The sequence below is a fragment of the Giraffa tippelskirchi genome, chromosome 10, assembly GCF_054371585.1.
Source record: "Giraffa tippelskirchi isolate mGirTip1 chromosome 10, T2T-mGirTip1v1.2.pri, whole genome shotgun sequence".
In the NCBI taxonomy this organism is placed as follows: Eukaryota; Metazoa; Chordata; class Mammalia; order Artiodactyla; family Giraffidae; genus Giraffa; species Giraffa tippelskirchi.
The window spans coordinates 1,022,604-1,292,766 of record NC_137284.1 but is presented as its reverse complement, the minus strand read 5'-3'; the positions used below and the strand labels follow the sequence as shown (position 1 = coordinate 1,292,766).

The window sequence follows — 270,163 nt, the reverse complement described above, 5'->3', positions numbered from 1 at the left end:
CCGGCCACTCCGTCCTCCCCCAGGGGTCCCCGAGGAGGGCCCTGCCCCAGACCCCGCTCCCAGCAGACCCCTCACAGTGAGATAAGCGCCCCGCTCAGCCCAAGGTGGGAGGAAAAGCAGAGCTGCCTCCCTAATTGGCATTTTCCAGTCGAAGGAACATTCTGTGCTTTTTTTCACTTGTATCACTTAATTAGCAAATGTTTTCCTTTTTGAGAAGACCTAAAATTGCAGAGATCTTGGGGATTTAGGGGAGGAATGCAAGACCAATTTCGCCTAATTACGGAACGTCTCGGCGGTCACTCTGACGCGTCCCAGAGTAGGGCTGCAGAGCCTGGGCCCCCGGGGGGCGAGCTCCGCCACGGACGCTTACCTGGTGTCCTGGGCCCGAGTCTGGTTTACATTGAGAAGTCAGACTGTTTACAGCCCAGCACATCTGTCTCCCCTCTGCTTCTCGTCCGCTTGGCTGTAACGCTCCGCAGGTCTCTCCGGGGTCCCCGTGGGACTATCGGTGACCTCGCTGCAGTCACGCCATCTCCGGACCGCCCCGAGCGGGGGCCGCAGCGGCCCCGGCCCACCACCTGGGCGGTCAGCGGGGTCTGGGCTGGCGGTGCGGTTGGGGCGGGTCCCGGGACCCCCGGGTGGGAGCGGAGAGGGCCTCGGCCTGGGGCACGGCCTCGGGGGTGGGGCAGGGGCTTGTCCATCCCCCGGGTCCTCGCAGGCCCAGGCCAGGATGCCGGACCCTCCGGGCTGTTCTGCAAGCAGAGGCAGAGGGTGGACACTGGGTCATGATCATCCCTGACTCTGACTCTGGGAGGCCCCACTTCCCAGGGACCCAGCGACCAGACCCCAGCCCCAGGGCCCTGGTCGGAGGCAGCGAGAGCACTAGAGGCAGGGGGGGTCCCAGACAGGGTCCGGGGACGGCAAAGCCGCGGGGGTCAGCGGTCCTGGTCTCGCCCCCCGCTCCGCCTGACCTGCCCCACCCTCCACCTCCAGAAGGCGGCTGGGCTGCTCTGGGGGCTGCGGCCCCGTGGACACCTCCAGCCACGCCCCCCCGGCCGGCCCCCCGCAGATATCACCCCACCCCTGGGACCCCCGTGGTGTCCATCTTCCGATTCTGTGGGCCCTGCCCGAGGGACCCAGGCGCACGGGGCGCCCCCATCCCCCAGCCGACCTCGGCTCCTCTGCTGGACACGCCAGGCTGCCCCGTCCCACCGCTCCCACCGGGGGAGCCCCGCACGGCCGCCGCCCGTGTCCTGGCCTCACTCACACCAGCTGTGGTCGCAGGCCCGGGTCCCGCCGCCCAGGAAGAATGGGGACACCTTGGCAAACACCCTGGCAGGCAGGAGCCCTCTTTTTCCTTTGTTTCCCCCCTTTTTTTCTCTCTGTTTTTAAAATTGTGATAAAACGTGCACACCGTCAACGTCGGCATTTCAGCCGTTTCCAGGTATGCAGCTCAGGGACACGAAGCACACTCACACGGGCGTGTTGCCTTCACACCATTGTCTCCAGAAGGTTCCATCTTCCCAGCTGACACTCTGACCCCGTGAAACACTCAGTCCCTTCCCCTCCCTCTCCCCCAGCCCCTGACCCCACCATCTACTTCCTGTCTCTATGAACCTGACCCCTCCAGGGACTTCCTGTGAGTGGAGTCAGACAGCATTCGTCCTTCTGAGTCTGACTAATTTCACTGAGCATCATGTCCTTGACTTCCCTGTAGCTCAACCGGTAAAGAATCTGCCTGTGATGCAGGAGACCAGGGTTCGACCCCTGGGTTGGGAAGTTCTTCTGGAGAAGGGAATGGCAACCCACTCCAGTATTGTTGCCTGGAGAATTCCATGGACAGAGAAGCTTGGCGGGCTACAGTTCGTGGGGTCGCAAAGAGTTGGACGCGACTAACACACACACACACACACACGCACACACACACACACACACACCTGTCCTCAAGCTTCATCCACGTTTGTAGCCAGTGTCAGGGTTTCCTTCCTTCTTAAATTAAGGCTGAGTACTAGTCCACTGTATAGATGGACCACATTTTGTGTCTTTGTGTTGATAGAATTGGCTTGCTTCCACATTTAGACCGCTGTGGACATAAGTGTGCAGATATCTCTCCGAATCTCCACTTTCACTTCTTTGGGTCTACACCGAGGAGTGGGGCTGCCGGGTCATGGGGAAATCCTATGCTCAGCTCTCTTTCTCAAAAGGAGCACGCTCTGCTGGCTGGTACACTCTTTGTTCATTTCCTTGATGGTCCTCTCAGCTTTTTAGAAGGCTGGTGCAATGGCAGGTGCTCCAGCAGCCATCTTAAAACGTGAGGGATGGATTCCTCCTGCTAAGAGGATGGAACAGCAAGATGGAAGGAGCTTGAACACCTGATTATCTGTTGGTGCCTCTGAATAACCAGCCTTAGTAGACTCGACATCTAGACTTGAAAAAATGGGATTGAGGATTAAAATCCTATCTTGTTTAAGCCAATGTTATTGTGGGTTTCCTGTAATGCACTGTCTCTTTAAAAATAATCCTAGATTTGGGACAAATTGGAATCATTCTTTTTATTCCAGAGAAGGATGAAAGAAATTAAAGTGGGTCATAATCTCACCACCCAGATGGATGCAGACTCTGCAGTTTTTAATTTGGTCTCCGTTTTTTGCTATGTCTGCCCTGACTTTTCCTTGCAGATTTGTGTGACTATTTGCATAGAGCAGTCTACTTGTGTAATTCTCAGCACATGAATCGTTTTTACATCCAGGACTTTAATATTCCAAGCGAGGATGGAGCCTTCTGTTATAACATTAGATGCTTTTAACCAGTACCCTCTTATGCATCAGGCTGTTAGCGGTCCTGCAGATAAAACTGCATCAGGGAAATTGCTGTTTCCAAGCACAGGGGGAGTGTGAGGTTCTGGAACATTTTGTCAGCTGCTTCCAGAAATGCAGGTCAGCAATCAGCCTGCCTCCGCGCAAACGCTGATGCCATCTTCCCAGCTGCCCTCGGACCTGAAAGGGCACCTCAGCTCTTCTCTCCGTGGCGTTCCCTTTCTTTTTCTTTTTTGAACAAAATGGTGAGCATCACACATGCAGGCAACGTCTTAGCTCGCCCATTTTATGTGGGTTTTGGCATTGCCTTCAGTTTTTAAGTCCTCCAGATATTAACGGTAGCAAGTTTGTCATTATAGTTAACAAGTGTTTGAGCACATTCTGAATTTGTTTGGCTATTAACTTCATCTGGTTATTGAAAACTACCATTATTTGGGGTTTTTTAATGACAAATGGCCGCACGGCCAGGGTGACCAATATCAACAATGTTTCCGTGCACGTTGAGTGTTTCCGTGCACGTTGAGTAAGACGAGCGAGTTCCGCGAAGTTTCTCGCGTGAAGTTGGACGGGGCGACACTCACTAGTCCCTGGGGCTGATGGAAAGCTTGGCTTCTCTGTGTCCGGTGGCAACTTAACTCTGTCATCACCTCCCCGCTCTCCCACTCCTCGTTCTGGCTGAGACTGAAACCCCTCCATCTTCATGAGAAGGGATCACTCGGGGAGCCCTTCTTTCAGGTTAACAGAAGGGCTGGTCATGGATTCAGACCGCAGGGGATGAAGGGCTCTTACTAGGGCTACTGGGCCGCGACAGACGGTTCTACCCAGGGAACATTCAGGAAAAGAGTGAGTGTTCAGGACGGAGGCCGTGAGGCCCTGGGTTCCGCCACCGTCTGAGGGAGCCCCCTGCCTCCCCCTGCAGCCCGCCAGCCCCGTCTGGGGCCGAGACGGCCCTCCAGGCCCCAGTCCACACCTGCTCCTGCCCCCTGCGGGCCGGCTGGTCCCGGCCTACCGGGGCCCAGCGAAGGCCCCGGGGATGTTCCTGCTCGGCCTGAGTCTGTTTTGGCCTCGCAGCCTCAGCTGTTGTGGGAGAGGCCCCAGGCAGGCCCGAGCACCCCCGCCCTGGCTCACCGTGGGCTCCAGAGCCACAGCCCACAGCCCGGACGCTGAGCCTCCGCACCGCAGGTCACACGGGCCTGGACGTGGGGACGCCGCCCGCAGGGTGAGCCCGGCAGGGCCCGGGAGGAGGTGCTGAGCGGGATTACTGCCCGGCAGGGTTTCCTGCGGCCACAGAGTTGGTGCTGGTGGCCACGCTCGCTGCTTGCTGCAGGTCTGCTACCTGCTACGGCGTCGCTGGGCAAGCGGGGTCGTCTGGGCCTGTGGGTATCTCGGGCCCCCATCTCTGCTGGACACTTGGGGCTGATGGGAGCCAAGGGAAACATGCTGATGTCCACACTGCCTGCCGTGCTGGGAGCCACAAGGCCTTTGTGTGTCCTGGGGTGGATAGAACTTGAGGGGCAGAGTCCTCACGTGGGAGAAGCAGCGGTGACCCCTACAGTCAGAGGGGAGGGTTGTGCTAAGTGTGGTCATTTGTATCTGGACACAGAAGCTGGCCGAGACGTCAGCTCTCAGTAAGGCACGGAGTCTCACCCTGCATCACGCTCAGTCACCAGCGTCTTCACAACAAGATCACAGACCCACATCAGCACTGTCTTCCCGGGCGTCCACTGCAGGCTCACAGCTCCCCATCCTCCTGCAAAGGGCTCCCATCCGGCCTCTAAGCTCTGCCCCAGCCCCCCTCCCAGACTCGCTTGGTCCTCCTGCAGCGGCTTCTGCTTGTCTGTGCAGCGTGGGGTCCCCGCAGTCTGCCTTCCTCCTGCAGGTCCTCCCTCCTCTCTGCTTCCCCCTGACTCCCCCTCTATCTCCTTCTGTCCCCCCGTTTCTCTGTCTCTCCATCCCCTCCTTATATGTCGCCTGTATGCAAGAGACGCTCGCCGTGACGCTCCCCCAGAGCCGTGCTCCCACACACACTTCTGTGACCACTACCTACTGAACGCTGCCCGGCTGGTAGCGCACATGCCCACCCACACACGGCCGCCCTACAGCCCCGGCCTCCCCCCTGCAGGAGAGCCGCCCCCTCGGGGAGAAACCTGGCCGTCGCGCGGGGGCCTGGCTCTCCTTTCCACCGCACACCCCGTCCACCAGCGGGGCTGTGATTTCCCGCCTGGGATGTGGGTGCTTCACGCTCACCCACATCCCAGCAGCCTGGCTGATGGTCCCCTCCGGCCCGTCTCAGCCCCACCATTTGTGATGAGCCCAAAGCTGTCTTCTCAGAAGCTGGCCGGTCCCTCCGTCCTGCCCTCCACCCGGCAGCCTGCCGTCCCAGAGCCGCGATGGAGGCTCTAGACAGCGTGGACCGTCCCCTCTCACGCGCCTCTTCGAAGCCCCTGGCCCCTCGCTGTCCCTAGAGAAAGGCTGAAACCCTCAGGAGGCCAGCGGGCCCCCCGTGGGGCTGGGTGAACGTGCAGACGGGCTGGGCTGGCCAGCCACCACGCCAGCGTCGCTCAGGACGGACGGACGGTGTCTCCTCACTGCCCCGCGTTTATTGTTAGGTAACGTTAGTTAATTCAGTTTCACAGTTCACGGCCTATGGATCTAAATCTTTTCTGGTGAACTTATTTCTGGTTATTTCACACTGTAGCCCCCGGGGTCACTGGTGGAGTCAGGGGAAGCGCGGGTTTGGGGGTTTGTGTGTTGACCGCGTTCTCGCCGACACTTCACGTGCAAACACCGTCCTCCCGGGGGGAGCAGGCTGTGCCCTGGTGCGTCCACCCCGCCAGCCCCGCCACCTCACGCTCTGGGTCTGATGTGCCAAGGGCTTGTCAAAGACCAAACACCAGGTTTCAGGCGTTCTGAATTTTCTGGGTTGTTTTCCTTCTTATTTTCTGTTTCTTGATCTTGCCCTTTAATCTTTACCAATTTACCTCCTTCTCAAAAAAAAATTATTAAGTCAAAACCGCTGCCTCTAGTTCCCTTAATAGTTGTTTTTATGTAAACAAAAGGATGACAACATGCATGTCATTCGGCATCCTGACAAGTTTTCTTTAATTTGCCCGTTCCTTTAAAGATAAAAAAAGAAAAAATCTGATCTTTGTTACTAGGCAAACAACACAGGAACAAATAAAGTAAAAGTTAAAACTACAGCCCCAACTCCCTCTAATTCCAATCTGGCGTTATCAACATGAGTGTATTTTAGGGAAAATTGTTGAGTTCTGTGCTAATGGGGACATGGGGAGCTCTTTTTTTTCCTCTAAAACAGGAACATCTTAAGGTCACATCTGCAGATGGAGCCCCTTCGTTTCAGCAGTTGCGTAATATCCCCTAGTTGAGTTGTGTCACCACGTATGAAACAGTCACTTTGCTGGTGGAAAATCATATTATTTCCAGATTGTTTGCTGCGTCCTGTTTTCCAGTTTCCATGGCACAGAGCGCCACAGTGGACATCCTTGTTTATCAATCTCTGTGCTGACATGTTTCCACTAAGACTAAGGTCCAGAGGGGGCTGCAGGAGCCAGAAGATATTTGCAATTCAAATGAAACAGATGAGAACAAAAAGACTAGCAGAAATATGGAAAAGCAATGAGAAACTCACACAGCAAAGGAAGCCAACGGCCAGCACGCACATGACAGGACCAGGAACGGTGGTACCAACGCGATGGAAACTGACAGACGAGACCGACCCATCACCCCAGGTCGGGGAGGAGGCCGAGGGGGTCATCACGGCCGGGAACCGAACCAGCTCTGCCCAGGCCTCTCCCTGTCCCCCACGGAAAGCCCCACACCACGAGAGACCCCTCAGACCTGGGCACCCCCGGGAACGGGGCGCGCGCTCAACCTCTCTCCCCCGCCTGCCCGCGATCATCAGCAGCAGACGCGGGTCTGCGGGCACCTGCCTCCCACCCGGCCCTCTGACTGCGTTTCTCTCCTGAGGCTTTTCCTATCTTCCTCCCCATCGCCCAGCACCACCCCATCAGCAATACCCAAGTAACGGAGGTGACGTGGGTAGTCTCTGAGGCTTCCTTTCAGTGGCAGTGGTTTGGGAACCACAGTCCACATTTCTCTGTTTTTTATTGGTGTATAATGGCTTTATCATGCCTTCCCGGTGTCTGCTGTACAACCAAGTGGGTCAGCTACATACTTACATATAGCCTCCCTCCCAGCCCCGGCCTCTAGGTCACCACAGGGCGCAAGCTGAGCTCCTGGGCTGTAGAGTGGGTGCCCAGCAGCTGTCTGTCTCACAGGCGGTGGGGGATGTATGGCAGTGGTACTTTCTCAGCCCTCCCCCCCCCCAGGGTGCACACATCCACTCCCTACGTCTGCGTCTCTGTTCCTGCCCAGCAGGTAGGTCCATCAGTACCGTTTCCCAGATTCCACACGTATGCGTTAACACACGGTGTTTTGTTTTATTTTTCTGACTTACTTCACTCTGTACGACAGACTCAGGTCCATCCACAGCACTACATGGTCCATATTTTCAAGTCCTGCTCCCCACTGGCTTTTGGAGAACGATGTTTCCCCCAGGTAAGCAGCTTCTTTCCACCCTTGTTTCACCCTGGGTTTTGCAGGGAATGGTTTTATCAAATGCTTTGTGGGCGTTCTTTCATCAAGTTTTCCAACAAGCAGCCATCTCTCGTGTTCCTTTGTTGGGGGGACCCTGGTGGGCACAGTGTGGGGAACACAGCTGTTTCCCTCTCCAGAGCGAGGAGCCCCAGCCTTCCTGTTTCTGGGTGGATGAAGACGGCCGTTCCCTCCATCAGCCCCAGCCCTGCTCAGCATCTTGACCCCAGAGGCCCGCTTCCTGCGTGAGGACCAGCCCACATCCCCTTGAAGGAGGCGCTGTCCCCCGTGGCCGTGGACTTCTCCCAGCACGGCTGGGCTCCAGACCCTCAGGATGTGCTGACATTGGATTTTGGGAAAACGGAAGGTTGTGGTCACACGCCAGTCAGAGCTGGGAAATGTGGGAAATAGGTGAACAACAGGATTTCAACCCAAATCCGGTGCAGGACAGGCCCGGTTCTGGCTGTATCCTGCAGTGACCCCATGGTCCCTGGACCCCGGTGACGGGGGCACAGATGGGTCCCCGGGGCTCTGTGTCCCCGCTGGGCTCAGAGGTCACCACCTCGCAGGGCCTGGCCCACCCCTGGGGACCGGAAGGCCCTGAGGTCGCCCTGCAGACACACGGGGCCCTCCAGTCCTGACGGCGCAGGGTCCCACTAGGATTCAGAGCAGGACAACAAGCTCGGGGGGATCCAGATGCCGACAAGCCACTTCCGGGGCCACCTCCCTTCCTGACCGGGTCCCTGCGGCCTCTGGCTTCCTCACGGAGTTGAGAACTGGCCAGTGTCCTTCTCCAGCCATACAGACCGACCCCAGTCTTTCCGCGGACACCGCCGGCGCTGGCGCCCTGGCTCTGCGGGGTCTGGGACCCTGCCGGCCCCAAGCGGCCCACACACAGGAGCGGCCCGCACACAGGATCGCCCGCTGACTGGGCCTCCTGCGACGCTTGCCCTCCAGGCAGTGGGAGGGGAATTCAGTGAATCCCAAGAGGGCCGCCCCCAGCCCCAGGCCTGCTCAGGCTTCCCCACAGTGCAGGGAGGTGGCTGTCCCTGACACCCACCGCCATCAAGAAGGGCTCACCGTGACTCGGAGGCCTGCTTGACTGTCGGGGGGAGACCCCGGCAGCATTCCCTGGTCCTCATCTACCAGGACACCAGAGGGGCTCAGCCCTGAGGGAGACCGAGGTGGGTGGGGGGGCCCGCGGCCCAGCCCGGGGTCCAGCAGCTCTGCCCTGGGGCTCACGTGGTCCTGGGTGCTGCTGATCGAGGTCTCACACGGGGGCTCCAGAAGCCCAGGGGAGCAAGGAACTCTTCTCTTTTTGATTTAGAAAAATCCTTTCTTTCTCTTGTATTTTGACAGGAAAATAAACCTTTGGTCATGTGACACCCTCCCACAGGAGCCTGCTCCAGCTGGGGGGGACCCAGGGCCTGGGGCCGTGTCAGCCCCGAGCTGGCCCCGCGGGCTCCCCAGGACTCTGCTTCCTGCGAGTCAGACTCTGAGGCAGGGACCCACGAGACGTTGGCAGGAAGCACACGGCGGGGTGGGGGAGCAAACCCTGTCCACGAGGCTGCGGGAGCCCCTCGGGAGTGTCCCCGGGCTGCCTCCCCGCCCTTCATCTGTCCTTCACCAGCTCGGCCCAGCCCTGGAAGTGCTTAGCCCCAGACCCTGCAGCCCCCATGCTGGAGAGATGCTTAGGTGGGGACACACAGCACCTGCCACAGGCGGCTTGTCTGGGGCACAGATGGGGGTCAGTCATGGAGCTCCTCCCAGCAGAGGCTCCGGGACCCCTCCAGGCTCCTTCCCCAGGTGTCCTGGCCCTGGGGAGTCTCTGACTTCCAACCACGAAGGAGAAAGAGGCAGAGAGAGGGGCTTTCAGCCAGCAGGGGCCGGCTGGAGGGGGCGTCCCTCCTGCCCACTGCCCGTCCCTGAGCCCCAGGCCCCACCAGACCTCGGGGGAGGCTGGGGTTGGGAACAGGGCCCACGAGCCCTGCTGGGGCTCACAGCGCGGGAGTCTGGGGAGGACGAGAACGCGCCAGGAGGGCAGGGGGCCCTGCACCGGACGCCGGGCAGGGAGGCTGGGCTGGTGGGTCCCGACATGGGGCTGCCCGTCCTGCACATGGAACACCAGGGATGAGCCCGCGGGAAGAGCTGCAACCTCCCCTGGAGCCCTGGGCTAAAGGCACGCAGGACCAAGCAAAGCTTTGCTCCCGGGAAGGCCAAGGGTAGCGCCTGCCTCGCGGTTTGTTGGGCAACAGTGCCACCTGGTGGCCGTCTCTGCACACTCCTTCCACTCCCTTCCTGGAGGAAAGGAGCATTTCCCAGCACGAAGCCCTCCAGCCTCACACCCCACCCGGCAGAAGGTGACTTTTTCTTTAATTACGCAGCTGAATTCAGGCGGTTACTGAGTTCACCAGGAAAGAGATAAAAGTTCCTAAAAGCACTCTTGGAAAAGCAGCCAGGGGTGCCTATCGTGGCATCAGCTTCCCCCGGAGTGTCTGCCGTGGATGAACTTGACCTTGCGCATCTGTCCAGGGTGGGGGGGCGGGGAGGGGGGTGACCACAAAGATCTGCTCCGTGTCTTCCGAACGCTCCCCATTTTTGAAACCACGGGAGCAGTTACAGTGAGAGGTTCTAGCAACCACCAGGCCCCCGCGACGCCCGTCGTCACAGACGACGTGGCAGGATGTGAACGTCCTGGTGCTCTGACGGCAGCTCTCCAGGGCTCAGGGGAAGACAGCAGGCAATGTCCAGAGGCTCTCATCTCCCCAGTGTGATGGCTCACTCTGTCCCCGCGGCCCAGCCTTGGTCAAGCACCAGTCCAGATGTTGCCCCGAAGGTGCTTTCCGATGAGATTAACGGTTAAATCGGGGAGGACTTGGAAGAAAGCAGACCACCCACCCTCCAAGGGGTGGGCCTCACCCAGTCAGTCGAAGGCCTGACGTGCCAAGACTGAGGTTTCCCAGAAAAGAAAGGTTTCAACCTCCAGGTGGCAACACAGGGAGGCAGAATGCGTCCCTGCCCGCCGCCCTGCCCAGGCAGATGCGCCCCCTCCTCCAGCTGCATGAACCAGCTCCTTAGAATAAACCTCACGGAGAGAGAAGACCAACGGGATACGCACCCACCGCCTGGCTGTTGCTCAGGGTACCGGGAGGTGTGTGCCCGCTTCCTAGGAAACAGTGACGCGCCCACTGCTGGCTGGAGCTGGGCGTGGCCGGAGCCCCGGGCGGGTGTGGGGAGGCAAGGCTGTCGGGGTCCACCTCGTGCCCCTGATGTGGGAAAGCTGGGAGGCCCCCCGGGAATGCTCCGTAACCCAGGGGCGCATCCAAACCTTCCACCTTCAGTCTCAGCAGCACTGCACAGCCCCACCTGACCCCACGCAGGCAAGCCCAGGGCCCCAGTGACTAGAGTTCTTTTACCTCTGGGAGACTTTTCTGAATGATGCGCTCTTCAAAGAGTCGCTTTGCCTGATCTGGTGTCACCTGCGTGGCTGTAAGTGAACCAGACTCTGACCTGCATCCTCAGAAAATGAGTGACGTGTGAACGGACGGCATCGTGAAACCGGTGGGTCTTATCAGACAAGTGCTTCTCCCCGGTTGCGCGTCCTGTCTGTCTGTCGCCGCCCGAGGTTCTGCCGACCGTTTCAATGCGAAGACTGGCTTGAGGTTTTGTACCTGTTGTGGAATCCTGCCCCAAGGCCGCAGGTGCGAGGCCTTGCCTCAAGGCCTCGGCCACAGCAGTGAAGCCCAGAACCAAGGTCACCTCTGGGACTGACTGACCCCTCTGTGATTATTGCCAAAAGCCCCCCCGACCGTCACCAGCCGGCTTCCTGATCCCAGTTAGGCAGAGTGCTCATCCCCGCCGTCACCCCATAGCACCCTAACCAATCACCTAACGCCAACCTCCCAGCAGGAATTTTCTTTGTCTCGAGGCTATGAGTTGGCTGCTAACCCACGGCCGCTCTCCCTGGCCGTCGGGAGGTCGGCCCGCGGTGCCCGCGGTGCCCGCAGAGCCACGTTGTCTCTGCTCTGTTCTCGATAACCTCACTCCTTTCTGAAACGCTCTGTGTCCGGACATCCTTTTCCAGCCCACACTCGGACTGCAGACGACACCTATCACTCCTGACAGGCCTCGTGGGCAAGGCCTTCTTCTCGGCTCTTTGACGTCACAGCCCCCCACGGTCCCCGGGAACCCGAAGGCAGAGTGACCTCAGCCCCAGGTCTGAGGCCCCTCGTGGCCGGACACGCCTCGAGCAGCCAAGGAGAGGGGCACCTCCGCCCTTTCCCTGCCTGGGTCCGCCGGTGCCGGGAGGTGGGCCAGGGCGCTGCTGACAAAAGACAACCTGTGCGATGCAGTTTCCCCCCGGGGGGGAGGGAGGCAGCTCAGGGCTGGGCCCACACATTTCTGGGGACCGTGAACATGGCTCTGATGGGTTCGGTCACAACTGTGAACCATGGGCAGCGTCGTAGGCAGGAGGACACCCCCCCCGGCCCAGGCCCTCTGGCTGCAGCTCTAAACACAGACGGCTGCTGTTTCCCTCCAAAGGGGCTTTCTTCCAGACGGTTCCTGGTCCGTGAGGAGCCGCCACCCGGGACATCCCGGCCCCCAGACAGCGCAGCGGGAGCCTGAGCGGCTGGTCCCTGCAGAGGCAGAGCTGGGAGGCTGCAGAGGGCGGTCAGCCTGCCCACAGCTGCACAGTTGAGGCAGGACTCAGGGCCTGGTCACCACCAGAGCTCTGAGTTATCGAATAAAGTGTGACTGGACCCTCCTTCTCCATGTTTCTGCCTTAAACGGTGCTGACAAACTCAACTAACGTGTGTTTTTGTCATTTTAAAGGTAGCCAGAATCTCAAGAATTCAAAAATTAGAATTCCCCAGATGTCACCCACTCCTGGCAGGACTGAGCTTCCCACCGAGGACGCGAAGGCCTCTGAGGCCGAGGCCCGCCATCCAGCCAGGCCGCGCCCGCCGCCCCCGCAGCGTTCCCAGGCCGAGCCTTGCTCCAGGCTGCAGACAGAGCCTCTCTGCACAGCCGGCCTTATCTCACAGCAGCAGCTGTGGGAGAGATTAGCTCTTAAGATGAGCTTGGATTTGAAATATTTTCACCAAAGACAGAAATGTTTGAAGATACCAAGTTCCCAACGTCAGTTTATCGAAAGGTATTTGGGCCTTTGCAGCCCAGTGCTGATGGCCGCTGAAATCCGCCTGCTGGGAACATTCCGCGGGGCTTTACAGCTTCGCCGCAGACCCTGGCCACTGTGGGGGCCGCTGGGGGCGGGGGCGCAGAGCAGGACGGGCTGGCTGCCTTTCTGAATCCCTGCTCCGGTCTCACGGTGGGAAACGGGTGGGAGGAAAGCATTAAGGGAAACACAGCTTGAAACCCATTCCCTGCCTTAAAGAAAACTCCATGAAATGGTGATTCTTTTGTACTAGGGAGATGTTGCCATGAACATACTCACTGAACTTTCATTCGTCAGACACACACACACTCCACTGTTTCAGGCTTCCATTAGCCAATAATGAAATATTGCTTCAAAATCAATAGTCTTTGTGAGTAAGGACAAACAGCCACCGCCTTGTACTCTGGCTTGAGTCCACTTTCCTAGCGTCAAATCAACTAGGTTTTACCATTTTCGTGTCAGCCCTAAGGGGGCTTCCCTGGAGGCTCAGACGGTAAGGGATCCTCCTGCAACCCAGGAGACCCAGGTTCGATCCCTGGGTCACAAGGATTCCAGCCGAGCAACTAACACTAACATCAGCTCCCAGTTCAGTTCAGTCGCCCAGTTCTGTCCGACTCTTCGAGACCCCATGGCCTGCAGCACGCCAGGCCTCCCTGTCCATCACCAACTCCCGGAGCCTACTCAAACTCTGAGGGTTTACAAAACATCATTTTGACATGATGCGTAGATTTGTAACATTTAAAACTGCCCATAGATTCTGTGAAATGCAAACTTTTGAGGGGACTGGAAGCAGAGAAGGGCAGAAATACCACACTGGAGCCGCCCTGCGCACTCCTCGGCCCCTGGGGTCCGGCACAGTCGCCCCCGCACGTCAAGAGTTAAGCAGCAGAGACACGTTGTTTGTTCCCAAATAGTCCCTTAATCCCCTGAATAAAGTTCCCATCCCACGGCCCGGGTTACTTATGGCTGTTACTTGCTGTAGATAAGTTTGCTTTCAGCCTAGGAACCTTGCAAGTAAGCAGAGATAAGAGAGGCAAAGTAAAAATAACTGCTAACAACTTGAGGCTTTGCAGGAGCCTTGAGATCCAGCCTACGTGAGCTGCAGGACAAACAAACGTTCTGCTCCCTTGAAGGCCAGGTGGCTCCAGGAAGTCGCCAGTCTGCCTGCACCCCTTCATCTCCGATCCCCTGCTCGCCCTTTCCATTAGGGCAAAAGAAGCTGAATCCTACCCCAAAGAACATGGTTCTTTAGGGCATTAGTCCACCATCTTCTGGACCTGCCAGCTTCTGAATAAAGGCACTATTCCTTCCCCAAGACCTCACCTCTGGACTCTCTGGCCTGTTGTGCAGCCAGCTGTACAGTCCTGGACTCGGCAACAGAAGGACACTGGGAGAAGGAGTGAACACTTACAGTTTCATGTAAAAAAAGCTCACTTGTGGGCGTCCCGGGCGGCTCAGTGGTGAAGAAGCCTCCTGCCAATGCAGGACACAGGTTCGATCCCTGATCTGGGAGGACCCCACACGCAGGGGAGCAGATGAGCTCGTCTGCCACCACTATTGAGCCCGCTCTCTAGAGCCCGGGAGCTGCATCTGCTGAGCTCACGTGCCCCGAATGCCGACGTCCTCACGCCCCGGAGCCCACGCCACGCATCGAGAGAAGGTGCGACAGGGAGAAGCCTGAGGAGCACAGCCGGAGACAAGCCCGCACAGCAGCAGTGACCCGGCCAGAAATACACAGCCGTCTGTGAAAAAGCACGCTTCTCACGCCAGAAAGAGAAAGACAGACCCTGCATGTTAACACAAGTATATGGAATCTATAAAAACGGTACTAACGAAGCTGTTTCCAGGGCATAGAGGACAGCCCTGCGGACGCAGAAGACACAGCAGAGGGTGGGACGGATCTCGCGGTCGCTCTGAAACATATGCGCCGCCATGTGTGAAACAGACGGCCAACAGGAAGCTGCTTTAACACAGGCTTGTCAACCTGGTGCTAAACCTGGTGACCACCTAGAGGGGTGGGATGGGGTGGGGGGCAGGCGGGAGGCTCAGGAAGGAGAGGACACGGGTATACCTCTGGTCGGTCCATGCTGATGTAAGGCAGAAACCAGCACACTGGAAAGCGATTATCCTCCAACTAAAAGTAAATGAATTTAAAAAAAGAGTAAATTTTTAAAAACACTTCTAACACCTGAGTTCACGGCAGATGTTGCCGTGGCGGTCAGCACCCCTCACCCACGAGCGCTGCAGCTCATCAGGACCATCGCTCTTCTCAGCACTTGGTGATCCAGTGAGCAACGAACACTAAGGGAAACACATCTGCCTCCGTTTCCATCTCCAACACTTTCCCTTTGTCACACAGCTTTTGGAGTCTCTGCTAATACTTTTCCACCGTTTTCTCTTTGACTTTCAGTCTGTGTGGTTCGCTGGCCCTGTCTTTAGCTCAGATTCTTGCCTCAGCTGGGTAGAGACTCCTGACGGCCCCTCTCAGGAGGCATTTTCACTTCTGTTACTGCGTTTTCTTTGCTTTTCTCCTTTGCCTTTCACTTCTCTTCTTTTCTCAGATATTTATCAGGCCGTCTCAGACAACCATCTTGCCTTTTTACATTTCTTTTTCTTGGGGATGGACACTGCCTCCTGTACAACGGCACGAACCTCCATCTATAGTTCTTCGGGCACTCGGTCTATCAGGTCTAATCCCTTGAACCTGTTTCTCACTTCCACTGTATAAATAAAAAGGATTTGATTTAGGTCATACCCGAATGGTCTAGTGGCTTTCCCTACTTTCTTCAATTTAAGTCTGAATTTGGCAATAAGGAGTTCATGATCTGAACCACAGTCCGCTCCTGGTCTTGGTTTTGCTGACTGTATAGAGCTTCCCCATCTTCAGCTGCAAAGAATATAATCAACCTGATTTTGGTATTGACCATCTGGTGATGTCCATGTATGGGCATCTCATCTCTTGTATTGTTGGAAGAGGGTATTTGCTATGACCAGTGCATTCTCTTGGCAAAGTTCTGTTAGTTTTTGCCCTGCTTCATTTTGTACTCCAAGGACAAACTTGCCTGTTACTCCAGGTATCTCTTGACTTCCTACTTTTGCATTCCAGTCCCCTATGATGAAATGGACATCTTTTTCGGGTGCTAGTTCTAGAAGGTCTTGTAGGTCTTCATAGAATGATTCAACTTCAGCTTCTTTGGACTTAGTGGTCGGGGCCTAGACTTGGATTGCCGTGATATTGAATGGTTTGCCTTGGAAACGAACAGAGATCATTCTGTCATTTTTGAGATTGCATCCAAGTACTGCATTTCAGACTCTTTTGTTGACTATGAGGGCTACTCCATTTCTTCTAAGGGATTCTTGACCACAGTAGACAGACTGGTTCCAAATTGGGAAAGGAGTACATCAAATCTGTATATTGTCACTCTGCTTATTTAACTTCTATGCAGAGTACATCATGAGAAATGCTGGGCTGGATGAAGCACAAACTGGAATCAAGATTGCCGGGAGAAATATCAATAACCTCAGATATGCAGAGGACACAGCTGTCATGACAGAAAGCAAAGAGGAATTAAAGAGCCTCTTGATGAAAGTGAAAGAGGAGAGGGAAAAACCAGACTTAAAACTCAACATTCAAAAACTGAAGATCATGGCATCTGGTCCGATCACTTCGTGGCGAATAGATGGGGAAACAGTGGAAACAGTGAGAGACTTTATTTTCTTGGGCTCCAAAATCACTGCAGATGGTGAATGCAGCCTTGAAATTGAAAGACTCTTGCTCTTTGGAAGAAAAGCTATGTCCAACCTAGACAGCATATTAAAAAGCAGAGACATTACTTTGCCAACAGAGTAGTCAAAGCTATGGTTTTTCCAGTAGTCATGTATGCATGTGAGAGTTGGACCATAAAGAAAGCTGAGCACCAATGAACTGATGCTTTTGAACTGTGGTGTTGGAGAAGACTCTTAAGAGTCCCTTGGACTGCAAGGAGATCCAACCATCCTAAAGGAAATCAGTCCTAAATATTGATTGGGAGGACTGATGCTGAAGCTGAAGCTCCAATACTTTGGCCACCTGATGCGAAGAACTGACTCATTGGAAAAGCCCCTGACATTGGGAAAGATTGAAGGCAGGAGGAGAAGGGGATGACAGAGGATGAGATGGTTGGATGGCATCACCGACTCTATGGACATGAGTTTGAGCAGGCTCCGGGAGACGGTGAAGAGCAGGGAAGCCTGGCGTGCTGCAGTCCTTGGGGTCACAAAGTCAGACACGACTGAGCAACTAAACAGCTACTGCATTTCCTATTTCTAGCATCTATATTTTTTCATTTATTTTTTAAATTTATTTTTAATTGGAGGATAATTGCTTTGAAAGTAAAGAAAGTGTTAGTCATTCCTCTGTGTCCAAGACCCCATGGGCTGTAGCCCACCGCGCTCCTCTGTCCATGAAATTCTTCAGGCAAGAATACTGGAGTGGGTAGCCATTCCCTTCTCCAGGGGATCTCTGAACCAGCAATCAAATTATGGTCTCCTGCATTGCAGGTGGATTCTTTACCATCTGAGCCACTAGGGAAGCCCAATGTAACTTATTGTTAATTGGAGGATAATTGCTTTACAGTACTGTATTTGTTTCCGCTAGACAACAAAGTGAATCAGCTCTGTGTAGACATACATCCCCTCTTCCTTGAGCCTCCCTCCCGCCCCTCTGGGTCACCACGAGCGCCAGGCTGAGCTCCCAGTGATACACAGCAGCCTCCCACGAGCTGTATATTCCACACACGGTGTATGTACACGTGGATGCTACTCGCTCCGTTTGCCCTCCCTCCCTTCCCCTGCCGTGTCCACAAGTCCGTTCTCTGCATCTGTGTCTCCACTGCTGCCTTGCAAATAGGTTCATCAGCACCATTTTATTCTCTCTTATAATTCTGATCTTCTTGCTGAAATTACCAGTGTGATCAAAAGACCCCCACATGCCTCCTCCCATAGAAAGCCTTCAGCCCTAACCACCATCGGGGCTGTATCATGAGAGTGAGGGGCTCCTTTCTTGGGACGATCGTAAGTACAGAGGGACTCCTAAGCGAGTGCTCTGAGGCCGGCCCACTCAGCATTTAGGTATGTGTTGTCATATGTGACCGTTCATCCTCTCCCTGTCACCAAGTGTCCCACTGGACAGACACACAACTGCTTATCTGCTCTGCAGTTTATGGACATTTGAAATGTTTCCAGTTCTGGGTTCTTTGGGATAAAGTGCCTTTGAACGTTTTTGCATCTGTCTTTTTGGTTAACATCACCATTCACGTCTGTTGGGTGTGTAATAATCAGGGGGGATTTGCTGGGAAACTGTTTTTGAAAGTAACTGAGCCAAGTTTTGCCCCTTCAACAGTGTGTGAAAGTCCCAGCTGACCTCACAGCCTGGCCACTGCTGTGAGATCTGTTCAAATATTTTGCACATTTTTCCATTGGATTATATGTCCTTTTAAAATTATTTACAGAACTTTAATAACTTAATTATACTTAAATTAGTCATAGCATCCTGATCATAGTTCTTTGTCAGATATATGCCTTTCCAACGTCTACTCCAGCCCTTCTGGTTGCCTTTCATTTTCTTAATAGTTTCTTCTTAATGATGTATTTCTTAAATTTTAGGTATACTGAGCCACCATATTTCACCCTTTAAGACAACACAGGTCATTGTAAAGTTGTCCTCCTAGGTTCCCTATCTGTGCTCAGAACACTGGAGTGGGCTGCCATTTCCTTCTCCAGGGGACCTTCCCAACCCAGAGATCGAACCCAAGCCTCCTGTGCCTCCTGCATTCTTTACTGCTGAGGTGCCAGGGAAGCCCGGAGGTTTCCTATAACAGTGTTATCATTTTTAACCTTTCGCATTTAGAAATGCAATATCTGAAACTGCCTTTCGTGTGTGGTATGCGGTAAGGGGTAAGCTCCTTATTTTTTCCAATATGGATAGTCTATTTATCACAAACCATTCATCCACAAAACAAAACAATGACCCTTTCCAAGTTGGACTGAAGCACCACGTTGGTTATAAATGAGGCTGTTGTTTAAGACGAGGGGACCCTCACAAATATGTTGTGCAATGCGGTAGCTATGAGTCCCATCTGGCCGTTCAAAATTAGCTATGTGCTGTGCATGCTGAGTAGCTTCAGCCGTGTCCAACTCTCTTCGATTCCATGGACTGTAGCCCCCAGGCTTCTCTGTCCATGGGATTCTCCAGACAAGAATGCTGGAGTGGGGTGCCATTCCCAGCCCAGGGATCGAACCCACATCTCTTATGTCTCCTGCATTGGCAGGTGAGTCCTTTACCACTAACGCCACCTGGGGAGCAAAATTAACTATAAATAAAATTTAAAATTCAGTTGTCCAGTCTCTTGGGTTACTTTTCAATGGCTCAATAGCCCAAGAGCGGGTTAGGGTCCAGCAAATAGCACAGTAAGGCTGAGAGGACAGGCAGACCATGGACAGCTTGGGCCGCTCCATCAGTCACCCACCTGCCCTTCTTACTCCCTTCCCTTAAACACTCTACCTTCTTACTGACTCTTGATGTCAGGTAAGTGAATCCTCCAGCTTTGTTCCTCAAGAGCACCTTAGCTCCTAGGGGTCCTTTGAGTCTCCATATACATTTTAGAAGCTGCTTATCACTGTAAACAAAGTGTACCTTCTGGGGTCTTGATATAGAGGACACTGATTCTATATATGTCTTAGAAGAATCGTCATCTTTGTAATATTGGCTTTGCAAATCCATACACATAATATTTAGCTTTTATTTACCTACACATCAACTTCCCTCAAAAATATGTCACAATTCTCATTAATTCTTTCATTTCACACCTAGATCATTATTTTCTTAAATTCCCTTCTTAAGGATACATTTCAATGTTAATGAGATGGTTAGATAGCATCACCAACTCAGAGAACATGAATTTGCGCAAACTCCGGGAGAAAGTGGAATCTGGCTGCAGTCCCTGGGGTCGCAGAGTCAGACACTACTGAGCGACTGAACGACAGCAACAAAATGATGCATTTTAACTTTCATTTCTAGGTTATGTTTATTGTAGCTTGTTCCGTTCCGTTCCGTTCCGTTCCTTTCAGTTGCTTAGTTGTGTCTGACTCTTTGGGACCCCATGGACTGCAATATGCCAGGCCTCCCTGTTCATCACCAACTCCCAGAGTTTACTCAAACTCATGTCCATTGAGTCAGTGATGCCATCCAACCATCTCATCCTCTGTCGTCCCCTTCTCCTCCCGCCCTCAATCTTTCCCATCATCAGGGTCTTTTCCAATGAGTCAGTTCTTCGCATCAGGTGGCCAAAGTATTGGATCTCCAGCTTCAGCATCAGTCCTCCCAATCAATATTCAGGACTGATTTCCTTTAAGATGGGCTGGTTGGATCTCCTTGCAGTCCAAGGGACTCTCAAAAGTCTTCTCCAACACCACAGTTCAAAAGCATCTATTCTTCGGTGCTCAGCTTTCCTTATAGTCCAACTCTCACATCCACACATGACTACTGGAAAAACCATAGCTTTGACTAGACAAGCCTTTGTTGGCAAAGTAATGTCTCTGCTTTTTAATATACTGTCTAGGTTGGTCATAGCTTTACTTCCAAGGAGCAAGAGTCTTTTAATTTCATGGCTACAGTCACCATCTGCAGTGATTTTGGAGCCTAAGAAAATAAGTCTTTCACTGTTTCCACTGTTTCCCCATCTATCTGCCATGAAGTGATGAGACCAGATGCCATGATCTTAGTTTTCTAAATGTTGAGCTTTAAACCAGCTTTTTCCCTCTCCTCTTTAACTTTCATCAAGAGGCTCCTTAGTTCTTCTTCACTTTCTGCCATAAGGGTGGTGTCATCTGCATGTCTGAGGTTATTGATATTTCTCCTGACAATCTTGATTCCAGCCTGTGCTTCATCCGGTAGCAAAATATGATTGCTTTTTATATTGATCTTATATCCATCTATCTTGCTATATTAACTTAATGATTATAATAGATTTCTTTGACCTCATACATTTAAAATATCTTATCCATGAACTTCCTTGATGATCCAGTGGCTAAGAATCCACCTGCCAATGCAGGGGACTCAGGTTCAGTCCCTGGTCCAGAAAGATCCCGCATGCCAAGGGCAACCAAGCCAGTACACCATGACTACTGAGGCCCACACGCTTGCTCCAAAACAAGAAAGTTGCTGTAAGTTTTATAGATTAAAGAAATCAGACCTGAATGCTTACTTCTAGTCACAGTTTGCTGAAAGTTCTGCTAGACTGTGGTTCTCAACTGGGAGCAGTTTTGTCCCCCAGGACATGGGGCAGAATCTGGAGACATTGGCAGTTGAGATGCCACAGTGCCCAGTGCCTGCCACAAAGAGCTCTCTGCCCCAGATGCCAGTTCACATTCCCACACATTCCCAGGGAATCTGCATCTCGCGCTTTTCAAATCGAGGGAACAGAAAGTCCTGCTTTCACAAGGCAGAGACAGACACGACCTATGAGACAGCTGTTTACATTCCTTCTTGCTTCCCAGGACTAACTGATGTCTCTCGGTCCAAGAAGGAGACTTGGGAAGGGGCAGCTGTGGATCTGTTTGATTCCAGAAGCTCCCCCCGCCGAGGCCTGAGGGGGCTCGAGAGCAGAGGCCGGGCTCCGAGGGTCAGGAGAAGCCCTGGGTCCGGCAGAATTCACCGGCTGGGGCCAGACACCCCCATCGCCAGCTCAGCCCTACCCGGTCCCCAGGCTCTGACCGCAGAGACACGGCCTCCGTGGCAGAAGCTGGGCTTGTCCAGAACGGCCTCCCTCCATCCCAGGGACGACGCTGGCAGATAGCAGATTACAGACATGGATGTGTCTTCACAGAAACACATGATCGCACGGGCACATGTGTTCACATCGGGTGAAGAAATATCCCATTTCTGTCTCATTGTTACATATCAGGGATTGGCAGCTGTGATCAATACCTTTCCAGGAACGTGGAGGTAGTTGATGGGTTTTTCCCCTTTTACCCATGAAGGGTAGTGTTTTCATAAATGTATCAGTATCAAACACACGCAGATTCTTGATGTTAGGCACTCAATTGTGTCCGACTCTTTGCAACCCCATGGACTGTAGCCCACCAGGCTCCTCTGTCCATGGGATTCTTCAGGCAATAATACTGGAGTGGGTAGCTGTTCCCTTCTCCAGGAGATCTTTCCGACCCAGGGATCAAACCCAGGTCTCCTGCATTGCAGGCGGGTTCTTCCCCGTCTGAGCCTCCATTCTTGACAGGCATCGTTATTTCCAGCATGTGCCACTGTGTTAATGGCATTGGGTTTGGTTTGGCCACTTGCATTCAGCAAACTGGCCCCGTTTCTGTCACGTGGAGAGGTGGCAATCCCATTCCAGCCCTGCAGTTGCCAGGTCCTCACGTCTAAGTGGCCGTGGGCCCAGAACAAGGTCTCCACACCCAGAGGCCCTGGGGCGTCCTGAGAAGGGGTAGCTCTCAGGGTCTGAGAGGTCAAGGTGGTTCCGAGGGTCTCTGGGGCCTGTCTGGGTCATAGAGCAGGGGAAGGTCTGGGGGAGGGGTGGGCGATGAGCCGGAGGCGGCCGGTCAGTGAGGAGGCCGTCCAGTCCTCTCCACCCTGATGCTTCAGAAGCTCGAGCTCAGACACAATGGAGTCAGTGAGTGAAGCCACAGCGGCTGGGGGAGACACAGCCCAGAGCAGCGGTGGGCATCAGCACAGGCCACCTGAGGTCCTCCAGCCAGACCCTCAGGTCTTGCCCTGGCAGCAAATGGGGACACAGCAGCTGGATGGGGAGCAGACACCAGAGCCACACACCCCCTGGAGCCCCCCCACCCAAGATGACTGTTTGCAGGATTCTCTGGGATGTGTTTATTAGCTTACTGGACTTTGCGTTTTCATCAACCCAACCCAGCATTTGTTTTCTCAGTTTTCTAAATTTTGCCATGTGCCTGTTGCATCTGAGCCTTTTAACCATCCTGACCGCCTACTCCCCGCATGACAGGGGAGAGGGCCAGCCCCGACCAAGACAGTGTCCCTTGATGGGGCATAGCAGCTCATCAGATTAGTGACACAGTTTTATACGACCCCTGACTCTTAAAACACCGGATGATTGTGCAAAAAGAACCTCAGGAGATACAAGGAAAGAGGTTAACAGCACCAATAGTCCTAGCACTCAGTGGCAATATTTTGATCAATTTCTCCCCAGCTATTTTCCCAACAACACTGAATATTCATTGGAAGGATTGAAGCTGAAGCTCCAATACTTTGGCCACCTGATGCAAAGAACTGAAAAGACGCTGACGCTGGGAAAGAGTGAGGGCAGGAGAAGGGGATGACTGACGATGAGATGGTTGGATGGCATCACCAACTCAATGGACGTGAGTTTCAGCAAACTCTGGGAGACAGTGATGCACAGGGAAGCCTGGCGTGCTGTGGTCCATGGGGTCACAAAGAGTCGGACACGACTGAGCGACTGAACAACAACAGCAATATCTCTTCATGTCTACAGCTACGTTTCCTTTTCATGATGCTCTCCATGTAAACACAGTTCTTGTGCCCTGACTTTTAATCCATGTCATTAAAGAAGCTTAACTGAAAAGGAGATTTTATAGCCTTACCCCACCTTGATGCACCCATGAATGAGCACGGTGAATTCTGCCCCATGGCCTCTCCAAGACGTCAGCTTGCTCACAACTCTCGGCTGTCATATGCACCACTTCGAGACGGTGTTACCGTTTATTTTTCAGATCTCTGTGAATGTCGCAGATGGACTGGGGCATCTCATATTTTGCTTTAATTTCTTTTTAGTAAGGGTGATTTTCTTCCTTTACAACATATTGTCTTTGAATTCTCTTCCTTGCTTAGAACGTTATTTCTCCATCTGAGAAGTAAATTCTTTGTGTTCAAATAACGTGGTTTGTTTTCCACAGATGCTTATGTGGTCATTTAGTTCTTGATGTTTTTAAAGCCATTTTCACTTTTTCTTAACGGCCAAGCTTCTCTTGCTTGGCCGCACCCTTAAACAGCGTGAGGACGACGGTCTGAGAAGTGAGGGCTGGAGAATGAGATGGGGCATCGTTGCTGATGGGGGTGGAGAGGGGGATGGTGGACACAGACGCAGAGGACCCCAGAGCTCTCCCTGGATCTGAGGCCTGGACTGCCCCCCCCCAGGACAGCAGTTCACATGCGCCCCCCAACCCCCACCCAGGTGGGGCTGTGTCTTAAGAGCAGGAGGTGGAAGCCGAACTGGGCACCACACAGAGCTTCCTTCCCAGGGCTCCCCTGCTGGTCCAGGGGTTATGAGTCCACTCCCAGTGCCAGGGACACGGGTTCCATCCCTGGTCCAGGAACTAAGACTCCATATGCTGCCAGGCAACGGCACCTGGGCACCAACCACTGAGCCTGCCCACCCTAGCGCCCGAGCGCTGCAGCTGGGGGCCACCCCCGCTCCCCAGCTAGAGAAAGCCTGCGGGCCGCGGCGAGGACCCAGTGCAGCCAGGAATAAATAAACACATAAACATTTCAAGGGTCTCCCCTCTCCTAGCCATGCCCCCCCAGCCTCCCCAGGGCGACCCAGACTTGCCTGGACACTGGGCACCTAACTCTTCATGGGACTCGCAGACCTGCCGTTGGACACTGGGCGGAAGAAACCAGAAACTTCCTATATTCTTCAGCTTAAGCAGAGAGTGTAGACAGGACTGCCAGAACCTGAGAAAGGTAAAAAGACGTCCTGACGACTATGCAAGCAAAGCAAAGGGAAAAGGAAGGGGGGGAGGGAGGGAAGGGAAAGACATGTGTCATTAAACACGATCCAGAAAACCCTTCAGAAAACACAGCAAATTAAAATATGGCAGGATCATTGATCAAGGCTGCATATTGTCACCCTGCTTATTTAACTTCTATGCAGAGTACATCATGAGGAACGCTGGGCTGGAGCAAGCACAAGCTGGAATCAAGATTGCCGGGAGAAAGATCAATAATCTCACATATGCAGATGACACCACCCTTATGGCAGAAAGCGAAGAAGAACTAAAGAGCCTCTTGCTGAAGTGAAAGAGGAGAGTGAAAAAGTTGGCTTAAAACTCAGCATTCAGAAAACTAAGATCATGGCATCTGGTCCCATCACTTCATGGGAAACAGATGGGGAAACAATAGAAACAGTGTTAGACTTTATTTTTGGGCTCCAGAATCACTGCTGATGGTGATTGTAGCCATGAAATTAAGAGACGCTTACTCCTTGGAAGAAAAGCTATGACCAACCTAGACAGCATATTAAAAAGCAAAGACATTACTTTGCCTACAAAGGCCATCTAGTCAAAGCTATGGTCTTTCCAGTAGTCATGTATGGATGTGAGAGTTGGATTATAAAGAAAGCTGAGCGCCGAAGAATTGATGCTTTTGAACTGTGGTGTTGAGGAAGACTCTTGAGAGTCCCTTGGACTGCAAGGAGATCCAACCAGTCCATCCTAAAGGAAATCAGTCCTGAATATTGATTGGGAGGACTGATGCTGAAGCTGGAGCTCCAATACTTTGGCCACCTGAGGTGAAGAGCTGACTCATGGGAAAAGACCCCGATGCTGGGAAAGATCGAAGGTGGGAGGAGAAGGGGATGACAGAGGGTGAGATGGTTGGCTGGCGTCACCAATGCGATGGACATGAGTTGAGTAGGCTCCAGGAGTTGGTGATGGACAGGGAGGCCTGGCGTGCTGCAATCGGACACGCCTGGGAGACTGAACTGAGGATCATCTGAATACGACTCCCAGAAGAAAGAGATAAAAATAAGCTTTAAAAGGAAGTCATAGAGGCCTGTGGACAAATGATGACCACTGGAGACCAGTACAGACAAAATCAATGAAACAGGAGAGCTCGGAGCAGGACACGGACGACTGGAAATGGACCAGCACTAAACACAAAGGAGACTGGAGAGACCCACACGGGCAGCGCCGTCTCTAGCCACCACAGAGGGGCGAGCGCATGTGGGAAGCGCCCACCCGGCCTCAGTGCAGGCAGTAAAGGCTCTCAGTAAGCGGGGCTGAAGTGTACTTTTTTAAATATATGAAATTCTCCGTGACCTGGAGGAAATTCTGCTAGTTTACCTCCAAAGAAGATAACAAGTTTCCCATGGGAAACTGGGCACAGAGTGCTCAAGACTAAGACACATGGTTGATTACACTGTAGAATTCCAAGGGTTTTAAAAAATGTGGCAAAAATAGCAATTCCCTAGTCCCCATTCCATGGGGTGGGGACGGGGTGGCTAACTGGCCAACTCCAGACCTGTCCCTCAGAAACATCCTAAGCCAGACATACAGGAGAAATATCCTCAGGACACTGGTGAAAACAAGTCTGATCGAAAACAATTCAGGAGGACACAGCATCATTCAAGCAACAGAAAACAGGCAAACAGTCCCAACAGGGCAGGAGGCCAGAACAGGACCCCCGGCTCCTTGACAAAAGCATAACAGGACCCACCCCTTGGGACGGACTCACGTCAAAGGAGACCGTGGGAGAGGCCCTGGTGGGAGCCCGTAACATGGGGATTAATCCTGAGTGATTACAGTGACCATCAGAGCAGGGACCAGTGACAGATGCCTTGAGTGTAACCCTGTCAACTGCGGGATCTCTGCTTTATCCCCACGCTAATTCTCCTGGTATCTTCTAAAGGGGCCAGGATATTACCATCAAAGCTAGTATCACAAATGTCCTTTGAAAACTTTCTCATCTTTTCTTGGTTTAGGTTTTCCCATCCTGTCACCCTTTGAAAAGGGGCAGGGCCCCTCCTGACTTTCCCTTCGTCTCCAAACAAAGAACCCACATAAACACACTTCAAGATATACACGCATGTGTCTATATCCTGGAAGATACAGTGTGGTTTTGATGTTTTTATTTGAAATTGACAAACATGTTGTCTCACAGCTACTCCTATTTCATTCCTCTCACTTGCTAAATGCCATACTTCTGAAAATTAAGCCATGTTTCTTGGTAGAAACCTGATTCTTCTTCTTCCAGGAGCAAGTTCTCCAGCATAAGCCCCCACCCCACCTCCAGGCTATCTCAGCTGTGGACCCCAGAGGTGCCCCCACCTTCTGCCCCAGGAGCCAGGCCCCAGCCAGCCTCCTCCAATCTGGTCCAAGCTCTGAGAGCCTGCCTAGTGAGGCCATGGTCCCATCACAGGTAAAGGGCTTAGAGCTACTCCCATCTCCAGGATCCGATGTGAGCATCGGTGAGGCACATCAGAAGGACACTCAGAGCGTCTCATGACACATAAGGAAGGCCCCGGGTACCACCTGCCACCATCACTGGGCCCGATCTCAGAGGCTCAGGCGCCAGGGACCCACGGCCTCTGCCTCCTGTCCTGACGCCGCCCTGCCTCTCAAGGCCCAGGCCCCACCTGGAGGGTGACTGACCTTCTCTGGCGATCCCTGAACCCTCCTGCTTCCACCTCACTGCAGAATTGTTTGTTCAGTTCCTCACAAAACCTCTGGGAGTTGGTAGAATTGGCAGTGTGATGAGTTTGGAGGCAGTGGCATCTGTCTGTCCATCACTACCAGTCAGTGCGGGTTTAGACATCATCCAGTTCAGGGAAGGACCCGCCTGGTGGGGCCATGCTGGTAGCTGACCCGCATTCCTGTCCCTGTTCTGTTCCAAGCAAGCGATTCTCTGCTACGAACACTCTCACTGTAGCCCTCTCTACAGGCCTGGAGCTTTCCAGGCTCAGGTCAGTCAGCCTCTCGTCACCTTACATGTCGCCGCCGCTGCCCCTCGGGCCTCAGCGTGATCCGCCTTCAGGTGACACAGGAGTGAAAACCCGCGTGGCCCACCCACCGAGGCCCTGGGACGCCCACAGCAACGGGAAGGGGCAATGCCGCTCTCTCCCTCTTCCCTGCGGCCTCCGCTTGTAGGAAGTTCTTAACGTGGAGCCGGCAGTCCATGCATCGATGTCAGGTCTGATGTGGAGTCTTTAAATTCGATGCAAAGTTGTGTGTTGACGTGCAGATACGAGGACTTGTCTGAGGAGAAGCCCAGAAGGATTTCAAAGAGAGGCATATGCACCAGAAGCCCTTAAGAACAGGTCTACCGGCCTGGTCCCCGATGCGGCAGGAAAGAGTATTGAAACATACCTGGATCTCACCGTCAAAGGGAGAGACTGAACTAACAGGCGGCCTCTTATGCCACAGGAGCATCTGTGCATCACGGGAGGACCCTCTTCCTGGGGGCAGCCCAGACTGTTCATCGCTGGGTGGGCATTGGGGTGGGGCGAGGCCCCTGCTGTGCTGATGGCTCAGCGGGAAGGTTTCAGGAGCCCCCGCCTCACAGCTCAGGCCTGAGACCACTTTGCAGGACTCGGTGACCCTAGAGGTAATCAAAACATCAAAGGGGATGAAGGCTTACTCTAAAGGCCCCCAAGTGAAAAAATATGTCATCTGATACCTGGGGAGGGAGCCCATCCACAGGCGGTTCCTGGGAAGGTGCTGACACGGTAACGCGGTAACACGCTGTCTGCACCTGGATACAAACCCTTCTCTCTGTGACTTCAGGGGCATGAGCTGCCTCCGCCTGGGGTGAGCCGCCTGCAGGCCTGAGGGCCGGCTCCCGGGAGGTCCTGCAGCGACACCGTGTGGCAGCAGGAGGGACAGCACGGCGCGGTCCCCTCTGAGCTCAGAAGTGTTTGCACCCACCCGACCCTGGGCCGTCCTTCCTTCAGAAGCATCTGTCTGTGAGAAACCAGGCTCCAGGTATCCGGAATGTTACCTGTCAACCCTGCCACCCAGGTGATGCGCTGAGGAGAGAGGTCTCAGAAGACCAAACCCAACCTCCTCGTTATCACAGGAGCACCTTCCTAGATGGAGCGCGAGGCAAAAGCCTGGGATGAGCACCTTAATCCATTATTTCAGGCAATACTGAGACTCTCCAGTAGAGTCCTGAATGGAGGAGACCCCTGAAGGCCAGAAATACCCCTGGACAGGAGCCCCCTGCACACAAGGAAGGTGAGGGTCCAGGGCCCTCCAAACCCAGAGAAGTGGTTTCAAGGTGACATCACACAGCACCGGTCCAGGCCACGGGCTCAACATCGGCTCCCAAGACCAAGCTCTGAGTGGGTCTCCGCCTTCTCCGCGCTTCCCCGCCCGTGGCCATCAAATGCGGATCACATGCTGGGTTGGTCGCCTTCACTGGGAACTCTGTTCCACAAAGGAACCTGACAGCAAGGTGGAGAAAGGACCGTGTAAACAGAGAGGAGTGAGATCCTGCCAGACGGAGAGGTGCCCTGGGGAAGCGGCACCGGAACCAGGAAGGGACCGCGTGTGGGCATCTCACCTCGCCCCGGACGGGCAGATGGACGTGCGGGCCCAGGAGGCCCTGCGCCGGGCACCTGCCCTCTCTCCCCACCCGCCCCTCTGACCGGCTCCACCCTCAACCCGTCAACCACGGGCGGCTGTGGCCGCGGCCCCAGCGCTGGGGGCTGTGGCTGTGCTGGGCTGTGGCGCTGTGCGCGAGTCAGAAACAGCAGCAGGAAATGTGGATGTGTCTGGTCTCAAACACGCCATTCGGTTCCACGGAAGATTTAGGAAAACGACGAGGCCAGTCGCTATGAGCTCTCCAGCACTAACACTGCTGTGCTGAAATTCATTCCTCATATTTTCATCAGGCCTGGGTTTCCTAGAGAAATTGGCCTGGGAATGAATAATATGAATCGGAAACATCTTGGGATCCCAGAAAGCAGGAAGATAACAAGGAAAGACTACTCAGTCACGCCATTAGGATGAGGCAGAAACCTGAGCAGACTCCCAGAAAACAAACTAGAGACGATGTGAACACCAGTTTCTCCAATGGATCGCTACAGGTCAAACATTTTTAAATCGATGAGTCCACAGTCCCACACCAGTAATAGTACAATAACATGCCAAAGGCGTGACTCGGTGTAACTGTAAGATGCTTCTCCTAAGTTTTATACTTGCCACTGTTGTTCAGTTGCTACGTCGTGTCTGACTGTTTGCAACCCCTTGGACGGCAGCACGCCAGGGTTCTCCGGCCTTCACTGTCGCCGGAGTTTCCTCACACTCATGTCCATTGACTGGGTGATGCCATCCAACCTTCTCATCCTCTGTGATGCCCTTCCCCTCCTGCCCTCAGTCTTTCCTAGCATCAGGGTCTTTTCCAATGAGTCGCCTCTTTGCATCAGGTGGCCAAAGTACTAAAGCTTCAACATCAGTCCTTCCAGTGAATATCCAGACTTGATTGCCTTCAGGATTGACGGTTTGATCTCTTTGCAGTCCAAGGGACTTTCAAGAGTCTTTTCCAGCACCACATTCAAAGCATCAATTCATTGCTTCTCGGCTCTCTTTATGGTCCAACTCTCACATCTGTACATGACTCCTGGAAAAACAACAGCTTTGACGATATGGACCTTTGCTGGCAAGTGATGTCTCTGCTCTTTAACACGCTCTCCAGATTTGTTATAGCTTTTCTTTCAAGCTGGAATCAAGATTGCCAGGAGACATATGAACAACCTCAGATAGGCAGATGGCACCACCCTAATGGCAGAAAGTGAAGAGGAACTAAAGAGCCTCGTGATGAAGATGAAAGAGGAGAGTGAAAAAGCTGCCTTAAAACTCAACATTTGAAAACTGAGATCATGGCATCTGGTCCCATCACTTCATGGCAAATAGGTGGGGAAAGAATGAAAACAGTGGCAGATTATATGTTCTTGGCTCCAGAATCACTGCAGCTTCATGGTAATCAGAAGTAAAATTCTACCATGGATATAAAAATGAGAAAGACACAGGAGTCAAGGTATTCCACTACGGAGAATCATCAAGTCACAGAGGAAGACAGAGAGGGAGGGGGCAAAAATAAACTACACAACAGCAAGAAACAATCAACACGATGACTGAGCAAGGCCCTGACCAAGAGCAACCGATGCAAAGGGGTTAAATTCTCCAAAGAAAGACGTAAATTAAAACATAATCCAGTAGGAAGAGTGCAATTCCTACAAATGCTTTGATTAATGGCGAATTAAAATATATGACAGAATCATTTCAACAAGAATCATAGATGCTGTGATAAAACCATAGAAGCAGTGGAAAGGAACACGTATCTGCTGCTGCTAAGTCGCTTCAGTCGTGTCCGACTCTGTGAAACCCCATAGACGGCAGCCCACCAGGCTCCGCCGTCCCTGGGATTCTCCAGGCACGAACACTGGAGTGGGTTGCCATTTCCTTCTCCAGTGCATGAAAGTGAAAAGTGAAAGTGAAGTCTCTCAGTTGTGTCAAACTCTTATCGACCCCATGGACTGCAGCCCACCAGGCCCCTCCGTCCATGGGATTTTCCAGGCAAGAGTACTGGAGTGGGGTGCCATTGCCTTCTCCAGGAACATGTAGAGACGTATAGAAAAAGCTGACTGTCAGCGATCGTTACCCAGAAAACATGAAAGGGAAGAGCGTGGAAACCAGAGATGGACGGAAATTGAACAGCTGAACCTCAAAAAAAAAAGACCTGAGAGGCTCACCATGCAGGTGAAGACGCAGCGCTGCTGTCCCATCACCAGAGAGGTGAGCAGACGTGCGGACAGTGAACCCCCAGCCTCACTGTCGTCGGTAAGCACCTCGGTAAACAGAGTTGAAATCTATTTTTTAAATATAAGTAACTCTCCGTGACTTGAAGGAAAATCTGCACGTTTATCTGAAAAGAGGATAACGTGTTCCAGGAGAAAACAGATACAAAATGCTCAGGACTAAGATATAAGACGATTACAAGTAGAATTCCACAGGTTTTAAGAAATGTTGCGAAAACACCAATTCCCCAGTCCCTGGGCCTTGGGGTGGGGATGCTGTGACTATCTGGTCAATTTGAGCCCTGTCTCTTGGAAACATCCTAAACCCAGGGATGCAGGAGCAATATCTGCAAACACCTGATGAGAACAGTCACCCCTGAAACAGTACCTGTGGACACAACATCATGCAAGAACTAGAAAACAGGCAGGAGGTCCCAACAGGGCAGGAGGCCAGAACTACAGGACCCCTGGCTCCTTGACAAAAGCATAACAGGACCCACCCCTTGGGACTGACTCACGTCAAAGGAGACCGTGGGAGAGGCCCTGGTGGGAGCCCATAACGTGGGGATTAATCCTGAGTGATTACAGTGACCATCAGAGCAGGGACCAGCGACAGATGCCTTGAGTGTAACCCTGTCAACTGTGGGATCTCTGCTTTATCCCCACGCTAATTCTCCTGGTATCTTCTAAGGGGCCAGGATATTACCATCAAAGCTGCGTCACAAATTTCCTTTGAAAACTGTTTTTCCCTGACTTGGTTTGTGTTATTCCCATCCTGCCACCCTGATAAGGAGGGGCTGGACTCCACTGATCTCCCCAATTTCCCACAAGAAAGATCTGGGAAACACAATATGGCTTTGCTGTTTTTATGTGAAATTGACATATATGATGTACTACAGATTTTATTTCTTTCCTTTTCCTTGCTGATTATTACATTTTTGAAAATTCAGTCGCCTTTCTGTGTATGAACCCAGTCCATCTTCACTCTGGGACCTAGTTCTCCAGCATAAGCCCCCACCCCACCTCCAGGCTGTCTCAGCTGTGGACCCCAGAGATGAGCCCACCTTCCTCCCCAGGAACCAGGCCCTGCCAGCCTCCTCCTATGTGGTCCAGGCTCTGACAGCCTGCCTGGTTGGGCCATGGTCCCATCACAGGTAAAGGGGCTTAGAGCTATTCCCATCTCCAGGATCTGATGTGAGCATCAGTGAGGCACGTCTCAAGGACACTCAGAGCGTCTCCCGACACATAAGGAAGGCCCCGTGTACCACCTGCCACCATCGCTGGGCCTGATCTCAGAGGCTCAGGTGCCAGGTACCCCCGGCCTCTGCCTCCTGTCCTGACCCCGCCCTACCTCTCAGGGCCCAGGCCCCACACCTGGAGGGTGACTCCCTTCCTCTTGATCCCTGAAGCTTTCTGCTTCCACATCTTTGCAGAATTGTTTGTTATTTCCTCAAATGCCACCTGGGAGTTAGTACAGTTGCCTGTGTGGTTAGTTCAGAGACAAAGGCAGCCTTCTGCCCATCACTACATTGCCTCCACACAGGTTTAGACAATGTTCAGTAGTTCATTGGAGGACCAGCCTGGTGTGGACCAGCCTGGTAGCTGACGCTGATTTTGTGCCTGCACTATCCCCTGAAAATGAATCACTGCTGTGAATATTCTCACTTGTAACCCTCTCTACAAGCCTGAAGGTTACCAAGCTCAGCTACAATAGTGTTTTATCATCTTACATATTGTTGCCCTGCACCTCGGCTTTCAGTGTGTTTTGGTTTCAGGAGACAGGACTGAAAGCCCCCCTGATCCACCCACCAAGGCCCATCAGAGGCCCACAGAAAACGGAAGGGGAGGTGTCCCTCTACCTTCCTCTCTGACACTGGTGCTTGTATCGGTTCTTAGCTTCGAGTCTGAAGGCCATGGGTGGATGTAAGGAGCAGTACCGAGTCTTAAATTCCGTGCAAAGTTCGGTGTTGGCATGCAGATGTGCCAACTTGTCTGAAGGGAAGCTCATTAGGATTTCAAAGAGGAGCATATTCTAGGAAAGCATTTAAAAATGGGTCTACTGGACTCCGGGAGTTGGTGATGGACAGGGAGGCCTGGTGTGTTGCAGTCCATGGGGTCGCAAAGAGTTGGACACGACTGAGCGACTGAACTGAACTGAACTGAACTACTGGTCTGGTCCCCAGTGTAGAGCAGGAAAGAGTGTTGAAACATACCTGGGTCTCACCGTCAAAGGGAGAGAATGAACTAACAGGCGGCCTCCGACGGCACAGGAGCATCTGTGCATCACGGGAAGACCCTCTTCCTGGGGGCAGCTCAGGCTGTTCATCGCTGGGTGGGCATCAGGGAGGGGCGAGGCCCCTGCTGTGCTGACGGCTCAGCGGGAAGGTTTCAGGGGCCCCCGCCTCACAGCTCAGGCCTGAGACCACTTTGCAGGACTCGGTGACCCTAGAGGTAATCAAAACATCAAAGGGGATGAAGGCTTACTCTAAAGGCCCCCAAGTGAAAAAATATGTCATCTGATACCTGGGGAGGGAGCCTACCCACAGGCGGTTCCTGGGAAGGTGCTGACACGGTAACGCGGTAACACGCTGTCTGCACCCGGATACAAACCCTTCTCTCTGTGACTTCAGGGGCATGAGCTGCCTCCGCCTGGGGTGAGCTGCCTGCAGGCCTGAGGGCCGGCTCCCGGGAGGTCCTGCAGCGACACCGTGTGGCAGCAGGAGGGACAGCATGGCGCGGTCCCCTCTGAGCTCAGAAGTGTTTGCACCTATGATCAACCTAGACAGCAAGTTAAAGAGCAGAGACATTACTTTGCCGACAACAGTGCGTCTAGTCAAAGCTATAGTTTTTCCAGGAGTCATGTATGGATGTAGAGTTGGACTATAAAGAAAGCTGAGTGCCGCAGAATTGATGCTTTTGAACTGTGGTGCTGGAGAAGACTCTTGAGAGTCCCTTGGACTGCAAGGAGATCCAACCAGTCCATCCTAAAGGAGATCAGTCCTGGGTGTTTATTGGAAGGACTGATGTTGAAGCTGAAACTCCAATACTTTGGCCACCTGATGCGAACAGCTGACTCATTGGAAAAGACCTTGATGCTGGGAAGGATTGGGGGCAGGAGGAGAAGGGGACGACAGAGGATGAGATGGTTGGATGGCATCACCGACTCAGTGGAGATGGGTTTGACAGACTCCGGGAGTTGGTGATGGACAGGGAAGCCTGGCGTGCTGCAATTCATGGGGTCGCAAAGAGTCAGACACGACTGAGTGACTGAACTGAACCGAACTGACATTTGGGATGGGTGTGCCAGATGGCTCAGTTCTAAAGAATCTGCCTGCCAATGTAGGGATACAGGTTCAATCCCTGAGTCAGAAAGATCCCCTGGAGCAGGAAATGGCAACCCACTCCAGTATTCCTGCCTGGAAAATCCCATGGACAGGGGAGCCTGGTGGGCTGCAGCCCATGGGGTGGCACAGAGTCGGACACAACTGAGCGCACACACAGTGTGAGGGACATCCTCTTCCTTATAAAGCCTCCGTCGGTCCAAAGCCCAGGCTCTGCCAGAATCCTGGATTTTACCCAGCAACCAAGCCACTCAGCTGATGGGCTGGTGAGAGAAAAGACTGTGTGTGTGCTTAGCCATTCAGTCATATCTGACTCTTTGTGACCCCATGGACTGCTGCCCGCCAGGCTCCTCCGTCCATGGGATTCTTCAGGCAGGAATACTGGAGCGGGTTGCCATGCCCTCATCCAGGGGATCTTCCCAACCCAGGGATCGAACCCAGGTTTCCTGCATTACAGGTGGATCCTTTACCATCTGAGCCACCAGGGAACTGTGTCATCATGGAGCAGCTTTACGACATGGGCACGAGGCAAATGCTGGCGTAAGCACCTTACTCCATTGTTTCAGCCAATGCCGAGCATCTCCAACAGAGTCCTGCATGGATGAGACCCCTGAAGGCCAGAAATACCCCTGGACAGGAGCCCCCTGCACACAAGGAAGGTGAGGGTCCAGGACCCTCCAAACCCGGAGAAGTGGTTTCAAAGGTGACATCACAGGACTGATCCAGACGCAGGCCCAACATCGGCTCCCAAGACCGAGCTCTGAGTGAGTCCCCACCTTCTCTGCGCTTCCACGCCCCCCGCCCATGAGAGGCGGACAGTATGCTGAAGCAGCCATCTTCCCTGAAGACAACCGTTCCACAAATGTAACTGACAGCAAGGTAGGGGAAGACAGTCCGACCGGAGGGGAGCAGGAGATCGGAGACAGAGTGACCCCCTGGGAAACTGGCATAGACAGGAACCAGGAAGTGACCCTGCGCCGGGACCACCCCTGACCCTGGCAGGCATACAGAGGCTCCTGGCCCAGGAGGCTCCATGCCTGAGCACCTGCCTTCTCTCTCCATCTCTGACCTACTCCACCCTCAACCTACCAGAACCACGGGCAACTATAGCTGTCGCAGAGGCTCTGGCTCCAGCTGTGGGCGCCGTGGCTACATTTGGTTGTTGTGCTCCATCTGAGTTAGAAACAACAACAAGAAATCACGCTGAGTGTTTTCTCTTTTTTCTATTCCACTGAAAGACTTAGAAAAATGACCAACCCAGAGACATGGGCGCCCCAGCACCAAGACGGTTACAGTGAATCTGTACCTTAATGGGGCTTGAGGTTTCTGGAAATGAACAAGATGAATCTAGATCATCTTGCTATCAGAAAGCAAAAAAAATAACAAAGATTACTCAGGCATCCCACTGGAGCAAGATGTCAAAATCCAAGAGCCTCCCAGGACACAAACTAGGACAAACAAACGCGGACAATAGGTTTCAAATGGGTCGATACACATCAATATGTTGAAATCTATGAGTCCATAATCATTCACAGAAAATAATACAAATAATATTCAAAATGCATAAGCTGTTATGACCATAAGAATTTCATCTAAGCTTCATAGTAATCAAAAATCAAAAACAGCAGTAGATAAGAGAAAAGCGAGAGGCAGGAATCAAGGCACATTGTTGCAGAAAATCATCCTATGACAAAGGAAGACAGCAAGGGAGAGAGAAAATATAAAATGACAAAACAGCCAGAAAACAATTGAAAAGAGGACCAGAGTAATCCCTATCTATTAATAATTATTTTCAATGTAAATGGATAAAGTCTCCATTCAAAAGACACAGACAGGCTGAAGGAAATGAAAAACAAATCAGTTTCAATGAAAACACAATCCAGAGCAAACATTTCCTACACGTGGTGGAGATCTTTGTTGTTGCTGCTCAGTCACTAAGTCGTGTCCCACTCTGTGACCCCACAGACCGCAGCACACCAGGCTCCCCTGTCCATCACCATCTCCCTGAGCCTGCTCACACTCATGCCCATTGAATCGGTGATGCCATCCAACCATCTCATCCTCTGTCGTCCCCTTCTCCTCCCGCCTTCAATCTTTCCCAGCATCAGTCTTTTCCAATGAGTCAGCTCTTTGCATCATGTGGCCAAAGTATTGGAGCTTCAGCCTCAGCGTCAGTCCTTCCAATGAGTATTCATTGGGTTGATTTGAAAGGGTTGGTTTTCTTTAGGATTGACTGGTTTGCTCCCCATGCTGTACAAGGGACTCTCGAGAGTCTTCTCCAGCAGCACAATTTGAAAGCATCAATTCTTTGGCACTCAGCCTTCTTTATGGTCCAGGTCTCACATCCATACATGACTACTGGGAAAACCACAGCTCTGAGTAAACAGATGTTTGTCGACGAAGTGATCTCTCTGCTCTTTAATACCCCATCTAGGTTTGTCATAGCTTTTCTTCCAAGGAGCAATTGTCTTTTAATTTCATGACTGCAGTCACCTACCACAGTGATTTTGGAGCAAAAGAAAATAAAATCTGTCACTACTTCCAATTATTTCCTTTTTATTTGCCATTAAGGGATGGGACTGGATTCTATGATCTTAGTTTAGTGAATGTTGAGTTTCAGGCCAGCTTTTTCATTCTCCTCTTTCGCCATCATCAAGAGGCTCTTGAATTCCTCTTCACTTTCTGCCATTAGCATGATATCATCTGCATATCTGAGGTTGATGATATTTCTCCAGGAAGTCTTGATTCCAGCTTGCGATTCAACCAGCCCAGCGTTTCGCATGATGTACTACAGCCTTGTCATACTCGTTTCCTAATTTTGAACCAGTGAATTAAAATATGGCAGAAGCATTTGAATAAGACTCATTGTTGAAATGATACAGCTATAGAAGTTTGAAAAGAGATGCCGAGCCCTATAGACAAACATGGACAATCAGAGATCGTTATAGTCTCCATATATGAAAGAGAAAAGCAGGGACAGGGCAGAGATGGCTACAAACTCAATAGCTGTATTTAAAAAAAATCCCTGGAAGGTTCACTGTGCAGGTGAGAACGCAGCGCTGTTTCATCCCCAGAGAGGTGAGCAGACGTGCGGACAGTGAGCCCATCACCAAAGAGGTGAGCAGACGTGCGGACAGTGAACCCCCAGCCTCACTGTCGTCGGCAAGCACCTCGGTAAACAGAGTTGAAATCTATTTTTTAAATATAAGAAACTCTCCGTGACTTGAAGGAAAATCTGCACGTTTATCTGAAAAGAGGAGATAACATGTTCCAGGGGAAAACAGATACAAAATGCTCAGGACTAAGACATAAGATGATTACAAGTAGAATTCCACAGGTTTTAAGAAATGTTGCGAAAACACCAATTCCCCAATCCTGGGCCATGGGGTGGGGACGCTGTGACTATCTGGTCAATTTGAGCCGTGTCTCTTGGAAACATCCTAAACCCAGGGATGCAGGAGCAATATCTGCAAACACCTGATAAGAACAAAGTCGCCCCTGAAACAGTACCTGTGGACACAACATCATGCAAGAACTAGGAAATAGGCAGGCAGTCCAAACAGGACAGGAGGCCAGAACAGGACCCCTGGCTCCTTGACAAAAGCATAACAGGACCCACCCCGTGGGATGGACTCACATCAAAGGAGAGCCATGGGAGAGGCCCTGTTGGGAGCCCATAACGTGGGGATTAATCCTGAGTGATTACAGTGACCATCAGAGCAGGGGCCAGCGATGGATGCCTTGAGTGTAACACTGTCAACTGCGGAATCGCTGCTTCATCCCCACGCTAATTCTTCTTGTATCTTCCAAGTAAGCCAAGAGATTATCACCAAAGCTTGTATTACAAATCTCCTTTGACAATTGTACTTTACTTGGTTTGAGTTACTCCCTGTTCGAAGGGACAGAGCCCCTCCTGATTTTTCCACATGCCTCTAAGAAAGAACAAACACTAATGCACTTTAAAGATAACCAGGCACGTATCTATGTCTCGACAAGCACAGTGTGGCTTTTGATGTTTCTACCGGAAACTGACAAACATGTTGTGCTACAGACCTTGTTTCTTTCCTTTTAATTTTAACTGCTGAATATTCTATTTGTGCATAATAATCCAAAAACTTCTACAAAGTCTCTTTGTAGAAACCCAGTCCGTCTTCTCTCTGATTTCCCAATAAAAACCTGTAGCCCACCTCCAGGTTGTCCTGAACACCAGCAGTGCCTCCACCTTCCTCCGCAGGAGCCAGGCTCCTGCCAGCATCCCCCTGTGTGATCCGGACTCTGAGTGCCTGCTTAGGAAGGCTGTGGTCCCATCGCATGTAAAGGAGCTTAGAGCTCCTCTTACATCTCCAGGATCTGAGGTAAGCATCAGTGCTGCTGCTGCTGCTGCTGCTAAGTCGCTTCAGTCGTGTCCGACTCTGTGCGACCCCATAGACGGAAGCCCACCAGGCTCCCCGTCCCTGGGGTTCTCCAGGCAAGAACACTGGAGTAGGTTGCCATTTCCTTCTCCAATGCATGAAAGTGAAAAGGGAAAGTGAAGTCGCTCAGTCATGTCCGACTCTTAGCGACCCCATGGACGGAAAATCCTCCATCCATGGGATTTTCCAGGCAAGAATACTGGAGTGGGGTGCCATTGCCTTCTCCAGAGCATCAGCGAGGCACGTCTAAAGGACACTCATAGCATCTCCTGACCCATAAGAAACGCCCCGTGTACCACCCGCCACCATCACCTGCCTCTCCCTGATTTGTGAGGCTCAGGTGCCGGGTCCCCCCATCTCTGCCTCCTGTCCTGACCCAGCCCTGCCTCTCAGGACTCAGGATCCACACCTGGAGGGTGACTCCTCCTCCCTGAGGATCCCGGAACCTTTCTGCTTCGACATCATTTCAGAAGAGTTTATTCAGTTTCTCACAGACTCTCTGGGAGTTGGTAGAACTGGCTGTGCGATTAGCTTGGAGACAGTGGCATCTATCTATCCACCACTACCTTGTGTCAAGATTGCCGGGAGAAATATCAATAACCTCAGATATGCAGATGACACTACCCTTATGGCAGAAAGTGAAGAAGAACTAAAGAGCCTCTTGATGAAAGTGAAAGAGGAGAGTGAAAAGTTGGCTTAAAACTCAACATTCTGAAAACTAATATCATGGCATCTGGTCCTGTCACTTCATGGCAAATAGATAGAGAATCAATGGAAACAGTGAGAGACTTTATTTTCTTGGGTTCCAAAATCACTGCAGATGGTGACTGCAGCCATGAAATTGAAAGATGCTTGCTCCTTGGAAGAAAACCTATGATCAACCTAGACAGCATATTAAAAAGCAGAGACATACCAAAGGTCCATGCAGTCAAAGCTATGGTTTTTCCAGTAGTCATGTATGAATGTGAGAGTTGGACTATAAAGAAAGCTGAGTGCTGAAGAATTGATGCTTTTGAACTGTGGTGTTGGAGAAGACTCTTGAGAGTCCCTTGGACTGCAAGGAGATCCAACCAGTCCATCCTAAAGGAAATCAGTCCTGAATATTCATTGGAAGGACTGATGCTGAAGCTGAAACTCCAGTACTTTGGCCACCTGATGTGAAGAACTGACTCATTGGAAAAGACCCTGATGCTGGGAAAGATTGAAGGCAGAAAGAGAAGGGGACGACAGAGGATGAGATGGGTGGATGGCATCACCAACTTGATGGACATGAGTTTGAGCAAGCTCCAGGAGTTGATGATGGACAGGGAGGCCTCGTGTGCTGCAGTCCGTGGGGTCTCAAAGAGTCAGACACAACTGAGTGACTGAACTGAACAGAACCTGTGTCAATGTAGCTTTAGACAACATCCAGTTCAGGGAAGGACCCGCCTGGTGGGGCCATGCTGGTAGCTGACCTGCGTTCCTGTCCCTGTTCTATTCCCTGCAAGCGAATCTCTGTTACGAACACTCTCACTGTAGCCCTCTCTACAGGCCTGGAGCTTTCCAGGCTCAGGTCAGTCAGCCTCTCGTCACCTTACATGTCGCCACCGCTGCCCCTCGGGCCTCAGCGTGATCCGCCTTCAGGTGACACAGGAGTGAAAACCCGCGTGACCCACCCACTGCGTCCCCGGGACGCCCACAGCAACGGGAAGGGGCAATGCCGCTCTCTCCCTCTTCCCTGCGGCCTCCGCTTGTAGGAAGTTCTTAACGTGGAGCCGGCAGTCCATGGATGGACATCAGGTCTGATGTGGAGTCTTTAAATTTGATGCAAAGTTGTATGTTGACGTGCAGATATGTGGACTTGTCTGAGGAGAAGCCCAGAAGGATTTCAAAGAGAGGCATATGCACCAGAAGCCCTTAAGAACAGGTCTACCAGCCTGGTCCCCGGTGCGGCAGGAAAGAGTATTGAAACATACCTGGGTCTCACCGTCAAAGGGAGAGAATGAACTAACAGGCGGCCTCTGATGCCACAGGAGCATCTGTGCATCACGGGAGGACCCTCTTCCTGGGGGCAACCCAGACTGTTCATCGCTGGGTGGGCATCAGGGAGGGGAGAGGCCCCTGCTGTGCTGACGGCTCAGCGGGAAGGTTTCAGGAGCCCCCGCCTCACAGCTCAGGCCTGAGACCACTTTGCAGGACTCGGTGACCCTAGAGGTAATCAAAACATCAAAGGGGATGAAGGCTTACTCTAAAGACTTCCCAGGTGAAAATAAGCCCTCTCATACCTGGGGAAGGAGCCCACCCAGAGGCGGTTACTCGGGGTCCACCAGACACATTGATACGCTGTTCCATGCTCTGGGAGCTGTGACTCCAGCTACAGGGTCTGTGGGTATATTTGAGTTAGAAATAGCAAAATGAAATCACGATATGTATTAATATTATCTTAAAAAAACAGAACAGGATTGTGTTCCATTGAAAGATCTGGAAAAATGACCAACCCAGGAGCTAAGAGCACTCCTGCGTCAAGACCGCTTTGGTGCAATAGCACTTTATGTATGTTAAGGGGCCGGAGTATTCTGGAGAAATGGAAGCAGCAAAATGAATCTGGAACACCTTGTTATCCAGAAAGGAACGTAACAAAGAAAGGCCGCTCAGTCATGCCATTGGAATACGGCACCAAACTCTAAAAGACTCCCAGGAGACAAACTGGAGAAATGTAAACATTAATTTTTCAATTGGGCTGAAATCTGTGAGTACATAATCATACACAAATATAAATACAAATGATATGCCAAATGTATAAGTCGTCATGACCATAAGAATTTCATCTAAGTCTCATAGTAGTCAGAAATCAATACCAGCAGAAGATACAAAAAAGACAGATAGGAATCAAGGCACACCACTACAGAAAATCGTCACATCATAAAAGAAGAGAAAGAGAGAGAAGAAAAAATCTGCAAAACAGCTTAAAATAGACAAGAGGACCGAAGTATGCCCCTATATACTAATAAGTACTTTAAATGTAAATGGGTTAAATTCTCCATTCAAAAGAAATAGAGAAGCTGAAGAAGGGAAGACATCAGTCTCAATTAAAACAGTCCAGGAAACAAAGGTGCATTTCCTGCACATGGGTAAGCTATACAACAAATTCAAAGATGGCAGAATCATTTGAGTACGGCTCACAGATGAAATGATTCAACTCCAGAAGTGTGAAAAGGCAGAAGTGGAGCCCTGTAGACAAACTGACCGTCAGAGACCACTGCAGATAGAATACGTGAAACTGGAGAGCTCGGAGCCGGACACAGAGAGATACAAACTCAGAAGCCGAATCAGGAAGAAAAAAGACCTGGGAGGTTCACCATGCAGGTGGAAATGCACAGCTATGGCCTCACCAGAGAGGCGAACATCTGTCTGCTGGGGGCAATGAACACCCAGCCTCAGTACAAGCGGCAAAGACTCAGTAAGTGGAACGGAAATGTATTCTTCAAATACAAGAAACTCTCCATGACCTGAAGGAAAATTTGCAAGTTTATCTGAAAAGAGGATAACATGTTCCAGGAGAAAACAGATACAAAATGCTCAGGACTAAGATATAATACGATTACAAGTAGAATTCCACAGGCTTTAAGAAATGTTGCGAAAACAGCAATCCCCAGTCCCTGGGCCTTGGGGTGGGGACGCTATGACTATCTGGTCAATTTGAGCCCTGTCTCTTGGAAACATCCTAAACCCAGGGATGCAGGAGCAATATCTGCAAACACCTGATGAGAACAGTCACCCCTGAAACAGTACCTGTGGACACAACATCATGCAAGAACTAGAAAACAGTCAGGAGGTCCCAACAGGGCAGGAGGCCAGAACAGGACCCCTGGCTCCTTGACAAAAGCATAACAGGACCCACCCCTTGGGACTGACTCACGTCAAAGGAGACCGTGGGAGAGGCCCTGGTGGGAGCCCATAACGTGGGGATTAATCCTAAGTGATTACAGTGACCATCAGAGCAGGGACCAGTGACGGATGCCTTGAGTGTAACCCTGTCAACTGCGGGATCTCTGCTTTATCCCCACGCTAATTCTCCTGGTATCTTCTAAAGGGGCCAGGATATTACCATCAAAGCTGCGTCACAAATTTCCTTTGAAAACTGTTTTTCTCTGACTTGGTTTGTGTCATTCCCATCCTGCCACCCTGATAAGGAGGGGCTGGACTCCACTGATCTCCCCAATTTCCCACAAGAAAGAAGATCTGGGAAACACAGTGTATCTTTTGATGTTTTTATTTGAAATTGACACATATGCTGTATTACAGATTTTTTTTCCTTTTCCTTGCTGAATATTACATTTTTGAAAATTCAGTCACCTTTCTTTGTATGAACCCAGTCCATCTTCACTCTGGGACCTAGTTCTCCAGCATAAGCCCCCACCCCACCTCCAGGCTATCTCAGCTGTGGACCCCAGAGGTGCCCCCACCTCCCGCCCCAGGAGCCAGGCCCCGCCAGCCTCCTCCTATGTGGTCCAAGCTCTGAGTGCCTGCCTAGCGGGGCCATGGTCCCATCACAGGTAAAGGGGCTTAGAGCTACTCCCATCTCCAGGATCCGATGCGAGCATCGGTGAGGCACGTCTCAAGGACACTCAGAGCGTCTCCTGACACATAAGGAAGGCCCCATGTACCACCCGCCACCGTCGCTGGGCCTGATCTCAGAGGCTCAGGCGCCAGGACCCCCCACTCTCTGCCTCCTGTCCTGACCCAGCCCTGCCTCTCAGGGCCCAGGCCCCACACCTGGAGGGTGACTCCCCCTCTCTGGTGATCCCTGAACCCTCCTGCTTCCACATCTTTGCAGAATTGTTTATTCAGTTCCTATATAGCCCTCTGAGAGATGGTAGAATCGGCTGTGTGATTAGTTTGGAGACAATGGCATCCATTGGTCCATCACTACCTTGTGTCGATGCACGTTTAGACAACGTCCAGCAGTTTGGTGGAGGACCAACCTCGTGGGACCGTCCTGGTCACTGACGCTTGTTCTTCTGCAGGTTCTGTTCGCTGCAAGCGAATCATTGTTGTGATTATTCTCACTTGCACTGCTCTCTACAAGTCCGTAATTTACCTTCCTCATATAAATCAGTATTCTACCTTCTTAAAAAAAAATGTTTACCCTGTACCTTTGCTCTGAATGTATTTTGGATCCAGGTGATATAGGGCTGAAATGTGATCTGCCCTCCAAGTCGCACGGAATGCCCCCCGGAGAGCGACGGGGAAGTGCTGCTCTCCCCTCGTTCGCTGGCATCTCTGCTAGCGGTACATCCTTAGCAGGGAGATCGAGGACCACAGTGGGCTGACAGGGAGTCTTTACAATTCTATGCAGAGATGTCTGTTGACATGCAGATGTGTAAATTTGTCTACTGAGAGAAGCATTAGGACTTCAGAGAGGGGTATACGCATGGCTCAACATTCAGAAAACTAAGATCATGGCATCCAGTCCCATCACTTCATGGCAAACAGATGGGGAAACAGTGGAAACAGTGGCTGACTTTATTTTGCTGGGCTCCAAAAACACTGCAGATGGTGGTTGCAGCCGTGAAATTAAAAGACGCTTACTCCTTGGAAGGAAAGTTATGACAACCTAGATAGCATATTAAAAAGCAGAGACATTACTTTGCCAACAAAGGTCTGTCTAGTCAAGGTTATGGTTTTTCCAGTGGTCATGTATGGATGTGAGAGCTGGACTATAAAGAAAGCTGAGCGCCGAAGAATTGATGCTTTTGAACTGTGGTGTTGGAGAAGACTCTTGAGAGTCCCTTGGACTGCAAGGAGATCCAAACAGTCCATCCTAAAGGAGATCAGTCCTGGGTGTCCATTGGAAGGACTGATGCTGAAGCTGAAACTTCAATACTTTGGCCACCTGACGCGAAGAGCTGACTCATTGGAAAGGACCCTGATGCTTGGAAAGATTGAAGGCAGGAGGAGAAAGGGACGACAGAGGATGAGATGGTTGGATGGCATCATCGACTCAATGGACATGGGTTTGGGCGGACTCCGGGAGTTGGTGATGGATAGAGAGGCCTGGCGTGCTGCGGTTCATGGGGTCGCAAAGAGTCGGACACGACTGAGCGACTGAACTGAACTGAACTGATACACACGGAAAGTACTGAGAGAGGGAGGGGTACACACATGAGAAGTACTCAGAGAGGTGTGTATGCAAGGAAAGTACTTAGAATGGGTCTACAGGTGAGGTCCCTGACATTGAGCAGGGAAAGGGTTTTAAAACGCATGTGTTTCACATTCAAGAAGTTAAAATTGTCTAACATGCTGTGTGTAACACTGTAGGAGCATCTGTGCATCACAGGAAGACCCTCTTCCTGGGGGCAGCCCAGACTGTTCATCGCTGGGTGGGCATCAGGGAGGGGCGAGGCCCCTGCTGTGCTGACGGCTCAGCGGGAAGGTTTCAGGGGCCCCCGCCTCACAGCTCAGGCCTGAGACCACTTTGCAGGACTCGGTGACCCTAGAGGTAATCAAAACATCAAAGGGGATGAAGGCTTATTCTAAAGACCCCCAGGTAAACCCAAATCCTCTCCTACCCTGGGGAAGGAGCCCATCCAGAGGCAGTTACTAGTTCAGTGGACACATTAACACACTGTCTGCACCTGGGTACAAACCCTTCTCTCTGTAACGTCAAGGGGACCCGCTGCCTCCGCCTGGGGTGAGCTGCCTGCAGGCCTGAGGGCCGGCTCCCGGGAGGTCCTGCAGCGACACCGTGTGGCAGCAGGAGGGACAGCATGGCGCGGTCCCCTCTGAGCTCAGAAGTGTTTGCACCCACGCAACCCTGGGCCGTCCTTATTCTTAAAAATAATTTGTCTATGTGAAAACCAGGCTCCACTGGCCTCCTTAAATTTACCTGCCTAGCCTGCCTCCAACCCTAGACACAGAGTGGCTGAGTGGCATTTTTTTTTAAGACTCAACTATATGATGCTTTCTACAGAGACTCATTTGAACTTCAAGGACATACACAGGCTAAAAATGAAGGGAAGGAAAAAGATATTCCATGAAAACGAATAGGGAAAGATATACTTACATCAGAGAAAATAGATTTGTATGTCAAAAACTGTAACTAGAGGCAAAATGTCATTATATAACGGCAAAAGAGTGAATTCATCAAGAGGATTACAACCATAAATATAGATGCACCCAACATCGGAGCAATTAAATATATTATACAAGCATTAACAGGCCTTAAAGCAGAACTGGACGTAGATGCAATAATGGCAGGGACTCCAGTACCCCACATTCAGCAACGGATAGATCGCCCAGACAGAAAATCAACAGGGAAATACTGGGCTTGAATTACACATTTTATCAGAAGGACTTAATAGATATGTGTGTAATGTTCCATCCAATAGAAACACATGGAACATTCTCCACTCTTCATTCTTATATGTTAGGTCACCAAAAAAGTCTCAATATATTTAAGACTGAAATAATATCAAGTATTCTTTCTGATCACAATGGCATGAAACTAGAAATCATTAACAGGAAAATAGAAAAGTTCACAAAAATGTGGAAATAAATAAGACACTCCTTAACAACCAATGTGTCAAAGAAAAAGATCAAAAGGAAACTAAAGCAATATCTTGAAACAAACAAAAACGGAGACACAGCATACCAACACTTATGGGACGCAGCAAAAGCGGCTCTAAGACAGACATTCACGCCGCTTGGACAGCTGGGTCCGCCCCCGCCCCCCAGGATCCTGTGCTGAAACCCTAGCATCCAGTGTAACGGTATTTGGACGTGGAGCCTCTGGAAGGTGCTCAGGTCGTGAGAGTGGGCCCCTCATGAATGGGATTAGTGTTCTTACAAAAGAGACCCCACCGAACTCCCTCGCCCCTCCCACCACGCGAGGACGCAGCAACAAGATGCCGCCTATGAGCCAGGAAGTGGGCCCTCACCAGCAGCGCGCCGAACCCTCCAGCACCGGCATCGTGGAGCTACCCGGCTCCATCACTGCGAGAAATAAACTTTCTGTTGTTTATAAGCCACCCCACTGGTGGTATTTTATCCTAGCGGCCCAAATGGCCTGAGATAAAGTTTACAGCAGTAAACACATAAAGAAAAAGGAAAGGTCTCAAGAAAGCAACCTTTACATCTCAAGGAACGAGAAGAAGAAAAACAAGCTAAGTTCCAAGTTAGCAACAGGGAGAAAATCACAAAGGTCAGAGCAGAAATCAGTGAAGCTGAGGCCAGAGCAATAGAAAAGATCCATGAGACCAAGAGCTGGGCTTTGCAAAGAAACAAAACTGATGAACCTTTAGCCAGATTAACTGGAAAAAAGAGAGGCAGAGAGACAGAAAGAGAAGACTTGACCACAACATTGTTAATCGGCTATCCTCCGATGTAAAATTAAAAAACGTTTTAAAAAGAAAAAAGGAAAGTAAGTTATAATAAAATAATGTGTATTTCAATAAAAAAGGGAGAAGATTCAAATAAAATCAGAAATGAAAGCGGGGACATTATAACGGATACCACAGAAATGCACAGATCATGCAAGTCTATTAGGAACAATTATACACCAACGTCAACTGAAAAAAAAGAGAGCAAAATGCACAAGATGAGGGTTGTGAGTTAAGTTTTACTTAAGCTATTTCAGTGGCTCCAAGGAACTGCTCTGCAAAGGCAAGGCGAGAGCTCAGTTATGTGATTTTGCCGAAGGAGGAGAACATGCAACCAAGCCTTGGTTGGTTGGCAGAAGGTTGCTGCTGGTCCCGGGGATCAGATGTCTCAGTTAATGAGTTTAGTGCTTTTCTAGACAGGAGAAGATGCAAGAAACCCAGCTCATCAGTCCTTCTCCCGATAAACATCTCTCTGAAGGCCTGTTCTGCTAGGTTTTTTTCCCAGAGCACAGAGTGCTTCATTCTGACCTCCTTTCAGAGGGTGTTGTAGGTCAGTGACTGCAGTGGCTCATGACCTCATTCTTACAGAACCAGATGGGGAGGGACAGTTTTTAGTTGGCGCCAACAAGTTGGAAAACTCCAATGTGTATTTTTTCAATGCCACTAGACAATGTTTTAGTTCTCTGTGGTCACTGACCAGGTACCCCACAAATTTAACTCAGTTCTGCTCTGACACTGTCTCCCTGGAGTTAGTGTCTGACCCCAGGGGCTACTGCTCAGTCCTTCAACTGCCACTTTCAGCTTCAGACACCAACATCAAGTCCAGGTTGGCACCGGTGCTTCTGAACTGATTGGACACAGAGCAGAGGTTCAGCAACGCTCTCCCTGGGGCTGCCCGATTTGCTAGAGCGGCTCATAGAGTTCAGGGAAACGCGTTACTGCTAGATTACGGATCTAGCACAAAAGGACGTCATTCAGGAGCAGCCGGATGGGAGAGACGCACAGGCCAAGGCGTGTGCAGGGAGCATGGCCCCCACGTCCTCTCCAGCCGCCCGCTCTCCCTGAATCTCCGCGTGTCCGTCAGCCTGGACACTCACTAACCCTCACTGTTGAAGCGCTTTTACAGAGCTTAGTGTGTAGTCCCCCTTCCCAGACGTCAGCGGGTCAGCCTGAGAGTTCTCTCTGGTCATTAGTATTTCTGATGACCAGACCCATCCCGAGACTCTCCAAGGGTCCCAGCCGCGGCCACTACCCGGGGCAGCACAGCCAGAAGGGAGGTTTGAAGTGTCCGCTTAAGAACTAGTCACAACCTCAAAGTTGAGGGTTGTGCTTTATTTACTAGGTGGAAATTTTTAGGACTTAAGCCTGGGAGGCAGCGTCTCAAGCCACCCCGAGAGAACCGCTCCTTGGAGGCGGGGGAGGAGTCAGGTTCTGTAGAAGTTTGCAACAGGGGCCGGTCATCTGACCATCAAAAGTATTTTTGTGAATTAAACCCAGACATCTCAAGCCAAGGGATTCAGTGCTTTTCTAGGCGCGGGAAGACGCGAGCGTCTGGGCTCCCTGAAGCCCTTCCGCTCCTGTGCCTCTCGGCCGTCTGGGGCCAGCATCCTGAGCTCCTCGGGGCTCACCGAAGGCAGTGGCCGCAGCCTGGCTGGTTACCAGGTGGCAAGTGTTGCTCTCCTTCCTGGGTGCCCTCAGGGCTCAGAAATTCACATTTGGGGGCTGGAATTTTTGATGACTGTGACATCCTTGTTTACTGAAATGGCAGGAATACTCCACTTCTTTATGGAGAAAGTCCATAAAGCTGGGGAGACAGAATTCTCAAGCCTCACCGGTCAGTGAAAACACGTAGAAGGTGGAAGAGCAGCCAAGGACGACGAGATTCCAGCTAAAACGTCCCTGCTCTAAGCGGCGCAACCTCTCCAGGGCCTTGCAGGGGGCCATGCCTGCAGGCAGGGAATCTGCAGTCACCCCCAGCTAAGGGCACGGCTCTCACAGGGGTTTTGATTAGCGGCGTGGATGTTCACAAAGTGACTGGAAGGGTAGCCGGTGTGTAGAAAGTGCTGTGCCTGTCGGGTGGTGGCGGCGAAGGTGGTGAAAGATGTGAAGTCGTTTAGTCGTGTTCGACTCTTTGCGATCCCATAGGCTGTAGCCTACCAGGCACCTCCGACCAAGGAATTTTCCAGGCAACAGTACTGGAGTGGGTTGCCATCTCCTTCTCCAGGGGATCTTCCCGACCCAGGGATCGAACCCAGGTCTCCTGCACTGCAGGCAGACCCTTCACCATCTGAACCACCAGGGAAGCCAGCCAGATCCCTGATATGTTTCAACAGCAGAACCGAGAGGTGCTGGTGGGACAGAAGGAAACCACGCCGCCTGCGGAGTTCTGGCTCCGTCCCCATCACCCCACCCCCCCACCCCAGACTTAAGGAGTGGCTCCCTAACCTCTGAACCTCCTTCAAGGACTGAGATTCATGCCCAGGAGCCCCCTCGGCCCCACCTCTCTACCCAGCCCGCATGGCCCAGGTTCGGGTCCTCGGGTCTGGTTACCCCAGGGGTGGGGAAGGGCCTTCAAGTCTTGAAAGCATCCACTGCCCAGCCGGCCATTTCTAAAATGCTTCTGCACCCGTCGCCCCTCTGCTGCGACGCAGTTTATCCCCCAGGCCTGTCTTTGCAGCCTCAGATGCTGAGGCAGTCGGGTGAGTGTAAGCGAAATGAACTCCTGCCCGACCCTCACTCACACAAATCGAGTTTGTGATCCATCACAGAACTAAACGTAAAAACAAAAATGAATGCTCCTAGAAGGAAAGCTAGCAGATTTTTCAGAGGGCTCAGAAGAAGGCACTAACCATCAAAGATAAAAAGTGTTCAATTAGACCATGAAAGTAAAAAAAGAAAAAATTCTGTTCAAGGATGCTATTAAGATATCAAGACATGGACTTCCCAGGTGGTCCAGTGGTTAAGACTTCGCCTTCCAATGCAGGAGGTGTGGGTTTGATCTCTCGTCGGGGGTCTAAGACTCCGCATGCTTCACAGCCAAAAAACCAAAACAAGAAACAGCAGCAATATTGCAATGAATTCAACAAAGACTTTAAAAGTGGTCTGCATCAAGATAATCTTTAGATTGAAAAAAGACATCAAGACAATAATGAGGCAAAGCAAATAATAGGAGAGATATATATACATAATATACATACACACAGTTTATTTATATATAGTTTGTGAGAATTCCAATAAATCAATCATGAGAAAACAAAAACAAATAAAAATGCACAATAAAATGGGCTCCAAAATAGAACAAACATTTTTTTCCAGGAAAGTATACAAATGGCCAATAAGCATGTGGGAAGGTGCGCGACAACCTTAGTCACCAGAGAGATGCAAATCGAGGTGAACATGAGACATCACTGCCCACCCGTGAGAACACTGCAGATTTTTAAGATCTGCAAATACAAGGGGAGACAGGGAGTCGCTGGTACGCTCAAACCCACCAACAAGGTTGAAAATGGCATGAGTGTCATGGAAACTGTCAGGCTCTTACGAAGTTAAACCCGTGCTGCGGTCCCCGACCCACAGGCCACAAGCCCACGTCTACACGGGCACACTCACAGAAAGTCACGTGCAGATACGTATGTAACCGAGTCACGTTGCTGTACACCTGAACCTAACATTGTACATCCGTCTACACCAATAAAACAGTAGCAGTGCGAGAATGTTCATGTATGAATGTTTTATCATCACAGCCCAGGGCTGGGAACAATGCAGGTATCTGTGAACAAGGGGGTGAAAGGGGTCCCCCGGGGCACACTCTCATCTGGAACACTACTTGGCCATTAAAAGTTTAGGCGCGTCTCTGAAACACAGGATTAGACGCTGAGTGAAAGAAGTCAGGATATACGTTTACAAGATCGTTTATGTGCCTCCAACAACAGGCAAAACCAGTCAAAAGGAAGGGGGCTGTTGGCCTGGGGACTGGGGCTGGAAGGGCCAGAGACCCCGCTGGGTGGAGACCACCCACCAGGACCAGGAGGGCAGTTACCTCACAGGCTGCTGAGAGAAACCTGTGGGGTCACGGATTCAAAATACTTGAATAGCATCCCTGGATGTAACTGTCACCTCAATAGGAAAACTAAAATCAATTTCCCAGCAAATGAAGTTCCATCGGAGAAGATGTCTAACCAAATGGTGGCCAATCCACCCAAACTATCTTCACAGCCCTCAAAGATAGTCAATGTGCATCGTGTCAGTTGATGGGATTTTTATAAAAATGGACTGAAGAAAACTAAAAAGCATAGGGGGAGTGATAGCGATTTGTGAAGCCAGGTCCTGGGAAGAAAAGAACACTGGGTCTCATTCGTGTTTGGGGGGTGAACTGGGCAGAGGGAAGGCAGGAGACAAGGAAACAGGAAGGTCAGAAAGGCAAAGGACGTCAAATCCTGCTTCTCAAATTCAACAAGATATTGAGACTGGCAGTGCTGGGATTTGGGAACTATAAGTAGTCTTTTATTTTTCTGCTCAATACTTTTATTTACAGAAATGACACCAATTGATTTTTAAGGAGAGAAATAGAACCTCACAGAGAATCTTTATCAATGAGCAGAAATAGGAAAACCAAGGACAGTGACTCACCGCCTGGGGTGATCGGACCTCAGGGCTCCCTGAGCTGGGAGCACCAGCTCTGTTTACAAACAGAAACACCTCGAGGAGGAAACCGCATTTAGAAACCAAGGAAGCAGACCTCGGCGTGAGCTTCTGGGGGCTCATGGGCTGTGAAGAGTTTCAGAATCACGTGTGCATGTGAAATAGGTAAACACGCAGGGGGAAGTCATGTGTTGAGTATAAACACCTGGCAGGTATATAAAGGCTCCCGGCCCCGGAGGCCCCACACCTGAGCACCTTCTCTCTCTCCACCTGCTCCTCTGACCTACTCCACCCTCAACCCACCAGAACCATGGGCTGCTCTGGCTGTTCCGGAGGCTGTGGCTCCAGCTGTGGGGGCTGCGGCTCCAGCTGTGGGGGCTGTGGCTCCAGCTGTGGGGGCTGTGGCTCCAGCTGCTGTGTGCCTGTCTGCTGCTGCAAGCCCGTCTGCTGCTGCAAGCCCGTCTGCTGCTGTGTGCCAGCCTGCTCCTGCTCCAGCTGTGGCAAAGGGGGCTGTGGCTCGTGTGGGGGCTCCAAGGGGAGCTGTGGCTCCTGTGGGGGTTCCAAGGGGGGCTGTGGCTCATGTGGGGGCTCCAAGGGGGGCTGTGGCTCATGTGGAGGCTCTAAAGGGGGCTGTGGCTCCAGCTGCTGTGTGCCCGTCTGCTGCTGCTCCAGCTGTGGCAAAGGGAGCTGTGGCTTGTGTGGAGGCTCTAAAGGGGGCTGTGGCTCCAGCTGTGGGGGTTGTGGCTCCAGCTGCTGTGTGCCCGTGTGCCGCTGTGTGCCAGCCTGCTCCTGCTCCAGCTGTGGCAAAGGGGGCTGTGGTTCCTGTGGGGGCTCCAAGGGGGGCTGTGGCTCCAGCTGTGGGGGTTGTGGCTCCAGCTGCTGTGTGCCCGTGTGCCGCTGTGTGCCAGCCTGCTCCTGCTCCAGCTGTGGCAAAGGGGGCTGTGGTTCCTGTGGGGGCTCCAAGGGGGGCTGTGGCTCCAGCTGTGGGGGTTGTGGCTCTAGCTGCTGTGTGCCCGTGTGCCGCTGTGTGCCAGCCTGCTCCTGCTCCAGCTATGGCAAAGGGGGCTGTGGCTCGTGTGGCTGCTCCCAGTCCAGCTGCTGCAAACCCTGCTGCTCCCACTCCAGCTGCTGTGTCCCCGAGTGCTGCCAGCGCAAGATCTGAGACTCTAACCACAGACCCATGTAATTCTTTCAGCTTCAGGCATCTCAGGATGTGTCCTGGGCTGCATGTCATAGCCCTGAAGTTGTAATGTCATCAAATTCTCCAGAATTTCTGTCCTCAGTCTCCAGAGCTGGGCATACAGCAGCCCGGCTGCAGATGAAGGCAGACGAGGAGGGCGTTAAGCTCATGTCTATCACCCCCTAACGGAAAGCTGCCCCCACTTCCAGCATCACCTGCAGGGGCTCCCGTGGTCCTTGCTCCCAGCACCTCATGGTCTTTAGAGCCTGGGCCCCTGGGTTCCACTGGGCTCCTCTCCAGGGCCTCGCCAGCCACCCCTAAGTCCTGAATACCTCCCACGCTCTTCCTTGGCATATTTGGGTCCACAATGGCCATTGTTAAATCCTTCAATAAATGCTTTTTCTCTGCACAAGACACATTCTCACGATGAAATTTTTTCCAGCTCCTACCTTGTGAGTAAAATCCACACATCTGCTTCCACCTTGATCACTGTCCTCTCCCAGCGTCCTGCCTGACCAGTCCACTCTCTCTTTTGCTCACACACTGACAGAGACCTACTGCGTGTGGCACGCATTGGTGTCTGTTACAGAATGAGTGAGACACACTGCTGCCTGGGGGGCGTGTGGCGGGGACTCAGCAGAGGGGCTCAGCCCGTTCGTGGGGGGAGAGAAGGAGTTGGGGAGCACACGGGGGGGCCCAGTGAAGGTGGGAAGGCTCAGGAAGCTTGTCCGGGGCAGGGACACACGCTCCGCGGTGTGTGGGCTGCTGGGGAAGCACCCGGCTCCGGAGTCAGTATCAGACACTGTGTGACCTTTGCCAGGTAACATAGGCTCTTGCCTCTGTTTTCTCACCTGGAAAATGGGGGTCAGTGAGTGTCCAGCTCACAGTGTTGTGGTGAAGCTGGAGAGTCTGGCCCACGCCAAGTACTCAGGATGCCATGGACACACGGCATCTTCACACCACGGCTCACGGAAGGGGTACATTGGGCACGGGCGGAGCTGCGGAGGATCCTCCCGGCTCTTACCGAAAGGAGTTTGATCTTTTATTGAAAACTGGAGAACCGCAGGATGAGGTTGGAAGCAGGCTGGCCGGAAGTCCATTTGGTCGGGGGATCATCGAGAGCCTCACTCACACAGGTGGGCAGGAGGAGGACGGAGGGGTGAAGAGGCCCCGGCCGGGGGGGCGGGCTCAGCGAGATGTTTGGGGATGTGGAGAGTGACGTGGCTCCAGGCAGTCGAGTGGGGGGCTGGTCCTGGACCGCAAGAGGCTAAGAGGAGGTGTATTCTTTTTCTGTTGCTGGGCCACCAGTGATCGCAACTCAGGGGCTGGTCAATATAGCACACACACGTTTATTATCTCACAGTTTCCACAGGTCTGAAGCCCAGGCATGGGTCAGCGGGCAGCCCCCTTGGGGTCTCACGAGGCTTCAGTCAAGGGCCGACTGCACGCACCTCTCATCTGAGGCTCCGGGCCCTCCCCTCCTCACGCGGGGTGTTTGAAGAATGCGTCTCCCAGTTTCTTGAGCGTTCTCAGCCGCAGGAGACCGCCCACCGCTCCTGGGCCCGTGCTCCCGCTGACTCTGCACAACACGTGGTGTTCCTCCCAGGCCCGCAGGACTGCTTCTCTCTAACTCACAGGCTCCAATATCTAGACGCCTATTTAAGAGCTCCCCGGGTTCGGGCTTCCGTGGTGGAATCTGAAACGGTAAAGAATCTGCCTGCAATGCTGGAGACGTGGGTTCAATCTTTGGGTTGGGAAGATCCGCTTGAGAAGGAAATGGCAACCCACTTCAGTATTCTTGCCTGGAGAACTCCATGGACAGAGGAGCCTGGTGGGCCCCAGTCCATGGGGTTGCAAAAAGTCAGGCAAGACTATACAACTAACACACAGATTCAGGCAGGCCCACCCAGGCAATCTCTCTTTTGAGGAACTCAACTGATCAGGGACCTTAACTATATAACAAAACATAATCCCACGAGTGATACCCCGTAGTAATCACAGGCTCTGTACACACTCAGAAGGAGCTTCTATAAGGAGGAGGGTCACCTGGGGTCATTTTACAGTTCTGTGTGTCCCAAGAGGAGAGACAAGTGTGCACATGAGGACAAGTCCCGTTCACAGCATCCACAGGACATTAAAAATGGAGACGTCCCGGAGGCAGTCAGGTGTGGAGGCCTGGAGGGTGGGTCTTCACAGATCTAGGGGTTGTCAGAGCGCGTGATGGCAACAAAGCTGACCCTGAAGGACTTCCTTGGTGTTCGAAAGACTCTGAGCTCCCAAAGCAGGGCGCCCAGTTTGGATCCCTGCTTGGGGAGCTCGATCCCACATGAACAGCTAAGAGTTCACACGCCACAAGTAAAGGTCCTGCCGCGTAAGGAAGACTGAACATCCCAAGTGCCGTAACCAGGACCTGGCCCAGCCAAATAAACACGAAAAAAAGCTGGGCATGAACAAGGCCAGCGGGTGTCAGCCTTGAGGTAAATTTTAGGATCTAGAAAGAGTAGCCAAGGCCAGGGCCCGGGGGACACGGACACTGGAGAACAGTGACTCCAAACAGGAGGAGAGGCAGGGGCCATCCTCGGGCCACGGAGGTGATGGGGCTCCAGGGAGAGCCACTGACCCGGGAGTCCATGGGGAGCTGGGCTTTCCTAGACTCTGCACATGGAAAGACGCGACTGTGTAGAAAGGCCTAAAAAACATACAAAACAAACAAGAAAACAAACTCTTGGAGCTTACAAATGCGTTTTGAGTTTACCAAAGTCAAAAGATACAAGGTTAACACAGCAAAAATCAATCATTATGTCTACACGGTAGGAACAAACAGCTAGAAACCAAAACTTGGAAACCAAAACACAATATAGTTACAAATTCTCCAAAAAAAGAAAACACGTACGTCTAACAGCAGCAACAACAAAATGTACGGGTCTCTATGCTGAAAACTACAAGATGCTAATGAGCAAAATTGAAGTCAATCATATAGACACAGAGACATACCAGGTTCATGGACTGGGAAACTCAACATAGTTAAGATGTCAATTCTCCCAAATTCTAAAGAAATTCTTACCAAAATCCTAGCAGGATTCTTCTTCTCAGCTGCTTCTAAAAGGTATATAGAAAGATAAAGGAACTAGAATAGTCGAAGCAATTTAAAAAAAAACAATATAATTAGAAGAATAACATATGATTTTAAGACTTGCTATAAGTCTAAAGCTTGTAGAAAGAGGAGAGTGAAAAAGTTGGCTTAAAACTCAGCTAAGATCATGCCGTCTTGTCCCATCACTTCATGGCAAATAGATGGGGAAACAATTGAAACAATGAGAGACTTTATTTGTAGGGCTCCAAAATCACTGCAGGTGGTGACTGCAGCCATGAGATCAAAACATGCTTACTCCTTGGAAGGAAAGTTATGACCAACCTAGACAGCATATTAAAAAGCAGAGACATTACTTTGCCAACAAAGGTCCATCTGGTCAAAGCTATGGTTTTTCCAGTAGTCATGTATGGATGTGAGAGTTGGACTATAGAGAAAGCTGAGTGCCAAAGAATTGATGCTTTTGAACTGCGGTGTTGGAGAAGACTCTTGAGACTCCCTTGGGCTGCAAAGAGATCAAACGAGTCAATCCTAAAGGAAATCAGTCCTGAATATTCATTGGAAGGACTGATGCTGAAACTGAAGCTCCAATACTTTGGCCACCTGATGCGAAGAACTGACTCACTAGAAAAGACCCTGATGCTGGGAAAGATTGAAGGCAGGAGAAGAGGACGACAGAGGATGAGATGGTTGGATGGCATCACCGACATGATGGACATGAGTTTGAGTAAACTCCGGGAGTTGGTGATGGACAGGGAGGCCTGGTGTGCTGCAGTCCATGGGGTCGCAAAGAGTCAGACATGACTGAGCAACTGAACTGAACTGAACAAGCAAGTTAGGGGCTTTCTAGGTGGCGCTAGTGGTAAAGAACCCGCCTGCCAAGGCAGGAGACTTAAGAGACCTGGGTGCAATCCCTGGGTCGGGAAGATCCCCTGGAGAAGAGCGCGGCACCCCACTGCAGTATTCCTGCCTGGAGAATCCCACGGACAGAGGAGCCTGGAGGGCTGCAGTCCATGGGGTCGCAGAGTCCGACACCACCGAGTGACAGCTCAGCAGGATATGCCACGTGGGGTGGGGGAGGGGCCAACGTCAAAGCACCCTGTCAATGTTCCCGTTTATGTAACGTTCTCCACGTGGCAGAACTGCAGCGAGATTGCTCAGTGGTCGCCAGGGGTCAGGACCGTGGGAAAGGTGCCATCATTTGCAGATAAAACGAGGGAGTTTCCTTCGGGGGATGGTTGTGGCACTAGCTCTTTGAATCCTCACATGTGATGAAACTTCATTGAAATACACATTAAAAATGCCTATAGAAACTGGCCAAATCCAAACAAGGTCTGTGCCTGAGTAAACTGAATTGTGCCAATGTCGATACCCTATTTTTGACAACGTGTTGTGGTTAAGGGAGAGATTATAACTGAGCAGGGAGAGTGGTGGTCAGTGTTTCATGGGGGCAGAGCTTCTGTTCGGGAAGATGAAGTTTTGGAGGGGGAGGTGGTGTGCTTCCACAACAGTGTAAACGTACTCAATGCCCTTGAACTGCACACTTAAAATGGCTGAAGTGGCAAAGCTATGAATTTTTATTGTTTTAGTCGCTGTCATGTCTGACTCTTTGCAACCCCATGGACTGGGCCCCACCAGTCTCCTCTGCCCATGGTATTTCTCAGGCAAGAATACTGGAGTGGGCTGCCATTTCCTTCTCCAGGGGATCTTCTTGACCCCTGGATCAAACTCAAGTCTCTCGCTCCACGGGTGGGTTCTTTACCACTGAGCCACCAGGAAAGCCTCAAATGTATGTATATTTTACTACAAGAATGTTTTTAAATAGATTATTGTTGGGAGAGCTGGGTGAGGGAGACAGAGGAACTCTGAACTATCTTTACTACCTCTTGTGAATCCTGAACAATCACAAAATTAAGGCTCTTTTGTCTCCTGGTTTGGATGCTGGGTTACTTGGCCACCCTGCCTCTGACTGTCCGTCACTCCCAGGACTAACCAAAGCCACAGCCTCTGCTCAGCTGGACGCCCACTCCCATCATTCAGTCCCTTCATGTCCATCGCTCTCAGCCTATCCAAGTTGCAGAAGATGCCAATATTAGATTTGCTATTAGGAAAGTACACTCTGGAGATCAGACCAAGAGTACAGCTACACAAACTTTTGCTGAAGGAATCAGATGTGTGACTGATGGATCCACTCAACCATCTGAGCAAAATCCAGGAACAGAAATGGATTATCAGGGGATGGTTTGTGGAGGGCCTCCCTGACAAAGGAGCTTCGCTGGAGGCTCAGACTGTAAAGAACCTGCCTGCAGTGCAGGAGACCCAGGTTCAGTCCCTGGGTCGGGAAGATCCCCTGGAGAAAGGAATGGAAACCCACTCCAGTATTCTTGCCTGGAGAATCCCATGGACAGAGGAGCCTGGCGGGCTACAGTCCATGGGGTCACAAAGAGTCGGACATGACTGAGCAACTGACACCAGTGCCTGTGAGGCTCACTGACATACCTGGAAGACCGCAAGTGTTTTGTGAACGCTGTATCAGCCGAATTTTGTTATAGCAGCATGAATTTTGAGCCAACTGAGAGACAGCAGAGGACAGAGGGGTCTGGCGTCGGCAGTTCACGAGGTGGCCAAGAGTCAGACACTGAAAGTCAGGCACGTGCTCTCGTCCTGATTTCTATTTATGTTTCTTTCCTCAGGAACATTGTGATTTAAAAACAACAAAAGTGTCGCCTTTCACCTGGGAGCCATTTCTTCCCTGCACCCTGTTTTCCTCTGTAAACCATCAAGGCCCAGCTCCTCTGGGCTCTGGGGACCCCTGGGAACAGGGCAAGCTTCGTGTCCGTCTGCTCAGCACCCTTCCCATCCCAGGCTTCTACACCACCTGAAAGAACACTCACCTCACATCGATTTTCAACGGTCTCTTAGTTTTATGGAGATACTGATAAAGCCCAGGCCCTCCGCAGGTGTGGGAACGGAACGCCCCGCACCCCCAGGCTTCCGGCCACCAGGCGGCCACCTTGAGACCCCGAGCGAGCGCCCGCCTCGTCTCCTCCGGGGGTCCTGTCTCTCCATGTCCTCTGCCAGGGCCCTGTCCGTGGCCCCTCTGCGAGGCTTCGGGGTCGCCGGGTCGCCGTGTTCTCCTCTCTGCCGCCCCTGCTCCGCCCACACAGCAGGTCATGAACCCTGCGCCCTAAAGCCCGAGCGCTGCGGGGACTTCTCTCAGCTCTCCTCTTTTGTTTTAGGCTTTTTTTCTTTTTCGCCATTTTTTTTAATTGTAGGAAAATACACGTAACGTAAACCAGGCCATCTGAGCCATGTTAAGGGCAGAGTTCAGCGGCACTAAGCAGTCACACGGCTCTTCGACCATCAGCACCATCTCACCAAACCGAAGCTCTGTCTCCACTAAGCACTGACTCCGCAGCCTCTCCCCCCAGCCCCCAGCGTCCGGCCGTCTGCATCTATGAACTACAACTCTAGGGGCCTTGTATGAGAGGACTCAGAGAGGCTTTGCCCTTTTGTGACTGGACTATTCCACTAGCATGATGCCCTCAAGGCTCATCCACATCACAGCCTGTGTCGGAATCACCTTCCTTTTCAAGGCTGAGTAACACTCCACTGTGCGCACGGACCACATTGTGCGGCCCTTCATCCCTTCATCCGCTGGTGGACCTCTGGGCTGCTTCCGCATTTCAGCTGCCGTAAGGGATGCTGCTCTGAACGTGGCTGTGCAAATACCTGTTTGAGTTCCTGCTTTCGATTGTTTTGAGGTCACACCCAGAAGTTGAATACCTAGGTCATGTTTTCGTTCTATTTGAGGAACCTCAGATAGAGGGTCTTTCTACTCTTTCTAACACTTTCTAATTCATTCTATCCTGATGCCTTCTTTCTCAGGGGCCTCCGCGCTGTCTCCCTCAGCGTTTTACACCCCCACCCGGAGAGCTCGAGTTTCTGATTTCTCCACATCGCGGCCGGCGCCTGTCACTCCCTGCTTCTCTGCCAGTGGCACCCTATCAGGTGTGAGGGGTGCAGGCTTTTAGTTAAGGGCTGTGGACACTTGGGGGGCTCCCTCCTGACCCCCAGCCGTTTCTGGGGTACCTGGGGAGCCATCACACACGTCCCGAGGGATCTTCCTCAGATTCCCTTCCCCACCACACGGGAGGGTTGCTGCTCCCACGCACTGAGAGATCCCTGGGAAGAGCTGGCAGGTGGTTGCAGACCACAGGTCTGGGGCATCTCGGGATTCTAGTCTGCTGGACTCCTCTCGTCCATATTCAAGGCGTCCACCGTTGTGTCAACACAAGAGGTGGGAAAGAAAAAGGCCCAGAGCCAAGGGACATTGTGTGAAATTCCAGAATAATGGGGTCCAGGAAAAGATCCTGAAAGCTTCCAGCGAGAGAAATTGACAGACACAAAGGTGTCTAAATCCTCCGTGGCCGCAGAAAAAGCACCGTCATCTCTGTTTCGAAGGACACTGTTTGCCTGGAATCAGAGGTCTAGCCAAGCCACCGATCAGACTTGAAGTGAGAATTAGAATCTTTCTTCAGAAATGCAGATTTCCAAAAGGTGTAACCTCACTGCTTGCTTTCTCAAGAAATTACTGGTGAATGTGCTCCACCAAAACAAGGAGGCAAACCGAGAAAGAAAGGCAGGGTTCACTAACGGAACCAGACGGCAGGTGGCAGCAAAGGAAAGTCCAGGAGGACCAAGAGGGTCCCGGGATGGCAGGGAGCCTGGAGCAGGGATGGCGGACCCTGGGGGGTCAACTTCAAGGTGAAAACAGCTGCAATTAGAGAACGCGCATAAAGCCAGAAGGGATGCCAGGAGATTTACACTTTAGGTGCAGAAGGCGGGGATGAATTAGTGCACTGAGATTGCTGGGGAAAAGGCCCAGAAGTTTATGGGCTCAGCAGAGGGGCTTAGAGAAAGCAAAACCCTCATCTTTCATTGCTGAAATCCCACAGGACACCCAGTCAGAGGAAAAACAAACAAAAATGTTTGTTTGTTTAAGACTGAGGTTAATAGAAGAAACCAGCTGAAACAATCGACAGCGCTGCGGCAGCGATGCTGTTCTGGGTGACGTTGTGACTATGGGTGTGTGACTGAGACAAAGATAAACCTGTAAGGATGGAAGGGAGAGAGGGAGGGTGGCTGCACTGGGTCCACTAGACGTGAGGACGCTGTACAAGCCACAGCAGCAAGTGCGGGGATGGCTCACGGCTGGACAGACATTCAGGTACAACAGAAGGAAACTTCAGGGTTTTGAATAAAATAAACACAGAGGTTCCGGATGGGAGAACAGACCCAGACTCTGAACAAGCAGCTCCAGTCACCGCCGCTGACACAGGGATTCCTGTAAAGGGATCAGTGAACAACAGCAAAAGTGTGACACACTTATAAACCTTTTAATATCTATTATTAGTATAAGGCAAACAGATACTCCTGAGAATGTAGCATAATCAACACAAGGAAGTGAGCACGTGCCCAGCATCACACCTGACCCTGCACAGGTACATAAGGCTCCTGGCCCAGGAGGCCCTATACCTGAGCACCTGCCCTCTCTCTCCACCTGCTCCTCTGACTTACTCCACTCTCAACCCACCAGAACCATGGGCTGCTCTGGCTGTTCCGGAGGCTGTGGCTCCAGCTGTGGGGGCTGTGGCTCCAGCTGCTGTGTGCCCGTCTGCTGCTGCAAGCCCGTCTGCTGCTGCTCCAGCTGTGGCAAAGGGGGCTGTGGCTCCTGTGGGGGCTCCAAGGGAGGCTGTGGCTCTTGTGGGGGCTCCAAGGGGGGCTGTGGCTCCTGTGGGGGCTCCAAGGGGGGCTGTGGCTCTTGTGGCTGCTCCCAGTCCAGCTGCTGCAAACCCTGCTGCTCCCAGTCCAGCTGCTGCAAACCCTGTTGCTCCCAGTCCAGCTGCTGTGTCCCTGTTTGCTGCTCCCAGTCCAGCTGCTGCAAACCCTGTTGCTCCCAGTCCAGCTGCTGTGTCCCTGTTTGCTGCTCCCAGTCCAGCTGCTGCAAACCCTGCTGCTCCCAGTCCAGCTGCTGCAAACCCTGCTGCTCCCAGTCCAGCTGCTGCAAACCCTGCTGCTCCCAGTCCAGCTGCTGCAAACCCTGCTGCTCCCAGTCCAGCTGCTGCAAACCCTGCTGCTCCCAGTCCAGCTGCTGCAAACCCTGTTGCTCCCAGTCCAGCTGCTGTGTCCCTGTTTGCTGCTCCCAGTCCAGCTGCTGCAAACCCTGTTGCTCCCAGTCCAGCTGCTGTGTCCCTGTTTGCTGCTCCCAGTCCAGCTGCTGCAAACCCTGCTGTTCTCAGTCCAGCTGCTGTGTCCCCATTTGCTGCCAGTGCAAGATCTGAGGCTCTGACTGAAGACTTCAGGTGGCTCCTTTAAGGATGTGGGCTTCCCATTGAGTGCCTGTAGACATGTCCTGGAGCATCCCCCAAGAAGTTCCTGTCCAGGTGATAAACAGCTAGAGTCTCCTGGCTCCAGACTCCTCCCCTGCACCTGAGGGAAAGGCATGGAGCTTGCCCACACACATTCCCTGAAAGGGGATCCTGTGCCCCAGACACTTTTGTGCCTTCTACCCACACACCCTAATGCCTGAGCCAGACTCGCCCTGAAAATGGTTCACAGGTCAGGGAGGTGGCCAAAATTTCCATTTCTAATGATTCCATGGGAGGCACCAAACCTTTGTCTTCCTCTGTCTGCCAGGAGCTTTATGGCAGTCCCATAAACGTGTCTCCTATAACCCACCTGATTAAAACAAGAGCTGTAAGACCCACCATGGGTCTGAGTGCACCAATAAATAAATCCTCCGCCCACAGACCTTGGTCTCACTGTGGTTTTCCTTCCAGCCTGTCTTGCTAGCAAAATCGATCATGTTTCCCTCTCCTGATGCTTAATCGATCATGGCTCCCCAGGTCCTTCACTGCTGTCACCCCGGCGCCAGGCTCAGCAGTCATTCCAGAGACGTTAGGTAAATTAATGAATGGAAGAATCACTGAGCGCATGTGTGAGTGGGTTAAGAATTGATGGAGAACGAATAGAAGACTCTTATTAGTAGAGGCGGGATACCTGCTGAGTGAATGGGATTCAGGATTCAGGTTGTCCTTGCTGGCATCAGGGATGCGGCTCCTTCCCCAGAGAGGATGTGCTTGGAGGAGGAGGAGACATTTGCCCTCAATGCCCAGGAAAAGGTCTATTGGGTGGGCTGTGCGTCCACCCAGGCCCCAGAGCAGGGGTCAAGCCTGGAGAGAAGGAGGTGACTAAAACGAGCTGTGCTCCTGAGAAGTTGCAAAGATATAGATTGTCCTGTTTCGGAGACCAGTGTCGGCCTGGCTCGGCATGGAGCGAGGAGCTCTCTCCCCCCGCTGGGCTCGGAGTCAGTGAGAACCAACCACTCTCAGATCTCAGCAGGGGTGGGGCTGGAGGAGGAACGGAAGGGGACCCAGTGAAGGTCACCTGCCGAAAACCCCCAGCTGACACCACACCTGCTGTTGAGAGCCCGGACGCCTCCTGTCAGATCAGGAGCAAGCGAAGGGCATCCACGTGCCCCACATCTGCTCAGCATCACTCTGACGTCCTAGCCAGGGTAAGAAGCCAGAACAGGAGGCAACAGCTGTGGGCTTCCCTGGTGGCTCAGTGGCAGAGAATCCACCTGTCAATGCAGAGGACACGGGTTCGATCCCTGGTCTGGCAAGATCCCACATGCCTCGGAGCGACTCAGCCCGTGCACCAGGACTACAGGAGCCCAAGCACCCTAGGGCCTGTGCTCTACAACAAGAGAGGCCATTGCGATGAGAAGCCCATGCACCGCAACTCGAGAGAGCCCAATACAGCCAAAAATAGAATAAATAAACAGTAAAATTTTAAGAATAAATAATGAAAGAAACAATAGTCATCCACACTGGGAAGGAAAAAGTAAAACTGCCTCTATTCATAGAAGACAATATCTTGTGTATGGAAAATCCTAAGGACTACACACACACACACACACACACACACACACAATAATTAGAGCTAAGAAATGAATCCAGCAGGCTGCAGGATACATCAAATATACAGAATCGACTGTATGTATTTCTATATACCAGCAATGAGCTGTCAAAATTTAAATTAAGAAGACAGTATCATGGAAAATAACAAAATAACTGAATAAACTTAACAACTGAAGTGCAAAACTGCAAAACACCACTGCAAGAAGTTACAGAAGGCCAAAATAAATGGAAAGACACCCAGTGGTCATGTATCGGGAGACATAGTATTGTTAGAATGACAGTAATTCCAAAACTCTGCGCATTTAACACAATCCCTTTCAAAATCCCAAGTTGCTTTTTGCAGAAAGTGACAAGCTGACCCTAAAATTCATATGGAAATTCAAGGATCTGCAGATATTCAAAGCAATCTTGAAAAAGAAAATGTAACTTGGAGGACTCACGTTTCCCAATTTCCAATGTACTAGAAAGCGAAGGTAGGACTTCTCTGGTGGTACAGTGGGTAAGAATCCACCCGCCAATGCAGGAAACACGGCTCTGATCCTTGCTGCAGGAAGACCCCACAGCCTCGGAGCAACTCAGCCCCTGCCCCACAGCTCCTCAGCCCACCTGCTGCGACCACTGAAGCCCACGCACCTAGAGTCTGTGCTGCGACAAGAGAAGCCACCACAAAGAGACACCCAAGCACCACAAGGAAGCTGCTGCAGCCAGAGAGAGATCCAGTGCTGGACAAAGACACAACCCAGTGAAAAGATAGTAAAATAAATAAACTATGCATAAAAAGCTACAATAACAAAGCTGTGTGAAACTGCATAAGGGTAGACATAGATCCATGGAACAGAACTGAGTCTAGAGACAAATTCTCTAAATTGTGGGCAACTGATTCTCAACAAAGGTGCCAAAACCATTCAATGCAAAGTCTTTCCAATGAATAGTGCTGAGACAGGTAGTGACCACACGCAAAAGAATATAGTTGAACCTTTATCTTACATCAAATGCACAAAAAAGCAGCCTTGAAATGGATCAATGACCTAATCACAAAAGCCAAAGCTAGAAACTATAAAACTCTTAGAAGAAAAGATAAAGTCATTGTGATCTTAGATTAGATAATGAACATTAGATATGACAGCAAAAACATAAGCAAAAAAATAAAAATTACATAAATCAGACTGCATCAAAATAAAAAGATTTTGTGCCTCAAAGGACACTAGTCAAAAGGTGAAAAGACAATGTACAGAATGGGAGAAAATCAGATATTTGACAATTGGCTTATATCCAGAATATAGAAAGAACTCTTAGTACCCAAAAATGAAGATAAACAACCCAATGAAAAACGTAGCAAAAGTTGATGCCTCTAGCTCCATTCTTCTTTCTCAAGATTGCTTTGGCTATTCAGGGTCTTTTGGGTTTCCATATGAATTGTGAAATTTTTTGTTCTAGTTCTGTGAAAAATGCCATTGGTAATTTGGTAGGGATCGCATTGAATCTGTAGATTGCATTTGGTAGTATAGTTATTTTCACAATATTGATTCTTCCTACCCAGCAACATGGAATATCTCTCCATCTGTTTATATCATCTTTGATTTCTTTCTTTAGTGTCTTATAATTTTCTGTGTACAGTTCTTTTGTCTCCTTAGGTAAGTTTATTCCTAGATATTTAATTATTTTTGTTGCAATGGTGAATGGGATTGATTCCTTAAATTCTCTTTCTGACTTTTCATTGTTAGTATATAGAAATGCAAGTGATTTCTGTGTACTGATTTTGTATTCTGCAACTTTGCTAAATTCACTGATTAGCTCTAGTAATTTTCTGATACTATCTTTAGGGTTTTCTATGTACAGTATGATCCAGCAGTTCCACTCCTAGGCATATATCCCGAGGAAACCAAAATTGAAAAAGACACACGTATCCCATTGTTCACTGCAGCACTATTTACAACAGCTAGAACATGGAAGCAACCTAGATGTCCATGGACTGCTGCTGCTGCTGCTAAGTCGCTTCAGTTGTGTCCGACTCTGTGTGACCCCAGAGATGGCAGCCCACCAGGCTCCGCCGTCCCTGGGATTCTCCAGGCAAGAACACTGGAGTGGGTTGCCATTTCCTTCTCCAAGGCGTGAAAGTGAAAAGTGAAAGTGAAGTCGCTCAGTCGTATCTGACTCCCATGGGCTGCAGCCCACCAGGCTCCTCCATCCGTGGGATTTACCAGGCAAGAGTACTGGAGTGGGGTGCCATTGCCTTCTCCAGATGTCCATGGACAGATGAATGGATAAAGAAGCTGTGATATACACAATGGACTATTACTCATCCATAAAAAGGAATGCATTTGAGTCAGTTCTGAGGAGGTGGATGAACGTAGAATCTATTATACAGAGTGAAGTGAGTCAGAAAGAAAAAGATAAATATTGGATTCTAACGCATATACATGGAATCTAGAAAAATAGTACTGAAGAATTTATTTACGGAGCAGCAATGGAGAAACAGACTTAGAGAACAGACTTACGGACATGGGCAGAGGGGAGGAGAGGGTGAGATATATGGAGAGAGTAACATGGAAGCTTACATTACCGTGTGTAAAATAGAGAGCCAAGAGGAATTTGCTGATTGGCTCAGGAAACTCAAACAGGGGCTCTGTATCAACCTAGAGGGGTGGGGTGGGGTTGGGAGGGAGGTGGGAGGGAGGTTCAAAAGGGAGGGGATAGATGTACACCTATGGCTGATTCATGTTGAGGTTTGACAGAAAGCAACAAAATTCTGTAAAGCAGTTATCCTTCAATAAAAAAAATAAGTTAAAAATAAAAAAGAAATATAATGGGAGCCAAATTTGGAATTTAAAATTTTCTAGTAGTACCAATAAAAAAGTGAAACAAAACAGAGAAATCTACTTTAAATTGTAGTTTCTTTATATCAATATATCTAGAATATTATAATTTCAACATACATTCATAATAAAATAATTAATAAAAAAAAACTTAGCAAAGGATCTGAATGGATGTTTCTCCAAAGAAGACACACAAATGACAAAGAAGTATATGAAAAGATGCTCAACGTCAATAGTCATCAGGAAAACACAAATCAAAACCGCACTGAGATATCACCCCATATCCTCTAGGGTGTATATAATCAGAAAGACAAACAGTAATAATGTTGGTGAGCACTGGAGACACTGAACTCCTGTGCATTGCTGACTGAAATAGTAAATGGTGCAATTACTCCGAAAAACAGCTTGGCAGCTCACCAAATGTTAAATATAGAATTGCCACATGCTCTAGAAATTCCACTGCTAGGTATATGCCCAAGAGAGTGGAGAACACGTCACACAAACATCTGTGCAATGATGCTCATAGCAGCATTATTCATAACAGCCAAAACATGGAAATACACAAATGTCCGTCAGCTGATGAACGGGTAAACAAAACGCGGTCCACGAACTCCACGCACTAAAGGAGGGTTACGTCTTAGTGTGCTTGCTCAGTGTTTCACGGATGTGAACCATTCCCGACTAGCGTGTAGGGAGCTTGGACAGGGCCATTCCCCGGCACACAACAAGGAAAAACGCTGAACAAACTGAAAATCCACACTTCTTCTTAGATCCATCAAAGACCCGAGGTCACAGGGCAAGGTGCAGCCCCGAAAAATTGGAGGGAGACGGGCAGAGAAGCAGAAACATCCACGGGAGCCCAGCTGGAGGCTCAGTGCAGACCAGTCCGTGAGTTAAAACTCCAGGGGGACCGAGTCAGAGGGGGTCCCCACGCTCTGATGAGTTCTACCTCCAGAAAACCCACTAGTTCTCACAGCGGAGACTGGAGAAAAACCCCTTCGTGCTTTTGGCAGGGGCAGGGGCAAGGGGGCATTCTGAAATCCGCAGAGCACTCTTGACAAGATCCGCTCTCTTTCGAAGCTGAGTCATAGCTCTCTCTTGGTAAATGTCACATTGCACTTGAAAATATGTGGGTTATTTTCAAAAATCTTTTGATACTGATCTCTAATGTAATTCCACAGTAACAAGAGAACAGACTCTGTGTGATCTCAGTGCCTTTAGGTCATGAAGTTTCTGCACCTTGTTTTATGTCCCTGGATATGCTCCAGTGTCTCCTAGTTTATAGTCTGTGGGAACTTGAATAGAATTTGTATCCTACGGTTATGTGAAAATTGTTTAAATATTAATTACGTCAAATTGGTACATAACACTTTCTGGGTCTACTATATACTTCTACTTCTCTGTACATCCGTTCCATTAATTTCTGAGAGTTTGATATTGAAACTCCAACTAAAAACCTTAGTTGAAACAAATAATTGTTATGTATAGTGGAAGTATATGTACTTTGTTCTGTATTTTCCAAATCACTTGTAAATGTGTTATCGCATTGTCATAATTTAAAAAATAAAAAAGAAAGATAAAAAAAAGATCTGCCGTCACGATAAATTACTTTACCAAGCCCAATCTGCAGGGGTTTCATCAGAGCTCCTGACCTGGGGGGAAGGAAGCCCCCAACTCCAGCCCCTCCAGCACTCCTGACCCAGCAAGGGGAGAGGAGGGGCTGAGAACACCGGACAGGTCACCAAGCCCAGGAAACAGACACTGTCCCCCACACACCTAACCTGCACGTCCCTGAAGGCCTGCTTGCCGCAGTTCCCGTCACCCGTGGATACATCGCGTCCAGCTTTGAACAAGAAATCACAGGGCGTCCTCAGAAGTGAGAGCGCTGCTGGAAGACACAGCCAGCATCAGAGCCCGACTCAGACACGGCCGGGGGGCTGGGATTCTCAGGCTAGGAGACCACTGTGCGTTACAGGCTCTAAGAGGACACTCGGGGCCAGCGGGGTACAGGGGGTTATATGTGATTAGAATGCATATATAATTATATATGCAAATGATATATTATATATATATTATACACATAATAGATATTATATATAATAAATATATATAACTATATATGCAAATGATATATTATATATATTATACATATAATAGATATTATATATAAAAATATATAACTATATTTTTATATATAATTATAATTATATCATTTTAATATATAGTATACATATTATATAATATATTATAAATATTATATATTATAATATATTTTTATATATTTATATGTATTATAATATAAATATATTATATACTATCTATTATATATATTATATTATATATAATACATGATATATATTTAATATATAATATAAAAATAAAATATATAAAAATATTAATATATATTATAAATTTTATATTTATATTTATATTTATAATACAACATATAAAATATATTTATATATAATAAATATTATTTTTATTATTTTTATTTATGTATTATATATTATATTAATATATATACTTTTAATATAATATATATAATAATTATACATAATATATAATAATATAATCAAGAATATATAATAAATATATGCCAAAGCCTTTGACTGTGTGGATCACAATAAACTGTGGAAAATTCTGAAAGAGATGGGAATACCAGACCATCTGACCTGTCTCTTGAGAAACCTGTATGCAGGTCAGGAAGCAACAGTTAGAACTGGACATGGAACAACAGACTGGTTCCAAATAGGAAAAGGAGTACGTCAAGGCTGTATATTGTCACCCTGCTTATTTAACTTATATGCAGAGTACATCATGAGTAAAGCTGCGCTGGAAGAAACACAAGCTGGAATCAAGATTGCCGGGAGAAATATCAATAACCTCAGATATGCGGATGACACCACCCTTATGGCAGAAAGTGAAGAAGAACTAAAGAGCCTCTTGATGAAAGTGAAAGAGGAGAGTGAAAAAGTTGGCTTGAAGCTCAACATTCAGAAAACTAAGATCATGGCATCTGGTCCCATCACTTCATGGGAAATAGATGGGGAAACAGTGGAAACAGTGTCAGACTTTATTTTTTGGGGCTCCAAAATCACTGCTGATGGTGATTGCAGCCATGAAATTAAAAGATGCTTACTCCTTGGAAGGAAGGTTATGGCCAACGTAGATAGCATATTTAAAAGCAGAGACATTACTTTGCCAACAAAAGTCCGTCTAGTCAAGGCTATGGTTTTTCCAGTGGTCATGTATGGATGTGAGAGTTGGATGGTGAAGAAAGCTGAGCGCTGAAGAATTGATGCTTTTGAACTGTGGTGTTGGAGAAGACTCTTGAGAGTCCCTTGGACTGCAAGGAGATCCAGTCAGTCCATCCTAAAGGAGATCAATCCTGGGTGTTCATTGGAAGGACTGATGTTGAAGCTGAAACTCCAATACTTTGGCCATCTCATGCGAAGGGTTGACTCATTGGAAAAGACCCTGATGCTGGGTAGGATTGGGGGCGGGAGGAGAAGGGGACGACAGAGGATGAGATGGTGGGATGGCATCACTGACTCGATGGACATGGGTTTGGGTAGACCCCGGGAGTTGGTGATGGACAGAGAGGCCTGGCGTGCTGCAGTTCATGGGGTCGCAAAGAGTCGGACACGACTGAGGGACTGAACTGAACTGATATATATTATATAGATATAATACTATATATTATATAATATAATAGATATTAATGTTAATAAATATAATGATTTATTATTAATATTCATATTTAATATAATATAGTATATATTATAATAAGTATAACACAAATAAATATCAATATCAAAATGTAAATAGCAATAGCGCCTTGCACACCAGCAACAAAGAGCCAGCGCAGCCAGAAATAAATAGACAAGTGTAATAAACACAAACCTTGAAGCAACCGAAAGCCTGCAGGCAGCAGACGCGGCCCCCCCACGGTCCCGGCGCGCCGAGCGGGGCTGCCGTGCAGGAAAGGCCGCGGCGGACCACGCGGGGGCGCCTCCCTGCGAGGGCCCCGAGGCCGTGGGGACGCAGGGCCGCCCGCCCGCCGAGCACCCCGAGGCCGAGGGGACGCAGAGCCGCCCGCCCGCCGAGCGCCCCGAGGCCGTGGGGACGCAGGGCCGCAAGCCCGCCGAGCGCCCCGAGGCCGTGGGGACGCAGAGCCGCCCGCCGCAGCCTCCTTCCCCGCCTCCGCGCTGGACGACCGGCTGCGCCTGCCTCCAGCGCCCACGGCCTCACGCTCCGCGGGGCTCCAGGCCTTCGCTCCAGGGGACCAGCCGGCAGCCACGGAGCTGGTGCGGAGGCAGCCGCTGGCCAGTCCCGGCCCCTCAGGCCCAGAATCGGCACCGAGGGCTTGTACTGACTGCAGTGACTCATCCTGATTACCCACGAGAAACCGAACCGCCGGTGCACAAGAGAAGTAAGGAAGACGACAGTCATCCCTCACGGCGGCAGATAACTGGCTCCTGGACCCCACGGGCGCCAGAATCCAAGGGTGCGCAAGTCTCTCGTGGGAAACAGCGTTGTTGCGGTGCTGTTGTTTAGTCACTAAGTCGTGTCCGACTCTTTGCAGCCCTGTGGACTGTAGCCCACCAGGTTCCTCTTTCCATGGGATTTCCCCGCGAAGAATACTGAAGCGGGCTGCAATTTCTTCCTCCAGGGATGCAACCCACATCTCCCGCATTGGCAGGGGGAGTCTTCTCTGCTGAGCCAGCAGGGAAGCCCATAAAGCAGCATAGTATTTTCATTTGACTATGCACACATCCTCCACTGCACTTGAATTCATCTCTAGACAACTTGTGATACCTAATACAAAGTAAATGCTACATAAATAGTTGTACACACAGTGTAAATCCTATGTACACTGTTGCCAGCAGGGCAAATTCACGTTTGGCTTTTTGGAGACTTCTGGACTTTTTCCGGAATATTTGCAATCCCCAGTTGGTTGACCCGTGGCGGGCTGTCTGTCTGGATATAGGAGATCCCTTGAGGCATGGTCAGCATGACCAGGCCTGGGACTCAAGTCCCTGGAAAACTGCAACAACTCAACTCAGGCAGAACCACGACCAGGGTTGCAGGTGACACATGCTCTGAATCCCTGAGATTAACAGGAAGGACGTTCCCCACTGCCGCCTGCAGTGGCCTCCTGCCTGGCGCCCTCTCCATGCCCTGAGGCCGCCTCTTGGGAGCCCGATTGGCACCGTCAAGACTTCACAGCCCAGATGTGGTCAGGCGCCGTGCCAGGGTGATGACCAGTGGGGCCCTGAGGCTCGACTTCTGTCTCCACAAACAAGGAACACAAGCCCATCAGGTGACGAAGCCATGTGCTGGGAACACGTCGGACACAGCAGGAGGGTTTCTTACAAACACCACAATGTGTGCACAACTAGAGCTGTTTTAAACACTCAGAATTTTTCTGCTGGAAAGTGGTGCAAACAGGAACCAGGAAGTGACCATGTGCTCAGCATCTCACCTGACCCCTGCAGATATATAGAGGCTCCTGGCCCAGGAGACTCCACACCTGAGCACCTTCTCTCTCTCCACCTGCTCCTCTGACCTACTCCACCCTCAACCCACCAGAACCATGGGCTGCTCTGGCTGTTCCGGAGGCTGTGGCTCCAGCTGTGGGGGCTGCGGCTCCAGCTGTGGAGGCTGTGGCTCCAGCTGTGGGGGCTGCGGCTCCAGCTGTGGGGGCTGCGGCTCCAGCTGTGGAGGCTGTGGCTCCAGCTGTGGGGGCTGTGGCTCCAGCTGTGGGGGCTGTGGCTCCAGCTGCTGTGTGCCCGTCTGCTGCTGCAAGCCCGTCTGCTGCTGTGTGCCCGTCTGCTCCTGCTCCAGCTGTGGCAAAGGGGGCTGTGGCTCCTGTGGGGGCTCTAAGGGGGGCTGTGGCTCCTGTGGCTGTTCCCAGTCCAGCTGCTGTGTCCCTGTTTGCTGTTCCCAGTCGAGCTGCTGCAAACCCTGCTGTTCCCAGTCGAGCTGCTGCAAACCCTGCTGCTCCCAGTCCAGCTGCTGCAAACCCTGTTGCTCCCAGTCCAGCTGCTGCAAACCCTGCTGCTCCCAGTCCAGCTGCTGTGTCCCCGTTTGCTGCCAGTGCAAGATCTGAGATGTTGACCTCAGACCTCAAGTGGTTCCAGGCAGTCCCAGCTCCCTGACTGTGAGCAGTGACACATCCAGACCCCCAGGGTACACTCCTCAGCCCATCCTCTCCAGGGTAGTGAAGTCTGAACCTTCAGGACCAGAGATCCTGTTCCACACTTCCTGATGGAGAAGGGAGTCCCCTTGTACTGCTTGAGCCATCTGAGGATTCGCTGCCACTTTCAACCCAGGAGACTCTCCCTCCTTGGCAGCTGAACCCCTCCATCTGCAGGCTGCTCAGGGGCTAAGCCACAGGAAACCTGCCCCTCATCCTCTGACAGGCACAGGGCTGTTCTAACCATCTCTTTCCTGGCTTCTTGCTGCTCTGCCCCGGTTCTCACATCACCTCAGGGCTGGTGCTGACCTCCCAGGGCCTGGGGCCCAGATCCACCAAATAACCCTCTCCTCTTCCGTAACTCCACCTCCTTCTGATCTCGGTGTAGCAAATTCTACTCTGGGCTTGTGAAGCCTCTAAATAAACAGACTGTTCTCAACAAGCCTTGTCTCACCATGATTCTTTTCTTCCAGCCTTTCTCAGAAGAAACATCTCTAAATGTCTAGTATACCATCAGCGGTAGTGGAAACCAGAATGTGTTGGCAATATTTGCTGACATTTACAGTATTACATGCAGACCTTGTCTCCCTTTTTTTTAATTTTTTAGATTTTTTTTTATGTGGACCATTTTTTTTAGTAAGTCTTTATTGCACCTGTTACAATACTGCTCCTGTTTTATGTTTTGGGGTTTTCGGCCACAAGGCATGTGGGATATCTCCCCAGCCAGGCATCGAACCTGTGCGCCCTCCATTGGAAGGCGAAGTCTTAACCACTGGACCACTGAGGACATCGCACAGGCAGACCTTTCCATCCTGTGCACTGAGTTCTCAGCATTTATCGGGAGGAAAGGATACTGTAAATTCACAGATTTTGCTGACAAAGCTGGCAAAGCTGGCTAACACAAAGTTATTTATCAGAGGATGGAATGCTGTTGCTGCTGCTGCTAAGTCGCTTCAGTCGTGTCCGACTCTGTGCGACCCCACAGACGGCAGCCCACCAGGCTCCGCCGTCCCTGGGATTCTCCAGGCAAGAAGACTGGAGTGGGTTGCCATTTCCTTCTCCAGAGGATGGAATTAGCCACCATCTAAAACTGAATGGCTGACACTTGTTTACATGACTTACGATACATTCTCTGGGTGGGTGGTAAGGGGACTGCAGACACACAGTACCAATGCCTGTGGGATCACCGTAATGGGGCTGTGGCTTTGTTATTATGTAATGACAAAAAGTCAGGACACTAAATATTATAAGCATGTGACCAAAACCAAGTGTGGCCGAAAGATGGATGAGCTGATGTTTCCTTAATATTTTATTTTTAATTTTAAAAATTAGTAAACTTTTTAGCAATTAGCAGACTCGGGACCCCGTGAGCACTCCTTCATCTCACGTGTGGTGGTTACACGGGAACCACAGTTCAAGGAGCCGTGACCGTTCGAGGCAGGTGCGCTTTCCCACCTGAGATCAACAGCAAAACCCGGAAATGAAAACACAGCATCCGGATGCTCCTAAGTCACAGGAAGAAACAGATCACATCGGGATTTCCCTGGGGGTCCAGTGCCTAAGACTCCGTGCTCCCAATGCAGAGGGCCCAGGTTTGATCCCTGGTCAAGAAACTAGATCCCACACGCTGCGGCTTGAGACCTGGTGCAGCCAAATAAATACACATTAAAAAATAGGTCACATCGAACCCCTTTGCACAGTGGGTGGGAATGTAAATTGATGTGGCCCCTATGGAGAAGTGTACGGAGATTTCTCAAAAAACTATGACTAAAGCTATCATACAACCCAGCAATCCCACTACTGGGCATACACCCCGAGAAAACCATAATCTGAAAAAGACACATGTGCCGCAATGTTCACAACAGCCGGGACCTGGAAGTAACCTGGATGCCCATTGACGGATGAATGAATGAATAAAGAAGCGGTGGTACATATATACAGTGGAACATTACTGAGCTATAAAAAGGAATGCATTTGAGCCAGTTCTAGTGAGGTGGATGAACCTAGAGCCTGTTGTACAGAGTGAAGTGAGTCAGAGAGAGGAAAACAAATACTGTATACTGACACATATACATGGAATCCAGAAAAATGGTACTGATGAATGAAGCTACTGGTGGGGCAGGAACAGAGACGCAGACGTAAAGACAGATGTGTGGGTATAGCGGGGGAAGGGGAGGGTGGGTGAGTTGAGAGAGTAGCACGGAAACATACACACTACGACGTAAGATAGGCAGCGAGTGGGGAGCTGCTGCACAGCGCAGGGGGCTCGGCGCGGCGCTCCGTAACGCCCGAGAGGGGCAGGGGGGTTAGGTGGGAGGGAAGGCCGAGAGGGAGGGGACAGAGCACAGTTGGGGCTGAGTCACATTATACGGCAGAAACCAACACACCACGGTAGAGCAATTATCCTCCAATTAGAAACAAGATCAGTGTTGGATGTCAGGGGAAAATCACTTGCCTCGTTTTGCCAGATATAGAACCACGGGCCTCAGGAAAGAGCTTGCCCCTACGTTTAGTTTTCCGACCACGCTGCCCCTCCAGGACTGCTGGCGTTGTCAACACCAAGGAAGTGCTGGGGCACAGCCTGAAACCTTTTGTGAGAGTCAATCTTGTCCCCCACAAGCTCAAAGTTAGGAAAATCCTTGCGAGGCACCAGAGAGGCCCAGGCCAAGAACCCTGGCAGGAAACACAAAGACTGCACAGCCCACCACCAAAAGGGCAGTGGGTACTGGGGGGCTCTGCAGACAGGACTGGTGTGGCTCTGCAGACAGGACTGGCAGTGGGTACGGGGGGGCTCTGCAGACAGGACTGGCAGTGGGTATTGGGGGGCTCTGCAGACAGGACTGGTGTGCCCAGGGCAAGGCTGACGAGCACCACTCGGTACCATTCACCGCTGATCACCAGCCAAACACTCCCCCCTTGTGGAGAGGCATCTGTCTAACGGGGGAAAAGAGTCTTTCAGCCAACGGCACTGGGACAGCTGGAGACCCACATGGCCTTATTTCACACCATACACAAAAATTAACCAGAAATAGACCCAAGAGGGACTTCCCCGGTCGTCCAGTGGTTGAGAATCCACCTTGCAGTGGAAGGGGCAGAGGCTCCACCCTGCAGACCACAATCCCACATGCCGTGGGCACCAAGCCCACCGGCCGCAGCAGGGGAGCAGCTCCCGGGCCGCAGCCGAGACCCACAGCAGCAACCACCAAACAAGTCAGTCTCAAACACAGACCCCAGGCCCAAATTCAAGTGCTAAGACTATGGAACTCTTAAAAGAAAACACAAGTGTGAGTCTTTACGACCTTGGGTTTGGCAAAGGATTCTTAGATATGACACAAAAAGCAAAGGAACAGAAAAAAAATGGATAAATTGGACTTCATCAAAATTAAAAACATTTGTGCTTCAAAGAATATCATAGGAAAGTGAAAAGACAACACAGATTCGAAAAAAATGTTTGCAAATTATGTATCTAAAATGGGCCTTTGTGTGATCTATAAGAAAAGAAAGCTGAGTAGGGAAGAACTGATGCTTTTGAACTGTGGAGAAGACTCTTGAGAGTCCCTTGGACTGCAAGGAGATCCAACCAGTCCATCCTAAAGGAGATCAGTCCTGGGTGTTCCTTGGAAAGACTGATGCTGAAGCTCTAATACTTTGGTCACCTGATGCTGAGAACTGACTCACTGGGAAAGACCCTGATGCTGGGAAAGACTGAAGGCGGGAGGAGAAGGGGACGACAGAGGATGAGATGGTTGGATGGCATCACTGACTCAACGGACATGAGTTTGAGTAAACTCTGGGAGTTGGTGACAGACAGGGAGGCCTGGCGTGCTGCGGTTCATGGGGTTGCAAAGAGTCGGACACGACTGAGCAACTGAACTGAACTGATATGATCTATACAAACTTCAGTCTGTCTGCCGGTGACTGCCAATAATTTCCTCTCAGGAAATTAGAAATAGAAAGAAACTTCCTCAAATTGATAAAGAACACATACAAAAAACCTACGGGTAACATCATACCTAATGGTAAGAAACTCAAAGCTTTCCCACTAAGACCAGAAACAAGGCAAAAATGCACTACTCTCTCAACACTGCTTTCCACCACCACACTGGAAGCCCTAGCTAACGCACTAAGACGTGAAAAAGAAATAAAAGGCATACAGATTGGGAAGGAGGAAATAAAACTCTCCTTGCTCACAGGTGACACGATCATATGTGTAGAAAATCCAGAATAATCAATAACAACAACTCCCAGGGACAGACCTCCCAAGTCTTGTTTGCAGAAAAGTTCTAGCCTCCGAGGCCTTCCCTGAGTTCCAAAGGGCAAATCAGAGAAGGGAAAAAAGCAGAAACAAAGGAAAAGAGTCAAGCAAGACAGAGTAATAACAGTTTAGCCATAAACTACTTCCTCCTTAACAGCTATAGATGATGTCGTGAGCCCCATCCTGGAGCTGGTTTTCGGACCCTGAAACCCCCACCAGGTGGAAGATGTTCGGTGCAGGCTGCCCACAAGCACAGCTGGGACCATAGGGTGATGACCGAGAGCCTTGAAACCTCGTCGCCCTAGTGCCTCCCTGAGAACTGTGCATGAGCTAGTCACCCACCCTGTGACCCTCTCCCTCACACTGTCTTCAAAGACCTTTCCCCCTGGAAATTCCGACAATCCATTGGTGAGGACTCCGTGCTTTCACTGCAGAGGGTGTGGGTTCAATCTCTGGCTGGAGAACTAAGATCCCGAAAACCATAGCCATAAATAAATAAATAAATGTAATTTGAAAAAAAAAAAAACAACCCTTCTCTGAAAGCCACGGGGGAGTTCAGGTCTTTTGAACTTGAGCTGCCAGTCCTCCTTGGTTGGTGCCTACAACAGACACTGCACTTCTTTCTGGCAGACTGTGGCAGCAGACCGGCTTTGCTGGGTGTTGGGCAAGCGGACTCAAGTTTGGTTTTGTAACAAACACCTTCTGGGGACAGCAGGAGCACAAAGGCACCTGCAGGTGAGTGGGGGCCGGGGCTTTGGGGCCCCGTAGAGAGAGCAGCACACACCTACGAATGGCAGATATTGCATTCTAGAAAATTCCAGAAAAGCTGTGAATTCTGGAAAGTTCTTTCCATTAATAACTGCAAAACAAAATGGCAAGAGATCAAATTTAGAAACATGAGAAAGGAGATGGTGGACAGAGCCAATGAGAGGCCGGGACAAGGAGTGTGCACACACACAGAGCCAATGAGAGGCCAGGACAAGGAGTGTGCGCGCGTGCACACACACACACACACACACACACACTCACTCATGTGCCCTGGAGAAATGGCACAAACAGGAAGTATTAATAGGAAGTCAGTACATCATCCACCTGTCCTGGCAGGTATATAAAGGCTCCTGACCCAGGAGGCCCCACACCTGAGCACCTGCCCTCTCTCTCCACCTGCTCCTCTGACCTACTCCACCCTCAACCCACCAGAACCATGGGCTGCTCTGGCTGTTCCGGAGGCTGTGGCTCCAGCTGTGGGGGCTGTGGCTCCAGCTGTGGGGGCTGTGGCTCCAGCTGTGGAGGCTGCGGCTCCAGCTGCTGTGTACCCGTCTGCTGCTGCAAGCCCGTCTGCTGCTGTGTGCCAGCCTGCTCCTGCTCCAGCTGTGGCAAAGGGGGCTGTGGCTCGTGTGGGGGCTCCAAGGGGGGCTGTGGCTCGTGCGGAGGCTCTAAAGGGGGCTGTGGCTCCAGCTGCTGTGTTCCCGTGTGCCACTGTGTGCCAGCCTGCTCCTGTTCCAGCTGTGGCAAAGGGGGCTGTGGTTCCTGTGGGGGCTCCAAGGGGGGCTGTGGTTCCTGCGGCTGCTCCCAGTCCAGTTGCTGTGTCCCTGTTTGCTGCTCCCAGTCCAGCTGCTGTGTCCCTGTTTGCTGCTCCCAGTCCAGCTGCTGCAAACCCTGCTGTTCCCAGTCCAGCTGCTGTGTCCCTGTTTGCTGCTCCCAGTCCAGCTGCTGCAAGCCCTGTTGCTCCCAGTCCAGCTGCTGCAAACCCTGCTGTTCCCAGTCCAGCTGCTGTGTCCCCGTCTGCTGCCAGCGCAAGATCTGAAGCTGTAACCTCGAACCTGCCCACAAATGACTCCAATCTGAGCTCCCAGGGCCGTGACCAGTGAGACACCTGGTGTCCTCGGAACGAAGAGCCTCGGGCATCTTCATCAGGAAAGGCACCACCTGAGACTCTGGACCCTGATGGCACCGCAGGACCACCTCGTGCTCCTCCCCCACTCGTCGTCCTCACCTCTTCGCTTGTATCTGCCACTTATCCGGGTCTGAGCCAGAAACACCCCCCACTTTGCTCACTGGCTCCAAGGACCAATTAGCGCTGCTACTGCCAGAGGCCGGCCCACCTCCCCATCAGCTCTCTTCACCCCCTGTAACACCTGAGCTGTGTGGGTTCAGGACCCCCAGGAGGTCGCTAACGCTCCCCCGTCCTGGGATCGCCCAGGACCCCCAGCCCATCTCCCCTCCTCCCTGGACCTTGCTCTCCAGCACCTGCCCTCTCTGTCCTCTGCTCACCTCTGCTCCAGACCCAGAAGAACCGCTAATAAACCCGTTCTCCAACACACCCTGGGGCTCCTGTGGTGCTTGTTTTACTTGCTCTATAGACCAAACGCCTTAGAAACACCCAGTGGGAGGGAAAACTGGGGAAGTCTCCTGACATTTACAAATGTTTGACTCAAATTTCCTTTTTGAGAGATGCATTTCCTCAGAATGTGTCCCAAGGGAAATTTCCTGGTTATTCCCCAGAAACACATGATAAGGCTGTGAGTCAGATTATTATTTACAGAAGCGAGAACTCGGGTGGTGCCTACAAGTACAGCCAGTGTGACCCAGTGATGTATGTTTTCCATCCCCAGGTGGGCACCAGGCAGAGGGCACAGATACCTGTGCGTCCTTGCCCCGTGAAAGGATGGTTCTGGTGTCAGGAAGGACGCGCCAGGACGTGGCTTCCTCTCCGCCTCTGCGCCCTCGGGACTTTAATGACGCTTCTGTTTCATTGCTCAGCGGGTGCTCTGTCCTCTGCTCTGACACAGGTGGGACCAGCCTCTTATGAGACTCTGAGCTTATCTCGTGAGCCTTTTTTAACCACACATTTATTTTGTTGTTGCTCAGCCACTAAGTCGTGTCCGAGTCTTTGTGACCCCATGAACTGCAGCCCGCCAGGGTTCCCTGTCCTTCACTATCTCCCAGAGATTGCTCAAATTCACATCCATTGAGTCGGTGATGCCATCCAGCCATCTCATCCTCTGTCGCCCCCTTCTCCTCCTGCCCTCAATCTCTCCCAGCATCAGGGTTTTTTCCAATGAGTTGGCTCTTCACATCAGGTGGCCAAAGTATTGGAGCTTCAACTTCAGCATCAGTTCTTCCAATGAATATTCAAGGTCGATTTCCTTTAGGATTGACTGGTTGGATCTCCTTGCAGTCCAAGGGACTCTCAGGAGTCTCCTCCAGCACCACAGTTTGAAAGAATCAATTCTTCGGTGCTCAGCTTTCTTTATGATCCAACTCTCACACCCATACATGACTGCTGGAAACACCATAGCTTTGACTATACGGACGTTTGTCAGCAAAGTCATGTCTCTGCTTTTTAACACGCTGTCTAGGTTTGTCATAGCTTTCCTTCCAAGGAGCAACTGTCTTTTAATTTCACATCTTGTTGATTCAAAGATATGGTTTAAAATAACACATAAATGATAAAAGAAATGATCCAGATCTTCTAAATAATTCCTAAAGGAAGGCATTCCAGACATCGGAACTCATGGCCTCTCCGAAGAGAAACCTCTCTGGTCTCAGGGGCCACCAGCCCTCACTGGCTCCACGGGCACTTATTCAGCACCTGCTGGGCACCAGGCCCGGCTCTGACTCAGGAAACAGCAGCAAACAGTGTAAAGGACTTGCTCTCGAGATCTTGACCGTCCAGTCGAGAGAAGCAGACAGGAAGAGCATGGACAGCCCGCAGGCTATGCTGGGTGCTTAGACGGCACCGTGGAAATGGGAGGGAAGGCTGGCAGGGTGAGCTTCACGGCGTGGAGCCCAGAAGCCACATGGAGGACCTACGGGCGCCTGGGACACAGACGGGGGCGGCAGCCTCCCCCCGCAGACTAGAGCAGTGACGCTTCCCAAGGCCGACAGGAGACAGGAAGGTTCTGGTTTACGACAAGACTCTCCCCACCCACACACACAAAAAAAAGGTGAAAAATCTGTTTTTCATGAAATTGAAGTGGTGCAATGCAGTGACTTCCCTGGCGGTCCACTGGCTAAGACAACACTTCCAATAGTAGGGACAGGGATTCTGGCAAAAGCTGAAAGCCAGATTAGTGTAAGCGTTGTGTATTTGGGGGCCAGTGGGAAACAACATCCCAGTGTATCCCCTGTCCTCTGTCCTAAAGGCCCATGGCTGACTTTACCACTTAAGGAATTTGGAGCCATGGACAGACAGCCACCAGAACAGCCTGGGCTTTATGGGCCCGTTTTCTTTTCTTTTTAATAAATATTTTAAATTAATTTAAAACAGCGGGGTGGGGGGTGGGGGGCGTGGATTCAATCCCTGATAAGGAAACTAAGATCCCACATGCTGAGGGGTCAAAAAGAAGAAGAGAACTCAATGCAAAGAGCTACCCTTCCCACTGAGATTCTATCTTTGCTCACGATCAGGGCGATACCTGACATGGGTTGCAGCGATGGGCACTTTTCCACGTCCTCGATGGCAGGAATACAAGCTGTCAACAATAAGTCATTCCCTAGGACTGTTTTGTTAAATTTCATAGACCCATGAAATTCAGAACCCTTAGAGCCACTCTCTTGGTCCTAATAAGACATGATCCCCTGATGAGAAAGCCTCTCCAATAATGTGATTTGTTGGGGGATCCACTTTGAAATAGGAAAATACCCTGTGGACAGTCACAGAAAAGCAGACACAGGCTCTCAAATCAAATGCTGTTGATGCTACATCTTAACTTACGGGCTACCCAGCTGGCTCAGTGGTAAAGAATCTGCCTGCCACTGCAGGAGATGCAAGAGACTAGGGGATCAATCCCTGGATCAGGAAGATCCCCTGGAAGAGCAAATGGCAACCAGTATTCTTGCCTGGAAAATCCCACCAACAGAGGAGCCTGGAGGGTACAGTCCATGGGGTCACAAAGAATCAGACACGACTTACTGACTGAGCAACAACAACGCGTTTATCACTAACCGATGCCTCAGGGAAATTCCTCCCATCCAACTGTTGTGCCTCATCTAACCTTCTTAAAGGGCGTTACTATTGGTTTCTAAATTGGGTGGTATTTTTTGGCCAATGCTAATCTAAATATAAAGTATCTATGTGTGTGTTTATGTTTGCTTTTATTTTTAGCAATTTCAAGTCAAATTGTATTGATATTACCTAATTGTTTTAGTTGTTGTTTTCGAGAAAAGGAAACTGTAACAATTTATATTCCCAGAAAAAGCCTTCTTCAAATTCACCAGAAATAGGTGTTATTATTCTTGTTAATTTTTTCCCAACTGGTAGACATAAACTATCTCATCCTTACTTTGATTTGCTTTTATCTGACTACCAAGGAATTTGACCTACTTGTCATAGGGGGCAGCGGAGGATAAAACGGTCAGATAGCATCACCGATTCAATGGACATGAATTTGAGCAAACTCTGGGAGATGGTAAAGGACAGGGACCCCTGGTGGGCTCCAGTCCATGGGGTGGCAAAGAGCTGGACACAATGCAGCAACTGAACACAATTTGCTCTTCAGATAACTGCCTATTTTCTACTGGATTGTTTGTATTCTACCTGTGAGCTTGTAAGAGCTGTTAATGACTGTAGATCTTAGAACTGATCAATGACCCCGGCAGGTTTTCAGGCTACAAGGTCAACATGCAAACCTTGACTGTGTGTCTATTCACTTGTAATGAACAAACAAATTAAGAATGCAATTCCGTAGTTCCACAAAGAATAAAATACTTCAGAGTAAATTTAACAAAGGAAGTGTGAAACTGATGTTTTGCAGATGATAAAACATTATGGAAAGAAACTAAAGAAGATCCAAGTAAATCAACAAACATCACGTGTTTGTTGTGTTTATGTGCCTCTAAAAGTCTACACTGAAGCCCTAACCCCAAGTTTGGCTGTATTTGGAGGTGGGGCCTCTAAGGAGCTCATTAAGGCTAAGTGAGGTCACGAGGGTGGGCCCTCATCCTGTGTGGATAGTGCCCTTTTTGTTTTCGGTCATATCTCTTGGTTGTCCCAGTGAAAGTGCCAAATCCTAACCACTGCACAGGGAACTCCTAGGATGAGGGTCCTTATGAGAAGAGAGAGCAAAGAACCCTCTCTTCCTCCTTCTCTCTCTGTCTCTCCTTCTCTCTCTCTGTCTCTCCTTCTCTCTCTGTCTCTCCATCTCTCTCTGTCTCTCTATCTCTCTCTCTGTCTCTCCTCTCTCTCTGTCTCTCCATCTCTCTCCCTGTCTCTCCATCTCTCTCTCTCTCCATCTCTCTCTATCTCTCTCTGTCTCTCCATCTCTCTCTCTCTCTCCATCTCTCTCTGTCTCTCTATCTCTCTATCTATCTCTCTCTGTCTCTCCTTCTCTCTCTGTCTCTCCATCTCTCTCTGTCTCTCCATCTCTCTCTCTCTCCATCTCTCTCTGTCTCTCTATCTCTCTCTATCTATTTCTCTCTGTCTCTCCTTCTCTCTCTGTCTCTCCATCTCTCTCTGTCTCTCCATCTCTCTCTCTCTCTCCATCTCTCTCTGTCTCTCCTTCTCTCTCTGTCTCTCCATCTCTCCCTGTCTCTCCATCTCTCTCTCTGTCTCTCCATCTCTCTCTCTCTCCATCTCTCTATCTCTCTCCATCTCTCTCTATCTCTCTCTGTCTCTCCTTCTCTCTCTGTCTCTCCATCTCTCTCTCCATCTCTCCATCTCTATCTCTCTCTGTCTCTCTCTGTCTCTCTATCTCTCTCTGTCTCTCCTTCTCTCTCTGTCTCTCCATCTCTCTCTCTGTCTCTCCATCTCTCTCTGTCTCCATCTCTCTATCTCTCTCTGTCTCTCCTTCTCTCTCTCTCTCTACATCTCTCTGTCTCTCCTTCTCTCTCTCTGTCTCTCCTTCTCTCTCTGTCTCTCCATCTCTCCCTGTCTCTCAATCTCTCTCTCTGTCTCTCCATCTCTCTCTCTGTCTCTCCTTCTCTCTCTCTCTCCATCTCTCTCCATCTCTCTCTGTCTCTCCTTCTCTCTCTGTCTCTCCATCTCTCTCTCTCTCTCCATCTCTCTATCTCTCTCCTTCTCTCTCTATCTCTCTCTGTCTCTCCTTCTCTGTCTCTCCATCTCTCTCTCTGTCTCTCCATCTCTCTCTCTGTCTCTCTATCTCTCTCTGTCTCTCCTTCTCTCTCTGTCTCTCCATCTCTCTCTCTGTCTCTCCATCTCTCTCTGTCTCTCCATCTCTCTCTCTGTCTCTCCATCTCTCTCTCTCTCCATCTCTCTATCTCTCTCCATCTCTCTCTATCTCTCTCTGTCTCTCCTTCTCTCTCTCTCTCTACATCTCTCTCTCTCTGTCTCTCCATCTCTCTCTCTGTCTCTCTATCTCTCTCTGTCTCTCCATCTCTCTCTCTCCATCTCTCCATCTCTCTCTCTCTCTGTCTCTCCATCTCTCTGTCTCTCCGTCTCTCTCTCTCTGTCTCTCCATCTCTCTGTCTCTCTATCTCTCTCTGTCTCTCCATCTCTCTCTCTGTCTCTCCATCTCTCTCTCTCTGTCTCTCTATCTCTCTCTCTGTCTCTCTATCTCTCTCTGTCTCTCCATCTCTCTCTCTCTGTCTCTCCATCTCTCTCTCTGTCTCTCCATCTCTCTCTCTGTCTCTCCATCTCTCTCTCTCTGTCTCTCTATCTCTCTCTCTGTCTCTCCATCTCTCTGTCTCTGTCTCTCTATCTCTCCATCTCTATCTCTCTCTGTCTCTCCATCTCTCTCTGTCTCTCCATCTCTCTCTGTTCATCTCTCTCTGTCTCTCCCTGTCTTCCTCTCTTGTCTCTGTCTCCTCTTTCTCTTTCTCTTTCTGTCTCTCTCTGTCCCTCCCCCCACACCTATGCACAAACATCCTAAGGAAAGACTGTGTGGAAAACATATTGAGAAGGCAGCCGTTATCAACCCAAAGGGAAAGCCATCACTAGAAATTGAATTGGCCGGCATGTTGATTTGGACTCCAGCCTCCAGAACTGTGAGAAAACAAATTTCTTTTGTTTAAGCCATGAGTCTATGGTACTCTGTTGTGGAAGCTCAGGCTGACAAATACAACGTTCATGTATCAGAAGATTTAACAACGTTGAGATGGCAACATTTCCCAAATTGATCTACAGATTCAATGAAACCTGCATCAGAATCCCAGCTGGCCTCTTTGTAGAAACTGACAAGTTGATCTTAACATGCATATGGGAACTCAAGGGACCCAAAACAGGCAAAACAGTCCTTAAAAAGAGAAACATAGTTTAAAAACATAACTAAAAAACACAGTTAAAAAGGAGAATCACATTTCCTGATTCCTAAACTTACTACAAAGCTCTCGCAGTCAAGACAGTGTGGTACCAGCATGAGGACAGGCACACAGACCAGTGGAATGGACTTGAGAGCCTGGAAACAAACCTTCATCTGCGACCAGTGACTGTTAACGAGGGTGCCCAGACCAACAAGGGAAGGATAGTCCTTTAACAAATGGTGCTGAGGGGCTTCCCTGGAGGTCCAGGGGTTGGGGCTCCCTCCGTGCTTTCACTGCCAAGGACCCAGGTTCCATCCCTGGTTGGGGAACTAAGATCCAACAAGCTGAGCAGCACAGCCAAAAAGGGAAAAAAAAATGATGTGGAGACTGAACCACCACACTCAGAAGACATGGGGGTAAATTTCCATCCCCTTGAATTTAACAATGGGTCCCTGGTATGACAGTAAAACACAAGCAACAAAAGAAAAGAATAGATCGCACTTCACTGAAGTTTTGACATTTTGTGCATCAAAGGACATGACCAAAAAAGTGAAAAGATAACCAGCAGAATGGGAAAAATATTTACAGATCATGTATCTGTTAAGGGCCTAGTGACCAGAATATATTAAGAATTCTTACAGCTCAAAAATAAACAGACAGATAACCCAGTGAAAAAGTGGGCAAATGATCCCAACAGATATTTATCTGAAGAAGCTCTAGAAATGGCCAGCAAGCACATGAAAAGGTTTGCAGCATCATTAGTTATCAGAGAAATTTAAACCAAAACCACAGTGAGATGCCAAGAGAAGCCACCGCAATGAGAAACCCAGGCACCGCAATGAGAGAGTACCTGCTGCAACTAAAGAAGGCCCACACAGAGCAACAAAGACCCACGCAGTCAAAAATAAATACACACATACATTTTTTTAAAAGATAACGGGAAAATATCTGGTGACCTTGGGTTCAGTGAGGACTTCTTAGACACATCAAAAATGTGATCCATAAAAAATGATAAGCTGCACTTCATTAAAATTAAAAATATCTGCTCTGCAAAAGTACTGTCAAGAGAATGAAAAGATGAGCCACAGCCTGGGGTAGAAGTTATCAATCTTCCCAAAGCACGTCTCAGATACAGGACTGGCATCCAAAATACACAAAGAATTCTTAAACTCGACAAAAGAAAGCAAACAACTCAATTTAAAAGTGTGCAAAAGATCTGAAAGGACACATTCCCAAAGAGACGTCAGATGACAAATAAGCACCTAAGAACAAGCCTGGGTCGCAGGTCACTCAGGATTGGCAAATTCAAGTGGCAACGAGACACCACCACGGACACTCTGGTGGGGATGCAAAGCGACGCAGCTGCTTTGGCAGTTTCTCAAAAAATTAAACATGCTCTTACCCTACTATTCAACAATCACATTCCTTGGTATTTACCCAAAGGAGTGGGAAAATTGTGTCCACACAAGAAGCTGCACATGGATGTTCACAGCAGTATTACTAACAATGACCAAAAACTGGAAGTCACCAAGATGCCCTTGAGTAGGTGAGTTATTAACTGCGGTCCATCCAGATAATGGAATATTATTCAGCACTAAAAAAGAAATGATCTATCAAGGCAGGAAAAGACAGAGAGGAACCTTAAAAGCATGCTACTGAGTGAAAGAAGCCAATCTGAAAGGTTTATACACCGTATGACCCCAACCACACAACATTCTGGGAAAGGCAAAGCTGTGGAGACAGCACACAGATCAGGGTTTGTGGGGATGGGTGATGGTAAGGAGACGAGATGAATAAACGGAGGGCAGAGAACGTTTAGGGCAGTGAAACCATTATCGTGTATAACACAACAATGATGGATACGTGTCCTTACACTTTCTCAAAACCCGCAGAAGGTACGACACAAAGAGTGAGCTCTAAAGTGGACTATGGGAGCCTCCCTGGTGGTCTGGCGGTTAAGAGTCCAAGCTTCCAATGCAGGGGACGTGGGTTCAGTATCTGCTAAGGGGGGACTCAGCCCATGTGCCACAGCTAGAGAGCCCTTGAACCCGCAGCTACTGAGCCCACACGCTGCGACTCAGACCTGACACAGCCACAAATAAATAAATAAAATAAAATATGTACTTTGGTTAAATAATGATAGATCAGTATCGGCTGATCAACTGCAACCAATGTACCACATTAATGGAGAATGTTAAAATATATATATATATATATGGGAAATCGTATGGGTGGAAATAGAGTGTGTTTGGGAAGCCTCTGTACATTTTACTCCATTTGTTCTGTTAACCTAAAACTGTTCCAGAAAAATAAAGCCTATTAAACGTTTTTAAACCCTTGGGTGTGCATCTGACGCCCCTTAACTACTCCTCACTTTTGTTGCCGCCTACTTGTCACGCCTCCACACCAGAAGCTCCATTTTATTGGGAGCTGGTGCCCAGTCCTCCAATTCCGTCACCCCTTAAGTGTGGTCTCAGACCTCTTGCTGCCTCGTGGTGTCCGCTCCATCTGCTAGGACATCCGTGCTGGCTGCATTCTCACAGGACGTGGAAGGCACTCTGGGCTCTGGCCCTGGGGACCACAGGCAGCACGAGGCAAAGGTCAGATCCCCCCCAGGGCGTCAGGTGGAATCCACTCTGCCCCCAGTGTTCCCACTGTTCTTCCAGAAGCAGAGAGGACTCACGCTTCCTTTTTTCTTACCTCCTTGGGGACAGAGAGTGAGGACACTTGACCTGACTCCCACTCTGCTCTGGGGTCCTCTGTTCCACATAAAGACAGACACACAGACCAATGGAACAGAACTGAGAGCCTAGAAACAAACTCTCATCTATATGACCAGTGACTGTTGACAAGGATCCAAGTCTCCCTCCAGACCCACTGCATCCCAATATTTCCCCAGGCCAGGGTCCTGACTCTTTGCAAGTTCTCTTCAAGTCCAGAGCTTCAAGGAAAGCCTGAAACTTCATCCATAACCCACTCACGACCTCCCTGCCCGCTGCCCTTGAAAGACACATGGGTTGGAACCAAATTTGACAACAGAGGAGATGTGCTACATACTTAAGCTGCCATCTTCCTAGAATCCCCTCCAAATTTTGTTTCTGAATAGAGAGGCAAATTTTCTAAATATTAACCAATAGGATCCAACACTGTATCAAACTAAACCTACACTATGACCAAGGCGGGTTTATTCCGGGCAAGGATGGTTCAACACCAGGAAATCCAGTCAAACCCACAGATGTAGAGCTCACCATCTGACTATTTACTAAGAAGCCCTGAGATAAGGGCACCGCCAAACTCAAGTGCAGCAGATTGGTGAGTGAACTTCACCGTGTAATCAAGACCAACTTCACGAGGAGGAAGGTGCACCCTTACCGATAACACCGTGTAATTTGCAGGGTTCCTTCTCAGGACCAGAATCAGAGGTAGAGACTGAATGAAAAGCAGGGAAAAAGCAGGGAATTCTCACGCAAAGGGAGGATGCCCAGCCAAAGGCAGCTGGGTTGAGGGCGCGAGGAGGAGCTGGTGCCCACGTGGATTCGGGAGCACTGACAGCGGAGACACGGGCTTACGTCTCCCTTGTCGGTAGAGTGACCCTCTCACGCCCTCTTCAGGGCTTCACACCGTCCCTTCAACCAGTGTCCTTGAATCAGCGATGGCGTGGTGATGAGAGGGGAACCTCTCTTCCTCCCATGGAGCAAGGTGGGGAGGGAGGACCAGCAGCCAAAAGAAGCAGCCTCAGGAGGGGATGGTTTGAACGAAGAGGGGAAGAACAGGACCAGAGACCCTTGGGAAGGGCAAAAGCACTCAGGGAGGGAAAGGGGCGGCCGTATAATACCAGGATAGGGGGTTATTGTTCAGTCACTCAGTCGTGTCCAACTCTTTGCAAGCCCATGAACTAGGCTTCCCTGTCTCCCGAGTTCCCTGTCTCCCGAGTTCCCCGTCTCCCGAGTTCCCTGTCTCCTGAGTTTGCTCAAACTCACATCCATTGAGTCAGTGATGCCATCCACCCATCTCTCCTCTGTCACCCCCTTCTCCTCCTGCCCTCAGTCTTTCCCGGCATCAGTCCATTTACCAATGAGTCAGATGAGGGGATTGAGGCTATATCCTTCTTATTTGGATATTAAAGGAAAGGGCATCCCCAGAGAACTGACAGAGGCTCTGGGAAAAAGAGACAAAACTACCGACGTACTTATTCATGCCTAGAAACCGAACAAAAAGCCATCTTCAGGTGACAGGATTACAGGCAATCTGCTTTCTTCTCTAGTGATTTTTTTTTTAACTGTTTCCAGTAAAGACCAAGAATGACCTTTAAACTCTACTCATGTAAGATTGACCCTGTCAGGGAGAAGCCAACACAGCAAAGGCAGCAGCACCTGAGTGGACTCTGCCATCTGTAGGTCAGCAGAGGTCAGCAGAGAGGACAGGCGACTAGTGCCCTGGAGCCCCCGGGGACGCGCTGAAGCCTGAGGTCCTAAATACAGGGGCCAAGAAAAAGGGGAAGAAGATAAAAAGGAAACAAAGAAAGTGGGTGCTTCCTCCTGAGCCACGAGGAAGGCAGCAGCGAAAGGGAAAACAGGGCTAGAAAAATCATAAAAACAGTCACAAGGAAGTGAGCATGTGCCCAGCATCGCACCTGACCCCTGCAGATATATAGAGGCTCCTGGCCCAGGAGACTCCACACCTGAGCACCTTCTCTCTCTCCACCTGCTCCTCTGACCTACTCCACCCTCAACCCACCAGAACCATGGGCTGCTCTGGCTGTTCTGGAGGCTGTGGCTCCAGCTGTGGAGGCTGTGGCTCCAGCTGTGGGGGCTGCGGCTCCAGCTGTGGAGGCTGTGGCTCCAGCTGTGGGGGCTGTGGCTCCAGCTGTGGAGGCTGCGGCTCCAGCTGCTGTGTGCCCGTCTGCTGCTGCAAGCCCGTCTGCTGCTGTGTGCCAGCCTGCTCCTGCTCCAGCTGTGGCAAAGGGGGCTGTGGCTCGTGTGGGGGCTCCAAGGGGGGCTGTGGCTCGTGTGGGGGCTCCAAGGGGGGCTGTGGCTCATGTGGGGGCTCCAAGGGGGGCTGTGGCTCGTGTGAAGGCTCTAAAGGGGGCTGTGGCTCCAGCTGCTGTGTGCCCGTCTGTTCCTGCTCCAGCTGTGGCAAAGGGGGCTGTGGTTCCTGTGGGGGCTCCAAGGGGGGCTGTGGCTCCTGTGGCTGCTCCCAGTCCAGCTGCTGCAAGCCCTGTTGCTCCCAGTCCAGCTGCTGTGTCCCTGTTTGCTGTTCCCAGTCCAGCTGCTGCAAACCCTGCTGTTCCCATTCCAGCTGCTGTGTCCCCATTTGCTGTCAGTGCAAGATCTGAGGCTCTGCCCCCAGACCTTGGGTTTCTCATGTTTGGAATCTTATATTCTATGGTTTTCCTGCATCAGCTCCCTTCCACACATCCTCCCTGATTTACCCACAGCCTCCTCTCCTCCTTGCTCAGGTACACATCTCCCTCCAGGCTCAACACTGGGCTTACCTTTACCCTCCCCTCTAGGGAGATGTGTATTTCTGGTCACAGGAGACGCATCTCCTTAGCATCAGGTGGCCCTTCTGAGTCATGTGTGGGTCACCTTCTGCTCTTCCTGGGCCAGCTGGGACCCTGCAAGGCCAGGTCCACGTTCTGAGTGGTGGCTAAGGACCCTCCTTCCCTGTGCCCTCTGCTCCCTACGAGAGCTTCCTTCCTTCCTTCCTGCTGCCCCCAGCTCTCTCTGTTTATAAAAATAACAGCTGAATTCCCTCTAATAAACATCTCCTATCTCTGACGCCAACTGGGATTGTCTTCCTTTCACCCTCTTTCTCGGGTAGTGACGATTAGCGGCTTCTTTGTAAATGTGCTCTGGGATCCGAGAATCGTGCTGGGAGGTCCAGGCTGGAACGCCCACGTGTTCACAAACCATCTACTAGTTTCCGTCTTCCCAGCAGCCCCCAAATAGCCTCACCCTCTCTGCTTCCGACAAGGGGGCTCAGGCCTGGGGGAGTGGCAGTGGAGGGGTATACCCAGGAGGTCCTGATGGGCAGCCGGTCGGAGTAGGGATGCGGTACGTGTACCCACTTGGGTAAAAGACGCCCACCCTCCCACCTTCTTCTCCTCCCAGGTCCCAGGACAGGAAATGCTGGTCTTCAGAAAGACCACAGAGCCAGCCACAGTTGGGGAGAGGAGGTGTAAAACACCAGGATCCCCTGACCATCAAGCCACATTCCACCTTTTATAAATTATTGAATGAAAATTCCTTCAAATTCTGTAGTGCTTTACAATTTTCAAAAGTCTGACACACGGACCAATGAAACAGGACAGAAATAAACCCATGCTGCTGCTTCTCAGTCGCTCAGTCGTGTCCGACTCTTTGCGACCCCATGGACTGTAGCCTGCCAGGCTCCTCTCTCCATGAAATTCTCTAGGCAAGAGTACTGCAGTGGACTGCCATGCCCTCCTCCAGCAGATCTTCCAACCCAGGGATCGAACCCAGCTCTCCCACATTGCAGGCAGATTCTTCACCAGTGAGCCACCAGGGAAGCGACATAAACCCATGCACATATAGTCAATTAATCTATGACAAAGGGGGCAAGAATATACAGTGGAGGAAAGACAGTCTCTTCAATAAGTGCTGCTGGAAAAACTGGACAGCTACCAGTATAAATTAGAACGTTCTTTAACTTCACATACAAAAATAAACTCAAAGTGGATTAAAGACCTAAATGTAAGAGCAGATACTATAAAAGCCTTCAAGGAAAGCACAAGCAGGACACTCTGACATTCATCACAGCAATATTTTTTGGATCTGTCTCTTAGAGTAAAGGCAATAAGAGCAAAAATAAACAGATGGGACCTAATTCAACTTAACGCTCTTGCACATCAAAGGAAACCATCAACAAAATGAAAAGACAACCTACTGAATGCGAGAAAATGCTTGCAAATGATATGACAGAGAAGGAGTTAATATCTAACACATATAATCAGGGCACACAACTCAACATCAAAAAGAAAAATAACCCGATTTTTAAAAGGGGCAGAAGAACTGAATAGATAGTTTTGCAAAGAGGAAATGCAGACGGCCAACCAGCGCGTGGAAAGACGCTCACCATCAGTAATGATCAGGGAGATACAAGTCAAAACCACAGTGAGATATCACCTCACACAGGTCAGAACGGCCAACACCAAAGAGGGAACAGGTAACCAAAGTTGTTGAGGAAGCGGAGAGAAAGGAACCCGGGCACTCCGTTGGTGGGAATGCAAACTGGTGCAGCCACTGTGGAGAACAGTACAGAGTTCTCTCAAAAAACCAAAGCTAGGGAGCCCAGCCGAGCCTGCGACCCACAAAGCCGCCGCCGCCGCCGCGATGGGGCTGTGAGGCGTCCGCCTGCGCTCGGTCCTCCGCCGGCCCGCGACTATGCCCGGCCGCGCCCGCCCTCCGCGCCCTCCCGCCGCAGGACCATGAGGCCGCGCTCGGGCGGGCGCCCAGGGGCCCCGGGCCGCCGCCGCTGCCGCCCCCGCCGCCGCCCCCGCCGCCGCCCCCGCGGCCCCCGCGGCCGCCGCCTGCCGCCGCCGCTGCCGCTCGGGCTGTTGCTCGCGGCCGCGGGGCCCGGCACGGCGCGGGCCAAGGAGACGGCGTTCGTGGAGGTGGTGCTGTTCGAGTCGAGCCCGAGCGGCGACTACACCACCTACACCACCGGCCTCACGGGCCGCTTCTCGCGGGCTGGGGCCACGCTCAGCGCGGAGGGCGAAATCGTGCAGATGCACCCCCTGGGCCTGGGTGTAATAACAATGATGAAGAGGACCTGTACGAGTACGGCTGGGTAGGAGTGGTGAAACTGGAACAGCCGGAGCTGGACCCGAAACCATGCCTCACTGTCCTCGGCAAGGAGTTGATTGTGTCTGCAAGGTCTTCAGCCTCAGCCAGCACCTCACGTGTCCAGCTCCCGGCCAGCCTTGCCTTCCTCTTCATTTGGGCAGCTTGGCTGCCAAAGCCCTTCCCAACCACTCGAGCCCGCAGCACACACCACCCCCCATGCCAGCTCCTCTGTCCCACACCTGTTTGGAGCATCCCTCAAGGTGGTGGTCCCACATGGTTGGGCTCTCCATCCACTTGTTTCCCCTGTTGGTCCAGCTCCCTCTGTAGTCAGGACACTGCCAGCTCTGCACAGGCGGGTGATCACCCCCGACTGCAGCCCAGGCAGCGGGCAGGACAGGACTGTGGACCCAGGAAGTAACCGCTGCCGCCACCCTGATGCCAGCGTGCCCCACAATCTCAGCTGCTCTCGCCAGCATCCCTCTCCACACCCCCAGTCCCCGACCCCAGAAGTGCTCCCAACGGCACAGCTGTCCTGACTTCCCGCAGAGAAGTGGATGTGAGGTGGGCAGGTGGGATCCCAGTTCTGTGACTCGGCTAAACTCGGCTCAGGGTGTGCTTGAAGACTTTGTTCAAGAAAGCGTGGGTCTTGTGAAGAAAAACGGGACTTTGGAAACGGAATCGTTGAGATTCTCGTCGTCTTGAATTTTCATCATCCTATTATCACAGAAGACTCTTCTGGAACTCGCATTCTGTTGCTCTGTCCAGTCAGGGTGTGCAGGCCCCTGGGCCCCGGGAGATCCTCTGCAGCGAACCCCAAAGCTTGCCCCTTACGGGGTAGGGAGTTGCTCTGTGCCCACAGCCCCTCCCCTCTGCATGAGGGCCTTGCCACATTTGCTGCCTGCAGGGTCCCAGGTACCCTGCCGGAGGATGCCTGGGATAGTGACTGCCCCCCAGACCTTTGACCTCTGACTCTGAGCCTCCTGCTCGGTGGGGGAGTGGGGTACATATCATTTCCTCAGCCAGACATTGAAAGAAGCACAATTAAAAAAAAAAAAAAAAAAAAAACCACCAAAGCTAGAACTACCATACGACCCAGCACTTCCACTCTTGAGCATATATCTGAAAGAAACAAAAAACACTAATTTGAAAAGATACATGCATCCCAATGTTCATAGCAGCACTATTTACAACAGCCGTAAGTTGTGTGGAGACAACGTAAGTGTCCATAAGTGTCCAACACTTAAAAATTAGGGTTTCCAAGGCGTAGTCTTTTCTGGGCTCCTCTTCTGCACCTTCGTCTATTTATCTGTTTCAGTGCTGGCGGCAAACTTAGCATCTGAGAGTTTAAGAACACCTTAATATCTGCCAGAGGGCTCCCTCTTGCCCGTTATTCATAACTGCCTCAGTTACTTATCAACTTTGCACAGAAGTTTTAGATCTATGCAGAAATTTCAAAATTAAATCCTTCTGGGACTTCTATTGGAACTGAACTGGATATGGAGCATAATGTGGGGAAATTAACATTTTATAATGTTAACTCTTTCCACCCCAAAACATAGTATCAGTTCAGTTCAGTTGCTCAGTCATGTCCGACTCTCTGCCACCCCGTGGACTGCAGCACGCCGGGTTTCCCTGTCCATCACCAACTCCCAGAGCTTGCTCAAACTCATGTACATCCAGTCGGGATGCCATGCAAACACAGCATACTCCTCCATTTATTCAGTTCCTCTAAGTTCTTTTAAAAAAAAATAATAAAAGAGGGATTGCCATGGTGGTCCAATGGCTAAGATTCCGAGCAGATTTTTACACTTTGCCCTTAGGGGTCTCAGGCATTCTTTACAGATCGATCCTTAGATGCGTAAGATTTTGTTGGTATTTTGAACAATGGCTTGCTCCCCATTGGACTCGCTGATTATTTAGGATGGGAAGGAGTGCTCTCTTATTGTTGGTTGATCTGGAAACCTTTAAAACATGAGCTTGGCTTTGCTACCTGCTGGTTCTTTGAGGCTGTGATTTAAATCATCACGTTCTTTAAAAGAGAGTAAGGACTTCCCTCCTCCCATCCTCTGCTGATGGCAGGGCTGGGCTCACTGCCAGGCTTCCGCAGAGGGTCTGCAGTTGCCCCCGAGGGTTACGTTTACTGCAAGCTTTCAGTGGACGGGAATGCAGCCATCCCATGCATTCGCCTCTGATCTTTCCAGCCCCCACGGGGACCAGAACCGCCTTGAGGACCCGGACTCTGGTCACCAAGCCCTGGTCCAGGCCCTGCAGGTATATCCTCATCTCTGAAGACCCCACCCCTGGACCCCAGTCTCCAACAGCTGGATTTGTGCGGCTGCTCTGAGCGACAGCACCTTCAAAATCTCCTCTGGCAACCAGGCAACCGGCCTCCTGTTGGGGCCGGAGGGTCCCCCGGCCACTGCAGGGGACCGACGTGGACACCCCAAATCTCCTGCTCCGGCTCAGCCCTCCACGGCCCCCTGGGGAGACCCTGCCCCCTACAATGAGGGGGGCGGGCAGGGCAAGTAGGAAAGGACTAGAGGACAGGTGCCCGCCCCGACGTGGGCACGTCCTTCTCCTCCCGGCCGCCAGAGGGAGCAGTTTGAGGGGGAGCCATTCTCCAAGGTCAGAGTCAAGGCGGAAGTGAAGGCAGACAGGTGAGGAGGCGGCTTCTACTGAGAGAAGGCGGGTAGGGGCCTCGGCTAAGACACTCACCCCAGACGGGGCTGAGCGGGACTGGGGACTGCCCCCCGCACTAACCCCCGACCTTTACTGAAGGGTGTTAAAAATAAGGCAACAGGCTTAAATCGAGGTGCTTCTGCGACCCTATGTCACCAAACCGAGACAAGACTAATCACGGTTTCAGCTTCTCCCAGGAATGGAATGTTGACCCAGTCCATCAGGAACGGCCTCGTCGGCTCTGGCGACGTCACCTGCCTGACCGACTTCCGCCGCCCCAAAGGAGACCGACCTGGACACACCCAGCGCACTCTTGGCTACCGCCACTGCCTCCCGCCTAGAGGAGCCTTCGTTCGCACGGCTCCTTGGAGTTCCTTTCTGTGCGCTGGAGGGGGTGCTGCCTGAGTCACAGCGTGCTGAGTAAAGGAAATAAGATCTTCAAAATGCAGCTGAGTTTTGTTTTTAACATAGGGAAAAAGTAGGCCAGAAAAAACCCAAACACCAGCAAGGCAGTGGACAAACCCAGCTCTGGCTTCACTGGACGACTCCCACAGGTTAAGCACAGATGAACGGTGAGCTCCCAGTCCAACATGAAACACCACAGGACACACCAAACCACCCAGGATGGATGTTGTCTCAGCCCAAACAACAAGCAGCTGACTTAGAACCCCAGAACCTCGGGTTGCAAAGAATTAGACATGACTTAGTGAATGAACAAGAACCAAGAATTCCAATATTGCTTCGTGGATAATACAAGTTTGTAGTGCTCATTAATGTTATTAATCAGCTTGTCTTTTTGTCAAATTAGCATGAGACTGCCCCGGCTTTGAAAGGAGACCCTAGACAGAGCTGGCTTTATGTGTGTGAACATGTCCTGCTGGATAGCAAGCTTTCAATATCCATTTATTACTATTGTTCTTACCTTTCAAATGGCTGTATTGCCAGAGACAATTGTGTTTGCAAAAGGTGGGAAAGTCAGTTTATGGAATGCAATTTTTTAAATACAGAAACTAATGGTACTGGAAACTTAACAATCCCACGAAGTGCCCTATCCTTCAATATACACAGCACTCAACTGTGCAGTGTCCTTAGTTTTTTTTCCCCCTCTTTTCAGAACTCAAAGTGCTTACATTCTAGAGTGAGTGAGTGAGTGAAGGCGCTCAGTCGTGTCCGACTCTTTGCGACCCCGTGGACTGTAGCCACCAGGCTCCTCCGTCCATGGGATTCTCCAGGCAAGAATACTGGAGTGGGTTGCCATTTCCTTCTCCAGGGGATCTTCCCGACCCAGGGATCGAACCCGGGTCTCCTGCATTGGAGGCAGACGCTTTAACCTCTGAGCCACCAGGGAAGTCCTACATTCTAGAAGGGAAGTCAACTCTATACTAGCATCCCTCTTAAGGACAAGTTTGGCAAAGCAGAGGTCATGGGTTGCCACTTTCTGGTGTCCCCTGAGAGTGGGTTGATGCTGTCTGATGCCATTCCCTCTTTTGGTAACAGTAGAACGCATGCTAAGTACAAGAATCCTATGTTCGGTAGAAATGTTTTAAAACCTAGAAAGGGATAAATAAGCCTCGACAACAATCCTTTTTTCCTGCAAAACTCTATGACAGGGACTCCTGCTCTTTGGCAAGACGAAAGGACAAGGGCAGGATTTATGCTCGTGTATGAAACAAACAAAAGATAAAATTGAATATATAAAACAATGGTTTTCTAGACCTCATGCAGTGCAGGAGAGAGATCCTTTTGAGACAAAAATGGATAGGGTGAGAACTATGATTGCCTCTGTCACTGATACATGTAACAATATGTATAAACCTTCAAAAAATCATGCTTAGGGGAAGAAGCCTGGCAAAAAAATGTCCATTCTGTTTGATTTCATTCATTCAGAAGTCTAGAAAATGTGATGAATCTCTAGTGACAGAAAGCAGATCTATTGAGGGAATTTGGTGGGTAGATGACAAAGATAAATGAAGAAACTTGTGATGACGAAGATGCTCATGGTTCTGCCTGTAGTGATGGGTTCGTGAGGATATTTTGATGTTAAAACTTATAAAGCTGAAAATTTAAATGTGTGCTGCTTATTATGTGAATGTACACCTCAATAAAAAACTGTTAAAGAACAACAACAACAAAAAGAACCCCAGAACCTCAAAGACAGATGTTCTCAGTGGATGAATAGAACACACTTCAAATATTTGACCATTAAAAATTAGAAAGGTATCAAGCAGGTGCAAACAGAGTGGGCAGGGAACTTCCTTGGTGGCCCAGTGGTTAAGAGTCTGTGCTTCCAACTTGGGGGTGTGGGTTCAAACCCTGGTCAGGTAACTAAGACCTACATGTCATGTGACCCCAAAAAATAAAAGAGCAAAGTCATCTTTGGAAAAAGACAAAGTAGACCTTCTGACAATTAACACTCAAAGTAGCCTCCAATCAGCTATGGCTGAAGAGAAACCTGAATCCAGAGAAAACACCCAGAATGCCCCCCAGGAGATGAAACACAGAAGCTGAGAAAGTCACCTCGGATACATGGGGACAGGTCAGCAGTTCCTCAGAGATCCAACCACACAACCAGCAATTCTACTCCCGGCGTCCACTCAGGAGACGTGAAAACACACGCTAGCACCAAAGCTTGAATGCAAATGTGTAGTGGCATCACCCAGGATGGCCCCAAACCGGAAACAGTGCAGATAGTCATCACCAGGTAGATGGGTAAATGCAAGGTGGACCATCCACACGATGGAATAACGTGGTGATAAGGAGTGAAGTAGTGATGAAGTATTGATGCGTTGACAATACGTGAAAAAAATGAAAGTGAGAGTGTTAGTCGCTCAGTCGTGTCCAGCTCTTTGCAAACCCATGGACTGTAGCCCACCAGGCTCCTCTGTCCATGGGATTTCCCAGGCAAGAATGCTGGAGTGGGCTGCAGGTCCCTTCTCCCAGGGATTTTCCCAGTGCAGGGATCGAACAGGCAGATTCTTTTGACAACATGGATGAGCCCTAAATTCAACATGCTGAGGGAAAGAAGCCAGTCACAAAAGATCTCACGTAGTATCATTTATGTGAAATGTCCAGAACATGCCAATCTAGAGACAGAAAGTAACCTAGGATGGGGGAGCGGCAGGGGTGTAGGGCTGGGGAGGAAAGGGGAGTGACAATAATGGGTGTGGGGTCTCTTTGGGGGTGATGAAATGTTCTAAACTGGATCACGGTGATGCTTGTACACCATCATCATGGAACGGGAGAAAAAGCACTGGCTTCCCCAATGGCTCCGTGGATAAAGAATGCCTCTGGAAAGCAGGAGACACTGGTTTGATTCCTGGATCGGGAAGGTCCCCTGGAGGAGGAAATAGCAGCCCACTCCAGCATTCTTGCCTGGAGAATCCCACGGACAGAGGAGCCGGCGGGCTACAGTCCATGGGGTCACACAGAGTCACACACTGAGCACACATTAAGCACCCTCGGGGTCCCGAGGCACCCTGCACAGAAAGCAGGTTAAACAAACCCTCAGCAAACGCTTAAAGTGAACAGAGAAGACAGATGCTCAGAGAGGACGCGCAAACAGACAGACCTCAGCAAGGACGGCAGCGGGACGCCCAGAGAGCCCTGAGAAAACAGCTACCGACCTGGAATTCCGTCCCCAGTGCAAGCAGCGTCCACAAGTGTGCGGGGAAGCCAAGCACGTTCATGGAAAACAGAGTCTGCCAAGACGTGCTCGGTGAGGGGGCTGCAGAGGACAGGTTTGAGAAGCAGGAAAGGGAGACCAGGAAGGACTCAGGCGTGAGAAGAGGGTAAACAGAGCTGTCGGCGAACATGGGGGTGAGTTTAAGCAAACACTGACTGTAATAAACAAGAACACACCACAGAGGCCACAGGAAAACAGGTGGCGCTGGAAACACAGCCACACAGGATGGAGCTCCTCCCACTGTTCTCCAGAAGCAGACAATGTTTCACTTAAAATACCTACAAAATAGGGGCTTCCCTGGTGGCTCAGCGGTAAAGAACCTGCTTGCCAATGCGGGATACCCAAGTTCGATCCCTGGGTTGGGAAGATCCCTTGGAAAAGGAAATGGCTACCCACTCCAGGATTCTTGCCTGGAGAACTCTATGGACAGAGGAGCCCAGGGGGCTACAGTCCATGGGGTCACAAAGAGTCAGATACAACTGAGTGACTAACACTTTCTTTTCCTGGCCCTCTCAATGCAGGGAGCCCAGGTTCAATCCTTGGTCAGAGGACGAGATCCCACCTGCTGCAACTAAAAATCCCACATGCTGCGGCTAAGACTCAGAGCAGCCAAGTAAATAAATAAAAATAAATATCTAAAAAATAAATGAATAAAACAAAATATGTCTGAAATTGAGAGGGTTGTCAGTAACACAGGGAATACAGTAATAACTCCTAAGTCAATCAAGGTAAAAAAAAAAAATTTTAAAACCCCATATTTGCTAGGAGGAATAGAAAGAAAGCATTAAAACAGGACAATTAAATGCAAAGAAAGGAAGGCACAGAAGTAAATATATCAGAAATCACACTGAGTCACATGGATTCCGCTCATGGGTTAATGGACAGAAGCCCCAAATATGGGAGTTTTTCAGGTAGTTCTACACTAGTCACAAGAGAGAACCCCAAAACATAAGCACACAGCAAGGCTGAAAGGCCCTGGCCTGGAAAAGGCAGGCCAGCCAGTATCAGGACAATGCCTAATCAAGTAGGAGATTTTTTTTTTAATTAATTCTTTTTATTTCTTTGGCTGTACCAGGTCTTAGCTGTGGCATATGGGATCTCAGTTCCCTGACCAGGAATCCAACCCAGGCCCCCCGCATTGGGAGCACGGAGTCTCACCAGTGGACCACCAGGAGAGTCCCAAGCAGGAGGTTTTGAACACAGTCCTCTTAGTCACTGATAATCAAGCAGACAAAGGGTTCATAAGGCCGCAGAGTGTCTCCAGCACCATAGGTTGTCAATGAGCCTGGAGAACAGAGGGCCCTGAAACACATCGGGGCCACTTGGGAACTGTCCCCACGCGCCACAAAGACCAACACCAGGACCCTGTGCTCAGGCCTCCTCACACCTCGGGCAGAAATCAGGCTGTGAGATCGGCTGCAAAACCCTGGTCATTAGGAACACTTCCACCATTTCTAGACAACGCAGGGGCCAAAGAGAAAATCAAAAGAGCAATTATAAAAATAGTTACAACTGACTAGTAATGAAAATAGTACATGTCAAAACTTGGGGTTATGGAACTAAAACTTTATTTTAAAATAATGTTTAACCCAAAATGCTTGTTTCAGAAAAAAAAAAAGACTAGAGATTAATGAGCAGAGTATCTATAACAGAAAGTAGGACGAGAAACAGCAGAGAAAAAATAATAGAGTAGAAGGAAATCAAGGTGAGAGCAAAAATAGTTAATTTTTTTTCAAATTTACAAACGCTTAATTATTATAAAGCAATATAAAATAGCATTAGGTTTTTTTAAGAAAAGAAAAAAGCAATTATGTCAATTTTTAAACATCTCCCCGTGTCTACGCCTGAGTATGTGTCTGTCTGTGTCTGTGTGTGTGTGTGTCTGTGTGTGTGTGTGTCTGTGTGTGTGTGTCTGTGTGTGTGTGTGTGTACTGGCATCACAGCTACATATAGTTTAGAATCTTGCTTTGGTCACTTAACTGGACACTTCTCACCATATCCTAGGACTTTCAGGATTACACATACTTTCAGGATCTAGTTTTTCTCTATTAGTGAAGCATGGCTGATTTACAATGTTGTGATACCTTCAGGTGTAGACCAGACTGATTCAGTTATATGTGTATATAATCTATGCTTTTTCAGACTCCTTTCCTTTATAGGTTATTACAAAATATTGAATATAGTTCCCTGTGCTATACATACAGTAGGTCCTTGTTGATTATCTATTTGAATAAAAAAACATTTTTAAATACACAATAAAGATCAACAATACCAGAAACTGGTCTTTGCAAAGACTAAGAAATTCACTAACTCCTGGCAAAATTGACCAGGGAAACAAAAGGGAAGGAGCAGGAATATAAACTAAGTGTAGCAGGGTGTAACCCTGGGGGAGGAAATGGCAACCCACTCCAGCATTCTTGCCTGGGAAACCCCACGGACAGGGGAGGCTGGCGGGCTACAGTCCATGGGGTCGCAAAGAACTGGACAGGACCGAGTGACTAAAGAAAACAGCAGTGTATATCACGTAGGAGCCAGAACAGCACATCGACAGACCCAGCAGTTATCAAACAGGAGACATCGATGAAAAAGTGCCTGCCCCAAATGAGAAAAACTTGGATTTGTGACCATCTTGTCTTAAGGAGACACAGAAATAGGCCAAGGATATCTCAGCCACATAAATTGGTAAGTGAAACTTCACCCTCCGGACATTCACATGAGACGCACATCACTTCACAAACAGGTTCTACCACATGACCGAGCGGTGAGTGACTCCTCACGCAACAGACCGCTCCAGCCGGCAGACGCGTGGGACACACCCACCCCCCACCCCCGGCCGGGGTGAGCCTGACACCAAAAGTGGGGCAGGGGTGGCTGGGAAAAGGAAAACCACTCGGAGGGCTTGTTCATGAACTAGGCATAAAAACTCCATGAGCAGAACCAGTCCAGTAATAACAAAATGTGAAAGCTGTAACCATGCTCAGGAACGCAAGGCCTATTTTCATTTTAAATCAATCCTAAAATTCACTGTACTGATGAAAGGAGAAAATTTCTAGCCACTTAAACAGCTGCAGAAATATTCAATAAACTTTGACATCCACTGAAGACAAAGGGAAAATCGCTGGACTAAAAGGAACATCCCTTAATCTGACAAAAATCTGCACCAGGAGTTCACAACCAGTATTTCATATAATGGTGAAATGTTAGAAGCGTTACCTTGAATTGATGTGAACGAGGTGACATTGCAGCCTATGGGGAAGACCTTGATATTGGAAAAAATAAGAAAATGAAACCCTGACTTCAAAAAACGTCCAAAATTTAATTCCAGGTAGATTCCTAAAACTCCAATCTTGGGTTTCCCTGGTGGTTCAGATGGTAAAGAAGTCGCCTGCAATGCAGGAGACCTGTGTTCAACCCCTAGGTGGGGAATATCCCCTGGAGAGGGAATGACAGCCCATTCCAGTATTCTTGCTGAGAAAATTTTATGGACAGAGGGGCCTGGTGGGCTACAGATCCTCCAAGTCAGACAGGACTGAAAGACTAACACTTTCACTTTCTCTGTTTTCAATCCAACATGCACTGAACTTTGGACAAGATAAGTGCAGTATTGTTTGAAATATCGACAAAAAGAGACAAAATGTCCAACAACTGGTAAAAGGGGATAAGTCAGTGGAGGAGCCTGGTGGGCCACAGTCCATGAGGTCGCAATGAGTCGGACACAACTGAGCGAATAACACTTCCACTTCCTTGTAACTTTAGCAATGGATAAACAGAGCCATGTGTGTACATCACCTATGTTGTTATCGATACCCTTTGTAGGGCTAAAAGACATCATTTTTAATCAATGAGTTGCAGGACTGGGCTGGACCCTCAGGGGTCTCCCTCAAGTCTGGACACAGATTCAACAAGGGGAACTTGATTCAGTGAGTGACCAGGAACAGCTAATGACACGTGGACCTTACTTCAGGGGCTGATATCCAGAGGAAGACAAGAAGAAAGTCCCAAACTCAGCACAAACAGGAACCAGGAAGGGAGCACGTGCCCAGCTCTCACCTGGCCTGCACAGGTATATAAAGGCTCCCGGCCCAGGAGGCCCCACACCTGAGCACCTGCCTTCTCTCTCCACCTGCTCCTCTGACCTACTCCACCCTCAACCCACCAGAACCATGGGCTGCTCTGGCTGTTCCGGAGGCTGTGGCTCCAGCTGTGGGGGCTGCGGCTCCAGCTGTGGGGGCTGCGGCTCCAGCTGTGGGGGCTGCGGCTCCAGCTGTGGGGGCTGCGGCTCCAGCTGTGGGGGCTGCGGCTCCAGCTGTGGAGGCTGTGGCTCCAGCTGTGGGGGCTGTGGCTCCAGCTGCTGTGTGCCCGTCTGCTGCTGCAAGCCCGTCTGCTGCTGTGTGCCCGACTGCTGCTGCTCCAGCTGTGGCAAAGGGGGCTGTGGCTCGTGTGGGGGCTCCAAGGGGGGCTGTGGCTCTTGTGGGGGCTCCAAGGGGGGCTGTGGCTCCTGTGGGGGCTCCAAGGGAGGCTGTGGCTCCTGTGGCTGCTCCCAGTCCAGCTGCTGCAAACCCTGCTGCTCCCAGTCCAGCTGCTGCAAACCCTGCTGCTCCCAGTCCAGCTGCTGCAAACCCTGTTGCTCCCAGTCCAGCTGCTGTGTCCCCGTTTGCTGCCAGTGCAAGATCTAATTTTCGGTTTTGCGGGGATTCTTACCAGACCCAGCACCATCCCTGGTCAGGAGTCCTGGGCTCCAGGGCAGCCACCCCATCCTCCTCCCTTTCCGAGAGTGAACATTTTTTTGACCTCTTGTCAAATGTGACGGGGGTGTATGTCCAACGATGACTTCCAAAGCCTCATTCCCAGCATCTGGAGACCCTCCCCAGCCACCTGCAGCAGTGAATGGCCAGTCTCAAGCCCTGCCCAGCTGTACCTGTTCCCTCGAGGACATCTGAGCAGACGACACAGGCTTTTCTCAGTTCTGCCCATTCTGCGTCACAGCCACTCAGATCTCTCTGTCCCTTAACCTAATAAAGCCACTCATCCCAGAACCCATTGCTGTTTGCTCTATTTGTCTGTCTACAGCCCTCTGCTGGGGTGGGCAGGGTGTGTGTCGGAATTACACCTGTGGCCACGCTCATTCCTGGACCTGCTAACAGCCCACCTGCCCGAGATGCCTATAGCATCCTCAGCCGATGTGGATCTCCGTCTCCCAAATGGCCGTGTGTGTTTTCTATAGCCAGCTAGCTGAGCAGCCTTGAGCAGGCCACCTTTCCTCCCCAGACTTCAGTGTCCACACCTGTAACACGGGCTGCTGACAGCACCTTCCTCGCAGGAAATGCTCCGTGCACGGTAAAGCAGCTGCATGAGGTGGGACCACGCTGTGCTGGCAGCGCCAAGCTCCGCACGCACCCCAGGCTCAATGCTAAGTTGAGCAGTGTGTTGACTGAAGCAGCCAGACCAAAGCAAAGCCACTCTTGTGTGGGCCTGGTGCTGTACACCTCCTGAAAGCCCACAGCAGCCCCAGTGCGCTGGTGTGAAATGGCCCGATCCCTGATCACGGTGAAAACCAAAGCCACACCCTCCCTCCACTCAAGCCATCCCAGACCCGCTCACCCAGAGTCTCACGATGTGAGTGATAAACACTGTGCTGCCCTCTCGGTGTCATCAGTGTGATATCCGAGCCAGTTTAGGGGCAGACGGTTCATCCCACCTCCTACAGGGCAGCCACGAACCAGTGACACCTTCTCTGTGTCCCCACTTCCAGAGCTGTGCAGCCAGGACTGAAAACCACAAAGGCTGGTGCTGAGCCCACACGCCTACCGTCTGGAGTGTGAAGGTTTGTGATGGTGTGTAAAAACCAAGAGAGCAAATCTTCTGCTTCCAGAGGGGATGTAACATTTATGGAAGGCCCACAATCCCATTTTGGCAACTGGAAAAGGCCAAATTAATTGCAAAACCCATAAGTCAAAAGACATCAGTAAATTTTATACAACCATCATGGAGAGCAGAATGGAAGTTCCTTCAAAAACTACAAATAGAACTACCACATGACCCAGCAATCCCACTACTGAGGATGATTTGAAAAAAACCACAACTCAAAGGGATACACGCACCCCAGGGTTCACAGTAGCAATATTCACAATAGCCATGACACAGAAGCAACCGAAATGTCCATCAACAGAGGATGGGTAAAGAAGATGTGGTACATATACGCTATGCTAAGTCGCTTCAGTCTTGTCCGTCTCTGTGGGACGCTATGGACTGTAGCCCGCTGGGCTCCTCTGTCCACGGGATTCTCCAGGCAACAATACTGGAGTGGACTTCCATGCTCTTCTCAGGGGATCCTCCCGACCCAGGGATAAAACCCACATCTCTTATGTGTCCTGCATTGGCAGGTGGATTCTTTACCACTAGCGCCACTTGGGAAGCCCATGGTACATACATAGAACATTCCATTGCAGTACATATATATACAATGGAATATTATTCAGCCATAAAAGAAGAATGGAATCGTGCCATCCATAGCAACATGGTTGGACCTAGAGATTATCATACTAAGTGAAGTAAGTCAGACAGAGAAAGACAAATATATGTTATCACTTATATGTAGGAGCCCCCAAAAACGATACAAATGAATTTATTTACAAAACAGAAACAGACTCACAGACTTTGAAAGCAAATGTATGGTTACCAAAGGGAAAAGACTGGGGAAGGGATAAATTAGGAGTTGGGATTAACATATATACACTAGTATATATTAAACAGATGATTAACAAGGACTTGCTACAAAGCACAGGGAACTCTACTCAATACTCTGTAATGATCTATATGGGAAAAGAATTTGAAAAAGAATGGATACACGTATATGTATAACTGAATCACTCTGCTGTACACCTAAAATTAACACAACACTGTAAATCAACTATGGAGAAGGAAATGGAAATCCACTCCAGTATTTTTGCCTGGAGAATTCCATGGACAGAGGAGCCTGGTGGGCTACAGTCTAAGGGGTCACAAAGAGTCGGACACAACTGAGCAACCGACACAAACACAAATCAACTATATACTCTAATATAAAATAAAAATTACATTTAAAATACTTAAAAAGACATTAGTAAATCTTATGTGTTTTACCACAATTTATTCATTTATATTTTAAGTGGGACATATACATTAATATATATATGACATCAGAGAATTGTGGAAGCAATGAGATCCAGATGAAATAAATTCCAGAGAGGGAGAGCTCTTCTCAGACAAACTGAGCATCCATCACTGTGTTTTCTTACTTCAGGTGATTAGCCAGTTGTGGGTGAGGGCTGGTCATCAGGTATAACCCAGAAGGACGAACTATACCAGGAAAGAAAAACCAGCAGAGCTGGTGGCAACTAAGACCTGGTACAGCCAAATAAATAAAAATAAATATTTTTAAAAAAAAACAGAGAAAATTGTAAAAGCAACAGGAGAAGAAGGACACAATATCTTCGAAGGAACAATCATAAAAATGATAGTTAACTTTTAAACAGAAATGATGGGATCCAGAAGATAATGGGATAACATTTTACAGAGCTGAGAGGAAAAAAACCTCCCAGCTTGGAGTTTTATACCTAATGAAAATATCCTCCAAAATGTAAGTGGAGTAGAGTTGTTTTCAGCTGAAAGATGATATCGCTGAAAGACCTACAACACAAGAAATACTAAAGTTCTTCGGGCTAAAGAACAATAACTCCATATGGGAGTATGGAGGATCAGGAATTGAGTAAAGGGTAGTGGCAAGTGTAAAAATGTTGGCAAGCACAAAAAAATTAACTGTCTTAAACAATACACTAACATCCTGTAAGATTTTTAACATTTGCAGAAATAAAATGTGGAAGGATAAATGGAATTAAAGAGTTGTGAAGTTCTTTCCATGTTCAGGAAGTCATGAGACTTCAAGAATGTAAAATTGAATCTCTAGAATAACCATTAAAGAATAATACATGAACATATAATTCAAAAGCTAATGGAAGAGATAAACTGAATTTTTAAAATTCGGTGAATCCAAAGGAAGACAAGAAAAAGGAATAAAGAAACAAAGAAGAGATGAAAGAAATAGAAAATAAAAACAGCAATTAAACCCAATAATATCAGCAATTACAGTCAATGCAAATAATCTAAATACTCCAATAAAAGCCAAATGTCAGATTGGAAAATTAAAAGAATTTTCAACTGCATACTATTTGCAGAAGACACACTTTTAGTAATGGGACCCAGAAAGATAGAAAGAGAAAAATGGGAAAAGGATATATCAAACACTAAGCATATATTAAAGGATATAGCAAACACTAATTTTATAGAAAGTTAGTGTAGCTGTATTAATATCAGACAAGGTAGACTTTAAGACAAAACTCTTACCAGAGAGAACAAAGAACATTGCATGACGCTAAAGGAGTCAACAAGACCAAAAAAGCAAACAATCCTAAATTTCTATGAACCAAATAACAGAGCTTCAAAATACATAAAGCAAATGTTGACAAAACTAAAAGAAGGAAAATACAAATCCACAAATAGAATTGAGAAATTTCACTTTTATTGCAATATATCTCAGTAACTGATAGAACAAGGAGATAAATCAGTAAGGAGTTAGGAGATCTGAATGTGATTAGCCAACTTGACCTCATTGACATATAATGAAATAATACAGAGTATATGCTTTGACAGAGAGACAGAGTATGTGCTTTGACACATACTCAGTAAGAGAAAGGTATCTGTTTTCAAATCCCCAAATGTTTGAAAATTAAGGCATAGATTTCAAAATAACCCATAAGCCTAAGAAATCACAGTGGAAACTGGAAGATATTTTGGACTGCTTTATAATGTAAATATGACATCAAACCCTGCTGGATACAGCTAAAGCAGTGCCTAAAGGAAATCAACCCTGAATATTCACTGGAAGGACTGATGCTGAAGCCCCAATACTTTGGCCACCTGATGTGAACAGCCAACTCATTGGAAAAGACCCTGATGCTGGGAAAGATTGAGGACAGGAGCAGAAGGCAGCGACAGAGGATGAGATGGTTGGATGGCATCACCAACTCAATGGACATGGCTTTGACCAACTCTGGGAGATGGTGATGGACAGGGGACCCTGGTGTGCTGCAGTCCATGGGGTTGCAAAGAGTTGGACATGACTTAGCTACTGAACAACAAAGAAAAATCTATAGGTCAAAACACATGTATTAGAAAAGGTGAGTAAGTAAAAATCAACTATCTAAACTGTCAAGAAACTGGAAAAAGGAAAGTAGATTGAATCTGAAATAAAGTAGAAGAAAGAAAATAATAAAAGTAATAAAATAAAAATAAACATTAAAAGGGAGCACAAATCAATGAAATTGAAATCAGACGCAAAACAGAGAAAATTAACATAGTCAAGTGTTTGCTCTTCGTAAAGATTAACAAAATTTACAAACCACCAGCAATACTGATCCAAAAACAGAAGAAAAGATACATTACAAATAAAAGAAATGAAAAGGTGACATCACTACATACCCTGCACACAATAAAAATATAACTAGGTAGAAGAATAAATTACATGAACAATTTCAAATTTTAGATGAAATAAGCAAAGTCCTGAAAAACACAACGATATCACAAATGAGACAAGAAGAAATAAAGTGTGAATGGTTCTATATCTGTTAAAGAAATTGAATCTGTAACTGAAAACCTTTCCAGGAAGAAAGCAGAAGGCCAGTATCTTCAAGAGTGAATATCTTCAGGGATTTCCCTGGTGGTCCAGTGCCTAAGACTCTGCAGTTCCAATGCAGGGGGCCTGGGTTTGACCCCTGGTCAGGGAGCTAGATCCCACATGCCACAACTACAATCCGACACAGCCAAATAAATAAAACATTTTTTTAAAAAAAGAGTGAATACCTCCAGATACTTAAGGAAGATATGCCAACTGTGGTGGACAGAATAATGGACACCCAGACATATGCACATTCTAACCCTGAGAACCTACACGGCAAAAGAGTCTGCGCTTCTAACAGACTTGCCAGCGATGCTGACACAGCTGGTCTGGATGACCATGTTACCTGGTGCTAGGAGATACCTGCTAAAATATTCCTGGCAGCACTGCTACATGTAGGAGAGCAAGCAGCAGAGGAAACGTGTCCGTCAATGGAAACCTGTGCAACAGCTACAATGGATGGACCAGGCTCGCCTGCACCAACAAAGATGAAGAGACGGCAATGGGGGAAGACAGGAAACTGCAGGGGGGCAGGTACAAGGATTCTATACATAAATATTTTACAGCACACAAGACAATGCTATGTGGTGTACATGGGCCTTAAACATGCAGCAAAGTGACACAAACAGGGCCAGGAAGACACTGGCCGTCTGGAGTGGCAGCTGCCTCTGGACAGAGGGTTGGGAGAGGTTCAGAGAGCCCGCTGGGGTCTGCACTGTGGTGTTACAATCCGAAGCAAAATGGGAGAAAAGGTTGACAGGTTTGGGTCTCGGAGCTAGATGTCTGTTATACCATTTTCTGTATTTATTTGTACATTACAAAAATGTCATAACACACCAGGAAAGAAGATAACCTGAAATGCGAATAATCTGAGATTAAAAGCATATAGAAGGGACTTCTCTGGTGGTCCAGGGGTTAGGAATCTCCTGCCAATGCAGGGGACACAGGTTCAATCCCTGGTCCGCGAAGATTTCACATGCCCAGGAGAAACTGAGCCCCTGCCTGCACCACAACTACTGAGCCTTCGAGAGGCAACTACTGATGCCGGAGCACCTGAGGTCGGTGCTCTGCAACGAGAGAAGCCGCCGCAGTAAGAAGCCCACACGCTGCAACTAGAGAAAAACCCAAGCAGCCATCGAAGAACCAGCACAGCCAAGTAGAAACAGCACACAGACTGAGGCTACTTTACTGCAAGGCTCTTAATAGCCAAGATACGGAAAGAATCTAGTGCCTAGAAACGGAGAGTTGGTTGAAGCATCCGCGCACACCCACAACATACAACTGCACACAGTTACAACCAGGCGGTGGGAAGCGGGGATGCGACGAGCCTCAAAAGTACTTTGTTGCGTGAAAAAAAGTCAGACGCAAAAGAATGCACACCGCTTGCTCCCGTGTGTACGAAATTCAAGAAAAGCAGCACTAACTGACCGGATGGGTCAGAAAGTGAGGGGAGACTGCGAAGGGTCGCCGCGGGGTTTTTAGGACTAGCTCCGGGCGGTCGGCGCAGCTGCCAAAAGCCGCTGTTGGAACACCTGAGATGGGCGTCGTATTAACTACACCTTGACTTAAAAAGGTTGTGGGACACGTAACGCCATGGGTACAGGTTGACTGTGTGTCATCAGTTGAAACCCTGACGGGTCAGCAGGAACTAGTGAGCTCCGTTTCCTTCGGCGCCGAAGGCGGCTTTCAGGGCGGCCGGCAGGGGGAGCGCACGGGCCGCACGGGCCGCACGGGCCGCGCTCGCACCTGTCCGCCGCGGCCGCGGGTCCCTCCGGGGCGGCGGGCTGTGAGCGCGCCGGGCCGGACCGGCTCGACCCGCCCCCTAGGGGCCACGGCGCCTTCCGGGGCCCTCGCAGGACTCTGCTCCACCCTGGGGACCCCGAGGCGGCACCTGCACGTGCGGGCTGGCACGGCCGCGATCACCTGCCCGACTTGGACATTGACCGCCTGGCACTGCTGCCCCATCCCGAGAGCCAGCTGGGGAGCTGTAACCCACGCGAGGCGTCCCTTCAGCCCGCAGCCAGCTTCCCAAGCCGCCCCTCCCCCTCCAAAGCCGCGCGCCCGCCGAGGTGCTGGCCGGCCCTCCCTGAGCCTGCGGGGTCTGGGGGCGTGAGCGGCAAGGGCCACCCACCAGGCAACGCACCTAGACCGCTGGCCCTCCGCGGGTGGTGCCTGGGGGAAAGGTGGTCTCGCCCCCAGCTGCAGAGAACCCAAGAATGCTGCTAGGCATCCTGGTGACCTCGGAAGTCGCTGTCCTCCCCAGAGTGGGTGCCGCCCTACCCAACCGCCCCATCCTTGCAGAACCCCAGGTTTTACACGAGAAATAACTCCTAGGATGATAAAATAATCCTGTACTGGAAATTCCCCCGCGGTCCAGCGATGAAGACTGTTGCCCTCACTGCCCAGGCCGCGGGTTCAATCCCTAGTGGTGGCAACTAAAATCCCGCAAGCAACGAGGTGAGCCAGAAAATAAAATAACCCTGGCCCAAACATGGCACAGCCAGGGTAGCTGCACACCGCCGCCTCCCTCCCAGCGGGGGCCCAAGGACCCCGCCCCTCTCCTCAGCTTACTGCCGCCTGCTCAGGGACAGGGCCGGGAGCTGCCCTTGGCCACAGGCAGGCGCTGACCACGCCTGGGCTGGGCAGAAGAGGAGCCACTTGTACGGTCCTCCCTCGCCCTCTCCACGGGGCTCAACCTGGGTCTGGCCCAGGGCGCAAGCCGAGTCCTCCCAGCCCAGCTGACAGCTCCCCTGTCCCCCACTCCTGAGGGTCCCAGGCCCTTTGTGTTCTGTCCATGCTTCCCCAAAGGCCTCAGATATGGGCTCAGGCCACCCAGCCAGCTGGGGGGCTCAGCCTGAATCCTCCTACCCTCTCCCAGGAGCAAGCCTCTCCCACTTTTCAGACATGGAATGAGCCCAAATGCAACAAGCTCCCGCCACACCCTACACTCCATCGGGACCTGACCTGGCCATGCAACTGGGCTGGGCATCTCGCTGAGTTCAGGGTCCAGCTCCAGCCAGGGCTTCTCTCCTCAGCAACACCTTCCTCCTTCGGGTCCACCTCCGACAGGGAAAGAGGAAGGACCTGAACCCAGCCCCAGCCCCAAATAGCCCTGGAGTTAGCCCTGCTTCCTTCCCGGATGGCCCCACCCCACCCCCACCCCACGACGTTTGTTATCCTAAGTGCTGGCTGGGAGCCAAGAACACACTCTCCTCCACACACACACCCCCAAATACTCACACCTGACTGCTCAGTCTAGCAAGGGAGGGGCCCCAAGCACTTTCTAAGCACCTACTGTGGGCAAAGCTCTGAGGCCAGAGGTCAGGAGAATTGAGAGTGGGAAAGCCGAGGGCCCAGCGGAGGCCTGGCCATCACGACCCTCCCCAGCTGCACTCAGAGCTCTGGGGTCCCGAGTGCCCACCTGTCCCAGGAGAGTACAGAAAGCAGTCTCCTGCAAGGATTCGTGTGACCCTTCATTCAAACAGCTGTGGCTGGGGTCGGCTCTCAGATCCTGAAGGGGCGGCGCTCTCTGGGGGCCGAAGCCTCTTAGAGCCCTGAGATGCCCCCACGGGCTAGAGGAGGCCTGGCTCTCACTCTCCACTGGGCAGCCCTGTGGACGGGGGTTAAGGAATGTTTGGCTCGTCTGGTCACACACACCCCCCAAATTATCACCTTCAAAAGCTCCCAGGGCTCCTTGGCCCCCCAGGGAGAAGTCTTTCTCCCCTTCCTCAGAAGTCTTTCTCCCCTTCCTTCTTTCTCCCCAGGGCCTGGCACAGCTGCTCAAGGGACACACCTGGAGCAACGCAGACGCACGATACATGCCCCACCCCCCACCCCCGGCTGCCCCGCGCCGGCGGAAGGACGAGGTCTTCGCAGCCTGCGGGGGTCCCTGCGCCTCCGTGGCCTCCAGTCGCTGTCTGTCCATCCTGGGGTGGCCTCCCGGACGCTCCCCTCCCCGCTCCGGGGTGTTTCCGCCAGACACCGCCCGAGGTGTAATTACCTATGTTTGCTCCCGCTCTGGACTACCAGCGTCCAAGCGGCCGAGGGCTTGGGTTCCAACAGCGGTCGGCTGGGGCGGACCCTCAACTGCCTTTTCCGGGCTGGGGGCACCCTGCGAGGGCGGGTCCCGAGAGCGCCGCTTAGGGTGGACTTCTAACTGGAAGCAACAAAGGCTGGAGGTCATCGGTGGGGCTGGGGATACAGTGCCGCCCAGGGGGCCGCCACCTCCCACCCGAGTTCAGATGTGTGACCAGAGGCACACCTTCTCGCTTCTGAGCTTCCCACTCCACCCCCCACCCCGTAAAATGCAGACCCAGGCTCCCACCTCCAGGGCTCGTGGAGAGGGGACGCGCGGATGCCTAAGGTAAAGCGCCGCCTGGGCCGGGCTCGCGGGGTGCGCTCGTGCCCAACCCGGTCTAGAGAAGCCGCTGCCCGCGGCAAGCCCCGCACGAACAAAGACTGCCGGGGTGGGGTGGGGGGCAGCTCCTGCCAGGCCGGCGGAGAGAGGACGCTCGCGCTCGGGGCCCGGACGACTGGACCCTCCGCGGGTGTAAGATGAGACTGGGGGGCCTCCGGGTGGGGCAGAGCACTGGGGCCCGGAGGGCTTCCTGGAGGTGGGGTTCCAGGCTCGGGATCGGAGGCCGCGCGGCCCCTTTAAGAGCCGGGGCCGGGGCGAGAGGGGAGGGCAGAGGGCGCCCGGCGACAGCGCGGAGCCCGGCCCCCGCCCCCCAAGGCCGCCGCCTCTAATCTGCACTCGGAGCCGGGGCGCTGGCTGACGTCACCTGCCCCCGAGCCGCGTGCGCTGATTGGCTGCAGGTGACGTCATGGGCTTTTTTCGCTCGGCATGACCTCATCCCCGCCGGCGGCCCCGCCCTCCGCCCCGGGCCTGTCACTCGCGGCCGAGCGCGGCGGCCAAGCCGGCTCCGCGGCCCCCGCCCCCCGCCCGCCGGACGCCGGACCCCGAGCCCGAGCCCGAGCCGGAGCAGCCCCGGTCGCGCCCGCCGAGCCGCGGGGTGGGATGCGCGCGTGCCCGCCCGCAGTGCGCGCGCTCGGGCCCGTGCGAGCGCTCCCCGCGGCGGCGGCGACGGCGGCGACCCGCGCGCTACCCCGGCCCCGGCTGCGCGGGCCCCCGCCGGGCCCATGGGCTGCGCGGCGGAGCGGGCGCGCTGAGCGCAGCGCGGGTCCCGGGTGCCGCCCTGAGGCGAGCGAGAGCGAGGTGAGCGGGGCGCCGGTGGGGCTGAGGGGCGCGCGGGGCGCCGGGGGGCTGAGGGGCGCGCGGGGCGCCGGCGGGGCCAGGGGGAGGGGTGGCGCGCGGGGCGCCGGGGGCCTGAGGGGACCCGCGGGGCTCCGGGGTCCTGAGGGGACGCGCGGGGCGCCGGGGAGCTGGGGGCTCACCGTCGCGCGGGCCGGGTGGGCGCTGCATCGGGAGCGCTCGGGGGACTGCGCGCGGCGGGCACGGGGAAGAGGAGACGGCCTGGAGGTGAGCGGCCCCCACCGGCTCTCAGGGGCGCCGCGGACCCGACCGAGAAGTCCTTCCCCCGCCTCCCGCGGCGCCCCGCGAACCCCGGCCCGGCACACACCCGGCCACCGCTTCGCCGCCTTTCTCCGCGCGATTCTTTCTTATTTTGGTGGGGGAGGGGCATGAATTAAGGACGAGGACGAGCGTGGAGACTGAGAGGGGACCTCGCCGAGCCCCGTGTGCCCCCCGAAAAGCCCCCCGACAGGGACCAGGATTGGAGAGGATCGTCCTTTCCAGGGCCGGTCGTGGAGATGCGGCGGCCTGGGCCGTAGGAGCTGAGGGCGTTCGGCGGGTGGCAGCCTCAGGAGAGGCTCGCTCCGTGTCCGGCCTTCTCCCCTGTCTTGCCAGGCTGCCGTGGGCACCCCCACCTCGGGGAGCTCAGCCGGCCTCTGCGGAATAAAGGCCGGCCGCCAGCCTGCTGCAGAAACGGCGGGTGCTGGGGGAGGGGCTGGCACTGCCAGGCTGAGTGCAACCGGCCTCCTTCAGCCTGTGCGCCCACCTTGGGGTGAGGGGTATGTAATAGTCTGGCCTGGAAGGGACATGGCAGAAATGGGCCCAGCCCGCACGAGGTCATCCCTTCTGGGAGAATTTACCTTCTGATTTCCTGCTGCAAAAAATGTACTGGCTTTGCCACGGGGAGCACTGGGGCCTGGGCACTGCACTGATGGGTCGGGGGGCGGGCGGCCTCCCAGGATGAAGGAGAAAGGTGGAGGATGGAGTGTGCAGTCTGCGGTTTTCTTGTGCCACTTGGTGAAGGGGAGGGCGGTTCTTCCTGTCTTGTGCCCTCTGCTCCTGGGGGTCTGTGGAGGTCTGAGGGACTGTCCGTTCCCAGCGTCTCCCCGAGTCCTTGCTCCCACGGCAGCCCAGGGAACACGGGTAGCATCCAGCACCCCTGTCCTGCCCCAGGAGAGTAGGTGTCCCTGGCATTTGCTCCTCAGATCGTTGATAAGCATCCGCCAAAGATGGCCAGGTCACGTGACCAGGGACTGGGAGTTCGTCCTGAGGTCTAACTGAAATACCTCCTGCTGTAGCCAGCTTAGGGCCCTGGGAGAGTTGCTAGGCAGGTTCTAGTCCCCTGCTGCTCTCGGGAAGCTTCCTGGGTCCCAGAGGCTGCCTCTGGAAAGGGCAGGTTCCAGGCACAGAGATGCAGAAAGATGTTTGAAGCCCCTTTCTGCACCAGGACCCTTCCCAGCATCACCTCTCCTCTAGGCTGAGGCTGACCTTGAGGCCCAGAAGCTGTAACCAGACAGAGAGCTCTGGGGACCGGGGGCCGGGGGTGGAGGAAGTGGAGGTTGTCTGCCTGTCTCCTAGATGTGCAGCTCCTAGGGAGAGGAGAGGAAGGGGCGAGCCCACAGCAAGAGTGATGAGGCTTGGGCTCTGAGCGTCAGACTACACAGGCGGAGGCCCCCTCTGCCTGAACCCTCAGACAGAGACTGGTAGGTGCTGGCCCAGGCAGGTAGCATGGCGGAGGGGTGCCCAGTAGAAGTCCTGCAGATCAGCCAGGCTAAAACCAGCCAGACAGGAGCAGAGGAAGCCGGGATTGGTGCGTCCTGAGCCTGCCTCCCGGAGGACCCTTGGGCCAACCCCTCCGGTCCCAGTTCAGCCCCAACCCCTGGGCACTGAGGGGTAGATCCCACCCCACTGTCTCCCAAGTCCATAGCCTCCCTAGGTCAGGCTGGCTCTGCCTGGCCTTGCCAAGAGCAGCCAGGACAGAGTGGACGCAGCTTGGGTCCTGTGCCAATCATCTCAGAGAGCTGGGGGGGGGGCGGCGCAGAGAGCAACCCTGGTGAGCACGTGGGCCCCCTGCCTGGGAGAGGTCACCCCCTGCCAGCCTCTCTCCTGGCTTCCTGAGGGTAGTAGTTTCTGCCTCCAAGCCTGCCCCAGGGTCAGAGTGAGCCAGACACCCAGCACCCGGGGTCTGTCCGCCGTCAGCTCTGCCTGAGGCCTGCCTTTGTGACTGGGCTCGGCCAGGCCGGAGCCACGCTGAGTGGTGGCCACAGTCGCTGTCCACCTGTCTCTGGGGGTCCCGTGTTCCCCCGATGCTGAGCACAAAGTGCCATGGTGAGGATGCCCCTAGCTGGGAGTTTTCTGGTCGTACACGTGCTGAGGGACACGGATGTCCCTCTCGGAGGCCGTGGGAGCCGGTGAGGAGAGGCTGTGGCTGCATCTGGGGCTGGGGCGTGCTGGGATCTAGGGCACTCGCGTGCAGAAGGTGAGGACGCATGCGTGCAGTGACCACATGAATGTGTACACACATTGTCATGTGAATCATGGCACACAGGGCTGGGATGGATTGTGGGAACAGGGTAAGTACCACGCCCTGAGCGTGATCAGTGTGCAAAGGGCTGTGTCCAGCCTGTATTTCACATGAGGGCCAGGCAGCGCCGTGTACCGGGGAGGCGGTGCCTGTGGCCTCCCAGGCCTGGCCCCCCTGGCGGGTGGGGAGGGGAGGGGCTCCTCCTGCTTCTGGCCTGGGACCCGCTGTCTCCCTGTCTGGTGGGGCTCTACCTGCTCCCTCCCCAGGGGAGGGGTCTTGGCAGAGCCTACAGGTGGTCCTTAAAAGCGAGGAGGCCCAAGCCCCTACCACGTGTTTCCTCTGCACCCACCTGGCCTATTGCAGCATCTCCACCCCTCCCTGCTTTGCCCAGCTCTGGGCCCTGGTCTGAGTGTTGCAGCTGGGGAGGTGAAGGGTCTGCCCAAGGAGGGCCTGGGGGCCAGGTGCCCACCCAGGGGGCCAGCACGGTGCAGGAGGTCTCACCCAGGAAGGGCAGGGCTCCCTGGGATGGGAGGTGACAGGAGGGTTAGGACCAGGTGGGGTGGGTGGGGGTGGTCCCGCCCAGCTGCTGGGCACCTGAGGGTGGGAGCGGGCGAGGAGAGGACCTGGCTCTGCAGCTCCGCCTGCTGCCGCAGGAGCAGCGGTTGCCTGGCACCCCTGCTGTTGCCATGGCAACAACGGAGGTGCCAACTTGCTAATGAGTCCCCCTCAGCTGTGAATAACAATACTACAGTGGTTAATAGGGCCAAGCCAGAGGCTCCTCAGGAGCCAGGTGGGGACCAGGTACCAGACGGACGCGCGAGCCAGCCGTCCGCCCATCCCGCCCCTGCCCGCCCCCCTCCATGGGTCTCGGGCCTCGCCTCCCTGCCCCTCCACCAGCCTCCTTTCCCCTCCGTGCAGTGGGCACCCCTCCACGCCCCTCCAGCCATGTAAGCACCTGAGGGCAGGGGCCAGCAGGCCAGCCGCAGGGGCAGCAAAGGCCTCCTCCCCTGCCCCGCCTTCCCCGGTGGGAGGACGCTCTGCCCGTGGTGTCCCCACTCCATGGACTCCTTGTTGGGGTCCTGGGCCTCTGGACTGGACATGGGCCCCACACCCCACGGTGGGAAGCTCTGCCCAGGTGGGTCAGGGGGGCCTGGAGGCGGAGCCTGTCCCAGCCTTGATGGGAGTCAGGCGAGAACTCAGGAAAAGCCTCTCGAAACAGCTCACCCAGGAATCGAGTCGGGGACCCCTGGGCACGCGACAGAGGCCTCAGAGCAGGCAGGGCCCCTCAGCAGGCAGACCCACTGTCTTGGCGTGGCCCTTGGGAGGGCAGGGCCCCATCTGCACCCCAGGCCTTGCCCCCACAGTGGAGGCGCCCAAGCGCCTGAGGAGCAGCATCTGTGACCAGGACCCCGAGGCCCCAGCACTGTCCAGGGCCTTCCTGGCACCTGCAGTGGCCCAGCCCTGGGCTGCCCATGCCAGGCGGGCTGGTCCCCGCCTGCCTTGCACCTACTCCTCTGTGGCCTCCGGCACCCCCTCACCAGCCTGGGAGCTTACCCCAAGGGCTGGCTCAGAGACGGTGGCTGCTGTCCGCAGGGTCATCACTGCTGCCTGAAAGGTGACACTCGTCCCCAGGTGCCGCACCCCAGCACCCTCTGTGGCTGCACACTGGGGGCTTACCAAGGGAGCTCCCTCGCTGGCCCTGCGGGGGAGTCCGTCTCCCAGCCTCCCCGCCCCCAAGGTGGCAGAGGAAAGACCCTAGGTGAACAGGGCAGCCGTGGGCCTGGTTCTGTCCAGTGTCCTTGATGTGACCTTGGGTTGATCCCACCCTCCCCCGAGCCTCAGTTTCCCCAGCTTTCGAGCAAACTCGTCATCCTAAAGATGCATGCCTCCCTGGGGGCTGTGAAGCCTGGGGGCGGGGGAGCGTTGAGAAAGGCCAGTCCTGGCAGGTGGGCCAGTGGTGGCAGAGACTTGGCACCAAATCAGAGGGGGCTTCCGCCCAGACTCTGGAGCCTCACGTCCCACCCACCTACTACGCCCTCCAGGCACCCCTGAGCCCGAGGGCCCTACACATGGCCACCTTCACTCACTGCTGACCACTGTCCTTGGGTGCCCCCCACCACACCACAACCCTTGGACCCACCAGGCCCCCAAAGGGGCCTCCTCGACCCCAGGGCACTGCTGTGTCTGGGGTGCCCCTCCGTGCTGTCTCCCCCATTCCGTAAGTGTGTGACCCAGCCCTGCAGGGGGAGGAGGCTGGCCCCCCGTCTATCTGAACCCTGGCCTGCAGAACTGGGACGCGGCGCTCCCAGGCGGGTCAGCGCCCCGCCCTCCACCCCATCCGGATGATCGGCTTATGGAGCCATCGGGCCAGCCACTCCGGCCAGAGAAGGAGCCGGTGGGAAGGGGCAGGCGGGGAGAGACCTGCGTCCCCAAGACAGGACAGGCGGCGCGGGGGCAGAAGGGGTGCTCTGAGAGGGGTGAGCGTCCAGGGGTCCTGGGCCCGGGGGAGGGACCCTCAGGCCTCATCCGGCCTGAGTCCCGCGGCCCTGCCTTCTGTGGTCCCCACTCTCCTTGCCATGTCCTGCTGAGAGGCTGGTGCTGTGACCTGGAGGGCACAGGACTGGATGGGCCACTCCCGAGCACCCTTCCTGGGGTCACAGACTCCAACAGGGGAGCAGCCAGCTTAGGGAGCCCGACCTCCACGAAGGAGCCAGAGGGAGCGAGAGCCCTCCCCACGGGCATGTGTCAGCCCCAGACGCGCTGCCACCTTCGGACCAGTGCCCTCACTAGCCCCTCTGAGGCCTGGGGGCCCGCGGCACCGCTGACCGTGCGCCTCTCCCCGCAGGTCTGGCGCCATGCCCGGGCACTCCAAACCCTAGGCCACATCCAGGCCGTTGGAGCTGCCCCTGCCCACTCCCGGGGTCACCCCTCCCCACTGCCCACTGCCACGCCATGGCTGGGGACCGGCTCCCGCGGAAGGTGATGGACGCCAAGAGGCTGGCCAGCCTGCTGCGGGGCGGGCCCGGGGGGCCGCTGGTCATCGACAGCCGCTCCTTCGTGGAGTACAACAGCTGGCACGTGCTCAGCTCCGTCAACATTTGCTGCTCCAAGCTGGTGAAGCGGCGGCTACAGCAGGGCAAGGTGACCATCGCTGAGCTGATCCAGCCTGCTGCGCGCAGCCAGGTACTCTGCCTGCCCGTCTCTCCGAGTCCTCCGGGAGCCTTCCCTTTTTCTGCTCTTGAAGCTGCACTGTGCTCCTCGGGGTCAGATTCCGAGCCATTGGCGGGCAGCACCCCTCTCCACCTTCGGACTACAAAAGCACCCCTCCGCAGGGCGACCCTCAGCCGACAGACTCAACACCCTCCTACTGGCTTCCCGCCCTCCCCGCAGAGCCACCGACCGCGTCCAGGTCCCCACTCAGCCCCACACGGAGGCCTCCACGCAGGGCCCAGCCAGGGGCCCAGAGAGGGGCGCTGAATGCAGGGGCGTGGTGTGGATGGGGGCAGGGGGCATGGGAGACGGACGAGCAGCGAGGGGGAGGCGGCCAGGCCCACTCTAACCACCCTGAGGGCTTAGAAGAGGACCGGACAGGTGGCTGAGGGGCTCACACAGGCGCAGGGGCATCTAGCCCCCGGTCTTTCCCCGCTGGGGTCTTGAGGATCAGGAATCCTCTCCGTGGCCCCCAAGACCGTCTCTGGTCACCTGTGGTCAACAGTTGTCTCTGTTCCCCAGGGGCATCGAGCCCACGTCGGACTGTGACCCGGGAAGGCCGCATGGGGGAGGTGTGGCTTGCCAGGCAGCCCAGAGGCTCAGGGAGGGGTCTTGGTCACCGGCCCTGCTCAGGGCAGAGCTGGGGTGTGAGAGGAGCCAGACGGGAGTCCCCTGCTGCCTCCAGTGAGGGGAATCCGGTGATGAATAACCCCCAGCAAGCCCTCGGCCAGAATGCTCTCCCATTGGCTGTCGGTGACATCATCGGCCCAGGGCTGGCAGCTCAGCAGGCTTAAGGGCTGAGTGTGCTGGGGGCGGGCCACCAGCTGCTCTGGGCCCAGTGGCTCACATCTGGGCCCCCGGGTCGGCAGCGGAGAGGGGAGGGCCGGTGGGCTCCAGCTTCGCAGCGCTGCCGCCGGGACGGCTGGGGGCGAGGAGGGCCTGCTGCAGCCCCCGGTGGCCCCATCACAGCCCAGACCCAGAGGTCCCCCCACCCGGCCTTCAGAATCCCCGAAGCGTGCCTCCTGGGAGCCAGCCAGGCTCCTTGTGCCCCTGAGGTCAGGGCGCCCGCATGCGCCTCCCGGGAGCTCACGCCTGCCCCACGTCTCCTCCGCAGGGGCTGGGCCCCGGTGTCTGCTAACCGCCCCTGTGAGCATGGCTTCCTCGGGGGGCTGTCCCCCGACCCTCCCTGCTCCAGGGGGCTGCCCGGTGGCTGCACATTCACAGCTGTCCTGGTGGGCACCGCGGCTGGGTGCCTGCCCTCCCTGCCCCCGAGGCACCGCAGGGACAGGCCCCCCTTTCCATCACCTGAGCAGCAGCAGCGGAGGCGGCAGGGGATGGGGCGACTGGTGGGTGCCTGGCCCCCCTGACCTCTGCCCTCTGCCCAGGTGGAGGCCGCGGAGCCTCAGGACGTGGTGGTCTACGACCAGAGCACCCGGGACGCCAGCGTGCTGGCCGCGGACAGCTTCCTGTCCCTCCTGCTCAGCAAGCTCGACGGCTGCTTCGACAGCGTGGCCATCCTCACAGGTGCCTTCCTGAGGGCCTCTCCCTGCCCGGCGGCAGGGCGGTGGGGGGGGGTCCACTGTCCAAAGGGTCGCGTTCCGGATCGGCCTCTGCTCTCCTCTCTAAGCCCAGAGCCCAGCGTCTGCTGGGGTCGGGGGGCCCAGTGGGGGCGAAGCTCGGGAGCTCTGAGGTCTCAAGGACTTCGCCGACCCCCTCCCCCGGGCCCCCACACTTCAGGTCCCCCCTCCAGCGTGGGCCCAGGCCCACCACGAGCAGGTGAGACACGGGCAGCGGGAAACCCCGACACAGGCCTGAGGCACGGGAGATGGGGGGGATCTAGGCAAAGACCTGGTGTGCCTTGGAAGCTACCCCCCCACACACACATGTGAGCACACTCACACGGTCTGAGGGAGGAGACACAGGCCCCACCCTGGGGAAACCCCAGTCTGAGCCGGAATTGGTCCCCCACTGGGGGGTCCTCTGAATGCTCCAGCTGGCACAGGTAGCCTAGCAACCGCCTACTTGATCACCACCACTATCTGGCGGGCCGGTGGAGGTCCCCATGGGGCTTCCATTTCCCCTAATCAGGCTGGCCAGCCCCCTCCCCAGCTGGCCCAGGGCCTGTCCCTGAGATATGCAACCTCCCTGCCTGGGTGCCCTGGGCTACAGCAGGAGGGGGGTGGGGGAAGGGCCCACACCGGCATCACCCCACATCACACAGCTCTAGGCTGCTTCTCTTCATTCTGACACCCTCCCTGAGCACCTGCTGAGCACGACGAGCGTGGGGGCACCAGGCTGGCCCTCCTGTGAGGAGACGGGCTGCAGACTGCTCCTCCAGCTGCGGGAGCCGGGGCTCCAGGCAGACCCCTCAGAGGAGGGGTCCCATGAGTGTGTGCTGTGCCCTCCATGTGTGGATGGGGTGTGTGTGCGTGTGTGAGCTCTGGGCAGACCTCTCGGGAAGGGTCCCGTGTGTGTGTGTGTGTGTGAGTGTGTATGCGTGTGTGAGCTCTGGGCAGACCTCTCAGAGGAGGGGTCCCATGAGCGTGTGCTGTGCCCTCCATGTGTGGATGGGGTGTGTGTGCGTGTGTGAGCATGTGTGAGCTCTGGGCAGACCTCTCAGGGGAGGGGTCGCGTGTGTGTGTGTGTGAGTGTGTGTACGTGTGTGAGCTCTGGGCAGACGTCTCAGAGGAGGGGTCCCGCGAGTGTGTGCTGTGCTCACCATGTGTGGATGGGGTGTGTGGGTGTGGGTGTGGGTGAGTGTGTGTGTGGGTGAGTGTGTGTGTGTATGCGCCTGTGTGAGCTCTGGGAACCAGAAGGCACAGAGATGCAGAGCTGACACAGCTGACATACCCTGGGGCTGTGTGGCCGAGCGGTGGGGAGTATCACAGGTGTCCCGGTCTGCCGGCAGTCCCCCGGGGAGCCCCGGTGTGTGTGCGCACGCGCGTGTGTGCCGTCGCTACAAGTGACACCAGAGGCCCTCCGGGAAGTTTGAGGAGAGGGTCCCGGAGTGGCGGCCCCCTTACCCCTCGGCTGGCCAGAGCCCTACTGGTCTGTTCCCGGTAGGCTGGGTGGGACGTCCCCGCGACCGGGCTGTGCCCCGTCCCAGGGTTAGAGTGTTTCCCCGAGGACCAAGCCAGAGAGCAGTCATGACCCACCTGTGAGGAGGGACCAGGCTTGGGGCAGCGCCCACCTGAACCCTGGAGAAGGGCAGGGCCGCGGGGTTAGAGGCAGGCCGTCGGCCCAGCGAGCTAGGCACCCGGGGCGGGCTGGGCAGACGCCCCGCGGGAAGGACAGACCCCCTCCCTGGGTGGGCGGAGGGGCGCCAGGAAGACGCGCGGCACAGCCAAGGAGAAGGGAACTCCAGCGCCGGCGCTTTGCGGGAGCGGGCGGCGGAAGGGGGCCGCGCCGGGGTCCGGAGCCGGTGCCCAGACCACGCCGCGCCCCTCCCGCACGGCTGCTGGCCGGCGACGCCCGGCGGGGATGGGAAAGCGCGCCTGGCCCTTTAAGCGGCGCGCGGCCCTGCGGAATGCGGGCCGGTGTGGTCGCCGCAGGCCACCCGGCCCGTGCGCGCTGCCCTCGGACTCCGGCCGAAGACTGCGGCGCTCGCGGCCCCTGCGCGGAGAGCGGGTGCAGCCCCAGCCCCGGACTGCGGCGGGCAGTGGGGGCTCCCGGGCTTCTCCTGATCTACAAGGCATGGGGGGTTGGTTACCCTACCGAAGGAGGGTGCCCTGAAGAGCCTTAGGAGATCTGGGCACCTCCCCAGGTCCTGAGAGGGCTGCGCCGGGGTGGGGGAGTGGGGGACAGAGGGTCCAGGGCTGCTGGCACTGATGCTGCCCATCCCATGTCACCCATGGGAGGAGTCTCTAGGGAGCACTCCAAGCTGCCTGACTCTGCCTGGAGGGCGTTCTTGGGGGTTCCAGAAATTGCAGCAAAGGCTGGCAGATCTCTGCCCCTCCTAGAGGCTCTCCTTAGGAAGAAGGGGTTCCTGGTGGAATTCTCCACCCCACACACTTGCCTGTCTTTGCTGCTGAGAGAGCAGAGGACAGGAACTGGCAGAGAAGGGTCTTCAGAGCATGAGGCAGGCCCCGCCCCTCCCCCACGGGCACTGTCCCCCAGTCCCAGCAGCCAGGGGTCCCTGCTCTGGACAGTGAGCCGGGGCCCTGCACAGCCTCCCCTCGCAGGGCCTGAGTGGCAGTGCTGGTGCCACTGTCACCTGCTTCTCTCTGTCCAGCCAGTAGGCTCCCCTCCAAGGCTGATACCCCCATGCCCCTAGCCTGGAAGTCGTGGTCCCCCAAAGTCCAGCCTTTGTTAGGGTCACCGGGAGTGCACGAGGCAGCCACTCTGGTTTCACTGAGCTGGGTCAGCAGTGAAGAGCGAGGTCACCAGGCATCTCTGTCCTCAGGAATCAGCCAGGTCTGGCACCAGCTGCCTCTGCAGGCCCCCGCCTCGCCCCCCTGCCTCCTCCTCAGGACACGGTCGGCCGTGGCCTGATTGTTTGCTTATCTACTTCCATGGACCTCAGCGCGGTGTCTGGGGCAGGCAGGACCAGGACACTGAAGCCCGAGGTCACTCGCTGAGCCAGACATGTGCCCGTGGGTCCCCCTCAGCCCCTTCCTGACCAGCAGAGGGGCTCCTTCTGCCCACGTGCTGTCCAGCGCACACGCACAGGCAAGGAGGCAGGACACACAGCGGCCACGTGTAGAGCGTGTGGCCCGCGTGCTCCATGCTCCAGTCCCCAGCGCTCCCTTCTCAGCCCAGCCTCTGCTCCTCCGTTGTCTCCTGCTGGGTGGAATGGAGCCCTAACCCGAGCGCACATGCCCCTGTGGGCTGTGCCAGCTCCAGATAGTGATGTCATGCCCGGGGCAGGGGGGAGGAGTGGCCCTCAGAAGCCCTTGCCTCTCTGTCCTGGCATCCAAGCCTGGCCCAGGGCTCCTGGCCAACTGGAGCGATTGCATCAGCCCTGGGGGAGAGGCGGGAAGGCCCAGCCTGGCCCCACGACATGGCGTGAAGACCCCTGTGGCCTCTGAACCCACCTGGGCCCTGTGCGTGCTGGCTGGTCATTTGTGCTGGCCTCCACTTTTATGGGCATCACAGCAGCGTCCTGAGGGAGGCCAGCCCCTGATTGGCGTGAGGAAGAATGTGGCTTAGGGGCAGGTGATGGGAACGTGCCAGCCTGGCTCCCTCCAGGGCCAGCATGGAGATCAGGTGCTCCAGCCAGGGGCTTGCCGGCAGCCTGGGCTAGGGTCTGGGTGGAGAGGCTGGGCAGCCGCTTTCCTACCCCAACCCCCTGACACGTATCTCATCCATCCACCTGCAGGGGGCTTTGCCACCTTCTCCTCCTGCTTCCCCGGCCTCTGTGAGGGCAAGCCTGCTACCCTGCTTCCCATGAGCCTCTCCCAGCCCTGCCTCCCTGTGCCCAGCGTGGGCCTGACCCGCATCCTGCCTCACCTCTACCTGGGCTCTCAGAAGGACGTCCTGAACAAGGTGCGTGTCAGCGGGAGCCCGGAGCTGCTCCTGGGCTGGGCTGGGCTGGGGCCGCGGGGGGAGCTGACCATTGACGTAGGGGTAGATACGCCTGGGTGTGGGCATGCCGGTGGCTTCACAGGCTGGGGGCACAGGAGGACCCCAGAGGGCCCGGCCCGACCAGGGCAGGGCGGGGGCAGGGCCTGGCAGGGCTGGGCAGAGAGGCGGCTCCCTGCCCCTTTGGCTCTGCAGCCTACATGCCAGACTGCTGATGTCACTGGGCCCCTGGCCAGCCCTGAAAGAACCCCGTGTTTTAAAAATGGTGACGCGGAAAGAGGGTAAAGCCACCGCCCAGGCAGCGCAGCCTTAAAATTCCCCACGCAGGCTGCGGGCGGGCCTTGAAGGGGAGGGGCCCCGACCCCTCTCCACCGAGCCAGGGGCTTTCAGGCTCTGCAGTGGGAGGGGGGGCCTCCCAGAACCAGATTCCAAGTCCCCAGGAGCCGGACCCCTGCCTCCTGGGCATCCCAGTTTTCGGCCTCCTGCCTGGCTGCACCCACTTCCACCCTGTTCCCTACCCTCCCAGGATCTGATGACCCAAAACGGAATAAGCTACGTCCTCAACGCCAGCAACTCCTGCCCCAAGCCCGACTTCATATGCGAGAGCCGTTTCCTGCGCATTCCCATCAATGACAACTACTGTGAAAAGCTGCTGCCCTGGCTGGACAAGTCCATCGAGTTCATCGGTGAGGTGGCCGGCACCCTCTCGCCCAGGCCCGGGGAGGGCTGGTAGGCGGGGGAGGGCGGGAGAAACCTGGGGGGAGGGAAGCGCTGTGCGGCCCCCGCCCTCACGTGGACCCCTGCCCCCAGATAAAGCCAAGCTGTCCAGCTGCCAAGTCATCGTCCACTGTCTGGCCGGCATCTCCCGCTCTGCCACCATCGCCATCGCCTACATCATGAAGACCATGGGGATGTCATCGGACGACGCCTACAGGTAGCCCCGCCCTCTCCACCCGCTCACCCCGCCCTAGCCCGCGGAGCCACTGTTCCCCGTGGGGAGGGGGCCGAGCCCAGCCCCGGCCCACCGGGGTCTGCCCAGCGGCTAGGTGCCCCCGAGTGGGCAGGGGGGCGGGGAAGAGCCTGGGGAGCTGCCTGGCCCGGCCGGAGCCCTGCTCGCATCCTGCGGCTCTCCCCCAGGTTCGTGAAGGACCGGCGCCCGTCCATCTCGCCCAACTTCAATTTCCTGGGCCAGCTGCTGGAGTACGAGCGCAGCCTGAAGCTGCTGGCCGCCCTGCAAGGCGACGGGACGTCCCACCCCGGGACCCCGGAGCCCCTGCCGGGCCCTGCCGCCCCACTGCCGCCGCCGCCGCCACCACCGCCACCACCTACCTCAGAGAATGCCGCCACCGGGAGCGCAGCGGCCGCCGCCTCCAGGGAGGCTGCACAGACGGGGGGTGTAGAGGCCCCCGGCCCCGCCCCGGCCACCAGCGCGCTGCAGCAGGGCCTGCGCGGCCTGCATCTCTCCTCCGACCGCCTCCAGGACACCAACCGCCTCAAGCGCTCCTTCTCGCTGGACATCAAGTCGGCCTACACCCCGAGCCGGCGGCCCGACGACCCCGGGCCCCTGGACCCCGGAGAGGCCCCCAAGCTCTGCAAACTGGACAGCCCGTCCGGCGGCACGTTGGGCCTGCCCTCCCCAAGCCCCGACAGCCCGGACGCGGCGTCCGAGCCGCGCCCCCGGCTCCGCCGGCGGCCCCGGCCCCCAGCCGGCTCCCCGGCCCGCTCCCCGGCTCACAGCCTCGGCCTGAACTTCGGCGATGCCACCCGACAGACTCCGCGGCACGGCCTCTCGGCCCTGTCAGCGCCCGGGTTGCCCGGCCCTGGCCAGCCGGCCGGCCCCGGGGGCTGGGCGCCGCCGCTCGACTCCCCGGGTACTCCCTCCCCCGACGGGCCCTGGTGCTGCAGCCCCGAGGGCGCGCAGGGCGCTGGCGGCGCGCGATTCGCACCCTTCGGCCGGGCCGGGGGGCCGGGCGCGAGCGGCGGCGACCTGCGGCGGCTGGAGGCGGCGAGGCCCGAGGCCCGGGACGCGAGGACCGGCTGGCCCGACGAGCCGGCCCCCGAGACGCAGTTTAAGCGCCGGAGCTGCCAAATGGAGTTCGAGGAGGGCATGGTGGAGGGGCGCGCGCGCGGCGAGGAGCTGGCCGCGCTGGGCAAGCAGGGCAGCTTCTCGGGCAGCGTGGAGGTCATCGAGGTGTCCTGACCGCGGCCGGAGCGGCCTCTGCGAGGACGCGGCGCCCTGAGCCTTTGGCTGCCTTCGACTGGGCCCGCTATAAATATATATTATATATAATGCAAAGAAAGGTAAATGGTTTTACTGCGATTTTTATCGAGAAGTAAATATTTCAATTTTTTATTTATTTAAGCTGTTCATTCTGGCAGTGATTTGGCAACAGGGCGGGCGGTCCTCGGAGCTCTATTTTTCCTGTCTGGTATTTAAACTGAAACCCACGTTTCTAAGCAATATGAGGCCACCTTCAGTTGCAAGCTGGGGTGCCAGGCCTGGGGTTCCCCTGCCCCCTCCCCCAGGAAACACTGCTGACCGTTGCAAAGAGGCTGCTGAGCTTTCGTGCACTTTTTACATAAGACAAGGGGAAAAAAGGATAAAAAACCTTTGCCGCAGACTGAGCCGCAGAGCCTCCCAGCCCCCCCCCCCACGTCCTCTCCTGCCTCTCCTTTCTCTGCCCCTCTCCCGGCTCCTCACCAAAGCCATAGGTGGGAGGGGGTGTCCCGGGAGCCGGGGGCCCCCCCGAGGAGGCGCTCACACCCCCCTGCCAGCTCCAGGTGCCAAGTTTCAGTGCTACCAAGGGCACCCCTGCTGCCCATCCCCCCAGCCTGTTGCCTGTCAGGTGTTGGGGGGCCAGGGTGGGGTCCGGAAGAGGGTAGCAGTGCCGAGAAGGGGGCTCTGAGTGTGAGGGGACGTGGGTCCCCAGGGCAGGGGTGGAGGTGGAATACCCCCACTCCTGTCTGAGCCTGGGTCCAGCTTCACGCGATTCAAGGAGGCTGCTACCCTCTCCTTCACTTTGTGGCGCCCCCCCCCCCAGCATCATCTGCCAGGTGGAGAGCGGGCAGAGGGGGAGCTTGGCCCTTGGGGGGCAGTGGGAATAGCTGGGCCAGCCAGTGCTGGCTCCACTGGTCGGAGGGCAGATAGATTCAGGGTATTGTTCTGCGGGTCGAGGCGCCTCTCAGAGGAGGTACCTCATGCCTCTTGGGGGGGATAGGTAGAGGCCTTCCCTCACTTGGGAGAGCCCCCTCCAGCTAAAGACCCCTCATGTGAGCAGATACTGGAGATGTCCCCCATGTCTGCCAGCCCCCACAGAGCCCTCGGAGGAGAAAAACCCCGCACACCCCTCTCCTGTGGAGCGCTCCCCTCTCAAGTCTCCCTGGTATCTTAGAGGTGACATGCCAGTCCCCAACCCCCATTAGCTTTTTGGCCCAGGTGGGCCAGCCTGGGGGTGAGGGCAGGAGAAAGGCCCCAGCTATCCTCACCCCCCACCCTCTTGGGTCAGGGGGACCCAAGGCTTTTGGCGGCAGGAGTGGGTGTCGCCCGACCTTCAGATGTCCTGGAGCGTCCAGGAGTGGATACTGGTCAACTTGGAAGAGGCCAAGGCTTGGCTGGAGGGGTGGCCTGGGCAAGGACTGAGTCCTTGGGCAGGTGGGGGGGGGTTGCCTGCCCCCAGCTGCCCTCCAGCTGTTTATTCTGTTCGTTCTTTTGACCCCAGCTCCTGTCCCGTCAAACCTCCTTTGAGCAAAAGTCCTGTTCCTGTTCCCTCTGTCCCCACCCCGTTCCTCCAAGAAAATAAGCTATCATTGTTGTATTTGCAATCTATGGATTAGAGGTTTAAGTATTTATTATTATTGGTTTATTATTATTATTATTATTGATTATGTAAATCTGCCTCCTGTCTGTCTATCACATTGGGTTTCTGAAGTGACCCTGGGTGTGGAGGATGCACTGTTCCCCCCTCCGCGCCCCTCGCCTGTGCTGTCCAGGAGACAGTGGTGGGGCCACTGGTTGAGCCCCACAACCCTGGGGGCAGGTCCCACGGCCCGTCCCCCTCCCTCCGTCCTTCTCCAGGGCTGCTGGTGCCCTGTGGCTTCTGGCCTGGGGCACATGGGGGCCTTTGCTCTCGAGACATTGGCTGAAGTGAACAGTTGTGAGGGGAGAAGTCCCTGTCTCAGCCCCCCAGCCCACGCCACTCCCCTTGTGGGGGCACCAGGCACCTGGCAAGAGCCCCTCCCTAGTCAATCCCACCCACTCCCTGGGGGGGGCGGAGTGGGTCCGCAGGGCCCTCCCCCCTCCTGCCGGCCCAGTGCCCTGGCATAGGGTCCCCTGAATGGACTTAGCCCCCTCCTATTATTTGCTGGAAAGTCCAGCGGAGGAGAGGTGGCAAGTCCCCCCGCACGGCTCCCGGTCCCTCTGGACTGGACCGCCCACCCACCTGCCTGCCCCTCCTCGCCGCCCCCTCCCCCAGCGTGGCCGCTCTCTGCTCCCTGTCCTGTCCCCTTCTTTTGTATTTGGAAACAACGTGTTGTAATAAATCCTGAGATGGGTGTTTTCTCCATGCGTCTGGCTGCCTCTTTCTTCAGGCTGGTGGGAGGTGGTGTGGAGGGGCTTCCTGGGGCCAGGAGGCGGGGGTATGGAGCCTGGAAAGCCAGACTGCCCCCTACTCATGGCTCTGAACCCAGAACTCTAAACCCAGGGGGCAGGGGCAGGGGGGAGGGGCAGGTGTAGGATGTAGGACAGCCCTTTTTTTGCTGTTTCAAGCTACTGAGAATTTAAATAACATAGGACTATATAAAAGGGAATCTCAGTTTTGGCCTTCAGCTCCCCCCACCCCCCTCTCCAGAAATAACTGCTGGGAGCAATTCCACACCTCCCTGCAGACCTCCATGTGTGTGTACGTGTGAGCAGCGTGTAAGTACACGCATATACCTACCACACAACAGCTCTTCCTTGTCGACAGAAATGGGGGTCCAGCTCTACAGAGCATCTGCAGCTAGCTTTTAGGGCGTTGTTTAAATTCCTTATTGAACGTGCAAGGCCCAAAGGCACTGAGGCCACCTGGTGGGAAGCACCCTGTGCGTCTCCAGCCCCGGGGTTGCTCTCCCTGGAGCCAGCGCCCCCTGCAGGCCTCCTTCCCTCTCTGCTTGGTGGCCGGCTGGAGTGTCTGTCCCCCGGCCGCCCACGCTCCGCCCACGCTGCAGCTCTGAGCATCCCCGTGGTGTCTCCTGGGACACATTCTAGACCTGACTCCCTTGGCTCCCTCCAAAGTTTGCCCAGCCATTACTATAACAGCGGCTCCGACGTACTGAGTGCTTGTGGTGTGCCAGGCACCACTCCCTGAATTTCCTGGGAACCTCATCTCTGGAGTCTCCAGACAGTGTCTCTAGCAGATCTGTGCCCTCTGCCCTGCCGTCCTCTGGCTAATGTGGCACAAGGTCTCCACTTGGGGGCCTGACTCTTCTTGGCGGTTTGACCTGCCTCTCCTGGGGACCCTCCGCCTTTCTGAGCCTAAACCAGTGACACCAGCCAGGCCTGCGTCTGTGCAAGTGTGTGTGACCACACACACAAGTACACATGAGCACACGTGCATGTGTGTGAGCACACACACTTGTGTGGTGTATGTGTGTTTCAGGAAGCAGGAGAAAGCTGGGCAGGCTCCTCATCGGTGTCTTCGGGAGGAGGTAGGGTCCTTGAATCCTGCATCCTTAAGAGTCCTCAAAGAGGCCAAAAGCTAGAAGCATTGGCTGTCCTCTGGCAAGGCTATTTTTAGCTCAAGAACATCTATTTATAGCTCTGGCAGCCCCTTGGAGTCAATAAAGAGGAGGACTGGAAAAAGCTGATGGTTGTTTGCAGCAGCGGTGATGCTTCTCCACCCCAACTCTGTAGGAGGACCGGAGACCGGCAGGGGCCCTGGGGCCAGGGCAGGACCCCAAACCCCCCGGCTCCCAGGGGTCCGCCGGCCCCAGCACTGAACCAGGCAGGTGGGTGTTCGGATCTGGACCTCGGGGGCTGGCCTCTGCCTGCTCCCCACCACAGTCTGGTCCTGGCCACACCGGGTCTCCTAGGCTCTGGGCCCTCTGCTTGCGTTTCCATGTCTCCCCCCGCCACCCCTCACCCCCAGACCAGGAGCTCTAGGCACTTGATGGGTTTGGGATGGGGGACAGATGGGCGCACTGGGGTTGTTGGCCTCAGACTACTGACCGCGATGCTGTGGGCTGGGATGCCCGTGGCCCTCACCCGGGCCAGTGCTACTTGCAGACACCCCCACAAACATTTGCCCACCGCACATCTCAGCAACCACCATCAGAGAACTTTGAAAAAACAAAGTTTACAACAGGCCCTGAAGTTCACAGCATGCCTGTGTTAGTCGCTCAGTCGTGTCCGACTTTTTGCAACCCCATGGACTGTAGCCCACCAGTCTCCTTTGTCCATGGGGTTCTCTAGGCAAGAATACCAGAGTGGGTTGCCATTTCCACCTGGGGTCATACAAAGAGGTCACAAGGAGAGAGGAAGAGTGGAGGCCTGGGGTTCTGCTCTTATTGGGGTCAAGTGTGTGGTGTCTAGGGTTTTGCAGTTTCACTCTTTATTGGTGAATTAAGATATGAGCGGGAATTAAGGGAAGGGGACAGTTATCTAGGTCACCCAGGGCTTTCCACATGGGGACCCTCATGGGTAGGATGGCCTGACTCTTCAGCTGTGCAGCTGGTGTGTGTGCGTGCTCACTCACTTCAGTCGTGTCTGACTCTGCAACCCCATGGGCTATAGCCCACCAGGCTCCTCTGTCCATGGCTTTCTCCAGGCAAGAATGCTGGAGTGAGTTGCCATGCCCTTCTCCAGGGGGTCTTCTTGACCCAGGGATTGAACCTGCAATGTGTTTATTCCAGATGGATATCTTTGAAATGGACACCTCAACGATCAAAAGCTTAGTGTCTGGCACTACCTTTACAATCAGAAAAGCTAACTATTAAGCACAGGGGTGGATGAACAGTTGGGTGGGAAGGTGAGTGGACGGGAGGGAGAGATGGATGGACTAGTGGGGGATTGAGGAGTGGATGAGTGAATAGGGGTACACGGATGGATGTGGGTGGGTAAATGGGAGGAAGGCAGGGAGGGAGGGAGAGAAGGAAGGTGGATGTGTAGGAATCATCTGTCACACACTTGTGTGCGTGCTAAGTCACTTCAGTCGTGTCCAACTGTGTTCAACCCTGAGGACTTCAGCCTGCCAGGCTCCTCTGTCCATGGGGATTCTCTGGGCAAGAATACCGGAGTGGGTTGCCTAGGACCCCAAACCCCCCGGCTCCCAGGGGTCCGCTGGCCCCCTCCTCCACGGTATCTTCCTGACCCAGGGATCGAACCTGTGTCTCTTAAGTCTGTCTGCATTGGCAGGTGGATTCTTTCCCACTAGCACCACCTATATGTTTCCATCCATTCTCCGGCTGGACAATAGGTATCCTGTCCTTGCTTAAGGAAGGAGCTCAGTGAGGGTTCAATGACAACCACAAACTACCTGTCTTGGAGTTGGACACCACTGTAGAGGCCCAGTCAACCCTCTCCAAGGTCCCAGGAGGGGACCCAACTTCTCCAACAGTCCAGAGGGTCAGGGTCAGCCTCAATGGCCCCTGGGGACCCTTGCAGCTCAGACCCTGCTTCTGTGAGTGGGTCGGTCTAGGTGTTTCTGAGACTCAGAGCATGGCAAGAGCCAAGAGGGGTGGTTCTCAGGAAGGCTGTAGGTGGTGGTTCGGCCTCTGAAGGCCAGGCTGCAAGTGGAGAGGCTGGGACATGTGCAGGGAGAGGGCAGAGGCGGGGCTGTGCCCACTAGGGCCATGCCGGAAGCTGAGCGCCTCTAATCAGGGAGCAGGAGGGAGACACGGCCCTTTGTAGCTCCAGAAGACAGGGTGGGGCTTCATCTCTTCTGCAGAAAAGTGATCCGTCCAGAGAAGGGGAGAAGCCACAGAACCTCCGAGGGCCTGAAGAATGGACAAGGGGAGTTGGTGTGCCACTCCTCCAGAAAAAGGGGGCTGGGCGCTGGGCATACAGGTTGAGGGAGCGCTGACTGCCAATAGGGCTTCTCATGGGTGCTAGGCAGCAGAGGCTCATCAGGCTGAGACCCCAGTCTTTTACCCTTTTTGGCAGGGGGCAGGGTTTCTAGACTAGTAAGGCAGTTCGGGCCTGCTCCTGGCCCTGGGGTTGGGGAGTCTCCAGACGCAGGGTCTTTCTGAAGGAGCGGCCAGACCCTGAGGATGCGGCGTGGCTTTAGGAAAGGAGAACTGGCAGGGAGCAAGACGGGGTGGTGCCCTGTGGGGACCGAGGACTGGACCAAAGCTAGTCTTGGGCAGAAGGGAGGGCACAGGCTGTGACAGGGGCCGTTCCCAGAGCCTGGAGGGGAGGCAGAAGGACCACATTAACTACAACTTGTAGCTCTTCCACATAGTTCTCCTTGCCCCGCCCCCACCCCAAACGCACAAAGGCTGCAGGGCAGGGTGACGCCAGGGCCAGGCTTGGCCAGCTCTAGGCAGGTCCCTGGGGGAGCTCCCTCCAGCCTTTCAAAACCGAGCCAGGCTTCTAACGCGGGCCAGGGAACAGCAGGGGAGGGGCTGGGGAGCCATCCAGGCAAACCTGGTTCTCTCCATCTCTGAGCAAACACCACTCGGGAGACCAGGGCAGCCAGGGGCAATTCAGGAACAGGGAGAGCTGCCCCTTACCCCATCTCCCCCTTGAATTAAGTGGAGCACCCCGCCTCCTGGCAGCACATATGTTCCTAGGGCTCTCCCCACACGGACACCTGGAGACTCCGCCCAGATCCACCAGAGCAGATCTACCCAGGAGAAGAGTGTTGGCACCACGGGCATCGGGCCGCTGGAAGCCAGCCTCAGCCTGACACAATTGGTGGACGTAGCTATAAAAAGCCGAGGAGAGTTTGAAATAGAAGTGGGGGAAGGGAGGGGGGACTGGAAGGGGGCCGGAGTCTCGGAGTGAGGCAGGCAGGAGAGAGGGCCTGGGCGCTGACACCAGGGTGGGAAACAAAGCCCCCTTCTGGAGTGCCCCACCCCACCCCACCTGTCCAGTGGGAGTTCACATCCGGAAGCATTTGGGGAAGCAGAGTGAAGTCCAGCCAGCCTGGTGCCCGGAGTTGGGGGGTGGTGTGCGGGACAGGATGGCGACCAGGGCCGTCCACACCTCCCGCCTAGCTCTCGGCCTGTGGCTCGCAGGGGGCCTGAGGGCAGAGCAGCCCCTCGCCCCAATGCCTCCAGTCTCTGCCTCTGCCCCGGTCAAGCCCCTGGCCCTGGAGACCCCCCCTCCACCAGGCCCCCAACTCCGTAGGGGCCGGGATCAAGGGAAACTAGGCCTGGCGGGAAGGAGGCTTGGCTTGGCTCACTGCACCTTTACCTGCTTCCTCTACCACAGCCTCAGCGGCACCGCCCACCTGCCCAGGATACTGGGCTGATGGGGGTCCCATGTATTTCGGGCTGTGGACATCAAGGCAAAAATCGGGCAACCAGAGGCTTGCAGGACTGAGACTCCACGTGGGCCCAGAGGGAGAAGAAGAGAGATCCTCAGGACCCCTTCCCTGAGTCTCCACACCCCGCTCCCCAGATGATTTCAGCCCTGGTTCCCACAGGGACATCACTGTTGTGAGGTTCCCGCACCTAGGAGCCAGCCTCTGCTCCTGGCCCCTGCGGGTGGTCCGCCGCGGGGAGCTTGGCGCCGGGCATTAGAGCGGATCTAGGACAAGGGGGTGGTGGGGAGCAGATGATAAGGCCCTTCCCCCTGAATCCACCCTAACAGGAGACGCCGGGAGGGACTGGATTTGGGGCCGTAGGACGGAGTGAGGCTACAGTAGAGGACCTCAGCTCTCCCTGCCGGTGGCTGGTGCCCTGGCCCTCCCCGGGGCCCAGCACGGGAAGGGTGTGGCTGCACCGCCAGTCGAGGGAGCGGCGCGGCCCCCACGGGCGAAGGTAGGGCTGGCCGGCTGGGCGGTGACGTCAGCCCAGTGTAGGGGTTCCCAGGGAGCCCTGGCCGGGGCGGGAGCAGCCGGCCTCTGGGCCCTCTGGACGTGTCCCCGCCACACTCCAGTCCCTGGGGTCGCCCCCCCACCCCGGGAGCGCAGACCCTACCAGGGCCCGGAGGCTAGGCGCGGTGGGTGCGCGGCCCGCGGGCGCTGAGCTCGCGCGGGAAAGGACCCGGCCCGCCGCGGCGCCCTTGGTCCACCGAGCGCCGCTGCTCCTTTGTTCCCTCGCCTCCGCGCGCCCTCGCGAGCCCCGGGCCGGGAGCGTAAGGGGGCGTGGTGAGCACCGAGGGCATCGCGCCCCCCGCCCCAGGCCCCAGGTGGGCAAACACCTGCCGGGCGAGGACGAGACACGGGCACCCCTCCTTATGCTCCTGGCCAGCCTTCAGCTCCCACCCAGCTCTTCCCCATCCAGGCGAGCAGCCCGGCAGCGCCACCTGCTGCCCGCGCCGGGGGCGGGGCGGACCCCCGAGGGCCCTGCAGGCTGGGAGGAAGTGTGGCCTGGGAGCTCGGGTCTTCAGCGGTCTCCAGCCTCCTGGCACCCTCCCGCATCCTCCACCGAGACCCTCCCCTTAGCCCATCTGCAGCCCAGACTGCCCACAGCATCCCCCTGCTGCAGGCCTCTGGCCCACTGCCACACCCTAGGGCTCAGGGTCACGTCTGCTGTCAACGACCACAGCTGTGTCTCCAGCCAGATTTCATCCTCGGGCTTCAGATTCAGAAAGGACAAGCTGCCGGGTGCCACCTACAGTCTGGCTGGCATCTCGGCTCCCTTCCTTTCCCCTTGGCTACCCCTTCACCCCTCCTTCCCTCCCCTCCCTCCACTGCCCTCCAGTAAGCAGCATTGACTGTGGCTCCCACCCCCTGCACCTCTCATCTGGATGGGGTCACCATGTCCAGGCCTCCTCCGTGGGCCCCCACACCTTCCCACCTCCGCTGAGCTGCCTGCAAACACCCTCCTCTGCCAGCCGCTGCTTCTCTCTTCCTGGAAGCTTCCCCTGCTCTGCTGCCAGTGCGCTGCATGCTCGTCCACGGCTCCCCCAATCTCAGGTGCGGTTGTGGGCTAAGGCACTTCAGGGGTGTCCAGCTCTGTGTGACCCCACGGACTATATGCCGGCCAGCCTCCTCCATCCAAGGAATTCTCCAGGCAAGAATACTGGAGTGGGTTGCCCTTCCCTTCTCCACCTAGGAGCAGGGCCTCACTCAAATCCCCCCATTGCTGAGCAGACATTCACACTTGTCCTCCTTCGTCAGGGGTCTGCCTCTGCCCCCACTGCCCAGCAGGGCCTGGCACTGAGAGTCCTGCTCTCTGCCTTCACGTTCACGTGACATTCTCCTGTGAGCCTGAGTGTGTCCAAATAGCCCTTGTTTATAAGGACACCAGTCATACTGGATTAGGGCCCACACTCACAATCTTATCTTAACTAATTTCATTTGCAAAGACCCCATCTGCCAGTGTTAGGGGTGCACCTCCACCACCTCTGCAGGGTCGCACCAGCTCTGCTGCCCCCCACCATGGATTAGTCCATGCAGAGTCTGATTATCACGGGAAGCCTCACCGTGCCATTATACGGATGATGTCCCCTTGATAGACCACAGAGCCCAGCACTGAGGGACATTCTAGATGCTAAAATAAAGTACATGCCTGCCAAAGGCATAGATCTCATGACAATTCAGGAACTTGTCACATCCAGGTGACTGTACCTTTGGGGAGGGTTCAGTTATCTGGAAGTGCCAAGATGTCCCCTCCAATGTGAAGGACAAGCTTTTACACCTGAGCACCTCAGTTCTAGGAGAGCACACATATTTTAATGGGTGTATCAATCAGGCAATTGTCTGAACTGGAAAGAACAGCAACATAAGATCTTTTCAATTAAAAGAAGCTGGGGAATTCCCTGGTGGTCCAGTGGTTAGGACTCCATGCTTTCATTGCCAAGGGCCTGGGTTCAATTCCTGGAGGGGAACTAAACTCCTGCAAACCACACAGCGTGGAAAAAAAATCCAGAAGTAAGAAGTGCAAGACTGCTGTGGAGGCCTCAAAGTTTCAGCAGGAACTCAAACCCTTCCCATCTTTCTGCCCTGCCATCATTAGCATGCTTCATGGTCCAAGATGGCTGCAGAAATTCTAGCCATTGTCTTCCTATTATTGGCAGGAACCAGGAGACTGGGCCAAGGTTGGGTGGGATGAAGGATAGCAAGCATATCCAGCAAGCCACTTAATAACTTCCACTTACATCTCATTGGCCACTCTGTCTACATGGGAAATGGGTAAAGGAGTAGAAGGAGGAAAACGAAGGAACAGAAAAAAAGGAAGGAGAAGAAAAAGATCTGACATTGAGCAGGTAACATCCTCTCTGACCAGAGTCCACTGAGTGTGCTGAGCTCATTGTGTGCCTGCTCAGTCGTGTCCGACTCTTTGCGACCTCGTGAACTGTAGTCCACGAGGCTCCTCTGGCCACGGGATTTTCCAGGCAAGAATACTGGAGTGGGTTGCCATTTCCTCCTCCGGGGGATCTTCCTGACCCAGGGATCAAACCTGCTTTCTCCTGTGTCTCCTGCATTGGCAGCCGGATTCTTTACCACTGAACCACCTGGGAAGCCTTGAGTGTGGTATTCTTATCTGATTAGTAAGATACCCAAGGGTTTGCCCACTTTCAATGTGCCCCAAATTGAGAAGAAGATTTAGCTGAGGCTGCAGTAAAGCAGTTCTGCCACTTGGCACTTGTGCCTCACCAAATCCAGTGGTGCTTGGTGGAGATGGTGGAGCTGCCATGGGTGAACGAGATAGGAGGGCCCCAGGTTCTTGGACCAAAGCCACATCCTCTTACGAAATAAGTCATGATTCTTCGAGATGCGAGTTTTGACTTGCCACTGGGCTCCACTTCAGACCACGGGACACTTCATGACTATGTGATCTGAACAGCCCATTACAGGTTGGGGGACACAAAGCCATAAAGTGGGGTGCACCCAACAATAAACCACGATAGAGGGGGAGGGGGTGGGCCTTGAGCACAGGTAAGTTGCCTGAGCAGGAGGGTCACACTCCCGATATGCAGAGTCACAGCTCCCTGCTTCCCCATCTTCAGCCTCCACCTGTGACCTCAAGATTCTTAGGACAATGTTATTCCCATTCCACAAATAAACCACCTGAGTCACAAGGACAGTAAACAACTTCCCCAGGTCATCCAGACAGTAAGTGGAAAAGCAGGGACCTGAAGTCCAGACCGCCGCAGGGACATGGGATGGCTGGTCATGGGGCAGGAAGATGGACACACCCTGGGGGGGGACATCCGGGGTGTGAGGGGACATCTGGGGGTGTAAGGGGACATTCCAGGGTGTGAGGGGACATCCGGGGCGTAATGGGACAGTAGGTGTGAGGGGACATCCAGGGTGTGAGGGGACATTCGGGGGTGTGAGGGGACATCTGGGGTGTGAGGGGACATTCCAGGGTGTGAGGGGACATCCAGGGTGAGAGGGGACATCCAGGGGTGTAAGGGGACATCCGCGGTGTGAGGGGACAGCGTGTGTGAGGGGACATCCGAAATGTGAGGGGACATCCAGGGTGTGAGGGGACAGCGGGTGTGGGGGACATCCGGGGGTGTGAGGGGACATCCGGGGTGTGAGGGGACATCCAGGGTGTGTAAGGGGACATCCATGGTGTGAGGGGACATTCCAGGGTGTGAGGGGACAGCAGGTATGAGGGGAGATCGAGGTGTGAGGAGACATCCAGGGTGTGAGGGGACAGCGGGTGTGAGGGGACATCCGGGGTGTGTGAGGGGACATCTGGGGTGTGAGGGGACATCCAGGGGTATAAGGGGACATTCTGGGGTGTGAGGGGACAGCAGGTGTGAGGGGACATCCGGGGTGTGTGAGGGGACATCCGAGGCGTGAGGGGACATCCGGGGTGTGACGGGACAGCGGGTGTGAGGGGACATCCGGGGGTGTAAGGGGACATTCCAGGGTGTGAGGGAACATCCGGAGTGTGAGGGGACAGCTGGTGTGAAAGGACAGCCGATGTGAGGGAACATCTGGGGTATGAGGGGACATCCAGGATGTGAGGGGACATCCAGGATGTGAGGGGACATCCGGGGGTGTAAGGGGACATTCCGGGGTGTGAGGGAACATCCAGAGTGTGAGGGGACAGTCGGTGTGAAAGGACTGCCGGTGTGAGGGGACATCCGGGGTGTGAGGGGACATCCAGGGTGTGAGGGGACAGTCGGTGTGAAAGGACAGCCGGTGTGAGGGGACATCCGGGGGTGTAAGGGGACATCCGCGGTGTGAGGGGACAGCGTGTGTGAGGGGACATCCTGGGTGTGTGAGGGGACATCCACAGTGTGAGGGGACATCCAGGGGTGTAAGGGGACATTCCAGGGTGTGAGGGAACATCCGGGGTGTGTGAGGGGACATCCGGGGCGTGAGGGGACATCCGGGGTGTGTGAGGGGACATTCGGGGCGTGAGGGGACATCTGGGGTGTGTGAGGAGACATCCGGGGTGTAACGGGACAGTGGGTGTGAGGGGACATCAGGGGTGTGTGAGAGGACATCCGGGGCATGAGGGGACATCCAGGGTGTGACGGGACAGCAGATGTGAGGGGACATCCGGGGGTGTAAGGAGACATTCCGGGGTGTGAGGGAACATCCAAAGTGTGAGGGGACACTCGGTGTGAAAGGACAGCCGGTGTGAGGGGACATCCAGGGTGCGAGGGGACATCCGGGGTGTAATGGGACAGTGGGAGTGAGGGGACATCCGGGGTGTGAGGGGACATCTGGGGTGTGAGGGGACATACAGGGTGTGAGGGGACATCCGGGATGTGAGGGGACATCCGGGGGTGTAAGGGGACATTCCGGGGTGTGAGGGAACATCCGGAGTGTGAGGGGACAGTCGGTGTGAAAGGACAGCCGGTGTGAGGGGACATCCGGAGTATGAGGGCACATCCAGGGTGTGAGGGGACATCCGGGGTGTAACGGGACAGCTGGTGTGAGGGGACATCCGGGGTGCGAGGGGACATCCGGGGTGCAATGGGACAGTGGGTGTGAGGGGACATCCGGGGTGCGAGGGGACATCCGGGGTGTGAGGGGACATCCGGGGTGTGAGGGGACATTCCGGGGTGTAAGGGAACATCCAGAGTGTGAGAGGACAGTCAGTGTGAAAGGACAGCCAGTGTGAGGGGACATCCGGGGTGTGAGGGGACATCTGGGGGTGTAAGGGGACATTCCAGGGTGTGAGGGAACATCCGGGGTGTGAGGGGACAGCTGGTGTGAAAGGATAGCCAGTGTGAGGGGACATCCGGGGTGTGAGGGGACATCCAGGGTGTGAGGGGACATCCGGGGTGTGAGGGGATATTCCGGGTGTGAGGGAACCTCCGGGGTGTGAGGGGACAGTCGGTGTGAAAGGACAGCCGGTGTGAGGGGACATCCGGGGTGTGAGGGGACATCCGGGGTGTGAGGGGACATCCGGGGGTGTAAGGGGACATTCCGGGGTGTGAGGGAACATCCGGGGTGTGAGGGGACAGTCGGTGTGAAAGGACAGCCGGTGTGAGGGGACATCCGGGGTGTGAGGGGACATCCGAGGTGTGAGGGGACATCCGGGGGTGTAAGGGGACATTCCGGGGTGTGAGGGAACATCCGGGGTGTGAGGGGACAGTCGGTGTGAAAGGACAGCCGGTGTGAGGGGACATCCGGGGTGTGAGGGGATATTCCGGGTGTGAGGGAACCTCCGGGGTGTGAGGGGACAGCTTGTGTGAAAGGACAGCCGGTGTGAGGGGACATCCGTGGTGTGAGGGGACATCCGGGGGTGTAAGGGGATATTCCGGAGTGTGAGAGAACATCCGGGGTGTGAGGGAACATCCGGGGTGAGAGGGGACAGTCGGTGTGAAAGGACAGCCGGTGTGAGGGGACATCCGGGGTGTGAGGGAACATCCAGGATGTGAGGGGACAGTCGGTGTGAAAGGACAGCCGGTGTGAGGGGACATCCGGGGTGTGAGGGGACATCCGGGGGTGTAAGGGGACATCCGGGGTGTGAAGGAACATCCGGGGTGTGAGGGGACAGTCGGTGTGAAAGGACAGCCTGTGTGAGGGGACATCCGGGGTGTGAGGGAACATCCGGGATGTGAGGGGACAGTCGGTGTGAAAGGACAGCCGGTGTGAGGGGACATCCAGGGTGTGAGGGGACATCCAGGGTGTAAGGGGACATCCGGGGTGTGAGGGAACATCCGGGGTGTGAGGGGACAGTCGGTGTGAAAGGACAGCCGGTGTGAGGGGACATCCAGGGTGTGAGGGGACATCCAGGGTGTAAGGGGACATCCGGGGTGTGAGGGAACATCCGGGGTGTGAGGGAACATCCGGGGTGTGAGGGGACAGTCGGTGTGAAAGGACAGCCGGTGTGAGGGGACATCCGGAGTGTGAGGGGACATCCGAGGGTGTAAGGGGACATCCGGGGTGTGAGGGAACATCCAGGGTGTGAGGGGACAGTCGGTGTGAAAGGACAGCCTGTGTGAGGGGACATCCGGGGTGTGAGGGAACATCCGGGATGTGAGGGGACAGTCGGTGTGAGGTGACATCCGGGGTGTAACGGGACAGCCGGTGTGAGGGGACATCTGGGGTGTGAGGGGACATTCCGGGGTGTGAGGGAACATCCGGGGTGTGAGGGGACATGCAGCGTATGAGGCGACATCGGGGGTTGTGAGGAGACATTCGAAGTGTGAGAGGATATCTGGAGTGTGAGGGGACAAGCGGGGTGTGAAGGGACGTCCCAGGGAGTAAGGGAAAATTCCTGCGCTGGCTGATGAGCACCCGGCAGGCGGGGCCGCAGTGGCAGCCGGGACTACCTTTCCCAGCAGGGAGCGCGCATGCGTCACTTCCGGCGGCGCCCGCGGCGCGCGTGTGGGAGTGAGTAGGAGAGTGTTTACTTCCGGCCGCCGCCGCCGCGGGCTGAGGGCCGAGCAAGTCGGGCGGCGGGCGCGGCGGGCCCCGCGCAGCCATGGACTGGCTCATGGGGTGAGTCCGGCGGCGGGGCGGGCGGGCCGGGCCGCGGGCCGCCCCGGTCAAGGACATCCTACCGGGCGGTCGAGGGGCGTCCCCGGGTCGGGCCCGGGGCCGGGGCTCCCTGGAGCGGGCGAGGGGCCGGGCCGGGAGCGGGCCCGCTTTCGGCCTGCAGTCGAGCGCTCGCGCGGAGCGCCGCATCCCGGGAGCCGGGCCGGGGCCGGCGGCCACACCTCGCCGCTGGTTGTCGGGCGGCGGGGGAGGTCGGACCGGGGCTGCTTGCCGGTCAGCGCGGGGAACTTGCTTCTGTAAGAAGTAAGAAATAACATTGATGCCGGCAGAGGACAGTCCCTTTAAAAGGAGCAAAACAACCCAACTCTGCCAGCGTCCGCCGGGCGAGGTCGGCGGGCAGGGTGCGCTCGGCGCTTCCGCGGGCGGCCGCCGCAGGGCGGGGTAGGAAGGAAGCATCAGCACCGAGCCCGGGCCGGGCTCTCCCTCCCTCGGCGTGTGCTGGGCTTGCTGGAGGCCAGATCAACGTGCGGAACGTCACGTCGTCCTCCGCAAGTTATTCTACCTGCCTCGGTCTTTTTTCCTTCCTTTCTCTCTGTTTTTTTTCCTCACTTTTTGAGGATGGAGAAGGGCCGGCACTTCTCACCCAGTTGGGCGGTCCTTCGTCAGCCTGGCTCTAGCGTGCACAGCGCTGCTCTGGAGTCAGGGTAGTTACTCTAGGGCCTCGGGGTGGGAGCGAGGGAGCACTTGCCGTGTTGTTGGCCTGGGTGGGTGGAAGGCTTATCTGGACACCGAAGTCCTGGAAGGGAGGTGAAAGGTCCCATGTACGTTTCATGTCAGTGTCTATCAGGCAGTTGCTGGCGTAGGCAGAGTGCAGGGTGCTGGCAGAATAGTCAGCGTGAGATGAATGAGACCCTTCCCTGCTGGTAGGTCGGCTGCAGTCTAGTGAAGGGGGAGACTAGGGGCGACCAGACAGCGTGAGGGAGGAATCAGAAGGCCAGAGACAGGTGCTGAGTGTGTCGGGGAGGACCTGGAGCCAGAGCGCAGGGGCCAGGACGGCATGGCGCCGTGGGGCAAGGCCGCTCACCTGGTTTCTTGCAGAGGCGGGACTCCCATCCCAGCCTTGCTGCTCAATAGCTGTGTGACTCTAGGTGGTTGCTGCTTCTCCAGACCTGCTTTTAAAAAGTCATGTGTAAAGTGGGAGTCTTGGTCCCTGTCACCTGGCACTGTGGAAGGGGATGCTGAGGTGACAGCAAAGCGTGTAGCACAATGCCTGGTACTGGTGGATGTAAGCAGAGGTGTTCACAGGAGGCCTTTGTAACCCACAGGCCCCGAGACTGGAGGGCAGACAGCTGTGTTTATTTTGAATGGTGGGTGCTTGCTTTCTGCCCTTATCAGGAGAGATGGTGTTGGAGGCCACCTGGCCTCCTGCAACTCGGTTTCAGAGGAGTAGACTACTCATTGGCTGAGGTGAATTCGCAGGCCTTCTTATCAGAGGGACCAGCCTGATCATCGGGGTTGCTGAGGAGGCAGCTGATCGTATTCTGTCGGTGTGATTATTCTGTGCTCGTGTCTGTAGGAAGCAGGTACTCTGTCCCTGGAAACTGACCAGCAGTCTGTTTTTTCTAACTGTCTGAGGTCTGTGCTTTATGGACTTTATTGTTACCATTGTGAACAACCAGAAGTTTACCACTGCTATTCTGGAGGCCCTTGTCAAGACTATGCAAACAGGTGGTCATCTGGGCAAGGTCAGCAGAACACTTATTTTCTCGTGCTCGGTGGCCGGTGCCCGTGTTGGAGGAAGACAGTTTTGAAAGGGACAGTCTTGGAGCTGCTGCCTCTGTGGTCTCTGCAGAGGGAAGGAGCCCTCGCTGCCACCTGGCTGTAAAGTAGGCAGTTCTAAAGTGACTTGAGCTCTCAAGAGAGAGATTAGGATGAAGTTTGCTTATCTGTGTGTGTGTGTCTTTTTAAACTTGATGGACTGCGTGTCGAATTTGGTGAATCATGAATACTTTCACATCTCCTTAACTGTGAACCCCCTGCTCCTTAAAAAAAGAAGGCAGAACACTCTCAGTCTTCAGGTTCTGGTCTTGAGAACATGTTTCCAGGGTGGGTGTCCTAGGACACTGGAGCTGGGAGGGCCAGGGTGTCCCCGTGTCCCTCCCACGAGTTTACTGAGCATCTGCTGTGACGTGGGAGGCTGCTGAGGCCTGGACTTCACAGCCACAGTGGGCGTGAGCGGTGCAGACCCCGGGCCTCCCACCCTGGTCTGCCTGCCGCCCCCCTGGCACCTCTCTGGGGAGAGCTGGCTGGTGGCAGGTGAAGGGCCTGGCTCCTGCCGGACACCTTTGATGCGCTCAGTGCTGGGGCTGCAGTTGGCCAGGTTGCAGCCTGGAAGAATCGAGGAAACGTGTGTGTGTGTGTGTTTTACTATTTCTTGATATTTTTGTTTATTCACATCATTCGCTATCAACCAGGTTGTTTGGAATAGAGTTTTCATGTTTTTTGTTCTTTTCGAAAGAAGGATTTTCTTTGCCTTCATTCATCTTGAGTGACAAAGCGTGGTCACAAGTGGCGTGGGGAATGGGGTGCTCTCCTCCTCTTCTGCTCGCCACCCTGACCACAGGAGCGGCTGACAGACCGTTCTGTGAACTTGCGTCTTCCCCATCACTGCAGGGCCTTGCTGAGTAACGCTGGCAGCCTTATCTTCAGCCCTCCCTGCCGTGGGTGAGGAAAGGGAGGTCTGCAGGAAACCTGCTCGGGGAGCTAGAGATGAAGCCAGCGTGTTACGACTTGCTGCTGGGCTTTGCTGGGCTCACTTGCGGGAGAGCTTTGTGCCAGGCAGCTCACATCCGCCGTCTTCCTGAGCGTTTCCTCTGCTTGGCGTTGAGCCGGCCATTGTGGTCAGTGCGTGGTAGCTTTGTCCCTCTCTTTTTACAAAAGTAATTTTTAACTTGAAAAGGGCCATGACTTGTTGTGCGGGTCACTTCTGTGGTCCTTGGCTCTGTCCTTTCCGGACAGTGGCTGACAGGCTAGCACCCTCCTCGCCCAGAGCAGACGCTGCGTGAGCTGGGGCAGTGAGGGACCCACCCCACAGAGCGTGGTGGTTTGAGGCGCCTTTTCGTCCATCCTTCACTGGCAGTGGTGGGCATCTGGGAGTGGTCGATAGCGCGGTTTATGTTTTACCTGACAAAGCCACTCCAGAAGTGTCCCAGCGAGCATCTGGGAATGCAGGAGAGGAAATGCACTCCCTTCGCTTCTGCCTGATGGGGCCCACAGGGTGAAGTTTGCAGGGACCTGCCCGCCAGGGCGGGACCCGTGCACCCTGCCAGCCCCTGACTGGGGCGGCTCCCAGCCTTGACATCGGCGCCTCCTGTTCCTCCCTGGAGGCAGAGGAGGTGGGTGAGGTGCAGGGTAGGGCTTCCTGGCTCTCCTGGCCGAAGAAGATTGGCCTCCTGGACGGGTCACTTACTCCAGAGGGCGATGGACTTGGCGCTCTTGGGCTGTGCCTAGGGTTTGCTGTGCGGATGGGGCCTCTCGGGCCCAGTGGCTCTGCCCACAGGCCTCATGTGCTCGAGTGAAGAGGACCCAGTCCTGTGGTTGCCAGCTCTGTGGGTGTCTGAACTAAGTGTTGATGACTGTCCCTTGGCAGTTTGCCTCTGGGGAGGATGTCGCGGTGGCTGACTGTCACATCCGATCGTGAGAACACCCAGGCTGAACTTAAACAGCCTCGTGGAGGTGTAATTTACATACCATAAAGTTTACTTGCATTTGGTGTACAATTAAGTAATTTTTAGTAAAATTACAGAGAAGTGTGACCATCACCACAGTTTAGTTTGAGAACATTGTGGTCACCCCGAAAGAAGCGTGGTGCTCAGTGGCTCTCTGTTCCCACCCCAGCTCTGGGCGATGACTGCTTTACGGTCCATGTCTGCACATCTGCCTGCCGGGCCGTTTTTGCGGAGATGGAATGGCAGCATAGCACGTGGTCTTCTGTGACCAGCTCACTCAGCTCTGCCGTAGAAGTCCTTCGCGCTGTCACTGGTCTCAGCTGTCCTTTTGTTGCCAAGAGATAATCCGTGGTGTGGAGATGGTGTGTATCGCCTCTTCCTGGACACCTGGACTCTTCCTGCTTTTCGCTGGTCCTGAGAGATGTTGCTGTGACCCAGCCTCTTTCAGCCAGCCGTGAGCTGGACCCTTCCTTCCGGGAGACCTCCAGGCCCTGCTGCAATTGCTGTCTGGCATGGGCTGAGCCCTAAGCCCAGGATCAGATGGAGGAGATAGTCTGTGCTGTGTTGGGCTGGCACTGGAGGTGCCGAGGGCCAGGCAGGTGGCTTGGGACAGTGCATAGGAGCTTTCCAAGCAGGAAAGAGGGAAGGTCGTGTCCCTGGGAGGAGGAATGGCACGTGTGAAGGCACCCAGGCAGGAGCCGCGTGACGCCCTCCCGCCCGTCCCAGGGCAGCAGCAGGGCGTGCAGCCGGTTGGCCTGGGCGCGTGTACTGATCTCTTCAAGGAGAGCTGCGGTCAGGTAGAGCGTGCTCTCTCTCTCTCTCTCTTTTAATTGTTTATTTTTGAGTGCACTGGGTCTCTGTTGCTGCACACAGGCTTTCTCTCATTGCAGAGAGCAGGGCACACGGGGGCTTAGTTGCCCTGTGGCCTGTGGGATCTCCTCTGACCAGGGATTGAACCTGTGTCCCTTGCATCGGCAGGCAGGGTCTCAACCACCGGACCACCAGGGGGGTCCGTGCGGAGCCCTCTTGGAATGAGCCCCATGTGTCTGCACACTTGGTGGTGACACGTCGTTTCTCACTCGTCCTCCCGTTTGGAGGGTCTGCAGGGAACCCGCGCACGAAGTGTCCCCAGGGCTGTGCTGCTGGTGAGAGGCTGGCGGACGGGAACCCCGCAGAGCCGCAGGGAGCCCGGTGGGTGCTGGGCAGGGCCCGCATTCCGCCTGGGAGATGCTCCTGGGGTGGCCGCAGCGCCCCGTTCCAGCCATCGGCCTTGCTTCTCACCCCCTGCCCCGGGTGTCACCACCCGCTGGGCTCACCAAGTCCTCGCCTCAGGATGCGGGAAAGCTGGGCGGCACCAGGGCGCTAGCTGCCGGACTTGTCCAGTGCTCATGCTGGCCTGGGAGGGGCTTTCTTGGGCGGGTGCTGGCGGCCGCCTGTGTGCGGATGCCTCTGTTGACATTCTGCCTGTAGCAGCCTTTCCCACGCCACCCTTGCCTTTCCCACCCTAGCCGAGTGTCCTGGAAACTCAGCTGTGCCCAGGCCCATGTCCTTGGTTTTGTCGGGACGGGTTTGCGGGGTCTGAGAGGGAGGCCAAGGCGGGGCACAGTGCGCTGGGCGGGGCACCGACTGCGCCTGTGTCGAGCGCATCGGCACCACCAGCTGGTCTCAGCGCCCAATGGCGACTTCTACGCGCGTCCCCCCAGCAGTGGCCGCGTCCGGAGGAGGCGGCGGCCGTGCCATCTCAGCTGACTTGGCTGCACGGCCTGCCCTTATGTGTCTTCATCAGGTTTGCTTTTCTTTCTGTCCAGCATTTCTCCCGGCCCGGGGCGTCCCTGGCCGTGTGCAGGGCTCTGCCACGGAGTGCAGCCGGGGGGCAGGGGATAGAAGCAGTTGGAACCAGAGGGTAGACTGTGGACACTTAAGATGAGGAGGGGGCCGGTGTGGGGCTGGGCCGTGCGGCTTTCCTTGAGTGGAGCCGCGTGCCTTTGGGCCGCGACCACGTTCTCCGCGTCCCCTGGTTTTCTCCTCTTTGAAGAAGTCTCCTTGCTGATGGGAAGTGCAGCTGTGCGCGCTCGCCTGCAGTGGCCGAGCCTGATGTCCCCCTGCCGCTGTTGGCGGGCTCCCCCAGAGGGTGGGTGCAGTGCTGGGAAGTGGTCGGGGTCCTGTGGGTGGTTGCGCGAGAGCCATTGAGTGGGGATTCTGGAGGGTCTTTGAAAAGTTGCTGTTTGAGCTAAGAGCTGGGGGATGTGAATGGGGCTCAGGGCCCGGATGGTTTGGGGTTTGAATCCCGACTGCAGCTTCACAAGATGTCCTGTTTCACTTTCGAGAGCCTCAGCTTCATCCTCTGTGAAACGGGCAGAGGATGAATAGTAACCTTCCCAGCGGGTGGTGGGAGGGTGTTCTGCGTCCATGTGGAGAAGGCCCTCTGAGCCCTTGGCGGTCCCTGTGTGCAGCGCGCGGGTGAGGACTCTGCACCCCAGGCCCCCAGGCCCCCCTGTCACTGTCCCCGCTGTCCCTCCCACCCCCATCATGCTCCTGTGGCGAGCAGCCGCCCTGGGCCCCGTGCACGGCGGCCCTTCTACAGCAGGCCCTGCTCTCGGGGCGACTCAGTGGAGAGCGAGGGCTCAGGGACTCTGCTCTGCAGGTGCCTGACCCCAGACCCCAGCCCCTGCCGACCGCACCCTCCGTCTCTGACCCTCCCGCCCGGCTGCCCCTGCCCGTGCCTGGTGCACTCTGACGCGGACCCTGGGCTGGTGCACCTGGTCCGCTCTCCTCTCCCCCCTGGTGGTGGTGCCGGGTATGGAAGGTGAAGTTGCTGTGACGGCGTGTCCTCGGGTCCGCGCCTTCCGCACCGAGAGTTGTCCCGGGTCACCCCGGGGCGCGTGCTGGGGCTGCGGGGCCACCTGCAGCATGGCTTTCTGCTGGCTCTGTCCTCACGTCAGCCCACTCAGGTCCCAGGCTTAGCTCCCCCATCGGTGTGGTCCAGCTCGTGGTCATGACTGGCCCTGTTGGTCTGTCCCCCAAGTTCTTGGGGGCGTCGCCGAGGGAGGGCAGAGGAAGTGGTTATCACCTGTCCCAGCTGCCTGTTAGTGAAAGAAAGTGAAAGCGTTAGTTGCTCGATTGTGTCCAGCTCTTTGCGACCCCATGGTCTGTCCATGGAATTCTCCAGGCAAGAATTCGGGAGTGGATAACCATTCCCTTCTCCCAGGGATCTTCCTGAAGGCAGTGGCAACCCTCTCCAGCATTCCTGCCTGGAGAGTCTCGTGGACGGAGGAGCCTGGCGGGCTACCATACATGGGGTTGCAGAGAGTCGGACACGATGAAGCAACTTAGCACAACTATTCCCTTCTCCCAGGGATCTTCCTGACTCAGGGATCGAACCCGGGTATCCTGCATTGCAGCAGATTCTTTACCATCTCAGCCACCAGGGAAGCCCTCAAGAATACTGGAATGGGTTGCCATTTTCTACTCCACAGGATCTTCCCCATCCAGGGATCCCACCTAAGTCTCTTACATCTCCTGCACTGCAGGCGGGTTACCACTGAGCCACCTGGGAAGCCCGTTAGTAAGGTGTTTCCCAAACAAACAGGCCTCTGGGCAGTGGCAGTTTTCATTCTGGGGGGCTGCCTCCCCCTTCCTACCAGCCTGTGCGACCCCAGAGCAGGGCCTCTTCCTGTAGGGATGCCTCTGCTGGGCTCTGCCTCCCACCTGGGGCTGCAGGGAGGGTCCTCCCTGCTTCTCCAGCTGAGTGTGGCCTCGTCTGCCCCCGCTGCTGGGCTGACTCAGGGGTGTCACCGGAGGTCCTCCGTGTGGCCACGGGATGGACGCCCTCTGGGAGGAGCATGTCTCTAGGCGTGCGGCACACACCCCTCCCAGCCCTCGCGCCTTGGCGGGTGGGTGTGCACGCTGGGCTCCGTAGCCATGGCTTGGGAACGGAAGGAAACTGTGGGAACCTGACAGGGGCTCCGATGGCTCCCTGCTCCCTCTGGACAGGCCCTTCGCTGCGCCCGCTCAGAGGCCTTCGTGCTTCTCAGTGGTTTGGGTGAGCTCCCCTCCTCAGGCCCTAACGGCTGCCAGGGGCTGGGAGTGGAGGGCGGGGAGCTGGCTGGGTGGGGGGACCCGGTTTGTGGCCTTTACTGTTGTTCAGTCGCTAAGTCGTGTCTGACGTTTGGTGACCCTGTGACTCCAGTACACCAGGCTTCCATCTCCTTGACTATCTTCCGGAGTTTGCTTAAACTCATGTCCTTTGAGTCAGTCAACCATCTCATCCTCTGTGTCCCCTTCTCCTCCTGCCCTCAGTCTTTCCAGCATCAGGATCTTTTCCATTGAGTTGTCTCTTCACATCAGGTGGCCAAAGGAGCGAAGCTTCAGCTTCAGCAGCAGTCCTTCCAGTAAATGTGGAGGGTTGACTTCCTTTAGGATTGACTGCTTTGATCTTGCTGTTCAAGGGACTCTCAAGAGTCTTCTCCAGCACCACAGTCCAAAGCATCAGTTCTTCGGCACTCAGCCTTCCCTATGGTCCGGCTCTCACATCTGTACATGACTACTGGAAAAACCATAGCTTTGACTAGACGGATGTTTGTCAGCAACGTGATGTCTCTGCTTTTTAATACACTGTCTAGGTTTGTCTGCACTGCACGGCCTTCATAAAATCCTTCATTCCCCGTCCCACCCTTAGAAATGGGAAGGAGCCAGTTTCCTTGCCATGCTGGGTGAGGGGTGTGGTTCCACACAGCCCAGAGGCCCCTGGTACAGAGGCTGCCCAGGAGGACTGGGGAGGTTGGCATTCGTCTCGGGTCCTCATGTGCCAAATGTTGGTTAGGACCGGAGGGCTCTCTTAGGGGCACTGTCAGCCCTCTGGAGACTGAGCCTCTGAGTCTCTCAGGGACTTGAGCTGCCGAGTTTCAGGTTGTTTCCTGTGGCCTCGCGTTGATGCCATGAAGAGATCTGGAGACCCCAAGCGGGCTGGTGCCAAGTTGCTTTCCTTGTTTATGAGCCTGCGTCTGTGTGGGCCAGCACTGACTTGCACCCATTTTTGGCTCCACAGGGCCTGGTGCATTGGTAGCAGGGCCTGGGCCCTGGGTCAGGTAAGGGATCCTCCTGTTGGCCTTGCCGCGGCCCCAGGAGTGGGCCGCCTGCCAGCGGGGCTCAGCCTGGAGCCATCTCACCTTCCAGTTGGGCAGGGCTTGGAGCTGTGCCCCGGCTGGGGGTGCGGCTGGCTCCCGGTGGGCAGGAGTGCTGCTGGGCGTGGGTGGGGAAGGTGCTGGTCTGCGTCAGCCGTGGAGGCGGGAGCGGGCCTGTTCTCTGGCTGGGCTGGGCGCTTGGGCCTCTGTTGTCGCTCACGGGCCTACTATTTGCAGAGCCGTCTGGTTTCTTATGACTGAGGTGAGTCCTTGCTGTTATGTTGGCCAAAAAGTTCCTTCAGTTTTTAAATATTAATAAAAAACACAGTTTTTAATTTTCAGCCAGAACTTTATTGAACCGTTTTGTTCCACTGCCTTCTGCCATTTTTCAGGTAGTGGAACAAAACAACTTCATAACTTCATCTTTCTAAAACTTCTTTATCTTTTTGAGCAAACAACTGTTGCAGGTGTGTTTCCACAGTCTACCAGGAAATTCAATTTTTTTCCATTTGCAGAATTTTTAACGACCAAATAAAGGGAAATCTGAAGGTGCAGCGTCTGATGGGTACGGCAGATGAATCGGTACTTCCCAGCCGGGCTATGACAAGTTTTACCTGGTCATCACAGAAACGTGCGGTCCTTCTGGCGGCTCAGTATTTTAAGGGGGTCTGATCCCATGTTAGGGTGACTGGGACTTGTTCTTAAAGAGACAGGTAGGAGCAGAGACAGGAACTGGGAGGTGCTAGGTCCCAGCTAAGGGTGCTGTCTCCCTTGGGCGCGGGCTCTGCTGCCAAGAGGAGAGTGGGTGCAGCCGTGCAGGAACCTGACCAGGAACCCCGAGGGGCAGCTGTGTGTGCCTGTGTCCAGGCCGAGAGAGCCGGGGCTCGAGTGTACGTGTGTGTGTCTGCGGGCTGCACACTGGGCAGGGCCTAGGGCTGGACCAGAGCTGTGCGCCCTGCCCTCTCCTTCCTGGGTGTGTGTGCACATGTGTATGTGTGTACACACACACACACACACACACACAGACACAGCCTTGGGGTGGACCGGAGCCTGTGCGCCCTGCCCTCTCCTTCCTGTGTGTACACGTGCGCACGTATGTACACACACACACACACATAGCCTAGGGATGGACCGGAGCTTGTGCGCCCTGCCCTCTCCTTCCTGGCTGTGTGTACACGTGCGCACGTGTGTACACACACACACAGACACACACAGCCTAGGGATGGATCGGAGCTCGTGCACCCTGTCCTCTCCTTCCTGGCTGTGTGTGTTGGGACTGTGCGTGCCATTTAGCTGATTCTGTTGGGAAAGAAATTCTGGTCTCGCTGCCCTCACAGAGTGTGGCTCCCAGTCCAGGCCGCCTCTGGTCCCTGGGGCCATGGAGAAGATGGCAGGGGGCAGGCGCAGGGCGCACGGAGAGCCCGGGGCAGTGTGGTCCTCCGGGGAGCCCAGGTGAGCTCACGCAGTCCCCGGCCCCTCCTGGGTGTTGGGAGCAACAGTGGGAGGCAGGGCTGAGCTGTCCCGAGGGAGAGACCCGTGGACACCTCACTGCCAGCTTCCTGGTCCTCTGTCCTTTTGAAGGTGATGAATGAACAAACAAGGACTCAAAAGAAGAAAACGCTGTGGCTGCCCCAGGCTGCCCTGCCTCTCCCTCACCTGTCCCTCCCTGCCCGGGCGCGGGATGACTCTCTGGGAGGACCACGTCTTCTCGGAGGACCTTCTTGCTGGGAGTGTGGGGCAGTTGGCGTTGTGAACGTCCTTCCTTGTCCAGCTGGCAGCGTGGCATCCGGGGGCGTGCAGGGCCGGGGCTGCCCATCTTCCTGAGCATCCCCGGCTCTGGGTGTGCGCTGGGGGCCACTGGGCCACGGCTTTTTCCCAGGACAGGGCCCTGTCCCTCCCCCGAGAGGAGGCGTGCCTCTGGCTGCAGCAGGAACGTGTGGCTTCCCTTCCAGGATGCTCTTCTCTCCCAGAGCACAGGTGGCCTCGCTCCCGCGGCCCAGGAGCAGGTGGGCACCAGGGCAGCTGGCCTCGGGGTGTCGGCCCCACGGGCTCTGGTCCCGGGAGAGGCGCCAGGAGCGGGACTCGCTCCCACCCCACCCTGAAGTCAGCTCGGGGTCACGGCTGCTCCCTGAGCCCTGGCACCCTGTGGGGAGGCTCCAGGCCCAGCCCTGCAGACTGGTTCTGGCTGGGAGTTCTCTGCGAGGCACCTGCTGTGTGGCAGGTGTTCTCGTGACCGCGGTCATGTTCACTAGCTTCCGGGACGTGGACGTGCTCACGCCCACCAAGCATTGAAAGTGCCGGGCTACGCGGCGGAGGTCCTGTGGGTCCCGCCTGTCATCACAGGCTGTCCCCGCCTTCCCTGCCCGGCCCACTCCCGCCTCCTGGAAGCAGGACGTCGGGTTGGGTCCGTGTGCCCCGTGCAGAGGCCCGGGTCTGGGGGTGCTGCCTGCAGAGTGCCCCCACGTGGCTCTGCGCTGTTATGATGGAGACCCAGGCGCTTCTCCGGACGTGGGCCTGCAGCAGGGGTTGAAAATGCTTTGTGATGAAAACCCTTGTTTTCAAGTACATTCTCTTGTTCCTGCTGGAAGGCCTCCTACCTTTTTGGCTGAAGAAGTGCTGGGCTCAGCTGAGTTCTGTTGAGAACTCTGGCGTTTATATTCATACAAAAATAAATGTGTCCTCTTGTTGTGACCTTGCTGGCTTTCGTGCACTTCCTCCCAGGCCAACCGAGTGTAGCCGGGTTTTAATGATGTACGCTCATCAGCCTCACCAGGCAGGAAGGACCCGTGAACCCTAGCTTGTGCGAGGCCGTGGAGATGTTGGGGTGCCTTGTGCTCTGTATCATTTCTTCCTGTGTGTTGCCTCCTCATTGGACGTGTGGGTATAGGTGGGAGCATTGGTGGTTTGCGGGCCCTGAGTCTGAACTGCCACCAGGAAGACAGCGGGCCCTGGTTCACTCAGATGTCCGCTCTCTTGTGCGATGGCGCCATGTAAGGGCGCAGCCCACCACCTGCTGTGGGACCTGTGCACCCAGGGCCTCTGTGGAGCTCATGTCCACTCAGCGCCATCTAGGGCCCTGCCCAGCCATCGAGCTGGGGTCCTGCCAGGCCCACGTGGCCATCCAGACGGTATGGGGGCAGGGGCATGCACAGTGCCAGCCCAGGCCCCCTGCCCCCCGCTCGGGGGCTGAGGCAGTTCCAGCTCCCCTCCTAGCTGGAGCCCTCCCTGGGGTGCAGGCGTGCTCATGGGACCTGTGTGGACCCTTTCATTATGGAGCAGCAGGGGCCTGACGGAGTCTGCGGTCAGCCTCCTCCCCACCTCAGGCCGGCCTGCTCCTGTCAGCACAGCCAGGACCCGTGGGCACAGGGCTGACCTGGGGCCGGCGTGGCTGGCCCTGCACGTGGTGGTCAGAGGCCCTGCCTCTGGGCTCCAGCCCTCTGTCTGCCGCCAGCTGACCGTGGCTGCTTTGCCAGGTCTCCAGGCCGTAGTCTAGCCCCGCCGCTTCCCCCTGGGGCTGTGGCACCTCGCTGGTAGGAGGCCATGTCCTGGTGTCTGTTCCTGTCGTGCCTGCAGCGGTGGCTGCGTTGTAGGAACAGGCTCTGCTGCGAGGGTCATGGTGACCACATCTCCACAGTGCCCTTGCCCTGCGCCTGCCCAGCAGGGAGGGGAGATCAGGGTTGGGTGCACAGCTGTGTTTTCACAGCATCCGTGGGCCTTAAGGAATCAGCTAGCATCAGGACACTGGGCCTGTAGATGTCCCAAGCTTTCTGCTGATTGGCTGTAATTGGGGTCACAGGGTCCTCCCGGTAGCACAGCAGATGGGAGAGCAGCGGTGATCACGGGCCCCTCCTGTCCTCCGGGAGCTGAGTGACCCACCAGGAGCAGTTCACAGGTAGTGCTACAGTTTTCCACCTCTCATGTTTTTCTCAGAAATCTGGGTCACTTGGTTTCCAATGAAAATAATAAAATGTCCCCTGAAATGAGGTTTGGAGGGGTCTGGGTTAGAGACTGCACCCTGGCCTTTGTGTCTGGGTCTAGAGCCTGTGCTGGAGCAGGCAGGGTCCTGACTGCTTGCACGGCCCACAGCCCTGGCCACGGGACCTGACCCAGAAGTCACCTGTGGGCGGTGTGACCACACCAGGGTCAGGACTTCCTGGGCTCCCTCCAGGCGGGCCCATGGTTCCCTGGGCTGACCCAGCTCCAGGACCTCAGGCTCTCCTAGACCCAGGCACCCATGGATGGGATTGGGGAGCTTATGACTTTATCTTTGGTTCGCATCTTCCACAAGCCAGCAGAGTACTGAGCATGTCGTACTCCTGCTTAGAAGACCTTCTGGACCCCCTTGTCTGAGGGATGGAGTCCTCGTCTCCCTCCATCCCCCACCCCCAACCACAGGTGCCCATTGCACTGAGCCTCTGACGCACCATCTTCAGCCGAAACCCCTGGCCTGTGCTCACGCCATCTCCTTGGCTTGGAGAACCTCCCGTCTGCCTGCCTGACTCCTGTGTGGCTTTCTGGTCCCGGGCTTTTAGAATATTTGACCTCCAGCTTCAGGGCCCAGACACAAATGAGGGCAAGGATTGAGCCTCCCAGCCATTTTCTTAAAGATGCTTGCCCTATCTGTTAGAGAAATTGAGGGGACTTGCCTGGCAGTCGGTGGTTGGACTCTGGGCTCCCACCCGAGGAGCACGGGGCTGGTCCCTGGTGGAGGAGCCGAGATCCTGCATGCCACGTGGCATGGCCAGAGAAAAATAGGAAAATGATCCCATTTCCAGTAACATCAAAAAGAATAAAGTATTTATGAATAGACTAAGGAGATGAAAAGTTTGTATGTTGAAAATTATAAGACATCATAAAAGATATTCTGTGTTCATGGATTGGAAGAACTAATATGGTTAAAATGTCCACACTATCCAAAGCAACCTAGAGATTCAGTAGAATCACTATCAAAATTCCAATGGCATTTTTCACAAGAATATAAAAAATAATTGTAGAATTTGTATGAAAACACAGAAGACCCCAAAGCAATTATGAAAAAGAACAAAGTTGGAGATATCACATGCAATGATTTGAAACCATGTTATAAAGCTGCAATAATCAAAACAGTGTGGTACTGGCATAAAAAATATGTAGATCAATTGAACAGAATACATAGCCCAGAAAAAGAATCCGTGTGTATACGGTCAGTTAAGTCTCAGCAGAGGAGCCAAGAGCATACACTGGGCAGAAGATGGTCTCTTTAATAAATATTACTGAGAAAACGACGCACACATGCAGAAGAACCTGGACCGCTGTCTTTTGCTGCACACAAAAAATGGACTTAAAGTGGATTGAAGATTTGAACCTAACATGTGAAATTGTAAAACTTGCAGAAGAAAATATAGACAGGATGTTGACATCGGTCTTGGTGATGATTTTTTTTTTTGCATTTGACATCAAAAGGAAAGGCAACAAAAGCAAAAATAAGTGGGGCTACATTAAATCAAAACCTTCTGTGCAGCAAAGGAGACCATCAACAAATGAAAAGACAGCCTAGGGAATGGAAGAGAATATTAGCAAACCACCCATCTGATATGGGGTTCATATCCAAAATATACCATGAACTAAGGAGTGCAAAAGACCTAAATAGACATTTCCCAAAGGAAACACATAGATGGCCAACAGGCACATGAAAAGATGCTCAGTGTCACTAATCTTCAGGAAAATGCAAGTCAAAACCACACTGAGATATCACCTCACCCGTCAGAATGGTCATCATAAAAAAGACAAGAGGTCTCAAGAGTTGGTGCAGATGTGGAGGAAAGAAACACTTGGTGCAAGGTTGGTGGGACTGTCAACTGGCACAGCCACCATGGAAAATGGCGCGGAGGCTCCTCAAGAAACGGGAAATGGAACGAATGTGTGAGGCAGGAGCCCGCTTTTAGGAGTGTGTCTGAAGGAAGTCGTTCTCTTGAGGAGAGTTCTCTACCCCCGTGTGCACTGCCGCACTGGGCACGGTTGCCAAGTTACGGAAGCAGCGTGAGTGTCAATCTCTGGGCGAACGGAGAGAGAAACGCGGCACGTGCGTGTGCACAGAGACCCCTACAGAGGGGGAGGCCAGCCACCTGGGGAGGTGTGGTGCACGCGGCCCCGACAGAAGGCACGTCCAGACCCCGTCAGAGAACAGGGAAACGGGCAGGGGACTCCTGGCAGGGGAGGATGTGCCCAGGCCCCTGAGAGAGAGCCTGGCCACGCTGCTCGTGGCTGTAGTCGAGGGGCCATCCACGACGCGAGGCTGCCCATCTCTGCTGGCCTCATGCAGCTGGACAAGCACATGTACGGAAATGCCCTGGGGGTAAAGGCAGTACCTGTGCCCTTAGTGTGCACGTGTTTCGGCTCCAGCCTTCCTGAGACGTGGGCCGAAGCCCTACTCGGGTTGAGGCGCAGGGCAGTGTGGACCAAACAGGGAGGAGAGGCTGCCAGAAGCCAGGCTGCTGCTCCAGGGCCAGAGGCAGAGAAGCTGGGAAACAAGTGACAGGGAAGTGAAAGGCGCTCAGTTGTGTCTGACTCTTTGCAACCCCGTGGACTGTCCATGGAATTCTCCAGGCCAGAATACTGGAGTGGGTGGCCTTTCCCTTCTCCAGGGGATCTTCGCAACCCAGGGATGGGACCCAGGTCTCCTGCATTGCTGGCAGATTCTTTACCAGCTGAGCCACCAGGGAAGCCCAGGAATACTGGAGTGGGTAGCCTATCCCTTCTTCAACAAGACAGGTCCCCATATAGACATCGGCTGCGTGAGCGACTCAACCTGTTTCTTACTGAAGGATTTTGAAAGCACCCTCTGTTGATGAAAATCAGCAAGATCCTTCCTTTTTGTCTCTGCTGATTCTGGAGTGTTTAGGTTGAAGTTGTTTACAAGAGAAGACTGACTCCTGTCTGCAGGCCCTGCCCCTGTTCTGGAGTTCTGGATGGTGGCATTAGAGCCCCTTGACCTGGTTGTGAGGTCAGGGGGCCAGTGTCCACTGGCATCTCTGGACAGGCTTTGCTCCAGCGAGCTTCCTTTCCCGGCAGACCTCACATGACCCCCTGGCGACCCTCCCAGTAGAGATCTTACATGTGTCCTGGTGGGGCGCGGGCTCACAGGTTTCCAGAACCTGGTGGACCCAGTGGCAGTTTCTCCGTCCGTCCCGTGTTCAGCGTCTCGTTCTTCCCTGCTTCTCTGCCAGAGTGGCCAGATGTGCCCAGAAGGGCCCCGCCCGCGTCCCCGGCCCCCGTGCTCCTGCAGCGTCTGGCCCCCTCCGGCCATCCCTCTGGAGGCAGGTGGGGGGGGGCTCACGTCTGTGAGTCAGCCTCTGGGGCCGGCCTGGGGAGGTGCCCACGGCAGCGTGCACCCCGTCCCCCTGCTGCCACCCCCCAGCTTCATGCTGGCATCCCAGAGAGACCACACGGCCCTCCCCACACAGCAGCCTGCCCTCGACCAGGGCCTCTGCTGAGACAGGTCTGCCTGGCCCTCTGCCTTGGAGGGGAGCCGAGGCCGCCTCTTTGGTGTGTCCCGTGTGGTGTGAGTGAGGACCGCGCCCTGCAGAGCTTCCTGTGAACTTCTGGGGTCTGAGGTGTGACAGCCACTCTGAAGGGAGCCGGGCCGTGTGCTGGGCTCCATGGCAGCTCAGGACGGGGCAGCTTGCTGCCTCCCCTGGCTCAGCCGCCCTGGATGACCGGGGGCTGGGCAGAGGGAGACACGCCTGCAGCCTCTCGAGAGCTGGCAGGCGGGTGAGGCGCTGCCTCTCGCCCCAGGTGCCCTCTGGGCCGTCCGGGCCCAGGGCCTTCCTCTGCGCTCAGAGGCGATGGCGAGAGGCGGTGCTGGTTTCTCGCAGTGGCCTCGCGCAGGATGAGAGTGCGATCTGAAAAGCCTGACGTAGATCTCTCTGAGTGGAGCTCACGGTCTCTCTGTGGTCCCCGCTCACCTCCCAGGTCGGAGCTGGGCACACACTTCTGTTCCCTGTGCTCTCTCCCCACGGCGTGAAAGGAGAGAGCAGCTGTGAGCCTTCACCTTTCCGGGGTGTAGACACAGTGACGAAGGCCGCACGCCAGCGTGGGGGCGGCCTGGAGCACAGGGGCTCTGGCCGTGATGCCTCTGAGGAGACACTTTCTCCTGTCAGCCCTTTGGTTAGCCCACATTAACAGATGCGAGTCCGGATAAATGCCTGATTCCTTGCCTCTGCTTACCAGCTCTCAGAATTAAGTGTTGATTCTATAGCGCCTTCGAGTAGCCAAGACGGTCTAAAGTGCACATGTCACTGGGAAGTCGTGGACTAAGGCAGGCTCGGTCTTGGAGTCGCCGCAGCTCTGACCCTCCTTGGCGGTTGCTTTGCCCCACCTGGCCTCTGGGCGCTGATTCAAGCTGGTTCCAGGTCTCGTGACAAGGGCTTTGGGGGCTTCAGAGAGCATCCCTGCTCTCTGCTGTGACAGCGAAGCCCCGGCTGGAGCCCGCCTTTCCTCTAGGGGGCCCTGGTCTCTTGTGGTGGGAATGGCTTGTAGAGACCACATTCCAGGTGCCAGGGGCGCCCACTGCTTTGGGATGGTCATCGTCTCTGGGACTTCCCGGGGAACAGACAATGCGTGGAAAGACTGAAGGTGCCTTGGAGTCACGCTGGCCCTCCCCATTCCACTGCAGGGCCCAGGGCTTTCACGGACTGCCTGGCCCATTCTGTAGCCGTCTCTCACCATGCTGAGGAGCCAGGCGCTCAGTCACCTGCTGACCGAGCCCCTTGACTCCTCCTTGTCTGGACAGGGGACTCTCCTGCCAACACAATGCGATGCTGAAAGCAGGGGTGGGAGCAGCGGGCTTCCTGGCCACCCCTCAGTCATGTCTGGGGGTTCATTGTCGCTGGGGTGGGCTTCTCTCCAGGAGGTTGTGATGATAGATAACGGTTCTCTGCTGTCGGTCTGAATCTGTAATTCTGATTCATGATTATTGTTGTTTCTGTCCTGGCTTTTTAAATTTTCCTAATTTTTAAATCAATTTTGGGATTATAGGTGATAGTTTTTATTTTCAGTAGATCTTTCTGGCACGCTCTCCTGGTATAGAGGCTGTTCTAATTCTTACTTATTCATTCTCTGTGTTGTCTTTATTTTTTGAAAGAGCTCAACTTAAAAACGACATGTATTTACTTTCAAGCTTACTTCTGACTGCGCTGGGTCCTCGTTGTTGTGTTTGGGCTTCTCTCGTTGTGGCGACTGCAGGCCACTCTGGTCGCGTGTGCAGGCTTCTCTTCACAGTGTTGTCTCCTGTGCAGAGATCTGGCTGTAGGGGTGCGGGCTGCAGCAGTTGCAGCACGTGCGCTCAGGAGCCGAGGCCCCCAGGCTCCGGGGCGCAGGTTCAGGAGCCGAGGCCCCCGGGCTCCGGGGCGCAGGCTCAGGAGCTGTGGCCCCCGGGCTCCCGAGCGCAGGCTCTGGAGCAGAGGCCCCTGGGCTCCGGGGCGCAGGCTCAGAAGCTGAGGCCCCCCTGGGCTCTGGGGCGCAGGCTCAGGAGCTGTGGCTCCCGGGCTCCGGAGCGCAGGCTCAGGAGCTGACGAACGGGCTTAGTTGCCCCTCGGAATCTGAGATCCTCTTGAGTCAGCAGTCAGAGCTGCGTCTCTTGCACTGGCAGGGGGACTCTTACCCTCTGTGCCACCAAGGGAGTTCTCTATGTTGTTTTTAATAACTTTGGGTCACATTCCACCCATCACCCTTTCTCTTGACCTCTTTTTAAATAGTTTTCTTCTGTGTGTGTGTCTGTATATGTTGGGTGGCTTTTTTAGTTCTGTGCTTAGGGTCTCACTTCTGTTATCGGCACTGACAAACTTGGGCTGGGTTGGCCTCCCCCAGCCAGGCTCCCTCTCGGAAAGGAGCTGTGGGGGGTTGGCCCTGGCTGGACGGCCACACCGCCAGACCTCACCGCGTCGGGGTCCACCTGAGCCTGACGCCTCCGTGCTCTCCCGGCACCTGTGTTCATGGCGGGCTCCCTGGCATTGACGGAGCCCCTTGCCCGTCCTTGCTCTCTCCACTCACTGAGCCGCCCCGTCATGTGATCGACCTCAGTGGCTGGCCTGGTGGCCGTGCCCGGTGGCAGCCTTCTCACGCCCCCTGTGAGGGCCTGGGCGTACGGGTCCGCCGTGCCCCGCCTCTTCTGCAAGGTCAGGTGGGCTGCACTGCCTTCTGCTCTAGGCTGAAGGCCCAGCCTCACACCGCCCCTGGGCTGGGCCTGCCTGTGGGGGATGAGGAGTGGACCCAGTGGCTCTCCTTCCTGGGGTTACCGCTGCTTATCACATCCTCAGCCATGGATTCCTTTATGCACCGAGACGTTTCCTGTGATTGCCTCTGTGCTCCTGTTTCAGAATCCCTCCCTGAGGACGTCAGCAGGGGGCGCCGAGCACCTTCTCTGCCCGTGGAGGGAGTCGCGTGGGGGGACTGGCCTCAGAGCCAGCACAGGTGTCCCTGTTGTCCCCTCACCTCAGCTTCCTCTTTCTCCGCATGAACAGCAGTCTTGTTTCCCACCTGCCTGCTCTGCTTGGGGCAGCCGTGGTCACAAAGCTTCCTGACCTGCCGTGGGCCCTGGGTTCGGGGCAGCAGGAGTTTGATCATCTGTGTGGGACAGGCAGGGTCTCCCTGGGTGAGAGGCTGGGGTTGGGTCTCTGGAGGGCTCCAGATCCAAGGAGACCAGGAGCGGGGAGCCTGACTCAGAGCAGGCAGATCCGCTGCCCCAGCACCCGTGGCCAGCACCAGACTGGAAGCTGAGCCGAGGCTCCTGGAGGGGAAGATGGGCAGGAACAGGTACAGCAGGAAGGCCCCGGGCGGGCCTGCTCCCCAGCTCGAGGTTTTTCTCGTCAACCTGTCTTGACTCTTAAACCACTAAACCCACTGGATCTGGAGAACTGCAGGCCTGGGAAATGCAGGCCCAGTGTCATGCTGGAGTCTGAGACGGACACAGAAAGGGAGCCACGGCACCCGGGTGGCAAGCTGGATAGCGGTCCGGGGTGTTGGTGTGTCAGTTCTGTAAGGCGTGTTTGGGAAGGGCATCTATTCATCAAGTGGACACTTTGAATAACTGTCTGGAGTAGAACTTGAAAAGCAGCTCTAAAAAGAACAGCCTTCATTTGAAGTTCACGGCCAGCCTGTGAAGACACAGATTCATTGAGCTCACTTGAGGGCATCATGCTTGGAGAGCGTTTCCCATCGGCTCTGTTTTTAGGCACAGCTCGGCTTTTCTTACGACGGTCTGCAGCGCTGTCGCAGGCCCCAGTGCCGGCCACACCGCCGCGTGTGCCGGCCACACCGCCGCGCAGCAGACTCTCGTGTGCCCCTCTGCGCATACAGGAAGGACCCCCGGCGGACGCCCTCAGCGCTGCAGACGGGAGGCCACAGACAGCAGCCGCCTGCTCCAGGGGCCTCTGTGCAGTTGTGATCATGCCTAGTGAGAAAGGCGCTCTGTAACGTGACCGAGAGTGCGCTGTGCGCGCACGCGTGGTATGTGTGCGGGTGCGGTCTGTGTGCCCGCCGCGTGCAGCATCGGGGAGGGGCTGAGACGCAGCCTGACCCGGCCTCGGAGCCAGTGCTGTTGGGACGGGCGTGAGCCAAGCACGGCCCTGCCTGGGGGTCCCTGGGCGCTGGGCCCCTCGAGGTGCTGGGACCCGGGCGGTCCTCCGCAATCCCCGCCGTGAAGGGGGCGGGGCGGGGGTCCCTGCTGCTCTGGGGCAGTCCCCCCCCACCGGCCTCTCCTCACTTCCCAGACGCCCTCAGAGCTCACCATGGAGCTCGGAACCCTCGCCTTGCACACCCTCCGCTCCTGGGAACCCAGAGTGATGAGGTTGCGGTGACGAGTAGAAGCAAAGCCCCCGGAGAAAGCGAGGTGCTCGGACGTCTGTGCCCGTGATTCTGTCAAGAGCGTCAAGTGTCAGTGGGTGAGGGGAGGCTTTTCCTAAAGACAGGTCCCGTCTTCGTCCCTCCTGGGGCCGAGCCTTCCCCTGAGCCTTCGTGGCGCCTGCGAAGAGCTGCAGGGTCTCGGGGGGCTGCTGCGTGGGGATGTGCGGCCCCGCGGGGCCTGGTGGTCCCACGCCGATGGCGGGGGGCTGCGGGGCCTGGGCTCTGTGTCCTCAGCCCCTCTCCCCGGCCTGGGCAGGACGCGGTGGGTGGAGACCGTGGAGGAGAGAGGCGGGCGGCAGGAGGGTGGGTCTGTTCTGGCTCCTGACCTGCTACGGCTCCACACCCCCCGTGGCCGTGTCACTCGTGTGAGTGTAACTCAGTCTGGGGTGGTCGTTTCCTGGGTGCTGTCACGAGCAGCCGTTCTCCGTGCTGCTTGTTCTCAGGAAGCCGCGGCTGGTACGCGGTGTCCCGCCTTCTCTCCCTGGCCGGCTGGTGGCCGGGCCGTGCTGTGGCTGCCGCGCGTCACTTCTGTTAGGGTGTTTCTTGTCAGTGGGGCTGAGCCTGCTTCGACGTCTTTATTCCCTTTCTTCATGAGCCTGCCTCTGTGAACAGCTCAGCAGGGTCTCGGGGTACTGCTGGGGTTCCCGTGCTCGCTCCGGGAAAAGGGTTTTTGCTTGCCCCTTCCTTCAGCCGCGCTCACCATGCAGAGGGACTTCCTCTGGGTGGCAGAAGCCGGGCGTCCCAGTCAGATGGAGCGAGACCTTGGAAGCAGCTGGTGCTTGGCGCCTTGTTTGCGCAGCGGGAAGATTTCCTTTTCCTCCCACGGCCACACTTGCCAGAAGACCGTCTTTGCCTTCCTCACCTCCGTTCTGCTCCTGCGTAAAATGCTTCCCCACGTCATGTATTCCGGGGGCCTAGGCCGTGCAGAAGCTCTGCGAGCTCCCAGCTCGCTGGACCACCGGGCAGCTGTCCCATGGGAAGGGGGCGCGCTGGGAAGTGCTGGCCACTCTCTCCCCCAGCCCGCCCTCCAGGCCTCTGAGCTGGTCTAGGGGCACCCAGGAGGTGGTCTGACCCACCTCGCGGTTCTCCGGGCAGGGGTTGGGGCGGGGAGGCGGGGGCAGCTCTTTCCCCGCACTTAGCTGGAGGAGGAGGGAGGCTCCGCAGGCTGAAAGCGCCGCCTGAGGCTCCGGCGTCCACCAGAGGGCGCGCCGGGCACGCAGGGCGCTGGAGCCCCGGGACGCGGCTTCAGACCCCAGTGCGCGCGGGCGGAGCGGTCTCCCTCTACCGGTGGCCCCGCATCCACGCGGGCTGCTGGGCGCTGCCGCTGCACTGGGTGGACGTGGCACGGGGTGGGCTTGGTGGGAAGGTGGGAGCCTCGGGTTCCGGGGCCTGCGCTGGATGCCCGTTCCCACCTGCCTGGGGCGGGGGCGGGGGCGGGGCCTGGGGCGGTGGGGGAGGGGGAGGGCTCCGAGCAGCATCGGTGTCTGAGTGTCTGAAGGGTGAAGCAGATGCTTTGTTGCCTCCGACGGCCCCACTGCCGGCCTCCTTCATTGTATCTTGCCCCCCTCCCGCCCCCACTGGGATCCTGTGTGAGGGATTCTTGGCAGCTTGTGAGCAGCCCCCCTCGCCCCCCCCGGGTCTGGAAGCACCCCTCAGGTGACGGCCCTCAGGGGCATGTGTCCGTCTTGTGCCCCGTGTTGGTGTGCTAAGCTCTGAGCTCTGGGGAGGCCTGGCCACCACCAAGGCTGGCTGTAGTGACTGCCGGTGTTTGAGCGGCTAAGGGCCACCAAGGCCAGGGTCTGCATTTTGCCGCTCACTGACCTTGAGTAAAGTTTTTGTCAATACTTCTTAGAATCCTCATGAAAACAGCAACCCCAGGCAGAGCGTACTGTCCACTTGTACCCATTCTGCCACAATGGCCTGAGACCTGGGGCAGGTCATCCACCATCAGGGACTCTGCCTGTGGCCTCAGCAGAAGGGGCGGGGACCTCTCTGAGCCACAGAGCCCTCCTCCACGTGGTTTCAGAATTTCCAGGTGGGGCGCTGGCTGGTGGCAGTGTGGTCCTGTGAAGGCAAGGTGCCCACGATGCGGTGAGCACAAGGCTCACCACGGCCCCTTTCTGAGCGGATGTGGGTGCGCCTGCTCCCCACATGCCCTGCCTTTCCTGTGCAGGCAGGAGCCTGGGTTCCCAGCCCCGGCCTGGCTCCCGCTGGAGAGTCCAGGGGTTGGTGGACCTTTGCTTTGTCCTGGCCTCTGGGCACATCTCCGTGAAGATACAGGTGTCCAGTTGGAGGCCTTGGGTGGGGCCTTGGGTTTAGCCCGCGGCCTCAGACAGGATGCGTGCAGCTCACTGACCCTCATGGTTGGGTCCCGGGTTCTGTGACTGGTATTTGAGGATGAGGCATGGAGGGAGGGGAGTGGGGCAAGGCTGAGCTGTGCGGGGTCCGGCTGTCAGAAAGAGGGAGAGCCCAGGGGCCCTGACTGGAAGGGGAGCAGGGGCCACCCGCCAGCATCCCATCGCATTTGGCCCCTTTGCCTAAAGAGAGTGGACTTTGCACTTGTGTGTTGAGTCTGCTCCCTCCCCAGCCCCCCTGGAATGAGATCCGAGGGCTCTGGAAGGCAGAGACCGAGGGGAGCAAAGGTGGGAGATGGTAGAGTCAGAAGGTGGAGAGCGGGCGGTCAGGTGGGGCGCAGGCTCAAGGAGGCCGAGACCTGAGGAAGCTCAGCGGGGCCTCGGAACCTCGGAGGGAGCCGCTTACTGGTCTGGAGGTGCACGGGGGGCAGCTGGACACCCTGCTCCCTCCTGCTTGCCTCGAGCCCGATATTGCTGCCTGAGAGCACGATTCCCCGGACCACACCAGGGCCTCCACCATGCAGATAAAGCCACGATGACAAGGTTCCCCAACCCAGTCTTGTGCCCAAGACCCTGACGCCTGCAGTGCACTCTGCAGGCAGAAGGATGGAGTCTGACCTGCCCGAGAGAAGAGCTCTCCAGACACCTGACAGTGGAGGGGGTGGACATGCCCCCTGCTTGGGAGCCAGGTGGTCCCCCAGCAACCTGCCTGAACCAGTGCCCCCCCCCATGAAGCTGCCGGTGAGCTCTTGAGTGCCCCTCTTTAAATCTGAGTGGATGGCCAGGGATCACCACATGTTTCATGGACTGTGTGAACAAAGAAGGCAGAGACCAAAACCAACAGAAAAAGAGAGAGCGGACTGAACAAACGGATAAGCTGGCGCTGTCGTTAGTCTCCTGAGAGACCTGCAGAGCACGGAGGACCCCCCCCCGGCAAGTAAGAACCAACCAGTAGAGAAAAGGAACGTCCAGAGAATTAACGGGAGTGCGTGGAGGCCGCAGGCGTGCTGGTGAAGTGAAGTCCTGGTCCAGGAAGAGGCATCAGCTGGGTGTGTTCCCAGCAGGGGGCAGAGAGGCAGGTGTGGGCACCGGGAGGGCGGTGGTGAGGACGGCGCATCCGTGCTGGCAGCTTTGAGCCATGGCGGGGCTCCAGAAAAAGGGGCTTGAGATTGAATAGGCTCACCCCGTGCCCCACAGAGTGAGAGCTTCCCTGTTCCCAGCAGGGAGCATGAGTGGGACCCGCAGAGCGCTGGGGATAAGGGAAGGGCTTCAGAGACCTTCGGAGGGGGACAGAGCAACACTGACCCGGAGACTGAAACGAGGGGTTCCAAAGTGGGGGTCATTCCACATCAGCCCAACTATTAATGCAATGCAAGAAGAGAATAAAACTGTGTTCACTTGCAAATTCTGGAAAAAGTAGTACTTCTCATCCTCCACCTTTCAGGAAACTGCTGAAGAGGCCCAGTGCCAAAGAGAGAGGAAAGGGGTCCTTGGGACGCAGTGCAGCCCAGCAGGCTGGGGGCAGAAGGGGCTGCAGCCGAAGAGCCGGGGCCGAGACTTTCCTCCCGGGATCCCCGTCAGGAACCCGCCTGGGAAGCACCGAGGCAGATGCAGGTTCTTTCAGAGCAGTTTGGTCCTTGTTTGGGGCCTGTCCTTAGGCAGATCTCCCTCGACTCAACGATGGGGTCACCTCCCACCAAAGCTGTCTTTAAGTTGAAGATACAGGAAGCTGAAAAGGCATTCAGTGCATCTGATCTCCTCACCCGCCTCAGATGGGCCCCGAACACGCACAGCAGCCTGCACGGGGCCAGACCACCTCACACAGAGCCCTGCAAACCCCTGGGGACAGCGGGACAGCAGCCCAGCAGGGGCCTCCATGCCCACCCATGTGCCATGCTGCGTCCACAGCAGGAAGCTGTCCGACCAGCTCGGCGCGCCTCGGGTTCACCTGGGGCGCGTGGACATCTCCACAGACGTGCCGGGGTGTTCCTGGAGGCAGTGGGGGCCGGCCTGGGGCACTCAACAGTGGGTGGGGGCCGTGGGGGTTGTCACTTCCCATCCCTGCTGAGCTCCCAGCCCGTCTTCTCTCGGGGTCCTTTCCTCTCGGGAACCTTCCCTACAGTCCTGCATGAGCAGTGGACATCGTCCATCTCTCTCTGACATTTTTCTTGATTGGATTCCAGTATTTTAGATTCGGAGGATTCCCAGTGTCTGTGCTTGAGCGCCTGTAGGGGTCGGGCCCCTGGCGGGGGAGGTGGCTCCACCAGCCTCCTTCCTGTGCCCTGAGCCTGGGCTAAATGTTGCCTCCAACGTTTTTATACCAGTGGGGAGGGCGGGGTGACTTGGCAGGACCCACCTCACCCTTTTCTTAGGCAGCCTGGGCTCTGTGCCTGCTGGGCTTGGGAAGCTCATGGGGGGAGGTGACAGTGTCCCTGTGCCTGGGGCCAGCGCTTCGGGGGGTCAGGATGGCTGCTGCGTGACCTGGGTGCCCCGTAGGCGGCGGCCCGGGAGCGACTCGCTCGGCTCCACCAGCCTCTCCCCTCAGGGGGCCGTTGGCCTGGCTTGAACCTTACCCAAAGCTGATGGCCTGTCAGGCGGGTGTTGATGTTGCTCTCCCGGCCCTGAGCCCACGGGGTGCAGCCTGCCTCCCTCTCCCGTCCAGGCGCTCTTCCTGCCTGGCCGCCCCCTGCTCCAGTGCCGGGGTGTTTCCAAGCTCCCCCTGACAGTCGGGCCCAGATGGGCACTTTGCCCCAACCTGCACGTCTTCTCTGTCCTCCTTGGCAGGCTGTCCAGGGGTGGGGGGCCGACACGGGAGGAATGCAAAGTGAGCCTGGCAGCGATGGGCCGATGGGCCGAGGCCGCCCTGCTCTCCCCCGGCCCGGCAGGTCTGGCCGTGCTCAGCCTCGGGCGGGCGAGGCTGGCAGGGCTCCTGTTTGCCCCAGGCTGCGTGAGGTGGGGGGCTGCCCTTCTCCCCTTAAGTGCAAGGTGAGGTGTGTGGGCAGCTTCCCAGGAGCCCCGGCAGACTGGGGCTTCCTCTTCCTCTGGAGACGGAGGCAGGGCTGGGAGGGAGGCGGGGTGTGGCCCTTACACTTCCCAGCGACTCACCTGCCGCCTAAGCCGCAGGGCTGTTTGTGAGGCCAGCCTCTCCCTGCCCAGGGCAGCCGCCTCAGAAATACGTGTCCCTCGGTCCTGGGCCTGCCCTCCTGGAGGTGTGAGCGGCCCTGGAGCCGGCGGCGGGGTCAGATGTGGACTTGGTCTCGGCTCTGCCTCCGCTTCCTGCACTGTGAGATGGGACGTCGGGTCAGGTGAGCGGGCCTGGAGAGGGGGGCGCCGGGGTGGGGGTGAGGGGTGGCAGCCAGGCCTGGGGCTGGCACGTGGGCGTTGCCCTGGGCAGTGCAGGCCTGGGGCTTCCCGGCCATTGAGGTTCCAGCCGGCTCCGGGCCGAGCAGGTCCAGAGCAAGCCGTGGCCGCTGCGGGAGGGACGGCTCCTGCCTCCTCCTCCCTGGATACCGTGGGCTGGGGGCCTCCGGTCTCAAGAGGCTGTTTCTGTGCTGGAAGCAGAGACAGTCACCGCAGAGGAGCCCCCACCCGCCCACCTCCCACCCCCGCCTCTCCGGCCACCAAAGAGTGTGTGCCGAGTTGTGCCCTGGTGTATGCGCCCTCCCCTTGGCTCCAAGCTGCTTTCTTTGAGTGGATCTCTAGCTTTCCACTGCGAGATCCAGCGTGGTGAACCCCCCCCCAGCCTCTAGCATCAGCTGCGACATTTAGCGAGGCGTCCCAGCCCTTCTGATGGCAGCCACAGCAGCCCCTGCTTCACTCGCAGGGCCTGAGCAGGGACTCCGTCCACCCCTGCAGCTCGAGCTCACCAGGCTGCTGGCGCCTCTGGAAGTGGCCTCAGTGGTGTGGCTGCCGTGGGATGTGCGCTTGGGGGCCTGTGGTGAGAGGCAGGTGCTCTCGGGGCTCTGAGGACAGAGACAGGGCCGGCTTGGGAGGAGAGAGCCTCTGTGTGGCAACTCCAGGCCCTAAAACTTTTGCCTACTCCCTTTTGTCTTTGAAAACATAGATGAAGCTCTTTGTTATTGTGAAATAGATCAGAGAAAAGCGATTGGAGAAAGTGGTAATAGAGCCTGAAGCCACATCCAGCCTAGAAATAAGACATCCCAGCACAGTTGTCCTCTTTTTCTTCCCTGGGATAAGTGAATAGCTCTTTGCAACGTAACACACGAAGAGAAAGCACAACAGTTCCAGATGCACAGGTGTGTCGGTTTCAGGTTAGTGCCCTGCGCCCCTCCCGTGTCGTGGAACCAGAAAGGAGCAGCTGTGCAGGCCCCTCCGGTGCCCTCCTCGCCTTTGGCACCTCTTGCCCTTGGGCATCCTGTGCCTGGAGTCCTCGGGTGGGGCCCCTGTGGGCGGTTGCTTCTGTGGGCCCTCGGGGCTCCCTGCAGGGGCACCAGCGAGAGTCCCTGCTTTCCTGTGGGCTTGTGGCTTGCTTGCCTCCGGTCAGCTTGCAGAGGTGTAATTTACATTCCACTGAACCTAAAGCATAAGCTTCCTTGAATTTTGACAGATATGCGTAGCCTGTGACCTCCCGCAAAGATTGAAACCACAGAACCTGATCTAGAACCTTTGACGGCCTTGCCACACCCTCGGAGCTTAGCACCCACTGAGCTGCCGCTGGTCTCAGGTTCCGACTAAAACCCGTCTGGAGGGGATCCTCGAGTGTCCAGTGTGGGGGTCTGCCCTTGGAGCCTGCTGCTGTGAGGCTCGCCCGCTGGCGTGGAGGAGGAGGCCCGGTAGTCTGCGCTCTTCCCACGTGCTCACAGACCAGGATCGCGCTGCCGTGAGCCCTCACGGGTCCCCGTGTGCCCGGTGCCTTCGTCCTTCCTGCCAAAGGGAGCAGGTGGCTGGGTCACTGGGGAGGCGCGTACGGCCTGTGGAGGGTCAGGCTCCATGTCTTCAGGTGCTGTTTGGCCCCGTCGGCCTCCGTGGTCTGATTCTGACCGTCCTGGTGGGTGTGGCTGTAGCTTCTCCGGGGGAATGTCTGTCACCATCTTCTGCCCATTTTCAGTTGCATTTTGAGAGCCCTGTGTCTGTTGGGGACGGAAGTCCTGGGTCAGTACACATGCTTGTCTTTTCATTCTCTCACGGGGTCTCTTGAGGTGCAAACATCCTTGCTGTTGACTGTGTCCAGCTCCTCATCGCTGTCCGGGGACCGAGCCCTGGTGGCTTGCTCTGTTATATGCAAGGACTGAGCATTCGTTCCTGCTGCTTCTGGACAGGATGCCCAGTTTGGTGCGTGCCCCTTTCTGCACGCCTGGGGCCAGCCTCCTGAAGGGGCCAAGCAGGCCGGCAGGGTGTCCGGATGGACATGGGCACCTGACTGTTTCTGCGTCCTTTACTGGAGCTCAGCAACTCAATGGACACGAGTCTGAGCGAGCTCCGGGAGTTGGTGGTGGACAGGGAAGCCTGGCGCGCTGCAGTCCACGGGGTCGCAAAGAGCCGGCATGACTGAGCGACTGGACTGAGCTTACTGGGGCTCAGGAAGCTGGGCGGCGAGGAGAAACGCATCCTGACACCAGCCGCAGGCCTGTGGAGGAGGGCCCGTGGTCCCGGAGGGCGGCAGCTCCTTCCCTGCGCCCGTTCACAGCACCCTCAGGGGCCAGCAGGGTGGCAGGGATGGTACCCGGGAAAGCCAGGGAGCAGGGGTGGGAAGAAAGGGCACGGTTGCCCAGCAGCTGTACTCACACACCCACGCACACACGCTTTCCCATGTAGACATGCACACGCCTTCCACCTGTACAGCCCTAGAGGAGTCCATGGAGGCTGGACAGTCCCGATGCTTGTCTTGGAAATAAACATGAGGGTGGCTTCCAGCCTGGAGAACTTCTTTGCCCACTGAGTGGGAGGCGTGTTTATGTGTCTTTAAGTGGACACACGTGACATCTGCCCCGCGTGGTGTGGTTAGGGTTTTGTTCCCGGGGTGTGCGATAGTCTGAGAGGAGCTCGGAGGTTGGGAGGAGTGTCCAGGCCCCAAGTCCAGGGCACTCACTGCACAGGGTTCTGGCGCAGAGGCGCCTTCGGTCCAGCTCTGCCATCCCCCTGCCTCCTGGCCTCAGCGGAGGCCTGAGCTCTCCAGGCTCATCTTCCAGCATGGCAGGCTGCTCTTTGTTCTCCTGAAAGTCCACCCACGGGAGTGGGGGTCTTGGACTCATGTGGCGTCTTGCCTTCAGTCTTACCAAGGAAGCGGGCAGGGTGACTAGTCAGGGGCCCCGAGGCCCTCCTTCATCAGCCTGGGTCAGTCCGCCCCCAGGGGCCTTGGGCCGAGCCGCCACATTCTGTGTGCTCACAGGCCCCCTTCTGGCAGCGGGGCCTGGGCCCAGCCCCTAGTTGTGGACGGTAAGGGGCTCGGGGGCCATGGGAGCGAGGTCCGGGGCGCTGTTTGTGTTCTAAAAGGCCCTCTCCTTGGGGACAGCAGCAGTGGGGATGGCTTGGAGCTCTGCTCCTGGCGGCCCTGGGCCGCGGAGCTCATCCAGGTACGGGGGTGCAGACTCCCGAGCGTGGCTGGACGCGGGCACCTGACTGGGGGCGGCTTGTGCTCCAGGGCACAAGCGCCCGTGCAGAGGCAGAGGCCCACCCGCGGCGCTGGCCAGGTGGGTGTCCCCAGGCTCTCTGGGCACTGGGCCCAGGTCCTGTCGGGAGGGCATCACTCAGCTGGCTGGTGCCTGGGAGGCCCGTTCGCCCATTGCCGACGGCCGCGTGGGTTGTTTCCGGTAGGTTTCTGTGTAGACGTGAGCTCGCTCTCGTCAGGGCGGGCTGCCAGGTGGGGTCCGAGGATGCTGGGCCACGTCCCCCGGGCAGGCCCGCCTGCCCTCTCTGTGCCTGCGGCAGCCTCTGAGTGTGGGTGCCACTGGTGTGTCCAGCCTGATGGCCGCGTGGCCCCTTGTGCCAGTTCCTGCGCATTTGGTTGTTGAACTGTAGGAGGAGCCAGCTCTTGCGGGCGGAGGCGGGCTGTTGGCTTGCCCTCTGATAGCCTTGTCACGGGCACGGCCCCTCCTCTCAGCCTGCCCCTCGAGCTCCTGCTGCGGCACCGTCCGTCGTCACCCCCGTGTCGGTAGCGTTCAGCCTGCCCTCACCGCCATCCAGGGTGCTTTTTGTCTCAGATATTTCCGTTTCTACGTCTACAAGTTCAACTGGGATCTTCCAAACACACGTGTTTTAAATCTCCCTGTAACGTGTCCAGTGTCTCTCTTGTCTCTGGAACAGGTGGACACAGTCACAGGGGCCCTGACAGCACTGCCGTCTCACTCTGTCCCTGGGCCCTCTCGGGGTCTTTTTGATCAGGTGATTTGACCCCTAGGAACGCACTGTTTCCTCCTTTCTCGAGGTTGGCAGCTCCTGATTGGACACAAAACTGTGGGGGCTTCACCCTGTGTGGTGTTTGTTTCTGTTGTTCAGTCGCCAAGTCATCTCTGACTCTGTGACCCCGTGGATGTGGCTCGCCAGACTCCTCTGTCTTCCACTGTCTCCCAGAGTTTGCTCAATTTCACGTCCAATGAGTCCATCCAGCCATCTCGTCCTCTGCCGCCCCCTTCTCCTCCTGCCCTCGAACTTTGCCAGCACTGGCTCTTTTGCCTTGTTTGGTGCTGGATATCTTTGTGTGTCAGTAAGTTGCTTGGACTCAGGTTGGCAACGATTGATTGCTTTCAGTCTTGTGTTTGCTCTGTGTTGGTGGGGTTATGGCACAGTTTCATGTCTGGCCAGTTTTTCTCACCACTGACCTCTGGAGTCTCCACCTGTCCCGCTCTGGTTGGGGAAGAACTCTTTTTAGGCCTGTGCGAGCCTTGAGGTCGGCCCCCAGATCCTGCTGGGTGGGGTGTCCTCCCGTAGCCGTTCCTGGAGCGTGTGTCCTGACCGTGCTCAGCCGGGGACCCAAGGGGCCCACAGCGCGTCCGCGCAGCGCTGGGTGCCACGCCCTCTGCTCGGTGCCCAGGCCTCCTGGTGCGCTGCCCCTGACCTCTGCCTGTTTGGCCTCCCAGACTCACTGCTGGAGCACCTCAGCGGGCTCCCCTCCCTGCCGAGCAGGTCCTCGCAGGCCGGAGCCAGGCACCACCGCAAGCCCTCGCTGGTGCCCTCCCCACCGAGGAGCCCAGAGGAGGAGGCTCTGCCCGGCCGATTCAGTGAGGCCGGAGTAAGACAAGACCTCGCCAGGAAGGCACGGGTCAGCGCAGTGCCCTCCACGAACACCGTGGAGAGGCTTCCTCAGCCCAGTAGTTGGTCAGAGGCTTCGTGGCCCTCTGTCCATGCACGTGTCCCCGCTCTGGTAAGCCCCCCCCACCCCGTGCTTCTCTGCCCTGCGTGTCCGCAGCCCCAGCTTCTGTTCTTGCGTCCGCAGTGGCCAAGACCCTGGGGCCCTCCAGCGGGCCGTCGCGGCCCTCCCCAGGCCTTGTTTGCCGTCCAGGGCCCCATTCCCCGCGTTGTCCAGCGTCCGAAGCCAGTTGTTTCTTATGCTGTATCCAGTATGAGGTGTCGATGGTGGAGGGCAAGTCTAGCGTCGGTTACTCCCCGCGCAGAAAGCTCTTCACTTCTTTTTCGTTAAAAGCCAGAAGCCCTTCCCCTCTGTGTCTCCCCGCACTGCCGTGGTGCTTCTCGTCTCGACTTCATTTAGGAGCTCCCGTTTCTGGCTCTCATTGTGAGCCTTTTTGTCTTTCTCTTCAGTTCTTTAATTCGCTTTATCTCTGAGGTTTTCAAGTTTGAATTTATTGAGGCACAAGTTTCATCTGGTTTATGTGTGTCTTTCTGGACTGTTTTAATTATTACTCTTCCTCGTTCTTTTCCATTTTTGTTGGATTTAGCCTTGAAACTTTGCCCACTTGCTTTTACGTGAACCACATGTTCCTGTGCCTTCAACCAGGGCTCTGGGCTCTGCTGCCTTCACGGCTGGGGCTCCGCTCAGAGCCTCCGGGCGCACCACGAGTGGGAGTGTTACAGACAGGCCAGGGAGGAGGTGGGCATGTCCTCGGGGACGGACCGGAGGCGGAGGCGTCAGGGTGCATGCACGTCTGGTTCCACGTGGATGCCGTGTCCGGCCAGGCAGGGACGTAGGTGTGGAGGTGAGTGTGCACACCCAGGTCCTTGCTCAGTCAGCCCAGAGAGTCCAGGAAGGGGACACCCCGGCAGCAGTGGGATGACTGGGTCAGGTTTCAGTCTTTCATCTGCTCCGATAGAGAGGCCCAGGGCCCCTTGAGGAAGTGGTAGCTCTCGCCCCGTGGCGGGCAGTCAGGCACCCTCTGCTCAGTTGCACCAGCTGCCTGGCAGGCTGCGTCCTCCCTACCCAGGGCTGCCATGGCTCAGCTCCCCGGGTGAGCACAGCGCCTGGGTCCTGCCCTGGTCCTCACATGTGGCCGGGCAGCCAGCCTGCTCCACTGTGTGTGGGGTGGTCCTCTTGGGGGCTTTGCCACAGCACAGAGCTGGCTTGAGCCTGGGTGAATGGTTGGGTTTGTGGGATGCGGCTGCGGGGCAGAGGGTCTGGCCGAGGCCGCGGTGAGCTGGCCCTGTGGTCAGGCAGGCTGGAGCCCAGCAGGGGGTCATCCTGTTGGACGGTTGCTTTTCTAGTCCTCGATGGTCCTGTGTGGGGCCACACCCTTCTCGTGCCCCCTCAGGAGGCCTCTGGCTGTGTCCATGGGCTCTGCCGCCCTCTGCCTCGTGCCCACTTGGCACCTTGTCTTCCCAAGACCATTCAGATGGAGACGCTGCCTGCCTGCTTCCGCCTCTCCCTGCGGCCCCGCCTGCCCACAGAGCGTTCCCGGCCGCGTCCGAAGGGCCTCCCGACAGGTCCCCCTGGGGGCCACGCTGTCCCCACGGCAGTGGCCTTGCCCCACGCAGCGCCTGTGCGGCGCCACTTTGAAAGGCGACTGAGACGTTCCCTCAAGTAACCAGACTTGGCTGGCCCTGCCTGTAAAAGGAGCAGCTGCTGTCCCTGCCCGGCCAGGGCCCGTCTGCCCTCCTCCCGCCCCCCCCCCCGCCCCATGTGTCCTCATTGGCCGGTGTGGCTGGCTCCCGGTCAGGGCTGCGAGGCAGGCAGGGCGCGTCGGTGCTGGGGCGCCTACTTTCCTGGCCCGGTTCTGCACTGCCCACCATGCTCGGAGACCACAGTGGTCTCCCCGCAGACCGAGCTCTGCTCAGCCAGCCCCCCAAGGCCGGAATCAGCTGCAAGACAGTGCTTCAGGCAGTTGGCAAAGCGCTCAGGTGAGTGTGGCAGGGCCGCGGGGCGCCTGAGTGTCCCTTGTTCCACCCCAGGGCTGTCTGGGGAGAAGTGGCCGTCCTCCCGGTCAGGTCTCCGTGGTGTGCAGACCCTGCCTGGGCCGGGGAGTGGATGGGCCTGGGGTGAGAGCAGCTGGGCATGCTCAGAACTTTGTTTGGAGCGAGGTTCTTCTTAGACTTCAGCCCTTCCTGCTGTCTGTGGGAGGCAGGGAGCCCCCAAAGAGGGTGTTCAGCCCAGAGGGTCTGGGTGAGAACAAGGGGCTCCCGAGACCGGCATCTCCCAGTGGTGAACTGTGCCCGCAGCAGACCTGCGTCCTGCCCTTCTGAGCCCCCTGGACAGCGCCTTTGGCACCCCTGGCGTGTGGCCTCTGGTTCCTGGGTAGGGTGACCAGAGTCTGTGACGAGCGACCTTGCCCAGAGCCTGCCCTGGTCGTGTCTGCTGTGGGGCCTCTTTCCTCACCTTCCTCAGCTGCTCCACGGAGCCTCCAGCGTCCCACGTGAGAGGCTGGAGCCTCTCCAGAGCCTCTTCTGCGTCAGGGTGGAAGCGTCTAGGTCAGGCATTCAGGAGAGCGCTGGGGGGCTGGGAAGCGGGCCTCCTCGACCCTCGCAGGCAGGGCTCCCACCCTGTGCTGCGTGCTCTGGGGGCCTGGCTCAGCCCAGCAGTGAGGGGGCCCTGACACGTTCCTGGCGGGGTGGAGCACTGCCCTCCTCGCCCGGGGCAGCCGCAGTTCAGACCGAGCCCTGGCTGCCCTCAGCATGCGCAGCTTGTGTCTGCTCGTGATTTGGGTGCATCGTAGCTCTTAAGGAAAGCTGTCTTCTGCTTTTCTGATTCTGTCTTTGACAGTCACCAGGCTTCGCAGGCCCCTGGGTGAGGCCCAGGCCCTGGGGGAGGGACCACCGACGGGCTCCATGACCCGCGTCCCCGGTCTCTGTGGTTGCCACCCTCCTCCCCCACAGGGCCGCCCCCGGCCGCCCCCCACTGTGGAGGACTTGTGGGGTCGCAAGCAGAAGCCCAGAGTGCCCTGCCGTGTACAGGTATGGGGTGTGGGCACACTGGCAGGGCCCCCTCTGGGACGTTGGCTCTGGTCAGGGGTGGTGACGCCCCCAACAGTGTGGGGGGCTGCCGTGTGCAGCCCGCGTGGCGGGGGGCCCGGACCCGGAGTGGGTGCCCTGGAGGCCACGGGCAGGGCCGGCCCTCTGAGCCCTCTGGGGCAGAGAGACCGGGGCCTGCCCGGGGGACCAGGAGGACTTGACACAGAGGTGGCGATTCCGCCAGGAGTCAGAAGCGCAGCTTCTCTGCTTGGACGTGGCTCAGAGCGAGCCGGCCCCCTGGAGGCGGGGGTGCTGGGTGGCGCCACGCCACGACCCCCTGACGTGTGAGGACTGGTCTCGGGTCCGCAGCCCTCACTGTCTGCCCGGTACCTTCCCTCTCAGCCAGTCTCGTGTGTGGTGAGGACGCACAGCCTGTGAAAGCCGGCTCTGTTTGGGGTGCTGATCGCCTGGCCTCTAGCCCCGAAAAGAAACAACTCGCACGTGTCTCCCCCCAGTGTCTGGCCGCTGCAGCCCGTGGGGATTTGATGGGGGTTCCATGGGGATCCTCCCGGGCTTCTGCCCCCACGTCTCTGCTCTGGGAAGGGGCTGGTCGCCGGGGCCTGTGAGGACCCGTGAGAACATGGCCGGGGGCAGGGTGGTCTCCAGGTGTCAAGAGTGCAGATGCCCCAGGCCCGCTCGTCGGAACGTGGGGTCTTGGGAAGGAGGGCTCTCTCCCTGGGCGCCTCCTTCCTTGGACCAGCTGCCGCACGCTCCGTGTGTCCTGGGCTTCCCTGCGGGGCCCACCCAGCACCCGGGTTTTACTTGGAGTCCACATCCTCGCGTCTGCAGGAGGCTCGTAACCCAGATCCCCTCCAGCCGTGAGGCTGTGCCCAGGCCGCCCGCCTGCGGGCTGTGCGGCCTGCTCCTGCGGGCCCCCTGCCCAGGCCTCCCTGAACCCCCTCCTGGGGGATGCACTGGCTGCTCTGGCGTCTGTGCCGGCATCTGGGGAAGGCGGCAGGCCGGCCGGGCTCTGAGGGGAGAGGGGCGCCGCCTCTCTGTCCGTACCCCAGTCCAGTGCCACCTTGGCGGCTCCGGCCCACCCGGCTCTGTGCCTGAAGGCCCCAGCCCCTAGGCAGCACTGACGCCTGGAGGGGTGGTCTGTGGTAACACCTGATGCTGCCCACCACTCTTGGAGGTCAGGACCTCGCCACAGGTGTCCTTGTGGTGGCCCCTGGGGCGGCCTTGCCAGGGGAAGGAATCGATGAACTGAGCTGGCGGCTGTGCTCAGCACTTGGGGGTCCTCAGCTGGAGGGAGGAGTCCAGTGCCTAAGGGCCTGGAGCCGAGTCCTCGCTGCTGGCTCCAGGGTCACCGCGTGCTGCTGGAAGCCTGTGCCCGAAGCCTCGGCCTCCTGGCTCCAGGCCCTCCCCTCCATGGAAGCGACAGGACTGGGGCGGAGGCCCTTGGGTGTGGCCGGCCCTTCCAGCTCCCAGACCCACCCCAGGCAGGCCCGGCCCTCAGTGCTGCCGCCTCCTGGCCAGTAGCTGTCCTCGCTTGGCGGCCCGTCTGGAGGGCGCAGGTGCAGAGAAGGCCGGGCCTGCTTCCCAGCAGCGCTGGAGCCTGGGGCCCAGGGTGCTTCTGCCAGCCGGCTCTAGGAGGACAGGTGCTGACAGAGGAGTGAGGGGCTGGGGAGGCGAGGCCTCTGACCACACAGACCACAGCCCAGGGCCCCCGAGGCCCATCTCACGGAGCAGAAGTTCAGGTCCTCCGGGGGGGGTGTCCCCCCCCAAGAACCAGAGACGGAGGCCACCCTCAGCCGGAGGGGCCATCTCCCTGGAAGGGACGCGTGGGCACAGGGACCCACGCCCTCGGCAGGAGGACACCCCACGAGGCCCCTCGACGCCCCTCCACGGTGGCCACTTCCTGCTGCCCCTCTGCCTGGTCGCCCGTGTGCAGGCCACCAGGGGGAGGCTGCTGCACGTGGCCGAGCTCAGGGCGCGGCGGTGGGGCCGTTGGGGGCTTCCCGGCCCGGGCCCCTCTCGCCCCAGCCCTCGCGGTTGATGGCAGCACCCTCCGCCCCCCGACGCCGAGGCTCGGGGGTGGCTGGCCCCAGCCAGGTGTGCACGCTTGGAGCAGAGGCGAGGGGGTCGGGTCAGCGGGGCCGGGCTCACAGTGAACCATCTGCCCGTGGGCAGACACCCGGGGATGGGCAGAGCAGAGGTCCACTCAGGGTTGGAGGCGCACTCTGTGGGCTGGCCCCGTGTGCCCGGGGCTGTGGACACAGGGACCTTCCAGGCAAGTGCAGGCTTTATGCCAGGTGGCGGTGGCTCCATGGCTCAGACCCAGGATCAGGAAAGCGCTCCACCCACCTATCTCTAACGGCGCCTGGGCCTGTCAGCCCCTCTGGGGCTTGGTGCCGTTCTGTGCCCCCTAGGGCAGCTGCAGGGCCCACAGAGGCCCGTGTCTGCACTTGTCCCCCGTGCCCAACTCGCCCCAGGACTCCTGAGGTGCCGCCTGCGTGTGCCTGCGTGTGCCTGCGTGTGTGCGGTGTCCGCGCCTGGGCCCAGCGCTGGACCCCGTGGCCCCCACCCAGTGCCGGCCGCTGCCGCTGCCGCACCCGGAGGCCAAGCGCACGTTGCCTTTTAAGGCAAAGATCTGCTGCGAGAAGCTGAGGGGAAAACATCTCCTTGGCGTTCAGGGAGCATTCTTTCTTCCTGTTTCTCTTAAATAAACCACCAGCAACTTTTCAAAACACAAGAACAAAAAGGCCAAGGTCAGGAGCTACAGACCTTCCATCCCATGTGACTCCCCGACCCCTGCGCCTCAGTGGGACTAGGGGGACACAGAGTGTCTCCCCCAGGCGCCCGGTCCTCAGTCTGCCCGCTGCCCTGAGACCGGCCCCGCTCCCCCCACTCCCCAGCCGGGCTGTGTCCTCAGGCCTGTGGCTGCCCCTCGGTGGGGGCCTCACCGAGAATTTGTGCCCTTGGATGCCCCCCACCCCCATCCCAGATGGCCGCTCCTCAAGAGCCCGCAGCTGAGGGCAGCCTTTTCTGGTCGGTGGACTTAGGACGGGCTGATGGACTGGCCGTGTATTTGCTCAGAGTCGGGATGTTGCTGCTGGAGATCCCAGGCACTGGAGCGAAGGAAGGATACTAGTCCCTGCTCTTAGGAACCTCCCCCACCCACCGCGACCGCCTGCCCAGCCTTGGGTGGGGGAGCAGTGTCCCCCCATGTTGGCCCGGGGGTCCTGCTCTGGACACGGCACACACTGGCTCTCTCTGCCCCAGCCTGCGGCAGACACGGAGATTCGGGTCACACCCAGCCCAGGCTGGTGTCCCGGCCGCGTCTCTGGGCCGCTCTGTTAGGCAGTTTTCCTCCCTGGGTGATATGCGTCCCCTCCATCTCCAGCTCGGGGGCAGCGCGGGGAGGCCGGCTGTGGGGCCACTGCCATCCCCGCCGAGGTGGGGCTGGGCCTCCCTCAGCCCCAGGGAGTGCTGGTTCTTGGTGCTCAGCGTTCAGAGAACATCTCAAAGCTGTGTGTCCTCTCTGTTGCACGGCAGCAGACTTTTAATGGATAAGAAAGAAAAACGTTAGTGAGAAGTGGCCGTTTCATCAAATCTCTGTGACACCCGCTCACGCTGACGTCTGTCTGTGCCTGGAACCGCATGGTGCCCCTTAGTGGTTGTGTGGGCAGCGGCAGGCGGGTGAGCGGGGGGCTGTGGGGACAGCAGGCCTCGGGCGCGGCCCGGGGTATCGGTGCACAGCAGGGCCTCAGCGAGGGCGGGCTGCTGGCTCCCCTGTGTGGAAGGACGTCAGGGAGGATGCTGTGAGGCTATGGGCCCAGCCGGGTGGTGCCCATCCCCACGTGCCCCCAGTGGCCCTGCCGTGGGGGTGTGGGCCTGGTGGGGGCCAGTAGGGCTGCAGGGCCGTGGTGTCACATGTGGAGGTGGTGAGCCGGCTCATGTGGCCACTCTCCCATCCTTGGGTGGGCCGCGAGCCCCCTGCTGCCTCAGGTTCCGGGCTGGGGCCCTGACAGGGCAGGGAGGGCACAGGTGCAGGGCAGCTTCCGCCTATAGCTGGCCGCAGGAGCTGCAGCCCCGAGGCGTCCCCCAGTGCTGCTGGCCCCCCGGAGCCGGGCCTGTGGCCTCCACGCCTGCCTCCGCCATGACCCCTGGCTCTCTTCTCTCCACAGGAAGTCCAAAGCCAAGCCCAACGGGAAGAAGCCCGCTGCCGAGGAGAAGAAGGTGTACCTGGAGCCGGAGTACGCCAAGTCCAGGATCACTGACTTTGGGTTCAAGGAGCTGGTGGTGCTGCCCCGGGAGATCGACCTCAACGAGTGGCTGGCCAGCAACAGTGCGTGGGGGCGGGGCCGGGGCCGGGGGGGGCGGCCCCTCGTTTCCCCCAGGACCCCCGGAGCTGGTGCTCAGCATCCGTGCACACAAGCTGACTGAGGCTGAGGCACGGGATGGCCCACCCACAGGGCCTTGGGGTCCCTGCAGAGACGGCGACTCGGTGCGGGTCCTGGTCGCACCAGGTGGGGGGACACCAGGGCTGGGGGAGACTGGGGGACGCGAGCCTGGCTGCAGGGCCGGCAGTGCCAGGGGGGGCGGGGGCACTGGGGCATGGCCTGGGGGCAGCTTGCCCCCACCTGCTGGCCAGGCTCGGGGCTCAGCTCACGGGACACCCCCAGCAGGGCAGCGTGCCGGCTCTCCTCGGAAGAGCGGTCATCTCTGTGGCCGCGAGCTGGTGCTGCCGGCCACATTAGTGGTGTCCCTGACCAGCTGGGGATGGTAAGAGCTGGGGTGGGAGGTTTTCTGCCCAGGCCTTCGTGGAGGGCACTTGGTCTCAATGGCCATGGGCACCCTGCCCAGCTCAGCACCGTGGCCTGTGCCACCCGCCCCTGAGGGTGGTGCTGTGGTGAGGCTGTGGTCTCTGGTCTGTGGTCAACACCAGCCCCCATGCCCCAGGCCCTGAGGAGAAGCTCCGGTCCTCTTGGACCCACAGGACACCAGAGACGAGACGGGCCCCGTGGCGTAGTTCTCAGGCTCCGCTTTTCCTTTGCAGCCACGACGTTCTTCCACCACGTGAACCTGCAGTACAGCACCATCTCAGAGTTCTGCACTGGGGAGGCCTGCCAGACCATGGCCGTGTGTAACACGTGAGTGCACGCCCGGCACGGCCCTGCCCGGCTCCCCTTTCCCCGCCCACTCCTGCAGCGTCCCTGCCGAGGTCTCCGCCGGGCCCTCACCAGGGCTGCTCCCCTGTCCCCAGAGGCCCCCAGCTTGGTGGGGAAACAAGAAGCCCAGCAGAGGGGCGGACCTGGGCAGCGTGGGTCCCCCTGGGCGTGGGTGCCGGGAGCCAGCCGGGGCTTGACAGCTGTGTCCTGGGGCAGAGACATTTCCATGGGACGTGCCCGCCGTGCTCCCTGAGACCAGGGCGTGTGCAGCCGGAGACACTTCCCAGTGCTGATCCCGCCGGCTGAGGCCTGACTCAGTGCTCCCGCTCTGCATGGAGGAGGCGCTGCCGGCCCACAGGGCTGGGATGCTTTGGCACCTCCACCATGGTGCCCTTCCGCGGGCCTGCTCTTTTCTGGAAATGGGCACCCCGAGGACCCCAGGATACCCCTGCCTCTGCGGCAGCTCTTGAAGCTGCGCGGGTCCGAGAGCCGCCACGTGGCCCCGGGCTCACCCCCAGCCCGGGGGGCAGAAGCCATGGAAGCGGCCGCAGGCAGGAGGCTACGTGGGCCAAGGAGGAGGCAAGGAAGCTCCCCTCTGACGGCTCCTTGTCAGGGTCACGGCCTGCGTGCCGGGCTGACACGAGTGTGTGCGAGCAGCCGGCCGCCACTAGTGGACGTGCTGTGCTACTGCAGGCAGCCCCGGCTCAGACCGGGACACAGGGGCCCTGCTCTTACTGAGCCCCCCGAAAGCCCCAGCCGCATAGAGGGCGTGAGTGCAGAAGACGGCTGCTCTTGGCTCCTTACTCACCCGGCGAGAGCTGCTGATGTTGTGCTTGGGGGTCACTGTCCCCAGAGAGCCATAGCCCAGCCTGGCCCGGTGAGGGTGCAGCAGTGCTGGGTGGGCAGTGCTGGGCGCACGCACGAGTGAGCCTGGGCCGCTCAGTGTGGGACAGTGGCCTCGAGAGCAGATGTGGTGGGCGGCCGGAAGCGGGCGAGGGCAGCGCTACACCGTCCTGCCTGCGGCATGCTCTGGGTTGGGGGGGCCCAGCCAGGCAGTGTCAGGAGGGCCTGCAGGCTGGCAGATGGGGAAGCCAGGGCCCTTCTGATGCACTGCCAGGTACACTTCAGGCACCAGTGTGCTTGAGAAGAGGCTCCTTGAAGGAGCACAGGGTTTGGTGCCAGGCAGACCTGTGTCTAGATGTTGGCTCTGCCACGTCAAACTTGGAGATCTGGAGATCTTGGGAATTCTGCTGTTTATTCTTCCTACCTGTAACCTGCTTTATAGGGCTTTTGTAGGTTTATATGAATGATTATGGTTCATTGATTCAGTAATGCCCAACTCTTTGTGACCCCATGGACTGCAGCACTCCAGGCTCCCCTGTCCTTCACCATCTCCTGGAACTTGCTCAGACTCATGACGATTGAGTCGGTGATGCCATCCAACCATCTCATTCTCTGTCACCCCCCTTCTCCTCCTGCCTTCAATCTTTCCCAGCATCAGCATATTTTCCAATGAGTCAGTTCTTCGCATCAGGGAGGTATTGGAGCTTCAGCTTCAGTATCAGTCCTTCCATTGAATATTCATGACTGATTTCCTTTAGGATAGACTACTTGGATCTCCTTGCAATCCAAGGGACTCTCAAGAGTCTTCTCCAACACCACAATTCAAAAGCATCAATTCTTCAATGCTCAGCTTTCTTTATGGTTCAATTCTCACATCCATACAGGACTACTTGAAAAACCGTACCTTTGACTCGATGGACCTTTGTCAGCAAAGTAATGGCTCTGCTTTTTAATATGCTGTCTAGTTTGGTCATAGCTCTTCTTTCAAGGAGTAAGCGTCTTTTCATTTCATGGCTGCAGTCACCATCTTCAGTGATTTTGGAGCCCAAGAAAATGAAATTTGTCGCTGTTTCCATTGTTTCCCCATCTATTTGACATGAAGTGATAGGACCAGATGCCATGATCTTAGTTTTTTGAATGTTGAGTTTTAAGCCAAGTTGTTGACTCTTCTCTTTCACTTTCATCAAGAGGCTCTTCAGTTCCTCTTCCCTTTCTGCTGTAAGGGTGGTGTCATCTGCATATCTGAGCTTATTCATATTTCTCCCTGCAATTGTGATTCCAGCTTGTGCTTCATCCAGCCTGGCATTTTGCACAATGTACTCTGCATACAAGTTAAATAAGCAGAGTAACAATATACATCCTTGACGTAATCCTTTCCCAATTTTGAACCAGTCCATTGTTCCATGTCCAGTTCTAACTGTTGCTTCTTGGCTTGGATACAGATTTCTCAGGAGGCAGCTCAGGTGGTCTGGTATTCCTGTCTCTTTCAGAATTTTCCACAGTTTGCTGTGATCCACACAGTCAAAGGCTTTGGCGTAGTCAGTGAAGCAGAAGTAGATGTTTTTCTGGAATTCTCTTCTTTTTCAATGATTCAATGGATGTTGGCAATTTGAACTCTGGTTCTTCTGCCTTTTCTAAATCCAGTTTGAACATCTGGAAGTTCTTGGTTCATGTACTGTTGAAGCCTGGCTTGGAGAATTTTGAGCATTACTTTGCTAGCATGTGAGATGAGTGCAATTGTGCAGTAGTTTGAGCATTCTTTGGCATTGCCTTTCTTTGGAATTGGAATGAAAATTGATCTTTTACAGTCCTGTGGCCACTGCTGAGTTTTCCAAATTTGCTGGCATATTGAGTGCAGCACTTTAATAGCATCATTTTTCAGGACTTGAAGTAGTTCAGCTGGAATTCCATCACCTCCACTAGCTTTGTTTGTAGTGATGCTTCCTAAGGCCCACTTGACTTCACACTGCAGGATGTCTGGCTCTAGGTGAGTGGTCACACCATCGTGATTATCTGGGTCATTAAGATCTCTTTTATATGGTTCTTCTGTGTATTCTTGCCACCTATTCTTAATATCTTCTGCTTCTGTTAGGTCCATACCTTTTCTGTCCTTTATTGTGCCCGTCTTTGCATGAAATGTTCCCTTGATATCTCTAATTTTCTTGAAGAGATCTCTTAGTCTTGCCCATTCTATTGTTTTCCTCTATTTCTTTGCACTGATCAGTGAAGAAGACTTTCTTATCTCTCCTTGCTATTCTTTGGAACTCTGGATTTATCTTTCCTTTTCTCCTTTGCCTTTCACTTCTCTTCTTTTCTCAGCTCTCTGTAAGGCCTCCTCAGACAGACATTTTGCCTTTTTGCATTTCTTTTTCTTGGGGATCATAGAAAAAGCAAGAGAGTTCCAGAGAAACATCTGCTGCTGCTGCTGCTAAGTCGCTTCAGTCATGTCCGACTCGGTGCGACCCCATAGACGGCAGCCCACAAGGCTGCGCCGTCCCCGGGATTCTCCAGGCAAGAATACTGGAGTGGGTTGCCATTTCCTTCTCCAGTGCATGAAAGGGAAAAGTGAAAGTGAAATCGCTCAGTCGTGTCCGACTCCTAGCGACCCCATAGACTGTAGCCCACCAGGCTCCTTCATCCATGGGATTTTCCAGGCAAGAATACTGGAGTGGGGTGCCATTGCCTTCTCCGAGAGAAACATCTACTTCTGCTTTATTGATTGCGCCACAGACTTTAACTGTGTGGATCACAACAAACTGTGGAAAATTCTGAAAGAGATGGGAATACCAGACCACCTTACTTGCCTCCTGAGAAATCTATATGCTGGTCGAGAAGCAACAGTTAGAACTGGACATGGAACAACAGACTGGTTCAAAATTGGGAAAGGAGTACATCAAGGCTGTATATTGTCACCCTGCTTATTTAACTTATATGCAGAGTACATCGTGCGAAACGCTGGGCTGGATGAAGCACAAGCTGGAATCAAGATTGCTGGGAGAAATATCAGTAACCTCAGATATGCAGATGACACCACCCTCATGGCAGAAAGTGAAGAGGAACTAAAGAGCCTCTTGATGAAAGTGAAAGAGGAGAGTGAAAAAGCTAGCTTAAAACTCAACATTCAAAAAACTAAGATCATGGCATCTGGTCCCATCACTTCATGACAAATAGATGGAGAAACAATGGAAACAGTGACAGACTATTTTCTTGGGCTCCAAAATCACAGCAGATGGTGACTGCAGCCATGAAATGAAAAGATGCTTGCTCCTTGAAAGAAAACCTAGACCAGCCTAGACAACATATTAAAAAGAAGAGACATTACTTTGCTGACAGAGGTCCATCGAGTCAAGGCTGTGGTTTTTCCAGTGGTCATGTATGGATGTGAGAGTTGAACCATAAAGAAAGCTGAGCGTCGAAGAATTGATGCTTTTGAACTGTGGTGTTGGAGAAGACTCTTGAGAGTCCCTTGGACTTCAAGGAGATCAAACCAGTCCATCCTAAAGAAGATCAGTCCTGAATATTCATTGGTAGGACTGATGCTGAAGCTGAAGCTCCAATACTGTGGCCACCTGATTGGAAGAACTGACTCGTTGGAAAAGACCCTGCTGCTGGGAAAGATTGAAGGTGGAAGGAGAAGGGGACGACAGAGTACGAGGTGGTTGGATGGCATCACACACTCGATGGACATGAGTTTGAGTAGACTCCAGGAGTTGGTGATGGACAGTGAGGCCTGGTGTGCTGCAGTCCACGGGGTCTCAAAGTCAGACACGACTGAGGGACTGAACTGAACTGAACTTCTTGGGGATGGTCTTGATCACTGCCTCCTGTCACGAACCTCCATCCATAGTTTTTCAGGCACTCTGTCTATCAGATCTAATCCCTTGAATCTATTCGTCACTTCCACTGTGTAATTGTAAGGGATTTGATTTAGGTCATACCTGAATGGTCTAGTGGTAGTTCACTACTTTCTTCAGTTTAAGTATGAATTTTGCAATAAGGAGTTCATGATCTGAGGCACAGTCAGCTCCTAGTCTTGTTTTTGCTGACTGTATAGAGCATCTCCATCTTTGGTTGCAAAGAATATAATCAATCCGATTTCAGTGTTGACCGTCTGGTGATGTCCATGTGTAGACTGGTCTCTTGTGTTGTCGGAAGAGGGTGTTCGCTATGACCAGTACGTTCTCTTGGCAAAATTCTGTTAGCCTTTGCCCTGCTTCTTTTTGTACTCCAAGGCCAAATTTGGCTGTTACTCCAGGTATCTCTTGACTTCCTATTTTTGCATTCCAGTCCCCTATGATGAAAAGGACATCTTTTTTTGGTGTTAGTTCTGGAAGGTCTTGTAGGTCTTCATAGAACTGTTCAACTTCAGCTTCTTCAGCATTGCTGGTTGAGGCATAGACTTGGATTACTGTGATATTGAATGGTTTGCCATCATTCTGTTGTTTTTGAGATTGCACCCAAGTACTTCATTTTGGACTCTTTTGTTGACTATGAAGGCTACTCCATTTCTTCTAAGGGATTCTTGCTCACAGTAGTAGATATAATGGTCATCTGAATTAAATTCTACCATTCCAGTCCATTTTAGTTCACTGATTCGTAAAATGTCGATGTTCACTCTTGCCGTCTCCTGTTTGACCACTTCCAATTTACCTTGATTCATGGACCTAACATTCCAGGTTCCTATGCAGTATTGTTCTTTCTAGCATCGAACCTTGCTTCTATCACCAGTCACATCCACATCTGGGTATTGTTTTCACTTTTGTTCCATCTCTTCATTGTTTCCAGAGTTATTTCTCCACTCTTCTCCAGTAGCATATTAGGCACCTACCGACCTGGAGAGTTCATCTTTCTGTATCGTATCTTTTTGTCTTTTCATACTGTTCACGGGGTTCTCAAGGCAAGAATACTGAAGTGGTTTGCCAATCCCTTCTCCAGTGGACCATGTTTTGTCAGAACTCTCCACCATGACCCGTTCACCTTGGGTTGCCCTACGTGGCATGGCTCATAGTTTCATTGAGTTAGACAAGGCTGATATGCTGTCTAGGTTTGTCATATTTTTTCTTCCAAGGAGCTAATGCCTTTCTAGGAATCGTTCAAGATCAAGGAATGGAAACAACATGAGTTAGTTTAAAAGAAAACGGGAGGTTTGTCAGAGGTCCACAGAGTTGTGTGCGGTCTGTCACAGGGCCATCTGGTCCACCCAGGGCCCAGAGTGGGGCTGCGGCCCAGGCTGGACACCCTTGTCCACCCTGCTGATGCCTGAAGGACCGAAACCAAAGGGAGTTTGGAGTCCCAAAGGAAGAGGAGGAAGGCCTGTGCACGAAACACATTTGAAGACCTAACAGCTGAAAACTTACAGATTCGGCCAAGACACACAGCTACAGATTCAGGAAGCCTAATGAATTCAAAATAGGATAAACTCAGTGAATCCACCACGGGCACATCATCAAACTGCTGAAGAGAACCCAGGGTGACAGCCTGCAGAGCCAGCAGCTTCGCCCCTGCAGGGATGTGGTGGGGTGGCTGTGGCCATCCTTACACCTCTGGGGGCCGGGGGAGGCCCCACAACATTATTAGGGTGCTGAATGGAAACAGCAGTGTCCCGGGGGTTCCGCATAATGTCCTTCAAGGATGAAGGGAGGATCGAGACAGCTGTCAGCTGAAGGGAGACTTAGAGAGTTCACTTGCAGTGCCGTGAAGGAAGCGGTGCCAGGAGGGACCGTGGGGCAGAGGACACGGGGAGACGTGACGACCGGCTCTTCTCTTCAGCTCTTTGAAACGTGTCTGGTAGGTGAGCAAAGGCATAACTGTCTGACAGGTCTCCAGTGTGTTTCTGAGACAGTGGCGGCCTGGGGGTGGGCAGAGAGCCCTGTGTGCTGGTCAGCTTTCTGACTGCAGATGTGGAAGAGGTCCTGGGCTCCAGGTACAGGGTGGGAAGGTCAGGATGTGCTTTGTAATCCTTTGAGCAACCTCTAAAAAAGTTGCATAAGGGACATAAATCATAATAGGTAAAAGGAAATAGGGAGTGCAGAAGAAGGTGGGAAGTATAAGGAGTGAAAATCAAAGGGAACAAATAGTGAACGATTGTGGACTTAAGAAATTCAGACAGATCCGTCATTACAGTGAATGTCAGTGGTGTAAACGCGCTGGTGACAAGACAGAGACCGTGAGTCTGGGTGTTTACAATGAGCCAGCTGTACAGGGTACACGAGAAACTCACTTTAAATGCAGTGACATTGGCAGATTGAAAGTGAAATAATGGAAAAAGAGATGCCAACGAAACATAAGTCAGAAGAGAACTAAAGTGGCTGTGCTAATAGCAGACAAAGCAGACGTCAGGTCACGAAGTGCTGACCTTGACCGTGTCTGTGCCACAAAGCAGACGGACAGAACCGAAAGGACAAATACTGTGGTTGGAGATTTCAGCATTCCTCTCTTGGTAATGTATAGACTAGTGGATGGAAAGCCAGCAAGAATCTGGAACTAAATAGCACCATCAGCCAACTGGACTGAATTGACGTTTACTCCACCCTCAGCAGCAAAATCCACATTCCGTTCAGGTGCACTGGGATTATTCACCTCAGGAGGTCACGTCCTGGGTCACAGAACAGACCTTAGCAAACTAATCAGAGGTGCAGAAGAAGTTATCCAACCACAATTAGTTATGTTTGAAGCCAGTAACAGAAAAATCTCCAAACGTTTAGAAGTCAGCGTACTTTTGTCTCTTGCCACACTGTGTGGCATGCCGACTCCTAGTTCCCTGATCAAGGAACATCGACTGTGCCTCCTCCGTTGGGCACACAGAGTCTTAATCACCGGAATGCCAGGGACATCCCAAGAAATTAACACACTTTCAAATAATCCATGGGACAGAGAGGAAGTCTCCAGGGAAATTAGAAAATGTTATAAACTGAAATGAAAATGCAGCATATTTGAACTGCATTTGAGATGCAGCTAAAGCAAGGTTTAGAGGAACGTTTAGAGGATTAAATGCTTACTTTAGAAGAAGAAAGATCTCAATCAACCTAAGCTTCCATATTAAGAAACTGGAAAAAGAGAAGCGTGTGTATGCGTGCATGTATGTGTGTGTGCTGTCATGTCCAACTCTTTGCAGCTATACCTTGCCAGGCTCTGTCCATGGGATTTTTCCCAGCAAGAATACTGGAGTGGGTTGCCATGCCCTCCTCCAGGGGCTCTTCCTGATCCAGGGATTGAACCTGCATTGCAGGTTCTTTACCACTGAGCCACTGGGGAATCCCAGGAAAAAAAAAAGCAAAAAACAAAACAAAACCCTAACTTGAGCAGAAGAAAAGAAATGATATGAACAGAAATCACTGACATGGATTTCTGAAAACAATAGGGAAAATTAATGAAAGCAGAAGCTGATTCCTTGAAAAAAGAAGTAAAACTGAGAAACCTTTAGTAAAACTAACAAAGGTAAAAAGAGAAAAGATACAGGTTACCCATATAAGGAATAAACAAGCAAATAACTATAAACCCAGCAGAAATCAAGAGGATAGTAAGGAAGCATCAGAAAAATCTCTGCATACGTAAATTTAACAGTTTAGATTAAATGAACTAGTTCCTTGGAAAGCACAAAATGTCACAATTGACCCAAGATAGGTAATGCAGTAAGGCAAGAAAAGAATAAAAGTCATTTAAATTGGAGAAAAAAATAAAACTGTATTTGCATAAAGCATGATTGTCTATGTAGAAAAGCTCAAGAGCTCTAGCAAAAAGTTGAATCAATACTTTTAGCAAGCTCAACACACACAAAAATTAATCACAGTTTATATACTAGCAGTGTACAACTGGAACACAAAATTGATTAAGTTATATCATTTACAGTAGCTCCAGAAACAGTGAAATACTTAGATGTAGACTTAAGGAAACATGTATGTGCTGGAAACTACAAAATGCTGATGAATGAACCCAGAGAAGACCACCGCCGGGGAGGAGAGGACCACCGTAGATAGCCGCACGGTGCTCATGGGTGGGAAGACAGCACACGGAAGCGTGGATGCGTTTAGTGCGGCTTCAGTCCAGCTCCCAGGAGAGTGTTTATCTGTGAATAAGCTGACTATAGAATATACATGGAGGAGCAGAATCCCTAGAACAGCTACAGTGGTTCTGAAAAGGGACAGTCGAATCGGTAGAGTCGCAGCTGTGCTGTGCTAAGAGTTACTATAAAACCGGCAATCAAGGCCGGGGGGCCGGCGAGGGAAGAGACGCAGAGGTCAGTGCAACAGAGCCGAGCCCAGAGCTGCAGCCCACAAACGCGGCCCCTTGGCGACTGACCGCGATGCAGAGGAATTCAGCGATGAAAGGGTAGTCTTTTCAACTAAAGCTGTTAGAGAAACTGGTCATCCAAATGTCTCCTTCTGCCAGAGTTGACTTGAAGGGAATGCTAAATCTAAATATAAACCATGAAACTTTCAGAAGAAAGTTTTATGAAGAGAAACCTTCATGATGTAGCATTAGGCGAAGAGTTCTTGGTCATGACCCAAGATACCGTCCATTGATGGAGAATCAGTAAAGTAGACTTCATCAAAATTTAGAACTTTTGTTCTGAGAAAGACACTGTTGAGAGAAAGGAAAGACAAACTACAGACTAATCCCATATCCAAGAAAGGTCTAGTGCCCGGAAGGGAAGAAGAACCCTCCCAGCTCACGGTGAGAAATCTGGTTATAACTGGGCACAGGACTCAGACGGCTCACGGGGGAGGACCCCGTGCTCCCACGGGCAGGTGGAGAACACGAATTCAGACTCGGCTGTGGGAGCGTCTGTAACCTCCTCACCACGTGCCAGCGAGGATGGAGGGGGTGCCCTTGGGGCGGCCATTCCGGGGACATCTTGGCGTCCCTACTGTGGACCCGGCTGTCCTGCTCCCGAGCATCCACCCGACAGAAACGGGAACTGGAGCTCATGCAGACCCCTGCCCAGGAGGGTTTGAGCAGCCCGACCCATAATCGCCCCAAACTGCCAGCCACCCAGGTGTCTTGCAGCAGGTGACCAGATGGACTAGTGCACCCACACAGGAGTCCATCTCAGTGACAAGAAAGCGTGGATGGCAGAGCACGGCTCCGGACGTCACCTGGAGTTCCCGAGGACACACCACTCATGTGCGGGGGGCTGACCAGCAGGCCAGGGGCCAGGGTGGGGGCTGTGCCCGTCACGTGTCCTCTGTAGGGGTTAAAACCCGTCAGGCTGCACGCCACAACCAGTCAGCTTTCCTGTGAGACAGTGCAAAAACAAAACGAGAACGAAGCGGAGGAATGCTCAGAGCAGAGGACCCCAGCTGTCACGGAGGCGGGCGACCGCAGCAGGGCCCCTGAGGAGCTGCTCTCTCCAGGTCTGACCGTGGAAAGCTCTCCTGGCTTCAAGCTGCAGTGGTTTTTCTGACTGTGGCACTGGTGGCCAGGGGCGTCAGCATCAAGCAGGGGTGGGGAATCGCTGGGGTGGTGCTGCCCCCCTCCCTGCACTGGCCCCGGAACCCCCGGGGCCGCTGTGAGGGGAGGGATGAGTCATCTGTCTTCTCTCAGCGCGTCCTCAGATGGCACAGGGGCCCGGGCAGGGGACGGACAGTCAGCAGGGCCACCCTGTGGTGGGGAAGACTCTGGATCCTTGCTGGGTGTCTGCTTCCTGGGGGCCCGTGGGGAGCTCGGCAAGCTGCTCAGGGCTTTGTCTGACCCGTTCCGGGGCCTTGTGGGGCGTGCGGGTGCTGGGCTCTGCAGGGCCCCAGTGCTGGGGCAGCCTGGGCACAGGCGTGGCAGGGAGGCCTCGCCAAGGTGTGAGTGGCTGGCAGGTGCCGTCTGCCTTCTACGTCGGGAAGCCGGGGCCTGGTACCCAGGGGCAGTCAGGGCTGTGTTCCCTTGTCCACAGAGGGGTGGCCTTTTTCCTGGTGGCCTGCCTGTTCTGTTCCCGTGTTGCAGCCTGACCCCAGCCCGACCAGGGCACAGGTGAACTCACAGGCGAGGGGGGTGGAGAAGAGCCCCGGTCCCTGCTGGAGGAGGAGGGCTGGGCAGCAGGGCTGTGTCCTTTCTTTCGGCCATGAGAGATGGAGAGCCTGCTGTCCTGACAGCAGGTCTGGCCAGGTGCTGGGAAGCGGGGGCGGGGGGGCCTTGGCTGTCACCCAGGGGTGCTTAGTGAGCTCAGGATCAGGGCAGGGTGCTCAGGGCCAGCCTGGGCTCCTGGCCTGCGATAAAGGGGGATGGTGTCAGGAAACCTGTCAGTTCGGAAGCCAAGCAAAGACAGCAAGATGGGGGCGGGATGCTGGCGGAGGTCTGTGTGCAGCCCTGCCGTCTGCTGGGGCAGCGTTGGCGCTTCGGCCGTAGAAGCGGGTGCCCTGGGCATCGCTCACTGACCCAGGCAGCCTGCAGTTCCCCCCTCCGTGCAGCCCTTGGGCAGCCCGCCTGCAGGTACAGGGCCCCCTGCTGGGAAGACTGGAGCCCACGCTGGGGCGGGGTGGGGAGAGTGGGACATGGCGGGTGTGGGGGCCCATGTCTGGAGGACAGCAGTGTTACATGAACTAGAGATGTGCCTGGTTTCAGGGCTGGGCTTACGCAGTGAGAGAAAAGCTGGGAGCCCCATCTCCCAACGCTCTGACCCGCTCCCACCTGAGGACTGCCCACCCCACCCCCACCTGCCGGGGAAGTCTGTGAGGTACCCAGGGACCGAGTTTCTGTGTACAGAAGCCCCCTCACCCCACCCGGCCCAGGGCACAGGTTTGGCCCATACTGGGGGCAGCAGGAAGCCTCCTATGGGAAAAATGAAAGTGTTGGTCGCTCAGTCGTGTTCGACTCTTTGCGACCCGTGGCCTATAGTCCACCAGGCTCCTCTGTCCGTGGGATTCTCCAGGCAAGAGTGGGGTGCCAGCCCCTTCTCCAGGGAATCTTCCCGACCCCGGGATCGAACCCAGATCTTCCGCACTGCAGGCAGATTCTTTACCATCTGAGCTACCAGGGAAGCCCCAGATCCTGGCAAGTCAAGGCAGGGCCTCCAGGGAAGCTGGGAAAGCTGTCTGTCACCGTTAACACAGAGGGAGGTCCCGGGTAGAGCAAAGCGTGAGCACGGGCAGCGGTCCCGGCCGCCCGTCACTGCGCGCCTGTCCCCACAGACAGTACTACTGGTACGACGAGCGGGGCAAGAAGGTGAAATGCACGGCCCCCCAGTACGTGGACTTCGTCATGAGCTCCGTGCAGAAGCTGGTGACCGACGAGGACGTGTTTCCCACGAAATACGGTGCGTGGCCCCGCCCCGCCCCGCCCCGCCCCGCCCACGACCCCGCCCACTCCAGGCTCTGCGCCGGAGGAGCCCAGACCCACCCTGAGCCGCCGAGGCAGCACCTGACTGGAGGGAGGTACGGGAGGCCCAGGCCCCTCCTCTGCGTCCAGGGCACCGAGAGCCCTGGGCACTGGGCCGGCTTTGGCCGGGTCGCGGGCCCCTGGTCCCAGAGGCGCCCGGCCCAGCGGGGAGAGCACCCACCATCGGGACCCCGCGCGGCGCCCAGTCACTTGGGCGCTGCAGGCGAGCGCGCAGGGAGGCCTGCAGCGGGGGGAGGGGGGCGGACCCCCGGTCCGGGCCTGGGGACAGCGCCACGGCCTTCCTCCCCCGGGGCCGGGGTGGTGACGCGGCCATCCCGCAGGCCGCGAGTTCCCCAGCTCCTTCGAGGCCCTGGTGAAGAAGATCTGCAAGTACCTGTTCCACGTGCTGGCACACATCTACTCGGCGCACTTCAAGGAGACCCTGGCGCTCGAGCTGCACGGACACTTGAACACGCTCTACGTGCACTTCATCCTCTTCGCCCGCGAGTTCAACCTGCTTGACCCCAAAGAGACGGCGGTCATGGACGACCTGACGGAGGCGCTGTGCGGCGGGGGCGGCGGGGACGGGCCGGGCGGGGCGGCAGGCGCACAGAACCACGTCAAGGAGAGGTGAGCCCGGCGGCGCCGCGCGCGTCCGTGTCTGTCCGCGCATGGACTGTGGGCGCCCGGACTCTGCTGTCGGCCCCGAGAACCTTGGACTCCGCTCGTCCGTGGCAGACGCCTCCGCGGCCGCCCGTCCAAGTCTCCCTCGAGGGTCTGCTCCTCCGGGTCTTCCGCGCCCGCTTCGCCCCCGGCTCGGCCTTGGCCTCCGGGGAGACACGCAGCAGGGCGGGGGCCCTACCCCGAGACGGGGGCCGCAGGCTTCGCTTCCTCCGCCTCTGGTCTTGGCTCGGGCTGGAGTGGCTTTTAGAGGACCCCGGCCCGGCTTTCTCCTCTCTCCGCCCGATCTGGACTCTGGCTCAGGGCCAGCTGGAGGGGCAGGGAGGCCGGGTGTCTGGAGCTCCGCGAGCTGCAGTGTCTCCCTCCGCTGCCCTCACTGCCCAGGAGGGGCCCGGGGCCGGCCAGGCTCCGGGCTGCGGTGCCCGGGGGCAGCCTGTGCGGAGCCGGGCCGGGGGCAGGAGAGCCTGGCTTCCCTGTGCGGGTGTAATAAAGAGACTTCTCTCAGGTCAGCTCTTGTGTTTGTCCTCAGCATCTGGGTGCTCGGTGCTCTGGCAGCCTGGCCATGCGCGGGGCTCCTCACATGGCCTGGGGCAGCTCCCTCCCTTGCAGGCCAACCCACGGAGCCCTCACTGACCACAGCTGTGCTGGCAGAGAGCAGGTGCTGCCTTCCTGCCAGAGCTCACCCTGGACTTCCCTGCTGCACGTGTCCACGGGTTGCCAGGAGCTAGGGGCAGGGCTGTGTTCCGTGGGTCAAGCCTCCAGGGGTTGTGGACCCTCCGTCTCCCTGTGGTGCGCCTTCTCCACACTGGCAGTAGGGGCCCTGGAGTGGGGGCCGCAGTCCACCAGAGGTGGGTGTCCTGGCCAAGTAACAGAGGTTCCGCTGCAGGGGCCACTTCTGGACCGGGCAGCATCGCTTGGGTGGGTGTACGATTAGCTAGGCGGGGGTGATGTGAACAGCCCTGGAGCTGGTCCAGCCCCCATGGGCAGAGACGCAGCGCTCCCGCAGGGCCCTGTGCCTTCCCCGGGTGTTGATGCCTGTCACACGCCCCACCCCGCCTCCCCGCCAACCCTGAGTGGTAGTGACAGGACCCTGGGCACTGGTCTTGACTCCGAGCTGCCGGGGCTCCTGCACCCTCCCCACCAGCCCGTGCCCTGCTGGGTCCTGAATTTCCTGCCCTCCTGACACTCAAATGACTTCGATCTCAGTCGTGGCCGGCAGACCCTTCCTCTGCCACCCCAGCATGTCACCAGCCCCCAGGCCTAGTGAGGCCACCTACTCCCTCCGCCTCCCGGAAGGACGGGCTCCTGGCTGACCACCCTGTGTCTGCGCGCACACTGCAAGAGCTCTGCGCCTCTGGGAGGCCACGGCCCCTCCCAGGCCACCCACCCTGCCCATCCTGCTCATCTCCCCTCTGCCTTCGGGCTCGCTGTGAGCCCTTGGCCCATAGGCCACATGGGCTGCCCCCCTCCTCTTCTGGGTATGGATCTCTGAAGTAGAGGCCTCAAGATGCAGGGAAACTGGACCATGGCTGCGCTGGCGCCCAGGGAGGACCCTCTGGGGGAAGCCAGAGGGAGGGCGGAAGGGAGCCGGCCTGCTGGGTCCCCAAATGTCCGTGCAGCAGGCTTGTGAGCAGGCAGCTTGGATGTTTAGCTGAGGAGACTCCAGCCAAAGGGTCAAAGGTGCAGCCTGCTTTCTCTGCTGCTTATAGTAAAATACACGTTGAGAGATTGAGAAAGAACTGGTAACAAAAGGGATCTAAACCCTTGATGGTCTAAGAAGTTCTCAGCCCAGCTGGATGGCAAAAAGACACCGGAAAGAGGAGATTGCCTGTCGGGAAATGTGCCCTAGAGAAAAAGCCACAGGTTGCTGGGCAGCCTTTCGCTGATAACTCAGAACGTGAACCAGGGCAGCGATTCCGTCAGGGAGTCTTGGAACAGACGTCAGTCATCCCGGCAGAAGCCAGAAACAGGAAGGATCTCGGGAGGATCTGAAGGAGCTTTTGTCTTCGGGAGTGAGCCCCCACGACATACCACGATACCTCCACGGTTCTTGAGAACTTCATTCTGTCAGAAACGCTGCCAGCTTGGACTGAAGCGGGCAGAGGGTCGAGTGAGGGGCTGTTGGACTCACAGCTCTCTGGGCAGGACACAGACTGATGGAACCTCGGCTGAGGACACTGGCTCCTTTTCTCTAAAATGAAGGGCTGAAGGGGACAGAGAGTCCTGGAGGTGGAGCCTTCAGCCCCAGAGGGCAACTCCCAGGCCTTGCTGGGCACCTGCCTCGTGGGGTGTGCCCCGCTGGGCTTCAAAATCCGCCTTCTTCATTTTCTCCCTTTTTGGATGGAGACACCCTCTTGTACCTGTTCTACTGCTGTGTTTTGGAAGATGACTTCTAGTTTCAAAGGCCTAATATGGAAAGGGACAGTTCCCCAATATGTGCCAGGACAGTTCATATCCCGCGTCTGGCTATTACCTGGTTCAGATGGTTTAGGTGAGATTTGGGGTTTGACTTGACCCTGTAGTGGATGGAGACTTCAGGAAATCTCAGGAAAGGGATGTGTTTTACACATGAGATGGATGTGGAACTTGCTAGAGAGCAGTCTGCAGTGGGCGGGGTAACACTCTCCCCCCAAAAAGAGTCCAGCCCCACGTGCCTGGAACCTGTTGGCCCGTTACCTTCCACAGTAGAGGGGAGACAGCTGCAGACGGAGTTCAGCTTGCTCACCAGCTGGACTTGAGGGGGGAGACTGGGCTGAGCGTGGTCACAGGGCTCCTTCAGACCGAGGAGGGAGAACCAGGGAGCTGCAGCGTAAGAAGGGCTGGCCTGGTGCTCCTGGCTCCAGGAACGCGGGGGGCCTCCAGAAGCTGACCAAAGGGGCTTCCCTGGTGGCTTAGTGGTTAAGGATCGGCTTTCAGCGCAGGGTAGTTCAATCCCTGGTCAACCCCCGTGCTGTGGGATGACTGAGTCCATATGCCTCAACTAAAGAGCCTGCCCCAATGACAGAGACCGGGGACAGCCAAGAGTAAACCAACAAACGCTAAAAAAAAAAGCTAAGGAAGGAAATGGATCTTCCCCTAGGTCCTGCAGAGGTGAGGCCATTTCAGTGAGACCCCATTCCTGAACTCCAGAACTTAAGAAGGCACGTTTGTATGGTTTAAGCCCCTAGGTTTTTGATAACACATTATACCAGCACCGTGTGTAAGACGGGCCATGGAAGTCTTACAGGGTCGAGGGCCCGAGAGGGTCCACGAAGGCACTGCACCCAGGGCCTGACCCCGCGGACAAGCGGGACTGCAGCCCGGACTCTGCAGTCCCACCTGAGCCCTGGGGCCGGCACTTGGCTCCCCGCCTTGGTGGGGGACTGTGTCCGCGGCCTCCGCCTACGCAGACACCCCGGCTTTGACGTTCACACCGCTCTTCTCTCCTCCCAGCCCTGGCCACCGTCTCTGCTCCCTGCCACCTCCACCCCTGCCAAGCCACACAGGGAGCCTGGGCTGCTGGGGCTGAGAGCGGGCCCAGGAGGGAGGAAGTGTGGACTGGATCTGGTGGCCGAGGGTGAGGCAAGAGTGGGCAGTGGCCGCGGGGGACGAGGGGCGGGCCAGGCCCCCTCCCGCGGCGAGCTCTCTGCCCTGCAGCACCCTCCGGGAAGCCGGCCGGTGGGAGTGGGGCCTGCCAGCCCCGGGACGTGCCTCTCTCAGCTCGGGCGCCACTGTCAGCTGAGCGCATGGACAGGCCAGGTGGGCTCCGGGCAGGGCGGAGGGAGGGTTGGGCGGCGGCTCGCCCCGGGCTCTGCCCCCAGCAGCACCCAGCGCCCCCGCCCAGGGTTACCCTGCGGGGACGCCACCCATACCGGTTGGCGGGTCGCCAGGCCTGCCACGTCACCCTCTGATCCTTCTTGTTCTCTGCAAGTGCCCATTGAGGTCTCTACCCCACAGACATAGTGCTCGGTGCAAAGTGCTCAGAAGGCATCTGCCTGGCACACACTGATGTATTTATAGGAGTAAATAGTAGCACTAGCAGCTGTTGGCTTAGCTTGCTTTGTTTTCTTTTATTTACAACCGAGAGAGAGCTTGGTGTCAGAAGCGGGACTGCGGGGAAGGGGCGCTCCCTCTGAGGGAGTGCGCTGCTGGGCTCCCACGGGGGCTGAGGGTCGCTGGCGTTGACTGCGGGGTCCTCTTTGGGGGATGCCAGTCGTGCCCGTGGAGGCTGACTCGCCAGACCGCAGACTTGAAGAGGGCCAAGTGGGGGAGCTGAGGAGGTCTGTGGCGTGTCAGCTGCTTTCAGTAAAGCACATGCAGAACCGTGGGGTCAAGAAAACCTCTCTGGCGGCCGGTCATGAGCCAGACGGCCACGCACCCTGCCAGGATGTAGCAACCAAACCCCCTCCCTCCACCTGGTTCTTAAGCTGAAGTGACCGGGACGCCACGCAGCGCAGGGACCGCGGCGGGACATGGGCCCTGAGCACCCCCTGGGTGCGGCCTCCGCAGAGGTGGGGCAGCTTCCAGCGTCACCCCCCGGCCACAGACCTTCATGAGCCCGGGCCCCGCGCCACTGCAGCAGAGCCCGCAAGCTCAGAGTTAGGCCCGGGGAGCACGATGCGCTCCTGGCGCTCCAGGCACGAGGGCCGGGAGGGGAGCGCATGTACCCTAGGCCGGATCTGCCCACCCCAGGGCCAGATGGCAGCATCTCGGAACAGCTGGTCGGGCAGCTGGAGGCTACTGCCAGCATCGGGCGGCTGGGGGCCAGGGGTGCTACCGCCCCCACCATGGGCGAGACGGCCGCCCAGCCCCCAAGCCGGTGGCACTGAGCTGGTGCGGATGGCTGGGTGCAGAGATTCTCCCCTCCACACATGGGGAGGCGGTCTCTGAGGGCCTCGTGGTCCCCGCTGGGGACCCTCGTCAGGGGCTGCTCCACGTCCCCCCTCACGGCCACGTGGTGATTCCCAGGTGCGGCCCTCAAGACGTGGGGCTGGGTGGCCTGGGGCCCTCAGGAGGCTGGGCCTGTCCTCCGCATCGCAGCGGCAGTGGGGGGGGCCTGCCCGCCCCGGGGGTTGTGGTGTCTTCCGCCCATCACTCCAGGGCTGGGCCACACGCCCCTCTGCCTCCTCCCACAGAAGGGAGGGGCGGAAAGGAAGATCATCCTCCTGGAAGGGCCCGGGTGAGGTCTTGGGGTGCTGGTCTGGGGGAGCTGGTCTGGGGGTGCAGTCTCAGGGTGCTGGTCTGGGATGTGGTCTCGGGGGGTGGCAGCAAAGCCACAGTGGCCAGGCGGGGGCACGCTCGCCCGATGCCCGTCCCCAGCAGAGTGCCCTACTGGTGTCCGCGCCCCACCTGGCACAGCCCACGCGACACCTGCTCAGGACCGTGGCCCAGGTCCTCGCTGGCCGGGCAGACGTTGCGCCATCACACCTGCTGGCTCGGTCCCAGGGCACCCCGTGTCCCCACCTGCCCACCCGCCCGCACGGAGACTGGCATGGGTGTCTTTACGGAAGGAATTTATTGTTCGGAACTAAAGTTGCTCACAGTTATTTGATGGGGGTACACTGGGTGGGGCTCGTCCGTTTCCGTGACGTCTGTGTATGTCCGAGTACAAAAGAGGAAGGCTAACGAGAGATATTGCTTTCCGGTCCTCGTCTCTGGAGAAGCCCCGCCCACGGGGACCGCGTGGCTTTCGCTGTTATAGGTGTTTCGTTTTTTGTTATGTATTGAGATCCCAGCCTGGGGCAGGGTCAATGGAACAGAAGCATTAAAATCTATCCACGGCGGGCGAGCAGGCAGGTGGACGCGAGACGGAGGTGTGGCGGCGCGGCATGCAGCCCCGCCTGTCGCCGCGGCCCTCCGGGTGCAGGGACTCGCTGCCTTTCTCTTTGTCCTTGGTTGTTCTTTTGTTTTGTTTTTTTTTAACTTTTTGTCGTTTTAGTAAAAAACCCCTGCAATGGCCCTGCCATCTTGCGTGTTACATGTAGGGGGCCAACTCGGGCCTTCCCCAGGCCCCACACTCGGACACAAAACGAAGATGGGCCCCAGCCCAGGCCCCCCAGGATGGAGTCTCCTCTCCTCGGGAACGAACCTGGGACAGAGCGAACCACGCCATTCTCTAAATATATTTATATGTGTGTGTATAGAAAGAACCGAACTCCAAGTCTAGCCCTGCCCCGCGGCCCGCCCCCCCAACACCCTTCTCCAAAAACAACCAAGAAAAAAAGTTTATAAAAATATCTTGCAGGAATTCTTTAAAGTTTACAGTAGCTTGCCGGCACTGCACCGGCCGGCTGCCCCCAGCACCCCGACGGCTCTGTCCACGGGGCACCTTGGCCCAGACCCCACCCTGCCCAAGACACACACACACAGACAGACGAACGGACAGACGGCAGGACGGCGCTGCTGCTGCCCCTTCCCTGAACAGAGAAGAAACTCAATAAGTTAAAACAGCAAATAAATAATACTGATCTCGGCCAGCCTCGGGGCGGGCGGGCACGCTGGGCCCTGGGTCTCTTTCCACCTGCAGCCCCCAGGGAGCTGGGGGTGGGACGCGGCGGGTCAGGTGGGCGGCGCTGAGGTGCGTGGACGTGGACGAGGAGCGGCAGGGGCGGGGCGCGCCGGGGAGAGGGCGGGGCCGCCGGCCAGAAGACTGCTTCGCCCGTCCCCTTGGGCCCGCCCCGGAGGCCGGCTGGACCCGCCGAGGGCGCTGGTCAGCGCGCGTCCAGTCGGGGGGCCCGGGTCCTCCTCCCCATGGCCATGCGGAGCTGAAACTGGGCAGAACTGCCGCGCGGGCGGGCGGGCGAGCGGGCGGCGGGCGGAGAGGGCGGGTCCGCGGCAGCTGCCTTCGGTCAGCCGGAGTCCGGCGCAGAGCACGGAGGACGGCCTCGTGGAGGTGACATGTTAACTTTTCGGGATAATTCCTGGTATCAGAGTGGAGAGTGGCGTTGTCAGAGACAGGCAGAGAGAGAGACAGCGAGAGAAAGAGAGAGCGGGCCCGGCCTGGGCTGCAAACCCCGGGGCCCCCTTTCCTTTCCTCCCCGGCTTCACGACAGTCTAGACGGACAGACGGGCGTGGCCCTGGGTCCACACCCGGCGGGCGGCTGGCCGGCGGGCGGCGAGGCGGCCTGGGGGCCTGTCGGGGCTGCGCGAGGGGAGGGGGCTATGTGTCTGTCTAAGGCTGCTCCCGGCGGGTGGCGGGCAGCCCCGTCCTGGCCGCGTCCTTGCCCGCTGGGTACTCGGCGTCCCCTCCAGGGCCGGGGCCAGCGGCCGCGGAGTCCCCGAGTGGGCCGTGGGCACTCCGCTTGGCGGGCGTGCTGGGGGCCTGGGCCGCCTGCCCATTCTTCTCGTCTGAAAAAAGTTGTTTAATTACGTCAAAGAAGTTACTCAATGGGCTGCCTGGGTGCACAGAACAGAAGACAAAAGAAAAAAAGAAAAGAGAGAAAAGGGGGAGGGAGGGAAGAGAGAGAACAACAGACGAATGAACCGGGGCCCCGAGGGCGTCTGCGCGGGTGCGCGGGGCCGCGGCAGCAAGCGGGGCGGGCGGCCGGGGGGCTCGAGGCCTCTGGGTGCTGGGCTGGGGCCCGGGCCGGCAGGGACCCTCCTCCTCCACCAGGCCTCCCATCACCCTGTGTCTTCAGCGGCATGCCGGCCCAGCTCTGGAGTCAGAGGCGGAAAGGCCAGGGCCGGGTGGGACCCATCACACTCCTCCCGGGAGGCCTGGAGCCCGGCCCCCGGCCAGCCCGGGTGGCACAGCGTGGACACAGAGGTCAGCAGCGGACAGACAGACGGATGGATGGGTGGACAGGCATGGAGCTTGGGTGTGGTGGGGGCTGGGGCAGGCAGCCAGAGTGGGGCCCTGGTCCCGGAGAGAACGTCCCGAGGGCAAGAGGAAGGGGCAGCCGTGGGGCCCAGCCCACCTGGGGCCCTGTGCTCCTGGCCCCGGGGCAGCAGCAGGGCACCTCAGCCCCTCCTCCTTAGCCGGGCCCCCACCGGGCAAGAACAGGCAGGCCCCCCCCCCCATCTGCTCCCACGACGGAGCAGCAGGAGCCCCGCCCCACCCCCTCCGGCGGGCAGAGGGCCTGACCCAGCCTGTGGCCCAGGGACTGGGGGCCCCCTGACCTTGGGCCGGAGCCCGCAGCTGGGAGCCTTGCTGGCCTTGGGGCCGGGGCGCCCCTTCCTGCTCTGAGCCCTGTAGTCCCTTCCTGGCCTGCCCTGATCTTGGGCCGGGCCTGCAGCCACTCTGGGGAGTGAGTAAGGGAGCCTGCTGGTGGCAGAGGCTGGGGGCTGGGCACAGCAGGGCGCCTGGGGGCCAGCGCAGCCCCGTGTGCGTGTCCGGGCCCCTCAGGTACACGGGGGCCCCAGGACAGCTGTGGGTGGGGAGCAGCACCCGCCAGTAGCAGGCTGCAGGGGTTGCAGGGGTGAGCGATGGGGTGACAGGCTGGGGGGCCCAGGTGCGCGTGAGGGGTTCTTACCACATTTGGAAAGCCTCCCCGTCATCATTTCCATACAGTTAGTGGTGTCTGGAGCACAGAACGGAGAGAGGAGGGGAGACGTGTGAACACAGCTTCCAGCTCAGACCTAGAGCTGGTGGCAGCCTCAGGCCGGGCCCTGGGAGGGGGCGGGGCCCTGGGAGGGGGCGGGGCCTAGGGCGGGGCCGTGGTCACGCTGTGGGCGTGGTCGTGGCCAAGAGAGGGCGGGGCTGTGGCCGAGGGGTGGGGCCAACGCGGGTAGGCTAAGAGGGCCGAGGCTCGGAGAGGCGGGCAGAACGTGGCGTCCGGGGCTCAGCGAGGAGGCGCCCGCCAGGAGCTGGGCAGGACTCAGCAGAGGGCAGCAGAGAGCGGGGCCCCTCTCCTGGGCACTGGGGGGTCGTTCCTGGCCCTCCCTCTCCTTTGACTCTGGGCCCAGGGCACGCGCTTCGAAGCTGAGAGGTCCAGGCCTCTGGCTGGGGTCTGTGCTGGCCTCCTTTGGGTCCTCAGCCTACCACTCACTCTTTCACCCGGTGGCTACAAGGCTCCCCTTCGCCCCAGACTCAGGGAGGCACCCCGTTCCCGACCCTCTCCACCCCCTGCTGGGCCGGGCCGGGTGGGGAAGGCAGCCAGGCCCCCTAAGGGCCCCTCCCTAGGCTGTGGCGGGGTCCTGCTAGAGTGGTCACCAGGTCTCAGCCTGGCGCCCCAGGGAGGCCCCAGCTTCTACCCCCTTCCCCCGTCCAGTGGCTCTAGGAATTAGTTCTTCGGACAAGCAAGTCCAGTATGAGAGGGAGGGAGCAGGTAAGGACCGACCCTTGGGGGAGGGGCTGGGGGTCCCAGACTGAGCTCCCCAGGTCCGGGGCTCCCTGAAGGAAGGCAGGACAGAAGGGCTTGGCCCAGAGCTGGCACCCAACAGTCTCCAGGGAGGTGGTTCAGACCCAGAGCTGACACGGGGGTGGACCCCTGCAAAAGGGTCCTTCCGCCAGGTTTGCTACCGGGCCGGGGCCTAGCCCGGGGGACACTGGCTGACAGGTGGGGCCCCTAGGGTGGGACTCTGCCTGGCCAGGAGCAAAGAGGGCCCGTGTCCCTGTTCTCCAGGCAGTTCACCAGGCCCCCCACTCGCTTCCCTGGACAAGCTGTCCTTCCTCAACTTCGGCCTCCCCCTGGGAGCGCTGCCTCCTTTGAGGTGGGGGCATTAAGGGCACAGGACCCAGGCCAGCCAGCTCCCAGGGCCAGGGCAGTGGGCCCCCTCTGTGGGTCAGAGCCCTCCAGCCCCAGCCCCCCCACCAGCGGGGCACACGTGACAAGTGGGCGAAGGTGGAACACAGATGATGGAGTGAGCATGGCAGGGCGGGGAGGGACAGGGGCCGCTCAGCCTCTAGGGCCCCACACAGAAGCACAGACGGCCGGCCACGGGGGCCCTGAGAGGGGGGCTCTGGGGGGGCTTTAGGCTGGACCCTGCGCTCCCCAGGCCCCACGTGGGCCTTGCGGTCAGCTGGCATCTCCCGCCGTATCTCCCGCCGCGAACCCACGCCGCACGCCCTCCCTGACACGCCACTCATCACTCATGCACGAGCCCCAGGGCTCACCCACACCCACGCGGCCACAGCCCCCTCCCCACCAGGGCCCAGAGTGCTGACCCTTGGGCTCCCGGGCTTCCAGCACTGCAGGCCTGGGCAGCGCCGGCCCCTGTGTGCCCCCCTCTAGGCCCAGCTGGGAGGCTCCTGCTTCGCCTGGACCTCAGGCCCCCCTGTCCTGCCCGTCTAGGGGAGGGTGGGTGGCAGACAGCCCCTCACATCAGCCAGAGTGGGTACCAGGCCCCCCGCCCTGGAGGGTGCTGTGTGGGCAACCCCAAGGGCGCAGGGCCCCAGGCAGGACCCTGGTCACTCCAGAGGACCCCGCTCTTGCTGGCCTGGGGCCGGGCCGCCCCATGTCCAGCTGCTCAGCTGGGTGCTGGGCCCGCGTGGCCTGTCCAGGGCTGGGAGACGGCCGCTGGATGTGTGGGTGGGCGCAGGGCGCCCTCCTCCGGCCGGCCTGGCTCTCGCAGAGGACCTGCCCACAGCCCCCTCCCTGCCCCGGCGGTGGGGCTGGACACCTTACCTGCCAGCGTCAGAGGCTACTCTCGTAGCTGGTGGCCACCTTCTGGCCCTTAAGCCCAGCACCCCAGCTTAGTCCTGGAGCTGGCGGGGGGGGTTCTACAGTGGACAAGAGGCGCCTTTCAGTGTGGCGTGCGGCCCTACCTCCCTGGTGTGCAGAGATGCCGCTGTGCGGGAGGGCCCTGCTCCCTGGGGGCGCGCGGCTGCGGGCCAGGCGGCTCGAGGAGGGGCCGCACCCTGTCCCCAGCCCTCGGGCGGCCGAGCTGGGCCCCTCCCTCACCTGACAACTGCTGGGCAGAGGGCTGCTCGTGTGTGCTCAGCAGCTGGGCCTGAATGGTCTCCACGACCCTCTTGAAGCGGCGGCTCGGGCCTGGGGGAGACAGGGCGGGTGAGGGGCAGGGCCAGCGGGGACCCCGCGCTGCAGCCCCGCGCCTGGGGCCGGCCCCGGGCCTCCACAGCGGCTCACCGGACAGGAGCGTGAACGTCACCGAGTAGATGCCGTTCTCCTTCTGTGCGGCGCCGCCCTCTGTGTACGTGATGTCCACCTGGAACTTGACCGGCTTCTGGAACACAGCCGGGCCCCCTGTCGCCTTGTACTCGGCCCGGAAGCTCGTCTGGGAGATGACGCTGTGGCTGAGGCTAGGGATCTGTGGGCACAGGCAGTGTGAGCGGGGCGTCTCGTGGAGCCGCCCCACGCCCCCGGCCCCAGCGGCGGGGGCTCTCCACCTCAGGCAGATGGATCCCGACACGGGGTGGACCCCGACACGGAGCAGAAAGAAGGGCCTGAACGGCAGGAGGGGAGAGGCCGGGCTAGAGCCTGGGCCGCGTGTAGGGGAAGCGCCCCTCACGGTTGAGGCCCCGGCTCGGCTGGACGCGGGGCCTGCGGCTCTGGTCTGGCTGACAGCCTCTGCACGGAGGGGCTGTGGGAGGCGGGCACACAGGACAGGCGCCAAGCTCCGCGGGACAGTCTCGAGGCCCCAGGCGAATCCACCAGACCCGCAGAGCCCCCCACCCCAGGACGAGGCCTCAGGCCCCTCCTCAGAGCGGCTGCACCCCCACTCCCGGCCTGGGCCCACCCCAGGGGACACCCGTCTCCTGCCCCCCGGCCCTGCCCAGGTGGGGGTCCCTGGGGCAGGGACCACATGGCGTGAGGCTCACCGACAGGAAGGCGTGGACGATGTCGGCTTTGATGGAGCTCAGCGGCTTGTCCTTGATGACCACGAAGATCTGCTCCTCCTTCTCCAGGCTGATGAAGTTCCCGAACCAGGACTTCTTGGCAAGCCTGGGTGCGGGCAGATGGCTGGTCAGCTCAGGCACGCCAGCCAAGCCGTGAGCACCAGCCTGTCCGCCCCCCAGGTTGTGGGCAGCTCGCTGTCCTAACTGGACCCCTACCCTGACCCCCACCATCCTGACCCTGACCTCTGACCCCATTATCCTGACCCTCACCCCACAGCCCTGACCCCCACCATCCTGACCCTGATCTCTGACCCCATTATCCTGACCCTCACCCCACAGTCCTGACCCCCCAATCCTGACCCTGACCTCTGACCCCATCCTGATCCTCACCCCATAGCCCCTGCCTTGAGCCCACCATGGTGACCGTGACCCCACAGCTCTGACCCTCATCCTGACCCTGACCCCCATCCCAGCCGTGACTGTGACCCCATCTCGACTCCACTATGCTGACCGACTCCCCCGCCCTAATCATCCCTCTATCCTGACCCCTGACCACCCCCGCCCCTGACCCCGCAGCCCTGGTCCCACAGCCACCCCCTCCCGCCTGGGTGTGGGCAGCAGCCACTGAGACCCCGTCAGGAGGGAAGGGGGGGCACCCTACTCTTGAGCCCCCCGGCCCCAGCCTTGTGTTCTGCCACTGTTTGGGGGTGATTTGCTGAGCGGCTACCCTGCGGTTCCCAGGGAGAGGTGCCCGTCGGGGGCTGTGTGGGTGGGGCGGGTGAGGGACCCTGCGCAGGTCTGCCCCAGGGGGCAGGGGTGACACGGTCGGAGGCTGGGGGCCCCGGATGCCACCTGCCCTCCCTCTGTCCCCGGGGACTGGTGCCTGCCACCCCAGCCCAGGTTACTCTTAGAACACGGAGGTCGCTTCGACCCCTGGGGGCCCAGCTGCTGCGTGGGGCAGGGCAGGGGCCACCCCAGGGACCCAGGGCGGCAGCGCCCTCTCGCACAAGAGCCCACACCTGGCGGGCACCCTGCCTGCCCTGCCCATCACCCTCCGTCCCTCTGCTGCATCTGAGGCCCCTCTCTGGGCCAGGCCGCCCCCTCAGCGCCCATGTCCTGCCTCCCGCATTCAGCCTGTGCTGGCCCCTCCCATAGGTGGACGAGGCCTGAGACTCGCTTCTGAGCAGGAGAGCGGTGGGCCTCTCCCCAGAGATCAGGCTCTGAAAGGCCAGCCTCCCCCTGGCCAGGGGGCCTCCACCTCATGTGAACAAACTGACATGGTCAGACACAGCGGGGACAGACAGATGTGATGGGGAGGCCTGCGTGGCCAGGAGCCTGAATCCTGCCGGTGACCAGCTGAGCCTGGAGGTGGACGGAGCCCCTGATGGGCCTTGAGATGAGCGTCAGTGGCCAACACTGTAAAGCAGGGCCTGACCCAGAGGCCGGGCGGTGGACGAGCGTTGGCGGGAGCACCTGCCCGACACCAGCAGCTCAGTGTGGACATGGCCAGGGCTCCACAAGCAGGGGCCCCGCCCAGGAGGGGTCGGGCTGGCCGGGCCACGTCTTGTTCGGGCGGCGCTGGCAGCGTGAGTGGTGGGACCTGATGCCCTGTGGGCGCTGGGCTGGGTCTTCGGCTCGTGGGGCGTCCTCCTGCTGTGTGTCTCCCCTTTTTCTTGCCCGTTTCCGGAGCTGCTCTGGGGCTCCTGGCGATGCTGCAGCGGCAGGCAGCCTGCCCCCTGAGGCTGTGTCCACTCGTGTGGCCGGAGCCCGCCTCTGGGCGTGGCCTCCAAGGCAGAGATGCGGGACCTGCCCTTTCCGGCCCCTGGTGGTAGCTGGCCACCTTCGCCTCCTTCTCCACACCCTGCTGGCTCTGGAACCGTCGGCGCGTCCAGAGCTCCGCGGGCCTGAAGCTCAGACGAGGGCCAGGAGGCGGCTCTGGAGCCCGCGGTGGGGGCTGGCGCCCCGTGTCCCTCGACAAAGAGACCGAGTAACAGGAGCGCCCAGCTGTGCACTTGGCGTCGGGTCTGCAGCAGCCCAAGGGGCTGGGAAGGCCTGTGCAGTTCAGTCTGGGCCCCGCCGGGCCTGCAGGTGAAGGCACGTTGTCTAAGAGCAGCTCTTACAGGTACTGACGCAGACTCTGAGCCTCACCCGCTGGGGGAAGGCGCTGAGAGCAAAGGCTGGGCCTCCCGGAGGAGACGGGGCTCATGGGCCGGAGATGGAGGCGCCGGCCTGGTTCCCGCCCATGGAGCCGAGTCTGCACCATCGTGCAGGCTGGGAGCGAACACCGCACACACCACGGACCCGAGGCTGCGACCACATGGAGGGACGTCTCCGGGCAGGTGACCACGAGGAGCGGGTGGCGGGGATGCCCCTGTCCCCAGGGCCACCTGTCTGCTCCCCCGTCAGCCACACCCCCTGGGTGGGGGCTGGGTGCCAGCCGGGGCCCTTGGCGGGGGGACGAGGCCTCCAGGACTTGAGAGTGGGTGTGAGAGGCTGCGGGCCGCCTGCGCGTGCTGTCCGCTGCTCTGGGTAGGCTTTTTTTTAAAGCTTTTCTGGAAAACCTAACAAGTTACAAACGTGGTTGCCAGAGCTTCTGATGACGGCAGGAAATCCTGACTGAAGGGACACCAGCGCGGGCCCCAGAGACGCTGAGACCCTGCCCCTGGGGGTAGCAGCCCCTCAGCTCCATGCCGGCGCCGTGTCCACAGGCCCTGCGTAGGGTCTCAACACCGGCGCCGTGTCCACAGGCCCCGCGCAGGGTCTCAACGCTGTGGTAACGGAGCTTCTCCTGCAGGGAGGTCACGGCGGCCCTGCCCACGTCCACCCTGCACGCCGCGTTCACACGGTGAAGGGAGAAGAGGCTGGGGCCTCTCGGGGGTCTGAGCTCCAGACACGGGGACTTGTGTCCAGACATCCAGCGCCACACTGCCTCCCTGTCACCTCAAGGCCGCACTTCTGCCTCTTGCGGGATGGTGGGTGGAGGCCCTTCCTACGGGCATCTCACAGCTGGCCTCCAGGGGCTCAGGGCCCGCCGGCTTCCCCGCGTGGAGCCCGTGGCTCACAGCAGGAGCGGACAGTCACTCTGAGGCATGGCTGTACCGTCCCTGCCACTTACACTCCCCCTGCCCAAGCTGCAGCTTCGGAGCAGACCTGGGCAGGACCGCATAACCGCCCCGGCCCCGTGCCTGCCCTGGCACTCAAGGTCCCACCACCCTCATGACCCCGGCCTGACACCCAGGGTCCATCCTGGATGCCCACGCACTCCACGTCCAGGCAGCGGGAAGGAGCCGGCAGCTCACACTCGGAGCTCGAGCACAGCCACTTACTCTGGGGACGACTCCGGGGTCAGGTTGGACATCTCCTCGGGCGTCGGAACTGCATGCGGGAAGGACAGGGAGAAAGCTTGGTGACGGCCCCGCCCCCAGCAGGGCCGCAAACACGGGGAGCTGTCCGCTCTCCTGGTGCTGAAGCCAGGTTTCGCCTTCTCTGGCCTCCAAACGGCCCTGCTGTCTCGGGTAGGTGGCACCGCCCCCCACGCCCTGCCCGTTGACACGGTGTGCGGCTGGTGTGCCCTGCTGGCCAGGATGGACCGTGCCCCCCCGCTGAGCTCCCCTCCCCTGCACCCCTCACCGTGTCTGGCCACTCTCACCTTGCAGTTTCCGGCGGTGGAAGCGGGGCGACCCCAGGAAGCTGTTCTTGATGGAGTTGAGCCGCGTCCTCCAGGGCACTCCTCCCACGCTGGGGCTGGATGGTGGCGTGGGGTTGGGCGTGCCGGCCGGGCTCTCCTTGGGCGTGTGCACAGGCGTCCCCTTGGGGGTAGGGAGGGGACTGCCCCTCGGAGAGGGGTGAGGGGTCACCTGTATGGTGGGGACAGATTTGGTGTTTGGTTCAGTCCCAGGGGGTGGGAGCCGGGCAGGCGACGGCAGGGTGGGTGGGCCCGGGGGCAGGGCCGGCTGGGGGCTGAGGCCCCCTGGGACAAGGGGCTGGGCCTGGGTGCCAGCCGGGAGTGGGTTGGACTTGGTGCCCTGCAGCGGCTTGTCGGTCAGCTTGGCCTTGCTCGGCAAGGTCTGGGTCTTGGGGTTGGGCCGCGGGGCGGCCTGTGGAGGGAGGAGGTGTCCGGGCCGGGAGGCGCTCCGGCAAGCTTCAGGCTCCACGGAGGTGGCCGGGGGGCAGGCCACAAAGGGGAGCTCGGGGGGTGGGGGAGGCAGGACGAACTTTCTAACAGGCTACAGGGCAGGCGGGAGCCGGAGGGGAGAGCAGGGGCCCCCCCAGAGCCCAGCGCGTGCCCCGCCCCGCGTGCCGCGCCCCGCGTGCCGCGCCCCCCGCAGGCACCCACAGCGCCGGGAGGACCCCAGGGCAGGAGAGGGGGGCAGGCGGGTGGGGGGAGCGTTTGCCACGAAAGAAAACGACACACGAGAAAACAAAACAGAAGACGTGCAGTTAGCCAGAGCAGCCGGAGCCCCCCCCCAGCAGCAGGCAGGGTGGGGCCCGCCCGGCCGCCCCGCCCCCCACCGCCGCCCCGGGGCACGCCCTCGTGGGCGGGGCCACTCACCCGGGGGCTGCTGAGCGGGCTGGTGGACAGGCCGGAGGACGCGCCGCTGATGGACCTGGACCTGCGGACACAGGCGCGGAGGCGGCTCAGACGGGGGGCCACGGGCTCCCGGCGCCTCTCCCCTCCGGTGGGCCCGCAGAGAGCCCCGCGGCGGCTCCGGCCCAGTGCATGCCTGGCAGTGCCCAGGGCGGGCCTGCCATCCCCATCCGCCTCTCACCAGGCCCAGGAGGGCCAGGGCCCCTGGAGGCCACCGGAGCCGGCGGCCTGGGGGCTCCTCTTTCCCCCACGCAGAAGCTGCCACACGTCCGAGGCCCGGAGGGCAGAGAGGGGCCCTCGAGCCCGGTGAGCTGAAGGACAGGGGAGGCAGGGCTCCAGGAGCCGAACGCAGCCCCCAGCCGTGGTCTCCTCTCCACGCGCCCACTGACCCGAGCCCAGCTGAACCTCCAGGCTGAGCTGTCACAGACCCAGAGTCCTACACTCCACCCAGTGCCTCACCCCCTGGCGCCTGGGCACCAGCCCAGCCCCTCCATGCCCACGGCCCACCTGTGTGGGCCAGAGCCACCCACAGCCCTCCCCCCACTCGCATGGTGCCTGCCATGGCCATCAGCGGGGACGTGGACTCTGTCCACCCCGGCCCCATGTGGCCTGCAGATCTGGCCTGGGCACGACCACAGAGAGGTCACTGCCCCAGAAGGCCCGGTGGAGACCACTGTGGCCACTGCCCCCTCGGGGAAGGAACCAACACCTCTCGGGGCAGGCCCGGGCCTGTGAGGCCTTGCTCCACCACCCACGTGGCCTCGAGGGGAAGGAGACGCCCGCTCACCCCTGGGCGCCGGCACCGGCCATCCTTAGAGGAAGGAAACCGGAGGGGTGGAGGCGGCCACAGGAGAGAAGAGGACAGAACAGAGTGAAGGGCGTCCACACCGCCCGCCCAGCCACCCTGCCCCGCCGCGGCCAGCCCTGGGCCCCCGCTGGGCAGGCCCCCGGCACCCGTGGGCTGGAGCCCCACGGCGATGACCCTCCGACCCCCCAACCTGACGCAGCCACGGAGCTGGCACGGCGCTGACCTTGCCCCCGGCAGCCCCCGCCCAGTCCGCCCGCATCCAGGCCAGGCTGGGCCCGAAGCTCTCAGACGTGAAACGGAGCTGGGGCGGCGGTCCCAGCGGGGGCCCACCCTGCACCGCGGCCCGCAGGGGCAGCAGCCACGAGCTTGCCGCTCGGCACAAAGGAAGCAGAGAAGCAGCAGCAGAGAGACGGGCCGCGTCCACGCCCTGCTGTCTAACCCTGGAAGCTGAGCTGTGGGAAGGACACGCCAGTGCGGAGCAGCCGGGGGTGGGGGGGCACAGAGGGGGAGCTGGGGGGGCGGCTCCAGGGCAAGCAAGGCCCTGCCACGGGCGCTGCCACCCTGCAGGTGGGGTGCTGGCCCGGAGGGCCAGGCCGCATGCAGGGCCTCCTGGGACCCGCACAGTTCCTGCCCCTTCCTGGGGAGCCTGCAGCGCCCAGCGCGACCACCTCCACTCTGGTCCTTGTGGACAGCAGGGCAGTCCCAGGACACAGGCCAGTATGGAGTGGGGAAGGGGAGCCAAACAGGCCCAGAGACCCTCTGACCACAGCCGAGGGCAGGCTGGGGGAGCCCTCACGGCCGGCAGCCCAGGACCCAGGGCGGGGAGAGTCCGGTCTACCGGCCCGCCTTGGGGAGCCGCGTTCCTCCTCCTGGGCGTCAGCCTAAGCTGACCTGGCCCTTCCCCCGGCTCGCGGGAAGGCTCCCTCGCCAGAGTGGGGAGGCCACCCGAGGCCCAGCCCTGCCCCCGGGCCCGCCGCTGTCTGTGGGGCTGGGGCGCGGGGGGTGGGGGCACGGTGTATACCTGTCTTCTTTGCTGAATTGGGGGTGGGCTTCAGCGATATCCAGGCTTTTACTGAACATTGCTTTACTACAGCGGGAACAAAGCGAGAAAACAAAGTTACTGCTGCGGCCCCACCAGGCGGTCCAGGAGGCCGGCCCTCCACACCTCGGAGCTGGGCACAGCCCCCCGGCCGAGGCCAGGCGCACAGGAGGAGGGCCGGTCAGGCAGGAGCGCCAGGGGCAGCACACTTGGCGGCCTGCTGGGCAGGACGGCCTGGCCCGGCCTCGGAGGACACCCGTCACGGCCCAGGGGCGGCGACAAGGGGCCAAGCTGGGGGGAAGCAGCCTCTGAGGGGGAGCAGAGAGTGCGGGGGGCTGGGGCGGGCTGCGGGGAGGGGGCGGCTTTCTGGTGACCCTGGGATGGCTGACCCCCTGACCCCGCCCCAGCCCCTCGCCGCCCGAGGCACGCGGGCCTGAAAGCCAGAGCGGAAGCAGGATGGCCGCCCGCGCAGGCAGGTGGGGTGTGCGGGGCAGGGGGAGGCCGGCGAGCCCCCAGCCCGCCCGCAGCTCTGGAACCGGAAGCCAGCACAAGGCTCGAAAAGGACGGCGGCGGCCTTTCTGGGGGCCCCTCCAGGAGAGGCGCGCCCGGACAAGCAGGACCTTCCTCCTGCTCCTCCCCGCCCCCCACCCCGGGGCAGGAGCCTGCGGGCGGTGGACCACGGTGGCCTGCGGACCTGGAGATGGCCCCAGAGGCTGGGACCCCAGAGGGTGGGGACTGGGACCACCGGGTGTGGGGGCCGTGGCCGGTGGGTTGGTGGCCGGTTTAATCCTGATGGGGGCTCGCAGCCTGCAGTTCCTCAGAGGCCTGGCTGGCCCCAGCGCCGAGCACTCAGCTGACCGAGCACCCAGCTGACCGGTGTGGCCAGGGCTCCTGCAGTGAGATCTCCCAAGGAGCTCCCTCCCTGGGGCGTCCCTGAGGGCTGAAGGCCCTGCCTGGACAGGGAGGCTTGGTCTCACCCAGCGTCCCGGGAGCAGCAGAGGCTCTGCAGGGCCCTGATGCCTGCCCCTCCTCTGGGGGGCCCAGACCCCAGACCCCAAGATTCCATGTCCCTGACCCCTGCGTGGCCACAGCTGACCCAAACACGGGCTCAGCATCAGCCGGGGTTAAGCCTTCTGGGCTGCGGCTCTGAACACAGCTGACCTCCGCCCAGCCCTGCCCAGTCTAACCCACTGCAGCCCAGCCCCATCCAGTCCGACCCAGGCCAACCAAGCAAAGCCCTGCCCCGCTCAGTCCAGCCCAGCCCAGCCCAGTCTGCTCCGGCCCAGAGTTCAGCCCGGATAACCTTATTCCAGCTCAGCCCAGCCCAGTCCAGCTCAGCTCAGCCAGCCAGCCCAGTCCAGCCCTGCCCAGCCCAGCCCAGCTCAGTGCAGCCAGGGCAGCCCATGCAGGCTCCCCGCCCCCCAGGCACAGCACAGCCCAGTGCCACGCAGCGGCCTTGGCCCAGCCCCTGGGCCGGGGTGCAGAGAAGAGCCAGGCCCGGTCCAGCACCACCTGTGAAGGGCGCCGCCCGGCCGGGGCAGCAGGAGGCACGCACCTCTGGCCGTGCTGGGCCATCTCGAGGGCTCGCCGCGCGGGCACCGGGGAGCCGCCGTCCGTCACGCTCAGCACCTCCATGGACTTCCGCTCGGGCCGCCGCTTGCCGTGCCGGTTGAGCATCGGGGAGTCCACGCGCTTCCGGGGCGGGTCTGCGTGCAGAGTGGGGTCAGGGCCCGGCAGCCTACAGGGGCGGCGCGGGCCGGCCCTCCGGGGACCCCGTACCTATCTCGTTCCTGGGCGGCAGGTCCTCGTCCTCGTGGCTCGGGTACCTTTCTTTCCGGTCCAGGAGGAGGAAGTAGATCATCTTCTCCTGGTTCTCCCTGCAGACAGTGAGAGGTGCCGGGAAGCGTGGATAGGGGTCCCTGCAGGGCGGAGCCCCCGCCCCCAGGCAGGCCCCCAGACGCACTCTTCGGACAGCAGATCCTGCAGCAGCTTGTTGCGGTCCCGGAAGCAGCCAAGCGAGTGCATGCTGTCCAGCACGTCGGGGTCGATGTCCTCCAGGCTGGGCAGCGAGCGGATCTGCACCTTGCGGGGGACGGGCTGCTCCGGCTCCGGCTCGTTCTTGCCTCCTCTGCGGGGACAGGGCCCAGTCAGTCCCTCTGGCCACGCCCAAGGCTCCTCGCCCGCTCCCCGGCCCTGGGCCTGAGTCCTGCTGCTCTCCCTGCGCCCGGCTCCTGCACACCTCCTGCGTCCTGCCTGTGCCCAGCAAGGGCTGGCCAGGGTCCCCGAGAGCTGGCTGGGGGCCCGAGGCTGGAGGCAGGCCTGCGCTGGGCCGGGCCCTCCCCCCGCCGTCCCTAGCGGGCCCTCTGGGCCACAGAGGCAGGCAAAGCGGGCGATGAGGGCAGGAAAAGCTACTTACATATACCATATGTGTTTCTGAATGTGCTCTAGCTACAAGGAAAGAGAAACAGGGAGTTAGTACGAGGAAGGAGCGGAGGCCGCTGTTAGGAGGCCAGGGGGCAGGAGCAGAGGGGCGGGGCGGGGGGCTGAGCGGAGCGAGCCAGACGGCGAGGACAGTGCAGGGGGTGGGGGGGGGCAGATGTGGAGCCGGGGGCGGGAGGGGGCTCACCGAGGGGGGCCATCCCAGACGCCTGGCTAGCGCCCTGAGCCTACCTACCCGACGGGGGAGAGGACAGGCCTCCCCGGAGACGGCGGGGAGCTAGGGGGAGTGGGGCTGCAAGCAGGGGGAGGGCGCCTCGGGGTGGGCAGCAGGAGCCCCCCGGGGCTCGGGGCGGGGCGGAAGGAGGGGAGCGGGGGCAGCGGGGCGCGGGCGAGCGGGGTCTGCGCGCAGGGAGAGCAGGCGGCGCTCCGCCCCGACGGGGGCGCGCTGGGCCTCTTTCAGAGCGGGGGCGGGGGGCCCCCAGACCCTGGTCCCCCCAGACCCTGGTCCCCCCCAGACCCTGGCCCCCCAGACCCTGGTCCCCCGCCCCGCTCCGGAGCGGGGCCCTGCCCGGGCGCGCGCACCGTGAGGCGCCGCGCCGCGTCCACCTCGATCATGCCGCGCAGCAGGCTCTGGCAGTCGGGCGGGATGAAGTGCGGCATGTGGAAGACGCCGCGCTTCACCTTCTCCAGCAGCTGCCGCAGGTTGTCGTCGTCGAAGGGCAGCGCCCCCTGCGGACGGGGCGGGGTCAGGGCGGGTGGGGCGGGCCCACGGTGGGGAGGGGAGGGGCGGGCGGGGGTGGGGGCCGCGGGGAGGGGCGGCGAGGCGGGGCGGGGCGGGGGGCGCGGGGAGCCTCACCACCAGCAGCGCGAACAGAATCACGCCGCAGCTCCACACGTCTGCCTTGCGGCCGTCGTATTTCTCCCCCTGCGGACAGTACTGGGGTTGGCGGGGGCACAGGGCTGGAATCCTTGCGGGGACGGAAGGTCCGGGAGGCGCTGGCCCCGGGGCGGTGCCTCGGACAGGCGGCCAGGCCTCGACCTGGGGGTCTGCAATCAGCGGGGCAGGGAGGCCTCTTGGCTGGACAGGGGCTGGGGTGGGTTGGCTACTTACCCGGATCACCTCCGGACAGGCATAGTGGGGCGACCTGAAGGCAAAAGCCGAAGTCAGGGCAGGAGGCTCAGGACGCACCTTGCCCTGGCCATCCCATCCGCTGGACTTCTGGGCTGCCCCACAGAACGGCAGCACGTGGAGGAGACTGAGGGCGGGATGACCCCCACTCCACGCCTCTAGACTCTGCCTCGCATGGATGCCCTACTTGGGGGACCAGGGCTTTGGTGCCAATTCTCCCACAAACTCATACCCTCTGCATGCTCCCGAGAGCCAGGGACCCAAGGAGCCGGCGGGCAGAGGCAGGACCACAGGGTGCACAGGGCAGGAGGGGAGCCGAGCCCCTGCCTCCAGCCCAGGCCATGGGGGCCTCGGGGGCCGCGGGGCCACCTGGCGGGGCAGCCACGGGGCCAGGCAGCGGCCACTGTCCTGGCCCGTGTAGAACCGGAGGCCGGCTTGGGGCTCAGCTCACCCGCAGCTGGTCTCCAGCAGGCTGTCGCCAACCTGCAGCGACGCCATGCCGAAGTCTGCAATCCGGATGTTATTCTTCTCGTCCAGCAGAAGGTTTTCTGGTTTCAGATCCCTGTGGCTGGAAAGAAGGCGGGATTGAGGCTGACCGCTGCGAGAGCCCCCGGCCCCCCTAAAACTCCGCCCTCACAGCACGAGGCCAATGGCAGCGCAGTCTGCTGATGTCACCAGCGGCCAATCGGAAGTCTCCCTCGGGCCGATGGCTGCAGGGTGGCAGGATGGGCGAACAGGGCTGCCAGTGATGGGCACGCTCTGCTTTACTCCCTGGAGTCTCTCCCCTTTCCTGCTTCCCCCACCACACCTCACACCTGCTCTGGGCCAGCACCAACCGACCAAGGATGCCCTGGCCCCCGGGCCTCTGAAAGCATCAAGATTTGGGTACCTGGCAGAAAGCTTTGTGATGCCCCGACGGGGTCAGTAGGGATATACTGTCTGATCCAGTGGGTGGGCGGGGTGGGGGGGGAGTGCAAGAGCCGGGGGAGGCACACCTGCAGGGATGGAGGCTATTTGGTGGGGAATGGGGTGCCTGGGGTGCCTGCATGGAGATCCAACCAGTCCATCCTAAAGGAAATCAGTCCTGGATATTCATTGGAAGGACTGATGCTGAAGCTGAAACTCCAATACTCTGGCCACCTGATGCGAAGAGCTGACTCATTGGAAAAGACCCTGATGCTGGGAAAGATTGAAGGTGGGAGGAGAAGGGGACGACAGAGGATGACATGGTTGGATGGCATCACCGACTCAATGGATATGAGTTTGAGCAAGCTCTGGCAGTTGGTGATGCACAGGGAAGCCTGGTGTGCTGCAGTCCATGGGGTCTCAAAGAGGTGGACACGATTGAGCGACTGAACTGAACTGGGGTGCCTGGAGGGGCAAGGGGGTGCCTGGTGGGGGCGGGGCACGTGGTGGGCGGGGACACACCATATGGAGTGGCTGTGGCAGAAGTCCAGCGCAGAGATGATCTGGCGGAAGAACTTCCGGGCCTCTTTGGGGGTCAGCCTCCCCTTCTTGACCAGGTAGTCGAAGAGCTCTCCACCAGACACATGTTCTAGCACCAGGTATCTGCAAGGGGCAGGCAAGCATTGAGTGGGCACACCCAGCCAGGACACCGCTGGCCAGAGGCGGCGGACCACCACCTGGTCCCACTACCGTTCTTCACCAAGCCCCAGCACTGCCCCTCGGCAGGTGGGTGCCCGCCCACTCCCCTCCTGGCAGGCCCAGGGAACAGGTCCACAACGAGCCTCGAGGCCAGAGGGCACTGAGGTGGCTGACCCTCTCGTGAGCCCGAGGTTTGGTCCTTCCAGGCCCTCCCTGGGCTCCTGGATGAGCGAAGACACGTCAGATGCTCAGACCCTCAGGGAGCCTGGGCCAGCAAGGCAGACCTCAAAAGGGATGGGAGGGGGCAGGGCACAGCTGGTCTGGGAAGATGTGCGGCAGGGTGGGGGGAGGGGCCTGGTGGAGAGGAGGGGCCTGGGGGGAGGAGGGGCCTGGGTGGGTGTCCAGATGGCCGGTAGTGACTGCCCCCAACTTGGCTCAACACAGCTGGGTGGTGTAGGGGGGAGAGGGACCCCACGGCCCTCTGAAAGGAAAAGTGGGCTGTGTGGGATGTGTCGTAGCTGAGCCTCCCTTGGGTGGAGCCTGAGGAGCTGGTTTCTGGGGTGAGGTGGGGGGTGGTCCTCAGGGGAGCTGGGACTCAAGCTGAGCACAGACCCTGAGGAACCCCTGGTGGGAGCCGGTCAGGGGTGGTTCTGGTGGTCTGAGGAGGCTTGGGGCCAGGAGGGAGGTGACAGGGGCCATGCGGTGGGACCAGGGCAGGCAAGGACAAGGGTGTGGGCCTGGGGGGGGGGTGGCATCAGGAGCTGGTCTTACAGAAGTGGAGGGGCCGGTGGGGTGCAGGCAGCCTGTCTGTGGTGAGGAGGAGTTGGAGGAGGAAGGGACTGGGACACGGTGGGATGTCAGCGGGGAGAGGGGCGGTTCCTGGGGCCTGCCGTGTTCCTGAGAGGGAGGCCAGGTGGTGCCCCCAGCTCAGGGGCAGAGGCCCTGCCTGAGCTCCCACCTGCAGGCTCCCGGCCCACCCTGGCGCCCTGGGAAGGCGCTGGGCCCAGCAGCAGCCAGGCCCGTCCTCCCAGCATCCTGTCCTGTCACCCAGCCTGTCTTGACCGTGTCCCCCACCCGGCCTGTCATCCCCAGTCCCTCCCTGCTTCTAGCCCATCCTGGGGGCCTCCTAGGAGCCCCACTCTCTGCCCAGCAGCCCCATAAGTATCAGAACAGGAGGACACGTGACTGCCTCCTGTGTGCAATTGTGGGCAAGACCTGCCCAGCACCCACCCGCACCCCAGGCTCACGGGCCGTTGAGACACGACCAGGTGGGTCCCCAGTCAGGCCAACGGGGATGATGTGGACAGGAGGGGAGACCCCTCATCGTGGTCCTGATGGAGGCTCCAGTTCACCAGTGTCGGGGGCCCAGGACCACCCCCGCCCCCCTCAGCCCCCAGGCCTGTGGTGCGGGGGCCCTGTTCTTCCTGGGGCCCCGTAGGGGCGGCTTGTGTCACACCGTCTGCCACCGAACACTCGGAGGGGGCTGTTGGTGGGGCTCTGGGCCCCCTGCTCCCCCAGGGCTGCCCAAGACAGAGCCACTCAGGCTGGCCGGCCTGTGTGCATCAGGGCGCAGTCAGGGCCGGGATGGAGACCCGAGGAGCCCCTGGGGCAGCGGGCCTGCGGGAGCGGTGCTAGACCGTCCTCCTGACCGCACCCTCTCGCTCCGCCGCTGCCCCAAGGACGCGGGCCCTGCCTCCAGCCACGCCCGCGGCAGCAGCAGAGCCGACGCACCCTCGGTGACCCTGTGAGCGGGCGGCCCCACCCTGGGTGCGCTCGCTGAGGCCACGCGCGGGAAAGGGCCACGTGTGCGGTCTGCCCACGCAGGGAGAGGTCCGCCGGCCTCGGTGGTGACGGGAGATCAGCCAAGCTCGGCATCCGGACAGCAGGCTGTGGCGACAGTACAGCCAGCCAGCCTGGGGTCCCCACCCCTGTGAGGAGCACGTGGGGGCTGCGGGGGCTGCGCGAGGGTCAGGGGGCTGGGGAAAGGGCCTGAGTGCCTCCGGCCCCGCCCCCGGAGCCCCGCCCCCCGGAGGCCCCGCCCCGGAGCCCAGCCCCACCGAGCACTGCCCTCAGGAGGCCCCGCGCCCGGAGCCCCGCCCTCGGAGGCCCCGCCCCCGGAGCACTGCCCCCAGGAGGCCCCGCCCCGCTCTCCGCACCCAGCAATACCTACAAATATTTTTTGTTTTCATAGACGTCGTGCAGCTTGAGGACGTGGGGGTGCTCGATCAGCTTCAGGATCGCGATCTCCCGCTCCACCTGCGGTGGGCCGCCGTCACTCGGGGCTCCCCTGAGGGGTCTCCCTGCCCCCCAGCGGTGCCAGGTCCCTGCCCTCCCCACCCCGCCCCTGCCCCCGGTTGCGCCCCGTCCCTGCCAGCCCACCCCTGGGTCCCCTTCCGTGAGCTCCCAGCTCCCCACCCGGGTATCCTGGAGCATCTTGAACTTCGTGCCCCCGACCGACACGGCCACCGGCGGCAGGGCCCCCGTCCGCCCCCCTCACCTTCATCAGTACAGACTCGCTGAGCTTCTCGCGGTTGACGATCTTGACGGCCACCTTCTGGCACGTGACACAGTGGATCCCCAGCTTCACCAGGCCTGGGGGGACAACAGGCCTCAGAGCCTGTCCAGCTGGGCCCCAGCTCACACTGCGCCCTCAGGGCCCCTCACTCAGCCCCGGGGCCCTGGGCTCCTGCCCCGCCTGGCGAGTCCTGAGCCAGATCCCAGGAGCTCTCTGCCCCCACTCTGCAGGCACCGGCCAGAGGCTGCCCCCAGCACAGTCCTTGCCCCATGCCACACGGAGGCCTCGGCCTCCTCCAGCCTGGCCTCAGTCCAGCTCTCACTCCCTCACCAATGATGCCTAGAGTCCCTCCGCAGACCTCAGCGCAAGCCCAGCCCCTCAGTGGGGACCCAGGGCAACACCTGGTCCCACACGCCCCCCCCCACGCTGAGCCTCACCGATCCTGCACCACTACCCATCACCTCCTTCTGGCCTGAGGACCTCTGGACAGATGGGCCCCGGGCACCCGCTCACCCCAGGACACCGGTGCAGGCGCAGGGCCCCTCCCTTGGCAGGATGCTGTCCACGCACCTCTCCTGTCACCAGCATGCTGTAGGGGCTCTCAGTCCTGCTCACTGCCTCCCGGCCATGTGGGCACAGCTGGGCACCTGCCCCCCCGCCACTGACCCCACGGAGATTCCCTGGCAGAGCCCCTGGCAGCCTCTCCCTCCCCAGCCCGGTCCCCTGCCCTCCTGGGCCCTTTGTGGCCTCAGAGCCAGGCACCCTGTGCTCTCCCCTCCCCAGCCTGGGCCCCGCCTGGACATTCCTCAATGGGCACAGAGGTGACCACCACAGCTGGAGCCGCCTCCAGCACGTGGGAACCCAGAGGCAGCCCCAGGGGAGACGCCGGGCTCCCCAGCACGGCAGCCTGTGCTCGACCTGGGCTGGTGCTGAGGGGTGGGGAGCGCGGACGCCCGTCTCATTCACACTCTGCTGCCGCTCTAGCTGCGACCTCAACGCGGCTCGTGGCTCCAAGCAGCTGGGTTTGCACTTGGCCCTTTGGATGCTGCTGTGGGGCAGCTCTCAGAAAACTGCAAAGCCCTTCGCTTGGGAAACAAATCTTTTGCCACATGCAGGTTCCCTTAAGGGGCGTGCATCTCTATCTGACCATTGGGGTCGTTTCATGAGCGCTCACACCTTCCCAGCAGCTCAAGTCCTCCTCCTTGCCCACTGCCCCCTCGCCCAAGGTGGCTGGGAGGTGATCTGTGCTCCCCAGAGGCACACGGGCTGGATGAGGGCGGGGGACCAGGCCGGGTGGAAGCCCTGAGCCCTGAGCCTGGGGCCCGTGAAGCTCCTCAGCTCAGGGAAGGACGGAGGCCCCGCAGGGGTGCCTGCTGAGCCCCGGCTCCCGCCGGGGAAGGGCTGCGGCTCCTGGGGCTCTCACCAGCTGCCTTTGATCTGAGCCTGTGATTCAGGTCAGGAGACAGCAGAGCGAGCGGGCCCCAGGGGGCAGGGGTAGCAGCGGTGTCAGCGATTCAGAGCCGAGGCCTGGGGCCTCCACGCCTCCAGAATGGCCTCCAGGATGGCAACAGGGCCTGGCACAGACCCCTCACCCAGACAAGGTGGACAGGCCTCAAGGAGCCGCAGTCACGGTCGCCCAGCTGCTCCCGGGGACACAAGCCCCTCCAAGGCCCACGGCAGATGCAGGACAAACTGCAGACAGAACAGGCAAGGGTTCCTGGGGAGTCGCCAGCGGCCCTACCGCTGAGCCTCACACCCTGCACGGGGGCCTGGCACACCAGTGCCCACACACACCCCTACACGTGTGTCCTCAGGAGGCAGGACTCAGAGACACGTGGGCAACGAGAGAACATGAGTTTCACCTCAACAGCGGCCTGGGGGGCAACACAGGTGGCCCCCGAAGCGGGGTGTGAGGTGGCTGCCGCCGCCAACCCCCCCTCACCCCAATAATCACGGCAGGCAGTCTGCTGACGGTGCACTGGGGCCGTGAGACACCAACACACAGGCCTGGAGGACCGAGAACCCAGCGGACAAGGTGCCCGGGACACGCCCCACTCAGGCGGGCAGCTGCTCTGGGCCTGGGGACCAGGGACACGTGGCTGGGGGTCAGCGGGCTGCCCTGGGCCGTGGCCTAGAACTCTGCTGGCTTCCTCCCTGCCTTCATCTTCTCCCGCTTGTTGCCTCTGTCCCCAAAAGTCTACTGCGCATGGATTCCTACACACCCTGCAAAGCCCAGCATGGAGGTGCCCCTGTCAGGTGGAGCTTCTGTGCCCCCCTGGGTGTGCCGGTCTCCTGCAGCCCCAGGCCATTTGGGTTTCAAGCAGCCCCACTACTTCCCTGGAGGCAGGGAGCAGAGTGCACCCTCGGGAGGGTCTGTGAGGGAAGCCCAGGACCGCTCCAATTACCAGCCCTCCAACTGCTCAGGCTCATTTTCCAATTGTGACTTTATCTCTAATTATTGTCTTTACAGCAAATTTGGGCACAGTCAAGAGAAGAAAAGTATACAGTGTCACAGATAATTGCTGGAGAAACTGGCAGTACTGTTCAGCGCCCAGGGCTGCAGGGAGGGCTCCTCAGGGCAGACTCAAGGACCCTGGACCCAGCCACGGGGTCCCCACTGCACCCCAGCAGGCACACGAATATGTGTGCGTGGGCATGGGCAACCCCCCTGGCAGGCTTCCTGAGCACAGCCTGGGGAGTCCAGGGATGCAGGGGCCGCTGGCTGAGTGCAGACTCCAGCACCTGGGCTCAGGTGCCGACCGTAGGGACCCTCCCCCACCCAGGTGGCCCAGCCTCCCGAGCAGCCCTGCCCTCCCCTCAGCCACTGGGCCCGCGGGCCTCGAGGCAGTCACAGGAGGCAGGGCGCTCTCCGGGCAGGGCTCAGCACCCTCTGCAGCAGGCGCCTGGCTCCTGCTCCCAGCCATTGGAGGAAGGATGTCAGAGCACTGGGGGCCTGGGAGCGGGGGAAGCAGGAGGGGGAGGCTCGTGGCTCAGGCTGCAGCCCTGGGGCCTCAGACCTGCAGGGAGGGGGCTGGAGGGCCTGTGGGGTCGGAGGCCTGGTGGGGTGGTCCCGAGCAGATGCCTCACCCAGGCCCTCTGGTCATCCTTGACCTTCCTTTTCTTCTTGGTCATGGTCCTTTGGAAAAGACCCTGTTGGAGGGCTCAGCAACGTGGGGACCACCAGCTTGGAGGACAGGGCAGAGCACAAAGGACCACCGTCCTGGAGGGAGCCCCAGGGGTGGGCCCAGACTCCACTGCCGGGGGCTGCCGCACCTGAGGGGGGGGGCCTCTGCACCCCAGGCCCAGCCCTGTGGCCCCGCAGGGCAGTGGAGGCTGAGGGGGGAGGGGGCAGCAGGACTGCCTGGGGACCCCCCTCCCTACAGACATGGTGGGGGGACAATCCCCAGACTGCGCCCCAGCCTCCAGCACTGTTTCCCCCCCTTTCCCTGAGCAATGAGCCTCTGCAGGCCTGGCCGGGCAGGGAGAGCCCTGGGCTGGCACGGGAGGCCCCAGGCTCCCCTCGCCGAGTTCTCGAGGTGCCCAGCTGAGGTGTGCTGCCCTCGGCCCCCAGCCCCCGCGGGCGGGCAGCGCAGCACAGCTCCCCAGGCAATCCGTCCCTCCATGCTGTGTCCTGAGCTCAGAGCCACTCGAGGCCCCCCGGCCGTGCACCTCCACTCCACCCCAGAGACCCCTCCCTGTGGCTTCTGCCACACGCCCCCCAAAAGAGGGTGAAGGCTCATGAAAGGGTGAGGAGTCAGCTTGTCTCCTGGAGGCTCTGGGGAAGCGGGAGGGCCCCAGCCCCGAGTCCGCACTGCTGATCTAAGTCACTCTGTACGCAGGGAGCGCGCGGAAGCGGAGGCGGACTGGAACCCACTTCGCCGCGGGGCGGCCCCGGCCGCTGTCCGTGGTGCTGACAGAGCAGGGGCTGAGGACGCCCAGCTAGGTCTGACAACCCCAGGTCTTTGAGGGACAGGAAACAGTCTCTGCGGGGAAGGGATGGGACACACGCGCTCCTGCGAAGCCCCGTCAGTGTGCCCACACCGGCCTCCCCGTGCTGGGGGCTCGGGCCCGGGTGACCAGGCTGAGCGGGAGGGGGCACAGGACGCGCCAGAGCCCAGCGCCAGGCACCCGAGGGCCCCTCCCCTCAGCTTTCCGCGGAGCCAGGAGGAGAGAAGGGCAGCCTGGACCTGCCAGAGCCCCTCTCGGTGCCTCAGGAGACACCTGTGTCCAGCTGCTAATGCTCACGGGACCACCTAAAGGTCACTGACCCTGGGGCGGGTGGATGCCCCCCCATGACCATCACTGTGCCGCTGGACCATGTGGCCAGCTCCCTGGGGCCACAGGCACAGCTGACGGTGACCCAGTTTCCACCACCTCTGCAACCTCGCCGTGGGGGTGTGGGGGATGCTGCTCTCCTGGGGTGGACGGAACGGACAGCCCGCCGCCCCTCCTGCGGGGCTCTCCCTGGACGAGGGCGGGGGATGCCGCTCCACACTGGCTCCTGGGGAAGTGAGTCAGCGCAGCTGCCACCTTGAGCCAGCCCTGCCTCCCAGCCCAGCTTCCCACACCAGCACCAGGGAGCTTGGAGGGCAGTGGGGGCAGGCACAGTTTGTTACCATAACAGAAGGAGCAGGACAGAGCTGAGCCCCCGCTCTGGGAGGGGACACCTCTGGCGTCCTGCTGAGAGCCTGCGGGCTGCCCGCGACCAACCCTGGGACCAGGGCTTCCCAGGCCCTGCCCCCAAGGCCAGCCCTGTGGCTTCTCTGAGGTCCTGCCGCCGTGGGGGTCTCCACTGCTCCTGCAGCTTCCCGGCTCTGCCCTGGCCACACCCCCCCACCTGAGTGCCGGCCCAAGGATCCCAGCTCACCCTCACCGGGGCTCCCATGTGCCCTCTTGATGGAGAGTGGGTGGTTGTGGAGGCAGAGCTCAGGAAACAGCCCATGAGGCCCAGAGAGGAGCCTGCGCCACCGAGTGTCCCAGGCGGCAGGCATGGGGGGGGGGGTGTGCACAGGACCAGGACGGGCCTGAGGGGCTCCCCAAGAAACTGAGCCAGGAGTAGCCCCTACCCCAGCCCTCCAGGCCCCACTGGGCAGGAGTGATGAGGCAGGAGACGCAGGCCCGGCTCAGGACCCATGTGTGTCTGCACCTGCCACCTCGGTACGTTGCTGTCCACTCACCTTGGCAGAATGCAGCCCCACAAGGACCCCTGGTGGCCCCCAGGGCAGTGTAAGGACCCCCGGTGACCCCCAGGGCAGTGTGGTCCTCCCTAGGGACCCCTGGTAAAACTGAGGGCAGTGTGGTCCTCCCAAAGGACCCCCGGTGACCTCCAGGGCAGTGCGGTCCTCCCCAGGGACCCCCGGCGGCCCCCAGGGCGGTGTGGTCCTCCTTAGGGACCCCTGGTGACCCCCAGGGCAGTGTGATCCTCCCTAGAGATCCCTGGCAGAACCCAGGGCAGTGCGGTCCTCCCCAAGAACCCCTGGCAGCCCCCAGGGCAGTGTGATCCTCCCCAGGGACTCCTGGCAGCCCCCAGGGCAATGTGATCCTCCCCAGGGATCCCCGGCAGCCCCCAGGGCAGTGTGGTCCTCCCCAGGGTCCCCCGGCAGCCCCTAGGGCAGTGTGATCCTCCCCAGGGACCCCCGGCGACCCCTAGGGCAGTGTGATCCTCCCCAGGGACCCCCCAGCTACCCCCAGGGCAGTGTGGTACTCCCCAGGGACCCCCAGGGCAGTGTGGTCCTCCCCAGGGACCCCCGGCGACCCCCAGGGCAGTGTGATCCTCCCCAGGGACCCCTGGTGACCCCCAGGGCAGTGTGGTCCTCCCCAGGGACCCCCAGGGCAGTGTGGTCCTCCCCAGGGACCCCCGGCAGCCCCCAGGGCAGTGTGACCCTCCCCAGGGACCCCCGGCGACCCCCAGGGCAGTGTGGTCCTCCCCAGGGACCCCCGGCGACCCCTAGGGCAGTGTGGTCCTCCCCAGGGACCCCCGGCGACCCCTAGGGCAGTGTGATCCTCCCCAGGGACCCCCGGTGACCCCCAGGGCAGTGTGGTCCTCCCCAGGGACCCCCGGCGACCCCCAGGGCAGTGTGGTCCTCCCCAGGGACCCCCAGGGCAGTGTGGTCCTCCCCAGGGACCCCTGGCAGCCCCTAGGGCAGTGTGATCCTCCCCAAGGACCCCTGGCAGCCTCCAGGACAGTGTGGTCCTCCCCAGGGACCCCCGGCGACCCCCAGGGCAGTGTGATCCTCCCCAGGGACCCCTGGCAGCCTCCAGGGCAGTGTGGTCCTCCCCAGGGACCCCCAGTGGCCCCCAGGGCAGTGTGGTCCTCCCCAGGGACCCCTGGCAGCCTCCAGGGCAGTGTGGTTCTCCCCAGGCTGCATCAGGGCTGGTCTGTGTGGCCAGTGGGACGTGGCAGAATGGCCGGCCTCCTTTCTCCAAGGTCAGATGCTGATGAGAGCTCAGCTTCCTTTGGGATCCCAAGGGTCACCGCTTGAAGGAGCCTGCTGCCTCGTCTCAAGGCGATGCCCCGTGGTGACACACACTGACCCATCTCTTCCCCTGACACGGCCCCTCCAGGGTCTGCCTGGGTGGGTGGGGGTCCTGAGGGTGGGCAGGAGGCCACCCCACTAGTGTGAGGGTTAACCCCTTGTGCCCACCTGGCTCTCCTACTACTACCCCCACCACCACCCGCGGGTGCCAGCTGTGGGCAAGGAGCCCTTCCAGGAAGGGCATCGGCTCCTCGTCCTGTAGGACGAGTGCTCCGGGTGGCGGCTGAGCGCTCCTGCCTGTAGGCAGGGATCTGCCTGGGGCCCCAAACCCAGGTGCACAGGGGTCAAACAGCAGCCCCAAGAAGATGCGTCCACGTCCCAAAGCCTGGACCCCACCCGTGAGCCTCTTTGGGAAACCAGCCTTTGCAGAGGCATTTAAGTCACAGATTTCAGGAGGAATCGCCCTGCGTGTAGGACAAGTGGGCCTCAAGTCCAACGACAAGGTTCTCATAAACACAAAGCAGACGGAGCCTAGACACAGACGTGGGAGAAGGCCTTGCGGACATGGAGGTGGAGGCTGCAGTGGTGCTTCCAGAAGAGCCGCAGGCCACCGGAAGCGGGGGTGAGGGGCCCGGGCCCACCCTCCCTCAGAAGGTCAGAGAGCCACCTGCAGACTTCTGACCCCTGGAGCTGAGAACAAGACTCTGTCGTTCTAGTGCCCAGGCTTGCGGCAGTGTGTGTGGCCCATGGCTGTGCACGAGGCCTTCGGCTCACACGGCATTCACCATCTCCTCTCATCACAACCTCCTGGTACGTTTCAGAAGGGTTTCCCTTCATTCCAGAGGATGCTATGTAAGCATGGGCTTCCCTGGTGGCTCAGACAGTAAAGAATCCACCTGCAATGCAGGAGACCCGAGTTCGATCCCTGGATCGGGAAGTTCCCCTGGAGAAGGGAACGGCTACCCACTCCAGTATCCTTGCCTGGAGCACTCCATGGACAGAGGAGCCTGGCGGGCTACGGCTCCTGGGGTCACAGAGTCAGATATGGTGGAGTGGCTGACACTTTCACTCTTCTACGTGAAATGTGTCTTCATGTCACTCACTGTTAGCTGGGCCCCTCCCCACGCCCACCCAAATGCAGCAGAGGCCTTGTGCATTCGAAACAGGCAGTTCCCAAGAGTCCTCAGCACTCGCGGGGGCTTGAGACATCAGGACAGGATCGGGGAGGGACGTGAGGGTCTGCGCATCTATGAGAGCCGACACCAGCAAGCCTGGCTCCCTTCCTCACCCTGCCTGCACCGGGCACAGCACTGGGGAAGGCACCTCGTGGGCTGCAGACCTGGCCATCCTGGTGCACAGCTGAGACCCCAGGGGTGGTGCCCTGGGCAGTGGCCGGGCCTGGTTGCGGCCACCTGCTGCAGCCACACCACCACCTCGTCAGAACTAAGGCTCCTCCCTGTGTTCCCCTTGAACCCTGACCCTTGCAACAGCTCCTCCCTTCCTCAGAAGGGGAAACAAGACCAGGCCAGGCCTGCGCAGCTCCAAGGCCCACTCACCACCACTGCCCGAGGGGTCAGAGAGAAGCTGCCCCATTGCCAGCCGGCCCTGATGGCGGGCCTCCCCATTGTCCCCTCAGTACAGGCTTGGGGAGTCACAGATGTGCTGGGCAAACAGATGGGGGCAGAACAGAGATGCTGGAGCGAATACCTGCCCCTTCCCGGGGCTGCGGAGGGGCAGGCAGAGAGCTGGGCACCCGAAGTCCCTTTCAGCACCACGGACAGGAGACGGTACCGAGCAGAGGGAGGGAGGGCATTGCTCCGGGCCAGACTAGGGCTGGAGGGAGCCAGAGCCAGGGTGCCCTGGAAGCCAGCAGTCAGCTCCGAGGCGCCCCCCTTCTCTGGGCCGAGCAGGTGGCCTCTGGCACCACACCCCCGGCTGTGACCTCTAGGCCCAGACACCCCCCAGGCACTAGCCCCAACCTCAGGAGATGCCCCCCACCAGCAGGGTCCTAGTGCCTGGATGCCGGGCCCCACCCACAACCCACAGGGCCTCCCGCAGCCGAAGGGCCCTCGGAGTCCAGGAGAACACTCTGCGGGAGCCCCCACCCTCTGGGGGGGCAGGGCCAGGACTGGGCCAGTGGGGGATGGGACTCCAGGGCCCAGGGGGTCCTGGGGGAGGGACCCTCCCGGGGAGGGACCCTCCCTCACTGGGGGGTTCTCTTCGCTCCCTCCAAGCCTGAGGGAGACTGCTGGGACAGGCCCTATGTTGCTCTGGGCTGGTGCAGGGGGAGCTGGGGGGTCCCACAGAAGCCAAGCCTCACCCCCACTTGCCGCTGTTCTCCCCACCTGCCCCCACCTGCCAGCAGCCCTGCAGCCCACTGCCCAGCACCCTCTCCGAGTGACTTCCCTTCGCACCTGTCCACAACGGGCCCCATGCTCGGGCTGGGGAAGTTCTGGGGCTGCGGGCTTCGCCTTCAGTAGACAGAGACCTGATGAATAAATGGAGAAAGGCCACAGAGCCCTGTCCTCCGGAGGCCAGCAGCGTGGCCGAGTTCCATCCGCGTCCCTGGCCGCGGCCCCAGTGAGTCCCTTAGCCTCGACTTGAGGCCGGGCCCAGGAGGACGCCTAGGGGCGCGCTGAGCATCCACCGCCTCCCTGGCCGAGTTCAGGACCGCCTCCCCGGCGGCTTCAAAGTCTGCTCCTCCAAGCGCAGCGCAGGGAGAGCAGAGAGCTGGACCTGGGGGCACCCCCACCGCCCCGGGCGCCCCGGGTCCCAGCCCTGGGGGCTCCTGCCCAGGGGCCCACTTCAAACAGGCCGCCGCCTGCGCGCCGAGCCTCTGTGGACCCAGACCCGCGCGGGAGGGGCGGCCTCTTTGAAGTTGCCGCCACATCAAAGCGCGCGCGCCCCTCATCAGTGCCCCGCCCGGTGCTTCCCGCGGCCCCTCCTTTCCGGCCCCCAGGCCGAGCCCCCGGTGCGCCGAGCGGTACCCTTGTTGCCTCGGGCTCTCCTCTGGGGGCCGAGCTCCCCAGCCTCCCCTTCTCCTCGGGTTGGTGGGGACGCCCTGGGGGGGAGGTGCCCGCATCGCGCGCCCAGGCTTCGCGCGACATCCACCCCGGGGGCGCCCACGCTTCCGGGCTCCCAGCGACACCCTCACACCCCGCCCCGCGCTCCTCCGGGGCTGGGAAGGAGGCCGCGACGGCAGGACGCGAGCTGGGGGCGCGCCGCACCGCGCGGCTCACTCTCAATATAGACTCCGCGGCTTCCTTCGCCCACCAGCGCCAGGCAGGCACGAGGGGGAGGGGGCGGCGCACGTCTCTTGGGAGACGACTGTTCACGCTCGGAAAGGAACCTCTCAAATTAAATTAATTAAGCCCTGAAATACTTCACACGGCGCTGCAGCCGCCTCGGCAGGGTCCTCTGCCCTCCCCCCCAGCCAGCACCCAAACACCAGAGGGGGCTGCTGTCGGCTCAGCGGGGCAGGCCTCGACCCAAGGGAGGAAGGAGACGGGGTTCTGCTCCCCACCCGCCCTCAGGAGCTATGCCCGCCTCCGTGGCCATCCTGTGCCCCTTACGTGGCCCCCTTCCTGCTGGGACCCGAAGGCCATCCCCGGCTGGGCCAGTGGTGGGCACGGAGCTGTGGTCAGGGCCCAGGCTTTGAAGCCTGGCCCCCCACCCTCTCCTGGTGGGGCTCACCTGCCCTCCCCCCACACCTCCCCCAAGCTCCCGCTCAGCTCAGTGCCCAGCAGGAAAGTGCTGAGAGACGCCACCAACGGAAGCCCTGGGATGAGGGCTCAGTTGCCAGGGCCCAGCGCAGGGCTGAGGGAGGGGCTGCGGTGACCCGGGGGACACAGACCCTCCTCCCCAAGAGCCACCCAGCCCAGGTTCCCCAGGTCAAAGCTGAGAAGGGGCAGGAGAGGCTGGGCACCTGCCGGGCGTGAAGGGGGTGCCAACTACCCAGGCCTCCGGCTCGGCAACTGGGAGACCCTGTCCCCACCAGAGGCTGGCGTGGGCTCTGGAGGCAGCCAGGAATAGGAGCACCCTCCATGGCCGGGAGGTGCCCGGAGGCGTTTCCCAAGTGGACCGCACCGAGGCGCCCATGCAGAAGCAGCTCCACTGACGACGATGAGTCAGGAGAGGAAGCGGGAGGGGGGACCGGCCCAGATGACGGGGCAGCAGAGCCGGGTGGGGCTCTGGGGCAGGGGGGCCAGATGCTGGCGGGGGACCTGGGAGGAGGTTGGCTGGGTGGGGGTCAGCACCGGGGGAGGCTGCCAGGGTCCTGCCAGCCAGACAGGTCCAGGTCCCTCGTCTTTGCCTCCTGCTGACCCCACCCAACGGACTATGAGAGAGGGAGCCTGGTGGTGGAAAGGAGAGATCTCCAAACCGGAAACCTCTGGGAGGAGGAGGCAGGTGACGGGGCAGGGCGGGGGCCAGGCCTGCCAGCCTCTGGGGTGGGGTGCCCGAGAGAGGCTGCAGGTGCCAGCGCCAGCTGGGCCTGGGATGGGGCTGCAGGAGCAGATGGACACTTACCGAGGGCGCAGCTCGGGGGACAGCCCAGGTCAGCATCCCCCCCCACCCAGGCCGAGAGTGTGACACAGCCGGGGACACAGCCCAGGACCCCAGGGGCCAGGAGGCACCCTGCTCATCCTCATCCTGGCAGGCCGAACAGCCGGGCCCTGCCCTCAGCACGCCCCCATCCGACACCACACACTGAACTCGGGGCAGGAGACGGCCCAGGCAACCAAACACTCCTGATTCTCCCACAGGTGGTAAACAGCCAAGCGCACGTCACAGAGGACGTCTGAGAAAGAAACAGCAGTGGCCTGGTAGAAACACACAGCTCTAAATTAGTTTACTGTTTGTTGCATCGATTCACCAGGATTTAATAAGTTGCTACACCTATAAAACAAGAAATCCCCCAAAAGGATGAGAAAACAAGAAGGTGCTCTAAGATACAACAGGAAGAGCTGGAGAAAGAAACTGCTGAAGCAAAGACTAAACCATGAGGAAATGCCCAACAAGGCGGAGCAAAAAGGCAAAAAGAAAAAGTGAAACGGAAAGAGGTGATCAGCCCAGGATGAGACCCCAAGGGAGGAGCTGAGTGGACAGAACTAATGCCCGGAGCAGAGGGTCCTGCCAGAGCAAAAGGCCCTTGGTCCGCCCGTCCACTGCTTACAAGTGGACCCACATCCAGGCACAGCCTCTCAAAGGTGAGGTCACGGAAGCTTGCTTCATTCATTCACTCAACAAGTAAGCACTGGGCTTCTCCAGGGACAGGCATTCAAACCAACGAGAAAAAAAGAGGTGTCCACACCGTGGGGCTTAACACCCTCGAGACACCTGGCTAGAGCTGGACAGAAAGTCACTGAAGTGGCCACTCAGTGCTGACCCAGAGAAAGCCCTACCACCCTCCATGCCCGACGGGGGGAAAGGTGAGCCTTCCTGGGGGACCCCACTGATCTTCTGAATAAATGAGACCTGGCACACAATAAAGATGATGGCACAGAAGCAGGAGAAGTGACCTAGACCTCCAGGGAAAAAACAGCCAACGAAGAAGGCTGCAGCTGACCCAAGCGGCAGGATTTTCTGAAAAGGACTTTGCAATAATATTACAAAATACCTTTAATTGGAGGAAAAGATGCACAAAAAGAAGTCATTGACTGTAACCACACAGCTGACTGGACACAACAGAGGAGAGGACTGGTGAAATCTAAGGCAGGTCCACGCAGAGCGTCTGGGCTGCAGTACAGAGCGCAAAGGAGCGAGAGTAGTTGGCCCCCGTGGGCTCCCTGCTAGGGCCTCCCCAGCAGGTCCCCGGGCGAGGACTTTGGGGACAGCTGCTCCAGGGCCACCTCTCAAGAAACAGTAAAAGAGGGGCAGGTAATAAATAATAGATCATAAAAGAGGAAAGGAAGGGGGATGATTTTAAAAATGCCTGGTTGACACCAAAAAAGGCAGGAAAGGGGGAAAACTGTACAGAGAACAGTGAAACAAATGGAAGACAGACAGAAAGACAGTAGACGTAAACCAAAGCATGTGAGTAATTACACAAAATGTAAATGATCTAAACACTCAGACTAAAAGAGACTCAGATCGGGGAAAAGGGAAACCCAGGCTGACAGTGAGGGGAGGATAAAGATGCGCTGGGCAGGCCCTGAGCGCACGGGGGCAGAAGGCCGCCCGGGGTGACCGGCCGTCAGCAGGGGAGGGCCAAGCTGTGGGGGCACCCCAGCGCTCAGCCTGGCGGGGCTAGAGGGCCCGGAGAAGTGGAAAGGGGAGGAGGGAGCGACAGGGCAAACCGGGGTTTCATGAGGGAAGGAGGCTGTCCGCCTGTGTCCCACTCCATGGACGGGGCAGGCCTGCCAAGTGACCACAGACTGGGCCCCGTGAGGGTCGGGCAGTCGGGCGGCCGGGTCAAGGAGCAGAGGGAAAACACTGGCTTCCAGGAGGGGAACACCCCCGAGGGGCTCTGATGTAAGCGGGCAAAGGAAAAGGCAGGGGAGTCAGACGGGCACCTGGTCCCGCCCGCACCCGAGGGCCAGAGCTCTATGCAGAGGGCACCTCCCGGCCGCCTCTCCTGGGAAGTCCCGACAGGAGGGCACGACTGACCACAAGGAAGCCACCATCCCACCCAGAGAGGGGTCCTGGGACCCCCCACCCCAAGGAGGAGGCCCCATAGAGACACAGACGGTCCAGGGCAGGACAGAGGGCTTCCCCGGGAGGAGGGAACCTGACCGACCAGGTGGCCTCCCTGGAAACCCGCGTGATGAATTTACAGTAAGTACTGCAGCGAAAAAGGCAACGGGGAAGGCCAGGAAAACCAAAGGACCCAAGGAAGCCATGCAGGGCCGCCCCCGGCAGGCCAGCGGTTAAGCGACCAGACGGGGCCTACAGGAGGGAAGCTGTCTGCAGGAACCTCCGGCCTAGCCTTGGGGAGGACGTGGCGGGGGCAGCGGGGCACAGGAGGGCTGAGGGGCCTTCACCCCGCGAAGTCGGGCCCCTCCCCAGACGCAGCGGGACACGGTGGACCGGAGGGGCCGTGGGCCCAGGGCCCACTGGGGCTCGGTCATGCTGGGCTAGCGCCCCGGGGCAGGCACACTTGCTGTCGGGGGCTGCAGAGGGTGACGCTGCTGCATTCAGCCAGCCCATCTCCCACCCCAGGGCCGGGGGCACAGCCAGGCTCACTGCCCAGCCGCAGCCCCCCATCCCACTGTGCCTGCCGACCCAGGCTCGTGGGGTGCCAAGGTGGGGGCACTGGCCTCGAGAGGAGGGGAGAGGGTGGGGCGGGCAGGACACCCACGGGGCGCCTGTGTCTACAGCCTTCCTGGGAACTGGGCTGCACTGGGGGCCAGAACCCCCACCCCTCCCTGAAGGATCCCAGCTGGTCTCCAAATCCCCAGCCTCCTCACACAAAGCCCTCCCCCTCCGCTCTCCTGCCAAACCACCATCTGTTGCCATGACGACGCCGGAGCAGACAGGCAGGGGCACTAGCTCTCCACCCCCCACCCCCACCGCTCCCTTCAGCTGGGCCCTGGGCTCAGAGCAAGCCACTGGCTGCAGCCCCCACAGGCCTCAGGGACCCCTGCCCCCAGCCCCAGTAGCACCTGCCTCCTGCACAGAAGGCGAGGCAGAGCCCCCTCCTCTGCCCGGCCCCCCTCGCCACGGTGCCAGCCTGCCCGGCAGGGCCTGTCTTATGCTGGGGGATGGCTGGTGACCTGCCTGGTCCCTGACCCACCTCCCCTGCTGCGTCCCCCACCCGTGAGGCCCAAGCCTGCGGCCAGCCCCACCCAAGGAGTACCCCCAGGAGACTAGCCCTCCCCCGACCCTACCCTGGGATGGCTCTGGGAGCCCCAGCGCCCCACGGGCAGGACCCAGCAGGAGGTGCCCCAGGTCAACTCGAGTGGAGCAAGAAGACCCCCGAGCAGAAGCGCGCCCAGCACGCGCGGAGGCTGGTGAGGACACGCGGCCATCACGGCGATGAGGCACAAGGCTGCGGGCAGCTCTCACGCCTCTGCCAGGCAAACACGTGACGGCCGCTCTCAGCGCAGGGCCCCGGCTCAGAGAGGCTCCGTGACTGGCCCGGAGTCGCCCAGGCTGAGACCCTGTGGAGTTGGGGGTTTTCCTTCCCTTGCGTTTACTGAGCCGGGCTTGCGGCCCCCTGTCTCAGCAGCTCTGGGGAGGAGTCAGCGACTCGCAGACCATGCTGGGGTGTCTCCACCTGGGTGCTGTGACCGGCCCCCCGTCCCCCCGCAGGGGTCCAGGCCCCGTCAGCCCTGCCCCCAGTAGCCTGCTCATGGTACACGGCCCACCTGCCCCGGGATTTCCCGTGAACTGAGTCGCCAGGAGACCCACAGCAGAAGTGAGTCAGGCAGGAGGGAGGCCTGGCAAACCAGGCCCCGCTACGTGAGGAGCGCACACTCTGATGAGCTCTTTTAGAATCCACCAGTGCCGGCTGTTTCCAGGGGCCGAGGACGAGACCAGCAATTCCCAGGAGAAACACCACCGTCCAACGCACTCAGGCAGGAACCAAGGCCGGACCGGACCCAGACAGAGCCTTGCGCAGACCTGGGGCCTGAGACGCTCCGGGTGCGGCCCCAGCCCCCAGGCCTGGCCCAGAAGCGGGGAGCCAGGCGGGGCTGCAGGCAGAGCGGTGGGCCCTCCCCGGCTGCCCTGTGGGTCTGGGAGGCAGGGGCGGGAGGGGGCAGGGTCAGCCTGAGGCTGCAGCATGACGCTCCCACCCGTGGTCACCATGCTCCCCCCGGGTCCTTCCAAAGGCCGCTGCCCCGGCACCCGCCCACCCGGGCGTGTCCAGGAGCCCCACACACGGGGGCCCCACTCGGGACTGCGGAAGGATGCGCTCACGGCAGGCAGAGCGGGGTCCACACGCAGGGTCAGGGCCAGGGAGGCCCCGGTCCCCCCACCCCAGGCTGACGGGAGACGTGAGAGGGCCAGGGGGCTCAGGGCCCAGCCAACAGGCTGCCCTCTCCCCAGAGACGCTGTCCCCAGCTCAGCAGCACGCGGTTACCATGGTGACGACGGGCGGCCTCCCACTCCCTCCCCATCCCACTCTGCATCCCCGTCCCCACGCCAGCTCCCCGCGCCCCAGGAGCCCTGGGAGCCCCCCAGAGGGTTGACACTCCTCCCCAGCCTAGGTCCCCTGGCCAACACCCAGAGCGAGGGCATCACAGCCCCGCGTCCAGGCTGAGGCTTCCCCAGATGCAGCAGGACCCCCGGACCCCCTTAGCCATGCCACCAAAAGCCCACCCGCCCCGGCCAGCGTCTCTGCAGGGTGTCCACCTACTGTGCACTCAGCACCACCCGCTTGGAGGCCTGGCCCGAGGATCCCAGGCGCCCACCTCCTCCTGCCCTGCTGGGCTCTCGGGGGCTGCCGCCACAGGGCAGGATGCCCCAGGAGGACCAGGGCCCCGTCCGGGGGCACAAGTGCAGTGAAGGCATTGGTTCTAGGGTGCGCCTGACCCAGCAACGGCCCACAGCTGGCTGGGCCCCCTCCCTGTCCAGACTCCCCACTCACTCGCGCGGGGAAACCCTTCCAGGCAGCCGGGGAGCAGGTTCCTCTTCCAACGGTGGCAGATGACCATGTGAGGTTTTTATTAACTGCTTTATCAACTCAACACTGTAAAATTAGCCCAATGAAACATTCTGATTGAATTCAGCAACTGTTCAGTAATTCAATCTGGTAAATTGTTTTTTTTTTCCCCCAAGCTGGTGCCCTAGTTTCAGAAGCCTTAGGATTGGGGGCTGATGCTGGGGTCGCTGACCAGGCGTCTGTAAGAAGGGGGGTGACTGGCCTGAGGGGACCAGGGAGAGGTGCGGCAGAGGCTTGTGGGGAGCAGGCGGCAGCGAATGCAGCCACCCCGAGGAGCCCCACATCCAAGGAGGCAGGCCACCAGGGGCTGGGGTCGCACCTGCCGCACAGATGCTGTGGGGACAGCAGAGGCCCCGCCGGCCACAGCGCCCCAGCCAGCAGCTGTCTGGGCCCCGGGGATGCCAGGCAGCGAAGGGACACAGCGGGGCTGACGGGCAGGAGCGACGCAGGGTCAGTGACCCAGGGCCTGGAGCGGGAGGGGAGGTGTCCCCAGGAGAGGCAGGCCGCCTGCAGGCCCTGGGGGGCTTCGGCAGCAGACTCGGCCCCCCAACGCCCCAGGCCCCAGGGAGCTGACAGGGTTGCCTCGGTGATGGCGACACGGCTGGGGAGACCAAGGGAGCGCCGCCTGTCACCACGCACACAGACGCACCCACAGCCTCCCTGGCAGCAGGTGTGGCCCCACGCGACCTGCCGGGCGTGCGGGACCCTCCGGCAGGCAGCCGGCCCCGAGCCGCTCAGAGCTGAGCTAGGTGCAGAAAGGAGCCCGGGGGCCTCCCTTCAGCCCCCACCCTGTGGGGCTGGAGCTGCGGGTTACCCTCCAGCCCTGCCTGTGCCCAGCTCCCCACCGGCACGCCGGCTGCACCCCAGCCCCCGACACAGGACGCAGTGAAGCTTCGTGCAGGGCAGGCTCCTCCCGTCTGCCGGCCGGCCTGTGGTCAAGCAGAGGAAGGCATGGCACACTCGCTTGTGGCCGCAGCCACCCTGGCCGCGCCCCCGCCCAGCACGCCTAGGAGGGCCACCGGGTCGGCCTGGGAAGCCACACGAGCGCCCGCGGCCCAGCAGGTGGGGCAGGGGCATGGCTGCAGTGCGGACAAGCCCTCTGGTTAGTGGCCAGGAACTGGCTCCTCCAAGGGCACAGAGCCAGGGCTACAGGACCACTCTGCCGGGTCAAACGTGGACTCTGCTTTTAAAAAACCCTAATCCACATTTAAAAAACTGTTTGCTGACTTGGACAGGTCTTGTGTCCTACCCTCCCCAGGGCCAAGAAGCCTGTGTCCCCACCCCGCTTGTGGGTCGGAGGGCTGGAGGTCCATCCTAGACTCATCCCAGGAGACCAGCTCAGGGGTCCTGGGTGGGATAGGAAGGCGGCTACAGGCAGGCCCGGCGCCTCGTTTCCACTTCTGCACCTGCCCTGTCTGTGGGGCCTTGAGACCGCATGTTGGGGCGCCCGATCTGGGGGAGTCACGGGCTGAGGTGGCTGCTGGCCGGTGCTGGGCATGAGACGAACAGCAAGGCGCTGGGCAAGCTCCCTGCCCAGGCCCCTCAGACAGACAGACAGACCCACACACTGCCTGTGGTACCACCAGGGTCAGGTGTCAGGAGCTCCCGCTTGTCCCCAGAAGGGCGCCTGAGGGTGTAATCACCAGTGTGGAGTAAGAATAGAAGCTGCTCAGTGGTCAGCAGGCAGCTCCCCCGAAAGACAGAGGGAAGGAGAGAGGCAGGGAGCGCCTGCCCACACGGGCCCCCAGCTCGTCCACGGGGTCCAGGCGGCCCCTGCCTGGAGCTGCCCAGGCCATGGAGCCCGGGCGGGATACCCACCCATCCACCTCCTGCCCTTGGGGCTGGCATCTGGGAGCAAATGGAAGGGCCAGGCAACGGGACCTGCCCCCCGATGGCACAAATGGGCACGAGATCTCAGGATGGGAGCCCAGCCCTGCAGGGAAGCTGCAGAGTGGCCCTGCCAAATGTGCCGGCCCCAAGAACTGCTCTGTGTCCCCTGGGCCTCTGCTCTGACCCCCGCCCCAGGCAGCAGAGCCTGTCCCACATGCCACCCCCAGCACACCCCCAAGGACGGGCAGGTGAGGCACTGTGTTTGCACACAGCTCCCTGTATGCAGACCTGAGGTTGGCCCCGCGGGCTACAGGCCTGGCTCCTGGGGGCCTGGACCCAACACAGGAGGTGGAAGCACACGCCGTCCTGCCAGCACAGGGTCCCCAGGCCCCCAAGCCAGAGAAGAGGAGGGACACAGGCACCCCCAACCTCTCCATCAACACCTGCCCTGAGCCTGCCCGGGGCTGACAGCCCCCTCTAAACCCATGCTGTTTCTGGGGCCGCCCCGCAGCACAGGCCGCTTGGCAGCCCAGAGCAGAGGCGCCCCCAGGCGCCTCCTGGGGACAGGAGCTGGCCAGCGGTGCCCCGGGTTCGGCAGGGCTCACCCAAGTAGTGAACACCTGAGGCCCAGCGAGGAACTGCAGGGCCCCCAGGACAGCACCTGCGCCGTGCGCTGATGCCCACCTGCCCAGAGTCTGCCAAGGGCCCGACAGGCGCGCACGGGGCCCTTTCCTCCCCAGGGCCCACTGGGGACTCTTGGCAGAGGGCGGTCGGGGCCCCAGGCCCAGCCTGGCGTGGACGGGCCCAGGAGCCGCCTTCCCTGAACCATGGCTGCCTGGCCAGTCCCTGTGCAGGTCAGGACTGCCCCCAGTAGAGCCCGGCCTACTTCACCCAGATGCCCTGACGTGTCCACCGGCCGGAGACCACCTCCTCCTACAGCAGCACCAGGAGGGCTGCCAACCAGGCCTTGGTCACCGCAGGGCCCCTCGCTCACCACCTGGCACCACGGGACTGCCACCTGCTGGGAGTAACTCAGGACCCTCAGCCCCTGGACAGAGGGGCAGTTGAGCCTGGGAGGTCAGGGCCCTGGTCACCTCTGGAGGCCTACAGCCCTGACCTGCCCCAGGCTCATTCCCCGGCCCTCGCCTAGACACGGCCAGTGGCCCAACTGCGCTGTCCCACCAGCCTGGATCCTGACAGGGCATCGCCAGCATCACTCCAACAGGGAGGGGGCTCCACATCCGCTGCTGCAGACGCCAGGGCAGCACACAGATGCCCAGAGCAGGGCGTGCCCTGCAGACCCGGCGGCAGGAAGCAGGGCCCCTGAGTCCAGGTCCTATGGCCAGCCGACCCTAAAGGCGGGCCAGGGGTCTGAGCGCCCCTCCGGCAGAGGGACGGGTGGGCATGGATGGCACCAGGGCAGCAGCCGGCTCTCATGGACCCTGAGACACCATGCGCCCGGCAGGGACAGCAGCGAAGCCCACCGTGCATCTAGGAACCCAGCCCAGAGACCCTGGGCCCCTGGTTGTCAGGTGGAGGGGCCGCTGTAGCCCCTAGGAAGCGCCCGGCACCCGCCGCCCAGGCAGCACAGCCCACACCTGCCCACGGGTGCCCTCGGCCGCCCCGCGGCATCTGCTGGAGGAGATCCTATCCGTGCCACTTTATAATTAGTCACAAATCCCCTGGGGTTGGGGTTTAGAGCCAGCAAACCTCCAATCTGAGAGGAGCTCTCGCCTCAAGAGATAAGCCAGCGTCTGACCCTTCCCGTCTGCCCAGCCCAGCTCCCACCCCCCACACACGGGGAAACTCCCTCTGCCCCAAGGTCTCGGTCCATCCCAAACACCTCCTGTCCACGGCCTCCCCACCGGCCTAGCACAGGACGATGTTTAGTGGGGGTTGGAGCTGGGGACCCTCGCTTCCCGAGTCCAGGCCCCAGGCCTGGGGCAGGGGCTGCAGGCAGTCTTTGAGGCTGAAGGACCCTCCCTGTACGTGCAGAGAGCTTGGCCGATCCGCTCGAGGCTGGGCCAGTGGAGGGTAACACCTGCCCTTCACACCCACCACACCTGTCCCTCCAGGTAGGGGCTCAGTCAGGCAGACCCCAGACTCAGAGGGTCGGCGCAGAGCCCAGCCCACAGCTGGTCCCCCTTCCCCAGCCACCCCAAGGCTACCTCTGATGTCCCAGCATTCTGCAGGAAAGCCTGCATTTCATGCACCCTTGGGTCACAAGACCTTCGAGATAAGGGGACCCAGGAGGGAGTCCGAGCCTCTCACGGTGTGCCTGCCCCTCCCTGGGGAACCCAGGGGGCATGGGGCACCCGCGGCCTACAGAGCCCGGGGACAGGCGGGTGAGGGCTCCCAGGGAGGCACCTCGAGTCAACGCGAGACCAGAGAAGGTGCCTGCAGCCCTGGGAGGCGAACAGCACTCGCTCACAGGGACCCTGCCCTCCCCTCGCCTGGCCGGTCAGCAGCAGCTCCAGGAAAACTGGCCACCAGCTCCTTTTGCCCAGGGAGGGGACTGGGGGCCGGGGTCTCCCCCAGGAGCACACCAGGCAGCTCCCACCTGCCTCTCCTCCGCACAGAAGCAGTCCCACACGGGGAAGCCAGGTGCGGGAACTCACCGAAGACCCCTAGGCCTGTCCACAGGCCTGCTCACAGCTGCAAGGAACGTGGGAGGACAACTGCTAATGGCAGCCTCCCTCCTGCAGCGTGAGGAAGCTGCGGACTTCAGCACTGCCGCGCTGGACAGCTCCGCCCGCAGGCCGCCTGGGGCGAGGGCCTGGTGCCAGGCTGCAGGCTGCTCAGGACAGAACAGGTACACCGGCGACCGCCCAGCCTCATCCCTGAAAACCCCGGAGGAGGCTGCGGCGGAGACGGGCACTGCCTCAGGGCCTGCACTGTCCTCCCTGAAGACTCAGAGGAGCGAGTGAGGGGGTGGGGGTCCCACAGGCAGCTGGCCCTGGGTGCAGGGGCTCCTGGCATCTGAGGCTGTCCTTGACCGTCCTGGGCCTGAAGGGCAGTTCTCCCAGGTCACTGGGGCCCCCAGCTCTGCGCGGAAGCAGGCACCCCCGGCGTGAGCCCCACTTTAGCAGGAGCATGTGCCACAGCCTCAAGCAGCCCCGACGCCAAGCGGAAAACCCCAGACCCAGACAGCATGAGGGATCCAGGCTCGGGGGCTCCCGAGTGAGGTCACAGGCCAGACGTGGTGGCAGAGGCGACCCAGGAGGAGAAGCTGGAGGCAAGGGCTGGGGGCGGGTGAGGCCACGGCCACCCCACCGGAGCACGGCCCGCCTCGCACAGCGTCCATCCGCCCCCCAGTGACAGGGCCACCGCAGCTTGCAGACGGAGCCAGGACCCGGTGCAACAGAAGGACACAGGGCGTCCGCCCACCCGAAGCTGTCCAAGCTCTCCAGGACGCCCTCCCTCAGCTCCCGGCCCCAGCTCCATGCCTGTTCCTCACCTACACCCCCAAGGGCTGCAACGGCTCGGGGCTGGGGGACCAGGGAGTGACCGGCCACCATCTTCCACTACCTCAGGCTCACTCGCTACGGGACAGAGCTGACCCTGGGAGCCCCTCACGGAGCAGCCCCACTGGGCCCGCACCCGCGTGCACGGGGAGCAGGGCAGCCTGGGTGGGCCCACTGCCCCCGGGCAGGGCCAGACGGGCATCTCCCGGTGCACCGCCCGCCAGCACCAACCGCCATCACACGAGGCTGGGGTGGGAATGAGGGCGGCCAGGCCACAACCACGCAAGGCTCCCTGGGTCCAGGGGGCCAGCATTAGCACCCCCGGAGCCGGAGACATACAGCCTGAGGCTGAGGCCCGTACGACCTCCAGGGGCTGTGCCCAGAGGCCGAAGGGACTCGGCCTTCAGGAAGCAGTCCTCACCACCAAACCAGCGTCTGACGGGGCTTCTACCAGCTTTGGAAATGAGTGTTGCCTTCACAGAATGCTAGGCGTATGGTACGTTTTTTTAAAAAGAGTATCTTTCCGACCCAGCCCTGAAACATTCACAGTTCAGCAACAATCTCCGGGGAGTGGACTGAGGCAAACTGACCCTGTAACTGTGTTGCCGAGGCTGAGTGGGCTCTCGGGGCCTGGAGGCGGGGGGCTCCTTTCTCTACTGCCCTCTCTGGAAATGCCCATATGCGGTGGGTTCCCACGGCAGCCCAGGAATGTTGGGCCTCCCCACCCCGGGCAGGCCCCTGGAAAAAAGGCATCTGCCGCCCAGGTGGCAGGAGCCTGGGTGCGAGAGGTCAGCGGGGGTGGGGGGTCACGGGGGGGGCAGGCCGCGCCCAGAGCGCCATGTACCAGGGGAAGGGACAGGACAGCCCCCCCAGTCCAGGCTGCGCCCACCCCCCAGCCCGGCACAGCTGGCCGCTGCGCCACAATCCCCATCCACTCTGCCCACTCGCTGCCCCCAAAACCAGTGCCGCACGGAGATTCGGCTGCCGAGGAGAGCAGCAGACATGACGGCCGCCTGTCCCCTCCCAGTGCTGCCTCCCCGCAGGCCCCCAGCCCAGGACCCCTGCCTGGTCCCAACCAGGTGCCTCCCCTTGGGGCACACCAGCCTCCCACCCAGGCCGGGACGGGAAACAGAGACCTGGAGACACGTGACTTTCCCACGGCACAGCCTGGGCTGGGGGCCCTGCCCGGCGGGCTCTGCACCCAGGCTGACTGCAGAGACCCCAGACAAGAGACCCCAGACGCTCTGTGCCTCCTGCTGGCTCACTGGTGCCACCGTGGGCCTGGGACGGGGCACCCTGTCCAGCTCCTTCCCGGCTCCACAGGGCTGGCCGAGGGACTCCTTCTGAACGGCTGTGTAAGACTCTCAGCTCCTCAAACACACCAAGCCCCACCCCGAAGGGCAGGGTGTGGGGAGCTCCACGAGCAGCCCTCTCCAGGGGCCTTGGGCATCCCCAGGTCCCCGCAGCTGTCCACCCAGCACCTGCCCCACTCCCTGCAGGGAGGAAACAGGCCCACGAGGCTGACGCGCTCCATCGCAGGCCCTCACGACAATGGGGGAGTCTGCTGGGGGCGGCAGAGCCTGTGCCTCCACGTGGGCAGGGCTCCCCACGGCCTCTGCAGACCTGGGCTCCCACAGCCCTGCCCACCCGTGCCCCGGCCTCCAGCTGGCACCAGGGTCAATGCCCGAGGAAGCTAGACCTTCATGCCCAACGCACCGCTGGACCCGGCTCAGGCGGGACAAGGAGCAGGAAGGACCAGCCTCGGGGCTGCGGTCCCACCCTGCGCTGCCCCGCCCAGCCCCACCCCGCCCCAGGGCTGCTCTGGCCTTGTGGCCTGCCTGTGGTCCAGGCCAAAGCCAGCCATCGGGAGGGATCATCGGGAGGGACCATCGGGAGGGACCCACTGGGTTTCCAGGTGGCCACCCCCAAGCAGGCGCCGCCGTCTCCTCGGCCCCCACCTTCCAGCTCCTCCACCAAGCTGGCAGCTGCCAGCAACTCTGGAGTCACCCGGGGGCACCGCGGCCAAGCCTGTCCCCAGAGATGCCACATTCCTGGCTGAGCAGCCTCCGCGCCCCCGAGAACCGCCCACAGCCTGACGTGTCCCCAGTCCCGGCCACGTCACGCAGGCCAGGCGGGCCTCCCAACTCTGCCCTGGGGTGAGGAGGGTCCGCCCCGGGGCCTGGCTGAGCCCGGGGACAGCAGTAGCCTGGGTGCCCTGTCCTCCACCAGAGCCCAGCTCAGAACCACGAGGCCCGGCCGGGGGCGGGGCCTGGGCCCCCTGTGGCCGAGGACGTGCCGGCCCCTGGGAGCGCCCCCGTGTTTGCAGGTCAGGGGTGTCCCAGGATGCCGCGCTGGCGCTGGACACACACTGACCTCAGGGGCCCCGATCCAGCCCAGGGCACAGGGAAGAATCCGAGGCCCAGCGGCCTCCCGGGGCCCTGAGGGACGAAAGGCGAGCGGATGGGAAGAAAGCCCCGGAAGAGGAGGGCTGTTTCCTAGGCCCATGGGGGGCTCCCAGCTGCCTGGCTCTGGAACACTGGCCCCTCAGAGGCTGCAGAACAAGGCCGCCGCCTCTCAGGGCCTGGCCCGGACAATCCCCGCTTTGTCCCCGCGGCCTCAGCCCCAGCCCAGCCTCCACCTTGTCCCGAGGCAGAGGCAGCTGGCCCAGCAGCCCCGCTCGGGGGCCGGCAGCCCTGCCCGGGGCGATGCCTCGGGCAGGCCGTGGGCAGCTCAGACGACCCCAACCAGGACCTGGGTGCTGGGCTCACAGAGGCCCACCCCAGGCTCACCACCCAGCGTGGGCTGGCCTGGCCAGCTCGGCCGGCCCGCGGGGGACGGGGGCGCTGGCCGGGCCTGGCACCAGGGAGGACTTCCCTGCAGGGCTTGTCCGGAGGCGCCAGCCCACTGCGTGTCCGAGGACTTCTCACGGAGTCCAGGGCAACACCGGGGGCCCGTCCCCTCCCCCGAGACCCTCGATGGGCCCTGACAGCTGCTGGCCCACTAGACGCCAAGCACAGCACGCGTGCGTCTGGCGCTGCAACCGGCCATTGGGGCCTCACAGAGGCTGTGGGGGGTGCCTGCGGCTCAAAGCCCCCCAAGCGCCAGAGCCAGGGATCATCCCCGGGCTGAGCCTCCAGACTATGGACACGGGACCGCCCCCCGAGGAATAGGCGCCCACGAGGGCCTGGGGGCCTGGCTGCACGGCGGGGAAGGCCAGGCCCACAGTGGCACCCTGGGAGCCACAGGCAGGCCCCAAGGGGTCCCGCTCTGAGCAGCCAGACGGTGCGGGTGGACTGGGCAGGAAGGGACGCTGTGAGAGGGCGGCCGGAGGGCAGCCTCCTCTGCGGGCACTGCCCGATCCTCTGGTGCCCACTGGCCTCGACCTCTGTGGGCACTGCCTGACCCTCTGGTGCCCACTGGCCTCGAAGGTGCTCTCCAAATCGGAGCACGAGGTGACCACATGGTCCCATGGACACTCCTCATGTGTGGCAGCCACAGACCCTCCCTGGGCCCACGGACACGGCAGCACGGCCCACATAAGCCGTCCTTGTGCGGGCTCTGACCCCGGAGGACCTGTCCTCTCTGGGCACACGGAAGGTGCTGGCAGCGAGCAGGGCGCACGGGCAGGCAGAAAAGATGCAGCCGGGGCTGCTGTCTGGCCTCTCAAGACGCCAGACTCTCCCACCCCCGACACCTGCAGGCCCAGAGATCTCCCCACACACAAGTGCTTGCAGTGAAAACCAGGGGAAGAAGTAGCCAGAGAAAGGTGTGGGTGGGCCAGCAGGGGACCCGGCATCTCGTGGCCGAGCCCTCACCACCCCACCTACAGCGGTCGAGGTTGGCTGGGACGGACCAGGGTGGGGAGCACACGTGCCCCCAACACGCACAGCCAAGCCTGCTGGTCACCAGCGAGGCTCAGATAGGCCCTGGCCACCATCCAGCAATCCAGGGCTGGGGGGACCTGGAGTCCCCGGAGTCTGAGACCCTCCGCTCCTCTGCCCGGAACACAGTCAGACGGCTGCCTGTCCAGTGGGGGATCCCCCCGGAGCCCCGAGTGAGGATCTGCCTCAGGGCTGTGGCCAGCGATGGCCTGGCTGCTTCCAGAAGAGCCAGGCCTGGCCCTGTCCACAAGCCACTCCTGGAGAGACGGCTCCAGAGACAATGCCTGGCATACGTGAGCAGAGGCGGGCCCCCTGCACTGCTCTGGGGGCCGCTGGTCTCCGTGCCCCCCAGAAACCCCACAGTGCAGATGAGCCCCAGCCAGAGCAGCACCGGGCAGCACCCAGCTCTGCCAGAGCAGGTCAGGCCTCTGCCCCCCGGCCTGGGCTGAGCCCTCTGCCTCCCACCCTGTCTCTGCAGAGCCTGGCACCACAGCCAGTGATGAGGAAAGGGGGCGGGGCGAGTGCACGAAGACCCAGACGTGTTCAGAGCCACAGGGAACCAGGGTGGGCTGGGGACACTCTGGGACCGGGGTCCTAGGGCTTGGTCCACCCAGGACCCTCCCATCCCTTCGGGAAAAGGCCCATCCTTTGGGGGGAAACCCCCCATCACCCCGGGGACCCCATGCAGAGTTGTCCTCTGTGGACAAGCACAGCCCACCCAGGGCCAGCTCCGAGCCTAGGCAAGGGGCTTCCCGGGGGAGGGTCTGTGCCTTGGGAGGACAGCTGAGCGGCGTCTGTCCCAGCATCACTGGTGGGGCACCAAGCCTTTCCAACCCCTCCAGGGAGGCAGGGACATAGGTGTGGGCTCCCCACCACCCCCCAGCTCTGCCCACAGCTCCTCTAGGACAGGGTGCTAGCGTTTAACCAGGATGCCGTGAGCATCGTGGGCTTTCCCACCGCCCCTGGGAGCCACTGTCCTGAACCAAGTTTGGGTTCTGAGCCCGCTCCCTGCTCATAAAGCAGGTCAGAGAGACTGGGTCTGGCCTGAGGCACAGAGCGGGAGGCAGAGGGCGACGTGGCCACACTGACCATCCGACAGGACAGGTGGTCCGCGTGCGGCCAGTGGAGGCCCACTCCGCTCCGCCTGCTCTGCCCACCCTCCAGGCCTCAGCCCCCCCATGGCGCCCCAGGCTGGTTCCTGGGCCAGCCCCTCCCTGACCAGCCCCGGGGGCCGATGGGTTGTGGCCACTGGCTGGCTGCACAGCTGCCTCCCTCTGCTCAGCCTCCTGAAACAGACACAGTCCTGCACACTGCCCTGCCCATCTCCACCTCTGCCTGCCCCCACCGCCGTCCTGCTCTGAGCCAGGGGTCACCCCAGGCTCTGCAAACCCTCCCTCCAGCTCACCTGTCTCTCCTGCTCACACCTGCCTCTTCCCAGCTCACCTGTTTCCCTCCAGCTCACACCTGTCTCTCTTCCCAGCTCACCTGAGTCTCCCTCGCTCACCTGCCCCATCCCATCCCATCCCAGGAGGCCTCTCCAGCCTGCCTGCCACCAGCACCCACGTTAATTCTCCCAGGAGTCCCTCAAGAGCCTGGAGGGGCTGTCCCCACCATCGCACCCAGCACCCTGTGAGCCTGCCCAGGGGCAGCAGAGCGGCCCCTAACACCCCTCTTTAGCTGAATGGACCCCTCGCCCGAGAGCCCCGTCTTGGCCCCCATCTCCTCCCCGCTGGACGAGGGGTTTCCAAGGGCAGACTCCACCTCCTCCCGTGGACCCCGGCATCCGCCATGCTCACTGTCCTCCCCGGGGTCCTCCTGGCCGACGGGCGCCGAGCCCCCTGCCCCGGGTGTGCTGAGCCTGGAGGGGTGGGGTGTGCTGCTTGCTTCCTGATGGGGCTGGGGAAGCGAAGACAGCACGGCCCCTCCTGGCCTCCTCAGTCCCTGCTGGACCCTCTGGGGGTGTCTCCCCACCCCCCCAGCTGAAGAAGCCTCTCCTGGACAACGGAGTGGACTCCACCCTGCAAAGCGACATCTGCCCCAGCGGGCCTGGAAGGCCCTGTGCCCCGACCGACCAGAAACTGCGGTGAAGCCGGGGTGGGGAGCTCGCCAGGCCGTAAGGACAGCTGTGTGGAGACGGCATCCTGACCACCCCGCCAGCCCTGAAGGGGAGGCCCAACACTGCAGGAGGGACGGACCCCCCTCCCCGAGCCCAACGCCAACCGAGCAAAACAGAACCACTCGTGGCTACAGAGATCCAACAGAAGTGCGAACTGGACCCTGCCAGCCACCAGAGGGACGTCCAGACAGACGGAGGAGGTGGCTCTGTCCACACCTGCCCTCCACGCCTGTAGCGTTCCCCACCCCACATCTGATTCCCCAAAGGCAGTGTCTCAAGGGAGAGCGGCAGGCCCGCCTCCCAACAGGACCCCCCCCCACCCCACCGCCGGGACACGGGGCCAAGGTGGCTGGATCAGCCACCACATGCGGCCCACCACCACTGACATCTACCCCTAGGTCCCCTTTACAGAACCTCAGCAGAGGACGGGCCATGCGTGGGGAGATCGGAGGTGCCCATGACGAGGGGGCCTGGGGGGCCGCACAGCTCAGGGCTCACGACCCCCCGTAGCACACTGTTCCCCAAGGGCTCCTGGCAGGAAGCCTGGCCCCCAGATAAGGTCAGGCAGTTATCTCAGGAGTGAAGGGACAGGCCTGGGAAGTCACAGCTTTCTGGGCATTTGCTGCCAAAGAGCAGCCTGCAGGCCAAGTGACCAGGCCTGGTGGACGCAGGCCACGAGGCCTCATGTCCACCAAACTCTAAAGACCCTGCCGCAGAAGGGGCAGAGAGACAGGCCAACAGGAAGCCGGCGCTCCAGCCATCAGGGTCTTGGGGGGCAGCTCGGAGCGCTCAGTGAGGCCAGAAGGAGCAGGGGACAGACAAACCCCCAGAGGGGCCTCAACCAGAAAGTGGATCCCACTCCGAGACAGGGGCCTGAGGAGCTGCTTCTAAACATCGCAGGGCCTGTTGTTCACACACCACACACATCCTTTTGTGCTCATTACTGTTAATTACAGTGGAAACCTCCTGCAATTAACTGTACGACAGAATAACTCAATGAAGTGTACGGAGACCAGCCCTACCCACAGAGACACGCTGCCGTATCATTCACTGCTGCCATCGCTTACAGGCCGATGTTTCCTTATAATAACATTTTATTGGTACGATAATTAGATTATTTCACTGCCTCCTGCATTCTGCTGCCCCACGCCCCTCCCCCATCGAGGATTTCACCGACAGTTGCTTCTCCCAGGAAACATGTGTATTTTGAACTCCGTTGAACACAGGCTGTCTGCCACCTCCTCCTTGAACCCAGGCCCGCCGCCCCCACTTCCAGTGCCGCTGCACTAGAGCCCGGGGCCCCAGGTGCCTTGGCAGTTGGCACAAGTGAGGGCTGTCCACCCAGGAGGAGAGGGAGAGCGCCCCCACCCCCCACCCCGGCACCCTCGTCGGGCCTCAGTTACATCATAGCCCCCACCCCCACCCCCACCCAGCCGGAGCTTGGCCCACTTTCCTCCCACCTCCAGGCTCTGCCTCTGGGCCACCCTGGGGGGCTTGGGGAGAGCTGGCAGTGTCCCTGGCTGGAGCGGCTCCCTCCTGGACCCCGAGCCTGCCGCCCCCTCCTCCGAGGTCCAAGCAACTTCCAGGGAGACAGGTGAAGGAGGCAGTGCCAATCGGACCTCTGGGCCGCGAGAGAGGCCCATCCAGGGGCAAGAAGAAAATGGCTGAGCGCAGTCTCTCACAAAGCAGATGGGGCACTGGCCGCCGGCTGGGTCTAACCCAACTGCCAGAAAGACCGCAGGCCAGGAGCAGCCGGTGAGCCCCCTCCTCCCCCGGGCCGGGGGTCTGCTCCACTGCCTGTGTGGGATCCGGGGCCGGGATCTGCGCTCGGGCCGTCAGCGGCCTCCCTCTCCCGCCCCCGGGGGAGCGCAGTGTCGCAGCCGAGGCTGAGAGGAGTGAGAGGCGCTGTCCAGCCCCGTGAGTGGCCCGGGCGCTCTCCCACTCCCACCACGAGGGAGGGCCCGGCCTGGCCGGAGCGGCCGGTCCCCGCAGGACGTGCGCGGTGGCCTCCCCGCGCGCCGGCCGCCGGAGTTGGGGTCGCGGCCGGCGGAGCGCGGCCCGGGACGCAGCTGCTCGGGCAGCATGCCGATTAGCGCGGCCGCGGCAGACGGCAGATGGGCGCCCGCCCGGCCCCCTCCTCCCGCGGCACAATGGGCCGGGCCGCTCGGGCTCACAATGCGGCCGGGCCCGCGCACCTGCAGCCGGGCCGAGGGGCGCTGGCCGGGCCGGGGCGCCGCCGCTCGCGCCGCGTGTCCTTGGGCCGCGCCCGGCCGACTGCAACCGCGCGGCCTGCGGGGCCCCGCGGCGGGCCTGAGCGCCCGGCCTCCTATTGTTCGCGGCTCCGGGCCGGAGCCGCGGGCCCGGCCTGCGGCGCCCCGCTCGGGGCGGCCTCCTTCCCCGGCCCCCGCGCGGCGCGCCGGGGCGGCGGGCCTGCGCGCCCCCGGCCCTCGCGGTCCCCTGGCTCCCCCGGCGCCCATCGGCGCCCCCGGCCCTCCGGCCCCGCCGCGGGCCGGCCTCCCGGGCCCGGCCGGCGCGCACGCACCTGTCTGCCCCTTGCCCAGCGTCTTCTCCAGCCGGTAGGGCCCCACATACTGCGCGTGCTGCGCCCCGCCGCCGTCCTTCCCCGTCGATGTCATCGCTCCCGGGCCCGGCGCCGGCGAGGTGGGCGCCCCGGGCGGGCGCGCGGGCGGGCGACGGCAGGGAGGGGCCGCGTCCGCGCGAGTCCGTCCGTCCGTCGGCTGGGCCGGGTCGGCGGCGCCCGGCGGGCCGCGCTCGCTCCAAGACCCCGCGCCTCCCCCGCGCCACCGCCCCCCGCGCCTGCGCCCACTCAGCTACGGCCGGCGCGCGCTGCCTCCGCCTCTGCGAGAGGACCGGGCGGGCGGGGGCACAAGGCTTCCGCCGCCGCCGCCGCCGCCGCCGCCGCCGCCGAGGCCCGCGCCCCGCGCCCCGCGCCCCCCGCGCACGCCCGTCCGTCCGTCCGCGGCCGCGCAGCCGAGCCGAGCCGAGCCAAGCCGAGCCGAGCCGAGCCCGCACGAGCGCAGCCCGACGCAGCGGCGGCCGCGAGTGGCTCTCGCGCCAGCCAATCAGCGGCGCCAACCAATCATCAGCCTCCTCTGCCGGCCCCGCCCCCGCCCCGTCCGCCAGGCCGAGGCCGGCGCTCCCGGGAGCTGGTCTCCGGGAGGCGAGGCCGGGGCGGCGTCCGGGCGGGGCCGGGGCGAGGCTGGGGCGGGGGCGGGGCCTGAGCGTCTCTGGCCCCTCGCTCGCCGCCCACCGCCCCCGACCCCCCTGCCCCGCCCAGGGGGTGAGCTGCGGATGCCCGGCGGCCCGCCTTTAAAGCGCATCCCCGGACCGGACAGGCGGCAGGCCCTGGGGTGGACGGTCTGCGACCCCGGCTCCCGGCGCCGTTCCTGCTGGGCGCGATCACCAGGGTGGAAAGGCGTTACTAGCCCCTCCGCAACCCCCTCCCAGGGGCTGCGGCGCTGCGTGGCCCAGACGTGACCTTGCGCGCCCGGAGGCAGTGCCCGGGACACTGCGCTCCTCCTCTCCGTTTTCTCGGGTACACGACGGTGACCACCAGCACAGCGGAGTTAAGAACTCATCCAAGGCCACACAGCAGGCCTTTGTGCTGGCCCACCCTGCAGAGGGAAGCCTGACCTGGGGGGCCCCCTGTTTCTTGCGGAAAACACACGTGCTGCCTGAGCCAGGGCCGCAGAGGCCGGAGCGGGGGCGAGGAGAAGAGAGGTGAGGGCCGGGAGCAGGGAGCGCCAACCGTGCAGGCGCGGGCCCCACACCCTCTGAGCCGCTGGGTGCCCTGCTGTGGCTCCGATCTGCCGCCAAGTCCTGGGTGGCCACGTTTCTCCAGCAGGTTTTCTACTGGCTTCGGGGCCCCAGCCCCAGCCCGCACTCCAGTTAGGGTAATGCCCTGCTCCGGCCCAGCCTTTGGGGAGGGCCGTGTCAGCTCAGGGAACCCGCAGATCATCCCAGCACCCGCCCTGGGAGAGCCAGCTTGCGTTTTTCTCCCCTCTCTCCGCTCAGGAAAAGGAGACAGCCCTCCAAACCCCAGTCCTCCGCCCTTGCAGGTCCCCCCTTGCTTCCTGCTTGTTTCTTAAAAGGTTGCAGACTGAGTCTTTGGGTGGCAGGTGCTGGGTTCTCCAAAGGTGTGCAGGGCCTCACCCCACAAAACAGACTGCTGCAGACAGCTCCAGGCTTGGCGGGTGGGCACAGGTTTAACTGGATATACGGAGAGTTGGGGACTTTGGACGGGAGACTCCAGGGGCTGAAGGCACAACAGGAGTCATCAGGTCAGGGTGGGCAAGATTCGGGCTAGGGCCATCGGCAGACAGAGGAGGGCGGCAGGCCCAGGCACCTGGAGGAGGGGTATCTGCCAGGGAAGGGACCTACCCTGTGGCCTCCCTGTCTTCCTCTGCTGGAGCCGTGCCTGCCGCGGTGCCCTGGTTTCCCCAGCCTGCAGGACTTACCAGACACATCCTTCTCGTGCCCTCAGCAGCACTGGCCAGCTAACCATGCTTATCTGGATGCTCTCAAGCTAAAACACCTGGCTTTCAAGCTCCCCCCCCACCCCCGCACCCTGTGCTCCTGAGGTCCTCACTCTCTGGCCTCCTCTCAGTCTTCTGTGTCCATGCAGCCCACACCCATCATCATTTCTCAGGGCTCCACGGGGGACCCCTCTGCTTGCCTCTCCATGTTCTCCCTGTCCACTTCTAGCACCTGAACCACCCTTGCCAGCTCCGCCCTCACTCCAGGGCCATGGGGCAGCCTCCCTCCTGCACTTCTCCTGGTATCAGTTGCACAAACTCTCAAACTTAACACAGCACAGAACCACCTTTGTGCATGGCCCCTCATGGCTGGTCTGCCATCCGCCTGGCCCAGCACTGGCCTTGATGCAGAGAAAGTCCAGGTGGGAGACCTCACTGGAGGGTCTCAGCAAACCTTTAAAGGAGCAATAACACGGTCACTGCTGAGTGCTTTCAGAACACAGAGGGGGAGGGAACTCGTTTTGTGAGACCATCTTAACCCTGGTACCAAATCCAGAGAGGACATGACATGAAAAGCAAATTTAAGTCCAGTACACCTCATGAGGCCAGACAAAAGTACTTAACAGAACATTAAAAGAAGAATACAAGGCTTCCCTGGTGGCTCAGTGGTAAAGAATCCACCTGCCAATGCAGGAGACATAGGTTTGATCCCTAATCCTAGAAGATCCCACATGCCTTGCAGCAACTAAATCCCTGTGCCACAACTTCTGAGTCTGTGCTCTCGAGACCAGAAGCTGTGACTACTGAGCCCATGTGCTGCAACTACTGAATCCTGAGCACTCTAGAGCCTGTTCTCCGCAACAAGAGAAGCCATCGCAGTGAAAAGCCCGCGTACCACAACTAGGGAAAGCCCATATGCAGCAATGAAGACCCAGCACAGCCAAAAATAAATAATTTTTTTTTTTTTTTTTTACAAAAGGACAACACATATGACTAAGCAGGGCTAATTCCAAGAATGTAAGTTACTATAACATTTCAGAATTGACAGATGTAGTTCACAATGTGAGTGGTCTGAAACAGAAAACCACAAAATCATTTCAACAAGTGTAAAAAAATTAAGGCATTTGGCAAAATTCAACACTCATTTATGGTTTAAACACATACGCAGTTTGATGCATGATACAGGGTGCTCGGGGCTGGTGCACTGGGATGACCCAGAGGGATGGGACGGGGAGGGAGGTGGGAGGGGGGTTCTGGAAGGGGAAAACATGTACACCCACGGTGGATTCATGTCAATGTATGGCAAAACAAATACAATATTGTAAAGTTAAAAAATAGATAAATAAACTAATTGAAATAAATAAAATGAAAAAAAAAAAACCCACATACACACACACCAGTAAAGTGGGACTAAAAGGAGCTCCTTCAGCCGACAAGGGCTCCCCTGGTCGCTCAGCTGGTAAAGAATCCGCCTGCAATACGGGAGACCCCCGTTTGACCCCTGGGTCGGGAAGATCCACTGCAGGAGGGATAGGCTACCACTCCAGTATTCTGGGGCTTCCCTTGTGGTCAGCGGATAAAGAATCCACCCATAATGTGGGAGACCTGGGTTTGATCCCCGGGTTGGGAAGATTCCCTGGAGAAGGGAAAAGCTACCCACTCCAGTAGTCTGGCCTGGAGAATTCCATGGACTGTATCGTCCATGGGGTCACAAAGAGTCAGACACGACTAAGCGACTTTCACTTCAACTGATAAAGGGGATCTAGAAAAACCCAGTGACGTCACACTTGATGGTGCGAGCCGGATGGGCACGAGGCAGAAACACCTGCTGTCACCAGATGTCGCTAGCGGTACAGAGCCCGCCTGGCAACGCGGGGCCCGAGAGACGCAGGCTCCACCCCCGGGTCGGGAGCATCACCGGGAGGAGGGCACGGCCACCCCCCCCACTCTCCTCGCCTGGAGAATCCCACCGACAGAGAAGCCTGGGGGGCTACGATCCATAGGGTCGCGAAGAGTCAGACACGACTGAAGAGGCAGCACGCACGTATCACTACTTCACCGGAGGATACAGCCAATGTAATAAGGCAAGGAAAGTAATGTTTGTATATAACTGGAAAGGGAAAATTGAAACAATCATGATCCACAGATGGCATTTTTGTCTGTAGATTAAACTACGTGATACTCCTAGAACTAACACATGAGTTTGGCAAAGTCACAGGATAAAAAGCCAAAATATAAAAATTCTATCTCTGTGTCCTAACAGTGGACAATTAGAAGTTGAAATTGTAAGAACAATATAATTTATAAACAGAATAAAAAAACACGAATTATTTAAAGAAAGTGTAAGAACAATACAATTTATAAATAGAATTTTAAAAACCATGAATTATTTAGAGGTAAATTTAACAGAATATGTGTGAGACATGTACCCAAAAAACTATAAAATATCACTGAGAGACCTAAAAAGACCTAAATACATACAGAGTCATACCGTGTTTGTTACCAAGCCAAACCTGAATCCACTCACCCAACGTGCAGCCAAGCCAATCTACTGACCCTGGGTTGTGATGAAGAAAACTGCATTTTATTGCAAGGTCAGCCAAGGAGAAGGGGCAGCTCAGCTCATGCGCAAAAGGCACAAACTCCCTCACAGCTTTCAGGGAAGGGGCTTGACAGACAGTGTGGGGAGGGTAGTCACAGGGTGTGCACAATTCTCTGATGGGTTGCTGGTGAAGTGTCGGGAATCTCAATCAACTCTCCAGTTCCAGCCAGTCTGGGGTCTCCATGCTGGTAGTCAGCTTGCAGTTAACTTCTTCCACCTGCAAATCAACTCGAGGACATGGCTCAGACTATTTCCCGTAGCCATCGAGGAGGAACCTTGACTTTGACTCTCACTATTTTGTCTGGCTTGACTCCTTGCCTTTGTTTCCTCATTTTCCCACTTCTCTGATTAAATTTGCTCTTCGGAACTCAGGGAAGGCCTAGGAGGCTGAAGCCCTTCTACATACAAGAGGTGTGGGACCCGGAGGGAGTCTGTGCCTGAAGCCCCCCCATGGTCCTGCTCCGTTTCCTGGTCTTGGGTTCCGAGACTGTATTGTTGAGGTGCTGATTCTTCCCCATATTGATCTGCAGGTTCAATGCAGTTTCCAGCAAAACCACCCAGTTTTTAAAAAGACTTTGACAAGATGATTCTAAAATTTATAAGAGATACAAAGGACGAAGGAAATTCCAAACAATGATAAAGAAGAAGGAAGTTGAGAGACTTATATTACCTGATTCCAAGCCTTATAAAGCTATAGCAGAAAAGACAGAACAGTATTGGCTTAAAGATAGACAGATAAACCAAAGGATGGGCCTAGAGTTTAGAACTCAGTCCTTGCATTTATGACAATAGGTTTTCAACAAAGGTGCAGAGGGCATCTAACAGAGAAAAGATACTCATTTCAGCAAGGTACTGAAATAATTAAACATCATATGTTAATAAAGAAACCTGGGGCTTCCCTGGTTGTCCAGTGGTTAAGAATCTACCCTGCAATGCAAGGGACACCAGTTCAACCCCTGGTCCAGGAAGATCCCACATGTCTTGGGGCAACTAAGCCCATGTGCTACAACTCTTGAACCCAGGCTCTAGGGCCCACGAGCTGCCAGGGCAGCCAAAAACAAATACAGAAATGAATACAATTTAAAAAAAGAACCACAAAGCTCTCTCACTATCTGATACAAATATCAGCTAGATTAATGCTTATTCATATTAACTAGCAACAGTACAGATATAAATGTAAGAATTACAAACACAAAACTGCTAGAAGAAAACAGAAAAAAAAATCTTTCTGTCCTTGAGTTATGCGAAGATTTTTCTAGATATAATATGAAAAGCACAAACCAAACAATTTTTTAAATAATAAATTGGACCTCATCAAAATTAAAAATATTTGTGCCCCAGAAAACACTGTAAAGAAGATGAAAAGACACAAATTGGGAGAAAATATTTGCAAAACACATCCCCAATAACAGATTTGTGTTTTGAGTACATAAAGAACACTTGCAACTCAATAAGAAGACAACTTGATTTAAAAATTGAGCAAAATAGGACTTCCCTGGTGGCACAGTGGATAAGAAGGCAACTGTCAATGGAGGGGACATGTGTTTTGGTCCCTGGCCTGGTAAGATTCCATGTGCCACGGAGCAGCTAAGCCCATGTGCCACAACTACTGAGCCCACCTGCTGCAACTGCAGAAGCCTGCACACTCTAGGGCCCATGAGCCTCAATCAACAAGCCCCTGTGTTGCAACTACTGAAGCCCGAGCACCCTAGGGCCAGCAAGCCGCAACTACTGTAACCACTGTGCTGTAACTACTGGCACCCATAATCCTAGAGCCTGTGCTCCGCAACCAGAGAAACCACTGCAGTAAGAACGCACCCCAACGCAGAGGAGCCCCCACTGGCCCCAACCAGAGAAAAGCCCTCGCAGCAGTGAAGGCCCAGCCTCCATAAGTAAAATAAAAGTTTAACATTGGGCAAAACATTTCAACCAAGAAGAGAAAAAGATGGCAAATAAGCACATGGGAAAAAATGGCCAACGTGATTGGTCACGTGATCCAGGAAAGGTAAAACCACAACTACCGGCCTATTTGGACGACTGAACCTCCCAGTGTGGACAGCGAACGCCTCCTGCTGCTGCTGCTGCTAAGTCGCTTCTGTCGTGTCCGACTCTCTGTGACCCCATAGACGGCAGCCCACCAGGCTCCCCCGTCCCTGGGATTCTCCAGGCAAGAACACTGGAGTGGGTCGCCATTTCCTTCTCCAATGCATCAAAGTGAAAAGGGAAAGTGAAGTCGCTCAGTCGTGTCCGACTCTTCGCGACCCCATGGACTACAGCATACCAGGCTCACCTCCTACTGGATAGAATTCCGAGCAGCTGGAGCCCATGTGTGCTGCTGACGGGGATGCAGACGTCTGGCCACTTTGGAAATCAGTGTGGTAATTTCTTATAAAGTTCAACACACACTTGCCACACAACCCAACAGTCCCACTCATAGTATTTTCCCAAGTAAGCGAAGACGCAGTCCACCTGAACCAGCACGCCGATGCTCACAGCAGCTTTGCTTTTTGTTTTAATTTATAATGCTTTATTTTATCTGTGTGGAACCAGAAGCATTGCTAGTTGAACACATCATGGTTTAGATTATCGCACACAACAGTTGTACTGAAAATAGGGGCATCTCCAAGTTACAGACTATCTGAAACTGCTTTCTTTTTTTTTATTTTCATTGGCATATAGTTGCTTCACAGTGTTGCGTTACTTTCTATCATACAGCAAAGTGAATCAGTTATACGTATGCATATACATACGTTGCTGCTGTTTAGTGTCTCAGTCATGCCTGACTCTTTGTGACCCCCTGGACCGTAGCCCGCCAGGCTCCTCTATTCATGGGTATCTCGGGCAAGAATACTGGAGTGGGTTGTCATTTCCTCCTGCAGGGGATCTTCCCAACCCAGGGATTGAACCCAAGTCTCCTGCATTGGCAGGCAGATTCTTTACCACTGAGCCACTTGGGAAGCCCACACATATATGTGTGTGTGTAAACCCTCTTTTTTGGATTTCCTTCCCATTAGGTGCCCACAGAGCGCTGAGTGGTCTCCCTGAGCTATACAGGAGGTCACAGCAGCTTTATTTATAATGGCCAAAAATTGGAAGCAACCCACGTGTCCTCCAGTGAGTGGTAGGGTGGGTAAGCCGGGGTCCATCCCCACGGTGGACACCTGCTCCACAGCAAACAGGACTGTGGGGAGTGCCTGCCACGACTCAGGTGAACGGCAAACACGTCACACAGAGGATCTGGGCTCGGGAGGCTCTGAGTGGTGTCACTATGACGTTCTGGAGGAGGCAAGACTGCAGCTACCTGGAGAAGCGTGCAGCCGCCAGTGCGGGGTGGGGGACTGGGAGCTGCTAGCAGAGGGAAACGTGGGAAGTGCTGGACGTGCTCTAGGGCCCCGCTGCGGTGGTGATGCAGCTGTGGCTTTTGTCAAACTCGAGTCATACACATAACACAGTTAGTTTTACTGCATGTGAATTTTATTTGGCTAAAGCTGACTGGCACAAATGGGATCTACCCTAAGGAGCTGAGGGCCAGGTGGGGAGAGAAAGCCTATGTCCTCTGCCCGTTTTCAGCGTTCCCTGGCTGTGGGCAGGTGAGTGGCAGAAGGCTTCCTGGAGGAGGTGAGCTTGAGCTGCCTGAAGACCTGAGTGCAGAGCAGAAGACAAGGATACCCGGATGTCGCTGGGTCTTCCCACGTCCACTGCATGGGGTCAGGGCGGATACTGTGGGTTCACAGCGCCCACAGCCCACGCACAGGCCCTCAGGAGGACGATCTGGAGCGAGCAGGCTTGGTCACTCAGCTCCATGAGAGGCAGAGGGCAGTGGACCAGCCGTGGCAGGAGGGCAGCATGTGGGGCTCGGGCCACAGCAGCTCCCCCAGGAGGGGGCCTGGGAGCCACCCAGGGCATCTGGCTGGCCGTGACTGAGGCAGGGGGTCTCTCTCACCTGCCCACCATCCTGCCCACTTGCACCCCCAGGGACAGAGGCTCCAGCTCCACGGCTCCAGCACTTGCTTTCTGAGGCCAAGTGCAGATGGACTCATCATTCATTCATTCCACGTGGCCTGAGGCTCATGGCCACAGGGATTAAAGATGGTGTGGCAGCCCCTGGACAGAGACTCACACAAATAGATAATTACAAGACCTGGCGGCACGAGTGAGCTGGGGAGACGCTCCCAGCCCTGAGTCACCAAGTCCCCCCCGTGGAGGTATGTGATGCTGGGTGCAAGCGAAGCCCCCAAGGAGGGTGTGCAGCTCTGAAGACAGGCCAGAGGGACACGGAGAGATGGTACGCTGGGCGGGCCTGCGAAGACAGAGGAGGGGGAGCAGTGGACCCAGAACGGGAGGAGGGGGCGGAGGGCTGTGGAGGGCTGGTGGGACCACGTGTTCTCAGGCTCCGTGGGGAGGATGATGCTCATGGGAGTCTTAATTACCAAGGAGCGTGTGCTCGTGGAGAGCATTTCGACATAAGTGTTGTGCTTCTTTTGTTAAATGTATTCTTAAGTATTTTATTCTTAATGATGTTATTATAAGTGTGTTTTCATAATTTCATTTTCAGATTGCTCTTGCTAATATATAGAGATGCACATGATTCTTGCACTGCCTCTTGTAATTCTGCCAACCTTACTGGTTCTGGTAGCTTTTAGTAGATTCCTTACGTTCCTTATATTCAAGCTCAGGCTGTCTGCATACAGAGACAGCTTTACTCCTTCTTTTCCAACCTGGATGCCTTTATTTCTTTTTCTTGCTTTATTACCCTGTCCCAAACCTCCTGGAGAGTGTTGAATACAAGTGGAGGTGAGCAGACATCCATGTCTTGTTCCTAATGTCAGGAGGAAAGCATCTAATCTTCTGTTGTTAATATAGTGTAAGCTGTGGGTTTTTCCTAAATACCCTTTATCAAGTGGAGGAAGTTCACTTCCATTCCTAATTTGTTAAATGTTTGTATCATGCAAGGGTGTTACATTTGGTCAAATGCTTTTTCTAAGTCTGTTGAGGTGGTGTGGCTTTCTAAAATCCAATTGACGTGGTGTGTGACATTAACCGATTTTCAAACACCAAACCCAGTTTGCATTCCTACGATCAGTACCCCTTGGTCATGGCACACAGTGTTGATGGATTCAGTCTGCTAACACTTCGTTGAGGATTTTTGTGTCTGTATTTGTAGGGTATATTGGTCGGAAGCTTTTTTTTCTTGTGATGTCTATATCTGGCTTTGCTATCAGGGTGGTTCTGGCCTCGTAGAATGAGTTAGGAAATGTTCTGCCCTCTTCTTGGAAGGGTTTGTGAAGGATTAGAATTAATTCTTCATTAGGGTTTGGTCAGATTCACCAGAGAAGCCATCTGGGCAGGGTTTGTCCTTGTGGGAATCTAAATCATTAATTCTATCTCTCTACTTGTGGTAAGTCTATTTGGATGTTCTATTCCTTTTGGAGTTGGTTTTCATTGTCTGTATCTTTCCAGGAACGCGCCCGTCTCCCCTAAGTTGCCTAGTTGGAGCACTCATACATTCGTAGCTGAGTCCTTTGCCGTCTGGGTCTTCCCCTCGGCCTCAGCAGGGGTCAGCTCCTGTCCCCTCTCTGCTTGTACCTTCCATGCCTCCCCCCCGGCAGGCCTCCTCTCCCACCAGCCGGCCCTCCTCACCCTGGCTCCTCTCCGGGTACCTGGGTACCAGGCACACTTGTCCTCACAGCCTGGAAGGGCCTGCATGTCTTTCATCAAACGTCAGAGGATTTGTTTGCCAGGATGGCTGTAACAAGTCCCGCAGACAGGCCGGCTTAAACAGCCAGCGCTCACCATCTCCAGGCCTGGAGCTTGAATCCCAGACCCGGGTGTGGGCGGGGCTGGTCCTCCTGAGGCCTCTCTCCTGGGCATGCGGACGGCGGGCCATCTCCCCCCGTGTCCTCACAGGGTCGTCCCTCTGAGTGTGTCCGTGCCCTGACCTCCTCTTCCTGTGAGGACCCCAGTCCTATGGAATTAGGGCCCACTCTAGTGACCTCACTTTACCTCGTTTAGTTGCTAAGTCATAGCCAACTCTAGCCATCCCATGGCCTGTAGCCCATTTTACCTTGATCACTTCTTTAAAGGCTCAGCTCCAAATACAGCCACACTCTGAGCCAGGGGTTAAACATGTGAATCTGGGGAACATGATTCAGCCTATAACCTTCAGTTGTCCCTGAGGCCCAACACGGCCTCGCCTCTAGGAGTTGGCAACGTTTCCTTCCAAAGACTCCACATCCCTATCCCTCTCCCCTGCTCACCCTTCTCCCCTTCTCACCCCTCCCCCACTCACCCCTCCCTCGCTCACCCCTCCCCCACTCACCCCTCCCCCCTGCTCACCCCTCCCCACTCACCCACTACTCACCCTCCCCCGCTCACCCCTCCCCCACTCACCCCTCCCCCTGCTCACCCCTCCCCTGCTCACCCCTCCCCCCTGCTCACCCCTCCCCTGCTCACCTCTCCCCCCTGCTCACCCCTCCCCCGCTCAACCATCCCCCCACTCACTCCTCCCCCCGCTCACCCCTCCCCCCTGCTCACCCCTCTCCCCTGCTCACCCCTCTCCCCTGCTCACCCCTCTCCCCTTCTCACCCCTCCCCCCACTCACCCCTCCCCCATCACCCCTCCCCTGCTCACCTCTCCCCCCTGCTCAACCACCCCCCACTCAACCATCCCCCCACTCACTCCTCCCCCCGCTCACCCCTCCCCCCCGCTCACCCCTCCCCCCTGCTCACCCCTCTCCCCTACTCACCCCTCCCCTGCTCACCCCTCTCCCCTTCTCACCCCTCCCCCCACTCACCCCTCCCCATCACCCCTCCCCTGCTCACCTCTCCCCCCTGCTCAACCATCCCCCCACTCACTCCTCCCCCCACTCACTCCTCCCCCCGCTCACCCCTCCCCCCGCTCACCCCTCCCCCATCACCCCTCCCCTGCTCACCCCTCCCCTGTTCACCCGTCCCCTGCTCACCCCTCTCTGCTTCTCAACCCTCTCCTGCTCGCCCCTCACCTACTCATCATTTTCTTTTCCACAGCAGGTATCATCTTCTGAGGTCCATTCTACATTACCTTTTGCCCATCTCCCGCTGTGGAACTCAGCCCTGTGAGGCAGGATCCTTGTTTTGTTTCTGGATGAATCTTGGGAGCAGAGCCCCGCCGGGCACAAGGTTGGTGCTCAGCCAATGAACCACTTCCCTCCCTCCCTTCCTCTTGTATCGTGAGCTGCAGGGGCTGCAGCAGGTGCAGCCATCGTAACTGTGAGTGTCAGCTAGGGTCTCCCAGGGGCAGAAGCCACAGATCTGTGCATCCTCTCTGTCTCTCTCTAATCTCCTTCCCGCCTCTCTCCCCGCTGGAGACCCCAGGAGCAGGTGGTGCGGTTCCAGTCTGAAGGCAGGAGTAGACCGATGTCCCAGCTCACAGAGTGGGGCAGGAGGGACTCTCTCTTACCTGGGCAGGCTCAGCCTTCTGGGCTAGTCAGGCCTTCAACTGATTGGATGAGGCCCACCCACAGTTGGAAGAACCATCTGCTCTACAGAGTCCAATTCAGATGTTCCTCTTATCCAGACACACCAAGACTCTTTATACATATATATATATATTTAAATTTGTTAATTGGATGGTAATTACTTTACAATATTGTGTTGGTTTCTGCCAAACATCAACATGAATGAGCCATAGGCATACATATGTCCCCTCCCTCTTGAACCCCCCTCCCACCTCCCGCCCCATCCCACCCCTCTAGGTTGTCACAGAGCACTGGATCTGAGCTTTGTGCATCATACAGCAAACACCCGCAGGCCATCCTTTCTCCATACGGTGATGGACTGTATGTGTCTCGATGCTCTCTCTCAGCTCATCCCACCCTCTCCTTCCCTCACTGTGACCGCAAGTCTGTCCTTTATGTCTGCATCTCCTTCGCTGCCCTGCAAAGAGGTCCATCAGTACCATCTTTCTAGATTCCACAAATATGTATTAATATACGCTATTTGCTTTTCTCTTTCTGACTAGTAGGCTCTAGGTTCACCCACCTCATTAGAACTGACTCAAACACCCAGACTCTCGTTTGACCAAACCTCTGGGCCCCCAGTGGCCCAAATGAGTCGACGTGTAAAAGCCACGCTCACACAGTGTCTTCACTTACAAACAAGGATGCTGGTCTGGACCATCTGCACTGGCGCATTTGACGTGCCTCTCTGATCACTTTCCTGCGGTGAATTTCCCAGCAGAGGGTGGTCAGGACACCGGGTGCTGCGTTTTATACACCTTCTCTCCACCAGCCCCGCACATGGCCCTCGCTCTAGAACAGGTGTGATGATTTCCCGGGCTCTCCTGCTCACCCACCCCACCCCCGTCATTCCAACGATCATGAACCACCTTCGTCCGTCCGCCCCCACGGAACAGGGTCGTGTGCTGACACCCGGCGGCTCTGATGCAACCGCCCTCTTCACTGGCAGGACGGTTCCGGCCACTGGCGAGGCCAGAGGGTTTCTCTCCTGCCTTTGGCCACCATTTGCATTTTTCTTTTGTGAATGACTTCTTCGTGTGTTTTCCTGCTTTTCTTTCGAGGTGTTCAGCTTCGTCTCACTGATCTGCAAGAGCCCTTTCAGTGTTGAAGACACTAGGATTCCCTGGCATGCTCGCTGCAAATATTTTTTCCAGGCTTGTTCTTTGACTCTCAGCCGTGGTTACAGTGTTTTGTGGGCTAAGTGCATTTTCAATGTCTGTGTCATCCGGTCTTGTAATCTTCCCTCTACAGCTCCAGCAAGGAAGAGACCTCTATTAGGGCCCTCCAGCTGTCAGTGGCCTTAACCTCTGAGCCGTATCCGTTGGTGCCCTGCAACAGCGACCTCGGGCAGGAGGCCTGTCTGCCCATGTGGGGCCAACTGGGGTCTCCCTCTTCATCATTTGGGACTGGGATCCAGAGGTGCCCACCGGGCAGTGCTGCCCATTCCACCCGAGGACACAGAAGCCTAGGAGCTGTGGGGGTGGGGGGAGTGGCCCCTAGGGGCTCTGAGATGCAGGAACAGTCAGATTACCGAGAGGGGGAGGGAGAGAGGGTTGCAGAGGTGAGCAGGCTGTGGGGGAGGGACACAAGCTGTCGGGATGGAGAGAGCACCCCGGGCCTGGAAGGTTCCCCAGGCCTAGGAGGCCAGTCTGTGTCCCTGGGCATCTCTAGCTTGTTAGCTGGGTGGGTCATTTGCCCCAAAGAGCCTTGGTCCAGCCCTGCAGCGATGAGATGCCAGCACTCGAGTGCGTCTGGCAGCCTTACCATCTGCTGTCCTCCAGGCGAGCCTCCCTAACTTATGCCCCCCCAGCTTGTCCTAGGGGGACCCCAAGGGGCAGTTTTACTCCCTTCTGGCTGGGCTAGTTGCTAGTTCCTGAGGTCACCACTCTACCCCTTTACCCCACCCGTCCAGCTCAGGGTGGGGAGGGAGAGACAACAAGGGCAGGGGGCTTGGAGCAGGTGACCCGGTGGCCCCCAGGGCCAGTCTCAGACGCCTCCCTGACTGCTCCGTGCTGGGACACACCCAGGTTCCCAGTGTTTGGCCCTTGGAGCGGGTTGGCCCTGGGGGGGTCTCAGAGGCAATTCTTCCATTCAGCCCTGTCCCCCATACTTCTGTCTGCCAGGCGAGGGACCAAGCCCCTGCAGCCCAAGCTGCTCCAGGCTCCCCGCCCCCAGCTTCCTGCTGCACACAAGCTCCTTCCCCTTCTTTGGACACCCGGAGAGGGAGTGGGGGGCCCAGGGTTTGTGCGTACTTCTGACCATCAAGGGCTGACCAGGAAAGATGTGGAGCCCTGTTCCTGAGGGACCCCAAGGCCAAGAGGCACAGGTTCCAGGGATCAGGATCTGGCCTGAGGACAGAAACTTCCCAGTAAGTCAGAGGTGAATGGGCTGCCCTGGGTCCCAGCAGGCTCTGAGCCAGGCCCCCAGCTTGGCGGGGGTAGGGGTGGGGTCACCGGCTGGTGGGAGGGGGTGGAGGACCCTCCAGAGTGTAGGGACGTCTTTTGCTGCAGGGTCAAGATCCAGGGTCCCCTCGCCTTGCTCCCTATCTGGGGTAGGCTGTGTATTTCCATCAGCATTTGAATAAGAAATGGGGAATTTAAAAAACAGGCTTTTGGGGCTGTTTGCGGGACCATGTGAAGGTACTTAATACCGCTAAACTGCACACTTAAAAATGTTTAAGAGGATACGTTTTCTATTTTCAACCACAAAAATGTACAAAGCAGGCTGGACAAAAGAGAGGAGTCACAGTCTCCAAGGTGGGGCTTTGTTCTGTTCCCCTCCCTTCCCTGGGACTTGGTGGGGGATCGGGGAGCCTGTGACCGCTGGGAGCCGGTGTGGCTGGACGGCACAGAGAGCCCGGCCCCTTGGCCCCAGTCTGTGCGCTGGACGCGGGAGGAGGGAGCGGGGCGGAGGGCCTTGTTTCCAAGCCGGCTCTCCCCGCGCTGGCCGCCTATTTTTGGAGCATTAATCCGATTCCTCGAGAGACTGCCCAGCCGTCGGCCCCTCCTCCCTCGCTGGCGGGGTGAACCCGGCGGAGCGGGCGCAGGAGCCAGTGCGCAGGGTTCGGTGCCACCGCCGACGAAGGGGCAGCAGGCAAGGCTGGAAATGACGCTTGTTAGACAAACGCAGTGAACGCGGGTGCTGGGCGGGGACATGTGTGCCTGTGAGTGTGTGTGCGTGCATGCGTGTGTGTGTGCGCACGCGTGTGTGAGTGTGTGTGTGAGCCTGTGTGTCTGTGAGAGTGTGTATGTGAGTGTGTGTGTGTGAGTGTGTGTGTGCGCCTGTGTGTCTGTGAGAGAGTGTGTGTGTGAGAGTGTGTGTGTGTGAGTGTGTGTGTGAGAGTGTGTGTGTGTCTGTGAGTGTGAGTGTGTGTGAGAGTGTGAGTGTGTGTGAGTGTGTGTATGTGAGTGTGTGTGTGTGAGTGTTGTGTGTGTGTATGTGAGTGTGTGTGTGAGTGTGTGTGTGAGTGTGTGTGTGAGAGTGTGTGTGTGTGAGTGTTGTGTGTGTGTATGTGAGTGTGTGTGTGAGTGTGTGTGAGTGTTGTGTGTGTGAGTGTGTGTGAGCCTGTGTGTCTGTGTGAGTGTGTGTGTGTGAGTGTTGTGTGTGTGAGTGTGTGTGAGTGTGTGTGAGTGTGTGTGTGTGAGTGCGTGTGTGTGTGCGTGTGAGTGCGTGTGAGTGCGTGTGAGAGTGTGTGAGTGTGGGGGGGGGGCGGGGCCTGTGCATTTCTCCTCCCTCGTCCCCCCAGAGCTGACCACCAAGAGTTGATGTACAAGAAACGGTGCCCAGGCGCCAGCGCAGGAAACGCTCGGCGGAGTGAGTCCCCACCTGACTCACACGGGCGAATCCAGACTTCATGACGCTTACACTGGGCGAACTGCAGCTTAATATTCGGTGCGTTTTCAGTAAGACTGTCCTTGCATTTGCTTGCTTAACGACACGGGGCCCCGGAGACCCTGGAGAGGTCCCTGCCCTGGAAGTGCTGTGGGGGACGGGGAGGTGCCTCAGCCCGCCTTCCTGATCTGTCTGCTCCTGGCTGGCAGCGAGACCGTTTATTTATGTTTTCAATTTGGTTTTTATTATTGTTTTTTCAGATTTAGGAGAAGTACATCAAACATCCTCACACCCCTAGAAGCCAGTCAGATAGATGTCTCCGAAGTGCAAGCAAAGTGTCTCCCTCAGATGGGAGCTGAAGAAAAATATCTAATAATTATGTTGAATGTTAATAATTAAAGTTAATATAACTCAGTGGATTGAGTCCATATTTCTTGGAGTGTGCGTGTCTCATCGCTAGGCAAGCTGCGCATCAATTCTTTGCACACAAATAGCTGGAAGATTTACATTTTTGCAGTGTTAGTGTTTCCCACGAAATTGGCCTTTAATACAGAATTTTTCTCTTGTTTTCTCAGGACCCCTTTGACACGGTCGGCCACTTGGTCTGGACCTGACCCGATTCCTGAGTCCCGTGTGAGGGCGTGAGGCAACCTGTGGTTGACCTTGGTCATCCGTGGGCTCCACCCCGTCGGGCGCTCGTGGGAGAATCTCCAGGGGCCGTCACCAGCGATCCGGGAAGCAGCCCACTGCAGGAAGAGCCCGCGCGGGGAGCACAGGCCTGGTGAGGACTTGGAAGCCTCTTTGGTCACCAGAAGGTAGAGCCTTTTAGGGTTGGGTGCAGCTGCTGCAGACCTGTATAGACTCCCTGAGACCACGTTCTCAGGCCCGCGCCTCTGCCCCAGCCGGGCCTCAGGAGCACAGTAGCTGGGATGGGAGCCGGTCAGGGCTGCCCCTCCCGGGAGGGGCCTTGGCCCATTGGGGAGGGAAGAGGGGTCCGGCCCAGAGGCTGCAGGCACGGCGATGGGGCGATGCCTCACGGGCCCCGCTGGAGCCCTGGGCCGAGTCCTTTGCTCCCTCCCCACAGATGTGTGCTCCCCGGCTCTGGTCAGCACTGGTCACGTGTGGTGGCCACCTTCGGCAGCCGAGCATCCCTGAGCCCCCAGGGCATCCAGCCCCTCCAGCCCGACCTCCAGGACAGATCCCAGGGAGCTGCCCACTGCCGAGGTCATGAGCCCCTCCTCTGCTCCCTGCCCCTGCCGAAGCTCGGGGCAGCCATGTCCTCCTCAGCGTGCCCTGTGCTCAGAGCTCCGTGGGCCCCGTGGCTCCACCCAGCCTCGGCTCGGCTCCGTGGCCCTGTCCCTGCTCCCCCTGCCTCCTGCTCTGAGTCTGTCTCAGCCTCCTGACTGTGCCCCTTCGGCCACCTGCCCCACCCCCTCATGGGGTGTCGGGGGGCCCTCCAGTACTGGTCCCTGGCCCACAGAACCCCCTCCCTCCAGTGAAGACTGCAGCCTGACCCGGTTCCGGGCCCCCCGATGGGCTGGTCCCTCACTGCGTTGTGCCCGGGGCCTGCCCGGCGGCTCTGGCTCCTCCTCCCATCACTGGCCCTTGACAGTGACCCTGGCCCTTCTGGCCCCTGCCCAGGTGCCTCTGTGAGTGGACGAGCGGCCAGGCTAGAGGGCGCAGGAGGGAACGACCCCCCAGGTGAGCAGCGTGTCTCAGGCCTGGCCTGAGAAGGCCCACTCCCTGGAAGGGGGGCTGACCTGAGCCAGGCCGGGGGCCCAGCCCGGAGAGGGCTGCCTCCCCTGCTGAGGCCTCGGCCACGTCCTGAGATGTTCCCACCTCAGGAGCAGGAAGGGGTCCGGTTGTGCTGCTGACCACCTCCCTGCTGTGGCCTGGCATGTGTCCCCGGGTCCCAGCTTGAAGCCCAAACCTCAGCCCCTCCTGTGTGGCTGTATTTGGAGACACAACCCCTTAAAGAGGTGATGTAAGACGACTGAGGTGCACCGGGGCGGGTCCTGACCCCAGAGGGCTGGGGTCCTTATGAGAAGAAGCCGTCAGGACAGACGCAGACAGGGACGGCCCTGTGAGGACACGGGGAGGAGACGGCCATCTGCACGCCCAGGGTGGTGGTGGGGGCCTCAGGAGGACCACCCCGCCCACGCCAGGATGTGGGATTCCAGCCTCCGGTCGGAAAACAGTGAATGACCTCGGGGCCCGTGTTCGGACTTTGTTCGGGCACTGCCGTGCCCACTGCCCGCTGCTCCCTGACCTGAGCTGGCTTTCGAGGACGGCAGAGCCCGGCCTCCCGGGTAGGCTGTGCTCAGTGGCACCGCCAGCTGGGCCAGGCCCTGTGTGGGACGGAACCTGATCTGGGTCGCCACTCCCGCCACCGCCGAACACGAGGTGTGCCTCCATGGGAGTGGCCCCAGGGCGACGCGGCCGTGAGACTTGGTTTGGCTGATGGGACTCAGGCAGCAGTGGCAGCTTGCTGTCCGGCCAAGCCCCGAGGGCCCTGTGAGCTCCTGCCGTTGCCGAGAGCACGGTCTCAGGGGCCTCAGCAGAGGGGACACAGCACATGGATCCCAAGCACAGTCACGAGCCTCGGCCCGACCCCAGCCACGCCCTCCTCGCTCTGTGGCCTGCCTCGGGCTCCTTGTGAAAACTCCCAGCTCGGGACTGGTTCTCAGGAGGACTTTGCAGCGATGAGTGAATGGAGAGGGAGGGGTCCCAGGGTGCTATGAGTGGGGTGCACCCCCTGTGTGTACCCCAAACCTGAACCCGAACCCAAACCTTCATCAGCACCCTCCCCCTCGCAGTCCTCACCCTCCAGGGCTGCTGGCCCAGCTGCCTCCATGTGAGCAGACCTGCCGATGCCCCCTGGGGCCTCAGGTCCCCATGGCCACTTCTCCCTGGACAGAGCTCCCCAGCCAACAGCCACGACAGCAAAGAGGGTCTGACCTGTGCACAACAGACATCAATGGGAGCAGAAAGGAAGTTGAGACTTTCCATTTTCATTGGAATTCCTCAAATGCACGACAGATAACCGTGTTTCCTAATGGCTAGTACCCACCCCTGAGGCCGAGGCGGCGTGTCCACAGATAATTGACCTGCTGGTG

General features: G+C 57.6%; 6 protein-coding genes, 2 long non-coding RNA genes, 1 other non-coding gene and 1 pseudogene across 22 annotated transcripts; 3 read left to right on the top strand and 7 right to left on the bottom strand.

Annotated features, from left to right (window-relative positions):
- The first annotated feature begins 6,278 nt into the window (after positions 1 to 6,278).
- Positions 6,279 to 8,813, top strand: LOC145523264 (uncharacterized). The gene is made up of 3 exons (XR_014066457.1): positions 6,279 to 7,214; positions 7,311 to 7,394; positions 7,571 to 8,813. It is a non-coding gene; the product is annotated as an uncharacterized LOC145523264 (long non-coding RNA).
- Positions 8,814 to 26,455: 17,642 nt separating this feature from the next.
- On the bottom strand, positions 26,456 to 114,178 carry LOC145524432 (uncharacterized). Its single transcript, XR_014067498.1, has 9 exons — positions 113,851 to 114,178; positions 113,527 to 113,682; positions 40,872 to 41,103; positions 39,830 to 40,760; positions 33,774 to 33,941; positions 33,377 to 33,608; positions 28,130 to 28,808; positions 27,733 to 27,964; positions 26,456 to 27,621 (listed from the first exon to the last, which is right to left on the bottom strand). It is a non-coding gene; the product is annotated as an uncharacterized LOC145524432 (long non-coding RNA).
- On the bottom strand, positions 59,430 to 62,695 carry LOC145523854 (uncharacterized). Its single transcript, XM_081534963.1, has one exon. It carries the CDS (start codon positions 62,693 to 62,695, stop codon positions 61,721 to 61,723), a length of 975 nt encoding a protein of 324 aa, XP_081391089.1. The 3' UTR covers positions 59,430 to 61,720.
- On the bottom strand, positions 77,594 to 79,351 carry LOC145523853 (uncharacterized). The gene is made up of 5 exons (XM_081534962.1): positions 79,320 to 79,351; positions 78,956 to 79,228; positions 78,621 to 78,880; positions 78,047 to 78,172; positions 77,594 to 77,646 (listed from the first exon to the last, which is right to left on the bottom strand). Exons 1-5 carry the CDS (start codon positions 79,349 to 79,351, stop codon positions 77,594 to 77,596), a joined length of 744 nt encoding a protein of 247 aa, XP_081391088.1.
- Positions 88,119 to 90,958, bottom strand: LOC145523852 (uncharacterized; annotated as a pseudogene).
- On the bottom strand, positions 97,409 to 97,480 carry TRNAW-CCA (transfer RNA tryptophan (anticodon CCA)). Its single transcript has one exon. It is a non-coding gene; the product is annotated as a tRNA-Trp (tRNA).
- LOC145523107 (uncharacterized) lies at positions 102,682 to 104,530 on the bottom strand. The gene has a single exon (XM_081532892.1). The coding sequence runs from the start codon at positions 104,528 to 104,530 to the stop codon at positions 103,775 to 103,777; it is 756 nt and encodes a 251-aa protein (XP_081389018.1). The 3' UTR covers positions 102,682 to 103,774.
- Positions 114,179 to 114,402: 224 nt separating the features above from the next.
- DUSP8 (dual specificity phosphatase 8) lies at positions 114,403 to 130,588 on the top strand. The gene is made up of 7 exons (XM_081536597.1): positions 114,403 to 114,741; positions 120,147 to 120,484; positions 121,897 to 122,035; positions 125,829 to 125,995; positions 126,558 to 126,717; positions 126,842 to 126,965; positions 127,169 to 130,588. Exons 2-7 carry the CDS (start codon positions 120,254 to 120,256, stop codon positions 128,229 to 128,231), a joined length of 1,884 nt encoding a protein of 627 aa, XP_081392723.1. The 5' UTR covers positions 114,403 to 114,741; positions 120,147 to 120,253; the 3' UTR covers positions 128,232 to 130,588.
- Positions 130,589 to 142,957: 12,369 nt separating this feature from the next.
- Positions 142,958 to 195,922, top strand: MOB2 (MOB kinase activator 2). Of its 6 annotated transcripts, none has more exons than XM_081536593.1 (7): positions 142,958 to 143,037; positions 169,276 to 169,424; positions 170,210 to 170,390; positions 181,602 to 181,762; positions 182,474 to 182,567; positions 194,546 to 194,670; positions 195,074 to 195,922. In XM_081536593.1, exons 3-7 carry the CDS (start codon positions 170,368 to 170,370, stop codon positions 195,364 to 195,366), a joined length of 696 nt encoding a protein of 231 aa, XP_081392719.1. In that variant the 5' UTR covers positions 142,958 to 143,037; positions 169,276 to 169,424; positions 170,210 to 170,367; the 3' UTR covers positions 195,367 to 195,922. The 6 variants fall into 6 exon arrangements, with proteins under 6 accessions (XP_081392719.1, XP_081392718.1, XP_081392720.1 ...); XM_081536592.1 differs by having other exon boundaries at positions 170,183 to 170,390; XM_081536596.1 differs by lacking the exon at positions 170,210 to 170,390 and having other exon boundaries at positions 142,974 to 143,037.
- A 4,966-nt stretch (positions 195,923 to 200,888) lies between these two features.
- Positions 200,889 to 251,486, bottom strand: BRSK2 (BR serine/threonine kinase 2). 9 transcript variants are annotated; one of them, XR_014067497.1, is made up of 22 exons: positions 251,166 to 251,259; positions 221,235 to 221,329; positions 220,908 to 220,993; positions 218,561 to 218,701; positions 217,584 to 217,700; positions 217,115 to 217,148; positions 216,860 to 216,928; positions 216,586 to 216,732; positions 215,981 to 216,012; positions 215,528 to 215,692; positions 215,344 to 215,441; positions 215,120 to 215,270; positions 213,547 to 213,612; positions 211,682 to 211,742; positions 210,779 to 210,986; positions 210,456 to 210,504; positions 207,112 to 207,235; positions 206,420 to 206,600; positions 206,234 to 206,323; positions 205,958 to 206,052; positions 203,864 to 203,911; positions 200,889 to 202,312 (listed from the first exon to the last, which is right to left on the bottom strand). XR_014067497.1 is itself a non-coding variant. In XM_081536581.1 (21 exons), exons 1-21 carry the CDS (start codon positions 251,257 to 251,259, stop codon positions 202,293 to 202,295), a joined length of 2,445 nt encoding a protein of 814 aa, XP_081392707.1. In that variant the 3' UTR covers positions 200,889 to 202,292. The 9 variants fall into 9 exon arrangements, 8 of the variants coding, with proteins under 8 accessions (XP_081392707.1, XP_081392712.1, XP_081392713.1 ...); XM_081536581.1 differs by lacking the exon at positions 205,958 to 206,052 and having other exon boundaries at positions 210,779 to 211,355; XM_081536586.1 differs by lacking the exon at positions 205,958 to 206,052.
- Positions 251,487 to 270,163: the final 18,677 nt, after the last annotated feature.

What these genes read in the sequence shown, in the direction of transcription:
- MOB2 (XM_081536590.1), top strand. Translation starts at nt 176,255, where the DNA reads ATGCTCGGAGACCACAGTGGTCTCCCCGCAGACCGAGCTCTGCTCAGC. An exon ending in GCAGTTGGCAAAGCGCTCAG is followed by an intron (nt 176,365 to 181,601) that starts GTGAGTGTGGCA and finishes TTCTCTCCACAG; the next exon opens with GAAGTCCAAAGCCAAGCCCA. An exon ending in ACCATGGCCGTGTGTAACAC is followed by an intron (nt 182,568 to 194,545) that starts GTGAGTGCACGC and finishes CTGTCCCCACAG; the next exon opens with ACAGTACTACTGGTACGACG.
- LOC145523107 (XM_081532892.1), bottom strand. Translation starts at nt 104,530, where the DNA reads ATGGTGCTGGGTCTGGTAAGAATCCCCGCAAAACCGAAAATTAGATCT.
- DUSP8 (XM_081536597.1), top strand. Translation starts at nt 120,254, where the DNA reads ATGGCTGGGGACCGGCTCCCGCGGAAGGTGATGGACGCCAAGAGGCTG. An exon ending in AGCCTGCTGCGCGCAGCCAG is followed by an intron (nt 120,485 to 121,896) that starts GTACTCTGCCTG and finishes CCCTCTGCCCAG; the next exon opens with GTGGAGGCCGCGGAGCCTCA. An exon ending in CAAGTCCATCGAGTTCATCG is followed by an intron (nt 126,718 to 126,841) that starts GTGAGGTGGCCG and finishes CCCTGCCCCCAG; the next exon opens with ATAAAGCCAAGCTGTCCAGC.
- BRSK2 (XM_081536581.1), bottom strand. Translation starts at nt 251,259, where the DNA reads ATGACATCGACGGGGAAGGACGGCGGCGGGGCGCAGCACGCGCAGTAT. An exon ending in TCGTCCACGCCTTCCTGTCG is followed by an intron (nt 206,601 to 207,111) that starts GTGAGCCTCACG and finishes CTGTGCCCACAG; the next exon opens with ATCCCTAGCCTCAGCCACAG. An exon ending in CTCTGCCCAGCAGTTGTCAG is followed by an intron (nt 203,912 to 206,233) that starts GTGAGGGAGGGG and finishes TCTGTGCTCCAG; the next exon opens with ACACCACTAACTGTATGGAA.
- LOC145523854 (XM_081534963.1), bottom strand. Translation starts at nt 62,695, where the DNA reads ATGCCTTTCCCTCAGGTGCAGGGGAGGAGTCTGGAGCCAGGAGACTCT.
- LOC145523853 (XM_081534962.1), bottom strand. Translation starts at nt 79,351, where the DNA reads ATGCCCGAGGCTCTTCGTTCCGAGGACACCAG. An exon ending in CTTCGTTCCGAGGACACCAG is followed by an intron (nt 79,229 to 79,319) that starts GTGTCTCACTGG and finishes CGCTGGCAGCAG; the next exon opens with ACGGGGACACAGCAGCTGGA. An exon ending in AGGAACCACAGCCCCCTTTG is followed by an intron (nt 78,881 to 78,955) that starts CCACAGCTGGAA and finishes CAGCCCCCTTTA; the next exon opens with GAGCCTCCGCACGAGCCACA.